At 41.3% G+C, this 288358-nt stretch overlaps 2 protein-coding genes across 3 annotated transcripts; one reads left to right on the top strand and one right to left on the bottom strand.

The window, feature by feature from the left end:
• Positions 1-2173: 2173 nt before the first annotated feature.
• daw1 (dynein assembly factor with WDR repeat domains 1) lies at positions 2174-73371 on the top strand. The gene is made up of 13 exons (XM_063044841.1): positions 2174-2229; positions 6079-6151; positions 11084-11228; positions 14588-14646; positions 17986-18108; positions 25424-25523; positions 34305-34412; positions 40580-40686; positions 42009-42111; positions 44398-44512; positions 57281-57357; positions 70748-70910; positions 72889-73371. Exons 1-13 carry the CDS (start codon positions 2190-2192, stop codon positions 72921-72923), a joined length of 1248 nt encoding a protein of 415 aa, XP_062900911.1. The 5' UTR covers positions 2174-2189; the 3' UTR covers positions 72924-73371.
• Positions 73372-80053: 6682 nt separating this feature from the next.
• On the bottom strand, positions 80054-224167 carry sphkap (SPHK1 interactor, AKAP domain containing). Of its 2 annotated transcripts, XM_063044842.1 has the most exons (12): positions 223957-224167; positions 209016-209130; positions 197804-197914; positions 149366-149425; positions 147424-147561; positions 132932-133253; positions 111575-115334; positions 98534-98689; positions 95842-95928; positions 88277-88329; positions 87998-88182; positions 80054-82035 (listed from the first exon to the last, which is right to left on the bottom strand). In XM_063044842.1, the coding sequence occupies exons 1-12, from the start codon at positions 223986-223988 to the stop codon at positions 81889-81891; spliced, it is 5166 nt and encodes a 1721-aa protein (XP_062900912.1). In that variant the 5' UTR covers positions 223989-224167; the 3' UTR covers positions 80054-81888. The 2 variants fall into 2 exon arrangements, with proteins under 2 accessions (XP_062900912.1, XP_062900913.1); XM_063044843.1 differs by lacking the exon at positions 209016-209130 and having other exon boundaries at positions 80055-82035; positions 223957-224000.
• Positions 224168-288358: the final 64191 nt, after the last annotated feature.

Here is a 288358-nt window from a genome sequence, read left to right on the forward strand (position 1 = left end):
TGGTGAAAATAAAGCGGTGGGTGCCAGGGAACTTAAAATCATCGAAAAGTTTCCGAGCGTGAGAAGTGTCATGAACATAGATAGGAAGGGATTGAACAAGGGGGGATAAAACAGTGTTGAGGTATGCAGAAACGAGTTTGGTGGGGCAGGAGCAATCTGAGACAATAGGTCTACCAGGGCAGGCAGGTTTGTGGATCTTGGGTAGGAGGTAGAAATGGGAAGTGCGAGGTGTGGGAACTATAAGGTTGGTAGCAGTGGATGGGAGATCCCCAGAGCGGATAAAGTCAGTAATGGTGTGGGAGACAATGGCCTGGTGCTCCTTAGTGGGGTCATGATCGAGGGGTAAATAAGAGGAAGTATCCGCGAGTTGTTAAATAAATAAAAGGATGTTCGTAATGGCTTGGGGGGAGGGGCAGGTGCAGACACACCCAGCCTTGAGACACCAGGCGAGGTTATTTCATTTCAAACAATTGGTTTAATGATCATTTTAGAATAAATCTCTGGTGCTTCCCGCTCCTTCCCCTCTCCCTTCTTTTACAACCATGATTCCCCTCTCCCTGACTCCTTCCCATTCTCAGTTCCTAATAGAGACCATATCAGAATCTCAATACTCACATATGTCATGAAATGTGTTTTTTTTGGGCAGTAGTACAATACAATGCCTAAAATTACTATAGTACTGTGCAAACGTCTTAGGCACTCTAGCTACATATATATAAATATGTGCTTAAGACTTTTGCACAGTACTGAATCTACCAAAATAAACCTCAATATTTTGATTTGAAATATCTTCACTTCCACCAGCTTTCCCAAACTCTCCCTTAAGCTGGATTCCTCATTTTGGTCTCTGTGTGTTGAGAAACAAATATTGTGATTATATGATGAATTAGATCTAAATCCAACAAAAAAACTTGTGTGTGAAGTTGACTGAATTGAGTGGAATTCTTCAATAAGGCTAAAACACATCTAATAAAACAGAAATTCTGGGAGACCTTCCTGCTGGCATATCTATTTGGTGTACCAGCTATTGTGTGAGATAATTCTCCCCTTTAAAAAATACCTTTTTGTTAGGGACTCACCAAGAAAATTACTATATTAACAAACTTCCTGTTTTGTCTGAGCCACCAAGCACAAAATCGTTCCTTTTGCTAGTTTCACATTATTCTGAGGTTCTGAAATGGAGGAGATTACTTTAACTACGACTAAAAATTCTTGCATACAGTATTTGGAGATCAGGATCTCAAAAATTCATGATCTTCTTCAAAGAAGTTATCACAACCTTCCTCTAGTTTTTCTGAGACTTAGACAACCAACAGTCATCATCTCAAGGAAGTGAGAAAATGCCACCAATGCTGTTTACTCAAGATCCTCCAAATTCCCTGTAAGGAATCGCCAAAAGTGCCCTCTGAAGCACAATATCTCCAGACCCCTGAAACTGACACTCTGCCCTCTGCACTGCCAGATAACAGGATTATCAGACTGCCAGAAGGTACATGCTCTCCTCAAACAAATACAACATCCCTACAGATTCCCAAGAGTCTCAAAAGTGGAAGTGAAGTACTTGGGGTGACCTGCAAGTAATGTAAGGTTATGCACCACTTCATCTGCCCCATCTGTGGAAGCGCCTCCAAGCGGAGTCCCGATGTAGGGTCTCGGATTCGAAAGATCGATTGTTCATTTCACTCCCACATTTGTCTGGCCTGCTGAGTTTCAAAAGCAGTTCGTGTTCTTTATTTTGTGGAAGAGTCTGCAGTTTTCATTTTCCTAGATGCTGCCCGGCCTACTGAGTTCCTCCAGCACTCTGTGTGTGAGTGTGTGCGTGTGTTACTCGAATTTCCAGCATCTGCAGATGTTGTCCGTTCATTTTAGCCTCGTTAGCCACACAGAAACCATACCACAGGAGAGAAAGTAGCTCCTCCTCAATCCCGATGATCAACTCAGGAATACGATTTTTTTGAACAAGAACTTAGTTTTAATTTGCGTCGATAGAGCCGAGAAGTACTTTCAGCTCGGGAGAATCAGCTCTAAACCTGAGCAAAACGCTTTTCTTTCGCCACGACTCACTCTCTCCGCCGCGGCGTTCAGAAGGAGCGCATGCGCGGTAGGGACCGACTGCCGCCGGACGGGGTGGTGCGCATGCCCGGTAGCCGTTTCGTTGCTGGGCGACGGAAGGACGCACTTCCAGAAAGATGAAACTGAAGAGGTTCCTCCTGCGGTATTATCCGCCAGGTAACGCCGGGGAAAGGGGATGAAGGATGTTAGATAAAGGAGGAGTGCTGCCCTTGCCGGGACCGAATGAGGGGGAACCGTCTAGCTGGCAAGACTGATTGAAGGGGAATTGCCTGCCTGGTGGGACTGAGTGAGGGGAATTGCCTGCCTGGTGGGACTGAGTGAGGACTGACTACCTACCTGATGGGACTGGCTGAGGGGGAGCTGACTATCTGTTGATACCATGCCGAGAGAGCAGTTTGATTAACTACCAGCCAGGTTGTTACAGATTGAGGGTACATTGCATGGAGAGACACTCAAGTTTCAAGGCACTCTCGCAGGTGAGGTTGTGGTGAAATGGAACTTATTTTCAGGAGAGGTCTGCAAGGAGAAATTACTATTTGGTATGAGAGAGGGAATTGCCAGTCAAATGAAGCTGGAGTACAGTGTCACTACCTTCTAAGAAGTTCGCGAAGATTCCCATGTCATCTAAAACTTTGACTAACTTCTGTAGATGTGTGGTGGAGACTATATTAACTGGGTGCATCATGGCCTGGTATGGAAACACCAATGCCCTTGTATGGAAAAGCCTACAAAAAGTAGTGGATATGGCCCAATTGAACATGGATAAAGCCCTCCCCACAATTGAGCACATATACATAGAGTGTTGTTGCAGGAAAGCAGCAGCCATCATCAGTGATCCCACCATCCATGTCATGCTCTCTTCTTGTTGTTGCCACCAAGAAGAACGTACAGAAACCTCAGGACTCACACCACCAGGTTCAGGAACAGTTATTACCCCTCATACATCAGACTCTTGAACCAGAGGAGATAACTTCCAATAACTTATGGACTCACTTTCAAGAACACTTCATCTCATGTTCTCCATATTTATTTATTTATTTATTTATTTCCTTCTCCGTTTTGTATCTGTACAGTTTTTTTACACATTGGTTATTTGTCTATCATGTTAGGTGTGGGCCTTCATTGATTCTATTGCGTTTCTTGTATTTACTTGATTGCCTGCAAGAAAATAAAGCTCAGGGTGGTAAATGGTGACAGATTTACATAACCAATTAACTTAATTTTGAAATTTTAACTAGTAGCCAGATTAAGCTAGGATAAGAAAGTAATCATAAAGTTATAGAGTTATAAAGCATGGTTACAGACCCTTCAGCCTATTTCCAAGATATTCTATCCAAGCTAGTCCCATTTGCGGATGTTTGGCTCAGTATCCTCTAAACTTTTCCAATCAATGTACCATGTCCAAATGTATTTTAAAAATTATTATTTAATCTGCCTCAACCACTGCAGCTGATAACACAAACATACCACCTTTTGTGTAAAAAAATAATTGCCCCTTGTTCTTCTTAAATCTTCTCCTCTCTCTGGTTCTTGATTCCCCAAATCTAGGAAAAAGACTGAGCACAATTCACCCTATCTATGCCTCTTATAATTTTAAACACCTCTATAAGATCACCTTTGATCTCCTTTGCTCTAGGAATGTCCAGCCTCTTCCAAAAGTCCTAAAGTCCTTGCAACATCCTTGTTAATATTTTCTACAAGCATTCTATTTTAATAACATCTTTCCTTTAGCGGAGAGACCGAAACTAACACAATATTCAATTGTGGCCTCACCAACATCTTGTAAGACCACACCATGATCTCTCATCTAAAATACTCATTGTCCTGACTTAGGAAGGCCAGTGTGCCGAAAGCTTTTTTCACCATCCTGTCTACTATCAACAAGCATCTATCATTAAGGACCCTTACCACCCAGGTTATACTCTCTTCTCGCTGCTCCATCAGGAAGAAGGGTTACAGGAGCATCAGGATTCACTGCACAAGGTTCAGGAACAGTTATTGCTCCTCAACCATCAGGTTCTAGAACCAGTGGGAATAACATCAGCTAACTTCACTTGTCCCATCACTGAACTGTCCCACAACCTATGGACTCATTTTCAAGGCTCCTTATCTCACATTCTCCATATTACTTGCTTGCTTGTTTGTTTGTTTGTTTGTTTATTTATTTATTATTTTCCCTCTTTCATATTTGCGTAGTTTGTTGTCCTTTGCACATTGGTTGTTTGTCTCTCCTGTTGTGATCTTTCATCAATTCTATTATGTTTCTTGGATTAACTAAGTAAGAAAACGAATCTCAGGGTTGACATATATGGTGACATATCTGTACTTTGATAATAAATTTACTTTGAACTTTGAAGAACTCCTCTAATTTTTGCTATCGTTCTTCATTGTCTGCTGACCAACTTATTTTAGTGTCATCTGCAGACTTGCATACTAACCATGTCTTGTACAGTTTTATCCAAATCATTGATATGCTGTAGATGATAAACAACATTGTGTCCAGCACTAGCACCTGAAGCACACCAATAATTATGGGCCTCCAGTCTGAAAATCAACCTTTTAGTCTCACCCTTTGCTTTCAACCATCTATTTAGCAAGTTCTCCCTCGATTCCATGTGATTACACCTCCCAGAGCTGTTTACCACTTGGAACCTTATCAAAGGCCTTACTGAACTCCATTGAAAGTACTTATATTGTTCCACCTTCATCAACATTTTTGGTCACCTCATCAGAAAACTCAGATCAAATTTATAAGATGTGATCCCTCATGCTGAAATCCATGTTGGCTACCCCATCACCCCTGTTTTTCCAGTCCAGTAACTTACCTACAACAGATGTTAGACTTACTGGTCTAAAATTCCCAGATTTTATTAAATAAATATTCATTTCATCCAGTCTACTGGTACTTCATCTGTAGCTAACAATTATGCAAAAATCTTAGCCAGGGCTCCCATAATTTCTTCCCTATCTTGCACAGTGGTCTTGGATACACCTGGATCAATCTCTGGAGATATATCTACTTTCATACCTTTTAAGATATCCAACTGCTCCTCTGCTGTAATGTGGACCATTCTGTAGATCTTCCAATTGGTTTTTCCTATTTCCAAAGTTTTCATATCTTTCTTCATGATAAAACAGAGGGGAAATATTCTTTAAGGACCTTGCTCATCTCCTGTAGCACCACACAAAGGTGTTCCCTTTGATCTTCGACAGAACCTATCCTCCCTATAGTTACCCATTTTCCCTTAATATACTTGTAAAACCTCTCTGGGTTTTCCTTGATCTTCTCTGCTCAAGTTATCTCATGCCCTCATGCACATGCTTCTGTATTCCTTATACTCTTTCAGGCAAGTACAACCAGTTAGATTAGACCAGATGAAAGTGAACTACCAATCATGTGATGCTGGGGGAAGTGAGTGCTGCTTATCAGATGAGACTTGGATTAGGAAGTATTGTTTGCTGGATAACATTTATGGGTGAGGTCCAGTACAAGGCAAATGAGCTTGAGGTGAAATAGTAATTTGTCCTGTTATGCTGGATTAACAGCGCTCTAGCTGTTTGAGACTGAGCTGGGATTGCTTTGATATCCAGGAGTGGCTGAGGTAAGGAACATTGCTTGTCAGCTGAGTGGACACTACAATCTAGAATGAGGCTGTGGTGAGAGTGCACTGCCAGTGAGGTGAGACCAAGGTGAAGAGCTGATCAGGTGACGCCTTGATGGTGGTGGGTGGGGATCCCACCTGTGCAGAGAGATTAGGGTAAGGGGAACTACCAACCAAATGGTGGGCTGAGGAACGTACTGAGGCCATTTAGGGTGTCAGATCTGTGGTCACAAACCCATACCACTATTTGATGCAATTCTGTTAGAATCATTGCTTTTCCATTGTATCCTTAGTTCCTGATCTCTCAAAAATCTTGAGACTGTTCAGGATTAGCAGATGTGTTTGGAGGGGAGAATGAACTTTACAATGTCTAACTTCTTTACAATGCTTTTATTTTAAATAGGAATTATTTTGGAATATGAGAAAGGAGGGGAGACAAAGAGCAAATCCATTGATTTACTTGACTTGACACCAGCGTAAGTTTGATTTCCGATGAATAAAAGTTACATATCACTCAAAAGCATCTTGCCACCCTTTCTCAACCAAGTCTATCAACATATCCTAGGTTCATCCTTGTTATAACTACTCTCATAAATACAATTGTCTGACTAATTTCAATAAACTTTACAGTTCTGTATGATTTATGTTGAGTTTATATTATTTATTTTGCAATACAGCGCAGAGTAGACCCTTCTGGCCCTTTGAGCCATACTGCCCCAGCAACCCCCACAGCCTTGATTAACCCCAACCTAATCACAGGACAATTTGCAATGACCGATTAACTACCCAGTACCGTGGGAGGAAACTGGAGCACCCAGGGAAAACTCATGGTCTCACCGCAGACTCATTTGCCTCGTACTGGACCTCACCCCTAATGTTATTCAGCAAGCAATGCTCCCTAATCCAGGTCTTATCTGATAACCTGCACTCCCTTCCCCCAGGATCACATGACTAGCAGTTCACTTTCATCTGGTCTGATCTAGCTGTTGTACTTCACCATACTGATCTCAGATCTCAAGGGTGGTATCCCTTAACCAGTCCACCCTCACTTGACTGCCAGATCCATCTCACCTTGGTCTCATCAGGCAGGCAGAGCCCACCTGAAATACAGTACAGGTCTCCCCTGCCATCCGAAGGTAAGGGCGTTCCTATGAAACAATTCGTAAACCGAAATGTCATAAAGCGAAGAAGCAATTACCATTTATTTATATGGGAAAAATTTGTGAGCGTTCACGTACCCAAAAATAACCTACCAAATCATGCCAAATAACACATAAAACCTAAAATAACAGTAACATATAGTAAAAACAGGAATTATATGATAAATACACACCCTAATAAAGTAGAAATACTTCTCCACAATCATTACTGAACTGTTCTCTGTAGCGAAAATCTCGCGTAAGCGCTCTCGGCAGAAAATCTCACGCAAGCGCTGTTGGCAAAAACACAGCGCAAGCGCTGTCCAGTGACCTTTAAGCTATGAAGCTGCCAAATCATTCCAAATAACACATAAAAATACACAACTGATATAAAGTAGAAATAATTTATGTACAGTGTAGTATCACTTACCGGAATTGGTTCAGTGCCGAGCACGCTGATGATGGTGTGTTAGACTGAGTCGTCGCAGGTTGGGTGGTGCAGTGGCCCCCACCCTCCAGGCTGCCGACAGATACCGAACCGCGAAGCATGCAGGGGTGCAGCGGTAGCCGGGAGGCATCCAGCACATCTTTTAAGAAAAAAGCCGAAATAAACATGCTAATTAATTACGTGTCGGGCGGCGCCTAATTAATTAGCATGTTTATTTCGGCTTTTTTCTTAAAGATGTGCTGTGTGCCTCCCGGCTACTGTTGCATTCTCCGCGAATCGGTACAGTATCTGTCCGCAGCCTGGGTGTTGGGGTGGTGGGACACTGGGGTGTCATCTCGTCGTCTGTTTCCATTAGAGCAGCTCATCTTCTCCTATGACTGCCTGCCTCGATGTCGAAGGTCGAGGTTCGTCGTCTGCTGTGGTTGATGCGGAAGGCTTGCTTGACTGCTGAGCCTCGCGCATTTTTCTATCATAGAGTTCTTTATAAGGACTCAAGCCATCCTGCAAATATCCCCTAAACCTATGTACCCTTTCAAAATTAAAGTCGTGCTTTATCATTGCAGCGAAAATCTCACGCAGTCACCGTCGATCCGTTCGCTACTGCATTCGGTTTCGATTGTTATCCTTTCCTCTTCCAATTGCATCAGCTCTTCATCTATCAGTTCTTGGTCATGGGATGCCAAAACCTCTTCAACATCATCTTCGTCAGCTTCCACAAGCCAAACTCACTTAGTCCTTACTTCGTTCATCAAAACGCTTAATTATGTCCTGTTTTACGCTAAGTGTAACACCCTTAAGAGCTCTTTTAGGCTTTTCCAATACCTTAGAACTCATCTTGCAAACGGCTGCTCACAGGTACGTGTTTAAGCAATGCCGGCGAGAATGCTGTTCCAAATCCAGGGAGAGCCGCTGCTTGGGGTGCGCGGCGCGCTGCCTTTTATCGCGCGCTGATTTTCCCCGTGCGCTGCTTTTTTTTGTAACAGTGAAAACACCTTCTGAAAGTGAAAACGGGGTACTAATGTCGGTCTTTCGTAACAGTGAGGTTTCGTAAAGCGAACGTTCGAAAAGCGGGGGACACCTGGTACCTCATATTTATCTCACGTGCTGACAACTCCCCCTCCTGTGGGTACAGTGACTGCTTAGTCAGTGTCAGAATTGAATTCAGAATGATAGATATACTCTCATATTTAAGGTGCTGTTGCAAAACAAAGCTCCTTTTCATGGCATTTATACCCTTGTTGTCATAGGCATACATAGCCTGTATATTGTATATGCCTACAATCATAAACTTGAACAGGAACACACTTCACAATCCAATTATACCAAAGACAAAGATGTTTCTGTGAATTCACTTTCAGAATCATTAATAATTATCGCTATTTATGGGCTCTGGTTTTGTTCTTTGACCATGGAAACATCTACTATAGTTTTACCCCATTAGACAATTCTAAAGTGTTACCAACCTCTTCAGGTTACTGCTCACTCTTTTTCTTCCCCGAACAGAGTAAATCCAGTCTTTCAGTTTACTTTTACTTGATAGATATTAGATTAGATTATGAGGACACTCAATCCTCAGTCATTGTCATTTAGAAATGCATGCATTAAAAAATGATACAATGTTCCTCCAGAAAGATATCACAGATATACCCTCTTATTTAAGGTATCATCTGTGTACATAATTTTTTCATTATTTGCAATACATCTCTTGTAATATAAAAGTCAGAATTGTTCACAGTACTCTTAGAATGGTCTAGCCACACTTCTATATAATTTACATCATGCCTTTGCCCTTAAATTAAAAATGATACAGATTTATGTATTTGCAGAGATCAGGTATGAAGAATATACTTGTATATATATTGCTTTTGTGTGCTATACTCTGCCAGAGCCTTGGCGACCACTTTTTTCAAGTGGTTGTCTTGGAGGAAAGATTCCGTGAGTGGTCCCCCACGTCCTTCTCACAGCGCAGTTTTTTTTTACAAGGCCGAGTTGTGAGCTCGACACGCAACCCGGCATGGATGGAAAGCATGCCCGGGAGATACCTATATATACAGTGCCTATAAAAAATATTCAACCCCCTTGGAAGTTTTCATGTTTTATTGTTTTACAACATTGAATCACAGTGGATTTAATTTGGCTTTTTTGACACTGATCAACAGAAAAGACTCTTTTATGTCAAAGTGAAAACAAATTTCTACAAATTGGTCTAAATTTATTACAATTATTAAACAGAAGGTAATTGCATAATTATTCACCCCTTCAAGTCAGTATTTAGTAGATGTACCTTTGGCAGCAATTACAGCCTTGAGTCTGTGTGGATAGGTCTCCATCAGCTTTGCACATCTGGACACAGCAATTTTTCCCCATTCTTCTTCACAAAACTGCTCAAGCTCTGTCAGATTGCATGGGGATCATGAGTGAACAGCCCTTTTTCAGTCCAGCCACAAGTTTTCAATTGGATTGAGGTCTAGACTCTGACTTGGCCAGACCTGGACATTAACGTTGTTGTTTTTAAGTCATTCCTATGTAGCTTTGGCCTTATGTTTGGTCATAGTCTTGCTGGAAAACAAATCTCCCAAGTCACAGTTCTCTTGCAGGCTGCAACAGGTTTTCCTCCAGGTTTTCCCTGAATTTTGCTGCATTCATTTTACCCTCTACCTTCACAAGCTTTCCAGGGCCTGCTGCAGTGAAGCATGGTGCAATTATCGCCATGCTTCTCTGTAGGGTTGGTGTGTGCGGTGCTTGGGCTTATGCCAAACAGCATTTAGTCTGATGACCAAAAAGCTCAATTTTGGTTTCATCAGACCATAGAACCTTCTTCCAGCTGACTTCAGAGCCTCCCACATGCTTTCTGGCAAACTAGCCAAGATTTCATATGAGTTTTGTTTCCAACAGTGGCTATCTCTTTGCCACTCTCCCATAAAGCTGCAACTGGTGAAGCACCCGGACAATAGTTGATGTAGACACAGTCACTCCTATCTCGGCCACTGAAGCTTGCAACTCCTCCAGAGTTGTCATAGACCCCTTCTTGCACGGTTGCTCAGATTTTGAGGACGGCCTGCTCTAGGCAGATTTACAGCTGTGTCATATTCTTTTCATTTCTTGATGATTAACTCGAGGGATATTCAGTAACTTGGAAATTTACTTGTATCCATCTCCTTGCTTGTGCTTTTCAATAACCTTTTTGTGGAGTTGTTTGGGGTGTTCTTTTGTCTTTATAGTGTAGTTTTTTCCAGGATACTGACTCACCAGCAGTTAGACCTTCCAGCTACAGGTGCATTTTTACTACAATCAGTTGAAACCCCTTTACTGCACACAGGTGATCTCTATTATGTGACTTCTAAAACCAATGGTATGTCATATTAAAGGGGGTGAATATTTATACAATCAATTATTTTGTGTTTTATATTTCTAAATAATTTATATCACTGTAGAGATCTGTTTTCACTTTGATAGAAACAAGTCTTTTTCTGCTGAGCAGTGTCAAAAGAAGTCAGATTAAATCACTGTGATTCAATGTTATAAAACAATAAAAGATGAAAACTTCCAAGGTGGGTGAAAGCTTTTTATAGGCTCCGTATATATTCTCCAAATTTAAGGTTGCATAGTATGCATGGAATGCATGAGATTTTGCTGGGAAAATAATCCTTTGCTAACATTTCAAGATTTAACTTTGACCTTGTAGATTATTTTACCATTGCAGTTCTTTTTGTTTATAAACCTCATATTTTAATTTGCTCTTTTATTATCTACTCTGCTGTGTCTTCTGACTTGAAAACTCTCGAAATTAACATTTTTCTTTTGTTTCACATTTAAACTAGAGCAAACATAGATGCTGTAGTTGATGAAATCCAGAGGATTGAACCCCTCATAACAGCATCTCGCACAGAGCAGGTGAAGCAGCTGGTACAAAGGCTCCAGGAAAAACTTGGTCAACAGGATGATCACAAATTCTATCTTTTTAAGGTGATAAATTTCCCACATGTCAGTAAGTAAAGTATTCTGTTAGTCACAAATTAAATTAAGCTTTAGAACAAAGTTATTTCTAGGGTTGTTGACACTAATGTAGAGACATCTTGTAATAGCAGCTGATACTTGTTCCCTTAATGTAGAGATATTATTAATGAAAAAGCTAATTGGACGAGTGTATCAAGACAGGTATGCAAGTGAGTAATCTTGTTTGACATCAGAAACTAGTCACTTTTTCTATTCGTATCATGGTTCTGGTCTGGTTCCAAATTGTGGAAGATTTTCTAGCATGGTCTGAGGATCTGGACATTACATGAAATTCAGTAAACTTAACATATATGGTTAAAGTCTGTCAAAGCATTTTAAAATTATGTATCTCATAAAATGCACTACTCTAGAAACTTCCACTCACTTAGCAAAAGTTTCTGTCAGTTAGTCATGAACTAAATAGTCATTAACTATATCATACTCTTGAATATTGAGCACTATTCTGAAACCACACACACACACACACACACACGCACACGTTTCACAACCCCTTCACTTCAACAGCTATTCAACCATGATAGCACATCAAATACATTTATTATTCAACTTTAATGCAGTTCTGCTTTCTTTTTGGAAAAGTGGTTTAATAATCAGAAGCACCAGCAGCAAATCAGTTGGAGGGGAATCAGATGGAGTACTTTGCAAAACTTACTACTGCAATCCCATCCTTCTCACTTCTGTTCCTAAGTAGATAATACTTGCTTTCATTGGTAGCAGTAACAGGATTGAGATTATCCTAGATAATATTATGTAAGCTGCAATACTGATGTTGATATTAAAGGGATTTCTATTTAGGACACCTAATAGAATTTTAGAATAATAGAATATTAGGTGTCTCTAAAATATATATATTTGATGAATTCCAAGATGATTTTTAAAACTGTTTGATAACAAAATAACACAAATATAAGCAGAAAAATCTTGCTTTTTAAAATCTGGAGCAAACATTAACCCTTCTCGTGGCTCAGCATGATGCAAAACGAATAATCCACTCGCTGGTTTACAACTTTGATAGTTCATGGAAGACTGGTCATCAACAGAAAGTTTACTCAGACTTCAGATCAAGGGATTAGTTAAGAGTCAGAAAACAACTCACAATCTCACATTGAGATCAATTAACAGGAACTGAATTGAATTGAATTCACTTTATTACTTACATCCTTCACATACATGAGAAGTAAAAATCTTCACGTTACGTCTCCGTCTAAATGTGCAATGTGCAATTATAGTAATTTGTAATAAATATTATGTACAACAGGATAGTCAATATAGCATAGAAATACAGTTGCATCAGCATGAATTAATCAGTCTGATGGCCTGGTGGAAGAAGCTGTCCCAGAGCTTGTTGATCCTGGCTTTTATGCTGCGATACCGTTTTGCAGATGGTAGCAGCTGGAATAGATTGTGGCTGGGGTGACTTGGGTCCCCAGTGAACCTTCGGGCCCTTTTTACGCACCTGTCTCTGTAATAATAAATAAAGGCATCCGTTAGTCTTGTGAGACCATGGATCTGCGCCTGGAAAGTCTTCACTCTCCAGGGCGCAGGCCTGGTCAAGGTTGTATGGAAGACCGGCAGTTGCCCATGCTGCAAGTCTCCCCTCTCCACGACACTGATGTTGTCCAAGGGAAGGGCATTAGGACCCATTCAGCTTGGCACCAGTGTCGTCGCAGAGCAATGTGTGATTAAGTGCCCTGCTCAAAGACACAGGCTCGAACTCACGGCCTTCAGATCGCTAGTCGAATGCCTTAACCACTTGGCCACGTGCCCTTTTTACGCACCTGTCTCTGTAAATGTCTGGAATAGTGGGAAATTCACATCTACAGATGCACTGGGCTGTCTACACCACTCTCTGTAGAATACTGTGATTGAGGGAGGTACAGTTCCCATACCAAGCAGTGATGCAGCCAGTCAGGATGCTCTCAATTGTGCCCCTAAAGAAAGTTCTTAGAATTTGGGGGCCCATACCAAAAGTCTTCAACTGTCTGAGGTGAAAGAGGTGCTGTTGTGCCTTTTTCACCACACACCCAGTATGCACAGACCGACCCTGTGAGATCCTCGGTGATGTTTATGCCAAGGAACTTAAAGCTGTTCACCCTCTCAACCCCAGATCTATTGATGTCAATAGGGGTTAGCCTGTCTCCTTCCTGTAGTCCACAACAAGCTCCTTTGTTTTTGTGACATTGAGGGAGAGGTTGTTTTCTTGACACCACTGTGACAGGGTGATGACTACTCCTCTGTAGGCTGCCTCATTATTATTTGAGATTAGGCCACCTCATGATTATTTGAGATTAGGCCAGTCAGTGTAGTGTTGTCAGCAAATTTAATTAGCAGGTTGGAGTTGTTGGTGGGTGGATGGTCATGGGTATACAGAGAGTAAAGGAGGGGGCTTACTACACAGTTCTGAGGGGCACCTGTGTTGAGGGTCAGGGGCAGAGGTGAGGGAGCCACTCTTACCACCTTCTGGCGATCCGACAGGAAGGCTGGGATCCAGCTACACAAGGCAGGGTGAAGGCCGAGGTCTCTGAGCTTCTTGTCGAGCCTGGAGAGAATTATGATGTTGAATGCTGAACTGTAGTCCAAGAACAGCATTCTCACATCAGCAGCCCTCTTCTCCAGATGAGTAAGATGGGAGTTTTATTATCCCAGCTTCATGATGGTGGTTAACTAATTTTCAGAGCTTATTTGGTTAAAGAAACTTAATTATTACTGAATGTTGTAACAAATTTTATTTTAATCTTAAATTTTAAGAGCTAATATGCCCCAAAAATTGCTGGCCAACTTCTATTAATGTGCGATAGATTGTATACTAATGTAGGTGTTGACAGTGTGACAGTCTAGCTTCAGCAAGAGAAAGCACTGCAATGGATGTTTGGACAGCTCAGCACATCACTGGGACTTTACTACTGCATCTGGAGACAACCTACAACTCGATGCATTTGGCTGATAACATCATTAAAGATCTATCTCATCCCATCCCAAATGCTCTTTATTCAATCTCTCGTCATCTGGTAGGAGATATGAAACATCTTCACCAAGATAGTAAGACTGAAATACAGCTTCTTCCCGAGCGCTGTTGTGCTGCTGAATAATGCTGCACCCTGGCTTGCCAATGGCCTTTGAGTGTTATGGACTATCAAAATCACTTGTTGCATGTAAATATGGGATTTTCTTTTTAATTAAGCCATACCACATGCATTGTAAATATAAGTTTTGCATGGACTGGAGTACCACTGTAATCTCATTGTCTTGAGTAATAACAGTAAAGTTCTATTCTATTCTAAGTCATATTTCTGATTATGTTATCATAGGTACTTCGGGCACATATACTACCATTGACAAATGTTGCCTTCAACAAGCCTGGCTCCAGGTAACTGTCTCACTTGCTTTCTTTTAATGCTTGTGTTTGACACATTAATAGGATATGGAACATTACAGCATTGGAACAGCTCCTTTGACCCACAATGTCTGCACTGACATAACACTGAATTAAACTAAGCATCTTCTGCCTGTATATGATGCATATCCTTCCATTCCCTGCATATTCATATTTCTATCTATTAGCCTCTTAAACACCACTATTATATCTGCTTCCACCATTAATCCTAGCAGCCTTGCAGATTTGTTTTAAACCTTTCCCCCCTCACCTTAAATGTGCGTCCTCTAGCGCATTACATTTTTATATTGAGAAAAAGATTCTGACTTTCCATCCTATCTTTGCCACTGATAATTTTATAAACTTCTATTAGGTTCTTATACTCCAGAGAAAACAATCCAAGTTTGTCAAAGCTCTTCTTATACCCTCTAATCCAGCAGCATCCTGGTAAACTTCTGCACCATTTCCAAAGCATCCACATTCTTCCTGTAATGTTGGGTCTGGAAATGCACACAATACTCCCAAGTGCAGCCTAACCAAAGGTTGGTATAGATGCAACATGACTTCTTTACTCTTATACTCATGCCCTGCCCACTGAAGGCAAGCATTCCATACAACTTACATTAAGCTATGGACGGACCCCAAGATCCCGCTGTACATTAATGCTGTTCAGGATCCCGCTATTAATAGTATACCTTTGAATATGAAACAATGTGATTTTCTGAGAATGACATCAATTTCTGTATTTGCAGAGAAGGTGCAAAGAAGTGCTTGGCAGGAAAGAAATGTAGATCCTTACTAATTTTAGTGGCAGCTTTTGTTCTTGCACTTTGATCTGGCAGGCAGTTTCTAAATGAAAAGTTCAACAAACAATGGATAACAGTTCAATTACATTGATAATGTAATTTGAACGACAGCTGTTTACATTTCAGAATCAGAATCAGGCATATGTCATGAAATTTTTCGTTATGTGGTAGCAGTACATTATAAAAACTGTAAATATATATATGTTAAATTAAATAAGTCATGCAAAAAGAGAAATAAAATAGTGAGGTAGTGTTCATGGGTTCAATGTCCATTCAGAAACCTGATGACAGAGGGGAAGAATTTGTTCCTGTCAGGCTCCTGTACTTCTTCCCTAATGGTAGAAATGAGAAGAGAGCATGTCCTGGGTGATGGGGGTCCTTTATGATGGTTGCTGCATTTTTGAGGCATCGCTGCTTAATGATTTCCTGGCACTGGGATGTTAGTGCCATGGTAGAGCTGTCAGAGTTTACAACTTTCTGCAGTTTATTTCAGTCCTGTGCAGTAGCCACCCACCCCCCACCCAATACCACCAGACGGTGATGTAGCCAGACGGTAACCAGACGGTGAATGCTCTCCACGGACATCTGTAGAAATTTGTGAGTGTCTTTGGTGACATACCAAATCTCTTCAAACTCCTAATGAAATATGGTTGTCATCATGCCTTCTTTGTAATTGCATTGATATGTTGGGCACAGGATAGATCCTCAGAGATGTTGACAGCCAGGAACTTGAAATTGCTCATCTTTTCCACTTCTGATCCCTCAATGAGGACTGGTGTGTGTTCCCTCATCTTATCCTTTCCAAAGCCCACGATCAAGTTTTTGGTCTTACTAATGTTGAGTGCAAAGTTTGTTGCTGCGATATCACTCAGCTAGCTGATATGTCTCACTCCTGTATGCTTTCTTGTCACCATCTGACATTCTGCCAGCCAGTTGTGTTATCGGCAAATTTATAGATGGCATTTGAGCTGTGCCTAGCCACACAGTCATGGGTGTAGAGAGTGTAGAACAGTGGACTAAGCACACATCCTTGAGGTGCACCAGTGTTGATTGTCAGCGAGCTGAAGATGTTATTTCTGATTTGCACAGCCTGTCGTCTTCTGGTGGGATGTTGAGGATCCAGTTGCAGAGGGAGGTACGCAGACCCGGGTTTTGGAACTGTTCAATTAGAACTGTAGGAATGATTGTGTTAAACACTAAGCTGTAATCAATAAACAGCGGTCTGATATATGTATTAGTATTGTCCAGGTGATCCAAGGCCACATGAAAAGCCAATGAGATCCCATCTTCTGTAGACCTATCGTGGTGATGGGCAAATTGCAGTGGGTCCAGTTCCTTGCTGAGGCAGGAGTTGATTCTAGCCATAACCAACATCTCTAAGCACTTCATAACCACAGATGTGTGTGCTATTGGACGATAGTTGTTAGGGCAGCTCACCCTGTCCTTCTTGGTCACTGGTATAATTTTTGCCCTTTTGAAGAGGGTGGGAACTTCCGATGTAGCAATGAGAGATTGGCTAAGTGTTTGAAGTCCTTTAGAATCCCATGGGATTTTCATTTATCATGTCATCCTGAAAGACATATTGTGAAAGGACACCCAGTATTTAATAACAAGGCATCCGTAATGATATGATCAAGATCTAGAATAGGGGCTAAATGCGCAAAATTCTGACTCCAATGGAGGTTACTGCCATTTTGTAACATTGATTTGATTATAAGTTTATGTTACAAGCAGATAAATAGAAAGAAATGAAAGTTTTCCAAGTTGAAACTCAAGGTCAAGATACAAAACTTAATTTATCAAACTCTCAGTGAACTGACTGACTTTGAACTGAGTAATAATTAATTTAAACAATTTTATATGAGAAGAATACAAACTTGACACAGGACAGTATTGATTTTTTGCTTTATTTTAGAACTTTTCATTTAGAAACTGCCTGCCAAATTTATAAAGGTGCTATATTCACAATAAATAGCTCAACTTCATACTTAGTGTATTTCTTGAAAGTGGAGGACATTAGGAAACCAGAACAAATATTTGAAAGAGATCTGTGAACTATCAGATTGCAGCATGCTGTTATCTGTTAGCTCACATTAAGGTTAAATTGAGACAATAATAGTCTGGACTAATAGACAGCTTTAATGAAAAAACAAGATATTTTGACTTGCACTTAATTACAAATGGAATTGGATTCCTTCATTAACTTAAAAGCTTTATTCAAAAAATCCACAATATGTGCCATCTTGATAGACAATCTTTTTGCGTGTTATTTTTGCTGCAGAAGTTAATGAAAGTTCAATTTCTTGATTAAACTTTTATCTTAATTTAGTTGTGAGTCTGGATTAAATATTAGTGAGTGTGGGTAGAGGGATGCAGAAAAATATCTGGGCCCAGAACTTTACCTTCTTATTAAAACATGTGGTAATATTTCTATATGGGAATAATATATGTGTCCTGACTATTATTTGTCTTGCATTTACTTAAACTACATTTTGATGAAATTAACTTTTTGGTTTGTACTGATTAGATTTATCACAGGAAGCTATGATAGAACCTGTAAAGTATGGGATACCTTATCAGGAGAAGAACTGCACACCCTTGAGGGACATAGGAATGTGGTCTATGCCATTGCATTCAACAATCCTTTTGGGTGAGGTTATTAATTGATGTTGGTTGCTGCTAATTTTACCTAAACTTGTGGCAATGATTTTCTTATATGAGCTTGAAATATAACAATCACTGGTCATTTAACAGTTGAGTGCACGCCAAGTATATAAGATCATAAGATATACACGCAGTTGGGCCACTTGGCCCATCAAGTCATGGCTCATTTATTTTCCCGCCAGCCTCATATTTTTGTCTTCTCTCTGTAAACTTTGATGCCTTTAGTAATCAAAAATCTATCAACCTCTGCTTTAAATATACCCATTGACTTGGCCTCCACAGCCATCTGTGGCAATGCATTTCGCAGATTCACCACCCACTGGCTAAAGAAATTCCTCCTCATCTCTGGTGTAAAGGGATGCCCTTCTATTCCAAGTACTGTACTAGACTCCCCCATTTTTGGAAACAACTTCTTCATGTCCATCCTATCATGCCTTTCAATGTTAGGTAGGCTTCAAGGAGGTTCCCTTTGTTCTTCGAAAGTCCAGCAAAACTACTCACAATACTCTTAATGTAGTTTGACCAATGCGTTATAGGTCTTTGCTTTTATATTCTCGTGCTCTCGAAATGAATGCTAACATATATTGTGCACTATTCAACTAATAATGGATAATATTAGTTGTTTTACTTGCAAAATCTTTTGAGATTTTTGTATGTTTGTTAGCATTTCTTCAAACAATATCTGGTAATAATAGAACATAAAGATTTGTCAATATTTGTAGATAAATAAGTAATGTGTGTTAATACGTCAGAGCGACCAGGAATTGCATTTGAATGCAAATAGGCTTTCAGCTAATTAACGTTACCACAACGTAAGTGAAGAGTTACAGGTATTTTCCTATATAATTTTCACTGTTTAACTGATTGTTATGTTACTATCTCTACTTCCCTTGGAACCCAAGTTGATTTGAGAACATTTTTTTTGTGTGCCACAGTCCTGAGGAGTCATCGAATTGCATAGAGGGAGAGAGTTTAAAAGATGTGAATGTGGCAGTCAGCACATTTTGCATGCCATAGTCCTGAGGAATCATCAGATTGTGTAGAAGGAAAGAGTGTTTAAAAGAAGTGAACGGGGGTAATCGGCACATTTATGTGGGCCACAGTCCTGAGAAGTCATTGTTGCATAGAGAGAGAGAGAGAGAGAGAGAGAGAGAGTTTAAAGGAAGTGAGCAGGGTCAGTCAGCACATTTTGTGTGCCACACTCCTGAAGAATTATCAGATTGTGTCGAGGGAGAGAGAGTTCAAAAGAAGTGAGTGACCATTGTGTGAGTGGGCCAGTGTTAGAGTGGGAAGTTGAGGCTTTAGCTTATCAAGGCTTCAGCGAGAAGAGGCATAGGCCAAGGTAGATTTTTTTTTGTTATTTATTATTTATTTCTTATTTCACATTTAGAGCAGTGGGAATGCCAGACAGATTGGTAGAATACCCCTCTTGTGGGATGTGGGAAGGCAGGGAGACTTCCAGTGTCCTTGACACTGCAAGAACTGCATTAAGCTACAGCTTCTAACAGGCTCTATTAAGGCATTGGAGCTGGAACTGGATGAACGCCAGATAATGTAGGATAGTGAGATGTTGATAGACAGGACATACAAGAAGGTAGTTACACTCAAGGTGCAGGAGGGTGAAAGGGGATAGGCAGCCTGTGAAGAATATCCCTGTGGCTGTTCCTTGCAACTACAATTTAACCACTTTGGATGCAGTTGGGCGGGATGACCTAGCAGACGAAAGCCACAGTGGTCAGTTCTCTGGCACTGAGCCTGGCACAATGGCTTAGAAGGAAGGGGGGGGCGGGGAGGTGGAGAAGAGTCCAGCTGTAGTGATAGGGGATTTGTTGTTTAGGGAAACAGAAAGGAGGTTCTGTGGATGAGAATGTGATTCCCAGAAGGTATGTTGCCTCACGGGTGCCAGCATAAGGGACGCCTTGGATTGAGTACACAGCATTCTTAAGTGGGAGGGTGAGCAGCCAGAGGTCATGGTCCATGTTAGTCCAGGGAATTAGGTGCTAAATTAAAGGTCAGGACCCCCAAGATTGTGATCTCAGGATTGCCAACTATGCCACATGCTAGTGAGGCCAGAGACAGGAGTTGATGCAGGAGGGAGAGCTTCAAATTTTTGGATCATTGGGTACTCTTCCAGGGAAGGATGGACCCATACAGAAGGGAAGGTTTGCACCTGAACTGGAGGGGGACTAATATCCTTGTGGGAAGTTTTGCTAATGCTGAATGGGGGTGGGGGGGGGGTTAAACTAGAGTTGCAGGGACAGGAATTGGAGTGCCAGAACATATGGTAGAGTGGTTGTGGAGAAAGATGTTAAGCCTACATAGAAAGTTATGAATCAAAAGATTGAGCGTGGTGGGACTAATGATCTGAGCTGGGTATATTTCAATGAAAGGAGTATTGTAGGAAAGGTGGATGGGCTTAGGGCATGGATCAGCATGTGGAATTATGACATTATAACCATTAGTGAGACTTGTTTGCAGGACTAGCGGCTTAATGTTCTAGGGTTCTGTTGTTTTGACCATGATAGAGTAGGAGGGATTAAAGGGGGAGGGATGGCATTACTAATCAGGGAAAATGTCACAGCAGTGCTAAGTCAGAACAAACTGGAGCACTTGACTAGTGAGGCTTTATGGCTAGAAATGAGGAATAAAAAAGGTGTGACCACGTGAATGGGATTATATTGTAGGCCACCCAACAGTCTGTGGAATTTAGAGGAGCAAAATAGTAGAGAGATCACAGACTGTTGCAAGAAACATAAGGATATGATAGTAGATGATTTTAACTTACCATATATTGACTGGGACTCCCATACTGTAAAAGGGCTGGATGGGAAAGAGCTTATCAAATGCATTCAGGAATGTTTCCTTAATTAGTTCATATAAGTCCCAACTAGAAAGAGTGTGATACTAAATCTCATATTAGGGAATGATACAAAGCAAGTGACAGAAGTTTGTGTCGGAGAACATTTTGTATCTAGTAATCATAATACCATTAACTTCAAGGTAATTATGGAAAAGGATAGGTATGGTCCTTGAGTTGAGATTCTAAATTGGAAAAGGGCCAATTTTGATAGTATCAGAAAGGATCTGGCAAGTGTGGATTTGGGTAGGTTGTTTTCTGACAAAGGTGTACTTGGTAAGTGGGAGGCCTTCAAAAATGAAATTTTGAGAGTGCAGAGTTGGTATGTTCCTATCAGAATAAAAGGAAAGGATAACAGCTTTATGGGGCATTGATTTTTGAAAGAATTGAGGCCCTGGTTAAGAAAAGAAAAGGAGGTGCATAGCAGGTATAGGCAGGCTGCACCGAATGAGGTACTTGAGGTGAATAAGAAATGCAAGACAACACTTAAGGAAATCAGGAAGGCTAAAAGTAAAGAAGAGGTTTCTGTAGCAGAGAAAGTGAAGAAGAATCCCAAGGACTTCTATAGATATATTAAGAAGAAAAGGATAGTAAGGGACACATTGATCCTCTGGAAATTCAGAGTGGTAATCTATGTGTGGAGTCAATAGAGATGGGGGAGATCTTAAATGGATTTTTTGCATCTGTATTTACTTGGGAGACAGACAGAATCTATAGATGTGAGGCAATGCAGCAGTGAAGCGAGATCATTGACCGTATACAGATAACGGAGGAGGAGGTGTTTGCTGTCATGAGGCAAATCCCCAGGGCCCGACAAGGAATTCCCATGGACCCTGTGGGAGGCTTTTGCAGAAATTGCAGGGGCCCTATCAGAGGTATTTAAAACGTCGTTAGCCACAGGTGAAGTGCTGGAGGATTGGATGATAGCTAATGTTGTTCCTTCTTTAAGAAAGGCTCTAAGAATAGCCCAGGAAATTATAGGCCTGTGAGCCTGACATCAGTTGTGGAAAAGTTATTGGAAGGTATTCTAAGGGACCAGATATATGAGTATTTGGATGGACAAGAACTGATTAGGGATAGTCAACATGGCTTTGTGAGAGGCAGGTCATGTCTAACTAATCTTATAGAGCATTTTGAGGAAGTTACCAGGAAAATTGATGAAGGCAATGCAGTGGATGTTGCCTACATGAACCTTAGCAAGGCTTTTGGCAAGGTCCCATATGGTGAAGAAGGTTCAGTCGCTTGGCATTCAAGATAAGATAGTAAATTGGATTAGACATTGGCTTTACAAGAGATGCCAGAGAGTGCTTGTAGATGGTTGCATCTCTGACTGGAGGCCTGTGAATAGTGGTGTTTAGTCTGTTGTTATTTGTCATCTATGTAAATGATCTGGATGATAATGTGGTTATCTGGATCAGGAATGACACCAAGATTGGGGGTGTAGTGGACAGCAAGGAAGACTATCAAAGCTTGCAGTGGGATCTGGACAAGCTGGAGAAATGGGCTGAAAAATAGCAGATGGAATTTAATGCAGACAAGTGTGATGTGTTGCACTTTGGGAGGACAAACCAGGCTAGGTTTTACAGTGAGAGGTGGGTCACCAAGGAGTGCAGTAGAATGGAAGGATTTGAGAATACAGTCCATAATTTGTTGGAAATGACGTCACAGGTAGATAGGGTCATAAAGAAAGCTTTTGGCATATTGGCCTTCATTGTTGAATTTATTGAGTGCAAGAGTTGGGATGTTATATTATAATTGTATAAGATCTTGGTGAGGCCCAATTTGGAGTATTGTGTACAGTTTTGGTCTGTAATTTTTCCACAAGTTTGTTCTTTTGAATCCTGTGGACTTGTTGGATAGTCTATTCCTTAGATCCACCTATAAAGCCTTACTAGTGGAGCTCTCCAGTCTATCTTGACAGAACACTGTCGTGACTTTTTACCTGACTAGTAATGCCACCCCTCCCACTCTGTCACATCTAAGATATGGCACCCTGGAATATTGAGCTACGAGTTCTGCCCTTCCTGCAACCAAGTCTCACAAATGGCTACAATATTATAATTCCATGTATTGAACCACGGCCTGAGTTTGTCTGCCCTTCTTAAAATACTTGTTGCTTTGAAATATATGCAGGTCAGAACATTAACTGCACCATGCCCAATCTTTTGAATCTTTGTCTGAGATCTTAACAAAATCTGTCTCCACAACCTCTCCACTCTCTGTTCTGGCACTCTTGTTCCCATCCCCCTACATCTCTGGTTTAACCCCCCCCCCCATTCAACACGAATAAAACTTCCTGCAAGGACATTAGTTCCCCTCCAGTCCCCCTCTGCTAGGTCATACCCCCCACCAACAGTATCCAAAGTGTATACGACAGTATACCTGTTGTTGAGGGGTATGACCTCAGGGCACTCTGGTTGTCTAACCCCTTTCCCGTTCCTGACTGTCACCTAGTCTCCTGTGTCCTGCACCTTGAGTGTAACTACTTTTCTATCACCCCTCCCGAATGATCCAGTTCCTGCTCCAACTCCTTAATGCAGAGTGTGTGACAACAGACCAAATTATCAGAAGATTGATGCCGATAAGAGGACAATGGGGGAACATTCAGAAATGTTAATGGGGGACGAGAGAGATTAACGAAAAGGAGACACAGTTCTGAGTATTATCAAGACCGGTTGCTTTGAACCTGAACTGTTTGAAGTTTGATGGATTGGCGATACCCCAGCAGGGGGATAAAAGGGACAGGTTCGCTAAGGCAACAGACACACCACGACACCACGAGGTAACGAGACCCTGGAAGCGGTGTGCCCCCACAATTTGGTGGGAGTTTTGGAGGTTTGGTTGCGGGACCAGCCATAGACGCACAGGGTGGAAAGGTACGGTTGGCGGGAACCCGGTGTGTGTGTCCGCTCTTGCCTGGGTGCCGGGTTCACCGCAGAAGAACGATCGTATCTGGAACGGAGGGGTCACAGTCGGTGACCTCAGAAGACATTACAAAGGGCTCGCCCGAAAGCTAACTGCGAGGAATATCGAAGGTCTGTTTGGAATCCGATTTGCATATTCATTCGCTCTCTCTCCCTCCCCAACGGCACAACAGCGATTACTGCGAACTGAACTAAATTGAACTGAACTTTGCGTCACTTGAGACTGATCATTTTACCCTTAGACTGCGATAGAGCTTGATTGAACCTATTATCCTAGTTCTGTGTACATGTGTGTTTTATCATTGCTAACCTGTTGCATTTATATCCTTATGATTAGAGTACTATGTTGCTTATTTCTTTAATAAAACTTTCTTAGTTCCAGTAATCCAGACTCCAACTAAGTGGGCCATTTCTGCTGGTTTGGCAACCCAGTTACGGGGTACGTAACAAGTGTTAGAAGCCGAAGCCGGATGCAGTTCTTGCAGATGAAGTCGTCAGGAGTACTGGAGGTCTCTCTGCCTTCCCAGATTCCACATGAGGAGCATTTAACTCTCTTGCCTGGCATCCCTACTGTTCTAACTGTACAAATATAAAAAAGGAAACAATAAATAAATTAACCCAAGACTTTAGTGAGGAGAGATTTTAGGAAGGAGAAGGAGAAGGCAAAAAAGCCGTAGGTAGATTTTTTTCTCACAAGTCTCAAATAGTCAAACCCTCAAATAACCACTCTGACAAAGGCTGCTCCGCTTCTTCTGCCTTTAATTTTTTTGTTTTGCCATTCACTTCTGATTGCTGATTGGCCACTGGTCAAAAACGTTTGAGGATGTTTCATGCAAGCTAATTTCCCTGACTTGCTTAACATTGATTGCGAAGAGGCAGTAAGTGAACAACAGTACTTTTCTTCTCCGTCGACTAGCCTGCTATCAAAGCTACTTTAAAGTTTTAACTGCTATCAGTAAATATGGAATAATTTATCCTATGCTATTGTCCATGAGTGAATTTAAATGCTCTCAATCAAAACCTTTTTCTCCCCAAAGACATTTAAAAAAAATAAAGAAACAGTTGAACGTGTGTGGAGAATAATGGAACCTGTATCATAATGACAGCTCTAATTTCATAATTATTTTGGATTTTTTTTCTGGTGTTAATGTGAGGAATGGAAATAACACTTTTTGCTTTGTAGCTCTGATAATTCTTCCAAAAAAGATGATTATTGTCATGGTTTCTGGGTTATTATACAACATTGCAAATGCAAAAGCTGTGATGCTGCTTCATCTAAATGTCCCTGTAAGTGATTACACTTTGCTTTTTATACAAGGATAAGTGCCAAGGGGTTCTCCATATTCTCTGCTGTAACTTTGAACTTTGGAAAGCCCCTGGTAAGCTGTACAGTTTTCCAGTGATACATGGCATCTCCACTTAAATTGCAATGTAGAACTTTTCACAGTAGTTTAACTTGGATGTCTATCAGATGAAAGTGCCTGTGTCATCATTAAAACCTGTGTTTGCTTTTGTTTTAGTGACAAGATAGCAACTGGCTCATTTGATAAAACCTGTAAATTATGGAGCTCTGAAACAGGCAAATGTTATCATACATTTCGTGGACATACTGCAGAGATTGTAAGTTAATAAACTTTGTAGATTTCACGAGAACATTTCTGCAAATAAAACTATTTTCTCAGAATAAGTACATTTGAAATGGTTATATGTAACTCACCCACATGAGCTTATTTATAAGGCCACAAGACATAGGAGCTGAGGCCTAGACCTTCCCATTATTGGAAATAATCCTCTTCCTATCCACTCTATCTCAGCTATTCAATATTTGATAGGTTTCAAGGAGATCCCCCATCATTCTTCTTCTTCTAAACTCCAGCGAGTACAGACCCAGAGCCACCAAGCCCTCCTCATACGTTAACCCCTTCATTCCTGCAATCATTCTCATTGGACTCCTCTCCAATGCCAGTATTATATAAAGCCTCAGCATCATATCTTTACTTTTATTTTGAAAGAAGTAGAAAGTCAATGTTAACATTGCATTTGCCTTCTTACTACTAATTCAAACTGCAAGTTAACTGCAAGGGAATCCCATTTGAGAGCTCCCAGATCTCTTTGCACCTCTGATTTTGTTCCCTGTTTAGAAAATAGTCTATGCCTTTATTCCCTTTTAACAAAGTGTATGACCATACACTGCTCTACACTATATTCCATCTGTCACTTCTTTGCCCATTTTCTGATCTGTCTTAAGTTCTTCTGCTTTCTCAGCGATACCTGTCCCTCCACCAAACTTTGTGTTGTCCAGCTCAAAACCATCAATTCTGTCACCCAAGTCATTGACATGTAACTTGAAAAGATGTGGGCCTAATATTGACCCATGCAGAACACTGCCAGTCACCAGCAGCCAATCAGAAAAAAGCCCCCTTTATTCCCAATCTTTGCTCCTTCCACTCTGCCAATCTTCCATCCATGCTAGTATCCTTCCTATAATATCATTGTCTCTTATCTTGTTTAGCAGTCTCATGTGTGACACTTTGTCAAAGGCCTTCTGAAAATCAAAGTAATCATCATCTACTGACTCTCCTTTGTCTATCCTGCGTGTTATTTCCTCAGAGAACTCTAACTGATTTGTTAGGCAAGATTTCCCCTAAAGGAAACCATGCTGACTTTGGCCCATTTTATCATATGCCTCCAAGTATCCCAAAACCTCATCCTTAATAATGGATTCCAACATCTTCCCAACCACTGAAGTCAGGCTAACTGGCCTATAATTTATTTTCTTCTAACTCCCTCCCATGTTAAAGAGTGAAGTGACATTTGCGATTTTCAAGTCCTCCAGATTCTTTTCAGAATCTAGTGATTCTTGAAAGATCACTACTAATGCCTTCAAGATCTGTCCATCTGCTCTCTCAGAACCCAGGGTCCATCTGGCCCAGGTGACTTATCTACCTTCTGACCTATCAGCTTCTCAGTCACCTTCTCAGTATTAGCAACTACACTCACTTCTATCCCCGGCCCTCTCAAGTTTTAGGCATTCTGCTGGTCTTTTCCACAGTGAAGGCCAAGGCACAATACTTATTTGTGCACTATTTCTTTGTCCCTTAGTGTCATTTTCCAATGGTCTGCTATCCACTAGCCTCTCTTTTTTTCTCTTTTTATACCTGAAAAAACTTTTCGTTTTAAAACTCTTTTATATTATTGGCTACCTCCATATTTCATCTTTTCTCTCCTTCTTCCTCATTTAGTTGCCTTGTGTTAGTATTTAAAAGCTTTTTAATCCTCCAATTTTCTGTGAATTTTTGCTATATTATGTATGCCCCCTTTTTGTTTTTAATCCTGTCTTTGACTTCACTTGTTAGCCATGGTTGCTTCATCCTCCCCTTAGAATTCTCCTTCTTCTTTGGGAAGCATCTATCCTGTACCTTCCGAATTGCCCCCAGAAACTCCAGTCATTGCTGATCTGCTGTCATCCTGCTGATGGCTTTTTCCAACCAAATTTGGCCAAGTCCTCTCTCATACCTCTGTAATTATCTGTAATACTGGTACATCTGATTTAGTTTCTCCCTCTGAAATCTTTATCTGCGATACATTGACAGCCATAAAGTTTAGGTCAATATTACCAGTTCAAATTCCCGTCCTTGAGTTTACTGACACCCACATTCATAGAACATAGGAGAGTACAGCACTTTACAGGCCGTTTGGCCCAAGATGTTGTGCTGTCCCTTTAACCAATTCCAAGATCAATCTAACCCTTCCCTCCTGGATAGACCCCAATTTTTTTTTCTCCTGTGTACCTTTTTAAGAGTTTTTTATATGTCCCAAATATATCTGTCTCTATCACCACCTTTGTCTGGGCATTCCACGCACCTGTCACTCACTGTGTAAAAACTTGACTTCAACACACAAAATGCTGGAGGAACTCAGCAGGCCAGGAATCATCTATGGAAAAGAGTACAGTTGAGGTTTCGGGATGAGACCCTTCATCAGGACTGAAGGGAAGATTTAGACTACTTCAGGGTAGTCATCCCTGGAAGAAACTTTTCAGTGTAATTGTCCATTTACAAACAAGAGAAAATCTGCAGGTGCTGGAAATCCAAGCAACACACACTAAATGCTGGAGGAACAGCAGGCTGGACAGCATCGATAGAAAAGAAAACAGTCGATGTTTCGGGCCGAGACCCTTCATTTGCCATCCTTCCTCTACTGTCCTCACAACATCTTGAAGTTATGCCCTCTTGTATTAGTCATTTACACCTTGAGAAAAAGATCTCTGGCTGTCCACTCAGTCTATGCCTCATCATCTTGTACACCTCTACAAGTTTACCTCTCTTCCTCCTTCACTCCAAAGAGAATAGCCCAAGCTCACTCAACCTAGCCTCATAAGTCCTGCCCTCTAATTCTGGTAAATACTCTCTGCACCCTTTCTAAAGCTTCCAATACTTCTTATAATGAGGTGACCCAAGTATGGTCTAACTAGAGTTTTATAGAGTTGCAAAATTATCTTGTGGCTCTTGAACTCAATCCCCCGATTAATGAAAGCCAAAATAACATAAACCTTCTTAACTACTGTATTAACTTACATTGCAACTTTGACGTAAACCCCAAGATCTTTTGGTTCTTCCACGCTGTTAAGGACCCTTGCCATCAACCCTGTATTCTGCCTTCATGTTTGATTTTCCACAGTGAATCACTTCACATTCTTCGCATTGAACTCCATCTGCAACTTCTCAGCCAAGCTCTGCATCCTATCTATGTCCTGATGTAACTACAAGAACATACTACACTATCCACAATACCATCAACCTTCTTGTCATTGGCAAACTTACTAATCACCCTTCCATCTCGGTCATTTATAAAAATCACAAAGGGTTCCCAGAATAGATTTATGTGGCACACTACTGATCATTGACCTTCAGGCAGAATATATTCCATGCATTAAAATTTGATTTGCTTTACAATTCTAGAATGTCTATAATTGTCACAGATTTGTGATAACTTACCACTATATGTCTACATTTCTGCTTATATCACTAATAATGTATTGTATTTTACTTTTGTTACATATGATTCTTAATAATGAAGTTATTACTTACTGATTAATCCTAAAAGAAAATGATTCTGATGAATCTCAATACAGTTTCCAAAGGAACATTATGTTTTATGTCCTACCAATGAGATAAATTCTCTTATTCCCGTCTGCCTTTTAAGTACCATCATATGTTTGAAGGCTAGATTGAATTGTGCTTTTATTTTGTCAATCACTTCTGTCAAGTAGGTGAACTGGAATACTCTTTCAGTCACAGACCCATAATTGGAATGGTTCTTGGTAGACTGTACTACAATCATTTTATGAACTCATTTGGTACATTTCACAAATCCAATGGAAGATAAATTTCTACACCAATGCCTCTTCCTGATCAACTCATACCTTGTCTTTAATGACTAATTCCAGTAACTTTCCCATTCCAATGTTAAGTTAGTAAACTTACATTTACCTGGTTTCTCCCTCTTTCACTTAAAAAGTGGTTTATGATTTTTTTTTTGTTTTTTTCACCCAAAGAAACTAAGGATTAATGCAGGTATAGTTTATTCACATTTCCTTTAACAGATTCAGATTGAAATCTGGAAATTTTATCTGTCTTACATTCTGTTTAGTTTTCCTTAGAAATATCATCAAATCCATTAAATTCTGGTACTATTTTGAAATTCCTATGTGTTAGTAATGTTTTGATCTCTTCTCTTTTTGTGAAAAGTGATAAAAGGCATCCTGTAAATTCCTTAGTCGTGGTAGTCTCACATATGAGTAATAGCCATTGGTGATGGGCTCCTGGAAACAATATTCCAGCGGACAGTAGTACCATCTTCAGTTGAAACACATCCCTGCAATTTTATTCACATAGTGATGTTTATTTCACTGCTATGTGATTGAACAGGCACTTTTCCTGAAGGGAACCTCCATAATGACTGTTTCTGGGTTATTTTGTGTCATTCTGCAAATTGGGGCAGGTTATAAACATGAGAAATTCTGCAGATGCTGCAAATCCAAACCACCACATACAAAATGCTGGAAGAATTCAGCAGGTCAGGTAACAACTATGGAAATGAATTAACAGTCGATGTTTCGGGCCGAGACCCTTCTTCGGGACTGGAAAGGAAGACAGAAGGCACCAGAATAAAAAGGTAGGAGGAAGGGGAAGGAAGATAGCTAGAAGGTGATAGGTGAAGCCAGGTGGGTAGGAAGCCAAAGGGCTGGTGAGGAAGGGATTTGACAGGAGAGGAGAGTGGACTATAGGAGAAAGCGAAAGAGGAGGAGACCTAGAGATGTGATAGGCAGGTGAAAAGAGGTAAGAGGCCAGAGTGGGGAAAAGAAGAAGAGGGGAGGGGGGAGGAAATTTTTTTTACCGGAAGGTGAAACCGACATTCATGCTATTACACAGGAGGCTACCCAGACAGAATATAAGTTGTTGCTCTTCCACCCTAAGGGTTAGTCTCATTGTAGTACATGAGGTGACCATGGACCGACATGTTGCAATGGGAATAGGAATTAAAATGATTAGCCATCGGCAAGTTTTGCTTTTGGGAGATAGAGCAGAAGTCCCTCAACTTACGACTGGTCTCACCAATATAGAGGGGGCTGCATCAGGAGCACCAGACACAATAGATGACCCCAGCAGATTCGCAGGTGAAGTGTTGCCTCATTTGGAATGACTGTTTGGGGCCCTGAATGGAGGTGAGGGAGGAGGTGAATGGGCAGGTGTAGCATTTTGGCTGCTTGCAGGGATAAGTGCTGGGAGTGAGATTGGTGGGGTGGGATGAACGGAAAGGGAATCATTGAGGGAGCAATCCCTATGGAAAGTGGAGAGAGGGGGAGGTAAAGATATGTTTGGAGGTAGAATCCCTTTGGAGATGGTGGAACTTGCAGAAAATGATGTGATGGATGCGGATACTCATGGGGTGGTAGGTAAGAACAAGAGGAACTCTATCATTGTTAAGCCAGTTGGAAGCTGGTGTGAACATGGGTGTTTGGGAAATGGAGGAGAAACAAGTGAGGGCAGCATCAATGGTGGAGAAAGGGAAACCCTGTTCTATTAAGAAAGATGTTCTGGAAAGGAAAACCTCATCCTGGGAACAGATGAGGTCGAGACAAAGAAATAACATTTTTATAGGAGACAGAGTGGAAACAGGAGAGCATTACTGGGAAATGCTTGGAACATGGATTGTTCTACGTAGCCAGCAAAAAGGCAGGCATAGCTGGGGCCCATCGCTGCCCCTTGAGTCTGGAGAAAGTGGGAGTAGCTGGTGGAAAAATTGTTGCGGGTGAGGGACTATTTCTGCCAGGTGTTGGTGGAGGAGAACTTGTTTATTCTTTTATTGAGTAAGAAGCAGAGAGCTTTAAGGCCTTCCTGATGAGGGATAGAAGTGTAGAGGCACTAGACATCCATGGAGAAAAATTGAACAATTGGAACATTTTGCTATGGGACTGTTCATTGTTAGTCACTCCAAAAATACGTATTCATAGAGCAGCAGTGGACAGGGCATCTCTAATGTCAGTGTCATACTCTTCTTTTAACCTTGCATCCTTCCTCAAGGTACCAAACGACCTACTGTGATCAATGCTGTTTAATTAACCAGCATTCTGAACTCTTGATGATTCTGTTCATTTAACCATCCAGCACAACCAATGGAGATACCAAAGTTTTGAGCCCTGTTCTGATTCATTGCTCCCAGATACCAATCCATTACTTCAGACGTTCACAACCTTTTTTATGCCATGGACCAATACCATTAAGGAAGAGGATCCATGGCCCCCAGGTTGGGAACCCCTGCTTTAATTCATCTCTCCACACTCCAGTCACAGATCTTCCAATGGCTGACTGTGCGCACACATTATTTACCACCCAGGCATCTGGTGTTCAGTGAATCCTTGTTCTTCAGGCTTTCTGGCCTCTTGTTTGGATCTGAATAGAGCATTTTTCTTTAAAGGTTGTTCAGTAGCTAGTGAGATGGGTCCATGAGAAAAATATTAACAAGTATGCCATGTAATTGTCATGTTGTGGGCATGTGGCCAAGTGGTTAAGGCATTGGACTAGTGACCTGAAGGTTGTGAGTTCGAGCCCCAGCCGAGGGAATGTGTTGTGTCCTTGAGCAAGGCACTTAATCACACATTGCTCTGCGACGACACTGGTACCAAGCTGTATGCGTCCTAATGCCCTTCCCTTGGACAACATTGGTGTCGTGGAGAGGGGAGACTTGCAGCATGGGCAACTGCTGCTCTTCCATACAACCTTGCCCAGTGAAGACTTTCCAGGCGCCGATCCATGGTCTCGCAAGACTAACTTGTTATATTGTAACTAACAGAATAGATGGATGGAAAAGGTAGGAACAGTGGAAGGTAGCATATTTGGACTTTAGGAAAGCTTTCCATAATGTCCCACATAAGGTACTTACGTATAAAATAAGAGTACATAGAGTACTTATGTATAAAATAAGAGTAAACAAGACAACTGGTTGGCCAATAGGAAACAAAGAGAAACAAACAGTGGCAGGTAGTGACTATTAATTTCTGATCCTTTAAAATAGTTATTGGATTCTGGAATTCAGGTTTGATAGTTTTCAGATGTGATTCTATATATTCCATATTTTTATAGTGGTATTCTATACAAAACAAAAACAGCTTGTTAATCCAGGATATTTCAGGTTACAAAATTATACCTTAAAAGATACAGATTAATTTATTTATTGCTTGATTATAATCTTGCTTTGTAATGCACAATAGTGGACTTAATTTTTACATGTACTGAAAAAAATAGACTTAATTCAGAATCCCATTTCAATAGCATTTCACTGTGAAGCCAGAATTGAGTGAAGAGTCCTGCTGAGAACTATTACGTCTTAATTTTCCATCCTTCCATGCTTATTTGCAGGTCACTTTATTGTGGCATCAACTTTTTCCTTTGAGTTCTCATTCTGAGTTTTTAGTATTGTGCAACATACTTTTATATATCTTTATTAATAAATAAGGAATGTAAATGTACTTTGTGGGTTTATTCTCCTGCATCTGGATCATGGCTTTCTATTGTAAAACCGACTATATACATAGACTATACAGATACTTAGTGTATGTTCATGATCTTCTGCTGCTATAGCCCATCCACTTCAAGGTTTGATGAGTTGTGCATACAGAGATGCTCTTCTGTACACCACTGGTGTAACACATGTTTATTTGAGTTACCATCATTTTCTTGTCTGCTTCAACCTGTCTGGCCATTCTCCTTCGACCTCTCTCATTAACCAGGCATTCTTGTCCACAGAACTGCCACCCACAGGATGTTATTTTATTTTCTCACTACTTTTTCTGTAAACTCTAGACACTGTTGTCCGTGAAAATCCCAGGAGGTCAGCAGTTTCTGGGATATTCAAACCATCCGTCTGGCACCAACAATCATTCCACAGTCACTGTCACTGAGATCATGATTCTTCCACGTTATGGACAACATTTAAACCTCTTGACCATGTCTGCATGTTTTTATGCATTGAGTTGCTGCCACATGATTGGCTGATTAGATATTTGCATTAACATAGAAACATAGAAACATAGAAAATAGGTGCAGGAGTAGGCCATTCGACCCTTCGAGCCTGCACCGCCATTCAATATGATCATGGCTGATCATCCAACTCAGAACCCTGTACCTGCCTTCCCTCTATACTCTCGATCCCTTTAGCCACAAGGGCCATATCTAACTCCCTCTTAAATATAGCCAATGAACTGGCCTCAACTGTTTCCTGTGGCAGAGAATTCCACAGGTTCACCACTCTCTGTGTGAAGAAGTTTTTCCTCATCTCGGTCCTAAAAGGCTTCCCCTTTATCCTCAAACTGTGACCTCTCGTTCTGGACTTCCCCAACATCGGGAACAATCTTCCTACATCTAGCCTGTGCAATCCCTTTAGAATTTTATACATTTCAATAAGATCCCCCCTCAATCTTCTAAATTCCAGAGAGTATAAGCCTAGTCGATCCAGTCTTTCATCATATGAAAGTCCTGCCATCCCAGGAATCAATCTGGTGAACCTTCTTTGTACTCTCTCTATGGCAAGAATGTCTTTCCTCAGATTAGGGGACCAGAATTGCACACAATACTCCAGGTGTGGTCTCACCAAGGCCTTGTACAACTGCAGTAGTACCTCCCTGCTCCTGTACTCGAAACAGCTGTACGAGCAGGTGTACCTAATAAAGTGGCCACTGAGTGTATTGTGCTACATTGGCTGTCAGCAACCACAAGGACAGATTTGAAAATCTGTTTGAAAAGCATGAATTTTATGGAAAGGAAAATAACTATAAAATGACAAAATGACAAGTTTTTTCTAGTGTTTTACTTTTTGACTTTAATTTTAAACCCAATCTAGGTATGTTTATCATTTAATCCTCAAAGTTCTCTGGTGGCCACTGGCAGTATGGATACTACAGCAAAGCTCTGGGACGTACAGTCTGGAGAAGAATCTGTTACCCTGACAGTATGTACAATTTTTTTTTCCCACAAATGCTTCTTTTCTGCTTAAGTATCTTGAAGTTATCTCATCTGAAAATATTAGATGAGAAGCATGTTTGTACTTTAAGTTTGAAAATGAAATCAGTGACAGATGCTAGAAATCTAAATAAAAACTGAAAATGCAAGAAGTAATCAGTAGGTGAGGCTATTCTGTAGGAAGAGATGCCAATAGATATGTCGTGATCTGCTGAATATTTCCAACATTTTTTGCTTTTATTTTTCATTTTGTTATCATTTTTTGTTCATTTTGACAGCTAGTTTTGTAATCCATGACTTGAATATTAATTGCCAAAATTGTATTGTGCATTTGCGTTGTGGCAGATAGATGTGATGAGATTAGTAATAACTTGTTTTCTAAGAATTTCAACCAATATGTAAATGAATATGAGTTGTTTATTTTCAAAAATGTGAATTTTTTTCAGAAATTCACTAAACCTAAGATTGTTTTATTATATTACCTTTAGTTACAGATAATACATATAATCAGCGGTTCTCTCTGATATACCAACATGAATTTTTATCTCTTTTCTGTTTAACTGATTATCCAGTAGATTCTTCTTAAGAGTGATAATTCAAATTAGACCAAGGTGACATTGCCACTTCTTGTCAACAGGATTCTTGTGAGGTCCTGGTCATGACTATTGATTCTGAGTGGAAAGGTTGTGTTTCAAGTGCACTTTAAAGACTTGAGCGTTTATGTATTTTTCAGTGTTGCATAGAAAATTTTTGGCATTGTTGCTACTATCATTTCAATGAGACTTTCAATAAAGTGGCTTAGATTTAATCAGGCTCCCACTGCACTATTCATAAAAGTATAAGAAATTATATTGTTGTTGAGGTCAATGTGTACCTCTCAACTAGCAGCACTATAAGCTGCTTACGTGCTTGCAGTGCAGTACAGCACAGTACAGGCCCTTCAGCTCACAAAGTTGTGCCAGACTATTAACCTATTCTAAGATCAACTTACTCCTTCCCTCTTACATAGCCCATAACCCTCCATTTTGCTTCATCCACCACCCCCAACACTCTGTGGATCATAACTGTGAAGAGATTAGTTGCCAGGATAATTTCAGTGTTGAAACTAATTTGTTGCCAGTAGTGAAACAGAAAATGCTAGAAGTACTTATCAGGCCAAGCTGCAATTGTGGAGCCTACAAGAGCAGTCTGACCTCCTGAACATCTCCAACATTTTATGTTTTATTTCAGATTTCTGGCATTTTCGGTACTTTGCTTTTCCTTTACATATATTAGTGTTTAATCCATGCTGGACTAGTATCTTATTGAGCCATACTACTAGTGAAGAAGAGTGGACTTTATGCTAAATAATAGAGGTAATGAATCAAGCTTGCAAAGACGTGGTAAATCAAAGTTTCAAAATTAGAGGAAGCAAAGTCAACAAGACTTTACCAATTTGTTGCAATTCTTTGAGGGAGGGAATGTCGACTCAGACCATGAGAGGCCTGCGTCAGGCATTTTCATGCCTTACAAGGCGCAGATTGGAAGTCTGTGTGGGGCGCCACTCCTTGCACAGACTAGAGCAATATGTGATTAAGTGCCTTGCTCAAGGACACAAACACGTTGCCACAGCTGAGGCTCGAACTAGTGACCTTCAAATCACTAGATGAACACCTTAACCACTTGGCCATGTGCCCAACACAAATTCTTTGAAGTAGTAGTATACTATATGCTATGGATTAAGGGGACGCAAGTGATATATTTCTTGAAAACTGGCGGACACACAGGAAACTGTTGGAATAAATGGACTCCTGGAAGAATGTAACTGGTGGGCTAACCCAGAGATCAGTTCCTGGCTCTCTATTGTTTACCATAGGGATTTTTTTTATCTATTAGTCACCATTTACATTAATGACATGGAGGAGGGAATGAAGTGCAAGGTTTCCAAGTTTGCTGCTGATATGAAGTTAAATGGAAGAATATGTTGTGACAGAGCCATTGTGATTTTGCAAAATGTTATAGAAAACTACTAAATGGAATTTAATGTGCGGAGGTATGAGAGCATGTGCTCTGGTAAGAGGAGTAAAAAAGCAGATGCTCATCCAAATGGAGAAAGATGGTAAATGAGTGAAGTTGTGATGATTCCAGGTGTTCCGAAGCATAAATTACAATGTTACTATGCAGGTCCACAAAGAGTTGAGAAGGCATTTTTTATGAAGGATTTAGAGTTGAATATTTGGAGGTTTTGTTGTGGTGTGCAGGATGCTAGTGAGAGCACACCTGGAATACTGTCCAAATCTTTGTCTCCTTACAAAAAACGGATATAGTGGCATTAGAGGCAGTTCAGATAAGAGTGACCAGGTCAGTTCTTGGGATGAAAGAGCTGTTCTATCAAGAGAAGCTAGTCCGTTTCAGTCTGCATTGCTTGGCGTTTAGAAGATTTACTCCTAAAGGAGCTTGATATATAAATCCCATAAGGGATGACAGAGTGAATATTAGGAATTCTCTGATTCACTGGTGGTGAGTTATCAGAATCAGGTTTAATATCTCTGGCACATGTTGTGAAATTTGTTAACTTTGTGGCAGCAGTACAATACAATACAATGCATACAAAAAACTGAATTACACTATGTATGTGTGTGTGTGTGTGTGTGTAAATTAAGTTGTTAAATAAGTAGTGCAAAAACAGAAATAATAAGTAGTGAGGTAGTGTTCATGGGTTCAGTGTCCATTTAGGAATTGGATGGCAGAGGGAAAGAAGCTGTTCCTGAATCGCTGAGTTTGTGCCTTTCCTGGGTGGTGGGTGTCCTGAATGATGGGCGCTGCCTTCCTGAGGCACAGCTCTTTGAGAATGTCTTGTGCAGTTGCTCCCTCATGCCAGATGGTGATGCAATCAGAATGCTCTCCATGGTACATCTGTAGAAGATTTTTAGCGTTTTAGGTGGACAAACCCAATTTCCTCAAACTCCTAATAAAATATAGCTGCTGTCTTGCATTCTTTCTAGTAGCATCAATATGTTTGCAGTGGAGATACATAACATTTACAGTGGAGATATATGAGTAATTGAAAGATTGAGGAATTGAGGGTTGTGGAAAACATGGCATAAGAAGAGGAGCTGAACCTAGCATAGATACCCATGGTCATACTGACTGGCAAGGTAGGCTTGAGGAACTTGGTGGCCTACTTCTGCTCCTATTTTTTTTTTGGTTTTTGTGTTCTTGTATTGTGCTTACCTTCTCAGAATATATGGAAGATAAAAGCACAAGCATAAGAGATAACAAATTGACCCAGATAGAAGACTGGCTGACTAAAAGGAAATAGGAGGCAGGCTTAAATGGATTTTTTTCTGGCAAAGAAGATTTTGAGGGCCATGTGTCACAAGGATTGGAGCTATGGTATTAACTTTTAGCTACTCCTATAACTGGTGGGGAAGGCAGCAGCAGTTTGATTGCTAAATATGCAGAAGAAAACAGTCAGATAGGAAAACGAATTGTGAAGAAGAAATAAGGAGACTGTAAAGGGATATAATCTAAATTAATAGAATGGGAATAAGATCTGGCACATTGAACACAATGTGGGAAATTTTGAAATTGTCCATTTTAGTGTAAAATGAAAAACATAGAATTCTATCCCAATAATGGTGGAGAAACAAGTGGTAGAGAACTAAATCAATATCTTGCATCTGTCTTCACTGTGGAAGACACTAGCTGTATGCTGGAGGGCAAAAGTGAGTGCAATAGGGAGAAGGTGCTTGGGAAGGTGAAAGGTCTGAAGCTGGATAAGTCACCTGGACCAGATGGACTACACCCCAGGATTCTGAAACAGGTGACTGGGAGATTGTGGAGGCATCACTAAATTCTGGCCTGATACCGGAGGGCTGGAAAATTGCAAATGTTTCTCCACTCTTCAAGAAGGGAAGAGACAGAAGAAAAGAAATTATAGAGCAGTTACGCTGACTGCCATGGTTGGGAAGATGTTGGAGTCAATTGTTAAGGATGGGGTATCAGAGTACTTGGAGGCACATGATACAAAAGGCTAAAGTCAGTATGATTTCCTTAAGGGAAAATCTTGCCTGACAAATCTGTTGGAATTATTTGAGGAAATAACAAGTAGAATAGACAAAGGAGAATCGGTGGATGTTGTGTATTTGGATTTTCAGAAGGCCTTTGACAAGGTCCTGCACGTAAGGCTGCTTAACAAGATAAGAGCCCATGATATTACAAGAAAGATACTGGCATGGATAAATGATTGGCTGATTGACAGGAGATACAGAATGGAAATAAAGGATGCCTTTTCCGGTTGGCTGACGGTGACTAGTTGTGTTCTGCAGGGGTCTGTGTTGGGACTACTTTTTTTTTACATTATGTGTCAATTATTTGATGGCTTTGTGGCCAGGTTTGTGGATGATATGAAGATAGGTAGTGGGGCAGGTAGGGTTGAGGAAGTAGGGAGGTTGCAGTAGGACTTGGACTGATTAGGTGAAAGGGCAAAGAAGTGGCAGATGGAATACGATGTTATGAATTGTATGGTCATGCACTTTGGTAGAAGGAACAAAAACGTACACCGTTTTCTAATTGGGCAGAAAATTTAAAAATCTGAGGTGCAAAAGGACTTGGGAGTCCACGTGCAGGGTTCCCTGAAGGTTAACTTGCAGGTGGTGATGAAGGCAAATGCAATGTTAGCATTCATTTCTAGAGTCCAGAATATAAAATCAAGGGTATAATGCTGAGGCTTTATAAGGCATTAATGAGGACTCACTTAGTGTATTGTGAGCAGTTTTGGGACCCTTATCTAAGAAAGGCTGTGCTGATATTGGAGATGGTTCAGAGGATGTTCATGAGAATGATTCTGGGAATGAAAGGGTTAACACATGAAGAGTACTTGATGGCTATGGGATCTCATTGAAACCTGTTGAATATTGAAAAGCATAGATAGTGGATGTGGAGAGGATGTAGGGGAGTCTTCACTCAGAGGGCACAGCCTTAGAATAGAATAGGGGTTCTCACAGTGGTTAATGGTAGGGGTTCATGGCATAAAAAGGTTGGAATCCCCTGGAATAGAGGAACATCCATTAAGAATGGAGATGAGGAGGAATATTTTTAGCTAGAGCATGGTGAATCTGTGGTATTTGTTGCCACATTCAACTGCGGAGGGTGTATTTAAAGTGGAAGTTGATAGGATTAGTCAGGGCATGAAAGGTTATGGGGAGAAGGCAGAAGAATGGGGTTGAGAGGGATCATGGATCAGCCATGATGAAATGGCAGAGCAGACTCGATGGGCCAAATGGCTTGTCTGTTGTATCTCTCATGGTCTTACGGTAATATAATGAGAAATCACACAAGTCTGAGATGCAAAGTTTCGAAGATGTTCTGGAGATTATTTTGCAAAAGCTTGGTCTGTATGTACAACAAGTAATTAGAAAAGCTAAGGGAATGCATTCTGTATTTTAAGGGGGAATTGAATATAGAAAATATGAGGTTATGCTTCAGTGAGATAGAGCATTAGGGGATTAGTGATTTCACATCTGTAGTACTATGTGGAGTACTGGTCTTAAGGAAGGAGATGTGTTGGAAGAAGTTCAGAGAAGATTTATAGACAAATATTTGGAATAAAGGGTTGCATTAGAGGGAATGGTTATAAAGACTATACTTGTACTTGCTAGGGTTTACAAGAACTAGAGGGGACTTTTTCTGAAACATACAATATACTGATGGGTCTCAACAGAGTGGAAATGGATATGATGTTTCCTATGGCCTAATCTAGAACTCACTGTTTAAAAGTAAGGATCACCCATTTAAGATGGAGAGCAAATGCATTTTTTTCTAATGGTTATGGGTACTTGGAATTCACATCCTCAAAGAGTGGTAGAGGTAGAGCTCCGGAATGTTTTTTAAAACAGAGGTAAACAGATTATTGTTGAAAACAAGATAAAATGTTGCCACAGGTGAACAGGGGTTTCAATTTGAAGGTCAATTTAGTTCTTGTTAAGTGGTGGAATAGTCTTGAGGGACAGAATGACCTATTCTTACTCCTAAATCAAATAACTATGTGTATGTTCATATGGCTCTGCTGGTTCTTCCTTCTGTTCTTTAGACTAAAACTTCACTTGTTAAGTGAACAACTAACAACTTAATTTCAGGTTGTCCCTTTCTGATGAGTTTATTTCTTTCTTTCAGGGTCATTCAGCTGAAATCATTTCTTTGTCATTTAATACAACAGGAGATAAGATTATCACAGGCTCCTTTGACCATACAGTTTCTGTGTGGGATGTGGGATCTGGCAGGTGTGTAAGTTACTTTGCTTAATGTTTCAGCCCAATTTTTAATGATGTGATTTTAAATATCCTTTGGAAGATCCATACAAATTTGAGCATTCTCAATTTAGTTTGTACAAAGATGCAAAATGTTATAAAATACAGGGGAAAATGTTGTTCAGCACATACCCAATAACATAATAATGTTCACATTCCATTTATCTCTGCTTTTCTCACTTAATATTTTTTTCTTCTTTTGATCATTTCATTATTTTTGCTATTTTCTTTTTAATAATATGTGGATTGATTGATATTTGAAATCTCATCAAGTAGCTCTGGAAAAATACACTGAGTGCCTATACAGCATTCACAATATTCCAGTTGTGTAAAGAGTAGAATTGATCAAATATACCATGGCTTTACAAATCTATACATCATTTGCTGTCTTTTCTATATTTCAGCAATGATTAAACTTCAATGCTTTCGTAAAAATGTTACGAAGCTATGAAAAACACTTTAGAACTGTATGTTCTTTATTTCTGAACATGAAATGAACTACTGTTCAAATCATAGCCTTGGAGATTTTAAAGCACTCTTAGATATATATTAAAGTGGTTTTGTATGGTAGGTCCCTTGTCAGATGTGTGTGATATTCTGTAAAACCATTGTTCCATGCACACAAGGCCCAAAGTGTTGTATGAATTAGAAGAAGCCTTATATACTAAATCTCACACAAAGACCTCCTTGTGCTTGAATTCCTTCCATTGAGGAGGGGGTAATGTGAAGTAAGTAAATACAGCAGTGGCTTTTTGGTTGAAAGTGCAATATTACGAATGGAAGTTGTTGTATAGAGAGAATGAATCGCAGGTGCTGAGAGATAACCATGTGTGGATATTAGAGAAGAGTCAGGAAAATTGATCAGGGAGAGAATTAGGCTTAAGTGTTGGGATGAGCGTGAATAGAGGGGTTGGTGCTCTAGAACCTAGGCTCTCAGAAGGAAGGATGATGAGCAGAGCCTACCTGGAAAATGTCAAGACAGCTTGGACCGACTGAAAATACCAGATAAGTTCATGCTTCTTCTAAATAATCCCATAGAAGGCATCTGGTTAAAGAGTGGTTAGTATGTGATGCTTGCACCAGTTAGCGGCTGTATAAGTGAGAAATAATTTCTACGCAATATTCTGGATTTTCTTCACCTACCTAGAAATGGAAGAGAATGAACTCTTATTTGTACTTCATTCTCAAGTCCAAATGTAGGAGCAGTTGGAAAATAAACTTTGTTTGCATAATAGTTGGAAATATGAACTTGTTATTTTTGATTTTTAATTATTTTTAATTTTGTTGTCCATTAGGAGAATGCATACCTTGATTGGGCATCGAGGAGAGATCAGCAGTGCACAGTTTAATTGGGACTGTTCACTCATCGCTACTGGATCAATGGACAAAACTTGCACAGTGAGTTTTACACTAAATTATGCCATCATACTGTATAAATTTCTGTAGCCTTTAAATAATTAGAAATGCAGGCTTCAATCAGACTGGAATTTCAGAGTGAAATAGCTCAATATTAACATTATTTGTCACTGCTGTTCTGGAAGATAGCTTTTTATTAAATTGCTTGCTTTTATTTTATATTTCATCTGGCCTCAATTTTAAAATTAAGAAATGAAATTGAAAATGGAAGTCTAGCTATATAACTTCGAGAAATGTGAGCATTGCCAATGTCTTAATTTTTGGCTCCTGTTGTCTAATGGGGTTATAATTTTATTTCTAGCCTGTAAGGGGCAGAAGTTGCAAAGCAAGTCATTTACTAAGACATTGGTAGGAATATTCTTGCTATTGAGATTTTACTATTTTAATATTTAAAATTGTATTTAGACAAGGTAATGAACAGACAATTCCACAATTTAGTTTCAGCATCATTATTTGAAAACACATCTCCAGCTCCACCTCAGTGCTACCTATTAAGGATCCTCCATATGGGCATATTTTTGACACTCTTCTCCCACATTTACGAATGAATAAGCAGATATTATTTCCCAATAATAAATACTTGACTTTGATTCTCAAACCAATTCCATTCTTTTGTTAATGACTCTCCCAAATGACAGAAACATAGAAAACCTACAGCACAATACAGTGCCCACAATGCCGAGCATGTACTTACTTTAGAAATTACCTAAGGGGTTACCCATAGCCCTCTATCTTTCTAAGCTCCATGTACCTATCGAGGAATCTCGTAAAAGACCCTATCGCTTCCACCTCCACCACCACTGCTGGCAGCCCATTCCACGCACTCACCATTCTCTGTGTAAAGAAACTTACCCCTGACATCTCCTTTGTACCTGCTTCCAAGCACCTTAAAACTGTGCCCTCTTGTGCTAGCCATTTCAGTCCTGGGAAAAAGCCTCTGACTATCCACCTAATCAATGCCTCTCATCATCTTATACACCTCTATCAGGTCACCTCTCATCCTCCGCCGCTCCAAGGAGAAAAGGCCGAGTTCACTCAACCTATTCTCATAAGGCATACTCCCCAATCCAGGCAGCATCCTTGTACGATGGGTGATTTGTAAGTTTGTGGCTTAAGGTAGAAGGAGATGAGTTATACAGCTCTCGTTACATGCACATGCAGATCAACTCTTTGAGTGATTATGCAGAAAGTTAGAAGTTAATAACTTATCTCATTCTACCTTAGGTCACGAACTTATCAATTACCCCGATGAGTTATTAACTTCAAACTTTCTGCATAATCACTCAAAGAGTTGATCTGCATGTGCATGTAACAAGAGTTGTATAACTCATCTCCCTCTACCTTAGGCCACAAACTTATCAATCACCTCTGCTGTGAACACTTTCTGGAGGTCCAAGGTCCGTATGCTCCACGATTGCTGGACTAAGTGTGTAAATGTAGGAGGGGACTATGTTGAAAAATAAATGTGCTAGGTTTTCTGAAATTGATTCCTTCTACCTTAGGCCACGAACTTATCAATCACCCCTCGTATATCTCCTCTGTACCCTTTCTATAGTTTCCACATCCTTCCTGTAGTGAGGTGACCAGAACTGTGCACTGTGCTCCCAGGGGTGTTTGACTAGGGTCCTATATAGCTGTAACATTACCTCTTGGCTCTTAAAATCAATCCCACAGTTGATGAAGGCCAATGCACTGTATACTTTCTTAACCACAGAGTCAACCTGTGCAGCAGCTTTGAGTGTCCTATGGACTCAGACCCCAAGATTCCTCTGATCCTCTGCACTGCCAAGTGTCTTACACTTGATGATTGAACTACATATATTCTCTTCATTACCAAGATAGTCTTCATCCATCTCCATAATATTGCCCACCTGCATACCTGTCTCAGCTTATCTTTTACTGCAATCCTCACACATCTACGGACTTGGTTATTTTCCTACCTCTGCAAACTTGAGCTTGTTCACATTTATCTTAACTAGCATAAAAGCTTATGTACCCAATTATCTCTGATAGCTTCCTGTTATTGAGTTTTTTTTAGTGTCATTTTGCCTTTATTTCAATAAAGAACTCTTTAAAAAATGAATTAATTTGACTTGCTTAAATTGATGTGTTTTACTATTTATTGTTATGTTTATTAATTAGTGTTGCGTTTTGTTATGTTATGATTGCACTGCCCCTGAGAAACGCTGTCTCATTCTGCCCTACAGAGCTGATGTATGGTTAGAATGACCATAAAGTTTTTTGAATCTTTGAATCTTTGAATTCCAGATGTGGGATGCAGTTAGTGGGAAGTGTGTAGCAACTTTGTCTGGGCATGAAGATGAAGTACTTGATGTTTGCTTTGATTACACAGGACAGCTTATAGCAACTGCATCGGCTGATGGTAGGTTTACTGGCAGTCCGTAAAAAGGACTATTTGTGTACAGTGCCTTTTCTGTCCCTGCTGCATGTCCCCATGTTTGTAGGACTTTCCCCACTTTTAATAAAAATGCTCTCAAGTATACTCAATTATTATAATAGCAGCTGTTAAAAACATTCTTTTATTACATTTGAATTAATTTCTCCTTTACAAAGATTTTAACATATGCCTCAGGACATTCATTAATCAAATGATCAATATAACTTCAAGTGGTTCTGTTGTACTGAGTTGACACCTTGGTCAATGAGCAGAATCAATGAGTGATGACGCATCCTTTGATTCTTCCAGATATAACATGCAGTCAGTCTACATTAATGGTTTTGCATCATTGGTACTTCAACATAGTAAATTTATGTGGAGTCAGCGAATAAGAGGTTATTTTACTAAAGAAATGTAGAGAAGTATTTTAGAAAGCAAACAGGATAATGCAAAAGGATAGACAAGAAGGTAAGAGAGGTAGGGTAACACTCTTATTTAAGAGGGAGATCAGGGAGATAGTGAGAGGCAATATAAGGTCCAAGAGCAGAACGTTGAATCCATCTTGGTAGCGATTAGGAGTAGTAAAGGGAGAAAAAAGTCTGGTGGGAGCTGTCTGTAGGCCACCAAATAATATTGCAGAGGCACAGGCAATAAATCAAAAAATATCTAATGTATGTAAGAATAATGACTGTTATCATGGGGCTTTAACTTGCATATAGATTGGACAAATCAAGTTGGTTGAGGCAGTCTTGTGGAAGACTTCACAGAATCCATCCAAGAGTTGCCTAGCGTAGACTGGGAGCATAGGCTATATGGTGGGACAATTGAGGAATGTTGGAAGACCTTCAAAGAGATATTTCACAGCATTCAAAAAAAAGTATATTCCATTTAAAATCAAGGACAGTAAGGATGGAGAAAGCCTAGGGAGGATGTATTATGAAAGTAAATTACTCAAAATATAAGAATGGATGGTAAAAGTTTTCATCATTATATAAAGTGGAAAAGGATGGCTAAAGTGAACATAGGTCCTCTGGAAGATGAGAAAGGGGAATTAATATTGGGTAATACAGAAATATCAGAAGTTTTGAGCAACTATTTTTTGTTGGTCTTCCCAATGGAGGATGATAAAGAGAGATGTTATGGATGTAATGGAAGGTGAGGACCTCAGTACAGTTGCTATCAAAAAAGAGTAGTGTTGAATAAATTAGTGGGCCTAAACGTAGGCAAGACCCCTGGTCCTGATGGAATTCAGTACCTGACGGTACTGAAAAAATGGCAGAAGTTATAGCAGGGGCATTAATGATAATTTCAGAAAATTCTCTTGTCTCTTAGGCAGGTCCCAGCAGGTTGGATTACAGCAAATATCATGCCACAGTTTAAAAAAAAGATCTACGCAAAGGGCAGGTAACCATAGGCCAGTTAGCTTACCATCTGCTCTAGGAAACTGCTTGAAATTATTACAAAGGAAGAAATAACGAGATATCTAAATCGAAGTGGTTCCATCAGGCAGACACAGCATGGATTCAGGAAGCAACACACATCAAAGTTGCTGGTGAATGCAGCAGGCCAGGCAGCATCTCTAGGAAGAGGTACAGTCAACGTTTCAGGCCGAGACCCTTCGTCAGGTCTAACTGAAGGAAGAGTTAGTAAGAGATTTGAAAGTGGGAGGGGGAGGGGGAGATCCAAAATGATAGGAGAAGACAGGGGGGGGGAGGGATGGAGCCAAGAGCTGGACAGGTGATTGGCAAAGGGGATATGAGAGGATCATGGGACAGGAGGTCCGGGGAGAAAGACAAGGGGGGGGGAACCCAGAGGATGGGCAAGGGGTATAGTCAGAGGGACAGAGGGAGAAAAAAAACGCAGACTGGGAGACCGTTTTGCTGAACACCTACGCTCTGTCTGCCAGAGAAAGCAGGATCTCCCAGTGGCCACACATTTTAATTCCACATCTCATTCCCATTCTGACATTTCTATCCACGGCCTCCTCTACTGTAAAGTTGAAGCCACACTCAGGTTGGAGGAACAACACCTTATATTCCGTCTGGGTAGCCTCCAACCTGATGGCATGAACATCGACTTCTCTAACTTCCGCTAATGCCCCACCTCCCTCTCATACCCCATCCGTTATTTATTTTTATACACACATTCTTTCTCTCTCTCCTTTTTCTCCCTCTGTCCCTCTAACTATACCCCTTGCCCATCCTCTGGGTTCCCGCCCCCACCCCCCGTCTTTCTCCCCGGACCTCCTGTCCCATGATCCTCTCGTATCCCTTTTGCCTATCACCTGTCCAGCTCTTGGCTCCATCCCTTCCCCTCCTGTCTTTTCCTATCATTTTGGATCTCCCCTCCCCCTCCCACTTTGAAATCTCTTACTAACTCTTCCTTCAGTTAGTCCTGACGAAGGGTCTCGGCCTGAAACGTCGACTGTACCTCTTCCTAGAGATGCTGCCTGGCCTGCTGCATTCACCAGCAACTTTGACATGTGTTGCTTGAATTTCCAGCATCTGCAGAATTCCTGTTGTTTATGGATTCAGGAAGGACAGTTTGTTTGACAAACTTACTGGATTTCTTTGAGGATATAATGAACGCAGTGGACAGAAGGGAACAGGTGGATGCCGTATACTTGGATTTCCAGATGGCTTTTGATGAGGTGCTGCATAAAAGACTTATCCATAAGATAAAGATGCATAGATAAGAGAAAATCTACAGATGCTGGAAATCCAAGCAACACACAAAATGCTGGAGTAAGTCAGCAGGCCAGGCAGCATCTCTTGGAAGAGGTACGGTCGACGCTTCAGGCCGAGACCCTTCGTCAGGACTAACTGAAGGAAGAGTTAGTAAGAGATTTCAAAGTGGGAGGTGGAGGGGGTCTGGTAGAAGGAATACAATGATGGTAAATATGAGGTCATCCACTTTCAAGGAAAATTACAGTATCAGATTATTATTTAAATGGTGAAAGATTGTAGCATGCTGTTGTATAGAGGGACTTAGGAATGCTTGTGCATGAATCACAAAAATGTTGATTTGAAGATATCACGTTACCAAGAAGGCAAATGGTATGTTGGCCTTCATTGTTAGAGAGCTTGAATTTAAGAGCAGGGACATTGTGATGCAACTGTGTAGAGTACTGGTGAGACTGCACCTAGATTACTGTGTGCAGTTCTGGTCTCCTAACTGGAGAAAATATATACTGTACAGTACTAGCTTTGGAGACGTGGCAGAGTAGGTTCACCAGGCTGATTCTGGTGATGAGGAGTTAGCCTATGAGGCTATATTGAATCACTTTCGACTATACTGCCTGGAATTCAGAAGAATGAGAGGAGGTCTTATAAAAACATATTAAATTATGAAAGGGATAGGTAAGATAGAGGCAGGAAAGTTGTTTTCACTGGTAAGAGGACATAGCTTCAAGATTTTGGGGAGTAGATTTAGGATGGAGATGAGGAGGAGCTACTTTCCCCAGAGAGTAGAAAATCCATCGACTCCTCTGCCCAGGAACGCAGCAGAGGCCACCTCATTAAATATATTTAAACCACAGCAGGGGAATTGAAGATTATGGGAAAAAGCAGGTAGGCCGGGCTGAGTCTATGGCTTATTGAATGGCCTACTCCTTGTATTTCTTATATTCTTGTGGACTAAAGAACTTGCTTTTTCTTAGTGTCTGCTCATAAGAACATTTCATTAAGTGGAATCAAATAAATAGTTCACTAATCCCTTTATTGGAGCTGAAGTGATTTTGACCTTGTACACTCTGAAGCATAGTATTTTCACTTATTTCCCATAAAAACTTTTAATGTGATAATATAACAAGCTTTAGTAATGGCAGGAATTAGTGAAGAAAAGGGTTTTTGCATATAAGATGTATAATTCTAGTCCATTAGGCATGATGACTTCAGTTTTGTGCACAATAGAATTTCACAGCTGGTGTACCTAATCCAAAATAAGTACAAACTCTGCATGCCACGTTGTTTTAAAGTTCAAAGTAAATTTATTATCAAGGAAAATATATGTCACCATATACTGTGCAGCCCTGGTGAGTCACTTTCTTGTGGGCATACTCAGTGAATTCAAGAACCATAGTAGAATCAATGAAGGACTGTACCCAAGAAAGTGAACACACAACCAATGTGGAAAAGACAATCAACTGTGCAAATATAAAAGGAAAAAAAGAAGTAATTATAAATAAATAAATAAACAATAAATATCCAGAACATGAGATAAAGGGTTCTTGAAAGTGAGACAATAGATGGTGGGAACAATTCAGTGATGATGCAAGTGAAGTTGAGTGAAGTTATCTCACTGGTTCAAGAACCTGATGGTTGAAGGGTAATAACTGTTCTTGAATCTGGTGGTGTGTGTAATATTGATGTGACTCAGACACCACTGTAGATTGAACAACCACATTTATTCAACAGACTTCCATTTTTTTACTTCTGTACGTCCTGATGTCATACGCATTCTGATGCTACGAATACTTACACAATACATTACATCCCCCTTCTCAAGATCTTTTTTTCTTTTTACAACACTGTGAATTACTAAAGCAATGCCTCTAGCTATGCCCTCCTTACAGTGCAACAACCATGACATAAACTAAAAAAAAACTTAACTTGTACTGTATTCTGCAATGTATCTTATAATACTAACATCAGTGCATTGTCTTTTACTAACATAGACTAATAAACCTTTTATTTCACACCTTGGAACTTATAACATATGTGACTTTGCCTCAAACTGTGTGAGATTGTATGTATGTCTGTCATAGTAGCTCTTTTGCTTTATTTGCTTGTACTTTGCTTGTCATGTACTTGAGCATTACCTTCAGGAGTCAGTAGAGTTGTGGATGTTGGCAGTTTGGACTTCAGATGACGTCCCGTCAACAGGTGCACAGGACAGAACCCCCCACCCTCAATCGGTGTGTTGTGGTATTCAAGCAGAGCAATGCAAGGGTCACCGTTGCTCTATGTGCCTTCTTGAGCATGTTCTTGACAGTTTGTACAGTTCTCTCTGCTTGTCCATTAGACTGAGCGTGCTCTGGACTGGAAGTAACATGTTGAAATTCCCAGCTTTCTGAGAACCCTCTGAACTCGCCACTGGCATATTGTGGACCATTGTCACTCACGACAATATCTGGAACACCATGTCTTGTGAATGTCGATTTCATTGCGGTAATGACACCTCGACTGGACGTGTCACTTAACTTGGTGATCTCCGGATATTTTGAATAGTAGTCCACACAAAGCAGATATTCTGTACCATTGTAGTGAAAGAGATCTGTGCCAATCTTCTCCCATGGTCTTCCTGGTAGTGGGTGGGAAGCAGAGGCTCTCTTGGATTGTTGTTTTTGTTTTCATTACAGACAGCACACTGAGACACAATGTCCTCTATCTGAGTTGACATACCTAGCCAATAGAGAATGTCCCTTGCTCTATCTTTACATTTCACTATCCCCGGGCGTGACTCATGAATTCTGTTGAGCATTTCCTGTCTCATTTGGTTTGGTACGATGAGTTTTGCCGTTTTGAACATTAGTCCTGATGCATAGCTGATTTCCTCTTTAAATGTCCAGTATTTCTGCATTTCCTTTGGAACATCTTTTCTTTCTAAGAGAGTTGTGAAAGCGCACCTGAAGGCTTTGTGTGTCAATGCAAGGAGCATTCGTAACAAGGTGGATGAATTAAAAGTGCAGATTGTTATTAATGAATATGATATAGTTGGGATCACAGAGACACGGCTCCAGGGTGACCAAGGATGGGAGCTCAACATTCAGGGATATTCAATATTCAGGAGGGATAGACATGAAAGAAAAGGAGGTGGGGTGGCGTTGTTGGTTAGAGAGGAGATTAACGCAATAGAAAGGAAGAACATAAGCCGGGAAGATGTGGAATCGATATGGGTAGAGCTGCATAACACTAAAGGGCAGAAAAACGCTGGGGGGAGTTGTGTACAGGCCACCTAACAGTAGTAGTGAGGTTGGGGATGGTATTAAACAGGAAATTAGAAATGTGTGCAATAAAGGAACAGCAGTTATAATGGGTGACTTCAATCTACATGTAGATTGGGTGAACCAAATTGATAAGGGTGCTGAGGAAGCGGATTTCTTGGAATGTATGCGGGATGGTTTTTTGAACCAACATGTCGAGGAACCAACTAGAGAGCAGGCTATTCTGGACTGGGTATTGAGCAATGAGGAAGGGTTAATTAGCAATCTTGTCGTGAGAGGCCCCTTGGGTAAGAGTGACCATAATATGGTGGAAGTCTTCATTAAGATGGAGAGTGACATAGTTAATTCAGAAACAGAGGTTCTGAACTTAAAGAAGGGTAACTTTGAAGGTATGAGACGTGAGTTAGCTAAGATAGACTGGCAAATGACACTTAAAGGGTTGACGGTGGATATGCAATGGCAAGCATTTAAAGATCGCATGGATGAACTACAACAATTGTTCATCACAGTTTGGCAAAAGAATAAATCAAGGAAGGTAGTGCACCCGTGGCTGACAAGGGAAATTAGGGATAGTATCAATTCAAAGATGAAGCATACAAATTAGCCAGAAAAAGTGGCTCACCTGAGGACTGGGAGAAATTCAGAGTTCAGCAGAGGAGGACAAAGGGCTTAATTAGGAAGGGGAAAAAACATTATGAGAGAAAACTGGCAAGGAACATAAAAACTGACTGTAAAAGCTTTTATAGATATGTGAAAAGAACAAGATTGGTTAAGACAAATGTAGGTCCCCTACAGACAGAAACAGGTGAATTGATTATGGGGAGCAAGGACATGGCAGACCAATTGAATAATTAGTTCGGTTCTGTCTTCACTAAGGAGGACATAAATAATCTTCCGGAAATAGTAGGGGACAGAGAGTCCAGTAAGATGGAGGAACTGAGGGAAATACATGTTAGTAGGGAAGTGGTGTTAGGTAAATTGAAGGCCTTAAAGGCAGATAAATCCCCAGGGCCAGATGGTCTGCATCCCAGAGTGCTTAAGGAAGTAGCTCAAGAAATAGTGGATGCATTAGTGATAATTTTTCAAAACTCTTTAGATTCTGGACTAATTCCTGAGGATTGGAGGGTGGCTAATGTAACCCCACTTTTTAAAAAAGGAGGGAGAGAGAAACCAGGGAATTATAGACCGGTTAGCCTAACATCGGTGGTGGGGAAACTGCTAGAGTCAATTATCAAAGATGTGATAACAGCACATTTGGAAAGCGGTGAAATCATCGGACAAAGTCAGCATGGACTTGTGAAAGGAAAATCATGTCTGACGAATCTCATAGAATTTTTTGAGGATGTAACTAGTAGAGTGGATAGGGGAGAACCAGCGGATGTGGTATATTTGGATTTTCAAAAGGCTTTTGACAAGGTCCCACACAGGAGATTAGTGTGCAAACTTAAAGCACACGGTATTGGGGGTAAGGTATTGATGTGGATAGAGAGTTGGTTAGCAGACAGGAAGCAAAGAGTGGGAATAAATGGGACCTTTTCAGAATGGCAGGCAGTGACTAGTGGGGTACCGCAAGGCTCAGTGCTGGGACCCCAGTTGTTTACAATATATATTAATGACTTAGATGAGGGAATTAACTGCAGCATCTCCAAGTTTGTGGATGACACGAAGCTGGGCGGCAGTGTTAGCTGTGAGGAGGATGCTAAGAGGATGCAGGGTGACTTGGATAGGTTAGGTAAGTGGGCAAATTCATGGCAGATGCAATTTAATGTGGATAAATGTGAAGTTATCCACTTTGGTGGCAAAAACAGGAAAACAGATTATTATCTGAATGGTGGCCGATTAGGAAAAGGGGAGGTGCAACGAGACCTGGGTGTCATTATACACCAGTCATTGAAAGTGGGCATGCAGGTACAGCAGGTGGTGAAAAAGGTGAATGGTATGCTGGCATATATAGCAAGAGGATTCGAGTACAGGAGCAGGGAGGTACTACTGCAGTTGTACAAGGCCTTGGTGAGACCACACCTGGAGTATTGTGTGCAGATCTGGTCCCCTAATCTGAGGAAAGACATCCTTGCCATGGAGGGAGTACAAAGAAGGTTCACCAGATTGATTCCTGGGATGGCAGGACTTTCATATGATGAAAGATTGGATGAACTAGGCTTATACTCGTTGGAATTTAGAAGATTGAGGGGGTATCTGATTGAAACGTATAAAATCCTAAAGGGATTGGACAGGCTAGATGTAGGAAGATTGTTCCCAATGTTGGGGAAGTCCAGAACGAGGGATCACAGTTTGAGGATAAAGGGGAAGCCTTTTAGGACCGAGATGAGGAAAAACTTCTTCACACAGAGAGTGGTGAATCTGTGGAATTCTCTGCCACAGGAAACAGTTGAGGCCAGTTCATTGGCTATATTTAAGAGAGAGTTAGATATGGCCCTTGTGGCTAAAGGGATCAGGGGGTATGGAGGGAAGGCTGGTGCAGGGTTCTGAGTTGGATGATCAGCCATGATCATACTGAATGGCGGTGCAGGCTCGAAGGGCCGAATGGCCTACTCCTGCACCTATTTTCTATGTTTCTATGTTTCTGCTGGCCATCCATTCATTGTTATGTCAATTAGCATTTGCATTTCAGGATCATCTGCAGTCGCTTTCCTGAACATGTTCAACTTCTCCTCAGAGATGGGTAGCTGAGGTGTAACCCAGTTGACCTCCAGCTCTCCTCCTAGCAACTCTTCCTTTTGATCATCCTGTGGAGCTGGCATTATCCTACACTTGTCAGTTTTCACAGTTTTTATTTTGTGCACTTCAATCTCTTCACTGAGCACTTTAACCTGACTTGAAGTGATCTCGCTGGCACGGCAAAATTCAATTGCCTTTTCTAATGTAAGATCCACCTCTCTCAATAGCCTGCCTCTCACTTGATTATCTCGTATGCCGCATACAATTCTGTCATGTATTAAAGAATCATGCAGTTGTCCGAACTTAGTCTTTTACCTTGTTCTTCAAATCCGTTACATAGGCATCTATGGTCTCTATTGGTCCTTGAGCTCTCGTGAAAAACATGTGCTGGATATACGGTAGGTTTTTTGTCGGCTCACAGTAATCTTGAAACTTTTTCTTCAACACTTCAATTTTATCTTGCTCATCATCTTGGAAGACAAACGTGTTGCAAACCTTTATTGCCTCTTCTCCCGCTACGTGCAGAAATGTAGCACGCTGCACTTTCTCCGTCTTTTCAGCTAGGCCGCTAGCGGTGCAAAACAGCTCAAACTTCTGGATCCATATTTTCCAGTTCTCAGCAAGATTACCTTGTAGGCTTAAACTTGACAGTGGCTGTAACTGTGACATCTTTTATGTGTCTTCTCTTCCTTTTTTTATGTGATTTCTTCTGACACCATGTAATATTGATGTGACTTGGACACTGCTGTAGATTGAACAACTGTAGTTTATTCAACAGACTTCCATTTATTTACTTCTCTACGTCCTGACGTCATACGCGCTCTGACGCTACGAGTACTCACACAATACATTACAGTGTGAGGCCTGAGGCTCCTGTACCTTCTTCCTGATGGCAGCAGTAAGAGTGCATGACCTGGGCATTGGGTGTCCCTGATGATGGTGCTGCTTCCCTGCAGCAGTGCTCCATGTAGATGTGCTCAATGCTGGGGTTAAAACACCTTTTCAGTTTTGCATACTGAATATGTACTTTTGATACTCTATTCTTTTCTGTGCAACCTGATCCAAACAATGCCAGATTTTAAGCAGGGTCAGGATGAAAGCAATGGTTCTCTAATTCCTGCTGGGATTACACGTCTAGGAAATTAAGGGATGATTTGATTTAAAGGCTTTCGATATAAAGTAAAGATCACCTTGATGTTCATTAATTAGCAGAACTGTTTTCTGGTTATTTAGGACACATGTTATTATTGAAAATTTACAAACTTTTCAAGAGTGAAGTTATAAAAGAATTGCTCAAACAAAAATAATGTCAGAAGATGATAAATTCTTTCTGATAACTGTTGATGCTGGCCACTTGTTTATATTGAAAGCTCAGATTGATCTCTGTTTTCGGGGTACTGAGGAAAATGGGACATGGTCCAATTTGCACATCGGCTGTGATCTTATGTCACAATAGAACAGGTTCATGTTCCTGAAACACATATTTTGAACTAGTGATAAAGATATTGCCAGCCAGCAAATTCAACATGATAAGTTTCAGAATAACTGTATAGGATTTAATTTTTTAACTTTTGTTTAGAGATGCAGCATAGTAACGGGCTCTTCCAGCCCACTGAGCCCGTGCCGTCCAGTTACACCCAGGTAAGCAATTAACCTACTAACCTGTATGGCTTTGGAATATGGGAGGAAACCGGAGCACCCGTAGGAAGTCCACATGGTCATGGGGATAACACATAAACTCCTTACACACGGTATTGGGAATTGAACCCGGGTCACTGGCGCTGTAGTAGTGTTACACTAACTGCTTGGCTACTGTGCTGTCCCAAGTGCCCTTTACCACTTGAGTAGGTAAATGGTAGAATTATGTGATGAATGGAACAATGTATTTATATAAATATCATATTAGTTAACTGAAAATTAATAAAAACAAAATTGTAGCTGCTGGAAATAAGAATAAAGAAACATAAGATGCTGGAAATACTTTACAGAGGCCAGGCCAGCCCAGGCAATGAAAAGAGAAGCATTAATGTTTCTGGTCCAGGGTAGTGAAGATTTTTAAATCTGGTGTTAATTGATTCTCTATCCGTAGATGCAGTCTGTTCTGCTGAGCATTTTCTGCATTTAAAAAAAAGTCTGATCAGCTCCCTAGAATTATGTAAGTCAAATGAAGAATAACCAATATGCAATATAGATGGCCCAAGCAGCATTAACTGTTAATGCATTTTAATTTTCACTTGAATTATATCACTTAATTATTTAAATAGTCTATAAAAAGTGATTTAATTATTCAGAATTTAATAACCCTATTAAAAAAGTAAATCATTATTTAAATATTTTAGTTTACGAGGTGTATGTAGCTTTGTGAATTTAACTATTATGTCACACCAAGTTTCATTGCTTTTGATATTATGAAGTTGTCGCTGAAGATTATTTGAAGAATAATTAAGAGATCTTTGAGAGGATTACAACAAACCTGACTACACTTCAAAAAAGTTCTTCATTGGTTTAAGGGGAATTAATATATCTTCAGATTGTGATACCTCCACATGAACGTATGTCTAACTTTCTTTCATTTAGAAGCTCTTACATCCACAGTGATGAAGTGTTTTAAGAGTTTGGTGATGAACATATCAACTCCTCCCTGAGAAGCGACTTGTATCCGCTCCAATTTGCCTACTGGCGCAACAGGCCTCACTCAACATCTGGACAGGAAGGATGTATACATCAGGATGCTCTTTATCAACTACAGCTTTGCATTCAATACCATCATCCCATCAAAAATAATCAATAAGCTTCAAGATCTTGACCTTAAAACCTCCTGTGCAATTAGATCCTCAATTTCCTCACAGTCAGTTCAGATTGGCAACCACATCTCCACCATCTCCATCAACACAGGTGTATCACAATGCTGTGTGCTTAGGGCCCCCCCCCCCCCCCGCCGTTCTACTCGTTTTGCGGTTATGACTGTGTGGCTAAGCACAGCTCCAAAACATATTCAAGTCTGGTGATGACATCAGTGTCTTAGGCTGAATCAAAGCTGGTGACAAATCAGAATATGAGAGGGAGATTGAAAACCTAGCTGAGTTGTGCCACAACACTAACCACTTAGATTATTGACTTCAGGAGGAGATAACCAGAGGTCGTGAGCCATTCTTTATTGAAGGATCAGAGGTGGAGAGGGTCAGCAACTTTAAATTTCTTAGTGTTAGCATTTTGGAGGACCAGTCTTAGGCCCAACACATAAATTCAGTTATAAGAAAACAAGGCAGCACCTCTACTTCCTTAGCAGTTTGCAAAGATTCAGCATGACATCTAAAAGTTTGACAAACTTCTATAGATGTGGGGTGGCGCATATATTGGCTGGCTGCATCACAGCCTGGTATGGAAACACTCATGACCTTAAATGGAAAATCCTACACACAGTAGTATATGCAGCCAGTCCATCATGGATAAAGCCCTGCCACCATTGAGCACATCTACACAGAGTATTGCTGCAGGAAAGCTTCATCCATCATCAGGGACCCCCACCACCTAGTTCATGCTGTCTTCTCACTGCTGCCATCAGGAAGAAGGTACAGGAGCCTCAGAACTCGCATCACCAGGTTCAGGAACAGTTATTACCCCTCAACCATCAGGCTCTTGGAACAAAGGAGATAACTTTACTTGCTCCATCATTGAAATGTTCCTGCAACCTATGGACTCACTTTCAAGGACTCTTCATCTCATATTCTTGATATTTATTGCTTGTTTATTTATTTATTATTATTTCTTTCTTTTGTATTTGCAGTTTGTTGTCTTTTGAATACCCAAGATGGAGTGGTATTTTATTGATTCTATTATGGATTTATTGGGTATGCCCACAAGAAAATTAATCTCAGGATAGTATATGATGACATATGTACTTTGATAATAAATTTACTTTGAGCTTTGAACATGTTGATAATTGCTTTGTGTCAGTTGCCCATCTGAAACCAGGATCAGGAAGCGTTCGTTCCCTGATAGATTCCAAGTGTTGAGACTTTTTCAAGCCGTTTCTTGCATCCATTTGTGGGAAGGTCTTATGTCTTCACTGAGATTGTTTTCTGTGTTTATGCCAAAAATGGTAATTTTTTTTCATTATTTGCTTGAAGGCACTGCAAGAGTTTATAGTGCAGCCAGCCGCAAGTGTATGCTGAAGTTAAAGGGTCATGAAGGAGAAATATCAAAGGTAAGTGTAGAAAAGTGTTGCAAGTGTTTTAGAAAAGAGAATGACTACACTAAAGGTTACATTTATGTAGGGATTTAGTTGAAGTTGAGTATAATGCAGGAATAAATTTAGCAGATCATTTACTGTGGGCACTGCTTAGTAACCACAGTATGCCTGTCTATTGTGGGATACATAAAATGGTCTTTACTTCATTACTAATCAGTCCTCCTCTTTCAACTCTTCCGTGAATACATTGATAACTGTGTTGATATTATTTCCCGCACTCATACAGAACTTAAAAATATCGTTTTTTTTTTGCCTATTACCTCCCTGCTCTCACATATACCTGATTGATTGTTGACTCTCCACAGCAGTGTCATTAAGTCATAAAGTCAGACAGTACTACAGCACAGGTACTATCCCTTCTAGTCCATGCTTACCTGCTCTTCTGCTTAGTCCCATCTTCCTGTGCCTAGACCATAGCCATCTATACCCCTCCCATCCAAACCAGCATCTACCACGTACATTGGCAGCTAGTTCCATACACACGCCACCCCTGAGTTTCCCCTCAGATTTTTCTTAAATATTTCGCCTTTCACCCTGAACCTATGACCTCTACTGCCAGTCTCACCTGACCTGAGGGGAAAAAAGCCTGCATACATTCACCCTGTATAACCTCCTCATAATCTTGTTTACCTCTGTAAGATCTCCCCTCATTCTCCTGCACTCCGGGGAATAAAGTTCTAACTGGTCAACCTTTCCCTATAACTCAAGTCCCCAAGTCCCAGCAGCATCCTTTTAAAATGTTGGTCCATGGTCTCCTCTTCTGCTATGATGAGCCCACTCTCAGGTTGGAGGAACAATACCTCACTCATATTCCATATACGTAGCCTCCAAACTGATGGCATGGACATTGATTTCTCCTTCAGTTAATTTTTATCTCTTTTTTTTTCTCATCCCCTCTGTCTCCCCTCCATTTCAATCCTGACTCTGGCCTCTTATCTCTTCTCCTCACCTGCCTAGCACCTCCCCCATTTCCCCTCCTTCTTATCTTTCTCCCAATGTCCACTCTTCTGTCCTATCAGATTTCTCTTCCTCCAACCCTTTACCATTCCCATCCACCTGGCTTCACCTATCACCTTCTACTTTGAGTTCCTCCTCTCTCCCCTTTTTTTTTAATGTCAATGTAAACAACATCCGCCACCTTTTCTTCATCAACCCACTTGGTAGCCCTCTAGAAAAGCTCTATAAGATTAGTTAGACATTCTTTGTTCCTGAATCATGCTGACAGGATTCTCAACAGCACCTCCTGTGTATCTGTTCTCACTCCTTCTTCTCCCAGCCAGAACAAGAATGTTTCCCTTTGTCCCCACCTTTTACCCCACCAGCTTCCATATTTGATGGGCAGTCATCCGTAACTTTTGCCACCTTCAGTGGGATTCCAATAGCAGACATGCCTTTATCTCCATTTCACTTTCACACTTTCCTTTGTGATGCCATGGTCCTATGAATATCTTCCAAGTAGTCTCCAGAAATGCAATACCTGCCTGTTTATCTCTTCCCTTCTCAGTATCTAGGGACCCAAACAACCCTTAACACAACAGATTCTGCAGATGCTGCAAATCCAGAAAAGCATATACAAATGCTGGCAGAAATGCACAGGTCTGACAACATCTTTGAAAATGAATAAACTGTTGACATTTCCTGAATTCTGATGCTGTGCTTCTCTTTTTTTATACTTCGTTCAAGTTTATTGTCATCTGATTGTACATATATACAATCAAACGAAACAAAGTTCCGACAGACCATGGTGCTACCCACAAAAGATATATCACATAATGAGGCTCTCCGTTGTTTGGAGACAACCATGGATGTTGCATCCTAGCTGCCTACATGATACATAAGCCAGTATGCAAGCCAAGGCAGTATGATATAGAGAGCAGGATGTTGCCCATGCAGCAGGCTACCCCTCTCTGCGCAGATGATGAATCCTAAGGAATGGCAAAACTGATTCAGTTTTACGCCAGTGGTGTTGCAGAGGTTGACTGTCAGCATTGAACTCAATGTAGAACTGTTTCAGGAACTCCAGCTCTTGATTTTTCCTTGGGGTTTACACTGTAAGCCTTCCCCATGAGTGGGTTTAGCCGCAAGGCAGTGGAGGTTTGAGATCAAAGTTTTCCTTCTCCTAGGTGAGCTGCCAACCATGGCTAATGAGCCCTACCTGCCTGAAGTATACTGCACATAGCACATAAAATAAAATGCTAACACAAATAAGCTTTGACTATCCTCACTAAATGATACAGCCAGACAGGACACACTAAATGGTGCTCCTGTAGAAAATAGTTAGAATGGGGGTGGGGAGCCCTGCACTTCCTCAGAAAGTATAGATGCTGCTGTGCCTTCCTGACTAATGAGGAGGGGTTTTAGGTCCAGGTTAAGTGCACACCAAGGAACTTTGTTCTCTTCATTCTCCCCGTAGCAGAGTTATTAATGTGCAATGGAGAGTGGTCGACCTGCACCCTCCTGAAGTCCACAATCATCTCTCTTGTCTTGTCCAAGTTGAGACTCAGGTTGTGGGGCACCAGTGTAAGTAATTATCATCTTGACAACCTTGATCCAGGCTCTGTCAGAGACATTACGCCTGTTCTTCCATTTCTCCCCATCTTCCAAGTTTTCTCAGTTTTCTAGCTCTGATGAATGACCCTTGATTTGAAACATCAGCATTATTTCATATCTCCCTCTCCCTCAATTGTATTGGTGCTAAATTTTCCATTTTTGTTTTAGATTTATTGCATCTGCAATGCTCTTTGATCCAAGTACATAAAACATAGAATAGTACAGAACAGTACAGGCCCTTTGGCCCACAATGTTGTGCCTACCCTTAAACCCTGCCACCCATATACCCCCCCACCTTAAATTCCTCCACGTACCTGTCTAGTAGTCTCTTAAATTTCACTAGTGTATCTGCCTCCACCACTGACTCAGGCATTGCATTCCACGCACCAACCACTCTCTGAGTGAAAAACATTCCTCTAATATCCCTCTTGAACTTCCCACCCCTTACCTTAAAGCCATGTCCTCTTGTGTTGAGCAGTGGTGCCCTGGGGAAGAGGCGCTGGCTGTCCACTCTATCTATTCCTCTTAATATCTTGAATACCTCTATCATGTCTCCTCTCATCCTCCTCCTCTCCAAAGAGTAAAGCCCTAGCTCCCTTAATCTCTGATCATAATGCATACTCTCTAAACCAGGCAATATCCTGATAAATCTCCTCTAAACCCTTTCCAATGCTTCCACATCCTTCCTATACTGAGGCGACCAGAACAGGACACAGTACACCAAGTGTGGCCTAACCAGAGTTTTATAGAACTGCATCATTACCTCGCAACTCTTAAACTCTATCCCTCAACTTAAGAAAGCTAACACCCCATAAGCCTTCTTAACTAACCTATCTACCAGTGAGACAGCTTTCAGAGATCTATGTACCTGTACCCCCAGATCTCTCTGCTCCTCCACACTACCAAGTATCCTGCCATTTATTTTGTACTCTGCCTTGGAGTTTGTCCTTCCAAATTGTACCACCTCACACTTCTCCGGGTTGAACTCCATCTGCCACTATCAGCCCACTTCTGCATCCTATCAATGTCTCTCTGCAATCTTCGCTATACTATCCTATACTATCCACAACACCACCAACCTTTGTGTCGTCTGCAAACTTGCCAACCCACCCTTCTACCCCCACATCCAGGTCTTCAGTAAAAATCACGAAAGTAGAGGACCCAGAACCAATCCTTGTGGGACACCACTGGTCACAACCCTCCAGTCCGAATGTACTCCCTCCACCATGGCCCTCTGCCTTCTGCAGGCAAGCCAATTCTGAATCCACCTGGCCAAACTTCCCTGGATCCCATGCCTTCTGACTTTCTGAATAAGCCTACCGTGTGGAAACTTGTCAAATGCCTTACTGAAATCCACATAGATCACATCCACTGCATTACCCTTATCTATGTGCCTGGTCACCTCCTCAAAGAACTCCATCAGGCTTGTTAGACACGATCTGCCCTTCACAAAGCCATGCTGACTGTCCCTGATCAGACCATGATTCTCTAAATGCCCAGAGATCCTATCCCTAAGAATCTTTTCCAACTGCTTTCCCACCATAGATGTAAGGCTCACTGGTCTATAATTACCCGGACTATCCCTACTACCTTTTTTGAACAAGGGGACAACATTTGCCTCCCTCCAGTCCTCCGGTACCATTACCATGGACAACGAGGACATAGAGATCCTAGCCAGAGGCTTAGCAATCATTTCCCTAGCCTCATGGAGCAGCCTGGGGAATATTCCGACAGGCCCCGGGGACTTATTCGTCCTAATGTATTTTAACAACTCCAACATCTCCTCTCCCTTAATATCAACATGCTGCAGAACATCAACCTCACTCATATTGTCCTCACCGTCATCATGTTCCCTCTCATTGATGAATACCGAAGAGAAGTATTCACTGAGGATCTCGCTCACTTCCACAGCCTCCAGGCACATTTTCCCACCTTTATCTCAAATCGGTCCTACCTTTACTCCTGTCATCCTTTTGTTCTTCACATAATTGAAGAATGCCTTGAGGTTTTCCTTTACCCTACTTGCCAAGGCCTTTTCCAAGGGGGAAAGCGAAGGTGAGCAGACAGGTAGTGCAGAGCACCCCTGTAGCCGTTCCCCTGAATAATAAGTTTACCGTCCTGGATACTGTTGGCGGGGACGACCGACCAGGTGTGAGCCACGGTGGCAGGGCCTCCGGCACTGAGTCTGACCCTGTGGTGCAGAAGGGTAGGACGGAGAAGAGGAGAGCTGTCATCATTGGAGACTCTATAGTCAAGGGAGCAGACAGGAGATTTTGTGGACGTGAGAAGGACACCCGCATGGTTTGTTGCCTCCTGGGTGCCAGGGTCCAGGATGTCTCTGACAGGGTGCACGACATCCTGGTACGAGAGGGAAAGCAACCAGAAGTCGTGATACATGTTGGGACCAATGACATAGGCAGGAAGAGGGATGAGGTCCTAAAGTGTGAGTTTCGGGAACTAGGCAGAAGGCTAAAGAACAGGACCTCAAGGGTGACGTTCTCAGGATTGCTGCCAGTGCTACGTGACAGTGATGATAAGAATTGGAGGAGATGGCAGTTGAATGCGTGGCTGAGGAGTTGGTGCAGGGAGCAGGGTTTTAGATTTTTAGATCGTTGGGATCTCTTCTGGGGAAGGTGGGATCTGTACAGATTGGATGGGTTGCATCTGAACGCGAGGGGGAGCAATATCCTTGCAGGTAGGTTTGCTAGCATGGTTCGGGAGGGTTTGAACTAATTTGCGAGGGGGATGGGACCCAGAGCGATAGGGCAGTGAAAGAAGTGCATGGAGTAAAGCCAGATCTAACATACAGAGAGGCTTTGAGGAAAGAGAAGCAGAATAAACGGTGTAAAGACAGTAAGGTAGAAGGGCTGAAATGTGTGTACCTCAATGCAAGAAGCATCAGGAATAAAGGTGATGAACTGAGAGCTTGGATACATACATGGAATTATGATGTAGTGGCCATTACAGAGACTTGGCTGGCACCAGGGCAGGAATGGATTCTCAATATTCCTGGATTTCAGTGCTTTAAAAGGGATAGAGAGGGCGGAAAAAGGGGAGGAGGGGTGGTCAGGGATACTATTACAGCTACAGAAAGGGTGGGTAATGTAGCAGGATCCTCTTTTGAGTCAATATGAGTGGAAGTCAGGAACAGGAAGGGAGCAGTTACTCTACTGGGGGTATTCTATAGGCCCCCTGGTAGAGGAGCAGATTGGGAGGCAGATTTTGGAAAGGTGCAAAAATAACAGGGTTGTTATCATGGGTGACTTTAACTTCCCTAATATTGATTGGCACCTGATTAGTTCCAAGGGTTTAGAAGGGGCAGAGTTTGTTAAGTGTGTCCAGGATGGATTCCTGTCGCAGTATGTGGACAGGCCGACCGGGGGAATGCCATACTAGATCTAGTACTAGGTAATGAGCCGGGTCAGGTCACAGATCTCTCAGTGGGTGAGCATCTGGGGGACAGTGACCACCGCTCCCTGGACTTAAGCATTATCATGGAAAAGGATAGAATCAGAGAGGACAGGAAAATTATTAATTGGGGAAAGGCAAATTATGAGGCTATAAGGCTGGAACTTGCGGGTGTGAATTGGGTTGATGTTTTTGCAGGGAAATGTAGTATGGACATGTGGTTGATATTTAGAGATCTCTTGCAGGACGCAAGGGATAAATTTGTCCCGGTGAGGAAGATAAAGAATAGTAGGGTGAAGGAACCATGGGTGACAAGTGAGGTGGAAAATCTAGTCAGGTGGAAGAAGGCAGCATACATGAGGTTTAGGAAGCAAGGATCAGATGGGTCTATTGAGGAATATAGGGAAGCAAGAAAGCTTAAGAAGGGGCTGAGAAGAGCAAGAAGGGGGCATGAGAAGGCCTTGGCGAGTAGGATAAAGGAAAACCCCAAGGCATTCTTCAATTATGTGAAGAAAAAAAGGATGACAGGAGTGAAAGTAGGACCGATTAGAGATAAAGGTGGGAAGATGTGCCTGGAGGCTGTGGAAGTGAGTGAGGTCCTCAATGAATACTTCTCTTCGGTATTCACCGATGAGAGGGAACTTGATGATGGTGAGGACAATATGAGTGAGGTTGATGTTTTGGAGCATGTTGATATTAAGGGAGAGGAGGTGTTGGAGTTGTTAAAATACATTAAGACAGATAAGTCCCCGGGACCTGACGCAATATTCCCCAGGCTGCTCCACGAGGCGAGAAAAGAGATTGCTGAGCCTCTGGCTAGGATCTTTATGTCTTCGTTGTCGACGGGAATGGTAGCGGAGGATTGGAGGGAGGCGAATGTTGTCCCCTTGTTCAAAAAAGGTAGTAAGGATAGTCCGGGTAATTATAGAGCAGTGAGCCTTACGTCTGTGGTGGGAAAGCTGTTGGAAAAGATTCTTAGAGCTAGGATCTATAGACATTTAGAGAATCATGGTCTGATCAGGGACAGTCAGCATGGCTTTGTGAAGGGCAGATCATGTCTAACAAGCCTGATAGAGTTCTTTGAGGAGGTGACCAGGCATATAGATGAGGGTAGTGCAGTGGATGTGATCTATTTGGATTTTAGCAAGGTATTTGACAAGGTTCCACACAGTAGGCTTATTCAGAAAGTCAGAAGGCATGGGACCCAGGGAAGTTTGGCCAGGTGGATTCAGAATTGGCTTGCCTGCAGAAGGCAGAGGGTGGTGGTGGAGGGAGTACATTCAGATTGGAGGATTGTGACTAGTGGTGTCCCACAAGGATCTGTTCTGGGACCTCTACTTTTCGTGATTTTTATTAATGAGCTGGATGTGGGGGTAGAAGGGTGGTTTGGCAAGTTTGCAGACGACACAAAGGTTGGTGGTGTTGTAGATAGTGTAGAGGATTGTCAAAGATTGCAGAGAGACATTGATAGGATGCAGAAGTGGGCTGAGAAGTGGCAGATGGAGTTCAACCCGGAGATGTGTGAGGTGGTACACTTTGGAAGGACAAAATCCAAGGCAGAGTACAAAGTAAATGGCAGGATACTTGGTCGTTTGGAGGAGCAGAGGGATCTGGGGGTACATGTCTACAGATCCCTGAAAGTTGCCTCACAGGTGGATAGGGTAGTTAAGAAAGCTTATGGGGTGTTAGCTTTCATAAGTCGAGGCTCTATAAAACTCTGGTTAGGCCACACTTCGAGTACTATGTCCAGTTCTGGTTACCTCACTATAGGAAGGATGTGGAAGCATTGGAAAGGGTGCAGAGGAGATTTACCAGGATGCTGCCCGGTTTAGAAAGTATGCATTATGATCAGTGATTAAGGGAGCTAGGGCTTTACTCTTTGGAGAGAAGGAGGATGAGAGGAGACATGATAGAGGTGTACAAGATAATAAGAGGAATAGATAGAGTGAATAGCCAGCGCTTCTTCCCCAGGGCACCACTGCTCAATACAAGGGGACATGGCTTTAAGGTAAGGGGTGGGAAGTTCAAGGGGGATATTAGAGGAAGGTTTTTTACTCAGAGAGTGGTTGGTGCATGGAATGCACTGCCTGAGTCAGTGGTGGAGGCAAATACACTAGTGAAGTTTAAAAGACTACTAGACAGGTATATGGAGGAATTTAAGGTGGGGGCTTATATGGGAGGCAGGGTTTGAGGGTCGGCACAACATTGTGGGCCAAAGGGCCTGTACTGTGCTGTACTATTCTATGTTCTATGTCCCCTGCTTGCTCTCCTCAGCCCCTTTTTAAACTCCTTTCTTGCTACCCTATATTCCTCAATAGACCCATCTGATCCTTGCTTCCTAAACCTCATGTATGCTGCCTTCTTCCACCTGATTAGATTTTCCACCTCACTTGTCACCCATGGTTCCTTCACCCTACCATTCCTTATCTTCCTCACTGTGACAAATTTATCCCTAACATCCTGCAAGAGATCCCTAAACATCGACCACATGTCCATAGTACATTTCCCTGCAAAAACGTCATCCAAATTCACACCTGCAAGTTCTAGCCTTATAGCCTCATAATTTGCCCTTCCCGAATTAAAAATTTTCCTGTCCTCTCTGATTCTATCCTTTTCCATGATAATGCTAAAGGCCAGGGAGTGGTGTTCACTGTCCCCCAGATGCTCACTCACTGAGAGATCTGTGACCTGACCCGGTTCGTTACCTAATACTCGATCTAGTATGGCATTCCCCCTAGCCGGCCTGTCAACATACTGTGACAGGAATCCGTACTGGACACACTTAACAAACTGCCCCTTCTAAACCAATGGAAATAATCAGGTGCCAATCAATATTAAGGAAGTTAAAGACACCCATGATAACAACCCTGTTATTTTTGTACCTTTCCAAAATCTGCCTCCCAATCTGCTCCTCGGTATTTCTGCTGCTACCAGGGAGCCTATAGAATACTCCCAATAGAGTAATTGCTCCCTTCCTGTTTCTGACTTCCACGCATACTGACTCAAAAGAGGATCCTGCTACATTACCCACCCTTTCTGCAGCTGTAATAGTATCCCTGACCAGTAATGCCACCCCTCCTCCCCTTTTTCTGCCCTCTCTATCCCCTCTAAAGCACTGAAATCCAGGAATATTGAGAATCCATTCCTGCCCTGGTGCCAGCCAAGTCTCTGTAATGGCCACTACATCATAATTCCATGTATGTATCCAAGCTCTCAGTTCATCACCTTTATTCCTGATGCTTCTTGTATTGAGGTACACACATTTCAGCCCTTCTACCTTACTGTCTTTACACCGTTTATTCTGCTTCTCTTTCCTCAAAGCCTCTCTGTATGTTAGATCTGGCTTTACTCCATGCACTTCTTTCACTGCCCTATCGCTCTGGATCCCATCCCCCTCGCAAATTAGTTTAAACCCTCCCGAACCATGCTAACAAACCGACCTGCAAGGATATTGCTCCCCCTCGAGTTTGGGTGCAACCCATCCAATCTGTACAGGTCCCACCTTCCCCAGAAGAGATCCCAATGATCCAAAACTCTAAGACGCTGCCCCCTGCACCAACTCCTCAGCCACGCATTCAACTGCCATCTCCTCCAATTCTTACCAAGTAAATAAATAATATTGTTGTTTTCTCCAGTGGCATCCTTATTGATGATTTGGCCACTTGATCCGGTACAGTTGGGGATAAATTAACTCATTTAAATCTGAAATTGCATTAATGTCTCAAAATGGCAGGAAATTGACCTTGCACGTGTTACAGCTGTGCACCCTGAATAACTGAAAGTTGCACTTGCCGAGGTGATCTCTCAACACTTTTGGCAATTTGGCAGCTGCAGATTGCACTGCAATTTTTCAAACTCAAGTGATAATATTTGGCAAGATAGACTGTTTATCTATGTTGTCCCATCAGGTTCTGACTGAGAAGCCCAACTGCACTTTCATTATGGCATAAATCAATACTGTGAGCAGTTTCTCCTGGGGAAATAATAACAAAATTATTTACTAACCATGAGAAATGATTTGAATTAATGGCAAGAGAGAAAAACCGTCATAAGATAGGATGGCATAAAACTGTGTTTCAGGAGGGAGCTGCTGTATGATTAACATTTTTATTGCTTTCATATTTGCAGTAATGCAAATGTCTGTGTGATGAATTAATGGTGTGTGAAACAGTTAACATTAAATTTCTTTAGTAATAGGGGATGAAGCACATTTCATTAAACACTTCATTTTCAAAATGACTTTTTTCATACTCTGTTTAACGAACATTTTGTAAAATTGCCTTGAAGCTTTAGAGCTATCTGACCTTGACAGAGTTTCAATTAAATCTTGAAGTCCAAAAACCTTAATTCCTACACGAATGAATTCCATGATTCAAGTCAAGTCAAGTCAAGTCACTTTTTATTGTCATTTCGACCATAACTGCTGGTACAGTACACAGTAAAAACGAGACAATGCTTTTCAGGACCATGGCGCTACATGAAACAATACAAACACTACACTGAACTACGAAAAATAACACAAAAGCTACACTAGACTACAGACCTATCTAAGACTGCATAAAGTGCACAAAACAGTGCAGGCATTACAATAAATAATAAACAAGACAATAGGCACAGTAGAGGGCAGTAGGTTGGTGTCAGTCCAGGCTCTGGGTATTGAGGAGTCTGATGGCTTGGGGGAGGAAACTGTTACATAGTCTGGTTGCGAGAGCCCGAATGCTTCGGTGCCTTTTTCCAGATGGCAGGAGGGAGAAGAGTTTGTATGAGGGGTGCGTGGGGTCCTTCACAGTGCTGTTTGCTTTATGGATGCAGCGTGTGGTGTAAATGTCTGTAATGGTGGGAAGAGAGACCCCGATGATCTTCTCAGTTGACCTCACTATCTGCTGTAGGGTCTTGCGATTTGAGATGGTGCAATTTCCGAACCAGGCAGTGATGCAGCTGCTCAGGATGCTCTCAATACAACCTCTGTAGAATATGGTGAGGATGAGGGGTGGGAGTTGGACTTTTCTCAGCCTTCGCAGAAAGTAGAGACACTGCTGAGCTTTCTTTGCTGTGGAGCTGGTGTTGAGGGACCAGGTGAGATTCTCCACCAGGTGAACACCAAGAAATTTGGTGCTCTTAACGATCTCTATGGAGGAGTCGTCGATGTTCAGCGGAGAGTGGTAGCTCCGTGTCCTCCTGAAGTCAACAACCATCTCTTTTGTTTTGTTCACATTCAGAGACAGGTTGTTGGCTCTGCACCAGTCCCTTAGCCGCTGCACCTCTTCTCTGTATGCTGACTCATCGTTCTTGCTGATGAGACCCACCACGGTCGTGTCATCGGTGAACTTGATGATGTGGTTCGAGCTGTGTGTTGCAGCACAGTCGTGGGTCAGCAAAATGGGTCTTGATGTGCCTCATGACGTGCCTCTCGAAACACTTCGTGATGATGGATGTGAGTGCAATGAGACGGTAGTCGTCGAGGCAGGACACTGAAGACTTCTTCAGCACGGGGACGATGGTGACGGCCTTGAAGCGTGTAGGAACGACAGCGCTGCTCAGGGAGATGTTGAAGATGTCAGTGAGGATCTCTGCTAGCTGGTCTGCACATCCTCTAAGCACTCTGCCAGGAATATTGTCTGGTCCAGCAGCCTTCCGTGGGTTGACCCTGCACAGGGTTCTCCTCACATCGGCCACGGTAAGACATAGCACCTGGTCATTTGGAGGAGGGGTGGTCTTCATCGTCGCCACGTCATTTTCCGCCTCAAAACGAGCGCAGAAGTTGTTCAATGCATCTGGGAGGGAGGCATCCCCAGCACAGGCAGCTGGTGTTGTCTTGTAGTTGGTAATGTCCTGAATGCCCTTTTACATGCGCTGCGTGTCACCGCTGTCCTGGAAGTGGCTGTGGATTCGCTGGGCGTGTGCATGCTTTGCCTCTCTGATGGCCCAGGACAGTTTGGCCCTCGCTGTTGTTAGGGCTGCTTTGTCGCCTGCTCTGAAGACGGAGTCACGGGTCCTCAGCAGCACACGCACCTCCGCGGTCATCCATGGCTCTGGTTAGTGCATGTAGTGATGGTCTGTGTAATTGAGTTCTGTGATATGAAATGTAGCATAGGGGCAAAATAAGTTGGATATTCAATAGGAACTTTAAATCCTCCCTATATAATTTATATGTATCTTAACTAAGTAAAATAAAATGGTCTTTATATTTGTAATGAAACTAATGTTCCATTAGGCTTTAATGTATTCTAGTAAATCAACTTTTCTGTAATCTAAAGGGAATAATGGAAGACAAGGTTAGCTGTTACTTTAAAGAGAGTATGCAGGAGCTTCTGATAAAACTTAATGGTAATTCTGACAAATGATTCATTAAATAAAGAAGGAATAATTTTATGTATAATTTTATTGATAAAACATAGAACATTACAGTACAATGCAGTCCCTTTTAACCACCTCTTGGATCAACCTTACCCTTCCCTCCTATATAGTCCTCCATTTTTCTATAATACATGTGCCTATCGAAGAGTTTCTTAAACACCTCTAATATATCTGTCTCTAACCACCAACCCACTCACCCACCACTCTGTGAAAAGAACTTACCTCAGACATCATACCTATACCTTCCTCCAATTACCTTAAAATTATGCCCCCATGTGCTGGCCATTTCTGCCATGGGAACAAGTCTTTGGCTACCCACTTTATCTATGCTTCTTCTTATCTTGTACACTTTCTATCAAGTCTTTCATCCTCTTTCATTCCAAAGAGCATAGCCCGAGCTTGCTCAACCTACCTTCATAACACATGCCCTCTAATCCAGGCAGCATCTTGGTAAATCTCTTCTGCACTCTCTTTAAAGTTTGCACAAGCTTCCTATAATGAGGAGACAGGAACTGAACCAATATTCCAAGTGTGGTCTAACCAGGGTCGTATGGAGCTGCAATATTACTTTGCGGCTCTTGAATTCAATCCTCTGATTAATGAAGACCAGCACACGTACACCTTCTTAAAATAACTGATCAATTTGCATGGCACCTTTGGGAGAACTAAAGGCCGAGGACCCCAAAATCCCTTTGTTCCTCCACACTGCTGAGAATACTGCCATTAACTCTCTATTCTGCCTCCAAGTTGACCTTCCAAAATGAATCACTTCACACTTTTCCGAGTTGAACTCCATCTGTCACTTCTTAGCCCAGTCAATGTCACACTGCAAGCAACAAAAACGCTTCATACCATCACATCTCCACCAACCTTTGTGTTATGTGCAAACTTACTAACCCACCCTTCCACTTCCTCATCCTTCATGATAATGAAGTCTATATTTTAAGCATTGTTAACCAATAGTCCTATAGACTTTGAGCAATTCTAGTGATGTGAGTGCAGTATTCTAATGATACAATGCTTTTGTCAGATTTGTTTCAATCCACAGGGTAGTCGTATTCTTACAGGCAGTTCTGATAAGACAGCCAGGCTTTGGGATCCTCGCACGGGCCAATGCCTTCAGGTGCTAGAAGGCCATACAGATGAAATTTTCTCATGTGCTTTTAACTATGAGGGAAATACCATCATCACAGGTACTGTAATGAACGATTGTGGATCACGGTAAACCAAGTATTTTTTTCTGACAAGATGATAGAAGCATATTCAACAGTATATTTGAAATGTCTGGTAGGTATATAGATGAGAAAGAAAAATGAGAAGGGTGTGCAGTAAAGTGACAAATGTGTGTAACTAATTTGGAGTATTGTGTGCAGTTTTGATCACCTATCTACAGGAAAGATGCAAAGAACGTTGAAAGAGGACAGAAAAAAAAACACAAAGATGTTGCTGGGTCTGGAGGACCTGAGTTATAAGGAAAGATTGAATAGATTAGGGCTGTATTCTTTAGAATGCAGAAAATTGAGAGGAGATTTGATAGGAAAAGGAAAGATATGTCGCATCTGGAGTTTCTCCTGTTAGCAGACGATTTCCCCCCACGCCGCTCTGACGAGATATACAAAATTATGAAGGGTATACATAGGGTAAATGCAAGCAGGCTTTTTTCACTGAGGTTAAGTGAGACTACAACCAGAGATCATGGGTTAAAGGTGAGAAGTTTAAGGGGAATATGAGGGGAAACTTCTTCTCTCATGTGTCATGAGAGTGTGGAATGAGCTGCCAGCACAAGTGGTGCATGCAAGCTCAATGTCAATGTTTAAGAGAAGTTTGGATAGGTACATGGATAGTAGGGATATGGAGGGCTATGGTCCCAATGCAGATTGATGGGAGTGGGCAGTTTAAATGGTTTTGGCATGGATTAGATGGGCTGAAGGGCCTGTTTCTGTGCTGTATTTTTCTATGACTCTGTGGCTCTTTTAAAGTGCTGACAAAAGCCTTGGAGGCCAAATTACCTCTTTTGATATATGATGCTATAATTAATTGTATTTTTTTTCCTTTCACTCTATCTAATTGGAAAATTCTTTATTAGCTCAGTTTATAAGTCTTTGTCGTACAGCTAGATGCAAAAATGATCAATATTTAAATAGTTGAGGCTGAGGTACATCCAAGGATGTGCAGGGGCACATCATCAGTGATTAAACATGGGATCATTGGGTGATTTGGGTCTTTTGACATCAGACACCCTCACCCAGGTGACCCTGCTGGGGTTCATCAGGCCCTGGCTTGTGTCCCAGCAGCACTGGTCCAAGGTTCACATGCCTTGATCCATAGCCATCTGGAGGCACGCTCAGCAGTCTCTGTGATGGTCTTGATGGCTCTTCTCTTTGCAGCCTTTGTAACGCCACCGAGAGAGTAGGTTCCACAGAGTGAGCAGCCAGTAAAATCCGTACACCCCACCTCGATAGGCTCACAATATGCCCTTCACCCCTGTCTCTGGGACTGCTCTACCAGCTCCTAGTATTTGGCCTTACACTCAAACACCTCCTCAATATGCCCTTCCCAAAGCACTGTCAGTTCTACCATGACCACCTGCTTTGAGGTTTCTGACAGAGTAACCATGGCAGGTGTCATTGATGATGATGTGATGAAGTTAGTGAACTTTAATGGTTTGCCAAGATTGACTTCCAGTTGCTGGTTAGACGCTGTGGCAAGCAAGTCTGATGATGACCTGGGCTGAGCCTGTTGTTGTCTCCCGCTTTGGCAAAGGTTACGGGCTTCCTGGGTTGGTGGAGGTACTTACTGTTGTTAATGGCCGAGGAGGTATTTTCTGCCACTGGTCATGGGCTTTTGATTAGCTGATGAGGATGTGTTTTAGGGTCTCTCTGCCAAGGCAGAGGACACGATGGTGCCTTGCTTAGATTTTAGTTCGGCTATTTGCAACCGTACTTAATTATCCTTCATTGGTGTAACTTTAGCTATTATTATTCCTGATTGAGGTGTTAATTGGTCCAACCCAAGTTTGTGAAGTGAATAGACCAATTGAGACATACATATTCTATCTGTATGTGAAATCAATATAGGAAGCCTAAATTAGATCACTTGGAAAAGTGTATTATGTATGATATTTTTGAACTCTCGTTTTCTCACAGGTAATTTTTTTTTGTCATAAAATAGGAAGCAAGGATAACACTTGTAGGATATGGCGCTAAATGAAGTTGAAATTATTAAAGCTGAGACTGAATTCATACTGAACATCCTTTAGAAGTAAGTGACGTAACATTGTTCTATAAGTGAAAACAGTATTTCAGACATTCATCGGCACATTCAATACACTTTTTATATTATACTAAAGCTCATTGCCAACTGGTGATAATCTGGATAGGTCAACTCGTCAATGAAATCTCTTATAGTATGTGCTGCTCTTTGGACAGCTTCAATGCATGTAAGAATACAACAATACTTGCTCTTTCTAAAAAAACTTTTGTTAAAAGAAAATTAAACATGACTAACAACAAAACCCCGCAATGTTTTAATTCTTCTGAAGTTTTGAAATACTTGAATTTGATTACTGTGAATTGTTGCATTGCAAACTTTTATAAAATAGCACAATTACACTGTTATACCACTTAAACACTTTGTTTGTTAACAAATAAAAATTTGACCGACATACTAAGAATTTCTTGATTTGTTTTTCGCTGTCTTTATTATGCTGTGCATAACAAAAATAATATATAATTAGAAGGTAGATCCCACTAAGACTTATTTTTATGAATATATGTTCTAGAATAAACTTTGCTTGCCAACAATGGAAAATAAGAAGTTGCTGACTTTACCCCATGATTTTCCCTACCTTGAAAATACAGAAAGTCACAAGGATACTATATGTGATTTCTCAAATTGCATAGGATTGTACATTTGTAACACTAATCTTTTGAAATACTTTTAAAGGGAAATTGTTTAATGTGCTGAAGTGGAGGTTAAATTTTATTGATCCCTTTCACATACAGCATGAATCATGCAGAATCACATAGGTCCTTTAGTCTGTCACATCTCCACTTGCCATCAAGCACCCATTTCATGTTAATAACCTATTATGAATGTTCCTAGTCTTACTTCTATTTTAAAAACCAGAAGACATAAACAGTAGGTCTCTTCTCTTATTGGATGCTCTTTATAATGGGTAACTAAGTCAAGTATGTTAATATTTGTCATTACTGAAGAAGTTGTTGCTATACATTAGAAAGAATGAACTAAAATAGCTTACAGCTTTCGTATCCTCAGATTGCAAAGATTTTTTTTTTACAGCTGTTAAAGTATATTTTGTTATTCTGAAGGACACATGGCAGCTCATGTGACTACAGGAGTGTCCTGAAGCTAACACTGTGACCATGGCTAGATAAATTGATTTACTGATTTTGATTGACAATCAATATTTGCCCTAAAACAATAGTGGGCATTTGTGACAAAACAAACATTTTTATTCCCTATCTCCCAATTCTTTTTCAAAGTTAGAGGTAGATCACTTCACCACCTTAGTCACTCCAGTTCATTTTAAGATTAAAGATTAGCTTTTTTTGTCACATGTACATTGAACTATACAGTGAAATGCGCTGTTTGTATCAATGACCAACATAGTCCGAGGATTTGTCTATAAGTGTCCCCATGCTTCCAGTGCCAACATAGCAGGCTTTCTAAACCATATGCCTTTGGAATGTGAGAGGAAATTGGAGCAGATGCAGGAAACCAACATGGTCGCAGGGAGAAAGTACAAACTCTTTCCAGACAATGGCGGAAATCGAACTGTTATCACTGGCATTGTAAAGCGTTACATTAGCCGCTATGCTACCATGCTACCAATGCTACTATGCCGTGAGGGTTGTGTGGGTCAGAGCAATTTGGTATTGCTAGTTCAGGAAAACTTAAGAATCTACTACCTTGTTTGTGTCTGGAGTCATATGTAGGTCAGACTGAATGGCACTTTCCTTGAAACATTTGACATTAAGTGTTATTCCATAAAACAATTTAATAATTTCAGGGTCACCATTAAGGATACTATCTCCCAATTCAAGAATATTGAATAGTTTCTGCAGCTGTCTTGGTGGGTTTTGAACTTGTACTTCCAGATTTTCGGTTTGGATTTGTTAACTATGATGCTTCCATTTCTAGTATCGTTGCATAATGCAGTGAAATGAACAAGTGAAAGCAATAAACGTTTTGGACCAAGACCCTTCATCAGGACTGGAAAACAAGATCAGAAAAAGATGGTGGGGGGAGGGGAGGAAGAAATGTAAGGTAGTAGGTGATAGGTCATAGGTGAAACCAGAGGTCATGGCACATATTAGACATATTGGTACCAATGACATAGGTAGAAAAAGGGAGGAGGTCCTGAAAACAGACTACAGGAAGTTAGGAAAGAAGCTGAGAAGCAGGACCTCAAAGGTAGTAAACTTGGGATTACTGCCTGTGCCATGTGACAGTGAGTACAGGTGTAGAGTGAGGTGGAGGATAAATGCGTGGCTGAGGGATTGGAGCGGAGGCAGGGATTCAGATTTCTGGATCATTGGGACCTCTTTTGGGGCAGGCGTGACTTATATAAAAAGGAGGGGTTGCACTTGAATCCGAAGGGGACCAATATCCTGGCAGGGAGGTTTGCTAAGGCTACCAAGGAGAATTTAAACTAGAATTGCTGGGGGGTGGGAACTGAATTGAAGAGAGGGAAGAAGGGGTAGTTCGCTCACAAATAGAGAAAGCTTGTAGGCAGTGGGAGAGGGAGAATAGGCAGGTATTAGAGAAGGGATGTGCTCAGACTGATGGTTTGAGATGTGTCTTTTTAATGCAAGAAACATCATGAACAAAGTGGATGAGCTTAGAGCATGAATCAGTACTTGGAGCTTTGATGTTCTGGCCATTACAGAGACTTGGATGGGTCAAGGGCAAGAATGGTTGGGCTGAGTGCCAGGCTTTAGATGTTTCAGAAAGGACAGGGAGGGAGGCAAAAGAGGTGGGGGCGTGGCACTGTTGATCAGAGATAGTGTCACTGCTGCAGAAAAGGAGGAAGTCATGGAGGGATTGTCTACTGAGTCTCTGTGGGTGGAAGTTAGGAACAGGAAGGGGGTCAATAACTCTAGTGGGTGTTTTTTATAGACCTCCCAATAGTAACAGGGACATCAAGGAGCAGATAGGGAGACAGATTCTGGAAAAGTATAATAATAACAGGGTCGTGGTGGTGGGAGATTTTAATTTCCCAAATATTGATTGGCATCTTCCTAGAGCAAGGGGTTTAGATGGGGTGGAGTTTGTTAGGTGTGTTCAGGGAGGTTTCCTGACACAATATGTAGATAAGCCTACAAGAGGAGAGGCTGTACTTGATCTGGTATTGGGAAATGAACCTGGTCAGGTGTCAGGTCACTCAGTGGGAGAGTATTTTGGAGATAGAGATCATAATTCTATCTCCTTTACCATAGCATTGGAGAGGGATAGCAACAGACAAGTTAGGAAAGTGCTTAATTGGAGTAAGGGGAAATATGAGGCTATCAGGCAGGGAAATGGTTCTCAGGGAAATGTACGGCAGAAATGTGGCAAATGTTCAGGGGATACTTCTGTGACGTTCTCCATAGGTACGTTCCAATGAGACATAGAAAGGATGGTAGGGTACAGGAACAGTGGTGTACAAAGGCTGTTGAAAATCTAGTCAAGAAGAAAAGAAAAGCTTACGAAAGGTTGAATAAAAACTAGGTAATGATAGAGATCTAGAAAATTATAAGGCTAGCAGGAAGGAACTTAAGAATGAAATTAGGAGAGCCAGAAGGGGCCATGAGAATCCCTTGGTGAGCTGAATTAAGGAAAACCTCAAGGCATTCTACAAGTATTTGAAGAGCAAAAGGATAAGACGTGAGAGAATAGGACCAAACGAGTGTGACAGTGAAAAAGTGTGTATATAACCGGAGAAGATAGCGGAGGTACTTAATGAATGCTTTGCTTCAGTGTTCACTACGGAAAAGGACCTTGGCGATTGTAGCAATGACTTACAGAGGACTGAAAAGCTTGACCATATAGATATTAATAAAGAGGATGTGCTGGAGCTTTTGGAAAGCATCAAGTTGGATAAGTCACCAGGACTGGATGAGAGATACCCCAGGCTACTGTGGGAGGCAAGGGAAGAGATTGCTAATCCTCTGGCAATGATCTTTGCATCATTAATGAGGACAGGAGAGGTTCCAGAGGATTGGAGGGTTGCAGATGTTGTTCCCTTATTCAAGAAAGGGAATAAAGATAGCCTAGGAAATTATAGACCAGTGAATTTTACTTCAGTGGTTGGCAAGTTGATGGCAAGGGTCCTGAGAGGCAGGATTTATGAACATTTGGGGAGGCATAATATGATTAGGAATAGTCAGCATGGCTTTGTAAAAAGCAGGTTGTGCGTTATGAGCCTGACTGAATTCTTTGAGGATGTGACACATTGATGAAGGTAGAACAGTAGATGTAGTGTATATGAATTTCAGCAAGGCATTTGATAAGGTACCCCATGCAAGGCTTACTGAGAAAGTAAGGAGGCATGGGATCCAAGAGGACCTTGTTTTATGGCTCCAGAATTGGCTTGCCCACAGAAGGCAAAGCGTGATTGTAGATGGGTCATATTCTGCATGGAGGTCGGTGACCAGTGGTGTGCCTCAGGGATCTGTTCTTGGACCCTTCTCTTCGTGTTTTTTATAAATGACCTGGATGAGGGAGTGGAGAGATGGGTTAGTAAATTTTTTGATGACACAATGGTTGGGGATATTGTTCCGTGAATGAAATCACCAGAGAGAGAGTTACTAGTAGATACAAAGCAGCTTCTTTATTTGACAAAACCAGGTACAGCAGGCATCATACGGAGATGCTTTTGGTGGAAAGGTCTGCTGGCCCAACATGGGGCTTGATATTTATTTGCTGAACATAAAGGACAATTCCATATTTACAATGTATAGATAATGCTTTCTTTGAAACTACATGCAAACTTCAAACATTCTGGTTCACATTTATCCCACAGACACCAGCCTCGTCTGTGGACTGGGATTCACAGCTTTTAGGAAATGCATTGTTCCAAAATAAATCCACAATATGTTATCAAGGAACAGAAGACTGGTAGCCAAAGCCATTTCCTAAATGTAAATAACCTAAATGCAAAAATTACTCTAACAGGGGGTGTTGTGGATAGTGTAGAGGGCTGTCAGATATTACAGTGGGACATCGATAGGATGCAAAACTAGGCTGAGAAGTGGCAGATAGAGTTCAACCCAGATAAATGTGAGGTGGTTCATTTTGGTAGGTCAAATGTGATCGCAGAATATAGTTTTAATGGTAAGACTCTTGGAAGCGTGGAGGATCAGAGGGATCTTGGGGTCAGAGTCCATAGGACACTCAAAACTGCTGCACAGGTTGACTCTGTGGTTAAGAATGCATATGGTGCATTGGCCTTCATCAACTGTGGGATTGAGTTTAAGAGCCAAGAGGTAATGTTACAGCTTTATAGGATCCTGGTCAGACCCCACTTGGAGTACTGTGCACAGTTCCGGTCATCTCACTACAGGAAGGATGTGGAAACTATAGAAAGTGTGCAGAGGAGATTTACAAAAATGTTGCCTGGATTGGGGAACACGTTCAATGAGAATAGGTTGAGTGAACTTGGCCTTTTCTCCTTGGAGTGATGGAGGATGAGAAGTGACCTGATAGGGATGTATAAGATGATGAGTGGTATTGATTGTGTGGATAGTCAGAGGCTTTTCCCCAGAGCTGAAATGGTTAACATGAGAGGGCACAGTTTTAAGGCGCTTGGAAGTAAGTACAAAAATGCCAGGGGCAAAAGGTCTTTTACTCAGAGGGTGGTGAGTGCATGGAACAGGCTGCTGGCGATGGTGGTGGAGGCGGATACGATAGGGCCTTTTAAGAGACTCCTGGATAGGTACATGGAGCTCAGAAAAATAGAGAGCCATGGGTAACCCTAGGTATTTTCTAAAATAAGTATATGTTCGGCCCAGCATTGTGGGCTGAAGGGCCTGTATTGTGCTGTTGGTTTTCTGTGTTTCTGAGGTGGGGTGGGGCAATACCAGGGATTGAGTTCCTCTTGTCCTCACCTATCACCCCATTAGCCACCATGTCCAGCACATAATTCTCTGTAACTTATGCCATCTCCAACAGGATCCCACCACCACCAAGCACATCTTCCCCCCTCCACTTTCCACAGGGATTGCTTCCTACATGACACCCTTGTTCACTCGTCCCTCCCCACTGATCTCCCTCCTGGTACTTATCCTTGCAGGCAGAACAAGAAGCCACCCCTACCCCTACAGCTCCTCCCTCACTACCATTCAGGGCCCCAAACAATCCTGCAGTTAAAGCGACACTTCACCTCTGAGTCTGTGGGGGTCATCTACTGTATCCAATGCTTCTGGCATGGCCTTCTGTATATCGGTGAGATCTGAAGTAGATTGGAAGACTGCTTTGCCGAACACCAATACTCCGTCAGAAAACGACGGATCTCCCCGTCAGAAAACGACGGATCTCCTTGTACCCTCCTAAATAAATTTTACTTCTCATTCCCATTCCAACATATCAGTCGGTGGCCTTCTCTATTGCTGCGATGCCACACTCAGTTTGGAGGAGCAACACTTTATATTCCATCTGGGTAGCCTCCAATCTGATGGCATGAACATCAATTTCTCGAAAATTTGGTAATTGACCCCTTCACTATTCCCCATTCCTGTTTTCTTCTTTCACCTTTTTCTTACTTGCCATCACCTCCCTCTGGTGCTCTTCCTCCTTCCCTTTCTTCATGGTCTTTTGTCCTACCCTATCAGATTCCACCTCCTTCAGACATTTACCTTTTTCTATCAACTTCTCAGCTCTTTACTTCACCCTCTAACCCCCTTCTCCCGATTTCACCTATCACCTACCACCTTGTACTTCTTCCTCCCCTCCTCCTACATTCTTATCTGACTTCTCATCTTTTTTGCCAGTCCTGATGAAGGGTCTTGGCCCGAAACTTCAACTGTTTATTCCTTTCCATAGATGCTGCCTGGCTTGCTGAGTTCCTCCGGCATTTTTCTGTGTTTTCCAGTATCTGCAGATTTTCTCATGTTTGTGAAGCAGTTATTCCATCTGATTTTTATTTGGAGAAGTGTATATAAGGGTTGGCTGCACCGAAAAAAAATATATTGTACATGTCCGGCGGGTATTGCTGTTAATCAAGTATATAGCAAAATGTTATATTAAAATTTTATCTATTTTTCTTCAGCACAGAAGCTAATTTAGTTTTTCTTCTCTGCATATGCATGTTCCATTCCCTCACACGTTTGAAGGATACAGTATCCAATACTGATCCTAGCTACAGTAAATCATAGGATAGGCAGGTACAAGTTTTCAGTCTCTTGTGTGGTTATTATGGACTAGAACTAGAAACCGCCTGGATTTGGATATTCCCAGCCGCGCCACTGCCATAATTTATGTAGATGCAGATTATCTACCCGATCAAATCAGAACCTGAAAATTTTCAAGACCATCGGGTTGATTGTTATGATGCTTATAATGTTAACATTAAATTCAATTAAATTAAGATGATCACAGTATTCATGTGTGTCAATCTTTGTGACATGATTTCTTAATCGTCTGCCTTCCTTCTAACAAGGCCAGAAAAAGAAAATTGTTTTCAACATTATCATTAGTAGAGGAGAAAATAGGAAGAACTTTAGGGCTCAAAGGGACAAATCCAGTCCTGACACTTTTAATCAATATTTATTGTGAATAAATACAGTATGAGTCAGTTTCACGAAATAACATTAACATAGTTTGGTTTCATACAAAGTTCTAATAGTAATCCAGAAAGTATTACCACATTTAGTTTGTGGTAGAGCACTAAATCCAAACAAGAATTGAGTGGCAATTTTATGTGCATATTTTAAAATCTATTTTACTGTCTTAGCCAGGGCACCATAATAAATTCTCAGAATAAAATATGTGACTATTTCTAGCAAAGTAACTGGAAATAAGTATTACAAATAAACCCATGTATTTTTTTAATACAAAATCCAATTATTTTACCTCAAATATTTGTTTTAATGAAATACAATATTTTAAAAATCTTTAATAGTGATGTATGCTAAGGTTTCCCTCTCAGTTGTGCTTTTTAAAATTTGATATTTCAGAAAAATGACAATATTTTGAAAATAAATAAATAATTGGACCTAAAAGAAACTGCTCACAACAATTCTGCTATCTCTGAAGTATGCCCCTGCAAAAATTACTGTTGTTATTCTCCTTTCATTTATCATACTGGGCTAGTTTCAATAAATTTCGGAATTATTTTATGCAGTGTCCAACTGGAATAATTCTCATTAATTTGTTTGTGCTGCCAAAGAGTGAAACCATTTTAGTACTAGCTAGGTAGCACTAATTTGGCAAAGGTTTTGGTTTGGATATGCAGCATTTCTTTCTATTACATTCTAATGTTTGAACTAATATTGTGTGAGTATTTCAGCAGAGTAAACAGCATCTGTACCTTAAAATAATTTTTAGGCAGCTATCTGAAACTGTTCACTAACTGAAAGGTTGGATGATCAGACAAACAAGCTTGCTGTACATCCAATGTTCAATTTTAATAAGTCTATCCAAATCTGCTCAAATACATGCCACACAAATTTACATATACAGTACAGGCTTGTCTGATGCTATATGGCTTGTGAATGTCAGTGTCTTCATCTTCACATGTACAGTACCGATCAGATAAAAGATAATGTATTCAGCTTTGACTGTAGTTTTGCATTGTGAAAGCTCTCATACACTTAAGTTGAAAAGTACATACACTGTGTCTCCACTGCAATGGTGAGACTGCTTTGGTGATGAAATAACATACTTATCCACATTTAAACATAAATGGTCGCATCAACTCTGCAATTATTACATGGCAGGAACACCATATCTTGGGTAAGTATAACAAATTCTTCTTTGACATAAATCAAACTGCTGGTTTCACATCTCGTATACAGTACTACTTGGTGTTACCCAGCTAATTTTTGATTAGTCACTTCAAAAATCACAACCTGGCTTTAAAATATTCATACAAATTAACTCCAGTGCCAAAGAGTTTCAAACTAAATATTATTTCTTTCTACCTACATGATCAAAAATGTGAGTTAATATTTAGCCAAATTCAAGGAGCCAGTCAAACAGACTGCATGTTGGAAGCCTTCCTCCCTCTTCTTGTAGTTCACAGAACTGTATGATTGCAAGAAACAGATCTTTGAGCTTCCAGGCTTTCTGGTCAACAAAGTGGATAACATCTAAAAACTGAATCCAAACCAAGAAATTGGTTATTGTATTTTTGCCTTCTATATCGAACTGAAAAGAGAAAGTACACTATATAATACTATTTCTACAGAATTTATAATCATGCTGTTAACAATATGTTTAATTTCTGTTTTCTACATTTGCAGTTGCTCTGATTATTTTTCATCTGCATACTTGTTTACCTAACCATCAAGAAAAGAAGGGATTTGCAATTATATATGTCCCTTAACAATTTCAGTATTAAAAATCATATCACAGTCAATTATTTTTGTGTTGTTCTGATGTTTTTTTTGTATTGCTTTTTCATCACACATTGGGAAATTCCATGATGATAAGTGCAGAGAGGTGATTCTTATTTTTATCTTGGAGTGTGTGTGCAGAAGGATGAACAGCATTGAAGAGTAATTTCTACATAAATATAGATTGTGAAAACTTGGTTAGCAGTCAGTTTTGGAGAGCCTGAAGGTAAACAAATCATGTGACAAGTAGAATTAGGGTAGAGGACAGTATAACTTCTTTCCTAGAACATACAGGAAGATTTTAGAGAACGTTCCACACCATGGAATGCAATTAAAACAAGGAGTGTGGTGAAAATTAGTCACATGACAGTGAATAATCAGGGCTGTAATTGTACAGTGTCTACAACACATATAATAGAGAACACTAAGGTCTCTGTGAAAAATCCATAAGTACCTAAAACACGGAGCAGTACAACACAGCAAAGGGCCTTTCAGCCACTGTGATGCCAAGGTAACTAATCCCAGCTGCTGACGTATGGCCCACATCACTCTATTTCCTGCATATTCATGTGTCTGTTTAAACATTGTTCTTGTATTTGCTCCTACCTAACTGCTTTCCTTCACACATTCCAGGCATCTACCATTCTCTCTGTTTAAAACATATCTTGCCTTGCACGTTTTCCCATTTTCTCCTGAAAGCTATGCCCTCTAGTATTTGATATTTCTGCCCTCAGAAAAAGACTCTGACTCCCTACCTTATCTTTCTCTCACTTAAATTTATATAGTTATATCAGGACTCCTCTTCAGAGAAAATAGTCAAAGTTTGTTCTGCTTCTCCTAAATCTTCATCCAAATGACCTAAATCTTCATCCAAGTCATTTATATGGTCCGAGATGGAACACTATTGGCCTCAGACCTCCACAAACACTCCTCTACCACTACCTATCTTCAATGACTAAGTTAATTTTGTATCCAACTTATCCACTCTAAAACGAATGTGACTTGTCTATTTGGTCCATAAGGGACCTTGTCAAATGCTTCAAGTTCAGAAAAGACAACATCCACTTCCCTATCCTTGTCAATCACCTTCTTTACTTCCTCAAAAAACTCAATCAAATGCAGAGACATTAAGTTTGTTCCTGGTACAGCATTCAGTCATGGCATACAACATCTTCAGCCATTCAACATTTTCCTTTCTCACAATGGAGGTAGAGGCTACAAAACATTGTGCAAGTGATATCAATAATATTATATGATCACTTTTCACTGATGGTCTCAGTGCTGATTGAGGTATATCAGTACCATTTCTCTGAATATATATAATGTATCATATTCCGTACAATTGCAGAGAAATGAATCTCAGGTTTGCATATGGTGACATATATGTACATTAATAATAAATTTATTTTGAACTTTGAAGAGTGTTAATCACCTTCTCCCACTTGCATTATTAAGATCAATTGAAATACATGTACTTCTATTTGCCCAAAAGATTGTGTAAGTGAGACAATTGTGATAGTAATAAATAGTGAGGTGGCGGAGTTTCCTTACAAGATTCTCATGCAAGTTTCAAGTAACTCCAAATTTTAATCATAAAATCAGGGGAAGTTTGGTACCCAAACTCTGTCGCTCTTTACTGTATTCTTGAGGGAGGAGTGCATAGAAAGCTGAGACATCTTATTCCATCAGGAAAGGAAATTTTAAGGGTGAGTCTTGGTGTATGATTCTTATGGACAATCTGACCCACATCTTGTGAAGCATGGACAAAACTGTGGAGCTGGAAAGGTGAGTGCATACTAAAATAAGAAATATATTTATTGCTAATCAGAATTTATGGTTTAGATAAAGAACACATCAAAGCAATACCTTATAGACACGAGGTATTGCAGATGCTGGAAATCTAAAGACATACTGTACATGTAATGTCCTGGAGGAGCTCAGCAGATCAGGCAGTATCTATGGATGGGAGTAAACAGTCGACGTTTCAGGCCAAGAGTATCTGGACTCAAAGAAAAAGTTTAGACTTATGATTAAGTTTTGGATTTTTCATTGTTTTTGCATTAAAAATACAAGGGAAAATTCAGAGGAGAATGTAATTTTATTTAGTGATCCAACTGTCTGATTGCATCTGAGCCGAGAGTTCTGGGTTCAATATCTGCTCTTGCTTGATCCTTAAATGTTGTTTTCAGAGGTCTCCTTTTATGATTTATGTGTTTGTAGTTAGAAAAATATATAACGAGAAACCAATAGATGAGCTGTAATTGCATTTCTGCAAGCCCTTTAATGAAAGGCCGCACAAGTGGTTATTAAATAATATTGGAGTCTACGGGGTTAGTGTTAATAGACTTGTATGGTATGACTGTGGTTTAATGGATGGACAAAAATAAATGTATCATTGACTTACGAGTCTGTGATTAGTGTGATTCTGTAAAGATTAATGTTGTTTACATTCTATATAAATGATTTGGGTGAGAAGACTAAGTGTATTCTACTCAAGTTGCTGATATTATAAAGCTGGGTGGCAATGTGGGCTATGAGGAGGTTACAGAGAGGCTTCAGAGAGCTATAGATAGGCCAAGTGAATAGATATGGGTATGACCAGATGGTTTATATTGGTGAAAAATGTACAGTAAAATTATCCGATATATTTGAAGAAGTAGAAAATCAGTGCATTTTTAAATAGTAAGTGATTGAATGGTATTGTCGTGCAGAGGTCCTGATTGTCCATGTATCAGAATCATAGAAAGTTAATGTGTAAACACAGCAAGTGATTGGGAAAAAATGCATGTGTCTTTATTTGAAGAGGCATTAAGTACAGGAGTAACCATATCTCATGCTATTTATTCATACACTGGTATAATGCACCCAGATATACAGGGTGATGATTGACCAAGTGCAATCAAAATTTAACAAGATTTAATGAGGATCTTGAGATGGGAGAGGGTTGTCCTATGAAAAGAGATGAAACAGATTGGAACTACACTCTCTAATCTTTTTAAGGAAAGAGAAGTAATCTCATTGAAACACCCAAATTTCTTAATAGGTCTTGACATGCAAGTTGCAATTATGTTGTCACTGCTGGCTGGGCTTGGAACTGTCAAAATAAGAGACTGAAATGAGAAGAAATTTCTTCAGGCAAATGATCACTACCCAAAAGGACTGCAGAGGTTCAGCTGCAGAGTATATAGGATAAAAATGGAAAATACTTTTGGATATCAAGAGAAACAAAGATATGAGCTTAGTGCAGGGAAGTGGTACTAAGGTAAAAAATCAGCCATGTCTTATGGTATGTGATGGGCTGAATTATCTATTTCTGCTTCAATGTCTTAAATTACCATAATCTATAAATTTAGCTCATGTAGAAGATTCTATATCACTAGTTGAAGAAGAATAGAGTTTGTAAAGGGTCTGGATCTACCTTCCATATCAGATAATTCAATTGACAAATGAATTATCTCTGTTGCTGTTTATGGATGCTTTCTATAATAAAAACTTACTTTTAGAACACATTTCGCACAGACAATGTAGTTCGAAGTGTCTTACAATGGGATAAAGTGCAAACATGAAAATAAAATAAAATATAAAAATAAACATGAAAATAAAATACAAAAAGATTTTAGTTAAAAGCAAGGCTAAATAAATTGGTTTTGAGCTGGTATTAAAAATGTCACCTGAGTCTGCATGCCTTACAGATTTAGGTACTGAATTTAGTGTGGGACAGTGTTACTAAGATAAAAAATCAACCATGTTTTATGGTATGTGATGGGTTAAATTATCTACTTCTGCTTCAGTGTCTTAAATTACTATAATCTATGAATTTGGCTACAGAGTGTAGTTCAAAAAAGCTGACCTGCCAATTATCTTTTGATAGAGATTGTTTAAATTTTAAGCAAATGTAAATCTATGTACAAAGATGTTGCCATATTTTCTGATGCAACAAGAGTAGTTCACCAACCTCCTGAGAAGGTAAAAAAATCTAAACAAATTGGCCATAAGACCATATGAGGTAAGAGCAGAATTAGGGCATTCAGCCCATCGAGTCTGCTCTGCTATTTCATCATGGCTGATCTATTGTCTCTCTCAACCCCATTCTCTTGCTTTTTCCCTGTAATGTTTAACGCACTGGCTAGTCTAGAACCTATCAACCTCTGCCTTAAATATGCCCGATTACTTGGCCTTCACAGCCGTCAATGAGTTCCACAGATTCACTATCTCTGTTAGTTAGCAGCACCCAAACAGTAAAAGCCCCCTTTATTTCCACTCTTTGCCTCCTGCCAGTCAGCCAATCTTTTATCTATTCTGGTATCTCTCCTATAATACCATGGGTTTTAATCTTGTAAACAGCCAAATGTGACGTACCTAGACAAAGGCTTTCTGAAAATCCAAATAAGCAATATCAACTGACCCTCCTTTGTCTAACCTCCTTGTTATTTCTTCAAGGAATTCCAACAAATTTGACAGGCAAGATTCCCCCTAAAGGAGACCTTGCTGACTTTGACCTATTTTATCATATGCCTCCAAGTAACCAAAAACCTCATCCTTAATGATGGACTTTAATTAGCTTTGAAGTTCATCATTCCTGCAGAGCCATACCTCTTGCCCATCCTCTGGGTCACCCCCCCCCCTTGTCTTTCTTCCCGGACCTCCTGTCCCATGATCCTCTTGTATCCCCTTTTGCCTATCACCTGTCCAGCTCTCGGCTCTATCCCTCCCCCTCCTGTCTTCTCCTATCATTTTGCATCTACCCCTCCCCATCCAGCTTTCAAATTCCTTACTCACTCTTCCTTCAGTTAGTCCTGACGAAGGGTCTCGGCCTGAAACGTCGACTGCGCCTCTTCCTATAGATGCTGCTTGGCCTGCTGCGTTCACCAGCAACTTTGATGTATGTTGCTTTAATTAATTGCCTCATATTTTAGCTCTGTGATCAATGCTCTGAAATTCAGTATTAATACTGGAAGGCCAAAGAGTATTATTGGACCTGCTTTGCATTAAGGGAGCTCCTGGTGCGCTGTGTCATTGCAGCACACACAATGGAAAATAGAGAACTTCTGGCCTTGGGGTTCTAAACTTGATGCAGTGGGGAAAATTGCTGAAGGGTTGGAGAAAGTGTCATGAATTGGGGTTGTTTTTTGGACAAGGATTAGTCTTCAATGCTGCTTATAGCCCAGCTGCATAATAGAAAGTGCTATAGTCAGAGTGGTGTGATTGATCAAGAAAACAGTCGTGTTGTTTTCCGCTCTGGGAACCATTTTATTTCTGTATATGTGTAGAGCTGACAAAGACTACTGAACAGTGAAATTTTTAGATAATTGCCTCTTTCTATAAGAGACATATTGGAATTTTCTGACCGAAATTACTTTCAGTACAACTGTAATGAAACTGACACTGTAACAGGAAAATCAAAATAACTGCAGAAGCCGAAAATATCTCACTAAAAAAGCACATGGTTTGACCTGCAGAGTATTTCCAGCATCTTCTCTATTTGACCTCTAACATGTTTTTTACTTGGGGCTGATTTTCTATCCACAAGTAGTTATTATATCATCACTTCACTGGGTGGTTATTTTCTATTCATTTTGGCAAACTCCTTCAAAGTGGAAAAAAGTCTATAGTTCTCTATACCTTATTCTGACCAGCAATTGAAAACTGGTGTGGATCTACTAAGTCACAGGATGTATTATAAGTGACAGAGAATAATAATGAGGTAATGAAAAGGAAATTACCTTTTGATTCCTATTTTCCTGAGATTTTTTGAAGTAAATCACTGGAAAACCAAGTTCTGAAGCTGCTATCCACTGTAAAATTGCTCTCAATTCGGAATCGACACATTCAGGGCTTAGGTCAAAGTTCAGCACAAGAAAATCCATATGGCAGTTGATTGTGTCAAGTGCCATCTGCGATGTATTTTCTTGGGGAAGAAAAATATTCAATATATTTATACGTGATGTGAAATGATTGATAGAATGTATTGTTTTGTCACTGAACAAAAATATAAACCTTACCATCCAAACTTTCTTGGTTCTCTTTCACTGTGTCCTTTTCACTGATGATTTCACTGGTGTAAAAAAAACTAACATGATTATTTGAAATATGTTATGCAAAGTGATGAAGATGAAGCCTCGTTTGATTTGCCTCATCTTCCTGTACAAAATAGTAAGCTTTTGTACAGGAAAAGCTTACTATTCCCTTACAATTTCACAGTTTAGACAGGATAAAATTTTGGGATATTCAATTTTTTATATGAAAAGTAAAAGCAAAAGGTTCATAGGAGAATGTAGTTGTACTTATTATTCCAACTGTCTGATTGCATCTGAGTCAGAGTGATCTGGGTTTAATATCCTCTGCTGATTGACTGTTGCAGTAAAACTTATATTTATTTTTATTTAGAAGACACGGCACTGTAACAAGCCCTTCCAGCCCAACAAGCTTGTTTGCCCAATTACACCCATGTGACCAATAAACCAACTAACTTGTGCCTCTCAAATGTGGAAAGAAACTGGAGAATCCAGAGAAAACCACACAGACATGGGGAGAATATACAAACTCTGTACAGGCAGCGGTGGAACTGAACAGGCATCGGTGCTGGAATAGCATTATGCTACCATGCTGCCCCAGAGGCTGCTGCTTTTCTGAAGTCCTGCTTTTGATTTATGTGTTTGTAGCCAGCAGAGTGAATAAAGAGGAATCAATAGTTGTGTTGTATTTGCACTTTTAGAAGGCCCTCAATGAGGAGTCTAGTGGTTATTAAATAGCATTGTGGGCCAAAGGGCCTGTATTGTACTGTAGGTTTTCTACGTTTAGAGCAAATGGATTTGGGGTAACGTATTTACATGTCATGGAGTAAGTAAATGGATAGAGGAGGATGAATGCATTCTGGCTTGGGAGTCTGCACAAATTAATGCTGTTTAAAATCTATATCACTGATTTGCTTGAAGGATGCCAAGTGTAATATATCCAAGTTTGCTGCATTTGTTGTCAGCCAGATGGAGTCTTGGTGAAGCCTAGATTTAGCCAGGATTAATAGAATCCAAGATTTATCCGCAGTTAGACACGAAAGTGATGAAACTGAAGAATGATGCAAGGTAAACTATTTTGTTGCAGTATTATGCTGCAAAATTCCACTGGGCCCACCATTGAAAATATCTTCAAGAAGCAGTGCCTCAAGAAAGTGCCACCCATCATATAAGACCCTCATCATTTGTGATATACAGTACCATCTCATAGACATGCCCTTTTCTCATTACTGCCATCAGGGAGGAGGTACAGGAGCCTTAAGACTCACATTCATTGTTTTAGTAACAGCTCCTTCCTCTTTGTCATCAGATTTCTGAATGGCCCATGAACATTACCTCACTATTCCTCTTTTTCACTACCCATTTATTTCTGATTTTTATGTCTTGCACTGTACTGCTGCCATAAAACAACAAATTTCATGACATATTTGCACCTGTGGAGCACAAGAGGAAATACAGCGAATTTTGGCCTAGGCCTTGGAGGAGGGAGAGAATGGGCCTATTATTTAAGACTTCATTATGGCCTTGAGTGGCTCAAAGGTGTGAAGGCTAGAAAAGAGACATCTTTGGACTTAGACTCTGAGAGATTCTGACGTGGATTGATGAGGCATGGGACTGTGACTAGATATTAAGCTATGAGAAAGGTGCCTTGGTTGGGAACTAGATATTAGGGCCTTGAATAAAAGGTAGGATGAGAGATCAGGGGCTAAGTGAATTGGGGCATTGGCACAATAGGGACTTTGAAGATGGGGAAAGGGCCAAGAATGTTGGTGTTAGAATAATAAAAATATTTAAAGGGATCTACCTAATCATGGTTTCATGTGCTGTGCTTGTATCTATTCCAGGAGGCTCCCTTTAAATAGTGGGGCAGCACTTATGAGACCATGCAACCAATAATAATGAATGGTGGCTACGCCTTCTAAAAAAAGAGTCCTAATTTCCTGTGTATTGTTTTGGAGAATTGCTGAGGGAACTATACTATTTCAACAAGGTTGATGCTGAAATTGTTTCATTGAAGCAAGGATGATTTGCAACTGGATATGCTGATCTGAATTTGTACTCTTGTTCAGACTTACTGATATTGAATTTTCTATGTCTGAAATGCTTCCCCTTTTTATTATTTCTCCATTATATCTTATCATCTAAATGTTCCTGTGGGGTTGTTCTACCCTCTTTCTCTGTGCAAACATTTTTATCATGGACTAAAGTTTGGCTACCCTTTCAAAGTACAATGGGAAGTCAATGCATAATTATTGAATGTTGACTTGGAGTTAAATAATTTTCTATCCTTGCGGTCAAGTAGAATTGAACATCTATGACACATTTCAAAGTAGTTAAGGAAGTTTTCATGGTTTTTGTTATGTGATGAGGGCCGAATTGATCTGAGGTCATTCACTGGAATGTGGAACTCCTAGACCGCCTCTTACGGAAGTGCCAACTTCCTCCAGTTCCCTAATGGTGTTCCTTTCACATCTGAGACCCAGGTCGGGTTTGGGAACATCAGTTTCTTGTGTTTGTGTTTGTTTCCCATGTATGTGAATGTCAGGGACATAGAACATAGAATTGGGCCATTTAGCCCATCAATCATGCAACATCTTTTTACTGTTCTGACAATTGGCAAGCCTCTGGTCACACATGAACTAGCTGTCACTACCCTTCTGAGAGCGGGACGTGCTGCTTACAGGACATAAAGCTCCCCAAATAAGAGCTAACTGCCGAGATCCAAGTTGCCACTCTTCTTAAGAGCAAAAAATGGATTAGCAAACATGGTTGGCTTACCTCTAATCTCGACAATCTGGATGGCACCATCCTTTAAGATGGATTTGGCTGGAAGATCCAATGTTCTCTAATGTTCAGATCAACTCAAATGAAGGAAAAGGAAATTGCCTAATACTTCCTTCTAACCTGCCAACCTAACGGTACAGGTTCAGTGGGCAGATTTCCCATAATAATGGTCCCTGACATCAGCTGAGAAGGACCAAGGCCAAATATCTACACACACTTACTTATACAGGTTAAATTTTAACTTTTAGCTATTAAATGGAAATTTCAGGCCATTATATTGCTGGTAAAATTTAAATTGGGGCATACAACAGGGTTCAGGACTGTTTTATGGCAATTTGAAGCACAGAGCTTAAATGCTTTAGCTTAACATGTCTGAAAGACTGGCATTCTGTTGCACTCACCTCAATCATAAGCAAATGCTTTGAGAGGCCGGTCAAGGACTACATCTGCACCATGCTACCACCCTCAACGGACCCTCTACAATTTGCCTACTCTAGCACAACCTAACTACAGACAATACCATAGCCACAGCACTACATATGGCCCTCACTCACCTGGAGAAGGTGGATGCTTATGCTGGAGTGCTGTTCCTGGACTACAGTTCAGCATTCAACATCATAATTCCACCCAGGCTTGACGAGAAGCTCAGAGACCCTGGCCTGCACCCTACTTTGTGCAGCTGGATTCTGGACTTCCTGTGGGATTGCCGGCAAGTGGTAAGGTTGGGTTCCCTCACTCCTGCCCCTGTGACCCTCAACACAGGTGGTCTCCAGGGCTACGTCCTGAGTCCCCTCCTCTACTCCCTATACATCCATGACTGAGTTGCCATGTACGGCTCCAATCTGCTGATTAAATTTGCAGATAGCACGACATTGATAGGCCTATTTTCAACAATGATAAGACAGCCTACAGAGGAGGTCAATGCCCTGACAGTGGTGCTAAGAAAACACCCTCTCCTTCAATGTCAAAAAAATGAAGGAGTTGATCGTGGATTACAGAAGGAAAGGAGACAAACTAGGCCCGATTGACATCAATAGGACTGTGGATGAGAGGGTGAGTAGTTTCAAGTTCCTCGGTATACACATCGCTGAAGATCTCACCCAGACTGTGTATACTGGTGAAAAAGTACAACAGCGCCTCTTTCACCTCAGAAGCCTGAAGAAATTCAGCATGAGTCCCCAATTCTTTAGGACTTTCTACAGGGGCACCATTGAGAGCAGCCTGACTAGTTGTATCATCGCCTGGCACGGGAACTATACTACCCTCAACCACGGCACTGCAGAGAGTGGTGCGGACAGGTCAGCACATCTATGGGTGTAAACTTTCTTCTTTTCAGGACATTTACAGCAGCGGGTGCATAAAAAGGGCCCGGCGGATCATCAAGGATTCCAGCCACGTTAACCACAAACTGTTTCAGTTGCTACTGTCTGGAAGTGGTACCGCAGCTTTAAGGCCAGGACCACCAGGCTTTGGGACAGCTTCTTCCACACACACATAACAATATTAGTGTTTAGGCAAGATCCTCCCACGTTTCCCCTCTTTGTTGCTTGTACATTGCAATGGCGATGCAACATAAAGATTTTTACTCCCTTGGATGTAAGAAATAAAATAAATACAATATAATAAATGTATAACTGCAGTATATTCAGGTGTTTCCCATGTCACTCATTTTATAAATAACTAGGTATAACCAAAGTTGTTGCGGACAATAGAGAAAAAAATAACTGTCAGAATAATCCGAAAACTTTTCTCTTCTAAGTGAAACCTGTGCTCCTCTGGAAACTTCTGAATTTACATTTTTTACAGGAAAATGGTTCAAGGTATTTCTCTAAGTTGTTGCCAGGGTTGTTACAAAGGCCACTGCTGTCCTATAGACATATCAATATTGTTAATGAGTTTCTAAACAATGGCAGGCATTGAAGGGCCTTGTTTAACCGGTTTTTTCCTTGACCTGTCCCAACTATTCATGTTCCCTCCTCTCACTTTGTCCTTTCCGATCCCTCACACATATACAATGCATGTGTCTTCTAAACTGCTAGTTTCATTCTTTCTCTATATCTGTCTATGCTATTTATTTTCTAGATACCTAATACAGATGAATCCAACCTGAGCCCAAATGGTTCAAAGGGACCCAAGCACAAAAATCTGCTTCCCATTGGACTCTGGTTGGGTAGGCATGTTTTTGCTCTGGGTAAACATGTTTGCAAAGATTAAGAGGGTGGAATTCCAAGTCATCATTACAGAAACATGACAGTATGGGTCTTATACTTGGACAATAAAATAAAATATAAGTTCTCTATTAAATGCCTGTGAAGCAACTTTGCACCCTGATAATAAAGATACAATATGAGAATCTGGAAAGTGTGAATGCTTCCCATATTTTGAGAGCCACCTCCAAAGAAGGTAGACAATGAAATTCACCATTGCCTTCAGTGCACCAGCATAGACTTTATTCCTTTGGTGAAAGTAGCAATTAAAGATCAAAAGCACAGGGCATTCTCCCATGGAAGAATATTGATCTAGAGGACACGGTTTTAAAATAGGGGATTGATCATCTAAGACAGAAATGAATTTTTGTTTTATAGGTAAGGAACCTTTGAGTCTTTGGAAATCTCTTCCTTAAAAGGCAGTAGGAGCAGAGTCTATGACTATTTAGAAAGCAGAATTAGATTGATTATTGTTAAACAAGGGGGTGGAATGTTACCATGATTAGCTGGGAATATGGAGTAAAAGTTTATGCTTAACTCTTCTCCTAATCAGTATGTTCATATGTTTGTGTGTGACCTGGACCAAGGCCCATGGTCTACTGGGCAGCAATGATCCCTGCACTTTATATACTGGTGAGGCATGCCCTACTGACAGTAGGCACTTAAATGGTACTGGAGAAATATCATCAACTTTGTTTCACAAAACCCTCCCGGTCCACTGACAAGGTAACTAGATAAATGTCAGCATGTTCTTGCAGCCAATTTCGCAGTCATTCAGACTCTAGCTACACTCAATCCTCTTTTTCTCCAGTGGACAGGCCAAGTCTGTGAATAGCCAACACAAGACTTCTGAACTGGACATCTAACTCCAGGCTCAGATATGTCAACAGACAACCAGGTCAGGAGAGGCGCTAACCAATTCAACCAATAGGAATTTCTGGTCTATGATTATTCATAACTGAGAAAGGGCTTTTAGGGTGGAATTGAAAACCTTGAGTCTCTATGTCATGCAAACTAAAACCCAGCTTAAATTCTAGCAGAAGCACACCATCCTCCAAGCTACCATTCCACCCTGATAAGCAAATTCTTTGCCAGAGACCGTGGGTCCCAATTTGGCCCCATCTGCCAATTCAGAACCCACACTATTGCAGTGAAACCAAGTAATCTCAAGAACCAAGAAGCTAGAATGGAAAAGCCCACAAAACACGGGTTATATGGCATAGTCCATCACAATAAAAGTCCCCTCCACCGTTGAGCACTTCTACAAGGAGAGCTGCCACAAGCGAGCGTCATCCATCATCAAGGACATCCGCCATCCAGGCCATACTGCTGCCATTGGGAAGGAGCTACAGGAACCTTAGATCCCACACTACCAAGTTCAGGAACAGTTATTATCCTTCAATCATCAGGATCCTGAACCAGCATGAACAACTTCACCGACCTCAACACTGAACTGATTCCACACCTATAGACTCACTTGCAAGGACTCTTCAACTCATGTTCTAGGTATTATTTATCTATCTATTTATAATGTCTTTTTTTGTATTTGCACAGTTTGTCTTCTTCTGCACATTGGCTGTTTGTCATTTGTGTGTTTTGTTTTAGTTCTTGATTCTATTGTATTTCTTTGTTCTACTGTGAATGCCTGCAACAAAATGATTTGCAGGGTAGCATATGGTGACGTATACATACTTTGATAATAAACTTCTGGTAAGAGGGCAACCTGCTCGGTCAGGGCGGATTCTACGGGGCCAACCCAGGGTGGTATTGTCTATTTTAAATGTATTTTTTTACGATCTCAAGACCCTGCTGGCCATTAAAAATGTAAAGTACTGCAGGTCCACCCCATTAGCAAGTTGTTTCTTGGTGGAGAAACTGAAGGTGTTGGTGCAGACCGTGCTGCTGCCTGTGTCAAAGAGGTGTTGGAGTGGGTGGACAAAGGAGGTGGTGCGGTCTGACAGCAAGTGATTGTCTTAGTTGCTTTTCCTGTGATAGCAAGGCCCTTGTTAATGCTGCAAATACGCTTCACTGGTTTATTGGCGAAGAGTGTGGGAGCTGCATGGCCTTCGTCATAGCAAGGACTAGGCCTCAAGCCATGGTGTTGCTTGTTTGCAGCTGCTGGGGAGAGAGGCATCAGATCTGTGCACTCCACCAAAGTGCCAGAGGCAATGTGGTGCAGTATGCAGGTTGGAGTCAGTGCTTCAACCTCAGAATTCTGCAACGTTCATAGACCCAGGGACTTGTACTATCTTTTTTGTGTGGCTGTATTTTACTGCTGTCTTATATGTGCTATGTGTGCCTTGTGCTGTGTAGGACTGTTGGTACTGTGTTTTGCACCTTGCCCTGCAGTAACATCGTTTTGTTTGGCTGTATTCATGTATGGTTGAATGACAAGTAAACTTGAACTTCAAAATTTACTTTGAACTTTCTTAAGTCCTCAATCCTGAGAAATTGCCTCGTTGAAGAGAACTGTCAGTTTAAGTATTGAGTGCAAACTTCTTAAATGCTAAAGAATATTTTCTTTATCCCAGAATGTTTTAAGAACAACATATGATATCAAACCTGGGTAAAGTACGTATCGAGAGGTTTTCCTGATAGGCATCGAGATCCACTAGACCAAGACTACTTGAAGCACTGCTATTCCCATTGCTAATGATAAAAAAGGGAATTTGAAATTAAATGGGATTCTTCCTCATATTTAAACACATCTTTCAAAAATGCAGATAATAATGCCACCACAACTTTTGAAACTTATGCTCATTCACTCTTTTATGTACAATTAAACCACTTCCTATTCATGCCAAAATATCAAACAACTTGAGATGGTTCAGGCAGAAAAAGCAACAATTTCCAGGAGCTTCATTGACTCTGTAAAAGGACATTAAATAGTTACAGCATAGTGGGACAACATATGTTTTGCTTGATGGCCTACTGCTTGGAAATTCAAGAGTGCAAAGAAAATTGAGTTAGTTCAGGGCATGATACAAGAACCAGGCTGCGTGGTGTAGGCAGGAACTGGGGATGGGATAGGATCTTGAAAGAAGGTCAACTAATTAGCCAGCCTCTCCATCCATAGATAGAATGGATGTAGAGAGGATGTTTGCTATACTGGGAGAGTCCAGAACCAAAGGACACAGCCTCAGAATACAAGGACATCCTTTAGAACAGAGATGAGGAGGAATTTCTTTATCCGAAGAGTGGTGATTCTGTGGAACTCATTGCCACAGATGGCCGTGGAGGCCAAGTCATGGGGTATATTTAAAACAGAAGCTGATAGGTTCTTGATCAGTAAGGGTGTCAAAGGTCATGGGAAGAAGGCAGGAGAATGAGCTAAGAAGGATAACAAATTAGCCATGATGGAATGACAGAGCAGACTCAATGGGCCAAATGGCCTAATTCTGCTCATATGTCCTTTGATGACATGCTGAGGGATTGTACCCTCTTACGTTGGATGCAAATATATCTTTTATATAGTATTGAAGAGCTGGGGTTATCCCTAATATCCTGGCTAATATTTATCCCTATTACTGAAAATGGATTATCTAGTCATCACACCATTATGTGAAGTTGTTTGCAAATGGGCTGCCACATCTCCTAAGCCACTATAGTGACTAAACTTCTAAAGTACTTTCTGGCTGAAGACTATACAAATGCATGATTTTTTTACTTCTACATAACTGATGATGACAGATGTGCCCTCCATATCAGCCGTTGAGCTGAGTGTTGCCTGTCTCATGTAGAGAAACGGAGGCGATGGTCTGAACAACTTAATGGTTTGTTTTTATATTTCAGATTACATTTTTTTGCACTAGAGTCAAAAACCATATTGCCAGCATATAGTGTTCTTCACCCAGTAACTATCCTTCCACTTGTCAAAGTGGTTCAGATGCAAATATCATAGCAGACACCACAGAATGGAGTTATCAACCCGACTACCTGCATGATGCTCACACACTAGTTTCAGGTCAAGGGTGAGAGGACACTACTGCCCACAGATATCTCAGAGCTGACATGCACTGCTTTCAAAGTAATGTGGTGCATTCAGTGTCGCTCTGTACCCATAGGAAGCCTGTGGTCTGAGAGAAGCCATACATTGTTTTCTGGAATCCACAGTCAACACTTGAATGGAGAGTGCCGATGTAGGAAACAGTAAACTGTAAGGCATTGCAAGCTGAGATTCAGAAAGGGGATTTGTTTCCTGAGCACTCTGTGCTCATGGCCTCTTGCTGAAAATCTTCTTCCCATCGTCCTCCTTAAAGCTTGCCTTCCTCTATTAGGGCCCTCCAGTCCAGCAGCCAAAAGCAGAACTTCTGCTGGCCAAATATTTTAATTCTGATTCCAATTCCCATTCCAACATGTCAATCTATGGCCTCCTCTTGTGCTATGTTGAGGCTGCCTCAGGGTGGAGGAGCAACATATTATATTCCTTCTGGGTCACCTCCAACCTGATGGCATGAATATTGATTCCTCCTTCCAGTAAAAAAAATTCCCTCCCCTCCCCTCTTCTTCTATTCCCCACTTGGCCTCTTACCTCTTCTTACCTGCCTATCACCTCTCCTATGGATCCCCTTCCTTTTCTCCTATGGTCCACTCCCCTCCCTTCCTCTCCAGCCCTTACCCATCTGGTTTCACCTATAACCTTCTAGCTATCTTCCTTCCCCTCCCCTACCTTTTTATTTTAACATCTTTTCACTTCCTTTCCAGTCCTGAAGAAGGGTCTCAGCCCAAAACGTTAACTGTTTATTCCTTTCCATAGATGCTGCTGGACCTGCTGTGTTCCTCCAGCGTCTTGTGCATGTTGCTTTGGATTTCCAGCATCTGCACAATCTCCTCTGCTTATATTTTTTTTTCCTCTTTTTGCCCACTGCTTATTATTCCAGTCATACTGCATTCCTAAGGGAGCATCTGCACACACAACCAGCCATTTAACTGATTCAATTATTTACACTCTAGTTGGATGTTACTATATTACTTCTGATGATCACCAATCTTACCATAGCCCTTTATACTTCATTATCATATTACAGTCTGGGATAACAAACTCTGTTTCCCTGACTACTTAACTCTTTGTTACACTGAATCATTTCTTGTAGTTGATGAGTTCAATCTCATGAGTAACGTTCATTTTAATTTGCTTGAAGAATGATTGAATCCTCAACATTTTGTTATGAACCTACTGTCAAGTCTATAAGCTTAAGTAATAATCACCCAACCTCTCATTCTTCAATGAATGTGCGGTAATATTTTTAATGACCTCTCACTGAGATGAAGATAGCTACTGCTGTCTTCTGCGTGGTCCTCTTCATTAATGAGCTGTGACCAGCTTCCCATGCTATCATCACTGGTGCTTAAACTGCAAGGATTCTCTTCTGATGTGGCTTTCTCTGTTGTTATTGGATTCTTCATAAAGCTTATGGGGCAAAACAGAAAGAGGAAATTAATTACTTGAGTGATACAGAACAATTGTAAAGAATAAGTCCTTTCAACCGAATTATTAGCTAGATAAATGATGTTTCAAAGCCATGCAAATGACATTCTATTTACCAGGTGTTTGACACTATTTGGAATAAATTACATTTTGCTTGTCATCAGATTTGTAACTTTTACGTTTACACAGCTAGGCAAAGAACAAAAAAATGATCATTCAAAGAGGTGTGGAAGTATTTTCATTTATTTCATCACAGTTTCTGCAATCTCCCTGCAGGTGCATATCATGCAGTTTTACTACACTACACATTACACTTTCTCTTAGCCAAAAGGCCGAGAAGCAATTTTGCGATCATCTTTGCACATTTCTGAGCAAGTTCCCCCACTTTGCTTAGAGCACAGAGACCACTTACTCAGTTATACAGTAGAAAAGTCAAGAGCCACACCTATTTGCTCTGGCTACTCTCAGTGAACAAGGTTACATAAGAATATAAAAACATAAACAAACGGGAGCAGGACTAGCTGCTTGGTGCTTCAAGCTTGCTCTGCCACTATAACTGATCCAAACCTACCTCAAACTAATTCCTGATCTGTCCCTTCGATTCCTTGCAGCTGAAATTCCCACTTGAATATAATCTGTGACTCTGCCTCCACAGCTCTCTGGGGTGAAGACTTCTAAGGATTCATGAAACTCATTGGGAAGAAATCCCTTTACACTTGAGCAGTTTTCTGAAACAGTGATACCCTCACTCTCCATGTCAATCCTATCAATGCCACTCGGAGATTTTAAGTTGCAATGATCACCTCTCCTTCTAAACTTAAATAAATATAGACCCAACCTGCTCAAGCTTTTTACATATGCAGTCCCTTCATTCAATCTAAGTGTTTTAGTCCTGACATATGGAAATCAAAAGCACCTTGTAAAGTCGCATCAAAGCTTTCAAATAGACTACATACTCAATGCAATACGTCTTAACATTCTTTTAAAATTCATAATCTGTTACTATATCTGCACATTTTGTTGTAGTTTTTCACTTATTATAGCCTTTGGTACTGTAACTTGCATTATCACGCTTTGTTTAAAATATATAAGCATTGGGACCGGATGGTGTGAACCCCAAGGTCCTGAAGGACTGGGCTGAGCTGCTGTGTGGAGTTCTCCAGCACATTCTCGATCTGAGTCTCAGTCTGGAAAGGGTCCTGACCGTGTGGAACACGACATGTGTGGTCCCAGTACCCAAGAAGTGCCTACTGAAATTCCTGAATGACCACCGTCCAGTGGCCCTGACCTCACACATCATGAAGACTCTAGAGAGGCTGGTCCTGGCTCAGTTCCAACCCCTCCGTCCCCTGAAGTTTGCCTACCAGAAGCACATTGGAGTTGATGATGCTGTCATCTACCTGCTGAACAGAGCCTATTCCCATATGGATAACAGGGCAGCACTGCAAGAATGATGTTTGTTGATTCTTCAAGTGCCTTCAATACCATTCAGCCCTTATTGCTGGGGGAAGGCTCTGTTCATTGGACGTTGCTACCTCCATTGTATCCTGGATAATGGACTCCCTGACTAGCAGACCCCAGTTTGTGCAGCTTCTGAGCTGTGTGTCAGACATGGTTATAAGCAGCACTGAGGCCCCACAGGTGACTGTATTGGTTCTCTTCCTTTTCCCTTGTATGCCTCGGACTTTAGCTATAACACTGAGTCATGTCATCTGCAGAAATTCTCTGATGACTCAGCAATAGCTGGGCTTATAAAGGAAGGATGAGTACAGGGCCCTGGTGGAGGACTTTGACAAATGGTGCAAGCTGAATCATCTACAGCTCAACATCAGTAAGACAAAGGAGATGGTGACTTAGGAAGACTAGGTCGACACTGCTCCCTGTTACTATTGATGGTGAGGATGCAGATGTGGTGAGGACCTACAAGTATCTGGGGGTGCACCTGGATGACAGATTTGAGTGGAGCACCAACACAGAGACTGTGTACAAGAAGGACCAGAGTCGCCTCTACTTCCAGAGGAGAATGAGGTCCTTTGGAGTACGTAGGCCTCTCCTTCACATGTTCTACCAATCTGTGGTCGCCAGTACAATCTTCTATGCGGTGGCATGCTGGGGCAATGGCATCAACATGGGTGATGCCAACAGGCTCAATAAACTGATTAGAATGGCTGGCACTGTTGCAGGAGTCAAACTGGACACACAGGAGGCTGGGGTGGAACAAAGGACCCTATGGAAAATCCTGGCATTTCTGAACAATGTTTCTCACCGTCTGCATGCCACCTTGGCTGAACAGAGGAGCACCTTTAGTAATAGACTAAGACAACTGCACTGCTTCAAAAAGCGCTATATGAGGTCATTCATACCCTTGGCTATTAGGTTCCATAATGAGTCAACCTACAGCCATGGAAGTGGTGCCCCTCCTGTTAGACTATTTGAGGTAACTTATTTCTTATTCTTTCTTCTCTTCTAATATTTATATACCTGTGCACTTGTAATGTGACTATGACACTATAATTTCCTTTGGGATGAATAAAGTATCTATCTATCTGTAATTTTTTTTTCATTTTTCCTTGTGAATTAGATAACCTCATATTTACCCATAACAATTTCTTCCAACTTCTTTCCTCTCTCATAACAAATCTATATACCCGTGTGGTTCTTTTACCTAATTTACCTTTTTATCATCAACGAATTTGGCCAAGGTGGACGAAGCCACCTCATCCTCGTCGATTGTTAGTATCTGAGGCACCAGCACTTTGCCGGTTACTGATGACTAATCCAACACTGACATGACTTTCTGCTCATTAGCCTCTCCCCCGCTCATGCCAAGATATTGCCCCTGTGCCATAGCATTCAGGGCGGGATCTTCTGAATGCCTTTTGGAAGTTCGTACACGTTACATCGAGAAAAGGAGATGAAGAACCCCATGAAGATGGATCCCCTGAGCAAGATGTCTAAGGTAAACAAGTACAGTACCAAAGCTTAGTTTCACTGATGGTGGGAACGATCTTTCCTGTGAAAATTTGCACAGTTACAGGCTCAGAACTATCACTAGCTTGTCTGAAAAATGATCATCAGCCAGTTCCATCTGGATTGTACATTTGCCTGGATCTGGAAGTGAATAATTTGTTGACATTCATCCCAAACAGATGTGATGCAGGACAGTGTTCCGTTGGTTACTCACAAGACGCACACTGACAGATGCTCCAGCAGTTTCTGGAAGATTGTCAGCTTGGTATACAATGCATATTAATCTTTCAAAAACTAGCCCATCTTTCTGAAGAAGGAGTCGCTAATGACACAGTGATGCAGCCTGGCACACTTCTAAGGGATGTTTGTACAGCACTTGCAAGCCCTCTAAGGGAAAAGGTCAGAGTTTGTGGTTCCTGCACCTCAGTCTGCTCTGGTCCTAAATGTGTAGTCACACATCAATGGTTGTCTTTTGTTATGTGCTGACTGCTGCAATTATCAGCAATACCAGAGTGTCAAAGAGGTATGATGTCTTCTGTGACAAAAAGATATACTATCCAGGAGTAAGTCAGGGTCAGGTGAGAAGAGACAACTGGTTTCTGTTCAAGTTCTGGGGTTGGCACAGGTCGCAAATTATTCTGGCAATTGGATGAAGTAGTATCAGATTGATAATCAGAATCAGACCCCATGGAAGGTCTTAGTGAACAGATCATGGGCATAAGGTAAGAGGCATTGGGTCTGTACAGGGGTAAGGAGTGTTTGACTGCCTTGAGTCAACAATGGAGCAAGAGGCCTAGATTTGGGTTGGTTAATAATGGGGTAAGGATCTTTGGGTTATTTTGATAATCAGGTAAAGACCTTGAGAACAAAGCAATCATCAGAAAAAGGGCCTGGGACTGTGTTGAGTTGGCATTTTGGTTAAGGGGTTTGGGTTAGGCAAGCGTTGGGGATTAGGTCTGGTGCCTGAGGTAGGTAAATGTCTCTTTTTGGTGCAGTGATCAGTAAAGAGCTCCAGGACCACGTCAGGTATTCCCAGCCTTCAGTGATCAGCTTCAGGACCTGGCATCAGGGTGGAGTGGCAATCATGGTGGGAGGGGACTCAGTAAGGGAATGGCTGGTGACTGGACCTCGACATGGATTCTCAGCAGGTTCCTTAATTAGTGATGCAGGCCTGGGCTGAGTGATCAGGAGCAAAGGGGAAAAGATAGGACCTGGGCTGGTGGGGTGGTCAGCAGGAGATTAGTGGGGGATTGGTTTGTGGGACTGAGGATAGTGGTCAGCACAATGTGGTGATATGGCACCAACCCATCTCTCAGCAGGTAAATATGTTCCTCATACGGTAACCCTTTCATTTCTGGAATCATTCTCGTGAATCTTCTCTGAACCCTCTGCAATGTTAGTGTATCCTTTCTAAAATAAGGAGCCCAAAACTGCACACAATACTCCAAATGTGGTCTCACGAGTGCCTTATAGAGCCTCAACATCACATCCCTGCTCACATATTTTATACCTCTAGAAATGAATGCCAACATTGCATTCGCCTTCTGCACAACCGACTCAACCTGAAGGCTAAACTTTAGGGTATCCTGCACAAGAACTCCCAAGTTCCTTTGCATCTCTACATTTTGAAAATCTCTCCCCATCTAGTTAATAGTCTGCCCATTTATTTCTTCCAAGAAAGTGCATGTCCATACACTTCCCAACATTATATTTCATTTGCCACTTCTTTGCCCATTCTCCTAAACTATCTAAGTCTCTCTGCAGGCTCACTGTCTCCTCAACACTATTCACTCCTCCACCTATTTTTGTATCATTGGCAAATTTAGCCACAAATCTATCAACCCAATAGTCCAAATCATTGACATATATCGTAAAAGGCAGCGGTCCCAACACTGACTCCTGTGGAACTCCACGGGTAACTGGCACCCAGCCAGAATAGGATCCCTTTATTCCCACTCTCTATTTTCTGCTGATTAGCCAGTGCTCCACCCACGCTAGTAACTTCCCTGTAATTCCACGGGCTCTTATCTTGCTAAGCAGCTTCATGCGCGGCACCTTGTCAAAGGCTTTCTGAAAATCCAAGTACACCACCTCTACTGCATCTCCTTTGTCTACCCTGCTTGTAATTTCCTCAAAAAATTTCAATAGGTTGGTCAGGCAGGATTTTCCTTTCAGGAATACATGCTGGTTTTGGCCTATCTTGTCATGTGCCTCCAGGTACTCCGTAATCTCATCCCGAACAATCGATTCCAACAATTTTCCAACCATTGATGTCAGGCTAACAGGTCTATAGTTTCCCTTCTGCTGCTTCCCACCCTTCTTAAATAGCAGAATGACATTTGCAATTTTTCAGTTATCTGGTACAATGCCAGAATCTAGCGATTCTTGAAAGATCATTGTTAATGCCTCTGCAATCTCTCTAGCTACTTCCTTTAGAATCCAAGGGTGCTTTCCATCAGGTCCAGGAGATTTATCCACCCTCAGACCATTGAGCTTCCTGAGCACCTTCTCAGTCATAATTTTCACTGCACATGCTTCACTTCCCTGACACTCTTGAATGTCCGGTGTACTGCAGATGTCTTCCACTGTGAAAACTGATGTAAAATACGCATCCAGTTCCTCTGCCATCTCTGAGTCTCTCATTACAGTATCTCCAGCGTCATCTTCTATTGGTCCTATATCTATCCTCAACTCTCTTTTACCCTTTATATACTTAAGAAAGCTTTTAGTATCTTCTTTGATGTTAGTCACCAGCTTCCTTTCATAATTCATCTTTTCCTTCCTAATGACCTTCTTAGTTTCCTTCTTTAAGTTTTTAAAAGCTTTCCAATCCTCTATCTTCCCACTAACTTTGGCTTCCTTTTTTGCCCTCTCTTTTGCCTTCACTTTGGCTTTGAGTTCACTTGTCAGCCACGGTAGTGTCCTTTTTCCATTCGAAAATTTCTTCTGATTTGGAATATGTCTGTCTTGCACTTCCCTCATATTTTGCAGGAACTCCAGCCATTGCTGCTCTGCTGTCCTTCCTGCTGGTGTCCACTTTCTCAAAGTACTTTTTAACTATTTATTCATATGTACACCAGGTCCCTCATGAGCTGCAGCTGTTGAAATTTGTACCCTTACTCTGTATTACCTCTCCTCATTTATTTTCTCAAACTGTACTAGTCTGGATTAAATATAATTTGCATGTCTGCCTATTTTCACAGCCTTTGCTTTGTTTAAATCTACCACTACTCTCCACTCTACTCACCACACCTCCAAGCTGAATCCTCTGCAAACTTGAAAATGTTATCCTCCATAGTCTTGTCTTCCATGAATATGTATTAAAAAAAGCTCTACTGACCTCTGGGAAACAGTCCACCAGTTTGATAAATAACTGCGTGCCATTTCTCTCCTTTCTGTCCCTAAACCAGTTTATTTTCTATGCTGCCACAAACTCATTTATTCTAGTCAATTAATAACTTGCAACATGTCACTTAGGGTTAGTAATTCAACTGGAACCAGCCTTTACACAAAACAATATTTCCCCAGCACTGAGAGTTTATATTTCTGTTGCACGCCTTAGGCTAATAAGACACCTTTGGGACTTGAACATATCAACAGTAATTATTCAGTTTTCTAATAATTACCTGAAATAGGCTGTTACACAAACATAACCACATTTTGTAATAATGGATACTTTCTTTCTAACAGTGATGAACTCCCTTTGACCTAGAGAAGAATTCTCATTAACTAACTTCTCTGGGTGACAGCAGTGTAACTACAGAATCTTCTGACAGCCAGTCTGAAGTTCAAGGCTAAACTATCATCTTGGGTGAGAGAAAGATCACCCCTGAGGTGCAGCCCAAGAGATGGAAACCAATGAGAATCTGCTCTGAACTGGAATGAAATAATCATTGAGACAAACTAAATGGTTGAATCCTGAAAGATTCTGTTGATTAAATGGTAGCAGATTTTTCAGAGCTTTTGAAACGTATTATCAGTCTCCTAAATGAAGGTAACTAATGGGTCTTTCTTGATTATTATCATTATTATGATATCTGAATGGTTATTTGCAGGACAACACAAAAGCAGCATGTTATGACCGATGACAGTTCTGTCCCCACCTATAGTAGTGAATGGGGCTGAGATACTACTGACATGAACATTGGCATGAACACTGATTTCTCCTTTCGGTAATTTCCCCCTCCCATTTCCCTCTTCTTCTATTTCCCACTCTGACCTCCTACCTCTTCTCCTCACCTGCCTATCACCTCCGCATGGTGCCCCTCCTTCTTCCCTTTCTCCCATGGTTCTCTCTCCTCTCCTATCAGATTCCTTCTTCTCTAGCCCTCTACTTTTCCCATCCACCAATCACCTTCCTCCTTCCCCTCCCCACCATATTTTATTCCAGTGTCTTCCCCTTTCTCTTGCAGTCCTGAAAAAGTGTCTTGGCCTGAAGCGTTGACAATTTATTAATTTCCATAGATGCTGCCTGATCTGCTGAGTTCCTCCGGCGTTTTGTGTGTGTTTCCTGAAGAATTCAAATGCCAGTCCTTATCCTACCATCACATTGTATAACATCCCCAGATATCAACCTTACACTCTCAATCATGAGCACTGAGTCAGACCATTCCTTCACTTGAGATGAGTACGTACATAATCTAGGTTCACAAGTGAGTTATTCTGTGGCAAGATGTTAGATGTGGGCCCTGCACAGAAACAATACTATTGCAATATTTCAAAATGGAAAGGAGAATCCCAGAGCCCTGCCCAGCAGATGTCCTTCAGCTTACAGAAAGTTAGTTTCCCAGGCATTTCATTGCTCCTGTGGTACCAAGTAGTCTGTTGTGTTCTCCTGCAAGTCACCAGCAGCAAATTGGCTGCATTGTACTTGAGTGTCTTCAGTTTGTGACAGAAGTACTTTATTGAAACCCAAACCCTCTTTTCTCTAAGAGTCACACAGTATGCTGGAATTCTGTACTTACAGAAAAGTATTTCTCTATCACTGCCATTAAAACCCAGGTTGTTAAGTGACAAGTAACATTCACACCACACAAATGCCAGGCAATAACCATATCTAACCGCAGCATAAGAACCTGACTAGTGATACGATTACTTCCAACTATCACTACTTCAGTGGCAATACTTCAATATCAATAACCTGTGGGTTATAACTGACAGAAACTGAACTGGACCAGCCACACACATAATGTGACTATGAGAACAGGTTATAGAGGTTAAGAATCAGCAACTAACTCAGTTCCAATTCCCCAGAGTCACTCTGCTGGTCCACAAGACTCAACACCGGCGTGAGATGGAATAATCTTCACTTGCTGAATGAGTGCAGCTTCAACAACACTCAAGAAGTTTGACAGCATACAGAACACTACAGCGCATTTGACAGGCACCCCATCTCCAACTGTTCACTCACTCCCATGACCTGTCGCCCGGTTCGGATACAGCCCTAGTGCGGAGTGAGAGACACTGAAGTGGGTCGATATTTCACAGACTTTAATGTGAGCAGTGTTAAAAGGGAAAAGAAAACAATAAACACCAGGCCAAACAGGGCCGCTAACTAAAACTCTCAAATGGAAAACGAAGCCGACACTGCAGCTGAAAAGAACAACTAAATATTAAATGCTTGCCGCTAGTCTTCAGAGTTAGTTGACTCAATTGTCCAATTTCTCAGGCAAGGCGGAATGCAAGCAGGCAGCGAAGCGTTGTTGTGTCCAAGTCTTGACAAATACTACAATAGAATGAATGGAGTTAAATGTCATCACAATGAAATAATAATTAGCTGACACGTGCATATTCACGAGCGCTGTTGCCTTATCTACTGCGCTGCTGAATCCGTGGTTGTGACAGGGGCCCCCCTCTCTAGGCGCAGTCCCTGAGGCACCACAGACCAGTGTCCGCTGGAAGTTTCAAATGAGGGACTTGTCCAAGATGTCCTTCAGTGATGCTGGTAGATAGGTGCCATGGTGTGTACTGCCAATATCGGAGCCAAAGATTTCCATGTAGAGACAGAAACAAGAGTTTTTACAGAGGTAGCTCGACCAAGTGACACCGTGAGACTGATCATTCTCAAAATGAGGACCCTCCGATTGGAGCTAATCAGGCATCTGCTTCAAGAATAAAGCTAACAATCTCTGAGCCAATCAAAAATAAACTTAACAGACTTAAACAAAAAGTACCAGGAAACCATATTACAAAGAGCGAGTCACTTGAGAAAAACACAAGGAACTCTTTAAACCATTAATAGCTGTTGTTAAGCAACAATTAACCAATTCACATGCTCTAAAAACGTCAGAGCCCAATGCTGTCTGATGCCCTGCACAGGGCTGAAGAAGTCACTACAGGATCCCCCTCCCTATAGCTGGCACTTGGTGGCCCAGGAAGACCTGAAAACTCGAGAACCAGGGATGACTTGAGAGACCTGGGGAACTAGAGAGGGAGGCATGGGGAACTCAAGAGGCTGGGAGACTCAGAGATCCAGATAGACTCTCAGGATTCTCCAGTCTCTCAGTCTGTTGGAAGTCTCTCAGAATCCTGAGAGACTTTGGAACCCCAAAAAAACCTCAGGTGGGGCCAAGAGGGAGGTTTGGGAGTCCTCGAGATGGGGAAGACATTGAGAAACCCTAAACACATTGAATAAGCCTTGAAAACAATCAGAAAAATAAAATCTTTGGGAAGATAGAGAAAAGTCCTTGGGACCTTGAAAACATGAAAGTTGAAACCTAGAGAAGGAACCTTTTCAGATCTTGCTCACTGTTTTTTATCTTTCACAAGTTTTTTCAGAGGCAATTAGGATAGACGGTCAATTTTACAGATCAAGACAGCGTAGACAGGTTTATTTCATCGCTAAGCTAGTTGGTTCTCTGTAGATCTGTTTAAATTTGCTACATGAAAGTTTGATTTTCCCAGTCTGTACCATGACTTTCATCAAGAGGTTAAAAGTTGCCGTATCTACGGTTGTGACATGACCGATGCACAATTTCAGCAACTTGAACTATCCACAGGATGTACTCACTAAGGCTCCTCAATGTCCACCTTCCAAGGCCACAATATGCACCAACTAGGAGGATGAGCAGCAAAAGCAAGTGCATACCATGAGCTGGAAGCCACACACTATCTGACTTGGATGCATTTTGCATTCCTTCAGCATTGCAAGGTCTAAATCCTGCAACTCCCTTCCTCATTTCCTTGAGCATAATCCCACACCTCAGTATCTACAATGGTTCAAGAACACAGCATCACCTTCCCAAAGGCAACCATAGAAGGCAAATTAAATGCTGACTCAGCCAGCGAACCATATCCTTGAATTAATAATGAAAAGTTTCTTTTGGGTGATATGTCTTGCCAGTGGTAACTATTCCAGGATTGTTGCTAACAACAGAGCAAAATACAGTGGATGCTGGAAGTCTGATGTAAGAAAGCAGAAAATGCCGGAAATGTTCAGAGGGTGAGGCTGTACCTGAGGAGCATCGGACTGCTGATGACCTTATCTCTAACTCTATATGGAATGCCTGATGAATGATCAGTGATCTGAAATATGATCTGTTCCTTTTGATTCTTAAGTTGTCTTACATGCTATAAATTTCCAGTATTTTCTATTATTATTGCTGGTAACATATCATTCACTGAGGTGACAGAAGTTAAGCTTCACAACATCTTTTAAAAAAAGGGGTATTTTTATATTGTATATATTTGGAGTAATTTTAGATAGAATCAGATGGTTTAAAATTGTCCACAGTAGTTAAGACCTTTGATGTCTGATCATGTTTTTCTGTCTTGTCATTGATGGAGTGAAGCAGCATAAGAACCAGACTAGTGTTGTGATTATTTTCAAGGAGAAAGTTGAACTGCTGTTTTGTGTTACAGTATTATTAAAGATAGGCTTCATTTGAAGCTCAGTTCAATTCAGCTCTGAACTCAGAACCCTTATTTGTCTGAAAAATGGTCAATCAATGTTACAGAATCCCCAAGGAAACATTGAAAGCAAATTTGATTCATTCATTCAAACTAATTAGATCTCTTTTGGAAAGTATAATGGGATGTGATTCAAAGCCTGACATGTGGTAAATGTCACATTTTGGAAGAGCCAATATTTTGGTGATAACTTCGAAAGGTGTGGGGTCTTAACTGCATCCAGTAATGGGACTGTCTTGCATTGTTCATCACCCTGACATTGAAGTTGTTGAAGGTAAATGAGGGGAAGTGAATAAAACAGCTGATCAATATTTTTGAAAATCTGCAGATGCTGGAAAACCAAGCAACACGCACAAAATGCTGGAGGAATTCCAGGCAGCATCTATGGAAAAGTGTACAGTCGATGTTTCAGGCTGAAACCCTTTGGCAGGACTGGAGAAAAAAGCTGAGGAGTAGATTTAAAAGGTGGGAGAAGGAGAGAGAGAAATACAAGGTGATAGGTGAAACCTGGAGGGAAAGACATGAAGTAAAGAGCAGGGAAGTTGATTAGTGAAAGGGAGAGAAGGCCATGGAAAAAACAAAAAGGAGGAGGAGCATCAGAGAGAGGTGATGGGCGGGCAAGGAGATAAGGTGAGAGAGGGAAAAGGGGATGGGGAATAGAAAAAGGGGATCAGGCATTACCAGAAGTTTGAGAAAGCAATGTTCATGCCATCAGGTTGGAGGCTACCCAGACAGGTATTGTTCCTCCAGGTATGGCCTCATCACAACAGTGGAGGAGGCCATGGATAGACATATCTGAATAGGAATGAGAAGTGGAATTAAAATTGGTGGCAACTGAGAGATCCCACTTTTGCTGGTGGATGGAGCGTAGGTGGTCAACAAAGCGGTCTCCCAATCTATGTCAGGTCTCACCAATATACAAGAGGCCACACTGGGCACGAGGTACAGTATATGACCCCAACAGACCCACAGGTGAAGTGTCACCTCTCCAGGAAGGTCTGTTTGGGGTCCTGAATGGGAGTGAGGGAGGAAGTATTGGGCCAGGTGTAGCACTTGTTTCGCTTGCAAGGATAAGTGCAGGAGGGAGATGAGTGGGGAGGGACGAATGGACAAGGGAGATCCCTGTGGAAAGCAGAAAGTGGGGGTGGAAGATTTTTGGCTGTGTTTAGTTCAGGTAACTAATGGAAAAACTGAGGGATGCACCACAAGGGGTCAGTGGGCAGGGACCACAGTGTAGGGTTCTTCTGTTGCTGGAGAGCGAGAGGCCTAGTTAGGTGAGAAAGCCCCTTGATTATTGTCGTGGTATACCACCCCAGAGTGCCACATGAGTATCAGGAATGTTATTGACGAACAGTAGTAAGGACATTGATGATGAATGTAAAGAATGAAAAGGCATTGCACAGTTTATTCTTGTAAATAATTTTGCTTATTATGAATAAATTTTATTTTATTGAAAGAAAATTGAGGGACCCTGAAACCCTGTGCAGCCTGAGCCAAGGCTCTGTGGGGAAGGACCACGGTACAGGCTCCTTATTGGCAGGGGTAGAGTTGGGTGAGCGAGTCTCTCTAACAATGAAAAGGGTGTAACCTCAGAGAACCATAGGAGGGGCAATGGTGTTACGTGTGTGTTTGGACTGCTGAATGTATTATCCACAATTGGAAAGGGTGTTTTGTTCTCTTTCTTCATTTGTATTATTTTTAACAAGAATAAAATCTACTTTTTGAAAAAAAATTTTCCCTGTGGCTCCAAGAGCATTCTACTGCTGGAGATTTTCCTTGCCTCTTTCCGTTTACTAAATAATAATGTTAGTCATGATTAATCATTTTTTTTGCATTATGTGACTCACAATGCATGCAAGGTGATGTACAAGTATAATTTAGGGTCACATTGCATTTTTAATGTAATGTCGCAAAAATTTCAATATTTAAAAAATGTTACAGGTCAAATTTTAAAAGATAAACAATTGCTGACTTTAGTTTGTCAGTTACCTGTACACCAGAGAACCAGATTCAGTTTGTCCTTCCGAATCAGCTTCTAGAAGTTTCCTTTCCGCTTGTCTTTTAGTACTGCTGACAGCCTTCCCATGAGAAGACTGGTTTCTCTCTTCCTTTTGATCATTCTCTATATGAATTAAAGGAACTTCCCTTGGGCAGTGAGACGATTTCTTTTTCTTCACGGCTGCCCACTCGTGTGAAGTGAAGGATTTCTTGTCAGTCACCGATTTTGCTTCCTCCACTCTGTGAGCGAGGTCTGAATCACATATTTTGCTTTCAGTGCCACAGTCATGGGTTAAAGTTGCTAAGGAACCCTGCTGGCTGCTGCTGATTGATTTCCCACTTTTAATGGTGTCTGTAACTATATTGGTGGGATTCTCTTTATCAAATTGCTGTGCACCACCTGACAACTGTTCAGCACTCTGAATGTCAGCGTCATCGCAGATAATTTTATTTTTCCTCATTAGTGCCTCAATGGAATTGGACCAAGTTTCACTTATCAGCATGTCAGTAATGTGGTCAGTTTTGTTCTTCCGGTATAAACAAGAGTCTGTTAAGGATTTGTACAGGTTAGCAGACAATGGCACATTACCTAGATTTACCTGCAAGGTGTTTCTGCGATCATTCTGGGCAAAGCCGTCAAAGGAGTTTGCTTTCACAGGTGGAGTCACTGTTAACCTTCCCTCTGATGCTTGTCTGTCAGGCATTGAGGACTGCCTGAAACATGAAGTCCCTCGCCCAGCAGGGGGAACCAACATATTGTGGAACTCTTTGTTGGCTTTTGTCTCTTTGCTTTCTTTCTCCAGTTCATGGAGCATGTACCTGTAAAACTCTTCTGTTATACTCTCTGTACTAGATTGCTTTGACAGACACGTTGTACTTACACCAAGGTGCCCATTCTTTCTGCACACCTGCTGCAGGGCTGCATTTAAAATATTGCTGGCATGCTTGCTGGCATAGTAATCCAACAATAGGTCAAATCCCCAGCCTTCGCTTTCCATCTGATTCATCATGAAGTTGGAAAACTCGTCGGTGATACTCTCACAGCTTGACTGCTTTGAGACTGAACTGGCCCGGCTGTTGGGCTGACCAAATTTAGTCAAGGCACCAAGGGCAGCCCACGAACTGTTAGAATCTGTGTCCTCTTCTGGGATGCTTTCATAACTGGACCCTTTTCCTCTGCTCCACCTGTCCGTCAGTAGCCTGTTTCTCATTAGCCCTTGTCCTTGCCTCACAGAGTCAATCACTGTTAGTTCAGCTGAATTCACTATTTTAGCCGTCACCTCCTGGGCAAAGTTGTTGATTTGGTCTAAGACATCATCAGAGTTCAATGATTCATCAACCACTCTGTTCATTAGTTTTTCCTTTAGCTCAGGTTGCTCTTGTGTTTTTCTTTTGATTTCACTAAGTCTGGGAGGCTTAAGTCTCTTGACAGTTGTAGTCTGAGATTCTTTACCCCTACCGAGAGCTTTTGATGAGGAGGCCTGTGGGACGATAAATCTCTTGTGGTCACAGAGCCTTGTTTTCCACGGACAAAACCATGGCTGCTTGGCATTTGTGTTTTCAAGACAAATAGCTGCCATTTCCGTTGCCATGGAAACAACTGTCTTTGATATCTGGTCAGCAAACCCATTTACTGTTAGGCTTGTATCTGTTGACTTTTCAACATGGAACGGAGATTTAGATGGGCTTAATGTACTTTGTGGATTCATCATAAGGTTGTTCTGATTTTTACCTGGGTGAGGTTGGGCTCTCGTGTCTGTAAGTGTACTGATGTAGTCAGACGTACGGGGCTGAACTCCACTACCACATCGGCTCTCCATGTCAAAAGCATCAGTGGAGAAAGATGAAGTTGTATCTTTGTCACATATATTCTGCTGTTGTTGTGGGACAGCAGTACTGGTGACCGCAGCTCCAGTATTCCCCGATGTCAGCTGGTTGGTCAAATTGTGTGCAATATTTGCACAGTCACTACCTCGTCTGCTGAGAGACTGCATTGCGTTCAGATTAATTTGCTGTGACAGATCAGGTCCTACGCATCTTTTCTCATAGGAGGTTATGGAGTCTGTCAGGTTCCCTCGACCAGAGGGTACATGATTTAAGTTTTCATCTCTGTCATTGGGGTTATGGTTAACAGATATTCCTTCTTGTATGTTGGTTATTTCTGAATCCTTACTGTTTTTTATTCTATCATCCTGAAAAAGCATGGTAACATCACTGTGCCTGACAATATCTTTGATCTTCCTGCAAGTGAAATATAATATACTGAAGAGAGACTTATTAGCACTTTCAATAAATATGTTGGTTGGATTTACACCCAAATTATTTTCCTTTTCTTGATATATCATTCCCACTTTGCTATTTGCTTCTTCAAAAGAATGTTTTAGAATTAAATTTGACATATTCAAGGCAAAATCATCCTTTGGCAATTCCTCCCAATGGGAGACGTTTGGTCGTGTCACTGTTTCTGTTATTTTTTGGTCTACAGATTCCATTAATTCACCGACGCTTCTGTAATTGTCTGTCTTTGTAAGAACAGTAGCTGCTTCTTTGAATAGTACCTCTGCAATGTTATGGGCAAATGTGTCTATGCGGCTTCCAACACTCACACTGCACTGGAGGGCCACTGCACCGGAGGTTTCAGCTGCGGACAGGAGGCCACTTGAAGCTACAGAAAAGCTCACATCTGGCTCATCACTTAGCCCTGCTACACCTATGGCGCTGGCCACCTGGGTCACACCGTAGAGAGCCGATGAGAAGGAGAAGTTCATGTTATCACATTCAGAATCACTTGGTAAGGCTCCATCTCCATTTTCTCTATTGCAAGGCAAATTCTCTCTTCCATCATATAAGGCTTGGTCCAGCTGTAGACTCTCAGTAATATACGGACTTGAAATAGTCCCTACAACATTTGCTGCATAGACCAGAGCTACTTCTACAGAATTAGGAGGCAATCCAGTTGACTCAGAATTGTTCTGGTCAATGTTGTGTTCCTGTGCATAACCTAGAGTTTCACTTAATGGATCAGAGTCCAAGCAAGAAGCTGTTATAGGTCTGCAAGGTTCTTGCCATTCTGAAGCATTGTCACTATTGTCTGGACTTTGTACAATAACAATTTTAGGAAGTACATTCCACGGACAAGAAGGATTTGCAGCACTTCCCTTTGGATCGCTGGGTGAAAGGCCATCAACACTTTCTGCGGAGATGCTGACCGCAGCCTCTGTTGTAAAAGTGGGCTCTGACTGAGACAGTCTAATAAAGGCATCCTGTAAGACAGATTCTGCTAAATTTGAAGCGTAAGCACCTTCCATGCAATGATTCTCCTCAGGAGAGGGAGAGGAACTATGTTTATCTATTGTATTCCATGTATCTACTAGTGCTGCTGCAGAGTTGGTCTGAAGACATGCACCAGCACACTCAATTGTGTAAGAGTTGTGTTCATCCACATTTGAATTTGCAAAGTGGTTGCCATGAGGAGTCTTTAAGGCAAGTGCTTCTTCTCGGACATTTCTTTCTGACTTAAGCCTTTCTCCATCCCTTTCTGCAGGAACGTAGTTGTCCTCACAGCAAAGTAATGGGACATTTCCAGCGATCTCTTCATCTGCACACTTGTATGCTGAAGTATCTTGGAGACTGCATGCCTTTTGACGAAATAAATTGTCTGTTTTTTGTCGCATTTGCAGGAGAACCCGAGATTTTGCTTTTGTATTTTTAATGCCTCGTGCTGTATCAAACCCATTGATCTTCAGAGGATCTAGGAAAAAAACAAATGAAACAGTCAAGTGCACTTTATTTACCAAATTCACATATTCTTTGCATCCTGAAAAGTACATTAATATAGATATGTGGATGGGAATATTTAAAAATGTTGACTTTAATCCAGTGTACTAATTATTATTTGTATTTATAAAATTTGATCTCTCTATGTTGCAGTGTGTACTGGCAATGACTGAACCCAGGTGCAGAGAAATAACAGACTCCTGTGTAGAGGTAGAAACAAGAGATTATAGATGAGAATCCAATAAAATATTGGCAGCTTGACCAAGTAACACTGTGAGACAAATCATTCTCAGAACAAGGACCCCACGATAAGTGCTAATCTGGAGTCCACTTTGAATAATCACAGTACTTGGAAAACCCACGCCAGTTATAATAGACTTGAGAGGATTAAGCAGAAAGTACAAGGGCTTAACGACTCTAGTTAAGACAACAATTAACAAATACAGGTGCTTTAGAAACCTTGGAGCCCAATGCTCTACAGTGTGCCACACAGGACCGCAGGGCTCATGACAATATTTCTTCATCATCCTACCTCAAAAAAGTCAATGATCATTTATCATTTTTATAGTGGCCTTTAGGGTTGCAATTTAAACCATATTCCATTATAATCCATGGATAATGCTATCTGTTTAATCAAGCTATCAAATTCTTCAAGAATGGTACATGTCCTGACATTGATATCAATGATTGGAATGAAAGGACCACAGATCCAGTTTTGCCGATGATACAAAGCTAGGTTGTGGTAATGGGGGATTTGGTCTCTGAGCTGAGATGAAGCAGCCTGTGCCTGTACTCACTTGAAAGTAAAAGAATGTGAGGTGCGCTGATTGAAACATATAAATTCCAGATGGGATTTGATAGGGTAGATGCCGTGGTGATAATTCCCCTGGTCAGAGTATTTGGAACCAAGCACAGAGTGTCAAAATAATTCAGAACCAAGATTAGAAGAAATATCTTCACTTATTTCTCTACTCAGGAGATCTATGAAGGCTCTGTTATTGATAAAGGTCCAGGTGGAGACTGATTGATTTTTGGATGTTAAGGGAATCAAATGTGAAGCTAATGAAGGAAAATGGCACTGAAGTAAAAGACCATAAGACCAGAAGACTTAGGAGCAGAATTAGGCAATCTGGCCCATCGAGTCTGCTCTGCTATTCAATCATGGCTAAGCCTTTCTTTTTCCTCCTCAACCCCAGTTCCCGGCCTTCTCCCAGTAACCTTTGATGCCATGTCCAATCAAAAACCTATCAATCTTTGCCTTAAATACACCCAACGACCTGGCTTGTACAGCTGCATGTGGCAACAAATTCCATAAATTCACCACCCTTTGGCGAAAGAAATTTCTCTGTATCTCTGTTTTGAAAGTGCACTCCTCTATCCTGAGGCTGTGCCCTCTTGTCCTAGACTCTCCCACCATAGGAAACATACTTCCAACATCTACTCTGTCTGGGCCTTTCAACATTTGAAAGGTTTCAATGAGATACCCTGCCGCCAACCCCATCCTTCTGAATTCCAGCGAGTACAAAGCCAGAACCATCAAATGTTCCTCGTATGATAACCCTTTCATTCCTGGAATCATCCTTGTGAACCTCCTCTGGACCCTCTCCAATGCCAGCACATTTTTTCTAAAATGAGGGGACCAAAACTGTTCACAATACTCAAGGTGAGGCCTCACTAATGCCTTATAAAGCCTCAGCATCACATCCTTCTTCTTGTATTCTAGACCTTTTAAAATGAATGATAACATGGCATTTACATGGTGTCAGTACCAGGGTGCTCAAAGCCGGTGCCCCTCAGCTATGTAGAGTACTTCGCCATGTCTTCAACCTGAGCCTGAGGCTCCGGAGGGTTCCTGCCTCGTCCCTGTGCCGAAGATGCCGCGCCCCAGCGGCCTCAATGACTACAGAATGGTGGCACTGACCTCCCACATCATGAAGGCCCTGGAGAGACTTGTTCTGGAGCTGCTCCGGCCTATGGTCAGGCCACACTTAGATCCCCTCCAGTACGCTTACCAGCTCCAACTAGGAGTTGAGGATGCCATCATATACCTGCTGAACCGTGTCTACGCCCACCTGGACAAGTCAGCGAGCACTGTGAGGGTCATGTTTTTTGACTTCTCCAGTGTGTTCAACACCATCCGCCCTGCTCTGCTGGGGGAGAAGCTGACAGCGATGCAGGTGAATGCTTTCCTGGTGTCATGGATTCTTGATTACCTGACTGGCAGACCACAGTACGTGTGCTTGCAACACTGTGTGTCCTACAGAGTGATCAGCAGCACTGGGGCTCCACAGGGGACTGTCTTGTCTCCCTTTCTCGTCACCATTTACACCTCGGACTTCAACTACTGCACAGAGTCTTGTCATCTTCAGAAGTTTCCTGATGACTCTGCCATAGTTGGATGCATCAGCAAGGGAGATGAGGCTGAGTACAGGGCTACGGTAGGAAACTTTGTCACATGGTGTGAGCAGAATTATCTGCAGCTTAATGTGAAAAAGACTAAGGAGCTGGTGGTAGACCTGAGGAGAGCTAAGGCATCGGTGAGCCCTGTTTCCATCCGGGGGTCAGTGTGGACATGGTGGAGGATTACAAATACCTGAGGATACGAGTTGACAATAAACTGAACTGGTCAAAGAACACTGAGGCTGTCTACAAGAAGGGTCAGAGCCCTCTCTATTTCCTGAGGAGACTGAGGTCCTTTAACATCTGTCAGACAATGCTGAGGATGTTCTACAAGTCTGTGGGGGCCAGTGCGATCATGTTTGCTGTTGTGTGCTGGGGTAGCAGGCTGAAGGTAGCAGACACCAACAGAATCAACAAGCTCATTCGTAAGGCCAGTGATGTTGTGGGGATGGAACTGGACTCTCTGACGGTGGTGTCTGAAAAGCGGATGCTGTCCAACTTGCATGCCATCTTGGTCAATGTCTCCCATCCACTACATAATGTACTGGCTGGGCACAGGAGTACATTCAGCCAGAGACTCATTCCACCGAGATACAACACAGAGCGTCATAGGAAGTCATTCCTGCCTGTGGCCATCAAACTTTACAACTCCTCCCTTGGAGGGTCAGGCACCCTGAGCCAATAGGCTGATCCTGGACTTATTTCCTGGCATAATTTACGTATTACTATTTAATTATTTATGGTTTTATTACTATTTAATTATTTATGGTGCAACTGTAACGAAAACCAATTTCCCCCAGGATCAATAAAGTATGACTATGACTATTTGCCATCCTCACCACTGACTCGAACAGCAAGTTAACCTTTAGAGTGTTCTGCACAAGGACTTCCAAGTCCCGTTGCATCTCAGACTTCTGGAATTTCTCCCTGTTTAGGAAATAGCCTGCATATTTATTTCTACTACCAAAGTGCATGACTATCCATTTTCCAACACTGTATTTTATTTGCCACTTCCTTGCCCATTCTCCGAATCTGTCTAAATCCTTCTGCATCCTACCTGTTTCCTCAACACTATCTGCCCCTCCACCAATCTTCATATCATCTGCAAACTTGGCAACAAAGCTATCTTTTCCATCGTCTATATCATTTATATACTGTCAGTACCTCCAGTTGAACTTTGTCTTTTTGTGTGTTTTCCTCCAAGTCGTCAGTCTGTGGTTTTGTATTGCTATGGTCTCTTATTTGTTTTCATGCCCCATGTGCTCCTGTCCCTGCGCCTGCTCTACTCCGGCCCCTGTATTACTGAATACTCCATCTCTATCTCTTTCTCATTATTACCTGTGTCTCGTTGTGCTCCACCTATCATCTGCCTCTCTGTTTATTGCTCAGTGTATTTCAGTCCTGTGCTTGAACCAGTTTGTTGCCAGATTGTGCCAGTGAATTTTCCTGAGTCTTTCCAGCATTTGTATCTGTACTCTGTCCATCTGAATATTGACTCTGCCTGTTTCCTGTTTCTGGTTTTTTGGATTTCTCTGAATGTTTTGATCTCCGCTTGAACTTTGACGCTGATTTTGTTTGCTCCTTGGGATTTGTTACTCAATTAGTATCACTGTGTGCACAGTACTGGGTCTGCAATTGGGTCCCCGCTCCAGTGTCCTGACAGTACAATCTGGCCAGAATGGATCCAGTAGACCCTGGTCATCTGTGAGCTACCCTGGATCAACAGGGAGTGATGCTGGGGAGACACCAGAACCAGCTGGACTCCGTGTTCAGGGCAGTGGAGTCGCTTTCTGCCAATGTAGCCGATCTTGTGACCCAGACTCGGTCACTCCAGCTGCCCCAGAGTGCCCATCAACATTCTGCAACTGCATCTTCTGCCCCGCCCTTGGCATTCTCACGTGCTCCTCCTAGCCAAGAGCCCCATCTGCCTCCTCCAGGAAAGTACTCAGGTGAGCCCGGTACCTGCCACTCTTTTCTTTCCCAGTGTACACTCATTTTTGAATTCCAACCAACAGGAACAACACTTTGTATTCCGTCTGGATAGCCTCCAACCTGATGGCATGAACACTGACTTCTCTAACTTTTGCTAATGCCCCACCTCCCCCTCATACCCCATCAATTATTTACTTTTATACACACATTCTTTCTCTCACTCTCCTTTTTCTCCCTCTGTCCCTCTGACTATACCCCTTGCCCATCCTCTGGGTTCCCCCCCCCTTCCTTCTCCCTGGGCCTCCTGTCCCATGATCCTCTCATATCCCTTTTGCCAATCACCTTTCCAGCTCTTGGCTCCATCCCTCCCCCTCCTGTCTTCTCCTATCATTTTGGATCTCCCCCTCCCCCTCCCACTTTCAAATCTCTTACTAACTTTTCCTTCAGTTAGTCCTGACGAAGGGTCTCGGCCTGAAACGTTGACTGTACTTCTTCCTAGGGATGCTGCCTGGCCTGCTGTGTTCACCAGCAACTTTGATGTGTGTTGCAACAGCATTTCCAACTGATCGAGCCAAGGTAGCCTATGTCATCACCCGACTGTTCGGTCGGGCAAGAGAATGGGGAACAGCTGTCTGGGAGGCAGGCTCACCTTTCTGCATCAGTTTTCAGTTATTTTCTGAGGAGCTGAGAGAAGTGTTTGATCACTCCAAACATGGGAGAGAGGCTGCCTGTGAAATGCTGCGCGTGCACTGGGGCACAGACCTGTGTCAGATTACGCCATACAGTTCCAGACCCTAGCCACCTCCAGCGGCTGGAACTCGGAGGCACAGTACAACACCTTCCTGAATGGCTTCTCCGAAGACATCACAGATGAGCTGATCACCCAGGACCTTCCTGCCACCTTTGAAGCCCTGGTGGATTTGGTCATCCGTATTGATGTTCGCCTTCAGCAGTGCCGCAGAGGGAGGGGTTCCAGAGGGTCCCTGGGGGCATTGAGTGAGTTCCAAGCTCCTCGTCAGTCTACATTGCCCTGCCACTTGCCCCCATCTACAACTCCCGTTCCAGAGCCCGAGGCTATGCAAGTTGACCGTACCTGCCTGACGCCGACTGAAAGACAAAGGAAAATCAGCACTTGCTCTTGTCTGTACTGTGGCCAATCAGGCCACTTCATCTCCACCTGCCCAGTAAAAGCCAGTGCTCACCAGTAGGACGAGGAGTACTGGTGAGCATGATCCCTGTCCGGCCCTCAACGCCACTCTCATACCTGCTTCTCTGGAGTGGGGTGTCCAACAGCGAGCAGTCTCCGTCTTGGTCAATTCTGCTGCAGAGGGCTGTTTTATCAATTCCGGCTTGGCTGACCAGTGGGGGTTACCCACGTCTCCTCTCCAGTGTGGTGACCGACTCCTTGAACGGTCAGACTGGCTAACTTCACTGATGTCACAGCCCCGGTGAGTCTCAGTTTATCCAGCAACCATCATGAACAGTTAACCCTTTATGTTATTGACTCTCCTCAAGCTCCCATTGTCCTGGGCCATCCCTGGTTAGCTAAACACAACCCCCACATTGACTGGCTCAGTCGCAAGATTGCAGGCTGGAGCCCACTCTGTCACTCTCACTGCCTCCGTCATGCTCAGATCCCCTTGTCTCCAAGCCCAGATCCCCCTGAGGAATTTCTGGATCTTTGTGCCAACCCTCCTTGAATACATGGCTGAGTTCAGCAAGTCCCGGGCCACTTCCCTACTGCCTCATTGTCCATATGATTGTGCCATTGACCTCTTGCCTGGCACATTTCCCCCAAGGGGCTGCCTATATCCCCTGTCCGTACCTGAAACAGAAGCCATGAATAGTTACATTCAAGAGCCTCTGGCTGCAGACATTATCCGGCTGTCTTCCTCCCCTGCTGATGCTGGTGTTTTCTTTGTTGAAAAGAAGGACGACTCCTTGCATCCATGTATTGATTACCGGGGACTGAATGAAGTCACTGTTAAGAACCGTTACCCTCTCCCGCTCATGACCTTGGCATTTGAACTACTGCAAGGAGCATCAGTTTTCACCAAACTTGATCTCCGTAACGCCTACCATCTTGTTCGCATCCGCAAAGGGGACAAATGGAAGATGGCCTTCAAAACCGTGTCAGGCCATTACGAGTATTTGGTCATGCCATTTGGACTCACCAATGCCCCCGCCATCTTCCAAGCCCTGGTAAATGACATTCTCAGGGACGTGCTGAACCAATTTGTTCTTATGTATCTCGATGACATTTTGATTTTTTTCTAAGTCCCTTGTTGAACACACAGGTCACGTCCGCAGAGTCTCCAGTGCCTTTTGGAGAACCAGCTCTTTGTAAAGGCTGAGAAATGTGAGTTTCATTGCAATACCATCTCCTTCCTGGGGGATGTAATTTCAGGCTGTTCCATTCAGATGGACCAACAGAAGGTCAAGGCGGTGGTCGAATGGCTCCAACCTTTGACTCGTTGGAAGTTGCAACACTTTTTGGGAACATCAACACTTGGAGTATTGTGTCCAGTTCTGGTCACCTCACTATAGGAAGGATGTGGAAACATTAGAAAGGGTACAGAGGAGATTTACCAGGATGCTGCCTGGTTTAGAGAGTATGCATTATGATCAGAGATTAAGGGAGCTAGGGCTTTACTCTTTGGAGAGAAGGAGGATGAGAGGAGACATGATAGAGGTGTACAAGATAATAAGAGGAATAGATAGAGTGGATAGCCAGCACCTCTTCCCCAGGGCACCACTGCTCAATACAAGAGGACATGGCTTTAAGGTAATGGGTGGGAAGTTCAAGGGGGATATTAGAGGAAGGTTTTTTACTCAGAGAGTGGTTGGTGCGTGGAATGCACAGCCTGAGTCAGTGGTGGAGGCAGATCCACTCGTGAAGTTTAAGAGACTACTAGACAGGTATATGGAGGAATCTAAGGTGGCGGGGTTATATGGGAGGCAGGGTTTGAGGGTTGGCACAACATTGTGGGCCGAAGGGCCTGTACTGTGGTGTACTATTCTATGCTCTATGTTTTTCTAACTTCTATCACCGCTTCATCAGAAATCACAGTACACTGTCTGCACCACTCACTGCTCTTACCTCATCGGCTGTCAGATTCTCCTGGTCCCCTGCTGCTGAAAAAGCATTCTCTGACCTGAGGGAACGTTTCACCTCTGCCCCCATCCTGATTCACCCCGACACCGACTGGCTGTTCATTGTGCAGGTGGATGCGTCTGACGCTGGCATAGGAGCTGTTCTCTGTCAGCACTCGGCCAAGTATGAGAAAGTACACCCCTGCGCCTTCTCTCACCACCTCACTCCCACGGAGCGGAATTACGATGTCAGAAACCGGGAGCTGCTGGCTCTGGAGGAGTGAAGACATTGGCTGGAGGGAGTCAAGGTGCCATTCTTAGTCTGGACTGATCACAGGAATCTGGAACATACCCGTACTGCCGAGCGTCTCAACTCCTATGAAGCTCGTTGGTCCCTGTTTTTCTCAAGATTCAATTTTACTCTGTCCTTCCGCCCCGGTTCTGAGAATGGAAAACCTGATGCCCTCTCCTGAAGATTTCCCTCCTCTGAGACCCTTGAGTACCCTGATGTCAAGCTCACTGTCTCATGGGTGCAGTGCAATGGGACATTGAATCCATTGTGCAAGCTGCTCGACAGAGAGGCAGCCCCTACTCAACGCCCCACTAACCATGCTTATCTTCCCAGCTCTGTCCGCTCACAGGTATTGGGGTCATTTTCCCCAGTTATCCTGTCACTCTGGAACCAAGCGTACTCAGGCCTTCATCATTTGGTGGTTGTGGTGACCCTCCATGGGAGATGACATCTGCAACTTCATCTCACCCTGCTCTGTCTGTGCTCAAGGCCAGAATTCTAGCCAGTCACCCGCTGGTTTGTTACAACCCCTGTCTATCCCCGAGAGACCCTGGTCCCACATTGCCCTGGATTTTGTCACTGGTCTTCCCCCATCAGATGGTAACACCACCATTCTCATAGTAGTTGATCGTTTCTCCAAGTCTATACACTTTATTCCTTTACCTAAACTTCCCTCTGCCAAAGAAACAGCCAAATTACTAGTACTGCATAGTTTTAAATTACATAGTTTACCTGTAAACATTGTGTCAGACAGGGGCTCTCAATTCACATCCAACTTTTGGAGTGCATGCTGTAATCTTCTGGGTGCCTCTGTGAGTCTGTCTTCAGGATTCCACCCACAGACCAATGGCCAGACTGAGCAGGCCAACCAACAGCTGGAGACTGTATTGTGGTGTCAGGTCTCCCAGAACTCCTCTGTGTGGAGTCAGCAGCTACACTGGGCCAAGTATGCCATAAACTCTCATCCGTCCTCATCAAACTGTCTGTCCCCCTTCAAGTACTGCCTTGGCTACCAGCCTCCACGGTTTCCTGCCCAGGAGGAGGAGGTTGGCATTCCACCTGCTGAGGCGTTCATCTGCCGTTGTCAGTGGATGTGGAGGCACACTTGTTCTGCCCTTCTCCGTGCCTCCGCTAGGATCAAACGTCAAGCTGACCGCCGTCGCTCTGAGGCCTCACGTTACCGCCAGGGACAGTGTGTGTGGCTTTCAACTTGAGACCTGCCCCTCAAGGTGGATTCCCGCAAGCTCACCCCCCACCCCCCGCTTCATCGGCCCCTTTCTCATTGCTAAAGTCATCAGCCCTGCTGCCGTCCATCTCAAGCTACCCTCCACTCTCCACTGCATTCATCCTACCTTCCATGTGTCCCACATCAAGCTTTTCATGAGCCATCCCCTGTGTCCTGTCCCCAAACCCCCCTCTCCCCCACAGCTCATCGATGGGTCAGAGGCCTTCATGGTGCATTGACTGCTGGATGTTCATCACCGGGGCCATGGCCTCCAGTACCTTGTGGACTGGGAAGGTTACGGTCCTGAGGAGAGGTGTTGGATCCCCGTCTGTAATATCCTGGACCCCTCTCTCATCAGAGACTTTCATTGCCAGTTCCCAGCTCTACCTGCCGTGATGCCAGGAGGCATCTGTGGTGGGTGGGGGTGGAGTACTGTCAGTACCTCCAGCTGAACTCTGTCTCTTTGTGTGCTTTTCCCCCTAGCTGTCAGTCTGTGGTTTTGTATTGCTATGTGCTCTTGTTTGTTTTCATGCCCCATGTGCTCCTGTCCCTGCTCCTGCTCTACTCCGGCCCCTGTATTACTGAGTATTCCACCTCTCACCTGTTTCTCATTATTGCCTGATTTGTTGCCACTTCTGTCTCATTGTGCTCCACCTATCAACTACCTCTCTGTTTATTGCTCAGTGTATTTCAGTTCTGTGTTTTCATCTATTGTTGCCAGATTGTGCCAATGGATTTTCCTGAGCCTTTCCAGCATTTGTATCTTTACTCTGTCTGTCTAAATATTGACTCTGCCTGTTCCCCAATTCTGGTTTTTGGATTTCTCTGAATGTTTTGATCTCTGCCTGAACTTTGCCTACTTTGTTTGCACCTCAGGATTTGTTACTCAATTATTGTCACTGTGTGCACAGTTCTGGGTCTGTGATTGGATCCCTGTTTCAATGTCCTGACATATACAGCATAAAAAGAAGTGGTCCCAACAGCAACCCCTGTGGAACACCACTAGTCATTGGCAGCCAACCAGAAAAGGATCCTGTTACCTCACTCGCTGCCTCCTACCAATCAGACAATGCTCTAACCATGCTAGTAACTTTCCTGTAATAACATGGGCTCCTAACTTGGTCAGCAGCCTCATGTGTGGCTCCTTGTCAAAGGCCTTCTGAAAGTCCAAATGTACAACATCCACTGAATCTTCTTCAGTTATCCTACTTGTAATCTCCTCAAAGAATTCCAACAGGTTCATCAGGCAGGATTTTCCCTGAAGGAAACTATGCTACTTTGTCCTATCTTGTCCTGTGTCACCAAGTACTCCATCACCTCACCCTTAACAATTAATTCTAACATCTTTCCAATCACTGAGGTCAGGCTACCTGGTCTACCATTTCCTTTCTGCTGCCTTCCTCCTTTCTTAAAGAGTGGAATGACGCTTGCAATTTTCCAGTCCTCTGGTACAATGCCAAAGTCCAATGGTTTTTAAAAGATCATTTCTAATGTTACTGCAGAAGGTAGCGGTAATGCACCATTAAGCTGGGTGCCAACCGCCATAAAACAAAAAGAAGAAGAATGTCACCACAATCTCTAATGCTACCTCTTTCAGAATCCTCGGGTGCAGTTCGTCTGGTCCAGGTGACTTATGTACCTTTAGGTCTTTTAGCTTTTTGAGCACCTTCTCTTCTGTAACTGGACCCACTTCTCTTCCTTCACACACAACATCAGGCATACTGCTCGTGCCTTCCACAGTGAATACTCATTCAGTTCATCAGCCATCTCCTTGTCCCCTGTTATTGTTTCTCTTGTCTTATTTTCTAGTGGTCCTATCTCCACTCACATTTCTCTTTTATTTTAACATAATTGAAAAACTTTTACTGTCCACTTTGATATTATTTGCTAGCTTGCTTTCATATTTCATCTTTTCCCTTCTAATAATTTTCTTTAGTTGCTCTCTGTAAGTTTTTAAAAACTTCTCAATCCTATATCTTCCCAGTAATTTTTGCTTTGTTGTATGCTCTTTCTTTTGCTTTTGCAATAGCTTTGACTTCCCTTGTCAGCCATGGTTGTCCTATTTTACCATTTGAGTATTTCTTCATTTTTGAAATACAAATGTCCTGCACCTTCCTCATTTTTCCCAGTAACACATCCCATTGCTGCTCTGCTGACATCCCTGCCAACAGGTCCTTCCAATTTACTTTGGCCAACTCCTCTCTCAAACCACTGTAATTTCCCTTACTCCACTGAAATACTGCTACATCAGACTTTACTTCCTCCCTATCAAATTTCAAGTTGAACTCAACCATATTATGATCACTGTTTCCTCAGGTTTCTTTTACCTTGAGCTCCGCAATTGCCTCCGTTTCATTACATAACGCCCAATCCAGAATAGCTGATCCCCTAGTGGGCTCAATGACAAACTGCTCTAAAAAGCCATTTTTTAGGCATTCAATGAACCCTCTCTTGAGATCCATTACCAACCTGATTTTCCCAATCAATCTGCATGTTAAAATCTCCCATGACTACCATACATTGCCCTTTTGACTTGCCTTCTCTATTTGCTGTTATAATCCATGGTCCACCTCCCAGCCACTATCGGGAGGCCTGTATATAACTGCCATCAATGTCCTTTTACCCTTGCAATTTCTTAACTCAATCCACAAGGATTCAACATCTTCCGATCCTATGTCAAATCTTTCTACTGATTTGATGCCATTTGATACCAGTAGAGCCACGCCTCCCTCTCTGCCTACCTTCCTATCCCTCTGATATAATGTGTAACCTTAGACATTCAGCTCCCAACTACACCCATCCTTCAGCCATGACTCAGTGACGGCCATAACATCGCACCTGGCAAAAGATCTCATTGAATGTATGAAGCAGCTTGAGGGCCTTGATACTGTTTCTTCTTGCAGTCTAAGTGACAACTGGAATGTGGAATTAGTTGAGGTAAATGCTGATTCAATAGCATCTAGGTTAAAAACAGTATGCTGCCATAAATCAGCAGGTCAAGCAGCATCTGTGGAGGCTAATGGTGTAAGTCAATGTTTTGGGTTGAGAACAGGAGATCCAGTCCTTATGCAGATATGAGTCTGAGAATGAGGAGTATGACATTTGAGATGAGGTTAGAAAAGATTCCTCTATACAGCAAGCAGTGAATCTTTGGAATCCTCTATTCCTATGGACTGTGGATGCTTATTCACTGTTTATTCAAAATATAGCTTTCAGGATATTAAAGGAATCAAGGGATATTGGGATAGAGCAGGAAATCATACAGAGGTGGAAGATAACCCGTGATAATGACCTACCCTGCTTTTCTTAACACATACTTGACACCACATGCAAGACACAGAAAGCAGACAATACATTTAGTGAGAAAATCAGTGTGAAAACTAATTGCAGTAAAACATGTATCATACCCTTTAAAATTGCCTCACCATCACCAGGATTGCATTCTCACTAACAGAAAAATTCTTGTAATTGGGCAGCACATTTGTCAGGATGGTTAAAAATGTCATGACATTTGGAATAGAAGCAAATAAGATGAGGATTGGAGAGGTACTAAAATATATCAGAGCTGTGTACTTTCATAGAACATAGAATAGTACAGCACAGTACAGGCCCTTCAGCCCACAATGTTGTGCCGACCCTCAAACCCTGCCTCCCATATAAGCCCCCACCTTAAATTCCTCCATATACCTGTCTAGTAGTCTCTTAAACTTCACTTAAACTGCCTCCACCACTGACTCAGGCAGTGCATTCCACGCACCAACCACTCTCTGAGTAAAAAAAACCTTCCTCTAATATCCCCCTTGAACTTCCCACCCCTTACCTTAAAGCCATGTCCTCTTGTATTGAGCAGTGGTGCCCTGGGGAAGAGGCACTGGCTATCCACTCTATCTATTCCTCTTATTATCTTGTACACCTCTATCATGTCTCCTCTCAACCTCCTTCTCTCCAAAGAGTAAAGCCCTAGCTCCCTTAATCTCTGATCATAATGCATGCTTTCTAAACCAGGCAGCATCCTGGTAAATCTCCTCTGTACCCTTTCCAATGCTTCCACATCCTTCCTATAGTCCTGAAGGGTCTCGGCCCGGAACATAGACTGTACCTCTTCCTAGAGATGCTGCCTGGCCTGCTGCGTTCACCAGCAACTTTGATGCGTGTTGGTTGAAGTAACAGAATAGTTCCATTTTTCTGATGAAACAGAAGGAGTTTATTCAGTCCACTGAGTGCATACCGAGTCTTAGACCACTGCCAATTACTCATTAATTCTCCCTGTAACCTATTCTCCACACTTACCTATCAACTCTAAGCCTTTAGAGTCTACCGCACACCTACACACCAGGGATAATTTACAGTGGTCAGGTAACCTACCAACCTGTACACATTTGGGATGTGGGAGTACACATAGATTATGCTGTCACAAGGAGAATAGACCAATTTCACACCAACAGAAACAAATATTAGGGCTGAACCCTAGTCTCTGGTGCTAAGTGCCCATCCATTATGTCATCTCCAGACTGTCTTCATTTCGTGCAAACTTCATACTTTATTTTTGGCTCAAAATTTCTTAAACCCATAGCAGCCAACACATTACTGCCAAGATCACATATGCAATATCAATAACAAGGTGTACTAGAGGTGGATTAGCCACATACTTTCAACAGAAGCTAATGCCAACACTGGAATAGTGATAAGATGGAAACCTGCAGCCAAATGAAAATTAGACCTCTTGAGAACTGTAGTTAAGCGCTGTGAAAGTTGAGCTTAAAGAAACCTGGGGCACAACTGAGACAGCATTGAAAACACAAAATACTCTACAGACGCTGGGGTCAAAGTAACACGCGCAACATGCTGGAGGAACTCAGCAGGTCGAACAGCATCCGTGGAAACGAAAATGGACGTGAGGCAACATTGAAGGACTTGCCATAAACAGTGGTGAATGCAAGAGCTACAGTATAATATATAATAATGAAGTAGGTTTTCATCTGCTGAATCATTGTGAATAGAGCTAAGGAATTGCAAGGGTAAAAACATCCTGATGGGAGTTATATACAGACCACCTAACAGTAGAAAGGATGTGGCCTACAAATTAAAGTGGGAGATATAATGCATGACAAAATGGCAATGTTACAATAGTCATGGGGTCTTAAATATGCAGGTAGATTTGGAAAATCAGATTGGTGCTGCATTCCAGGGGGGGAAATTTTTAGAATGGCTATGAGATAGCTTTTTAGAGCAGCTCATGTTCGAGCCCACTAGGGGACCAGCTATTCTGGATTGGATGTTGTGCAATGAACCAGAATTGATTAGAGAGCTTAAGGAAAAACAGCACTCATGGGCAAATGATCATAATATAATCAAATTCACCCTGAAATTTGAGAAGGAGTAGCTAAAGTCAGATGTAAAAATATTTTAGTGGAGTAAAGAGAATCACATAGGCATGAGAGAGCAGTTAGTCAGAATTAATTGGAAAAGAACACTGGCAGGGATGATGGCAGAGCAGCAATGGCTGGAATTTCTGGAAGCAATTTAGAAGGCATGGGATATGTACATCCCAAAGAGAAACAAGTATTCCAAAGGAAAGATGACACAACCATGGCTAACAAGAGAAGTCAAAGCCAACATTAAAGTGAAAGAGAGGGCATATAATAAAGCAAAAATTAGTGGGAAGCTTTTAAAAATCAATAGAAGGTAACTAAAAAAGTTTTTAAGAAAGTAAACATGAAAACAAATGTAAGGTAACTAATAATATTAAGAGGATACTGAAAGTTTCTTCAGAAACGTAAATGTAAAAGGCAAGAATGGATACTGGACCACAGAAAAACAGGAGAGGTAGTAATGGAGACAAGGAAATAGCGGTTAAACTGAATAAGTATTTTGCATCAGTCTTCACTGTGGAGGACGCTAACAGTATTGTTCCAGGTGTCAGGGGTCATGAAGTGTGTGAAGTTACTATAATTAGAGAGAAGCTTCTTGGGAAAGTGAAAGGTCTGAAGGTTGATAAGCCACCTGAACCAGATGGTGTGCACCCCAGAGTTCTGAAAGGGATGGCTGATGAGATTGTGGAGGCATTAGTAATGATCTTTCACGAATCACTAGATTCTGGAACGGTTCCAGAAGACTGGAAAATTGCAAATGTCATTCCACTCTTCAAAAAGGGAGAGAGGCAGAAGGAAGGAAACAATTGGCTAGTTGGTCTGACCTCAGTTGTTGGAAAGATGTTGGACTATTAAGGATGAGGTTTCAGAATATTTGGAGGCACATGATAAAATAGGATGTAGTCAGCATAGTTTCCTCAAGGGGAATACTTGCCTGACAAATCTGTTGGAATTCTTTGAAGAAATAAAAAGCAGGATAGACAAAGCAGAATTGGTTGATGTGTGTACTTGGATTTTTGGAAGGCCTTTGACAAGGTACCACACATGAGACTGCTTAACAAGTTCCAAGCCCATGGTATTACAGGAAAGACTCTAGCATAGGTAAGGCAGTGGATAATTGGTAGGTGGGAAAGAGTGGGAATAAAGGGAGCCTTTTCTGGTCAGCTGCCAAAGACTAGTTGTTTTCCACAAGGGTCTGTGCTGGAACTAATTCTTTTTGCATTGTATGTCAATGATCTGGACGAAGGAATTGATGGCTTTGTTGCAAAGTTTTCAGACGATATGAAGAGAGGTGGAGGGGCACATACTTTTGAGGAAGTAGAGAGGCTACAGAAGGACTTAGATTGATTAGGAGAATGCACAGATAAGTGACAGATGGAATATGGTGTCAGGATGTGTACAGTCATGCACTGTGGTAGAAGAAATGAAAGGGTTAACTATTTTCTAAATGGAGAGAGAAAATACAAAAAAAAGAGGTGCAAGGGGACTTGGGGGTCCTTGTGCATGATTCCCTAAAACCTAATTTGCAGGTTGAAGCTGTGGTGAGGAAGGGAAATTTCAAGAGGATTAGAACATAAAAGCAAGGCTGGAATGTTGAGATTTATAAAGCACTGAGTGAGGCTTCACCTGGAGTATTGTAATCAGGTTTGAGCCCCTTCTCTTAGAAAGGACGTGTTGAAAGGAAGTTCATGAAATGATTCCAGGATTGAAAAGCTTGTCACATGAAGAGCGTTTGATGGCTCTAGGCCTTGCATTCACTAGAATTTAGAAGTATGAGGGGAGACCTCGTTGAAACCTATTGAATGGTGAAAGGCCTTGATAGAGTGGATGTGGAGAGGGTGTTTCCTATGATGAAAGATTCTAAGAGCATCGGGCACAGCCTCAGAATAGAGGGGCATCCTTTTAGAATGAAGGTTAGGAAGAATTTCATTAGCCAGAGAGTGGTGAATCCGTGGAATTCTTTGCCGCAGGCAGCTGTGGAGGCCCATTCTTTAAGTATGTTTAAGGCATAGGTTGATAGATTCTTGATCAGTCGGGGCATGAAGGGATGCGGGAAGAAGGCAAGAGATTGGGACTGAAAGGAAAATTGGATCAGCCTTGATGAAATGGTGGAGCAGACTCGATGGTTTAAATGGCCTTATTCTGGTCCTACATCTTATAGTCTTATGATCTATGACATTTGAATTGCACCATTCAGATTCCTTACTAACTATAAATCCAACTAATAATTAAGCTCCCTGAAATCTTGTTAGATTTCAAGGATCTCAGCCTATCATTATTCAATAGTGTTATAAGAAATGGTGTGTTGGCGTGTGGCCAAGTGGTTAAGGTGTCGGTCTAGTGATCTGAAACTGAGCCTCAGCTGAGGCAGCGTGTTGTGTCCTTGAGCAAGGCACTTAACCACACATTGCTCTGTGATGACAACGGTGCCAAGCTGTATTGGCCCTAGTGCCCTTCCCTTGGACAACATTGGTGGTGTGGAGAGGAGAGACTTACAGTATGGGCAACTGCTGGTCTTCTGTACAACCTTGCCCAGGCCTGCACCCTGGAAGCCTTCCAAGGCGCAAATCCGTGGTCTCACGAGACTAACAGATGCTTAATTATGTAAGAAATGGAGAACTCGGCTTGCCTGACCATCAGTCAGAGTGTTAGACTTGAGAAACAAGCTTTACAGTTGTGTACAGGAATTCTTTTTTGTAACACAATGTTTATGGAAAGAATGCACAGTAACATTGTTAGGTACATGGCAACGCACACAGAATGCTGGTGGAACTCAGCAGGCCAGGGAACATCACGGTAAAACAGTACCGGCGGCATTTCGGCCTGAAACGTCGACTGTACTGTTTTTCATAGATGCTGCCTGGCCTGTTGAGTCCCTCCAGCATTTTGCGTGTGTTGCTCAGATTTCCAGCATCTGCAGATTTTCTTTTGTTTGTTAGGTATACAAGCCATTTTGATTTTGCCCACTGTTGATTTTATTCTCCGAAGAAAGTTCAATGTGTTGTAAACATTATTAATGTATTTTTCTGACAAACAATTAACAGAAATAAGGACATAGAACATAACAGCACAGTATAAGCCCTTCACACAACAATGTTGTGCCAAGTACTTAAACGATCTGAGATCAAATAACATTTCCTTCTACATAACTCTCCTCTTTTCTGTCAACCATTAAATCGCCAACCCTGGCAGCAGTTTCCATGCACCCCTCACTCTCTGTGTAAAAAAAAACTTACCTCTGTCATCCATAAACCTACCTTTTAGATCATTGTTGGCTTCATCTTGCTCATCATTGAATTGTTCAGAGGCAGTGAGGAAGTCCTCCTCGATGGATGAACCTGAATAATTAGTCTCCTCCTCTGATTTCCAATTGGCAGTGCTGACAGGATGTTTTTTCCTTCCTTTGAAATAATTCAGGCCAATCATGCATTTGTTGATTTCGTATATAATACAGGCCACGTCATTCTTTCGGCACCTCCTGGCTGATTGAACCAAACAGACATCTGGGGGTCGCGTGCACTGTGCAGGAGGCGGGACGGACTCCTCTTCCAAATATTTGGTGGATTCATCTTTTTGAACCTTAAAATAAATTAGCAATTTTAAAGGATCTTTGAAGAAATGTCTATGTCAAATACATATGGCAATTTCAAGAGCAAAGTTGACACGAGCTGTATAGTAGAGTTACCTAACACGGTGTGACAGTGATGCAGGTTTATTTTGAATTTTATCTTTGTGTTTTAGGGCACCTGTTATCCTTCTGTGGGATTGAAATATGCAGCTTTAACATTTCAAGGGGTTAGTCATGTGGCCATTGTGCAAGTCAGTTAGAATCAGAACAGCAGACCAGGGTAACTGACCATGTATCAGAAAGGCGCAGTCCCTCTGAGGTGGAAAAATCTGCCTGTAGGGGTGTTGCAGGCAGGAGGAAATTCTAACATGAAAAGTTTTGCTCTATCTATTCTCAGTGTTCTAGATGCTCAGGTGGCTGTGCCAGATAGGCACACAGGATTCACTTGGGTTCTAGGGCAAGATCTCAGGAAAATCTGCTCTTCAGTGAGGAGGCTGATTGGAAGGAGTAATTGTGACATTCTCCTTTCTACCTTGTGTGTAAACAAACCTGGATAATTCAGGCAAACAACAGGAATTCTGCAGATGCTAGAAATTCAAGCAACACACATCAAAGTTGCTGGTGAACGCAGCAGGCCAGGCAGCATCTGTAGGAAGAGGTGCAGTCGACGTTTCAGGCCGAGACCCTTCGTCAGGACTAACTGAAGGAAGAGTGAGTAAGGGATTTGAAAGTTGCAGGGGGAGGGGGAGATCCAAAATAATAGGAGAAGACAGGAGAGGGAGGGATAGAGCCAAGAGCTGGACAGGTGATAGGCAAAAGGGGATACGAGAGGATCATGGGACAGGAGGTCTGGGAAGAAAGACAAGGGGGGGGGGACCCAGAGGATGGGCAAGAGGTATATTCAGAGGGACAGAGGGAGAAAAAGGAGAGTGAGAGAAAGAATGTGTGCATAAAAATAAGTAACAGATGGGGTACGAGGGGGAGGTGGGGCCTTAGCGGAAGTTAGAGAAGTCGATGTTCATGCCATCAGGTTGGAGGCTACTCAGACGGAATATAAGGTGTTGTTCCTCCAACCTGAATGTGGCTTCATCTTTACAGTAGAGGAGGCCGTGGATAGACATGTCAGAATGGGAATGGGATGTGGAATTAAAATGTGTGGCCACTGGGAGATCCTGCTTTCTCTGGCGGACAGAGCATAGATGTTCAGCAAAGCGGTCTCCCAGTCTGCGTCGGGTCTCGCCAATATATAAAAGGCCACATCAGGAGCACCGGACGCAGTATATCACCCCAGTCGACTCACAGGTGAAGTGTTGCCTCACCTGGAAGGACTGTTTGGGGCCCTGAATGGTGGTAAGGGAGGAAGTGTAAGGGCATGTGTAGCACTTGTTCCGCTTACACGGATAAGTGCCAGGAGGGAGATCAGTGGGGAGGGATGGGGGGACGAATGGACAAGGGAGTTGCGTAGGGAGCGATCCCTGCGGAATGCAGGGGGGGGGGAGGGAAAGAAGTGCTTAGTGGTGGGATCCCGTTGGAGGTGGCGGAAGTTACGGAGAATAATATGTTGGACCCAGAGGCTGGTGGGGTGGTAGGTGAGGACCAGGGGAACCCTATCCCTAGTGGGGTGGTGGGAGGATGGAGTGAGAGCAGATGTACGTGAAATGGGGGAGAAGCGTATAAGAGCAGAGCTGATAGTGGAGGAAGGGAAGCCCCTTTCTTTAAAAAAGGAAGACATCTCCCTCGTCCTAGAGAGAAAAGCCTCATCCTGAGAGCAGATGCGGCAGAGACGGAGGAATTGCGAGAAGGGGATGGCATTTTTGCAAGAGACAGGGTGAGAAGAGGAATAGTTCAGATAGCTGTGAGAGTCAGTAGGCTTATAGTAGACATCAGTGGATAAGCTGTCTCCAGAGACAGAGACAAAAAGATCTAGAAAGGGGAGGGAGGTGTCGGAAATGGCTCAGGTAAACTTGAGGGCAGGGTGAAAGTTGGAGGCAAAGTTAATAAAGTCAACGAGTTCTGCATGCGTGCAGGAAGCAGCGCCAATACAGTCGTCGATGTAGCGAAGGAAAAGTGGGGGACAGATACCAGAATAGGCACGGAACATAGATTGTTCCACAAAGCCAACAAAAAGGCAGGCATAGCTAGGACCCATACGGGTGCCCATAGCTACACCTTTAGTTTGGAGGAAGTGGGAGGAGCCAAAGGAGAAATTATTAAGAGTAAGGACTAATTCCGCTAGACGGAGCAGAGTGGTGGTAGAGGGGAACTGATTAGGTCTGGAATCCAAAAAGAAGCATAGAGCTTTGAGACCTTCCTGATGGGGGATGGAAGTATATAGGGAGTGGACATCCATGGTGAAAATAAAGCGGTGGGGGCCAGGGAACTTAAAATCATCGAAAAGTTTAAGAGCGTGAGAAGTGTCACGAACATCGGTAGGAAGGGATTCAGGCAATATGTTGGCGATAGAGCAGATTGGTAAGAATAGTCTGTCCTAATTTGAGATACTCTGGAGAAAAGGTCACTATCACACTTGTTAACGTTGATGAATTTTAGTCTCATTTGGAGCTCATTTTCCGAACACAGTTCTGTTTGATATTTATAGTGTCTCAGCTTTTATTGAAGATGCTAAACTCATTTCAGGCTACTTTTTCAAATTGAAATGCTATAAACCAGATAGCTGGCTGTGTAGTGAAATATATTTTGTATATTTTTATAATATTATAGTTATATCATTCTTTGATTCCCCTTCAGCTCCATTGACCATAATTTTACAACACCTATCATGTTATTGATTGGAGTTAGTATTAATGTAGCAGAAAAAAAACTATGTCACATCTTCCTATTTTAAAACTTCATTTCATTAGTTTGACCAATAAATAGCTCACAACTACTGTAATAAAGGACATTTACTTCCAGTCCCAGTGATTCAGAATCTCAAAAAAAAACAATGTAGCCTAACTAATTAAAAATATAATGAACTATGAGGAATAGTAATGGAATTTATATATTTTTAGTTAATTAAAGCCTGAAACTCTCAGGACACTAATTAAAATGGAAAGAAGATTTAAAAAGGTATTGGATAGCCTGTAATAGGCACAACACACAGCTAGCTGTTTGGTGTACTCAGCAAAGTGAGCCGTCTTATGTGAATACAGTTGTTTTGGAAAGGAAGTTAATAAAAAATATCACACATGAGCACTGAGTGAGCATTCATGACTTGGTCCGAGCAGAACTAAGAGTTTAATTTATATTAAAGTAAATTTAATGTTTAGGACTAACTTAAGGTCAACACTTGTTTCAGTGATTTTATTTCTCCTGTGGTCACCACTTTTTCTAACACCTCTTCACAAACATTTACTTCAAAAAGTACTTCCAGGTAGTTTGTTCTCCTTCAGCGAAGTTTACTTGTGGGAAGCTTGGGCAATTGCCATTGATGTGATGATTATTTATTTGTCACAGGCCATTGGAATAAATCATCAAAATATTCCAACAAATTAGTTATAAAATGGCAGCTTAATGAATGTAGTCATGTGGTAAATCTTCTCGAAACAGTGGATTAGGTTGATTTTGACATTGTACTTCGCCAATTTGCTTCTGACCTTATAGATCGTTCAATGCATATATAGTAAGTTTGTTAATCTATCACAAATGTAATAAATGCACTCCTTTTTACTCTGTGTCCTATTCAGCTACCCTCGTGTTTTCCTGATACAAGTGCATTTAGTTCTTTAACTAATGCCATTGTATTTGTTATGACAAATTACTTTATTCCACACTTACAAAAATGGTGAAGGCACAGATGTGTACCTGCAGATTGGATTGGCCATTTTCAGTGACTTTGCAAGTACTAGTTAAGTTCCTGAAAGCATGCAGATCAGGATTAATTTCTGGTACTGGGTTTCTTGATAAGGGGCTCTTTGGTTTTTCGAATTTAATACAATAACAATTGATTTTTTGAATGAACGAGTGAAAGAGAGGCATCATTGCAGTGCAGGAGCCATTTCAAAAGAACAAGTCTTGTGAGCAATGTGATTTATTTAAGCCAATAAAAAGAAATGAGGTACAAGTGGAGTGGAAATTGTTGGAATGGGCTGTTGTTAGAGTGGTCAGGCATTGACTCAATACACTTCAATGAGAATAGATAGAGGCTAAGGGTGTTGAGTTGTTTGTTATCATTTGTTTTGATTGTGGAACTTGAGTTTGAGAATTTGGAGTCAAATATATAACAGGCTCATTGAGAGGAGATTGATTAAGTGATCTAGGTGAGTGCAAAACTCAAAGGTTTCAGAGACGCACAAGTAAGAACAGATAAGGTCCCTAATGAGTACTTTACATCAGTATTTTCCCAGAAGGACGTGGAGGATAGGGAGATCAGTATTAACATGCTACGGCATTTTGAAGTGAAGGAGGAGGTAATGCTGTGTCTCTTAAGACTATGAGATATAGGGGCAGAATTAGACCATTTGGATCATTAAGTCTGCTCCACAATTTCATCATGGCTGAACCAATTTTCCTCTCAGCCGCAGTCTCCTGTCTTCTCTCTGTATCCTTTCATGCCCTGACCAATTAAGAATCTATTAATCTCTGCCTTAAATATATATAAAGACTTGGCATTCACAGCTGCCTGCAGCAAAGAATTTCACGGATTCTCCCCTCTCTGGGTAAAGAAATTCCTCTTCATCTCTGTTCTAAAAGGACGTCCCTCTATTCTGAGGCTATGTCCTCTGGTCTTAGACTCTCCCACCATAGAAAACATCCTCTCTAAATCTACTCTATCAAGGCCTTTCACTATTTGATAGGTTTCAATGAGGTCTCCCATCATTCTTCTGAATTCTTGTGAATACAGGCCCAAAGCCATCAAACTCTCTTCATATGACAAGCCATTCAATCCTGGGATTATTTTCATGAACCTCTTTTGAACCCTTGCCAGTTTCAACACATCCTTTCTAAGATGAGGGGACCAAACCTGCTTACAATACTCCAGGTGAGGCCTCACCAGTGCTTTATAAAGTCTCAACATTCCATCCTTGATTTTATATTCTAGTCCTCTTGAAATGAATACTAACATTGCATTTTCCTTCCTCACCACAGACTCAACCTACAAATTAACCTTTAGGGAATCCTGCATAAGGATTCCCAAGTTCCTTTGGACCTCAGTTTTTTGTACTTTCTCTTCATTTAGAAAATAGTCAACCCTTTCATTTCTTCTACCAAAGTGCATGACCATGCACTTCCCAACACTACACGCTGTCTGCCATTTCTTTGTGTATTTTGCTAATCTGTCTAAGTCCTTCGGTAGCTTCTCTGCTTTCTACACCCCCAACCAGCTTTCTATTGTCTCAACAAAGCCATTAATTCCATCATCTAAATCATTGTCAAATAATGTAAAAAGAATTGTTTCCAACACAGTCTCCTGTGGAAAACTACTAGTCACTGGCAGCCAGTCAGAAAAGGCTCCCTTTATTCCCAGTCTTTGTCTCCTGCCAATCAGCCACTGCTTTATCCATGCTAGAGTCTTTCCTGTAATACCCTAGGCATGTAAATTGTTAAGCAGTCCCATGTGTGGCATCTTGACAAAGGCCTTCTGAAATTCCAGGTACACAGCATCAACTGATTCTCCTTTGTCTATCTTGCTTGTTATTTCTTCAAAGAATTGTAATAGATTTGTCAGGCAAGATGTTTCCTTGAGGAAACTCTAATGACTATGGCCTATTTTATCATAGCTGAGACCTCATCATTAATAATCGACTTCAACATCTTCCCAACTACTGACTTCAGACTAATTAGTTTATTGTTCCCTTTCTTCTGCCTCCCTCTCTTCTTGAAGAGTGGAGTGACGTTTGAAATTTTCCAGTCTTCCAGAACCATTCCAAATCTAGATCTCTTCAGCCACCTCTTTCAAAACTCTGGGGTGGACACTATCTGGTCCAAGTGACTCATCTACCTTCAGATCTTTCAGTTTCCCATGAACCTTCTCTCTAGTTATGGTAACTTCACACATTTGATGGCCCCGACACTTGGAACTTCCACCATACTGTTAGTGTCTTCCACAGTGAAGACTGATGCAAAATACTTATTCAGTTTGTCTGCCATTTCATTGTCATCCATCACCATCTCTCCAGGATTGTTTTCTAGTGGCCTGATATCCACTCTCGCTTCTCTTTCGCACCTTATGTATCTGAAGAAAGTTAATATCTTCTTTAATATTATCGGCTAGCTTACTTTCATATTCCATTTTTACCTTCTTAAATATATTTTATTTGTCTTCTGTTGATATTTGAAAGCTTCCCAATCCTCCAACTTCCCACTAATTTTTGCCCTCTCTTTGGCTTTTATGCTGGCTTTGAATTCTCTTGTTAGCCATGGTTGTGCCATCTTTTCTTTAGAATACCTTTGGGATGTGTTTCCTGAAATTCCAGCCATTGCTGCGTTGCTATCATCCCTGGCACTATTCTTTTCTGATCAATTCTGACCAACTCCTCTCATATGTCTCTGTAATTCCCTTTACTCCACTGTAATACTTATATATCTGACTTAAGCTTCTCCTCAAATTTCAGGGTGAATTTGATCATATGATCACTTCCTCCAAAGGGTTATTTTACCTTAAGGTCTCCAATCAATTCTGGTTCATTGTAAAACACCCAAACCTGAATAGTTGATCTTCTGGTGGGCTGAACCATGAACTGCTCTACAAAGCCATCTTGGAGGCACTCATGAAATTCCCCTTCCTGGAATCCAGCACCAACCTGATTTTCCCAATCTACCTGCATATTAAAGTCCCTCATGACTATTGTACCATTGTCCTTGGGGCATGCATTTTCCATCTCCCATTGTAATTTGTAGACCACATCCTTAATACTGTTTAGAGGTCTGTATACAACTCCTACCAGTGTCTTAACTCTATCCACAATGATTCAACACCTTCCAGCCCTATGTCACTTCTTTCTAATGATCTGATGTAATTTTTTATCGACAGAGCAACACCACCACCTCTGCCGTCCTGCCCATTCTTCGATACAATGTATATCCTTGGACTTAGGCTCCCAGCTATAATCTTTCAGCCATGATTCAGTGATGCCCACAACATCATATCTGCCAATCTGCAACTGTGCTGCAAGTTCATCTACATTCCGTATACAGCGTGCATTCCGATATAACACCTTCAGTCCTGTATTCACTCTTTTCGATTTTGTCGCACCATGTTCAATGTTTTGATTCCTAACTTTCTGTAACGTCTTACCAACATCTGCCTCCCCAACTCTTCACTAACTCTTCTGGCACTCTAGCTCCCATCCCCCTGTAACTCTAATTTAACTCCCACTGTGCTGCATTAACAAACCTTCCCGCTAGGATATTAGATCTCTCTCCAGTTCAAGTGCAAACCATTCCTTCTGTACAGGTCCCACATTCCCTGGAAGAGAAACCAATGATCCAAAAATCTTATGCTCTCTCTCCTACACCAACTACGTAGCCACATATTAAACTGTATAATCTTCCCAGTTCAGACCTTGATAGCACGTGGCATGGGTAGCAATCCTGAGATCACAACCCTTAGCACCTCATTCCCTGAACTTCTTATGCAGAACCTTGTCACTCGTCCTACCCATGTCATTGGTACCCACGTGGACCATGACCTCTGGCTGTTTCACCCTCCCTCTTAAGACCCGATCCGAGACATCCCAGACCCTGGCACCCATGTGGCAACGTACCATCCGAGAATCTCATTCTCACCCACAGACCTTCTGTTTGTTCCCCTAACAGATCCCCTATCACAGTAGCGTGCCTCTTCTCCCCTCTTCCTTTCTGAGTCTCAGAGGCAGACTCGGTGCCAGAGGCTCCTCCACTGTGACTCTCCTCTATTAGTTCATTCTCCCTGATAGTATCCAAAGTGATATACCTGTTCATGTGGGAGACAGCCGCAGGAGTACTCTGCACTGCCTCCTTAACCCCATTCCCAATTTCCTTTGTCTTGCACCATGGGTGTAACTACCTCTCTATATGTCCTATCAGTTTCAGCTTTTTGAATGATCTAAAGTTCATTCATTTCCATCTCCAGCTCCTTAACGCGGTTTGTTAGAAGCTGCAGCTGGATGTACTTCTCACAGTTGCAAGAGACAGGGTGGGAAGAGGAATAGTCCAAGTAGCTGTGAGAGTCCATAGGCCTCTTTATGGTCAAGATGAAGCCACACTCAGGTTTGAGGAACAACACCTTATATTCCGTCTGGGTAGCCTCCAACCTGATGGCATGAACATTGGTTTCTCTAACTTCTGTTAATACCCCTCCTCCCCTTCTTACCCTATCCCTTATTTATTTTTATTCCCTCCCCCTTTTTTTCTTCTTCTCTCTCTGTCTCTCTCACAATCACTCCTTGCCTGCTCTCCATCTTCATCTGGGCTCCCCTCCCCCTTTCTTTCTCCCTAGGTCTCCGGTCCCATGATCCTCCCCCTCTCCAACTCTCTATCCCCTTTGCCAATCGACTTTCCAGCTCTTAGCTCCATCCCCCCACCTCCTGTCTTCTCCTATCATTACAGATCTCTCCCTCCCCCTCTCAAATCTCTTACTATCTCTTCTTTCAGTTAGTCCTGACAAAGGATCTCGGCCTGAAACATCGACTGTGCTTCTTCCTATAGATGCTGCCCGGCCTACTGCATTCCACCAGCATTTTGTGTGTGTTGCTTAGGTAAGCGGACTTGCATTTTCTCCTTGCATTTTTTTTTTGGAGGAATAGAGAGCACATCTGTAGCGTTAGTACTTTGCCCTGATGTGGGAATCCTGGGAATCTTCCTGTCTCCCGGATGGCCACATCCGCTCCAGGTGCTCCTGAGAGACTGTGTTAGGGATCTGGAGCTGCGGCTTGATGACCTACAGCTTATTAGGGAAAGTGAGCAGGAGATAGATAGGAGCTACAAGGAGTTAGTCACCCCGAGACTGCAGGAGTTAAGTAAGTGGGTGACTGTCAGGGAAGGGATGGGAAGAGCTCAGATAGTAGAGAGCATCCCTGTGGCCATCTCCCTCAGTAATCGTTATCTCGTTCTGGATACTGTTGAGGGGGGTGACCTGACAGAGGATGACCACGGCAATCCGGTCTCTGGCACTGAGCCAGGTTCTGTGGTGCAGAAGGGAGAGAAGAAGATGAGGAATGCCTCAGTCATAGCGGATTCCATAGTAAGAGGAACAGAGAGGAGGTTCTGTCAGCCTGACAGAGATACCCGCATGGTGTGCTGCCTCCCAGGTGCCAGGGTACAGGATGTCTCAGATCAGGTGCAGAGTATTCTGAAGGGAAAGGGTGAACAGCCAGAAGTCTTGGTACACATTAGTACCAATGACATAGGTAGAAAAAAGGAGGAGGTCCTGAAGAGAGAATTCAGGGAGTTGGGTAGGAAGCTGAAAAGCAGAATCTCCAGGGTAGTAATCCCAGGATTGCTGCCTGTGCCACATGCTAACGAGCGCAAGAATAGCACGATCAGGCATATTAATGCATGGCTGAGAGACTGGTGTATTGGGCAGGGCTTCAGATTCCTGGATCATTGGGGCCTCTTCTGCGGGAGGTACAACCTGTACAAAAAGGACGGGTTACACCTGAACCCAAAGGGGTCCAATATCCTAGCAGGCAGGTTTAATAGAGCTGTTAGGGAGGGTTTTAACTAATTTGGCAGGGGGATGGGAACCGGAGTGATAGAGCTAATGAAGGGGAAAACAGAAATAAATCAAAGATAGTGTGCAACAGAGATGATAGAGTGGACAGGCAGGAGATGAGGCATAATCACAGCCAGTAGGTTGAGTTACAGGGCAATAGAGGTGTGGTGCAGTTAAAACAGAAAGCAACAAATACTGGACTGAGAGTGTTGTATTTGAATGCGCGCATCATAAGAAGTAAAATGGACGAACTTGAAATTCAGCTACAGATTGGCAAGTATGACGTGGCCATCTCTGAAACTTGGCTAAAGGATGGCTGCCATTAAGAGCTGAACGTCCAAGGATATACAGTGTATTGGAAAGATAGATTAGTAGGCTGAAGGGGTGGTGTGGCCCTGTGTATAAGAAATAATATTAAATCATTAGAAAGGGATAACATAGGATCGGAGCGTGTAGAGTCTCTATGGGTTGAGTTAAGAAATGGCAAGGGTAAAAGGATCCTAATGGCAGTTGTATACAGGCCTCCAAACAGCAGCCGGGATGTGGATTAGAAATTACAGCAGGAGATAGAAAAGATGTGTCAGAAGGGCAATGTCATGATAATCGTTGGGGATTTTAACATGAAAATGGATTGGGAAAACTAAGCAAGTACTGGACCTCAAGAGATAGAATTTGTGGAATGTCTAAGGGATGGTTTTTCAGAACAGCTTGTTGTTGAGCCCACTAGGGGATCGGCTGTGCTAGATTGGGTGTTGTGCAAAGATCTTGAGATGATAAGAGAGCTTAAGGTTAAGGAACCCTTGAGGAACAGTGATCACAATATGATCGAGTTCACTTTGAGATTTGAGAAGGAGAAAGTAAATTACAATGTGTCGGTATTTCAGTGGAACAAAAGAATTTACAATGGCATGAGAGGGGAACTGGCCAAAGTTGATTGGAAAGCGACACTGGCAAGAAGGACAGCAGAGCAGCAATGGCTGGAGTTTCTGCGAAAAATGAGGGAAGTGCAAGACAGATACATTCCAAATAAGAAGAAATTTTCGAATGGAAGAAGGACAAGTGAAGTCTGAGCCAAAGTAAAAGCAAAAGAGAGGGCAAGCAAGGAATCCAAAGTTAGTGGGAAGATAGAGGATTGGGAAGCTTTTAAAAACTTGCAGAAGGAAACTAAGAAGGTCATTAGGAAAGAAAAGATGGATTATGAAAGGAAGCTGGTGACTAATATCAAGGAAGATACTATAAGTTTTTTTAAGTATATAAAAGGAAAAGAGAGTTGAGGGCAGATATAGGGCCCTTAGAAAATGATGCTGGAGATACTGTAATGGGAGACGCAGAGATGGCAGAGGAACTGAATGCGTATTTTGCATCAGTCTTCACAGTGGAAGACATCTGCTGTATACCAGACATTCAAGAGTGTCTGGGAAGTGAAGTATGTGCAGTGAAAATTACAACTGAGAAGGTGCTCAGGAAGCTTAATGGCCTGAGGGTGGATAAATCTCCTGGACCTGATGGAATACACTCTTAGGTTCTGAAGGAAGTAGCTGGAGAGATTGCAGAGGCATTAACAATGATCTTTCAAGAATTGAAAGATTCTGGCATTGTACCAGATGCATGGAAAATTGCAAGTGTTACTCCACTATTTAAGAAGGTTGGGAGACAGTAGAAAGGAAACAATAGACCTGTTAGCCTGCCATCAGTGGTTGGGAAGTTGTTAGAATTGATTGTTAGGGATGAGTTGACAGAGTACCTGGAGGCACATGACAAGATAGGCCAAAACCAGCATGCATTCCTGAAAGGAAAATCCTGCCTGACTAACCTACTGCAATCTTTTGAGGAAATTACAAGCAAGGTAGACAAAGGAGATGCAGTAGCTGTGGTGTACTGGATTTTCAGAAAGCCTTTGACAGGGTCCCTCACATGAAGCTGCTTGGCAAGATAAGAGCCCATGGAATTACAGGGGAGTTTCTAGCATGGGCGGTGCACTTGCTGATCGGCAGAAAACAGAGAGTGGGAATAAAAGGATCCTCTTCTCCTGACTGCTGGTTACCAGTGGAGTTCCACTGGGGTCGGTGTTGGGACAACTGCTTTTTACAATGTATGTCAATAATTCGGACTATGGTATTAATGGATTTGTGGCTAAATTTGCCAATGATACAAAGATAAGTGGAGGAGCAGGTAGTGTTGAGGAAACAGAGAGCCTGCAGAGAGACATAGACAGTTCAGTGGAATAGGCAAAGAAGTGACAAATGAAGTATAATGTGAGAAAGTGTATGGTCATGCACTTTGGTGGAAGAAATAAATGGGCAGACTATTACTTAGATGGGAAGAGAATTCAAAACGCAGAGATGCAAAGAGATTTGGGAGTCCGTGTGCAGGGTACCCTAAAGGTTAAACTTCAGGAAGAGTCGGTATTGAAGAAGGCGAATGCAATGATGACATTCATTTCTAGAGGTATAGAATATAAGAGCCGGGATGTGATGTTGAGGCTCTATAAGGCACTTGTGAGACCACACTTGGAGTACTGTGTGCAGTTTTGGGCTCCTTATTTTAGAAAGAATATACTGACATTGGAGAGGGTTCAGAGAAGGTTCACGAGAATGATTCCAGAAATGAAAGGGTTACCGTATGAGGAACGTCTGGCAGCTCTTGGGCTGTATTCCCTGGTGTTCAGGAGACTGAGCGGGGATCTCATAGAAACATTCTGAATGTTAAAAGGCCTGAACAGATTAGATATGGCAAAGTTATTTTCCATGGTAGTGGAGTCTAGGACAAGAGGGCACGACTTCAGGATTAAAGGATGTCCATTTAGAACAGAGATGCAGAGAAATTACTTTAGTCAGAGGGTGATAAATCTGTGGAATTTGTTGCTCGAGTGGCTGTGGAGGCCAAGTCATTGGGTGCATTTAAGGCAGCTATAGGTAGGTTCTGTAAAGGAGATGTTGGAGACAGGCTTTTTAAACAGAGAGAGGTGGGTGCCTGGGGTGGTGGTAGAGGGAGATACGATAGAGGCACTTAAGACACGCTTATGTAGGCATATAAATGTGAGGAAAATGAAGGGACCTGGGCATTGTGTAGGCATAATAGATTAGTTTAGTTGACCAGTTGATTCCTAATTTATTTGGCTCAGCACAACATTGTGGGCTGGAGGGTCTGCTCCTGTGTTATACTGTTAGATGTTGCTCAAAATATTCTTGTGTTGACTGATCAGGTGAGTCATTTTTATTGCTCCGTGAAAACCTAATTCCTTTTAGACCACTAAAAAGACAAATACATGCTGAGGACAACTACACAGCTGTAACTTTCATACCTATTATTCCATTTATTAAAGAGAAAAACTGATTATTGCATTTATTTACATAGAAAATGTCATTGGTGAAGCTCAATTAACAATGGCTGATTAATTAAGGATGTGTTCAGTTGCAGCCTTACACAATTTAGTTTCCTGCACCCGGGAGGCATTGCAGATCTATAACTAATTACTCACAGAAGAAGTAAACTGCCAAATGTAGATTATTGTTTTCCAATATTGTGCTTTAACCGGCACCTCAAGAGATCACTTCCTATTAAGCTATTGTTAATTTCCCTTGTCTAACACCAGATGTCCTTAACCCTTTCAAAGAAGTACAATGTTATGGACTGAGCAACCACATTAGCATCGCTCAAACAATGAACCGTGATGCTATTTACATCATGGAGTGACATTTTCAATCAAGGGTGTGATGAAGATCACTAATTTATGTCTTAATGATGTCATTAAAATAGACACATTTCTCTCAAGTATTATTTGCCAATATGGTTTGGATATAATACAAAGAAGAGACTTGTACATTATCAGTTAGTGTTGGCCTCAAATATCAATGGGAACAACATTAAATTTTAACCCAATGTCTTCTCAGTGACTTTTCTTTGCATGGTTGCTTGTTCTGTTAGGACCAGAGGGCACGACTTCAGAATAGAAGTACAGTATATCCCTTTAAAACAGAGATGAGGAGGAATTTCTTCTGGCAGATGGTGGTGAATCTGTGGAATTCATTGCCACAGATGGTGTTGGAGGCCAAGTCATTGGGTATCTTTAAAGTGGAAGTTGATAGATTCTTGATTAGTAAAAATGTCAAGGGTTATGGGGAGAAGGCAGGAGAATGACGTTGAGGGGAGAAATAAATCAGTCATGATTGAATGGCAGAGCAGACCCGTTGGGTCAAAAGGCCTAATTAGAGCATTATTAGAATGTTTTTGACAAGATCAGGCTGCTTGGCCCAACAAAGCTTGCTAAGTTCCTATTCGCATAGTGTGTTGAGAATCTGCTCCTGTGTTTTATGGTCTTCTGGTTACGGCGTCAACCCTTGGGTTCTGGCTGACTATTCATTTTGTCCATGCTTCTTGCATTTTTTTTTCAGAATGCCTAATCAGATTTTATCATTTTTTTCCAAGTGGTTTTATATTTATGAATTTGAGTGTCAATTCAATTTTGTGATCATCATTGATTAAATCATTAATTGAATTAGTTAAGATCTTGCGATCAAAATCTGACAGAGTTACAAGCTCCATACCTGGGAATGATTTGCATTATCCAAACAGCTTCCTGGAGCAATTAAACCACGCACAAGGATAAGTTCATTGTCTTTCATCTGGCAAACGTTCAACGAATTGATGAGGTGTGGGAGGTCAGGTGATACAGTATCTAATTTCTAGAAAAACAGAATTGCAAACAAAAGCACTTGGATTATATATGAACTCAATGCCTATCTTTCAAACAGACATCTGGCTTCTACCTCAGCAGGGCAAGGACACCGAACACTTTGGTATGGTAATAACAATACACAATTGCAAGTGAGTGTCAAAAGCCAGAATGAGAATAATTCAATGGAGTGGGACACTCCCTTTCCTAAATAATATTGTTTTATTATGATTCAGTGCTTTTGTGGACCAAGTCAGCAATATTAGTATTTAATCTGAGAATAATCATATTTAAATTTCAGAGGCATCCCTCAGAGTATTTAAGCATATATCTCTGGATTATTATTCTATAGCTTGTCTTACTGATTGTTTGAGAAGTAATGTTCAAGGAGTGAAAGCTAGACATTTTTCCTGACACAAAATACTTTTGATGCTAGAGAACTAAAATTAAAACAGAAAATACTAAAGATACTTAAGTCAGGCAGCACCTGTGAAGAAAGAAATGTTACAGGTCAATTACATCAACAGAACTCGACAGATGAAAGGCCATCACTGATATCAAGTGTATCAAGTCAGAGTGCAATATCAGTGTAAGAGCTTTCATTATGCACACAGCTATCTCCAAATTCATCTCAAGTGGCCTCAGGTGCTGAGCTCAGAATTGATCGGTATGTAATGCATCTGTGATGCTGTTTTCTAGGTTAAGTAATCAATAGGTTAGTGAGATAATGCAATTATGTGTAAAATGTTGGATAAACGATGACACTGTTTGAAGATTCCCTGTAATCTCTTGTTACATGTTATCTGAACTGGCAGAAAAGAGACCTTCTTTTCCAGATTTATCATCCAGTATTCTGAGACTTTAGCATCTCTCATCCAGGGTAAAATTTAACACTGAACCACATCCACATTCTGAATGGCATGCTGCAGGAACATACGTTCACTGCAATTTTAAAAATAATTTTCAAAGTTACTTGTGAATGAAGTTGATTTGATTCATGAATAACTTTAACAACATAATAATCTATTTACCGATAAATTGATAGGGAAAATAGATCAAATAATCATGTGTGAATTGACAAGAATATGTGAATGTGAGAATGTGAGTGAATGACAACAATGTGTGGAAAGTATAGGCAGGACAGTGGATGTGGTTTAGGATCAATCATGTTCTGATTAAGTTGCAGAGCTGTAAAGTCTATTTCTTATGTTGTTAGAATGATTTCTTCCTTACACCCTGAAACATTCAATTAAGCCAATAGTTAAAGTGACTGTTCTTAGAATTGTTCCTTACAATTTTATCTGAAAACCAAACTCGTTGCTTAAGTAGCTGACGGTAAATTCAGACAAAAATGTCGTACAGGGAGAGTGCAGAGGAGATTTACAGGGATGTTGCCTGATGAGGGGCATTAATCGTGTGGATAGTCAGAGGCATTTTCCCGGGGCTGAAATGGCTAACATGGGAGGGCATAGCTTTAAGGTGCTTGGAAGTAGGTACCAAGGGGATGTCAGGGGCAAGTTTTTCACACACAGAGTGGTGGGTGCGTGGAATGCACTGCTGGCAGCGGTGGTGGAAGCGGATACAATAGGGTCTTTTAAGAGCCTCTTAGGAGCTTAGAAAAATAGAGGGCTTGCGCTAGAGAAATTCTAGGCAGTCTCTAGAGTAGGTTGCATGGTCGGCACAACTTTGTGGGCTGAAGGGCCTTTAATGTGCTGTAAATTTCTATGTTTTATATTCTATTTAATTGCCGATATCTCAGACTGTAACTCCTGTGTTTCGGGCTTTGTGGAATAATTTTATCCTTGTTCTCTTACCTGCTGCAGTTCTTTACTTTTGATATTTGTATCCACTCCATCAAGGTTTACAAAGCAGATCTAGAGAGATTACAAATAACATCTGAATTCAGCTCATAAACACACATGTAATTGCGTCTATACAAGGCTAAAAGGTCATCTATTTATAGTAAGATGCTTGTAGTCCAGATAGATTATAGCAAGATGAATTTAAGTGGTAGCATGATAAAATTCAAACTCTGAGGTGTGGTGGGTTGTGACCAAAAGGAGGTCAGTGAGTCACCCAAAACACAGAAGCAAAACACTGTGTATTAACTCTCTGATAAGACATCTGCCTGAAATATGAATTCTGTTTCTCTTTTCACAGATAAAAGAAAAGAATCATTTCATGGACTGAAACTCAAAGAAAATTGTCAGACCAAGCAAAATCTATCTGTATCTATCTGCATGGAGTATGAACCTATGAGTAATTTCACAGAATTGGTATTGTCGGAGCCATGCGTCTGTTGTCTGTCTGCTTTGTATACTGTGTTGCATGTTTATTATGTCTATTATGGTAACTAGTCACATGACTGGGGGATACATACAACATGGATTAAAACAGGAAATCATAAAACAGTGATCAAGATTTACCATGGGAGAGAGTTTGAGAATCAGGGAGGGGCTTTCACTTGCCTACCTTCTGTCAGGAAAAGGATGGGGGCATTAGTTTGGCTGGGCAAGGGAACAAAAGGATCTTCAACCCTCAGAGGGAGTCAAGAGCTGCCTGACTGCAAGCTTTGGGAGTGTCAACATGAAGGTTTAAGGACCTGAGGACAGAGACAGATGCTCATCGTGGAGGTCTTTCATTCCAAAACAGCCTTCTCCTGCTGCTCTAAAGTCTGTTGCCATCTGTCTCTAGGAAGACTCTGGGATCAGCATTGGTAGCGTTGAAAACCATGAAAATAAGATTTCCCCAGTTGGCAATTTTATGTAACGCTGTTGTCAAAGAGTGGCTAACCATCTGTCCTGTGGATGGGGAAGAAAATTAATCCACGGAGGAATTACCCAGCTGAGTGGCACTGATAAGCTTCTCCAACTGGTTTCCCTGTTTTGTTTTGTATTTGCTGATTTCAGGCAGAATAGCTGTGAAAATTATGCCTAATAATATGCGTTTAAATTTCTTGTCAATCAATATTGGTAAATGAGGAACAACTGACACAATTCCTCTTAATTTTAATAAGGAAGAGTGTAGGATCACATTAAATTATGAGGAAATTAATGATAAAGTATTGATTTATAGACAAATAGGTGAAATACAGAGCCAGCAGGCCCTTTACATATATCTGGGTTATGAAGTGGACAAAGAAACAACAAGAAAGTGAGATAAGAATGAACATAACATCATGTGATAGATTTAGTATATATATATATAAAAAAACTAGAAAAATAAAAATCAGGAGCATAGAGAATAAATGGGTAGAGATTAGTCCTCGTATACATACAAAAGAACGATGTATTGACATTGAACTTTCCCTCCAAAATTAAGTCCCTCAAACCCCCTAGCAACAAAAATACCTTTTAGCCTTCATGTTGAAATTTTTAATTAGTCCAACAGGCCTTTCAGAGGGAGCAATCCATTCTTTTTTCAAACATTGAAAGAATTTCAAGCTTTAAGCTGTCCCATAATTCTGGTTAACTTGCTCTGAATCCATTCTAATCTTTATATTTTTTCTTATCTGTTCTTCAGGGGTCAATCTCTCAGGACTGAGGGTGACTTGCATCCACTCAGTTCTGTGGGCTATGAGGTGGCTCTTGGGGGCAATGTGGGATCCGCAATCTTTACCACAGGAAAGAGGGAGCTGCTCGATGGAGTGGGTGGTAAATAGATGAGAGGTGGTGCATTCCCTCCATTGTCTTTACTGGGCCTCCGTTTGCTGCTGACGGATACAGTCAGAATCAGATTCAGAAGTAGATTCAGACTTATTATCTCTGACAATGCAGCAAAATTTGTTGTTTTGCACTAGCCGTGTAGTGTAATGCAAAAAAAAATCACTATAAGAAATAAGACAATAAGGAATATAACAAAATAAGTAAGTGCAAAAAGTAAGCAAAAGCAGTGTTCATGGGATCGTAGACCATTCAGAAATCTGATGGTGGAGGGGAAGAAGCTTTTGTTAAAACTTTGAGTGCTCATCTTCCGGCTCCTGAATCTCCTCCGGTTTGAGATATTGAATACCATCCCGAATGCTTCTTCTCAATTTTAAACAACCACAGCCCAGGAGTCAGTGGAAATGTTCCACTTTAATTGAGGATTCTTTAACAACATCACTGATTCATTCACCCGCCAATCCTTGATGTGACAGAGCTCAGAGTTGAGTCGACTGCCTGTTTTGTGATTCTGGTGTTGTAAGCTCTCGGCCTTCCCAACAAAGTTACTTCAGTGTAATTAGTTTTCATGGTTCAGCATCAGAGGCTGAAGGGAAACTGCAGATGCTGGAAATCTGGATCAACACACACAAAATGCTGGGGAAGTGCAAGTGGGTCAGGCAGAAAGCAATATATAGACAGGCTCCATTGATGCTGCCTGATCAGCTGAGTTCCTCCAGCATTCTGAGCACCATCTTCCTTAAAGGGTGGTCAAAGATGTAGCTATGGGAATTTGCTTGGTTTCAAGCTCTTTGTGGGATATGTGGAATGGACCTAGTTCCTGTCCTACTCAGGTCCCCTCCCTGAACATTTTCACCAGTCTTCAAACCTGCATTGATGTTTCTTCCTCCGCGGAATTTTTGTTTCTATTACACTTAATTTCCACCAGCTCGCACATCCATGAGGCTCATCTCTGCAGAATGTATCATGGACCAGAGGTACAGATAACAGTACAGAAACTGCAGTCTCAATCCTCTTTGTAAACCCATGTCCTTATCCACACAATTTGTTGAACTCTAAAAATACAGACTTCTGAATAATTGGAGAAGCTACCCTTTATTCCTTCATCCCTTCCCTTCCCTTTCGGGATTTGTCTGTCTTTATCTCAGGTCAGCAGCTAACATCCATTTCAAGCTCATAGATTCCAATAGTTAACAAAACTTGCTCAAGCCCAAGACTCGATTCATTCTCCTACTTCCCCCATTTCTGCTAGACATGCCCAGATTTTTCACACAGGTACTGAGATATTTTCCTTTTTCTTAATCACATCTTCCCCTCTACTGCAGTGGAAGTAACCTTCAATCGTTTCTCATCTATCACCCACGCCTTCCTCTCATTCCATCTTTGCCTGGCTTATATCTCCTCCTGCTTTTGTTGGGGTGACTGGGCCATTGTGTCGGACAATGTGCGCAGCTTGAAGCATATACATGTAATCATAACATGTTCAGTCTAGATAAAACAAATAGCTTGCTGGAGCAAATTGATCCTGCAGGGTTTCAACACAAAGTCAACAGTTCCTTTCTTCCCTGCTGCTCCACCCGCAGAGTTGCTCCTGCAAATTGTTCCTCCAAATTCTAGATTCTGTGGACTCCTGTGTCTTCAGCCAAGAATTGCTAGGATATTATGAAAGGAAACTTGGGAAATTATGGCTTTCTTTGCCTCAGAGATTAATGAATCAATCAATTAATGAATTAATTGAGAGATAGCGCTGAATAGGCCTTCCGGCCCTTCGAGCTGCCTGCCCAGCAACTCCCTGATCTAATCCTAGGCTAATGACAGGACAATTTTCAATGCCCAAGTCACCTATCAACCGGTAGGTCTTTGGACTTATGGGAGGAAACCAAGGCACCCTGAGGTAACCAACGTGGTCACGGGGAGAACATACATAATCCTTACAAGGCTGTGACGGGAATTGAATCCAGGTCACTGGAACAGTAAAGCGTTGTGCTAATCGCCATGCACCCCCACCCCACCCAACCATTTAAGAAGTGAAGTGAGAAATGTTTTGAAGATTGTGAAGGGCTGTGATATATGGTGGAAAATTGTGAGCTTTTTATGATCTCTCTGAGTAATGGAAATAAGCAATCTACTTGCTGCCATATCTTCACCTCCTGCCTTATGGCTATGCTGCTGACGGTGATGGATTTCCTGTGGTTGGACTGATTTATGTAATGTCATGGGTTCTCTCGGGAGTCCCTACTTGATTTGAAGAAGCTGCCCTGGGGTTCGTGGGGAAATGCTGTGCTTTTTAGGTGCTTGTTCCAGCTAAGCATGACTTGCTGTCTGAGTCCTCAAAGGAACATGTCTGTGTTTTATTTTATTTTAGAAATTCTTATGGAAGGAGTGCAATCAATCACACTATAACTGCCTGAACATAAATATTTGGATGCTCACCAGAAGTGAAAACAAGTTGCTACATTCCAATATGGTAAACTGGTAAGAAAGTTGTCCGTTCTTGGTACAATACATTAAATTAGCAAAGTTAGCAATATGAGCATACAGGTAAGAAATTTAAGTTACTTTTGTCCTGCATGCCTTTATTAAAATATTGCCAAAAGTTAACGACAGGAAAAAATACCATTCTCTCATTACTGAAATATGAGATTTCCCAACCGCCTGGTGAAGTGTCTTTGGCCTGAAAAATTATTGCTTGTTTCTCTCTCCACAGCTATAGTCTGCTTTTCTGAGTTCTGGTACTTTTACTTTAGAGTTCCAACATACATGGTATTTTCCTTTTGTATTTCCCGCTATTGACATATTCTGGAATAAATGTATCTGCACAATAGTATTAAGATGTTCACTGTCAGTAAAGTTGTTGGAGTCAATCTGGGAAAACCTTCAAATGTCAGGAAATTAGTTACTGAGCCCTGTGGAGGGAGAGCTAACATTCTGGAAGGATGGATGTAGATGGTCTAAATGATGAACAATACTACTGTCTTTGCACTCCAGTTTCACCATATAATGCATAGTATAACAACGCAAACTATTGCTATTGTAGAAATGTATTAAACCCAATCAAAGCTCACTAAAAGAGCTGAAAATATTATGCTTAAATGAATATTCATGCAGTCGCGTGTGATAAATTTAACTCTCCTTGATTTTGGCTATTTGTAATCTAGGAGGTAATGATGCATGAAATCGTATTTGATTATTTTTAGTTCAACCATTTACTGCACTGATGGGTTCAATGAGTTTATTCAGTACATGCCCTCTGATTTAATCTCTTGAACCCCTGCTGATTATTTTACATTCATCTACATTGAATTGCACTTGCCATAAACCAGAAAGGGCTGAAATAATTTTGAATTAACTTTGTCTCATATTATTTGGTTTGTATTAATTATCATATTTATTATTTACAAACTACTTTTTATAAAATAAAATACATATTTGGTAATTCAAATACATCATATGTTTCATAACTATTAAAATCTGGGTGTTAAGAAAACAGAAAACAACTCAGCAGACCCGAATGTTATATTTTGCAATGAAATTCTGCTCTGTATTTTCTGTAGGCAATGCATGACACATGAGAAAGTGTGTAATTAATCAGCTCATTTTGACATCTTTTGTATTTTTAAATGTAGAATGAAAGCAATCTACAGTAGATCAATCTTTTGAAAAGCCTTTTCAATCTTCAGTATTGTATAAAAATACATGATTTACAGAGGAATAAGACCCATTAGAAAAAGATGCCAATAACACAAGACATCAACTTGCATGTTGAATGACATGAATAAAAGGGCTAATAAATAGAAAGATACCTTATTGATCCTAAAGGAAATTAGTTTCAAAAGTAGCATTACAAGTGCACAGATATACAAATATTAGAAGAGAAGTAAGAAAGAATAAAAAGTAAGTTACCTCAATCAGTCTAACAAGAGGGGTACATCACTTCCTCGGCTATAGAGCCTAATGGCCAAGGGTAAGAGCGACCTCATATAGAGCCCTTTGGAGCAGTACAGTTGTCTTAGTCTATGACTAAAAGTGCTCCTCTGTTCAGCCAAGGTGGCATGCAGAGGGTGAGAAACGTTGTCCAGAAGTGCCAGGATTTTCTGTAGGGTCCTTTGTTCTACCACAGCCTCCAGTTTGATTCCTATAACAGTGGCCCTTTTTGTACACAGCCTCTTTGTTGGTGCTCCACTCAAGTCTGCCACCAGGTCCACCTCTAGGTACTTATAAGTGCTCACTACAACCACATCCACATCCACATCCTCACCATCAATACTGACAGGGACCAGTGCAGGCTTAGCCTTCCTAAAGTCCATCACCAACTCATTTGTCTGTCTGATGTTGAGCTGCAGATGATTCAGCTTGCACCATTTGACAAATGGATTTGTTGTTCTGGATATCTCATTAGATGAAGGATGTGAGAACAATAGAGAGGGTTCAGAGGAGATCTACCAGGATTCTGTCTGGATGAGAAGACATGTCTTATGAGGAAAGGTTGAGCAAGCTTTGGAGAGGTAGGGGAAGAGGGGTGACTTGATAGAAGTGTACAGGATTATGAGAGGCATAGATAGAGTGTACAGCCAGCACCTCGCAGAGTGGTGTCATAGAAGTAACCTCTTATTCAATGTCAGCAAGACCAAGGAGCTGATTATTGACTTCAGGAGAAGGGAACCAGAGGTCCATGAGCCAGTCCACACCGGAGGATCAGAGGTGGAGAGAGTCAGTAACTTTAAATTCATCCGTGTTATTATTTATTATTTCAGAGGACCTGTCCTGCGTTCAGCATGTAAGTACAACTACTTAGGAATTTGTGGAGATTCGGCATGACATCTTAAACTTTGACAAGCTTCTGTAGATGTGTTGTGGAGAGTATATTGACCGGCTGCATCACAGCCTGGTGTGGAAACACCAATGCCCTTGAATGGAAAATTCTACCAAAAATACTGGCTACAGCCCAAGCCATCACTGGTAAAGCCTTCACCACCACTGAGCACTTCCACAGGAAAGCAGCATCCATTGTCAGGAACCCCTACCACCCAGGACATGCTCTCTTCTCACTGCTGCCATCAGGGAGAAGGTACAGGAGCCTCAGGGCTCACACCACCAGGTTCAGCAACAGTTATTACTTCATCAGGTTCTTGAACTAAATAGGATAGCTTAATTTAACTTCACTTGCCCTGTCGTTAAAATGTTGCCACAGACAATGAACTCACTTTCAAGGACTCTTCATCCAATGATCTTGATATTTATTGTTTAATTTATTTAATATTTTTATTTACTTCTTTATGTATTTGCACAGTTCGTTGTCTTCTGCACATTGGTTGAACGCCCAAGTTTGAGATCTTTCATTGATTCTGTTATGGTTATTATTCTATAGATTTATTATGTCAGCAAGAAATGGAATCTTAGGGTTGTACATGGTGATATATAGTTACTTTAATAAAAAAAATTACTTTGACCTTTGAACATTTTTCCCAAGAAAGCAATGGCTAATACCAGAGGAAATCCATTTAAGGTGAGTGGAGGAAAGGTAAGAGGAGCTAATGTTTAAAGAATGTATAGCATATGATGGCTGTTTCTTCACTTGTGAAGATCAGGAGGGATGAAGAGTCCTCAGGAGTGATGCTACGGTCGTTAGTGACTGTAGAGGTCAATTCTGGATCTGCAGACTCTGGAGCAGTAGGGACGCGGGAACAGCTGGGATGTGTGTGCTTGGGTGGTAGGACCCTCCCTGTGTCTCCTCTTCTCTTCAGCAGTCACTCTTCTGGATTCCTCAAGATTCTTGGCTGCTCCAAGTATCAATGTTCTCCAGCGGTCTCTGTCACAAGCCAGCTGCTGACATTTGTTGACCTTGATATTTGCCTGAGAGAGCTGCTGCTTAAGTTGGTCTTTGTACCTCTTGCGCATGACACCATGATCTCTCTGGCTCTGAGAGAGTTCTCCGAAGAGTACTGCTTTCGGTAACCTGGAGTTGACCATGCGAAATATATGGCCTGGTCAGTGGAGCTGCCTGAGCAGCAAAGTGGCTTCGATGCTTGGAAGCTGAGCCTTCTTTAGGACATCGTTGTTGGAGACACGATCCTGCCAGCTGATACCCATGATGGAGCAAAGGCAGCACTGATGGAAGCACTTGAGCAACTGGATTTGCTTGCGGTACAAGACCCAGGTTTCGGAGCCGTAGAGCAGTGTTGTGACGACGACAACCCTGTACACCTGGATTTTTGTGGTAGTTCTTCCACACGTTTTTGGAGGTGCTTAAAGGCACTGCTGGCTCTGGCGACTCGATTGTCAACGTCCCCTACTACCATAGAGTTGTTGGAGGTGGGTGAACTATTCAACCGTGGTGAGAGGGTGGTTGTCAATCATGATCCATCGTGGGTGGTAAACACCATGAGGGACTTCTAATGGAGGATCATTGCAGCCAAGGCTGCAAGGGCTGTCGGGTTAATGGTCAGTCCAAAGAAAACAATGTACTGTATACCATATAAAACCTTGAGATTCATCAGGGAAGTGATATAGGAGACTGAAGACACATACTCAACATTTACTGAACAGCTTCTTCTCCTCGACTATCAGATGGACTATAAACTCATAAATACTACCTCATCTTTGTTCTCTTTCAGTACTTCTTTATAGAGTTATAGAGTCATGGAGAAATACGGCTCAGAAACAGGCCCTTTGGCCCATCTGGTCCGTGCTGAATCATTTAAACTGCCTACTCCTATTGACCTGCACTGTGTCCATAGCCCTCCATACCCCTAATATCCACGTACCCATCCAATCTTCTCTTGGACCTTGAAATCGAGTTCGCATGCACCACTTGTGCTGGCAGCTCATTCCACACTCTCACCACTCTTTGAGTGAAGAAGTTTCCTCTCATGTTTCCCCTTAAACTTTTCGCCTTTCATCATTAACCCATGATCTCTGGTTGGAGTCCCATCCAATCTCAGTGGGAAAAACCTGCTTGCATTTACCCTATCTATACCCCTCATAATTTTGTATTCCTCGATCAAATCACTCAGTGTTAGTAAGATGAAAGAGCTGACTGTGGACTTCAGAAAGGGTGAGACGAAGGAACACATACCAATAGAGGGAGCAGAAGTGGAGAAAATGAGCAGTTCCAAGTTCCTGGGTGTCAAGATCTCTGAGGACCTAATCTGGTCCCAACATATCAATGCAGCTATAAAGAAAACAAGACAGGGCGGCTATATTTCATTAGGAGTTTGAAGAGATTTGGATTGTCACCTAAAACACTCGAAAACTTCTATAAATGTATCGTGGAGAGCATTCTGACAGGCTGTATCACTGTCTGGTATGGGTGGGGGAGGGTTGCTACTGCACAAGACCAAAAGAATGTACAGACAGTTGTAAAATTAGTCAGCTCCATCTTGGGTACAAGCCTTCGTGGTATCCAAGACAACTTCAAGGAACGATGCCTCAGAAAGGTGACGACTTTTATTAAGGAACCCTATCACCCAAGATGTGCCCACTTCTCATTGTTACCATCACAAAGGCACACACTCAGCGATTCAGGAACAGCTCCTTCCTCTCTGCCATACGATTCCTAAATGGACATTGAACCCATGAACACTACCTCACTTTTATTATTTCTATTTTGCACTATTTTTAATCTATTTAATATTCATATATATACTTACTGTAATTGATTAACTTATTTATTTTATTGTTGTCTTTCTCTATTATTATGTATTGCATTGAACTGCTGCTGCTAAGATAATAAATTTCACTTCACATGCCGGTGATAAACCTGATTCTGATCGCTTCTCAATTTTCTATATTCCAAGGACTAAAGTCCTAACCTATTTAATCTCCAGACCCAGCAAGTTCCTCATAAATTTTACAAGGGGTTATTTCTTCAGCAGTTTGAATGGGGCACGACTGCGTAAGCGCGTGGAGGTTGGCTAGTGAGAACAGCAGGAAGAGTTTAAAAGTGAACAGATTTGAAAAGGTAGATACGAGGAAACCTGCAGATGCTGGAAATTCAAGCAACACTCCCTACGCGACTCCCTTGTCCATTTGTCCCCCCCATCCCTTCCCACTGATCTCCCTCCCGGCACATATCCTTGTCAGCAGAACAAGTGCTACACATGCCCTTACACTTCCTCCCTCACTACCGTTCAGGGCCTCAGACAGTCCTTCCAGGTGAGGCGACACTTCACCTGTGAGTCTGCTGGGGTGATATACTGCGTCCGGTGCTCCCAGTGCAGCCTTCTATATATTAGCGATACCCGACGCAGACTGGGAGACGGTTTCGCTGAACACCTACGCTCTGTCCGCCAGAGAAAGCAGGATCTCCCAGTGGCCACACATTTTAATTCCACATCACATTCCCATTCAGACATGTCTATCCACGGCCTTCTCTACTGTAAGGATGAAGCCACACTCAGGTTGGAGGAACAACACCTTATATTCCGTCTGGGTAGCCTCTAACCTGATGGCATGAACATTGACTTCTCTAACTCCCGTTAATGCCCCTCATCCCCTTCACACCCCATCCTTATTTTTTTATTTAATATATTTTTTATATTTTTTGTTTTTTTTCCCCCTTTTTTCTCTCTCTTTTTTTCTCCCTCTGTCCCTCTCACTATAACTCCTTGCCTGTTCTCCACCCTCCGGGCTCCCCTCCCCCCTTCTCTTTCTTCCCAGGCTTCCCGTCCTATGATCCTTTCCCTTCTCCAGCTCATTCCTCTCATATCCCTTTTGCCAATCACCTGTCCAGCTCTTGGCTCCATCCCTCCCCCTCCTGTCTTCTCCTATCATTTTGGATCTCCCCCTCCCCCTCCCACTTTCAAATCTCTTACTATCTCTTCTTTCAGTTAGTCCTGACGAAGGGCCTCGACCCGAAACGTCGACTGTACCTCTTCCTATAGATGCTGCCAGGTCTGCTGCGTTCACCATCACTATTTGTTTGAGTTGAAAAGGTGATAGTTATTTCTTCAGCAGTTTGAGCGGGGCACAACTGCGCAAGCACGTGGGTGTCGGCCAGTGAGAACAGCGGGAAGAGTTTAAAAGGAAGACAGATTTACAGAGTGGGTGTCGGAATAGTGGGAGACAGAGTAGGAAGGCTTTGGCTCAATGGGGCTTTGGTGATGAAGGTTCGAGGCCAGGTAGGTTATCTGTTTAAAATAAAGACAGAAAGTATGCGTGTGAGGCCAGCTTTCTGTGCTCCTTGTCAGATATGGGAGGTCCTGGACAGTTGCGGCCTCTCGGACGACCACATCTGCACCAGGTGCATCGAGCTGCAGTTCCTTGGGGACCGCACCAGGGAGCTGGAGATGCAGCTTGATGACATTTGTCTGGTCAGGGAGAATGAGGATGTGATAGAGAGGAGCTATGGGCAAGTAGTCACCCCGGGACCACAGGAGACAGAGAAGTGGGTAACAGTCAGGAGGGGGAAGGGCAAGAAGCAGGGCAAGAGCACCCCAGTGACTGTCCCCCTTAACAACAAGTACTCCTGTTTGAGTACTGTTGGGGGGGGACAACCTACCTGGGGGAGCAACAGTGGCCACACTTGTGGCACAGAGTCTGGCCCTGTGGCTCAGATGGGTAGGGAAAGGAAGAGGACGGCAGCAGTGACAGGGGACTCTGTAGTTAGGGGGTCAGATGTGGACGCAGGAAAGAAACACAGATGGTAGTTTGTCTCCCAGGTGCCAGGGTCCAGGATATTTCTGATCGCGTCCACGATATCTTGAAATAGGAAGGAAAGCAGCCAGAGGTTGTGGTACATATTGGTACCAATGACATAGGTAGGAAAAGGGAGGAGGTCCTGAAAACAGACTACAGGGAGTTAGGAAAGAAGTTGAGAAGCAGGACCTCAAAGGTAGTAATCTTGGGATTACTGCCTATGCCACGTGACAGTGAGAATAGGAATAGAATGAGGTGGAAGATAAATGCATAGCTGAGGGATTGGAGCAGGGGGCAGGGATTCAGATTTCTAGATCACTAGGACCTTTTCTGGGGCAGGTGTGACCTGTACAAAAAGGACAGTTGCACTTGAATCCCAGTGGGATCAATATCCTGGTGGGAATGTTTGCTAAGGCTGTTGGGAAGAGTTTAAACTAGAATAGCTGGGAGGTGGGAACCGAACTGAAGTGATGGATTTAAGGGAGGTTGGCTCACAAATAGAGAAAGCTTGGAGACAGTGAGAAAGGGAGGATAGGCAGGTGATAGAGAAGGGATGCGCTCAGACTGATGGTTTGAGATGTGTCTATTTTAGTGCAAGGAGTATCATGAATAAAGCCGATGAGCTTAGAGTGTGGATCAACACTTGGAGCTATGATGTTGTGGCCATTACAGAGACTTGGATGGTGCAGGGGCAGGAATGACTACTTCAAGTGCCAGGCTTTAGATGTTTTAGAAAGGATAGGGAGGGAGGCAAAAGAGGTGGGAGCATGACACTGTTGATCAGAGATAGTGTCATGGCTGCAGAAAAGCAGGAAGTCATGGAGGAATTGTCTATGGAGTCTCTGTGGGTGGAAGTTAGGAATAGGAAGGGGTCAATAACTCTACTGGGTGTTTTTTATAGACCACCCAATAGTTACAGGGACATCGAGGAGCTGACAGGGAGACAGATTCTGGAAAGGAGTAATAATAACAGGGTTGTTGTGGTGGGAGATTTTAATTTCCCAAATATTGATTGGCATCTCCCTAGAGTGAGGGGTTTAGATGGGGTAGAGTTTGTTAGGTGTGTTCAGGAAGGTTTCTTGACACAATATGTAGATAAGCCAACAAGAGGAGAGGCTGTACTTGATCTGGAATTGGGAAATGAACCTGGTCAGATGTCAGGTCTCTCAGTGGGAGAGCATTTTGGAGATAGTGATCACAATTCTATCTCCTTTACCATGGCATTGGAGAGGGATAGGAACAGACAAGTTAGGGAAACGTTTAATTGGAGTAAGGGGAAATATGAGGCTATCAGGCGGGAACTTGGAAGAATACATTGGAAACAAATGTTCTCAGGGAAACGTACAGAAGAAATGTGGCAAACGTTCAGGGGATATTTGTGTGGGGGTCTGAGTAGGTACGTTCCAATGAGACATGGAAAGGATGGTAGGGTACAAGTTCAGTGGTGTACAAAGGCTGGTGTAAATCTAGTCAAGAAGAAAAGAAGAGTTTACGAAATGTTCAAAGAACTAGGTAATGATAGGAATCTAGAAGATTATAAGGCTAGCAGGAAGGAACTTAAGAATGAAATTAGGAGATCCAGAAGTGGCCATGAGAATGCCTTGGCGGACAGGATTAAGGAAAACCCCAAGGCATTCTACAAGTCTGTGAAGTGCAAGAGGATAAGATGTGAAAGAACAGGACCAATCAAGTGTGACAGTGGAAAAGTGTGTATGGAACCGGAGAAAATAGCGGAGGTAGTTAGTGAATACTTTGCTTCAGTATTTACTATGGAAAAGGATCTTGGAGATTGTAAGGATGACTTGCAGTGGACTGAAAAGCTTGAGAATGTAGATATTAAGGAGAAGGATGTACTGGAGCTTTTAGAAAGCATTGAGTTGGATAAATCACCAGGACCAGACGAAATGTACCTCAGGCTACTGTGGGAAGTGAGGGAGGAAATTGCTGAGCCTCTGGCAATGATCTTTGCATCATCAATGAGGATGGGAGAGGTTCCGAAGGATTAGAGGGTTGCAGATGTTGTTCCCTTATTCAAGAAAGGGAGTAGGGATAGCCCAGGAAATTATAGGCCAGTGAGTCTTACTTCAGTGGTTGGTAAGTTGATGGAGAAGATCCTGAGAGGCATGATATGATTAGGAATAGTCAGCATGGCTTTGTCAAAGTCAGGTCGTGCCTTATGAGCCTGATTGAATTTTTTGAGGATGTGACTAAACACATTGATGAAGGTAGAGTTGTAGATGTAGTGTATGTGGATTTTAGCAAGGCATTTGATAAGGTACCCCATGCCAGGCTTATTGAGAAAGTAAGGAAGTTTGAGATTGAAGGGGACATTGCTTTGTGGATCCAGAACTGGCTTGCTCACTGAAGGCAAAGAGTGGTTGTAGATGGGTCATATTCTGCATGGAGGCCGGTGACCAGTGGTGTGCCTCAGGGATCTGTTCTGACACCCCTACTCTTTGTGGTTTTTATAAATGACCGGCATGAGGAAGTGGAGGGATGGGTTAGTAAATTTGCTGATGACACAAAGGTTGGGGGTGTTGTGGACAGTGTGGAGGGCTGTCAGAGGTTACAATGGGACATTGATAGGATGCAAAACTTGGCTGAGAAGTGGCAGATGGAGTTCAACCCAGATAAGTGTGAGGTTGTTCATTTTGGTAGGTCAAATATGATGGCAGAATATGGCATTAATAGCTAGACTCTTGGTAGTGTGGAGGATCAGAGGGATCATGGGGTCCGAGTCCATATGACACTCAAAGCAGCTGTGCAGGTTGACTCTGTGGTTATGAAGGCATACGGTGCATTGACTTTCATCAATTGTGGGATTGAGTTTAAGAGCTGAGAGGTAATGTTGTAGATATATAGGACCCTGGTCAGACCCCACTTGGAGTACTGTACTCAATTCTGTTCGCTTCACTACAGGAAGAACATGGAGAGCATAGAAGGGGTGCAGAGGAGATTTACAAGGATGTTGCCTGGATTGGGGAGCATGCCTTATGAGAATAGGTTGAGTGACCTTGGCTTTTTCTCCTTGGAGCGACAGAGGATAAGAGGTGACCTGATAGAGATGATGAGAGGCATTGATCGTGTGGATAGTCAGAGGCTTTTTCCCAGGGCTGAAAAGGCTAGCACGAGAGAGCATAGTTTTAAGGTGCTGGGGAGTAGGTACAGAGGAGATGTCAGGGGTAAGTTTTTTACGCAGAGAGTGGTGAGTGTGTGGAATGGGCTGCCGGTGACGGTGGTGGAAGCGGAAACGGTAGAGTCTTTTAAGAAACTCCTGGATGGCTACGTGGAGCTAAGAAAAATAGAGGGATACGTGTCAAGCCTCAGTAGTTCTAAGGTAGGACATGTTTGGCACACCTTTATGGGCCGAAGGGCCTGTATTGTGCTGTATGTTTTTCTATGTTCCTAAATTTTCTCTGTACTCATTCAGCCTTCTGGTAAGATGGTGGTGTGCACACATGCAGCACCCTCTGGGAGGCCAGTCAGAGGAGTTTTTTTCCTTGTTAACTGTGCTTTTATACTATTCTTGTTTCCAATAACTACATGTACAGCAGGTCCACCACGTCAGTGAGTTGCTCGTTGTTTTCGTCAGGCTATCGGGCGTGGGGATTCGAGCCCGGCTGTGGAGCAGGGAGATTTGTGTCGGGCTGTGGGGCCACATTGAGAATCCTGATTGGGTTTGGAAGAGCTGACCTGGGTGGAGATTGTGCTGCTGCGTGCTACCTGGAAGCATCAGAGATCAAGCTGGCGCGAAGGTGTTGTGCAGTGAAACCATGAGTGACTGTCATAGACATTACTTTTGCAATTGCAGAAACCTGTTGCACATTGACTTGTTGCACGCCTGCCTCCCTTGTTTGGTAAAGAGACAGGCTGCAAGGCAGCAGTGTCACCTTGGATGCAGCTAGGATTAGGCCTCAGTGCTCGGGCTTGCGTTGTAGCATGGAGTTTGGGCTCGGTTGGGAGTGGCCTCTCCTGTCGGTTCTGCCCTCCAGTGTTGGACTGGTGGTATTACAGGCTGGACTGCTGGGAACCATCAATTGCTGGACTTGTCACTCAGGGACTTGGACTAATAATTTGCTTCTTTACATGACTTTTTTAAATTTCACATTATTTTGAATGTGCGTATATGTTTTAGGACCATGGCCCCAGAGGAATGCTGTCTCATTTGGCTGCATCCATGTATGGTTTGAATGACAATTAAACTTGATTTGATTTGATTTTGATTTGATCTCTCCTGTAAGCACGTGACCAAAACTGTACACAATATTCCTAATTAGGGCTCACCAATGTGTTAAACAACTTCTTATTTTTTTAATATTGTATTTCTTATGGTAATTTATAGTAATATTTATGTATAGCACTATACTGCTGTTGTAAAACAACAAATTTTATGATGTATGTCAGGATGATAAACCTGACTTTGTAGTGACAGAATCAGATTGGTCCGAGAGCTGGCTGAATGTCCTTCTTCAAAGCTGTAGGGAAATTTAAAGTAAAAATATCAGCATGCCCCAGGAACCAGGCTATAATTAATTCTGATCAATAATCTCCATTAGTCTTAACTTTCAATCTACCTTCTCAAAAGCCTGATAATCCTGAATCATCATCCTCCAACTTACTCAATTCGAAACAATCTAAATTATTAACCACCAGGCAGCTTTGTATTGTATGACTCATCCTCCTGCTAATAACATTAGAATCTTCTGGGCTTAGCAAAACATTCAGTCACTTCCAACAATGAATATATTCTGTTTTTATTTCACATTTTTGCTTTTTTTAAATTTCCAATTACCAAAGGATTGTCAAGCAGCTTTCAAAAAGCTACATTACTCTCCTTTGGTAATTCCAATAATGATACCGCTTCTCATACTTATTCTAATTTTTTGGCCAATCTTTTATTTCTGTACTCTTTTTCATACCTCCCCTGTTGCACTCTCCTTTTTTTTAATATGGCTTAATCTCTCCTGCTTTCCATCTTGCTTTAAAATTTACCTTTTGTTCTCTGCTCTTGTTATTGCTTTTCTGTCTTTTAAAACCTATTTATGTCAGACTTGTTGCTCTTATTAAAGGCTATTGAGGTGCAGTGTTAATTCTGTTTTTCTTTCTCTATATTTGCTAGCTGACTTGTTGAATATTTCCACCTATTTCTGTTATAATTCAGACCCTTAACATCCACGGTAATTTGCTTTTGTGTTGTTAAAAGAATAAACGATTAACTCTATTTGTCACATGTAGATTGAAACATTAAACCATACAGTGAAGTGCATTGTCTGAGTCAAGGATATACTGGGGATGGCCCACAAAGGTTGCCATTCTTTCAGCAGCAACATAGCACGCCCACAACTTACTAACTCTAATTCATACATCTCTTGAATGTGGAAAGAAACTGGAGAGCCTGGAAGAAACCCCAGTGGTTATGGGGGGAACATACAAACTCCTTGCAGAGAGCAGCAAAAATTGAACTCCCAGTCTTACAGCTGGCAATGTAAAGCATTACACCTGCCACTACACTGCTGCGGTGCTACGTGTTTTCATGACTCCATCGGTCAAATAAATAACAATCCAATTTAGATACTTTCTTCAGAAGAATGAGAGGAATCCTCATCCTCAAAATTGTTCTCATTTTTTATGTATCTCCAGAATACTGAGGAACCCCAAAGTCCGAATGAATAATATTTATTAAGCTCTAAATTTGGTTATCTGACTACTCAGCAAAGTACCATTTTAGCCTCTTTTCTTCTGTTAGTTAAATGAAAGTGTTGCACTTGGCTGCTACATCTATGATTTCCTTTGCTCTCTCCATTCCTTGTTTCTCATTTTCCTCCCATATGGATGAATGAATGTTATATCTACGACATTACAGGGTCTTTACAAACGGTAATCTTTGACTCTTTTTTTTCTTCATTTCACAATATAAGCTCACCTGGAACAAGGTTTTACGCTTGCTGAGCTCTGATTTAGAGTACTGATTATTGGGGTGGGAGGGAGGATCAGGGCTTGTTTTGCTGTTGTTGCTTTGTTGCTTGGCATGTTCAATCTTGCGCCAAGCATGATAGGCATGCTATGTTGGCGATTGAATGTGTGGTGACACTAGTGGACTGCTTCCAGCACATCCCTAGATTGTGTTGTTTGCTAATGCAAATTGTGCATTTCACTGTACATTTCAAAATACATGTGAAAAATAACTGAATCTGAAGAACTTTCAATTAAGGCCAAATGATTATCCATTTCTCTGAAGGCAAGTATTTTTATGACCGCAATCTGTGAAATACAGGGGTTATTTTCGGCCTTTAGACTTGGTCCTTTATGAGTATGTTTTCAGAGAGAACGAATGTTGTTATTCAGTATCAATCAAACCTAAATGTTCGGAGAGATCTGTCAGCAGTTCTTCAACCTCTCACCATCTGCCCGAGCTTCCATATGAGGATAACATTTGTTGTACTAGATGCTGATGTCGAGAGTGGCTTAATTAAGTTTTAAAAATAAAAAAAAAACCTGCACACTTATTTTGTGTCAATCCTGAGCTGATGCAATTGTGACTGAAGTACAAGCACCTTGGGCTAGGAATGTGATAAATCTTTCAAAAAAAATTAGTGATGAAACGTTTGATGCTAAGATAATGCCAATGTGTAATATAACTTATGTAGGTAAGGAGACTCTGCTATTATAATCATGTATTATTGCTCACAAAATGCATAACTGATTGGTTTACTAAATGTGAAATTTCGTCACATCCACTATCTTCATTCCACCTCTGTGCACTGGCTGATATCAAATTTCTTAATGCTGTTTGATTCTTGAAATATGGTGACTTTGGATAAACTGTAGATAAAACATTCAAATGAGCATGAAGATTTTTAGATTTATGAGTGTTGTCTGAACCTGCATATTGAATTACGTTTTTTTATTTGTGCTGGTAGATGTGGCCTTCCTAATAACATACATTGATTTCAATAACAAAAAAATCTTCAAACAGTTTAACGTGTCAAAACAGCATTGATTGAAGAGAGCAAAAAGCTAATGGGATAATAGCGAACAAAAGAAGATTGTAACTCTGTCACATAAAGCAGAAAAATGACATCAATGTAGCACTAAAGTAAAATAGTCTGATTTTTTAAAGAAAGTTAATCATGTGAACTGGTTGGAATAGTTTCTCATACTCATGGCTGTTTACTATGAAATCATTAAATATTACATTTTTTACTTCTCTTATTATACACAATTCTGCTACTGCCTCCATTCCCATAATACTCCATTCAGGATTGAAAAGCTGGGTTATTTTGTGAGACTATAGAGACATGGAGGGCACGTGGCCAAGTGGTTGAGGCATTGGACTAGCTACCTGAAGGTCGTGAGTTCGAGCCCCAGCTGAGGCAACGTGTTGTGTCCTTGAGCAAGGCACGTAATCACACATTGCTCTGCGACGACACTGGTGCCAAGCTGTATGGGTCCTAATGCCCTTCCCTTGGACAACATTTGTGTCGTGGAGAGGGGAGACTTGCAGCATGGGCAACTGCTGGTCTTCCATACAACCTTGCCTTGGAGAGTGAAGACTTTCCAGGTGCAGATCCATGGTTTCGCAAGACTAACGGATGCCTTAAAGAGACATGGAGATATATGGCATGAAACAGGCCCGTTGGCCAACTAGTCCATGCTGACCAAAATGCCCCATCCAAACTGATCCTATTTGCCAGACACCCTATAAAACCTTTCCTGTCCAATAGTCCTTTGAAGGTTGTTATTCCATCTGCCTCTACCATTTCCTGTGACACATGAAATTTATACACTTGTGTAAAAATGTTTCCCCTCTAAATCTTTCCCTTCTGACCTTAAGCCTGTCCCTCTAGTTCTTGATTCCCCAACTGTAGGAAAGAAATTAGGTGTCTTATCTATGCCCCTCATGATTTTAAACACTTTTATAAGATCACTTCTCAGTCTCATACACTCTGAGGAATAAAGTCTTAGGTTATCCAGAAACTCCTTATAACTCAGTCTCTCAAATCCTGACAACATCCTTGTAAATATTTTCTGAGCTCTTTCAGTAAGTAAAGTATTTTTATTGTTACCGTATACTACCGTGAAATTCATTTTCTTAAAGGCATTTATAGGAAAAAAGAAATACAATAGAAATTTACTAAAAACTGTACCTAAGCAAAGACTGAGAAACAAAGTGTAGAAGAAGAGAAACTACAAAAAAAGTAATTCATTTGTAAGTTGTACAGTTGTAAATTTGCATACATTTGTAATTCAGATTTACATCAGTTGTAAAGAGTCCCTCAAAGAGGGTCTGGGATTCTAGGTCATTGAATCAGTTCAGAGTAGTTGTGGTCAATTAACTTACCTTGCTGGTTCAGGAGCCTGATGGTTGTAGGATAATAACTGGTCCTGATCCTGGTGTTTAATAGCATCTTTCCAAAGCAAGGAGACTAAAATTGAACACAATACTCTTAGTTTGACCTCACTGGCATCTTATAAAATTGCATTGTGATTTCCCACCTTTTATGCTCAATGCCCTGAGTCATCTTCATCTCTCTGTCTACCTGTGACTCCACTGTTAGTGCTCCTCAGAGCCCTACCATACACTGTGCAAGTCCTAGCTGGATTTGGCTTTCCAAAATGTAGTACCTCGCATTTATCCGAATTAAACTCCATTTGTCATTCCTTGGCTCACTTGCTCAGCTCAACAAGAGCTAATGAAGGTAATTTATTTTAGGGTCACCTTCAGACTTACTAACCATGCCTTGTACATTACTTTGTAGGAGATGATAGCATTCAAGACCTGCTATAGCTGTCAAACATCCTTCTGTGGTTTCGGCTTGGTCCGAGATTGCTGCTTCATATGTGAGATAGCATCCCAGAGGTTTTACCTAGACCTCTTGTATTCTTACTTGGTTGCTGGACCTAAATGCCACTGATCTGGGCTTCAAAAGATTGCAGATCTCTTGGTTCATCCAGGGCTTCTGGTTACGGAGGACTTTAAATGATTTTGTGGGACACACTCATGCACAATTGACTTTATAAAGTCCATGACAGCTGTAGCATATTTGTTGAGATTCTCTGATGATCCCTTGAATGCTGCCCAGTCTGTTACCTTGAAGCAGTCCAGTAGGTGCTCCTCTTCATGGTCCTTCATTGTCTTCATTGTCAAGGGTACTTAACAGGGCTTGAATGCTGTCAGCTCCTACAAAGTAAAGCCAAGCGACATATTGACAAAAAGGCTTTGCTCCCAGATGAACTCTATGCCTTTAATGCTCAGTTTGACCATCAAAACATGGAGGCGCCTTCATGAACTTCCACAGTCCCTGACAACTCTGTGATTTCCAGTCTCTAAGGCTGATATTGAGAGCATCCTTCATGATAGTGAACTCACGGAAAGCATCCAGCCCAGGTGCGGCATCTGACCGAGTACTGATGACCTGTGCTGATCAACAGGTTGCAGTGTTCACTGATATATTAATCTTCTTCTGCAGTCTGAGGTATCCATCTGCTTCAAGCAGGTTTCAATTATGCTGGTTCCCAGGAAGAATATGGTAACCTACCTTAATGACTATCATCCAGCAGCAATTACATCCATTGTGATGAAGTTCTTTTTCAGAGGTTATTGACGAAACTTATCATTTCCTGCCTGAGGAGAGGCTTGAATTCACTTCAGTTTGTTTACCTTCACAACAGTTCAACAGCAAATGCCATTTCATTTGCTCTTCACTCAATCCTGGAGCATTTGGACAGGATGCTCTTTATTGACTACAGCTTGGTATTTAAAGCCACCATCCCCTCAAAACTGATCAATAAGCACCAAGACCTCAGCCTCAGTGTCCCTTTGTGTAACTGGATCCTCAATTTCTCACTTGCTGACTCCAGTCAGTGCGGATTGCCAACAACATCTTTTGTACAATCACCATCAGCGCAGGTGTATGGCAAAGCTGTGTGCTTAGCTCCCTGCTCTCCTCACTTTACACTTATAACTAAGCTAAACGCAACTCTAATGCCATATTTGTTTGCTGACGACACCACTGTCATTGGTCAAATCAAAGGTGGTGACAAATCAGCATATGAGATTGAAAATTGGGCTGAGTGATGTCACAACAACAACCTTTCCCTGAATGTCAGAAAAACCAAAGAGCCAATTATTGACTTCAGCAGGAGGAAACCAGAGGTCCATGAGCCAGTCCTCATCAGGGGATCAGAGGTGGAGAGGGTCAGCAACTTCAAATTCCTCGGTGTTATCATTTCAGAAGATATGTCCTGGCTCCAGCATCTAAGTGCACACATTGATTGTTTGTCTGTCTTTGTTGTGTCCAGTTTTTCATTGACTCTATTGTGTTTCTTTGTATTTACTGTGAATGCATGCAAGAAAATGAATCTTGGGATAGTACATGGTGATGTATATATACTTCGATAATACACTTACTTTGAACTTTTGACTGTGAAAATAAAAATAAAAATCACAATCATTAATTTTAAATGTAAGTTATTGTTATTTTCAATATTGCTGTAGAATAGGTACTGAACCCTAAATCTAAATTTGGGAAAAAACATTGCCATCTATAAAATATGATCATCTTTATTCTCATGGCAAAACCATCTTTACAACAGCACGGTGAAATGATTGAAATCATTTTGAAAGCACGTTATCACATCTCTTGAGCATAATTATTGTAAAAAATAAATCAAGGCCCTTTAGCGTATCACACTAATATTATGCACCAATGAAGAAAAAAGAATTTTCTCAATAAACTGTAACAAGGATAATACCTCATGAACTGCTCGTGCAATGTTTGCAATGTTGCTGAGAATTTGCTGCCCATTAAGAGCAAAAACATTGTTAAACATTGATGTTCATCTTTTCAATCTCCTTTTTATTCTTTATTTTATATCACTTTATTAGCTTTGAATTTGTATTCCATGAAAAATAAATTAACATAATATATATTTATAAATTCACACAGGAAATTTTTTCAGAGTTTCTGCTGAGCTGTAATCTCGGCTGTGCAGAAAAGCTATCCAGTGTTTCTAACAGGTTTCTGTTCAATTTTGAGGAAATGCCTACTTTCCATCTCAATCTGCTGATATATTTAGCCATAGGTTCTAGACTGCACTCCATAGCTCATCGTGTTCAGAAATGTTGCAGATTCTGTACTTTCCCAGCTAATCGCCTGGTAATCGGTTGCCAATTTCTTTTTGCTTGGTATTATTTTTAGTAATCATTGTGACTTTCCCTCTTACTTAAAGATCTATAATCAGCTCATACATTCTCTCCACACACTCCCGTCTTTCTGTTCCTGAATCATTATCCTACATCCTCTCAAACACAGGCCAGTTATTCTGTGTGGACAGCAACTCATTGGGACTTCTAAGGTTAATTCCCGGTTGCATTCCGTGTTATAAACAATGTACCGATCAACAGGTTACATTTTTTACATCTATGGGATGGCAATTAGGGCCTCACAGTTCCAGACACCAAGGTTCAATCCTGACCTCGGGTGCTGTCGGGTAAAGTTTACACATTTCCTAGTGGCTGCAAGAGATTCCCCTGTGTGCTTGGTTCCTCCCACATCCCAAGGCGAGCTAATAGGTAAGATAATTGGCTGGCTAGGGGAATGAGAGGGAAGTTGATGGGCATGTGATAATAAAGGGGGAAATAAAGTGAAGAAATTGGATTCTCAATGACTTCCTTCTATACTGCAAATAAATAAAAGAAGATGCATATTGGTTCCACATGGGCTAAACTTTTTGACTTCATGCTCTTCCTTCCCAGAAGTTTATACACCTTTTCTCCTAAAGCCCTTCACAAAAAAAAGAAACACGCTTGTTAGTTTCTCCTCTGTGTGTCTCTATCCTTGCGTCTCCTTTCCCTTTTCAGTTGTACTTCTCATTGAATCTGGAACTCATTAGAAGGCTAGAATTTTGAAGAGGCCTGAAAAATGAGTTACGACAAGAGCACTGTCAAGTGCCAATTAATAACAAATGCTTACATAAGATCTGTATTATCAAAGATTAATGAAGGTTTCAAGGATCCATTACAATTCTATAAGAATAAGTGAACCAAACACGACTGCAGGCTTCTAATTCAATCTTTTTCAGTTTTGTGTTGCTGTTGACATTTATCAGACATTTTGCTGTTAAAAACATGTTTACTTGCTGTTTTGAGTTAGCACTAATGATGAAGTTTGAAATTGAGTTTGACTCATCAATGACTTGGACACTTTTTAATATTAGCTTTTCCTGGCAACACACAGGAAATTGAGACTAGGGATGATTTTTGCATTGGTAGGGCGTGGCTGGTAAGGTTTTATGCAACAGTACCAAAACCCCTTTTACCTCTTTGAACATACAGCACAGCAATATGCAATTTGATTATTTTTGTCCTTAAGTAGTTTAGACACTTCATCTTGTTCCATCTACGGGTAAATCACCTCTGCAATTCAGCATTTTCCCTTTTCTCCCTATGCACTTCTCAATTGCTTTTGAGAGCTTCAGAGCTTTTGGTCTGCTTCAACAGAAAACTTCGTGCTAAATCTCACTCCAAACAAATGCACTTTGAATTTTTTTCTCGCTGTTGCATTACCGTACGCGCACAAATGGTCTATTTTTTGTTTATTTATTTGTTGGTAGGATGTGGGAGCCACTGGACAGGCCAGTTCTATTTAACCCTTGAACAGAATAGCTTTCTGGGCCATCTTGCAGATTAGGTGGGATAAGGATGCTGGAGTTCCATTCCTTAAAGGCATTGAGTGAACCAGCTGTTTTTGTTTATAACTATGTACTAGCTTCATGGGCATCATTACTAACATTGGTTTTTATATTCACTCATGGAAGGCAAGGGTATATGCGTTGCGTAATTTGAGATGTAAAACAGATTATGCAATTTAGCTGGAACTCTCAATATGTAGGTCCTACAATTTGGATGTGAATTGTGCGCTTCTGTGCCAAAGATGTGCCTTTGCGTGGATTATGCACAGCACACAGCAGCTGTGTCATTCAGTGTGCAATGCATGCTTGATATCACTACCGCAGTGAGTGTGGTGTGAGCGTGTTACTCACTCCCATGTCCATCCTGGCATTCTTTGTGTCAGATCATCCTCGGTCAGTATCTGTCACTCCAAACTATGGTGTGTTTGAATTTGGAAAAAATTAGAAGTGCGGTTTATGATCCTTCCATTAAATTTGAAAACACTTGGAGGTCATTCATTCAGCATTTTCATTTGATGTAATTTGACCATTTCCAAACTTGTTTTATTTCTCTGTACTGTTGGTTGAGAGGAATGGAGTCATCGACACGAAGGTTTTCTTCTTTCCCATTTTTAAGTTGTTAGTATTGCCCAAGTCTTTTAGTTTAGTTGACTAATTCTGTTTAGTTTAGTTTTTTGGGGGATGGGGTTTGTTTTTTTTCTATTTTTTTTTCTTTTTCATGATTTTTCTTCAGTTTTTTTTTGCTTTGTATTATTCATTGTTATTCTACACGATTGGGAGCTTTGTCAATTTATACTATTTGGTCTTACAATTACTCATTTTAAGTGTAACAATGTATCCCCTACTATTTGTATTATTGCTATGTTATGCTTTCATTTTATGAAATTAATAAAAAGATTGAAAAAGAAAGTATCTGTCCCTCCACTGAAGAACAACTCTCGCCATGATAGGAAATTCTGCAGCAAGGTCATTGAAATTCCAAAACCTACATGTGATCGTTATGTATATTCTCTTAAATGCCTGGGCAACACATTGCTTATATCTTACCATAAACCACACTTGTAAAAAACATTCTCAGTTGAACAAGCTTGGGCCCGGGCAGTGATGTTTTGGTGTACTCACATATTCACACGCCTGCTACATTTCTAGTCCATTCTCTTCACTCATTCATTCTATCAGGATACAAGTCTTTTTCCTAAAGAAATGATGTCTCAACTGACAAAAAAAATCTCTTAGATCTAGTACCATCCCTGTAAATTAATTTGTAAATTTAACAGTGCAGGCCGAGTGGTTAAGGCGTTCGTTTAGTGATTTGAAGGTTGCTAGTTCGATCTTTGGCTGAGGCAGCGTGTTGTGTCATTGAGCGAGGCACTTAACCACACATTGCTCTGCGACGACACTGGTGCCAAGCTGTATGGGTCCTAATGCCCTTCCCTTGGACAACACTGGTGGCGTGGAGAGGGGAGACTTGCGGCATGGGCAACTGCTGGTCTTCCATACAACTCTGCCCAGGCCTGCGCCCTGGAAACCTTCCAAGGCGCAAATCCATGGTCTCATGAGACTAACGGATGCCTATATAGGCTATGCAGGTGCTACACCTTGCCCAAGGATCACCTGTAGGTGGTGGAGGGAAGGAGCATCTTGCACCACCTTTGGTAGGGAGGGAGCTCCACCCTGCCACCCAATACAGCCTATAACCTTTCACTTTCCTTACACCCTTATGCCTATCTAAGAGCCCTTTAAATAGCCTTATTGCATCACAGTCTACCACCACCACAAGATGTGTTTTTCAGACATCAACCACTCTTTGTGCTAAATGCCTACCTCCGATGCCTCCCGTAAACTTTTATCCACTCACCTTGAATGGATGTCCTCTGGTATTGACCATTGCTGTCCTGAAAAATGATGCTGGCGGTCAATGTATCTATGCCTCTTATCATTTTATACACCTCTATCAAGTCATCTTTCATCCTCCTTCACTCCCAAGAGAAAAACCTTACCTTTCCTCACAAGACACACTCTCTACTGCAGGCAACATCTTTGTAAATCTCTTCTGGTTCCTCTTTAAAGTTTTCAAATCCTCCCTATAACAGGGTGACCACAACTGATCATGGTACTCTAAATGTGCTTTAATCAGAGTTTTGTGGAGCGCAGCATTACCTTGTAGCCCTTGAAATCAGTCTCCTGACTACTGAAGGCCAGCGCACCATATGACTTTTTAACCACCCCAACAACGTGCATGGCAGCATAGAGGGATCAATGGACTTAAACCCTCTGTTCCTCCATACTACTAAGAATCATTCCATTAACCTTATACTGTGCCTATAAATTCAATCTTTCAAATTGCATTGCTTCACAGATTTCCAGATCGAACTCTATCTGCTATTCCTCTACCCAATTCTGTATCCTGTCTATATCCTCTTTTAACCTATGACAACTTTCTGCACTATCCACAAGTCCTCAAACCTTTGTGTCATCTGCAAACTTACATATTCACCCTTTAACTTTCCCATCCAAGACAATTATAAAGATCACAAAGAGTATGGATCCCAGAATACCATTGGTCACCGACCTCCAGGCAGAATAAGTTTGATCTTCTACCACCCTCTGTCTTCTGTGGGGAAGCCAGTTCCAAATCCACACAATCAATCTTCCATGGAACCCATGTCTCATAATTTTCTCAATGAATCTACCACAAGAACCTTGCCAAGTGACTTACTAAAATCTATATACATCACATCCACTGTCTGTCTCCAGCAATTTGTTTCATCAACTCCTCAAAAAATTCAGTCCCATGAGGCACGACTTGCTCCTCACAGAACCATGCTGACTATCCCTAATAAGACTATGGTTCTTAATTACTGTCCCTAAGAATACTGTCCAACGTAATCCCATCACTGATATATGACTCATTGGTCCATAATTCCCAAGAGTAACTCTATAACTTTTCTTGAAGATTTGCTGCCCTCCAGTCCTCTGATAACATTCCTGTGGCTAGGGAGAATGCAAAGATCATTGGTCACATCCCAGCAATCTCTTCCCTCACTTCCCATAACAACCTGGGGTATACCCTGTCCGGTTTTGGAGATTGATCCAGCCTAACATTTTTCAAGAGATCCAAGAATGGGTCTTCATCTTTCTTCAACTTGACATGTTCCCACAAGTGAACCTGTTCTACGCTGACCTTACATTCACCAAGTTCCTCTCCCTGCTGAATTCAGAAGCAAAATACTTATGAAGGTCCTCTCCTACCCCTAAGATGGTACATGTGCCTGCTGGAAGGAGCTGAAGGTAGGAGGTGATGGCCTAAGTATCTGTACTGCTTCAGAGGGCTCAGATGAGGACAGTAGTTTAATAACAAGGTTGATGTAAATTCAATAGAGTTTCAAGGCAATGTGGTCTGTTTGTCATCAGACCTGACTGACAGAATGCGGGAAACCATATGGGTCCATCAGCACATTCTTGCAGAAAGCTATGCAGAACCAGGGTATCATGAAAGTGGTGCACGTCTGTGGAAGTGATGCACAGTTCTTTGCAAGGGCTTAGTGGCACTTCCCTTACACAGTGCCCACTGGGTCCCATAACGGTTGACAGAGGCATGGTCATTGGCCACCAGGCTGCCCCATTCCAAGTAGAGGAACATTTGCTTTATTTGTCATGTGTACATCAAAATATACAGTGAAATGCATCATTTACATCAAATCAAGTCAGCAAGGATTGTGCTGGAACAGCTCGTAAATGCTGCGTATCAGGCACCAATATAACCCAAACCCATGCATCTCTGGAATGTGGGGGTGGGGTGGGGGAACACGTAATCATGGGGAGAACATACAAACCCCTTGCAGATGGCAGCAGGAATTGAACCCCACTCTTACAGCTGCTGCTACACTACCACGGTCTGAATCCAGCACGTGGGGCAGCTTGGCATTCCTCCAGAAAAATGATATCATCACTAGGGGCAGCTTGCAATCCTCCCTAAGGAGACAGATGCAGCTTGTGAGCAGATTCTGTTCTCATTTAGCAGTGAGATGCCATTTCCACACAGATTGCATCTTTCTTTGGACCCGAGGTACAAACTGTGCTGAACTCACAGTACATCAGGCGCAAGGGTACCATGGATTCTCCTCGGATGAAGGGGGGATACATGTGAGCAGATTACTACGGAACATAAGCAGAATCATGGCAAATGAATTTACCTTCCTTCAGCAGCAGAGGCTAGCCACCTCCCTCAGCGGTGAATGGTGGCCTAATGCTAACATAGGCTGAGTGGCAAGCAGATTGATGCCCCAGAGTCTTGAGAGAGGGTGGTGTGCAGTTCCCCACTAGGGTATCAAGTAGCCTCCCACCTCCCCGCACGCAGCATATTTCCATGTTTCACACATCCAGCCCCTTGACTCGGCCATGGCAGGGGTGGCTGAAGCCAGTCAATCTAGGAGAGCTTTGCACGGGTCATTGAAAATCTGGAACAAGTGTACTGCAAGAGAGTTAGCAGCTTTCCAACAGCCACAGTGCAAGCCGATGGTTTCTTGGCACTCTCTGTCACCATCCTAGTCAAGTTATGATTGTCATTATATCGATGCTCAGCTAGAGTGGTGGGAGTTTGCATCAGAGTTAATATTATTGAAAGCAGCACTGTCTTCTAAGATTCGGTCTTGGGACAGAGCTGGCCATTAACTGCAATACAGCAAATCACAAGGGATTCTGTAGATGCTGGAAATCTTGAGGAACACACACAAAGTACTGGAGGAATTCAGCAGGTCAGGCAACATCTATGAGGGGAGGAATGAACAGCTGACATTCTGGACTGAGTCTTGGCCTGAAGCATTGACTGTTTACTCCTCTCCACAAAAACTGTGCAGACTTCTTTAAAATGAATAAGCTACATAAACTACCAATTAACATGGAATTCCTCAGGATCAATAAGGATCTGCATATTGAGGTACTGTTCTGTTGATGAAGAGCTCCAGGCTTTTATAGATCCATGAGTGTAGCCAGTGACACCCTGGGGCTTGAGGAAGCTGAAAAATTCCAGTGCATGAACTGGCATCTGTTTCTCACTGATACCAACTTATACAATGTTGTTCCTGGCTGTGTAAGGTGCCTGGGTGACCTCACCATTTCCGGGCGAGCAGCAAGCTGAGATATACTGTGGGATCTGTCTGAATGATCCCGGGGCCAGGCAGCTAGGTGTGCCTTCCATAGTGAGAGTAGTCCTGGGCCTAGAGCATGGATGATGACTGACCTGCAGCAAGTCACAGATCTCAATGGAAATAAGACTTGAAAACTTGAGCCTAAATAAGTTTTTCTCCCTGGAGAGGCAGGAACTTATGTTTGTGAAAACTCTGCGTGGGACTACTAGGCTGTTTTGCATGTGCTCTCTTCTTTGGTTTTTGACTCAAAGTCCCTGACCCTCCCTGTGTCACCGACACAGCTTCGCCTGAAGCTACCATTTAAATGAGTGCTGCTGGCATATAACACTGAGGTGGCTACTAAATGATTTATTCAGTAGTTAAGTGCTTCAGCAAACACATTCTGCTGGTAAATCACCCCTTTTTCAAAGGCCAAAATGCTGAACTCATACTGAAATCCTGGCACTGCCTCATTTGTTGTCAATCGGTTATTCATAGTTAATGAATCAAGTTCAATCTACCAGAGATCAGTGTGGTTTGTAGATGAGAAGAAGCAGGCATAGTAATGACAGAGAGCTTATTGACCTTTGTTCTTCTCCGAGGATCGTCACCTTGTTCTGGTGAGAAGCTTTTGAGTTCCTGGGATCCCGAGAACGGTGGTGCATCACTCCTGGTAGGGTCACCAATGGCGGTAAGGTCAAGGGCAAAGTTCCAGACAAATAACGATCCAACCAAGAGCTCTAGAGTGGAACCGGTGGAAGATGATGGCACTTCACAATGACAGAGAAGATGGAAGAAGGCTACAACAGTGAAGGATCCGCAGCCATCTTGTATTCTCTGCTGCTGGACCCTGACCCTGGTCTGTCAAGGAACTTGCGGGGGCTGCCTGTGCTTCAGCCTCCCCATGTTAAACAAAATAACGCACAATCATTCTGCATAAAGGGAATCCACCCTAATTTATTGGTTATGTGGACCCAAATCATCCTCTACAGCCTCCTGAGGACCCAGCAATAGACAATCTCTTTGGAGAACATCATACCCGACTCGTGTGCTTGCACTCCTTTTGATCCTGATGCAACATTAATAATTAATATTTCACTTCCATTACTGATCATGTGCTACTTCAACATTTCAATTTAAGACCTCTATTTTGTTGCTTTTGAAGAAATCACCCACAGCCATCCCACAATGTCTTCAACACAATAAACAATCTAGACACTGAAAGGGACTGGTTGCCATTTCATTAACAAGAGGATAAAGAATCAGATATATCAAGAAGTTTTCTTCCTCAAATGTTGAACCATTTATTGTTCTGCCATTAGAAAAAGTTCGAATAAAGGTGTCGTCACATCCAAACATGGTGGTGAAGAATGTTTTTAGCACATTAGCTTTCATCATTCAGAACACTGAGTACAGTGGGAGGAACATTATGTTGCAGTTTGTGCAAGACGTTGGTAAGGATATACCAGTAATACTGTGTCCAATTTTGATTAACCTGTTAAAAGAATGAGTGCAAAGGACATTTTAGAGAATATTACCTTGACTTGAGGGCCTGAGTTAAAGGGAGAGTTTGGGCAGGCTAGGACCTTATTCTTTGGAGCATAGGAGACCGATGGGTGACTTTTAGAGGCATATGAGAGGCTTAGAAAGAGTGAAAGTGCACAGTCTCCCATCTCCAACCCTCCTCCTCTTCTTGGACACTCCACTCTGGTTCTGTGTCTGCTGTTGATCCTTTCATCTTGAATTGCCGATGATACATCAACTGGCTCAACTTCAACACTTCTCTCACATCCTCAAAACTTACCCCTTCTGAACACACTGTCCTCCACTCCCTCCACACCAATCCCTACCCTGCCATCAAGCCTGCAGACAGAAGAGGTGCTGTTGTAGTGTGGTAGACTGAACTCTACCTTGCTGAGACCAGGTGGCAACTCTCAGACACCTCTTCTTACCCCTTGAGAAGGAACCTATTCCAGACCATCAGGCCACTGTCTCCCACACTATCATTAACCTCATCACATCGGGAGATCTCCCATCCACTGCTACCAAACTCATAGTTGCCATACCCCACACTGCTTGTTTCTACCTCCTACTCAAGGTCCAGAAACCTGACTATCCAGGTAGACCCATCGTCTCTGCCTGCTCCTGTGCCACTGAACTCGTGTCCACATAACTTGACTCCATTCTTGCCCCTTGGTTCAGTCGCTTCTCACCTACACAGACGACACTTCACATGTTCTTGATCTCCTTAACAATTTTCAATTCTCTGGTCCTGACCACCTAATTTTCACCATGTCCAGTCCCTATGCATTTATATCCCTCATTAAGAAGGCCTTAACGTTCTCGGCTTCTTTATTGTCAAAAGACTCAATCAGATCCCCTACAGCACCATCATCTTCCATCTGTCAGAACTGATCCTCAACCTCACCAATTTCTCCTTGGCTCCTTCCACTTTCTCCAAACTCAAGGGGTAGACATGGACACCCACATGGGCCCCAGCCATACCTGCCTTTTTGTTGGCTATGCAGAATAGTCCACGATTCAAGCCTTCCCTGGTAATGTTCCCAAACTTTTTCTGTGCTACATTGATGACTGCATTGGTGCTGCTTATGAACCCATGCTGAGCTCATCAATTTCTTCAACTTTGTCTCCAACTTCCACCCTGCCCTTAAAATTGCTTGGTCAATTTCTGATACCTTTCTCCACTTTCTCAATCTCTCTGCCTCTTTCTCTGGAGACAAAATGTCTACTGACATCTTTTATAAACCTATCAGTTCCCGTGGCTATTTTAATTATACCTCTTCCCACCCATGTCTCCAGTAAAAATGCTATTCGCTGTCCTCTGTTCCTTCATCTCTGCCGCATTTGTTCCCAGGATGAGGCTCTTCTTTCCAGGGGATCTGAGATATCCTCCTTCTTCAAAGGATGTGGATTCCCTTCCTCTAGTATTGATGCTCCTCTCACCTGCATCTCCTTCATTTCCTGGACTTCTACACTCACCTCATCCTCCCACCTCCTCAACAGAGATAGAGTTCCTCTTGTCCTCACCTACTACCACATTAGCCTCTGCATCCAACTCACCATTCTCTGCAGCTTCCACCTTCTTCAATGGGATCCTACAACCACCCACATCTTTACTTCCCCTCAACTCTCCGCTTTCCATAGCGATCGCTTCCTCTGTGCTTCACTTGTCCATTTATCCCTCCTCACTTATCTCCCTCCTGGCACGTATCCCTGCAAGCAAGAGAAACGCTACACCTGTCCATTCACCTCTTTGCTCAGCTCCATTCAGGACCCCAAACAGTCCTTCCAGCTGAGGCAACACTTCACCCGGAAATCTGCTGGGGACGTCTATTGTATCTGGTACACCCGATGCAGCCTCCTCTACATTGGTGAGACCCAACATAAATTGGGGGACCCTTTTGTCGAGTACCTCTGTTCCATCCGCAAAAAACAGGATTCCTGGGGGCCAACTATTTTAATTCCTATCCCCGTTCCCATTCCAATGTGTTGGTCCAGGGACTCCTCTTTTGCCACAATGAGCCATTCTCTAGGTGGAGGATCAACACCATATATTCCATCTACATAGCCTCCAACCTGATGGCATGAACATCGATTTCTCCTTCCTGTAACTTTTCCTCTTTTTTTCTTTTCTCCTCCCCCTTCCATCCTCTTCTATTCCCCACTCTGGCCTCTTACTTCTTCTCCTCACTTGCCTATCACCTCCCCCTGGTGCTTCTCCTTCCCCTCTTTCTCCCATGGTATACTCTCCTCTCCTATCAGATTTCCTCTTCTCCATCCCTTCACCTTTCCCACCCACCTGGTTTCACCTGTCATCTTCTATCTTGTCCTCCTTCCCCTCCCCCCCACCATTTTATTCTGGTGTCCACCCCCCCCCCACACCTTCTTTTCCGGTCCTGATGAAGGGTCTCGGCCTGAAATAGTGATGGTAGATTAATTTTCATAGATGCTGCCTGACCTGCTGAGTTCCTCAAGTATTTTGTGTGTGTATTGCTCTGGATTTCCAGCATCTGCAGGATTCCTTGTGTGTATAATGTGCAGTCATTTCTTCCAGGGATAGGAATGCATCAGTTTAAGGTGAGAGGAGAGATATATATAAGGGAACTGAGAAGTAACTTCTTCATACAGAAGGTGCTCGTTTATGGAATGAGCTGCCGGAGGAAGTGGTTGAGACAGATACAATAACAGCATTGAAAGATAGTTGGACAGGTACATGGAGAGGAAAGATTTCATAAGATATGAGCCAAATTAGGGCAACTGGGACTAGCTTAGATGACATCTTGGTTGCTATGGTTGAGTTGTGCTAGAGGACCCGTTTCCATATTGTTTTACTCAATGACTCTAACTGAGGGGAATAAAAAGGCAAATGGTTTTTGAGCCAGCAGGTTTGTTTGAGATTGCACTGAAATGATGGTATTCTCCTGTGCCGTAAATGCAATTATTTCACGTTCTTTGAGAATGAGTGTCTTGAAAGTGTTCTTTCTCCTTTAATCTGTGAAGGAAGCAAAATGTGCTGAAAACACACAGTAGGTCCGTTGGCATCTGTGCAGTAAACTAGGCGCTAAAGAGCAGAATAAACACCTTTTCTGATCTGATGAACTGCTCAAAGTGCTTTTTAGAAAAGAGTGCCAATATAGTTCTAGGCAACACACACTAAATGCTGGAGGAACTCAGAAGGCCAGGCAGCATCTATGGAAAAGAATACTGTTGACATCTTGGGCAGAGATCCTTCAGCAGGACTGGTCTAGTTAGTAGATAGCTCTAGATTTAAGTAGGTTATCTGTTCAGCAGCACCAGGACTTTACTTTATTTGGGTCTCTGAATAAAAACTAGAACTGGCTCATTTATAAAGGAAACGCATAATACATCGAGACTGGTAGAGTTCCTCACTTGAGTTTGGTTATTGTATTCATATAGAAAGTGAATATAAACCTAGAGATGAACATTTTGGATATTAAGATTTGAATGTTTAATGTATGCATGTGATATCCTTTTGTCTACATATTCTTGTCAGCAACATCTTCCACAAGTTTACTGTTAATTGAAAATGGGTCAGTTGGAAACTAATTAGCTAATTTGTACTTGTCCAGCTTTTTTTTTTAAAGCAGGCCATACCCAGGGAACCTCTCATGATGCTGGACAGATGTTTTTGCTTTAGCTATACAGGGAGTGGCCAAAGAAATTATCAGTTTGAGGATCATGGGTCTTCAGTTCAATAACAAAGTGATCATCAAATTTAAATACATTTAGACAGGTACATAGATAGGAAAGGTTTAGTGGGATATGGGCTAAATGCAGGCAAATGGAACTAGCTGAGGTGGATAACTTGGGTGAGCTTGGCCGAAGGCCCTTATTCCATGCTGAATAACGCTATGACTCACTGAACTGTATCTTCTGCTCTTAGTCGTTCTGCTGGAGTTGGGTGAAGTAAATTGAATTCTAGGAGGATGAAAGATCTCAGGAGAAAGTTGTGATAGATTATTCACTCATCAGTTCTTGTTAGACATGGCTTTGGAGAAAAAATCCCTAGAAACTCCACAGTTTGTCTTTTAAGTGGGGACTATGATATCTATGGATGGACTCCCACTTGAGACAATGTTGTGGAAACAGGTGCCTGCAAACTGGTTGTTAGTAATTTCCAAAATTACAGATGCATAGAATAGCTTTGTTGTACTGCAGATTTGCATATATTGGTAATATTACAGCATTTTAATTACCTTCAGTAAAACTAAATATACCACTGCTAACAGTGAGCTCTCAGTGTCTCTGCATGCATACTGAATGCTTGCAATCACGCAGTTATGTGCGAAGATTTACAATTCTCCAAGGAGGCCTGTGTATGGTTCCTAATGACTTGAAGTCAGATTCCGACATATTCAAGCTGCAATGATATGCATCAGAGAAGATCTACTCCTGGTTAAAATTCGATTGAGCTATTTAAAACAGAGGACTATAGTTTGCAGTAGCAGGGCATCTACAATTTGATCTGCTCTTGGCCCTTACAGCTAAAACAAATTCTCCCAGTCCGTTGCTGAGTGTGCAAGCTAGTCATGGTGCAGAGAGAAAAAATCTGACCTGAGTGAGCAGAAAAAAAAACACTTAACCCATAAAAAATTAAGCATTAGAGGAGGTATAACTTAAAGGTCTTTGGAGGAAATCATGCGGGGGGGTGTGTGGGTGGTGTCAGAGTTAGGTTTTTTACACAGACAATGTGTGAAACACGGTGCCGGGGTGGTGTTAGAGCCAGATACATTAGGGACGTTTAAGAGGCTTTGAGGCTGGCATGTCGATGTGAGGAGGAGGAGTTATGTTGATCTTAGATTAGGTTAAAGGTTTGGCACAACATCATGGGCCAGAGGGCCTGTACTGTGCTGTACCATTCTATGTTCCTTGTCTACTATGGTAAAGAACCAAATTCAGTACTATCTGGATACAGAGAGGGTAGTAAATGGGGGCAAATAAACGATTGGATTGAAAAAGCACTGTTAAGTTTTGAAATTAATGCTTTCAAAGCCTTTTAGAACCAGTTGAAACATGAAGGAGTTTCCAGTTTCAGTGCAAAAAAGCCAGCTGACTTTCATTAGAAATAAGCACTGCATTAAAATGCCATGCCTAAACATCGAAGTTGGATTTTATATTCAGCATAGCAACTTAAAAAACTGAGTGCATGTCATTGGGTGAGTCAGTCAGTAAAATGCTGTTTTCACAAATTTAATAATAGAATGGCAAAACTCAGACATCAACATTTCATGTTGGCTCCTCACCATGTTCCCACACCTCCCATGATGCAGAAATATTCAGAGCGCATTATTTTAAGTCAGGTTTGATATCAAATTTCAATGCTATTCCAGTAATTATTGGGGTAAAAGTTTGTTATTCCAGTCTAATTCACACATATGTTTCAAATAAAAATTTTACTACTACCAAAACAATACTGAGTTCTTCAAAAATCATTTCAGCTCCTGGCGTCCTCAATCTTCTCTTTGTAAATTTGAAACACCTCTGGGCTTTTTGACTTGCATCACCTAGTCACATCCTTTTTTGCAAACCTTCCCATGGGTTCACTGTCTCTATAACCTCATCTAAACCTGTAATCTTTAGTAATATTTTAGCTTCTTGATTATTCTGAACTCATTTCTTCCACATTTGTCAGTAAAGTCTTCTTAAAACATTATTCAATAAATCTTTAGTCATCTCCCATTAATCACCTAATGTTAAGTGGTACCAGTTTTTATTTGATAATGCTCTTATTAAATGCCTCAAATGTTTTTTTAATTGAAGACATTATATCAGTAGAAATTGTTTTAGTGTCATTATTAACTTATATTCTGACTCATTAAAATGCCCAAGTACTTTCAGTAAATTATTGCTTAAGAATAACTAGAAAATAATATCTCAGAGATAGAGGTAACGTCAAAATACATTTTGACTTTACTGGGTTGATATTTTTTCACACCATGAAAACCATAATCTTGATTTCAAGGCTGCAAGACAGTCATATTGTTCCATAGGTCTCAAGTAGCCCATGCAGCGGTGAAAATGATTTTGAAGAAATCACCTGCCGTAATCTGTAAACACATTTTCAAGTTTTAAGTACTCTAATTTCCAGTAACTTCCCTCTTCCTTCCCAATACTGAAATAGGGTCTCGTCCTGAAACATCAACTACTTATTCATTATTGGCAGAAGTGGTGAAGGTTGTTGGCCAGAACTGAGTCTTTCACCTCTGCTCCACCACTTTACATGTCAACAGTGGAAGAAAGGATGGGACCTGGGAGATGATGTCACCAGCCCAGATATCTCTCTTATAAGTACTGTATGTCTACTTTTACTTTCTTCTTCTTCCTCTCACTTCTCTTCTTCACCATCAGCATCTTCCCTCAGTAATCCCCCCCCCCCCACCAAGCCATGATGAATCTGGATAGGATGTCTACTTCATTGGTCTGGTATCAAGAGTGTGAATGATGTAGCCTGCCCAGCGTAGCTGAGTGTGTTTAACTAGAGTCTAATTATCAGTGAGGTTGACATTTTCTGGTATGAGTAATGTTCAATCGATATAATTAGTTTGCTTAACTATTCCAGTGGATTTTGAGAATTTTGTAGCCAGAACATGGCTGCTTAAAGATATTAAAGGTGGTTAAATAATGGCTCATGTACTCTGAAGGTGAGGGAATTATTTATGTTGAAATATAACAGACTTACTAATAACAGTGAAATTGTTTCATCATACTTTGCCAGAGTATGTTAATAATGGTATTGAAATGTTCAATGATCATCTTAATATATACTCTCATTAAATCCCGACCTTCCACATTTTTACAAGATCAAATGAGACAGTCTTTGTAATTTAGTTACTTTGAGGTTGAAGAAAGATGATATTAATTTAAGCGTTATGTTCTGGACTCTTTGATCTTGCAATGCATGGGTAATAGATGGTTCAGTAATTTTAAGAGAAATGTTAGCTTACTGAAAGTAAGTGTGAAAGGGTCTGTGTTAAAATAATGAACTTAGGAAAATCCTTCAAATGTGAAGAAGGTTATATACTATTAAATCATATTGACGAGAAAATGATTCCATGGAAGATAAGATTATTTTTAAAAATTGATGCCTCAAAACACATTGCAATCAATTAGTTTTGAAGTGCAATCACATTTATCATTTTAATGATTATGACAATCAAATTGCACACCACAGTTCCATAAATCTTAACAAAATTAGTAACCAGATATAATCTATTTGAGATGTCTATTTAGGGATAAAAATTGAGCAGGTTATCTTTACATGGATAAGTATCTTGCAATCTCTAACATTTACCTAAGCTGGTAGACAATCTATTGTATTGAAACAGCTGCCTCAGTGTTCTTGTGAGGTCTCTGGGGTGACAGGTAAATCTGCAAGTCCATGAATCAAAGGCACGCATCTGCTCTGAGCCACAACCAACATGCCTCATCACCTCATTACATGTTCTCTACTAGTGCCTTGATTACCTTGACATGGGTTCTTTCAGATAAGGATACTGAAAGCATGGTAGATTGCATTGTAATATGTTCAGTATTCTGCACATCAACTGCCTGGGCTTCCTTTAACAGACATCAGGGTTCTCATTTTGAAAGCTTGTCTGAAGTTCAATGAATTAATGGATTAGGCCCACTGACTCAATGTCATCTTATCCCCAAGACACTCCCTGCTTCACCACACCACACCTTTGTGCTATCCTTCCCTGCTATTTAAAACTAATTGTTGTTTTCCTCTTTCATAGTTCTAATTGAGAACCATCAACCTGAAACTCTAGCCTTGCTTTTCAGATGCTAACTGGCCTGCTGAATGTTTTGAGCATTCCTTGTTTTTGTCCTAAATAAGTGACTTAATGATAACTGGCAGTGCAAATTGTGTATTTTCCCAAGTTCTTTCATGACTGGCTGTGAAGTTGATTTAAAGCATGGGCATTCTCAACTAAGCAAGTAAAGCAATGATTGAAGTGAGAAACCATAGAGTTCTGAAAAACCTAATTATATTTTCCGGAAAGTTATACTTGTTAGAGTGTTTTTTAGGTCTAGTACATGTAGCAATTAACATGACTGACTTTGGCCACTAGCTTTCAGATTCGAATATGTATTATAGACTTAATTTAAAATGCAGCTCTGATCAATAGGATCCTAAAAGCCTTGAGTTTTCGACCAGAAAATGCTGATTAAAATTCATTTAGATGTTTGTGGTGTGGGGTGTGAATTGGAAGTTGTGAATGTTGTGTGTAGTTTCAAAGAAAGCATTGTGAATGCATTGTAAATATCGATTTGTCCTTTAATGTCTGTCACATAAAATATCAGGTAGCGTTGGGCCAGACAGACCTTTCCACCAAAAGGGCCTCAATATGATGCCACTGCATCCTGTTTTGTTGAATAAAGAGACATGTACCAGAACTTTTCTCTGGTAACGTAATTCACGCAACAACATTTGTTGCTAGGAGAGGGATACTTTCCTGCCACACATTATGTTGTCTACAATCTTAGCAATCTAAGTGGGTGAGTATTTTTTTTAAATTAGCACTCACGCTTGGATCTGTTTGGGTCTGTGGTACACAGGAACATGAGTTATCATGAACATGGAGAGCTGAACTGGTAGATATAAAAGTAGTGTGTGCGCATGCATGTGCATTAATGTAAGAGAAGAATCTTTGTGTGTTAATTTGGTGAATTGGAGTCACCAGTTATAAAGGGTAGTTATTGAAAGTTCGAGACGTCAGTGGTGATATGTATACTCATTCCGGGGGCTGTATATTTTAGCATATGCATTTTGTGAGTATAATGCAAAGGAATACACCAGGCATCATGAGTTTAGACACACATAAATGATCAATTTATGTTCTGCAGTTTTAAATATGTACTGTTTAACTTGTATCCATCATTTATGTTTTGTGTTGTGTGGGAATTGGTGTGGAGATATTTCAGGGAAAGGTTTTTCCCAGCTGTATCTGTAAGGATGGTACCTATTGAAATTAGGCAATGTCAGGTCAAGAACCCTGATGATCCGAACCAGTCCTTGACCATGATAATGACCACTCATAAGCCTTTCGTCCTTGGGGAGAAACAGATAATTTTGTCAGAGTTGTTCTGACTTAAAGTTGCATGTGGGAATTCAGAATTCTGGTGTAAGCTCAAGGAAATGTTTGAAATTCACCAGATGCACCCTAATGATGTACACGTGTTGATAAAATTGAAGTGTGGGACAGTATAGTCCAGGAGGTGTGGGATGGTACATAGGCAACTACCAGAAATGCCAGCAATGAAGAAAGATATCACTCATTCAAAGGGGAAATGAGGCAGTAACTGGGGGGAAGTGAGAGTAACTGGGGAATGATAATGGCAGTGATTCAAAGAGCTGATGAGACAGTTATGGATTATGCAAAACATAAATATCAAGCATATGAGCTGTATTCTAGGGAGGGACGACTCAGTCTTCTTGAAAATGATGAAGGAATGCCTGAGCTCAGTCCACCAGGAAGCTTTAGATTTAGACTTAGCAGTGGGGTCGACCTAACGTGTGATAGTTTTGTAGACCAGTGAGATAGACCCAAGGAAGTGCAAAAGATATTGTGAAGTGGCTATAGTGGATGCAGCTGCTGTGATGTCACAGAGGGTTTGCTTTGTGTGCTGGCAGCCAGTGCACGTAGCAAGGAACTGCTGGAATAGATGTGGGAGGGTAAAGGATTTGATATGCTACAGCTGTGGCCTATCAGGACATGGTTGGAGGCAGTGTCCAAAAAGATGAAAGGAAAACAGATGAAAGTTACAACAGACATGCAATCTCTCATCCCATCAGTGCCCAGTCTGACCAATCTGACTGTTGAGCAGAACATAGAGCTGGTGAAGGCAGCTTCTAGTTCAGATAAAGAGGAGGCGGCTGCCCTCCCTGTCTGTGCTGGTGACCTGCGGATGTACACAACAGCATTGTTAGGGGGCCGACAATGTGATATGTTAGTTGACACAGGGGCATTGGAATTGATAACTGATCTACACTTGCAATCAACTGGAAAGGCTATTTATGTTACAGGTGTAGGAAGAAAAAAGGTGAAAGCAGAAAGAGCTGAGTCTTAGATACTCGAAAAAAGCAGAGTGCAGCCTCCAGTCTGAGTCTGTCCAAATAATAAGGGTACTATCCTTGGATTAGACATCCTAAGGGAAGTAGGGGCTGTTATAGATTCAGAAAAGGGAGAAATAATATGGACAAGCCAGGAGCAGTGAACACCTTCAACCAACAGAGAACAGAACATAGCCACACTGACAGCTGTTCACAAATCAGTAATGATAGTTAAAAGACAGTGCGATGAATCCCAAGAGCACTATTTTAACAGAGGGGGAGGCACACGACAGTAACGGCCAACGAGCAAATATATATATATATATATACACACACAGACAATTGGTATGCCTTCGGGTTGGAACGTGGTTATCTGATGGCATGGGAGCGACGAGGGACAGGAATTCAACACAGACATCTAATACAAGAATTGTTGGAAGCAGTGAGTTTGCCAGCAGAGGCGACAATGATTAAAGTACAAGCTCACCAGAAAGGGGAGAGTACGGAGCAGCAAGGAAATGAGCGGGCAGGCATCAGTGATAAGAAGGCAGCAGAGGTACAGGAAGCAATTGAAACAAGTGTGCAGGAAGAAATGACTGAAGCCAGTTTAGTAAAATTATATGAAGAGGTGGATGCAGAAGAGAAGGAGGAATGGAGGAGAAAGAGAGCAAAGGAGGTACCAGATGGGAGATGGACACACAGGGAGGAAGGAGTTGCGGAGGTCCCACCATGTATTGGGCAGATATGACTGAAGTGATATCATGGGGTGATGCATCAGGGAAGGCAGAGCATGATCACATTCCTCTGGCAGGTCTGGTGGTGGCCAGGGATGGGTGGGGATATTGAGAAATTCTAAAGCTACAACTGGCAAATCAGTCACTACCGAGGGAACCCTGGGAAAACATCTAGATGGACTTCATGGGGTCCCTGCCAAAAAGCAGGGGAAAAGCTACTGTCTAGTAATTATGGATCACTTCACCTGGTGGGTAGAGGTTTTCCCAACAAGGGACTTCACTGCCAGCACCACTGCATGGATTCTAGTTCAAGAAATCTTCCCGAGGTGCGGAACCGCAGTTTTGGTGGACTCGGATCAGGGAGCATATTTCACAGGGAAAGCGGTGAAGAGAATATGCCAACTGTTAGGGATTTGACAACAGTTCCACATACCCTACCACCCTGAGAGTTTAAGAGTGCTAGAAAGGATGAACTAAACAATCAGAAATGCCTTAGGCTAGCTATAACTGAAGTGGGAAAGACATGGGTTGACGTATCATCAGGAATTCTGATGGGATTGTGAACAACCCCAAACAGCACACTGGGTTTCAGCCCTTATGAATTACTGATAGGGTGAGCAATGTGACTGCTTTATGGGGTAATTACAGGTTGCAGTGAGCCTGGGGCTTACATGGATAGAATGACACAGTACGTGAAAGGCCTTTGTAATTAACTTAAGGCATTGAAGGACTGAGCAAAACAACAGCAGCACGTTGCTGATCAGAGAGAGCTGGGGGAAAGGAGATGTTTCTCCCACAGCCAGATGACCATGGTGAGGGTGTTGCCTGAAAAGGCAGGGTTTGCTCCCCGAGGGACAGGACCACAGATGGCACTTTTAACAAGTGACACTTGTGTCTGTGTGCACACTTGGTGAAGCAGCCAGTGGAAACACTGGTCTCAGGTTAAACCATGACTCACCTTCTTGTTGCTCCCACAGGCAGGGCGGGAGATCAAGTGTACCCAGTAACCGTGTAAGTATAGAGAACCTAAGAGATGAACAACAGCTGTTCTGATATAAAAGCTTATTGCTATCGAATTTGTGGAACCTGCTGTCTCTGCTTTAACTGAAATTTCACCCAAACAAGAGAAAATCTGCAGATACTGGAAATCCGAGCAACACACAAAATGAGTGTGTTGCTTAAATTTCTCCCCATCTATCTTCCCCAACATTTTTTCTATTCTATCCTATTCAACTAATCATCTACATTCAGTAACCAGCCTTCAATATACGTAGTGTACCATTACCCTCATCCACTTTGGCATGTTATTCACAGGCCTTTGTCACACTCTCAGTGTTTACTGCCTTTGCGTTTGCTACTTGTAAGAACGCCATCTCCCTTTCTCAATTCCTCCATCTCCACCACATCTGTTCTCAGGATGAGGCTTTTCATTTTACAATGAAGGAGATGTCCTCCTTTTTCAAAGAAAGGGGCTTCTCTTCCTCTACCATCAACACTGCCCTCAACCACATCTCTTCCATTTCACACTCATCTGCTCTTACCCCATCCTCTTGCCACCCTACCAGGGATAGGGTTCCTCTTGTCCTCACCTAACATTGTACCAGCATCCAAGTCCAGCACATAATTCTCTGAAACTTCCACCACCTTCAACGGGATCCCACCACCAAGCCAATCTTTCCCTCACTCCCCAAGTTCTGCTTTTTGCAGTTTTCCTCCTTACACAACTCCATTTGTCCCTCCCCACTGACCTCCCTTCTGGCACTTATCCTTGCAAGCAGAACAAGTGCTATACCTTTCCCTACATGTCCTCCCTCGCTATGACTCAGGGCCCCAAACAGTTCTTCCAGGTGAGGCGACACTTCACCTGTGAGTCTATTGGGGTCATTTACTCTTTTCAGTGCTCCCCGTGTGGCCTCCTCTAAAGCAGCGAGACAGGACATAGATTGGGAGAACACTTCATCGAGCATTTACGTTCTGTCCGCCAGAACAAGAGGGATCTCCCAGTGGCCACCCATTTAAATTCCACTTTCCATTCCCATTCCGATATGTCTATCCACTGTCGTGACGAGGCCACACTTAAGTTGGAGAAACAACACCTTATATTCTATTTGGGTAGCCTCCAATCTGATGGCATGAACGTTGATTTCTCAAACTTCTGGTAATGCCCTCCAAACCACCCCCCCCTTTACCATTTCCCATCCCCCTTTCCACCTTTCACCTTATCACCTTGCCCATCCATTGCCTCCCTCTGGTGTTCCTCCCCCATTTTTCTTTCTTCCATGGCCTTCTGTCTCTTTCACTAATCAACTTCCCAGCTCTTTACTTCATCCCTCCCCCTCCAGGTTTCATTTATCACCTGAAGTTTCTCTCCCCCCCCCCCACCTTTTAAATCTACTGTTCAGCTTTTTTTCCTCTAGTCCTGCTGAAGGGTTCGGCTCAAAACATCAACTGTATTTATTTCCACAGACACTGCCTGGCCTGCAGAGTTCCTCCAGCATTTTGTGTGTGTTGCTAGCAATTAACTTATGTGACTTTAGCTGCAAACCTTCAGATTTGAGTATGCATTGTAGATTTAATTTAAAATGCGGCTGTGAACAATAAGTTCCTAAAAGCCTTGAATCACGGACCAGACAATGCTGATTAAAATTCATGTAGATGTCTGTGGTGTGGGTGCGAATCGGGAGGTGTGAAATTTCTGTGTAGTTTCAAAGAAAGCATCGTGGATACGTTGCAAATATGGAATTGCCCTTTGACATTTAGCACAAAAAATATCATGTAGTGTTGGGCAGCCAAATCTTTTCACCAAAAGGGCTTCAATATGATGCCTGCTGAATCTTGTTGAATAAGAGGCTGCTTCATAACTACCAGTCGCAGTCACAGAATCACAGTCAGGCAAATGAGCCTCATGTGATTGGTAGATAGCGGCATTCCAACCCTGATCCTACTGATATCTCTGGAAACATTGCATTATGTTATATCGCATCAGCCTTGAAACACACAGACAAATTTTGAACTTTTCAACAAGAGCTACTCATCTGGATTGAAATGTCCATTGTGGGAAGATTTGCCTCTTCATCAGTGTACCAAGCATGCGGCTACAATGATTGAAACATATAAAATTCTAAAGGGATTGGACAGGCTAGATGCAGGAAGATTATTCCCAATGTTTGGGAAGTCCAGAACGAGGGGTCACTGTTTGAGGATAAAGGGGAAGCCTTTTAGGACCGAGATGAGAAAAAACTTCTTCACACAGAGAGTGGTGAATCGGTGGAATTCTCTGCCACAGGAAACAGTTGAGGCCAGTTCATTGGCTATATTTAAGAGGGAGTTAGATATGGCCCTTGTGGCTAAAGGGATTAGGGGGTATGGAGAGAAGGCAGGTACAGGGTTCTGAGTTGGATGATCAGCCATGATCGTACTGAATGGCGGTGCAGGCTCGAAAGGCTGAATGGCCTACTCCTGCACCTAGTTTCTATGTTTCTAAACAAAAATAAACCCTTTTCCCCAAAGCACAATTTCAAAAGATCACCAAAAGATGAAAAGTAAGTAAAATATCTTACAATGCAGCCATTTTCCTTTTCACTGTGTATGGAGATGATGTATATTTAAGAACAAACAGATAAATAAGCACAGAGAAGATAATGATCTTGCTATAAAACGACAGGGAATCTCACAGAGTGAAAATCAATGCATTTAAATTAAGCATTCAAAGATTTTGTCAGTGTCACATTAATAAGTGAGATTGCAACAAATGAGACAAACCATCCAATTCGTCTCCACTCAATAAGTTGAACCATTTAACCACCTTCATTATGATCTTGTTCTGATATAAAAGCTTAGTGCTAGTACTTTAGTGATTATTTTTCTTTGTCAGGTGTAAATTGATCAGTTTGCTTAATCCTTCTGGAGATTTAATTAGTTTTAACTAGGATTTACATTTATTGTCTTTAGCTGAATATTTTCCACTACTTTTCATATTATGGTTGTCATTATTGGAGAGGATATTATGTGAGTATTCACTCTAGTGTGAGTAAATTGTTGTGGGCTGGGCATATTCCCATTAATAGTCTTCTGAATATCCTGACATTTATTTGAACTTCATTTTTGTAGGGATTTTATGCACCCTTTTATTTGTCCTTTAGGCTGTATGGAAACTTTCAATTAAACTGTAATAAAAACTGTAATAACTGTAATAACACTTTCATAGCTAATCAATTATTCCTGAGTTTCTTTCACATGAATTAAGCATTCATGTCTAGAGATTGGACTGCTTTTGCTGTGATATGACTATGCTGCAATAGTACCAAACTGGCTCCCCATGCGAACTGGTCAAACCATTAACACTCAGAAGAACGCACCAAGGTGGGACCTTTGTACTTCCAAAGGACTTGGGTCAATTTGATGCAGGTATTGAGACTTGGCTGTGCACAAACTCAGAAGGGCATCAACTTTTAAAAGCGCTTTCATTGTGACTGTCAGATAATGGTCCCCGTGGATAATCAGAAGGGGAGAACTTCCAATCTCGTTCAAAGGGACATGGACGTGAATATCTGACACAAGGAAAATGTCAGACATGTTCATGAGGATCATGACTGGAGGTTACAGAAAAGGTGAGGAAGTAGAAGTGGGAAATGGGAAAAGATTTGGCAGATGGAATATGATGTAAGGTCATCTACTTCAGTGTGAAAAAAGTTCTTTTTAAATGATGGAGGACTGAATGATGTTGATGTTCAGAGAGACTTGAATGTCCCTGGTCATGAATCACTGAGAGTTACCAGGCAGGGAAGGCTAATGGTATGAGAAACTGAGTATGAGTATTCCTCCGAAATGGTGCCAGAAAATAGCAACTCTTTATGTGCAACTCCAAAGGGAATTGTCAGATATAACCATTTAGGACGACTACGGCTGGAATCCACAGTCACAGCCATGAGTACTTCAGTTAACAGCTTCTTCCTCTCTTTCATTAGATTTCTGAAAGGATAATGAACCCATGTACAATACTTCACTATTTTCTCTCTTTCTTTTTCCATTACTTACATAGTTTACTTTTTATATATATTTCTTAAATAGTTTATAGTTTTTTAAACTATGATTTGCAATGAATGTACTGCTGCCACAAAACAACATATTTCATGACATATGCCAGTGATATTAAACCTGATTCCGAATCTGATTCTGAGAAAATGTTTCTTACTGGTATACACTAGCCTAGCGCACATATGAGACTGCAGCTTGAATATTTTGAACTGATGTAGTCTCCCTGACTAAGTAATTCCCTGAGTGATGTGTTGTGGTATGAAGACATATGAAGCATAATAGCTGATATTTATAACTTCAGAACAATGAGATACCTCATTGAAACCTACAATGAATGCAGGGAGGAAGTTGTAAAAGATGTTGGTGAGGCCTGATTTGTTGTACTGTTTGTTGTTCTGTTCACCTACCTACAGGAACGATATCAATAAGATTGAAAGATCACAGAGAAAATTTACAAGGATGTTGTCAGGACTTGAAGACCTGACTTATAGGGAAAGTTTCCCTGGACCAGAGTTGAATGGGGGTAGATTTAATAGAGGGATACAAAATTGAAAGAGATATTGATAGGGTAAATACAAGCAGGCTTTTTCCCCTGAGGTTGGGTGAGACTAGAACTGGAAGACATAGGTTGAGGATGAAAGGTGAAATATTTAAGGGGAACTTGAGGAGGACACAAGAGGGGAATGAGCTGACAGCAGAAGTGGTGGGTGCGGGTTTTATTGCAACATTTAAGAGATGTTTGGATATGTACATATCCATGAATGGGAGGGGTATGGAAGGCGTGGTTGATGGGACGTGGCAGAGTTACAGTTTGGCATGGACTAGATGGGCTAAAGGACCATCTGTGCTGTGGTGCTCTCTAAATTTATGTCTTTATGATGCACTAATGATGTTTTCCTAGATGGGATGTCCAGAACCAAGGGGTTCATTCTTAAAGTGAGGGATCAGTTAGTGAAAACAGAGTTGAGAAAAATATTCTTCACCCATAGGGTAGTGAATCTTTGGAATGCTCTATCCAAGAGGGCTGTGGAGACTATAACTGAGTATATTCAAGATAGGTGTTGATGGATTTTTAGATATCAGAGGAATCGTGGTAGGAAAACAAGGCTGAAAATGAGGCTAAGGTAAGCAATCACCTTACTGAATGATGAAGCTGGCGCAAGGGGCTTCTTTTCCCCATTTTTTCTAATATTTGTTTTAATCTGCAAGTACCTTTCACTTTCTTTTATTTTGCATGGAGATTATCTCACAGCATATCTTTATGATGCCTTCCATAAGTTTGTCCTGAAATTCTGTGCAACCAACAAAGTACTTCTGAAGTGAATTCATCACCATAACATTTAAAACACAGCAGCCAATTTCTGTCGATCATGCTCCTAAGTAAAGTTCAGATGAAATTTCATGATGTGGGTTGGCCAGGATTCCAAAGGATTTTGTCATTGTTTGTTGTAACTTTGAAAGAAGATTTTTGAAAACCCCAGAAAAAAGACAAATTGCAATATTGTCAGAAACAGGCATGCAAACATCAACTTGCTTTGAAATCCTCTCTTTTTCATAGCTAATGAAATGCAATTCAGTGACAACATTGCAAAAGAGGCAGTGAAAAACTTTCGGGAAACAAATTTAAATATATGACTGTACATGAAGTTTCCTATGGAAATTATTGACACACATTCTCTTTCTCCACCTCAGTGAATAACTTAAAACACTCAAATTTCCTTTGGTTGCTTGGTCTAAACATTGTTTTAATTTTTACTAGACATACCGTGGGGCAATTGCTTCTTCCCTTATCCTCCAGGAATCCAACCTGGCAGAGTTCCTTCTCATTGTGCAGCCAATATTCTGCAGAGTCTAATAGACTATTACTGCACAGGACCTAGTGAAAGAGAAAAACAGTTTAGCTCCTTAATTCAAGCAGAAGATTTGTTTCATCATCAGCAAGAATGTTTCGTGCTCCCCAATGTGATCTATTTTTTACTTCAATCACAGTAAGGAGAGGGACACAGGTACATGTTGCTACTTCGGAACTATTATGTACAGTAAAAATAATATCAGGTGTGGTTCAGAAAAGGGCAGCGCTGGGAACTTAATATTCTTGCTACAAGGGAAAAAGGATAATGGTAAAGGATTAAAGAGGAATTATCAATACTAATCTAGTCTGATATAGTTGATCTTTATAAACATACAAAATCACTTGGGTCATTTTTGTGCAGGAATTTGCATTCAGTTACCACAATGCTGTTATGGATAAACTCTTTTCAGGCTACCAGCTGGATACAGGTATCAATTTTAAGTGACGTTTTGATGACAAACTCTGCCATCTTCATCAGGGATGATGCCTGGGCATGTCTTTTCCAGTGCTAGATATACCCCGTCATCTGTCCCTCCAGAATGGTTAGTCCTCATCCAAGTAGGTTTCCGCTGTCCCGCCTTGTTTACAATCAAATTCCAGTTCTTACATCGAGCAAGATCTTCATTTTTATTAAAATACTTTTTCTCTAGTTTTATTTCAATGACTTCCTTTACCAGGTGATCCCAAAAGCCATTGGCACAGCACAGTAGTTTTGTCTCATCAAGGTCAATTCTATAGCCATTGTGAATGCAATGTTCTGCTACCCCCGATTTCTCCAGGTAACCCAAGCGTATATACCTCTTGAGCTCCTTGATGCGGGTTTCCACCGTGAGTCCTGTCTGACTGATATACGTAGCATACATTCACAGGGAATCCTGTAAGTGCCAGCCGTCCTGAGTCCCAGGTCATCTTTGGCCCGCATAAGCTGTGATTTGAGCTTGAGAATGGTATTAACTTGGTCCTCCTGCGGTCAAGGCTCAACAGAGCACCACTGATCTTTTAAACGCACCTTTACATCAACATACTTCCTCTATAAGGGAAACTACTATGAACAAACAGATGGAGTGTCCATGGGATTGCCCTTGTCGCCAGCTATTGCTAATTTCTACATGAAAGTCTTTGAGGAGAGGGCTCTGAGTTCATCGCCCTTATGCCCAAATACTGCTTTTGTACTCCAGGCACTCCAAAAATTCAACAACCATCTGAACAGCATACATCCAAACACTTAATTTATGATGGAGATGGAGAAGAATTGTTGCCTCCCATTCCTGGACATTCTAATTTGATGGATACCGGGACAGTAGCCTTGAACATGGTGTCTATTGGAAACCCTCTCACATGGACTTAGACCTCAACAATAACAGCCACCATTATGCCAACATAGAGCTGGGTTTTCTTAATTTGATTAACCGTGCGAAAACTATTTTGGACAAGGAGACTTTCCATGAGGAAATAAGACAATTATGCATGATTTTCCTACAAAGCAAAGGAAATCAGTTGGGCCTTTAAAAGGGCTGACAGAAAAACCAGGAAACCTAACAACGAGGAGGAACTCGTCACTACCGCCTGTCTTCCCTATATTTCCATGGCTCTGGAAGGATTGCCAGAATCCTGAAGAAATACCAGATTAATACCAGCCACAAACCTTTAAGGAAGATCAAATCACAGCTTATGCTGGACAAGGATGACCTGGGATTCAGGTTGGCTGGTGTTTACAGGATTTCTTGTGAAAGTAGAGCAGCATATATCGACCAGATGGGACGCACGGTTACAACCCGCATCAAGGAGTACAGGTGTGTATCCATTTGGGTTACCTGGAGAAATCAGTGGTAGCAGAACACTGCATTCACAATGGCTATAGGATTGATTTCAATGGCATAAAACTACTGTGCCATGCCAATGGCTTTTTGGACCACCTGGTAAAGGAAGAAGAAGAAGAAGCAAGCCCTTAACTCCGAGTGGGGTCATCGGGATGCCGTCATGCTGGCTTTCTTATTTTTATGAGGCCGAATTGCTAGCTCGACGCTCAACCCAGCACGGATGGAAAACGTACAAGGGAGCCAGCTGGATTTGAACTCGGGAGCCTTCGCTCTGAAGTCCGGCGCTGATGCCACTACGTCACCAGCCGGCTACCTGGTAAAGGAAGCCATTGAAATAAAACTAGAGAAAAACACAAAAGCGAGGTTTTACACTTCAGAAGGACCAACCAGGGCAGGTCTTACGCAATGATCAGTACTGCACCGAGGACTGTGGAAGTACAAAGAGATCTGGTAATACAGGTACATAATTCATTGAAAGCTTTTGGCATGTTGGTCTTCATAAATCAATGTATTGAGTGCAGGAGATGGGATGTTATGGTGAAGTTGTACAAGGCGTTGGTGAGGGCTAATTTGGAGGATTGTGTACAGTTTTGGTCACCTACCTACAGACAAGATGTAAACAAGGTTGAAGGAGTACAGAGAAAATTTACAAAGATCTTGCTGGGTCTAGAGGACCTGAGTTATAAGGAAAGATTGAATAATTGAGGACTGTATTCCTTAGGAAGTAGAGGAGATTTGATAGAGGTATATAAAATTATGATGGGTATAGATAGTGTAAATGAAAGCAGGTTTTTTCCACTGGGGTAGAGCGGGATGACAACCAGAGGTCATAGCTGGGGTTTTTATGGGAAGATGAGAGGAAATTCTTCACTCAGAGGGTCATGAGAGTGTGGAATAAGCTGCCAGCATAAGTTGTGTATTTGAGCTCAATGTCACCATTTAAGAGAAGTTTGGATGGGTGCATGAATGGTAGGGACATGGAGAGCTGTGGTCCCAGTACAGATCGATGGGAGTAAACATGGTTTTGGCATGGACTAGATGGGCCAAAGGGCCTGTTTCTGTGCTGCACATTTTTATGTCTCCATGACTGTATGTTAATATACAAAAGCAATGTTAAGAAAATACATAAAATTAAATGCAATTTTAAAGGTTAATGTTTAATTAACATACACAGCCGCTGAGAAAAACATTTAAATTAATTTAATCAAATTAAAAGAGCCACTTCTGTGCCTGCAGCCTCTTTCTCCTATTAAATTAGTGGATGGCAGATTTAATCTGGTGCAGGATCAACATGCAGATTTCCAAGTTTAAAATCTCGGAAATTTGCCTCTTCGACTCCATGATGAGCCCAGTGTTGTAGCACAGCTGAGCCATGGCAGGTGCTGTTTTTGGGAACAGTTCGGTCAAAGATTTGAAGAGGGTTATCTGCTATCTTACTACAGGAAAAGTTTTAATTGGACACAGTGATGGTGGTTCCGATAATTGAAGACCATGTGGCAGTTTATGGTTGGTAAAGAAGGGATGAGATGATAAAAGCAGAGATTTGGGAAGTTTGGGGGTGGAAGTTGAGAATGATGAAGCCATTGATGAATTAAGAGGTGAGGTGTACTTTAAATTTGTGGCTCTGAGCAGGAGGTTGTTGGGAAATGAAATGACAAGGGTCTAGGATCAGCTGAACTATAGGGATATTGTATTAGATTTCTGGAGGAGTTGAGGTTTCACTGAGTTTGGATGTGAAGAAATCAAGGAGATAGGTGAGATGAAGCAACAGGTAGTCTGCAAGATGAATTATCAGTGCCTCTGTCAAAGCACTGCATCAAGATTCTTACAAGTTTTTGATCTAAAATGCTGACGATATTCCTCCCCTCCCCTAGGGAAGCTGCTCAATCCGCTGAGCAGACTGTTTGTTGCTCCAGATTCCAGCACCTGCCTTCCCTTATGTCTTCATTCTCCGTAATGGGAAAAAATATAGGGTCAAAAGGAAGACTTGGAGTAGAATCAAGCTGTTAGATTATGACTAGTTTGCATAATAAGGTTTGTCCATTCTGATTGTGGAGTTGTGCTTTCTATATTCAAAGTTATAGAACATAACTAAGTCTCATTTGACAAAACTGAACATTTTCTAGCATTTTGTAAATTATTCTATTGTTCAACCCATTGTAGGATCTTTTTTGGAGGGATTATAAGAGCTTTATACAAGCAAACAAAAATTGCTGGGAGATTTTAGTGCAAAACAGTGAAGTCGAGATGGATTTCATGGAGCCGTATATCATAAAAATAACTTGTGCAGTTATTGACAGCTCTTTATTAATGTCCATAATGCATTTCTCTGTAAGCTCAGTGCACTTCTCCCATGCTAAATACATGCAATTTATCTTTTGTAGCCAGCTTAAATAATGTGTAATCTTGTCGCATTCATAAATATGATAAAGCCTGATGATTAGTTTTGTTTAAGACACAACAAAGTAACACAAATACACAATATTCAGGAACAAGCAGAGACAACAAAACAACTTTCTCAGATGTGTTTGAATATTTTCAGTTTGGGGTTTGCAATCTATGATGCACCTATAAATCAGAAGACCCCTTTTTGTGTTTCCTCATGTCAGAGACAATTCTACCACTAGAAGTCGATATCCACAAGAAACTGATATTAATTATTAAGTTATATGGTGTTAACTTCCTCTCCACATTTAGTGCTGTTACAAATATAAATAAAATTGGAATAGATTTTAATCTCCACTAATGTAGCCAGGCATTGAACTTACTCAGAACCATGTCAAATAAAATTGTTGTGCCTTGTAGTAAAATCTTCAATAGAAAAGTGCAGTGTCATTAATTTTACATTAGAGAATGCCAATTGTCAAGCTGAATATGATCTTTATTTTACTTTTAAACTCTGATAATTCTGCAATTACAGTAATTAAAAACCCAAACTGATAACACAGTATATTTAAACCAGAAAAAATATTCTCTTCACTTACAAAATAATCCAAAGTACCAAACCGAACATTACACAAATATAAAACATTAGTTCAATTCCATTGCCATTTTCTTATTTTCCATTAACAGTCTCCTGCCTCTGTCTGTATGGGACCCATATTCACACCGAAGAGGACAGCAGTTGAATATGACCCAGAAATATTTAATGAAACGATTCAAAAACAGCAGATACATCTGCTCTGAAATACTGTAAATTGTGCACGTTTGACAACAAAGCTGCTAAAGACCTTGATGTGCAACGCTCTTGTATTGGCATTTAGAATCCAAACTCCCCTATTTAAGTACAACAGTGTCAAGAGGGAATGATTTGTTCACCATAAAAACAGAATGCTGGTCAGGCAGCATCTGCAAAGGCAAAAAGCTGTAAGTCAATGTTTCAGGTCAAGACAATGGCAATGGAATTGAACTAACGTTTTGTACTTTGTAGATAAAGAGAATATTTTCTTGGTTTAACTATATTAGTTGTTATCAAGTTGGGTTTTCAACTGCAGAATTATCAGAGTTTAAAAGTGAAATAAAGCTCACGTTCAGCTTGACAATTGGCATTCTCTAATGTAAAATTAGTGACACCATGCTTCTTTTATTGAAGATTTTACTGCAAGGCACAATAATTGTATTTGACATATTTCTGGTTAAGTTCAATGGGTAAGCCACATTGTGGGATATTAACATCCATTCCAATATTATTTATATTTATTACAGCAGTAATATGTGGAGGGGAAGTTAACACCGTACAACTCATGAATGTTTTCTGATTTATTGAGTTGCTGTAATCATACTGGGAAGAGTATGAGTAACTTTACAAAAATTGTATTTTAATATCTTTCTTTAATTATTATTTTTACTTTTTAATGAGGGCATTAACCAACGAGTTTGGCATTTGAAACCAGATACTTATCAAATCAACTTAGGAATCTCATCATCAATTTCCCTTTTATTGAGGTCTATTTAATATGCTTTAACATTCAATCAAGGTTTTTTATTGCCAGGTTTGTGAAGTGATCAAAAAGATTTTGAAGAAATCCTGTAGTTTGATCTGCCGGATGTAATTACTGCTTTTCCTATCAGCACCAGGCTCTGCATAAACTAATATCAATGGCACCACTTTTCAAGTCACATATCTCTGCTTAATTGACTGATCCAGTTTATTCCAGTTAAAACGAATATTGAATGCACTGAAATAATGCATCAAGCAATCTGATCATGCACTGGAAACGGACTGTTTTGGTATCAAGTTGGGCCACAATTTTATGTGATCATTGGATTAAATTATGTTTTAAGGATGGTCTTTCTCTCAACTTCCATAAGAACATAAACACACAGTGACTGCAGTAGGAGTTAGGCCAGTTGGTCCCTCATCTTTGATAGTTTAGTCAGAGAAGGGAAGGGTTGCTCAACAACAGGATTATGGTGTAGTCACATTTTTTGATTATCTTCAGAGTGAAGATTGGCAGAAGTGTGAATGACAAGAAAGCTAAAGGGCGTGATGAGAGAGGGGGAAAGTGATGTTGAGGCCAAGATTGGATCCATCATTATCATATTGAATAGTGGAGCAATAGTATGTTTTTTTAATGTTCTTGAGAAAGTTGAGGGAAACACCAGCTTAAAACATAACCTCATCAAATAAAACAGTATTAAAAAACAGAAAAGAAACATAGTCATTTTAAGAGGCATTTGAGCTAAACTTGAGCAGATTTAGAATAATGAGCATAGAGACTTTGGCCTGTTACCCTAAATTTAAATACCACTCAACTGATTAATCTACAGAAGCAGAATACCTGCGGGAATCCGAGCTACACTACTTCAGACACCTTTCATTATGAGGTCAACAGTATGTTAAATTTGCACTTCCAACAAATTGTATGTTAAATTTGTTTCTAATTATAGCTGCAGAAAATGAATCATTATATGCGATTATAGACAAATATACCAAAGAAATATCTTTAGGTCAATTCTGGTCCTGGTTAGCAGTAGCTATGAATATAGTAAGCAGAACTCAGCATAAATAGAGCTGAAGCTCATACACCAAGACGCACTGTTGTTGCTAGAAATTTCAAGGATGTGGGGAAAGCATGCAGATCTTGGTTTGCTTGTGACACAAAAAGTCAAAGTTCAAAGTAGATTTAATATCAGAGTGCGTACTGTATGTATGTCACCATATACTATCTCGAGATTCATTTTTTTTTGCAGGCACTCACAGTACAACAGAGAAATACAACAGAATCGATGAAAAATTACACGCAAAAAAAAGAATGACAACCAACCAAAGTGCAAATAATAAATAAATAAATAGATAGATAGATACAGTAGATAGATAGATAGATAAAATGGTGAACATGAGTTGTGTTGTAGACTCATTGAAAATGAGTCTGTGGCTTGTGGAATCAGTTCAAAGCTATCTCATGTTCCTATTATTATTGGGAAAATGGAGATTGCATTGGTTGTGGGAAGGGGTTTAACCTTGTTGATATTTCTAGGGAAGCAGTTTATTAAGCATTACTTGCCAGAAGAACTGTATTGATATTTGCTTTCCTTTTGCCATTTCAGGGTGGTATACATTTTCTATTTTCCTAACTAAAACTCACAAATCCATATTGACAGTAACAGCTCATGGGTTTCAGCATGTGCTGATAATGTCTAATGTTCCAGTGGAAGATCAAGAAGGCAAAGGAAAAGGCAATCACTAAGTAGGTAGAAAAGAACAGCAATCAGCAATCTGTGAAATCAAGCCCATTGTTTCTGAAGATGGTTTCTTAGAGGAAGATTGAATTTATTGAAAGAAACATGGAAGTTAAATAAGTAGCCATGGAATCAGCAGGTCTGAACTCGAAGGTAACATTTGATTTCATCCACTGAGTTTCTGACATTAGATGATGCGAACGCTGGGATATGCCAAGGTGCCATCTTGTGTGTACTTAAAGGAGCAATCAACAAATGGGAATTGAACGGTTTAGTACAGAAGACATTAATGGTTCATTTACTGGTTCCTCACTGGAGATACTTCAGGTGCACTGCAAAGTAAAAAGATGAGGAGAAGGAGGAGAAAATGCGGGAAGAAGTTTTTCCATCCAGTAACAAGGGAAGTAAGATGGGACTGGGGGAGAAACAGGGAACACCTAGAGGAAACCCATGCGATGACAGTGAGAAAGTACAACCCCTTATGGGCATCAGTGGGCACCGAATCTGGGTCACCTGAAATGAAAAGCATCGTGCTAACCACTACATTACTGTGCAAACCGAGTATAAGAGTTGGGATGTTATGTTGAAAGTATATGAGAACCCTGTTGAGGCCTAAGTTTTGGTGAACTACATATAGGACTAATATAAATGAGATTGAAGAGTGCAGAGAAAATTTACAAGGATGTTGCTGAGATTTGAGGACCTGAGTTATAGGGAAAGGTTGAGTAGCTTAGGACCTTATTCCCTAGAAGATTTTAGTAAGGCGTCTGATAGAATCCCTCAACTTTAGTAAGGCATTTGTCAAAGTCCCTTATGGGAGGCTAATCCAGAAGATTAAGATACATGGGGCCTGCAGTGAATTGGCTGTTTGGATTCAGAGCTGGCCTGCACATGGAAGGCAGAGGGAAGTGGTTGAAGGGGCTTATTTGAGCAGGAGGCCTGTAAATAGTGGAGTTCTGCAGAGATCTGTGCTGGGACCTCTGCTGTTTGTGATGTATATAAATGACCTGGATGAAAATATACATGTTAGTATGTTTGCAGATGAAACCAAGATTGGTGGAGTCGTGGATGCTGTGGAAGACTGGCAAAGTATACAACGTGACATAGTTCAGTTGGAGGAAGAACATACAAACTTTTCACAAACGGCAGCGGGAAGTGACCCGGGGTTGCTGATATTATAAGCGGTCTGATAACCACCACGTTACTGTGTGGCCACTGGGTATATGTATCTGCATACAAAGTGGATGTAATGTAATTTCTTGTGAGGCAATGGCCATCTAAAATTTAGTTTCGTTAGCTTGGAAGTGTGTGAAGGTAGCTTTCACTCTCCTCTGAGGTGGAAAGACCATGTGAGCATTAGACATAAGAGCAGAGTTAGGCCATTTGGCCCATCAGTCTGTTCTGCCATTCAATCATGAGTTCTGGAAAGATGTTGCTGGTGACCAATGCTGACATCTTGCAGATAGCTTAAAAATCTGCTGGAGCAACACACACAATCTGCTGTATACTCTACTTCTGAATTGCCACCTTTAACTTCACTTTCATTAACGTATTTTTGGGCCGACTGAATGACCTGGCACTTCTGCGAACTCCTGGAGGATTAGGTGCGGAGCACAGCTACAACCATCACTGGGGGTGTATGCTGCGTCGGTTCCTAATGGCGGAACAGGAATGCATGGTTGGCTTCATTATTCTGTGCAGATTAAAGAGTGCATATGCATCAACCTTGTTCTTTCGGCTGCCCCATCGAACTGTTCACCTGTGCACCCTGCACCAAAGTCCGTGTGAAATTTAGTGCGCTTAAAGCATTGATTTTGGAATCCACTGAGGAACTAAGCAATTTCACAAAGCAAGTTTTACCTCATTAATTCCAATCACATCAAACCTACATCAAAGTTATCAATATGATTAGATTTCATTCGGTCATCTTATCTCGTCTCCTGGCCTTATTTTGATTTGATGCCGGCAGGGATGCAAGAGTTGAATATCAGGGAGTCACTTAATGTAGCTGTATCATACAATAGATGGCCTCAACTAGAATTCAGTTTCTTTTTAATAAAAGCACTTTGATTCCTTTTTGCTATCTCAAATCCTGTGTTTATTTTTTTCATTACAACTGATTTAAAACATTGTATCAGTATTTTCACTGAAATATGCTTTTATATTACTTCAAATTACAGTCTTATTGCTACATCTGCATTGGAACCGTTCAATTTTTTAATACACGGCAAATAATGAATACCTTGGAGAAAGTAATTGGCTGGAGCTTCTCCGAAGGGATTAGTAGAATGATAAGTAGAATGTTAAAGGATACCTTGGAATAAGTTAAAGACTGAATTCTAATGGAAGAGATCATGTGTAGCTGATAGGGAGTTACATTCCAAAATTTAATTGAAGATGCTGGATGACATGAAACATAAAAAAAGATTTTATTATATTCTAATCAAATTTTCCCACTGTGCTTTTAATGTTGTTTTCTTCCATTTAAAGAGTGGTTCTCTGCTTGGATGCTGATTACGGTTATATCTTTTGGCAATGATACTGTATACGAGGGGTGATTGATAAATTTGTGGCCCAAGGTAGAAGGAGTCAATTTTAGAAAACTTAGCACATTTATTTTTCATCATTGTCCTCTCCTACATTTACACACTTAGTCCAGCGGTCGTGGAGCATACAGATCCCTTCTTTGTAGAAGTGGTCCACAGCAGCGGTGATTGATAAATTTGTGGCCTAAGGTAGACGGTGATGAGTTATTAACTTCAAACTTTCTGCATTATCACTCAAAGAGTTGAACTGCACGTGCATGTAACGAGAGCGTCTTGGACCTCCAGGTGGTCCACAGCAGGGGCAATTGATAAGTTCGTGGCCTAGGGTAGAAGGAAATGAGTTATACAGCTCTCATTACATGCACGTGCAGTTCAACTCTTTGAGTGAAAATGCAGAAAGTTTGAAGTTAATAACATCTCCTTCTACCTTAGGCTACAAACTTATCAATCACCCCTGCCGTGGACCACTTCTGGAGGTCCAAGACGCCGACCTCTACAAAGAAGGGATCCGTAAGCTCCATGACCGCTGGACTAAGTGTGTAAATGTAGGAAAAATAAATGTGCTATATTTTCTAAAATTGACTCCTTCTACCTTAGGCCATGAATTTATTAATCACCCCTCGCATGGCGATATATACTATGTGAGCAACTAATACATTATTATCTGGAAATGATTTTTAGACATTAGCAATAAGTTATTTGGCCAGTTATTTCCTGTGATCCAGCCGGTGGTGTAGTGGCATCAGTGCTGGACTGCGGGGCCGGAGGTCCTGAGTTCGAATCCAGCCGGCTCCCCTGCACGCTTTTCATCCGTGCTGGGTTACGAGCTGGTGATCTCTTTGAAAAACTCACCCAGCAGAAGGCAATGGCAAACTACTGCTGTAACATGCCTCGTACGTGCTACGTCAAGATCGGCGTGGGAGGTCCGCTAACTGGAGAAATTCCGGTTGCGACGTACCTTTCCTATTTCCTGTTAGCTGCCAAATTTCAACGCTTTTTTACCTTTGGAGTTGGGCAATTGCCAATTACAAATCTCACGTGGAGTGCATTTGGCATGAAGGTGGGAAGATTACTTACCTTCTTGCATGCTGTGATGGAGGTCTCTGCAGTGACCATGGACCTTGCTGCTTCACAGCTGGGGATTGTCTCTAATTGCTCTGACAGCTGATGCATCTGTGGCGATTCAAAGTTACTGGAGAAGAAAACAGAAAAATGACATAGAATCTCACACACACACACACACACACACACACACACACACACACACACACACGTACATGCACACGCACACGCATACGCACACGCATACGCATACGCACACGCACGCACACGCACCCACCCACTCACCCCAGAGTAGTGCTTGCTTATTGAAAGTTTGGTAGGAAGTAATGGTCTTTCTTTTAACCTTATCTGTAATTTCAAACCATTCATGGTTCCAATGTAAGCGAGAGCTTGGCATTGCTCATAGCATTCTAGTCTAAGCTGTAATCAAAGCCCACAGCAATCCTTCGGTTGGGTTGGTTATTAACGTAAATCATACATCTCACTGGATGCTTCGATGTACATGAAATAAATAAATGAATCAGGGCACCAAGGAAAACCCACACAGTTCAAAGATTCATTTATTATATACAGCATACAACCTGAAATTTGTGTTTTTCACAGACATCCACAAAACAAGAAACCCCACAGCATGAATGATAGAAACATTGAATCCCCAGAGAGTATGTGCGAACACCAAACACACAGCACTGGTGGTCAGGATTGAGCCTCGGTTAATGGAGCTGAGAGGCAGCACTCTACTATTTGAGCTTAGAAACATAGAAAGTAGGTGCAGGAGTAGGCCATTCGTCCCTTCGAGCCTGCACCGCCACTCAGTTTGATCATGGCTGATCATCCAAATGTTTCTGTATCTTCTGTATCACCCGCCTCCAATATTACTTCTCCGTTCATCCAGGATTACTATCGATATCCATTGCCTATGTTTAGTTACACTCTTTCATTGCCTTTGCATTCTTTCTTCACACTCTGCTGTCCTCTCTTTCAGTAGGCTACTTCCCTCTTTAATTGTTGTGTTTATGGAAAAAACGCTCTATGTGCTTTTTTTTGCCCAGTTGTTTTTCTTGGATGTTTTCAATAACTGCACAGGTCATCTGTAGAGATACAACTATTAAAAATCTATTCATCTTGGAAAAACACATGTCTGAACCACAAATCCAACAACTATGTGAAACATCCTGGTTTCCTTGGCTGCGTAAGTCTAGGGAAGACACACTCAAGTCCCGCAAAACTCATGAAATTGAGATGGCTCGTTCCACCCCAAACCCTGGTTTGTGTGGATGCTGTGTAATTCGCTAACCTGTTAGAAATTAGTGCCACAAAATGACAGACAGTACACTGCATATGATTAAAGGAATTATACTTATGAATATCAACTTAACTAAAGGGTTAGTAAAAAAATAACAAAAAGAAAAGGCCCCATTCTAATTAAACAGTCAAATGTGCACATGTTGGAGCTCATCTTGAACTTCTTTGTCACTCACGTGCTGGGCCCTTGGTCAGCGTGTGGGAAAGCCCACACCACCTTCCGAACATCGATCGCTATCCATCTCGAACAAACGGGTCTCCCACCAGATCATATGTTATGACATCTGCATCTTCTCACTTCAGCACCCGCCGAACCAAAACCCAAGACCAACCTTATTGTCACTCACCAAGAACCCCTCCCGCTAATTGGATGGCACACTTCCAACATCATCCCTTTATCTTCAACAATAACCCAAACATTCTGAAAGCCGAACAGACTGCTCATAACAGTACAGATGTGAACCAGGGTGTTACATATGCAATAAATGTGTTAAAGTATATTCCAAACTAAATGGAATAAACTATTTGTTATCACTCTTATCTGGCCATTCATTTCTCATTCAGTTTGTAACACTTCAGAGAAATCTCCTCTTCTTATCCATTCTATTCTGTACTGGTTGAATGAATAGATCCTGTTAGCATTTGCAACAGGGGCAGCGAATTCTAATTGACTATCCACATTCTATTCCCTCTGATATATTTTACCTTCAATGTAGATTTATTCCATCTTTGCAGAGTTGCAATAGAACAGAGCAGCGATCCTTATTATCTGCTGTTGTGAAGGATTCTATCTCTTCTGAGAGCACTGGCTCTCAGCTTCTGATCTGAAGTGTTGTCTGCCCTGAATTTGTCTGCCCTCTCCATGAAACAGGTGTGCCAATTTCTTCCCATTTCCTGAAGATATGCTGACAGGTGCAAATTATCTCTTAGTGCAGGGTAACAGCGACGAGAATCAAAGGAGAGTGGCGAGGGATAATGGGTTCAGGATACGGGGAAATAAAGGGGAATGGGACTAAAGGAATTTCTACTTTGGGATCCGCATGAACACGATGAGCAATATAGTTCCTACTACATCGGTATAACTATATACAAGAACACGAGCATGTCATAAAACAGAAGCAGGGATAAGACACTGAATCCATCAAACAATGCTCTGCCATGCAGTGGCTGATCTGACCCTGGTCTCAATTGCTGTCCGGTACCAGATCCCCACACAGGCCTCAATTCAAAAATCTCCAAAAATTTGTCTACATCTATTTTAAAAAGAACAGACATTAAGCCTCCACAACCTTATTGGGTAGAGAATTCCCAAGATTCATCACAATCTGAATGAAGATATCCTACCATACCTCAGTTTTAAATCATTACCCCTCCCCCCCCTTATCTGGCCATTATGTCCATTTTTTGAGACTGCTGGTTGAGGAAACTTCTTAACATTTTGGATCTTGTATGTTTATATAAGATCATCCCACATTCTACTAAACTCCAAAAATGACATACCTATCATTTCTAAATTCAAAGTAAAGTTATTATCAAAGTACATATATGTCATTTTCAGCCATTCATGAAAAACAAATCGACTCATCCCAGGATCGAACCTAACAAATCTCATCTGTTTTTGATGCCAATATATCCCTTCTTAAATAAGAGAAAGAAACTGTATATTACTCAGCTATGGCCTTAACAGCATAATTGTAACAATTCTTCCCTGCTTCTAAATTCTAACCTCCCAGGAATAAATGCCATTTGTCATTTACCTTCTCAATTACTGCCTGGTAACGTTGTGTTTCATGCATAGGAACATCTAAATCCATTCCTCCGTATTCTACTCATTTGCAGTTCCTTTCTGTTTAGATATTTGTCTGCCTTTTGATTTCTCCTTCCAAAATGCTCGATATCACACTTTTCTGCACTATATTTGCCAAGTTTTTGCCCACTCAATAAATCTGTCTCTATTTTATCATTGCAGCATGCCCTCTCAGATATTGTCATGGCATTTGTAAATTGGATAACTTACGTTCGATGCCCTTCCACAAGTCATTCAAGTAGATGGTACATAATTGAGGTTCAAAAACTGATCCTCCAGCATTCTACGTTTCCAGTCTAAAACACACCCATATAGCCTGGCTCTGTTTTGTTCATGAGAAACAGTCTTCAACCCAGTTAGCACAACACCTCAATACTGTGAGGACTCATCCTGTGCATTACACTTTATGTGAGATGTTATCAAAAGCTCTGGATATCAATATTTATTGCTTATTTATTAATTATTATTATTATTTCTTTTTGTATTTGCACAGCTTGTTGTCTTTTGAACACTGGCTGAATGCCCAAGCTGGTGTGGTTTTTCATTGATTCTGTTATGGTTATTATTCTATTATGGATTTATTGAGTGTGCTCTCAAGAAAATAAATCTCAGGGTCGCATATGGTGACATATATGTACTTTGATAATAAATTCACTTTGAACTTTGATATCCAAATGCACTATGTGTATAAGTTCCTCATAATCAATTGTCTAGAATTGTCTTTCTAGAATTAAAATTAATCGTACCACATTAATATTTTATATTATTTAAATATGCAAGACTAGTTCCCTCTCATTTTAAGAACATTGCTAAGAATTATTATATACAGTAATTGATAGCTTGTGAACAGACCACAAATGAAGCTCATGCAATTTAGTTTCCAGTCATCAATGAAATAGTTTCTGGGATGCCAAATGGTGCTTTAATATTGTCAATGATCTACTTCTCAGTTTCGTACATAGCAATTTCTGTGAGACAATTGCTGTGATTTGCAGGGCTCAAACAGAACTTGATGTAAAGACTTTTTGACACAAGAAACCATTGCGGCAGCATTGGTTCATTGATGCATGCCAAAGCGAGCACAGTGTTTGCAATTTTTGCACAATTAAACAGACCTTATCTGATGGTCGCTGATCTAGAAAGTAAATGAAATCACTGCAAATCACCTAATTCAAGGCTGAAATGGGACATTGCTGTATCTGAATGACTATTTGTCTTCGCTGTCTGCATTGTCTAATCCCTGATCTTTGGTTATCCTGATCTTAATTGTTGGTGCATAACGTTCCATTAAATCATTGCCAAATGTCACTTGGAGACAGCAGCAGATTTTTGAAGTGTAATCACATCTGTGTGAAATTGCAGATTTTTCATAAATTCTCTGATTTTGTTTAGTTTGACTCATTGAACAAGTGATTAATGAGGTTTGATCACTGATATGTAAATTTGCAGTATGTTATTTATGGAAGTCTTTACCAAAGAATAAGTCCTGAAGCAAGCATTTCTTGCTTTAATGCATTTGTTAAAAAGAAATTTTGCTGAAAACGCCAGAGTTTTTATCTAGTCCTTTCTTTGCTGCTTACTCTTTCACTTTTACTTACTCTTGCCAATTTCTATTGCTATAGGGTGGACAACATTCTGCCTAGTTAAGAGGCTCCAATGCATAGGGTCACAAGAGGTTGTACATGCTCAGACAGCTTCATCATGGATACAAACCACCCCACCACCAAGGACATCTTCAGGAAGTTGTGCCTCAAGAAGGTGGCATCCATCATGAAGGACCCTCACTATCCAGAACAAGCCCTCTTCTCATTACCATCATCGGGGAGGAAGTACAGGAGCCCGGAGACCCACACTCAACATTTTCGGAACAGTTTCTTCCCTTCCACCAAAATATTTCTGAATTGTCCATGAACCCGTGATCATTAATTACCTCATTATTCCTCTTTTATGCCATTTCTTTATTTTGTTGACTTATAGTAAGTTTTACATCTTACACTCTACTGCTACTGCAAAATAATTTCACTACGTACCTGTATGTTGGTGATGATAAACCTGATTCTGATACTGACTCAAGCAACACACACAAAATGCTGGAGGAACTCAGCAGGCCAGGCGGCATCTGTGGGAAAGAGTACAGTTGACGTTTTGGGCTGAGACCCTTCTTCAGGACTCAACTGGCTCAACTGTCCATCTTCTATCACCTATTGCATCACGCCCCATACCCTCATCATTTCTCTGCTTCTTGCTCCATAAAGGGTTTTGTTAAGGATGATTGAAAAATTGATACCTTTTCAAATCCATGTGTTCATTTGCTTGTTATTTGCTGTGTTGTATGACATGGTCTTTCCATGATCATGATTGTTCTTGGTAATCTTTTCTGCAGAAGTGGCTTGCCATTGCCTTCTTCTGGGCAGCATCTTTACAAGACAGGTGACCTCAGCCACTTCACTACTCTTCACAGCTTATCTGCCTGGCAATCCTTGTGTAGACCCTCATAATCCTGCCCCTGCTCTGCTTTGTAGTATCATCCAGCACTATAACTATACAAGATCTCTTTCATTTCTAGCTTCTCAATCTCCCTTGGATTCATTTGCTCTGCCGATAATAATTTCTCCGGCATTCCGTTTCTCAGCACCTTTTCCTTTCTTCTTTAAACCTACCTCTTCGGCCAAGTTTTGATTATCTGCATCGGGAGTTTTTTCAAAATAGGGATTTGGTCCTTCACCATATGTTAGAAACAATAGGAACCCAAACTGGATTGGCAGTATTAGGCTGAAGTAATGTAGATAACAAGTTAGGGAGTTTGAAGAGAGGGTGTTCAGGAGAGAGAAGCTCAGGAAGGTAGAAGAGAGAGGACCATGGAACGCTGAGTTAGCTTGGCATTCTTTGATGGAAGTGTGGTGGGGGGGGGGTTAGTAGTGTCCTACGGAGTTTGCGGGACGAGTGTGGGAGATGGTACTATCGTGGCAAGTATGGGGTTGTGGTGTCCTGAGAGACTGAGGGAGTGTTGAGGTGTAATATTCTGGCAGGTTGCCAGGAGAATGTATGTGGCAGGGAATATTGGGTAAATGTAGAGGCGTGGTGTGCTGCGGAGGATGTGGGGAGTGGGGGGTCTGGAGGCATAGTGTCCAGGGAAGACTGGGGGAGGGAGGGGACACTGGGTGCTGGGGAGGTTACAGGGACTGAGGGGAGTGTTCAGGGAAGATTGGGGGAGGGAGGTACATGGGGTGCTGGGCAGCTTTCAGGGAGTGAGGGGAATGTGGGGACACAGTTGCTGGGGAGATTTTAGGGAGTGGGAGAAGTATCATAGGAAGGTTGGTAGAAGTGCAGGGGTAATTGCCCAGGGAGGTTTTTGGGAGTCTGGGGGTGGAAGTATCCTGAGGAGATACTGCACACAGAGGTAGTCTCCTGCGGAGGTTTGGGAATGCGCCTCCACCTTGGTTCCTCTAAACTTGCCAACCATAGCAGCATGTAACAATGAAATATACTGTACATGATACAACATTATCTTAGGGGAGTGCCATTTTAGAGTTGAAGGACATATTAATAAAATTATAGTTAGAGTGTTATCTTTGTTGGGCTAACATGTGTGAAAGATGTGCTGAAAGTGGATTACCATGAAAATGTTTGAAGACCATTGGTCTATACTAAGGCCTAATCTTATTGGAGCAAGGGGTGTCTTCTCTTGAACTCAAATCTTCCTGCAATAGAGGCCAACAAACAGTCTGCCTTCCTAGTATATCAGTTTGGTGACAGAGTACTAAGAACAATTGAATTACTAGTGAAATATCCAGGAAAATAATCTCGAAATAGTAAAATTTAAATGAAACGATTCTGAACTGTGATCATACAGTTGTCATTAGAAATAATAATCCCCCTCCTCACTTAGGGCAATTTTGACATGTCCTTTTATTGGTTGTTGGTCCAAATGATTTGGGGATGACATTGCTGAATATTAGCTTTAATTTGGCAGGGTTCACCAGTTAATGTCAGATTCAATAAGGGTTGTGTAATTGTGCTTGCAAATGTGTTGAGAATTTCTACTTCTTTGTGCTTATGCTATTTCAATTTCAATTCCATGGACTGCACCCATCATTCAGGATGACAAGGCTAAATCTGAAAGAAGGAGGTTAATTTATAAAGTTGGGTGAAGTTCAATAATCAATACAACTTGATGAGTGATCTGACAGAACTATAGAACGCAGACACAATGTGAAAGCTCTTAGATGTGTACCAAGACCGTATACCCTCAGTGGCCACTTTATTAGGTGCACCTATATACCTGCTCGTTAATGCAAATATCAAATCAGCCAATCATGTGGCAGCAATTCAATGCATAAAAGCGTGCAGACATGGTCAAGAGGTTCACTTGTTGTTCAGACCAAACATCAGAATGGGGAAGAAATGTGATCTCAGTGACTTTGACTGTGGATTGATTGTTGGTCCCTGATGGGGTGGTTTAAATGTCTCAGGAACTGCTGATCTCCTGTTTTGTTTTCCACACACAACAGACTTTAGTGTTTACAGAGAATGGTGCAAAAAACAAACAAAAAAATCGAATGAGTGGGAGCCCTGTGGGTGAAAATGCCTTGTTAATGAGAGGGGTCAGAGAAATTGCCACACTGTTCAAACTGGCAGGAAGGTGACTAACTCAAGTAACCAGTAATATACGGCTCCATGAGTTAGATATGGCCCTTGTGGCTAAAGGGATCAGGGGGTATGGAGGGAAGGCTGGTACAGGGTTCTGAGTTGGATGATCAGCCATGATCATACTGAATGGTGGTGCAGGCTCAAAGGGCCGAATGGCCTACTCCTGCACCTATTTTCTATGTTTCTATGTATACATAAAGCATTTACTGGCATTTAAAATAATTAATTTGGTATAATGGCGTTTAAAAAGAAAACAATCATGATATAAATGATATTGTACTCACTGAGGAGTACAATGGAAATTATTATTGTTCCCAGTAGTTCATGGGACATGAAGAATACTTCCTCCCGCCAGATTAGGTCACTCTTTCCAACATTTTTCCAATCCGCTGAAAATTACACTTGTGCCATTTTCTATTTTGTCATGTCCTGAAACAGTTAATCACTTCTAATATCTGTTCTTCTCCCACTTTCTAGTTGCTCATCTCTATCCTTCCTCCACCTCTCTGCTTTCACTCCTGGGGGAAGGCCATCGACAGTATCCAGCAGAGCCCATGTTTGCCTGGGCTGTACTTCCTCCCGTTCAATCCCACGCTGTGCTCGCTATCATTCACTTACCTGTTGTAAGCTTGAGGCTGAACGCTCCTGCTTTCAGTGATGCACGTTATATTTCAGGCTCAATATGTAGTTCACCAAATTACTGTGAACGGCACCTGTTGGTATTGATTCTGATCTTCTCACTTACACCTCCACTTGTTTACTTGCTGCTCTCCAATCTCCATCTTTTCTTCACTTTTACTAATACATTGACAGGATATGCAACTCCAGTTAAGGCCAGCATCTATTGCCCATCCAGTATTCTGTGTCTATATCCTATTGGTTAATAAAACTGCTTGGAATGTAGAGGTATTAGAAATATTCGCGCTCTTTAATTCAACAAATCATGCTAACACTTGAATATTACAGCTTTCTCTCAATACCAGACTCTAGTGATGTGTAATGGGAAACAAAATGACCAGAGGATCAGCTACGCTAATGCTTCAACATGTGTTATATTTCACCATTGCTGGAAGTACAGAATTGGTGTCCGTAATCTTTATCTACAGGCTTAGAGTCAGAGTCGTGTAGTTGTACAGCGTAGAATCGGGCTTTTCAGCCCACTGTATTTATTTTGGAACTGTGAAAGCAAAGACAATAATCAAGAAATGATGGAGTTCAAATACTAGTGGACATGGACTTAAGGTGCGAGGGGGTGTGTGGAGGATCCTCACACCTGCCTTCACTGTTGGGTTTGGTGCAGCTTGCTCTCTCAGTATATGAAGACCACAGCGAACAGTCAGGTCAATAGAAAAGGTCATTGGCTGCAGTCTACCGTCACTGCAGGATTTGTACTATACGAGTCCAAGGCAAAGAAGCGGCAGTTACAATCATTGCAGTCACTACCTACCCTGGAAACAGCCTTTTCCACATGCTTCCTTCCGGAAAGTGTTATAGGACTATTAAAGCAAAAACTTCACACTGCCTTAACAATTTCTTCCTTCAGGTAGTTAATCTGATGAACTATTCCCATTAGCGCCCCCTCTCACAACCACCGCACCTTTATATATTCCCCTCACTGCTGCATTGCAATGTAAGCAATGAAACCACTTTTATAATGCTGTTTACACTTTATATATATGTATCTATGCACATTTTATTCTATGAGACATAGAAGCAGAATTAGGCCATTCAACCCATTGACTCTGCTCTGCCATTTATTATCCCTCTGCACCTCATTCTCCTGCCTCCTCCCCATAACTTTTGATGCCCATACACTGAAAACTATATCGGTACTCGAACCTCCAGCTTTATGTTTTAAATAATTCTTCATTCTTTATAATTGTTGAATGCTGTTGTTTTTTGTTGCATGTCAAGCCAATATATCACAGCAAATTCCTAATACATGTAAAAGTACCTAGTGAATAAAGTTGATCCTTGGTCCTTGATGTTACATTTTTTGACACAGTAGGTGCCTGGAATAGTCGACCAGGGGTAGTGATGAAAGCAGGTATGATAATGGTGTTTCAGAGGCTTTTAGAAAGCCACATAGATATGCAGAGATTGGAGGAAAATGGATCATGTGCAGGCAGAAGAGATTGAGTTTAATTTTCTATTATGTTCGGCACTGGCATTGTGAGCCAAGGGGCCTGTTCTTTTGCTGGACTGTGCCATGTCCTATGTTCGACAAGCAACTGAATCTTCCATTCGCTGCTACATTTGACATTTTCAAGTGGAATGCTTAAAAAATATAGCACTGTGTAAACGTCTTAGACACACATATACAGCTAGGATGCCTGAGACTTTTGCACAGTTCTGTATTTGACAACGTGGAGCAGAGAGCGAGTTTGTAAATCTGGTGGGAGTAAAGGATGTTGTGAACAGTGAGGGTGGAGTGCCACGGGAGGGGTTGGGACAGGAGTGCCGGGGTAGGGCGTGGTGCAGATGTAGACACACCCAGCCCTGAGCCACCAGGCAAGGTCATTCGATTTCAAACAGTTGGTTTATTGATCATTGCAGGATGTCTCTCTGGTGCTTCCTCCTCCCTCCCCCTTCCTTCCCCTTTTCCGAACCATGATTCCCTTATCTCTGCTTCCTTCCCATTCTCAGTCCACAATAGAGACCCATATCAGAATCAGGTTTATCATCACCCACATATGTCATTATTATTTTTTTTGCAGCAGCTGTACAGTGCAATACATAAAATTTCTACAGTACTGTGCAAAAGTATCAGGCACCCTAGCTATATATATGTACCTAAGACAGTATTGTGCGAATAATCTTAAAGAGTGAGGAGAGGTCTCATTAAGCTCTTGGCATAGACTGAAAAAATGTGCCGTTGAATTCTTGAATGAATAGAATACTTCAGTTTATTCTCTGATGCTTTCTTATACTTAAAAGAAGAGCGGAATCTTCTCAGTTGCCATTTCAGTGGATATTTATTACTTTAAATGAAGGGGCTTCAGCTCTGCAGAAGCATAGATGTAAATGTCAAGGCACTGCTGACTTACTTGTGCCAACATAGCATGCAATATAAAAGCAGCTTTTATATACTTCACATCTAAGACAATCTGGCCCTTAACACCCAGAAGGCCAAGGAGATCATTGTGGACTTCAGGCATGCCAGGAGTCACACTCACGTCCCCAACTACATCAACAGATCTGTAGTGGAGCGTGTATCAAGCTTCAAGTTCCTTGGTGTCCACATTTCCGAGGATCTCACCTGGTCCATGAACTCCTCCATCCTGATCAAAAAGGCGCAACAGTGCCTTTATTTCCTGCGGAGCATCAAGAAAGTTCACCTCTGTCCCAGGATACTGACGGACTTTTACCGCTGTGTCATTGAGAGCATACTCACCAACTGCATCTCAGTGTGGTCTGGCAATTGTCCGCAAAGCACTCCAGCCTGTGGTGAAAACTGCCAGTGGATTATCAGCACCCAATTGTCCACCACTGAGAACATCTACCATAAACGCTGCCTGGGCAGGGCGAAAAGCATTATCAGGGATTCATCTCACCCTAACCATGGACTTTTTACTCTCCTCCCATCCGGTAGGTGGTACAGGAGCCTTTGCTCCCACACCAGCAGGCACAGGAAGAGCTTCTTCCCTGAGGCTGTGACCCTGCTGAATCTCACATCACAGCGCTAAGCAGTATTGCACCCATATTGTACTGTCTCAGTACTTTTATATTTGTGTGCTGTAGCACTTCTTTTATTTGCAGTTACTTTGAAAATAACACTATTCTTTGCATTTCTGGTCAGATGCTAAATGCATTTCATTGGCTTTTTATCTGTACTCGGCACAATGACAATAAAGTTGAATCTAATCTAATCTAATCTAGTCTAAAATCCAGGCTCACTGAAGACAGGAATGTAGTCATAGCAGATTGCGCACAACTGGAAAGTCTACCAGCAAAAGTTTATCAAATCACCACTGCATGGGGTGGGTGACGACTAAAATGCCTACACAAGAACAATCTAGCTCTCTCCCAGACTCCTGCATTTTTTTCTCATGGGGGAGATCTGTCCAACTCTGGCTTGGGCACCACAGTGGTGTAGCTGTTAGCGCTCGGTGCGTTTCAGAGTTTGGAGTTCAGAGCCGGCGCTGTCTGTACATTCTCCACGTGGAACGTGTGAGTTTTTCCCTGGGTGCTCCGCTTTCCTTCCACCACCCAAAGACGTTCTGGGTAGGGTAATGGGTTATTGTAAAGTGTCCCGACATTAGATTAGAGTTAATTAGGTTTGTTGGGGGTTGCTATGGTGGTGCGGCTCGAAGGGTTGGGGGGTCTACTCTATGCTGAGTCGCTGAATTGTAAACAACAATTGAAACTGCTTACATCATTCTTTCAGGGAGCGAACTGCGGATGAGAACTACTGTTGAATGTTCTCACTGTTCTGTTATGATCAAATTTACCTATGGCCCCATAAAGCAAGAGCTTCACAAAAAATGCTTCATAATACACTCTAGTTAGAAGTGCGCACAGCTTGTGAACCTACAGATGTATTTCTTTGTTGAACTCATGCTGTGATTATACAAACCTTCCTGAGTCTGTCATTTGACAGAAATGGACCTATTTAGCTGCATCCAACCTAATGAACTGAGGAAACTCAGAAGGTTCATCTACACCATATATTATACCCAGTTGCCTCCAACACAGTCAGAGGATTGCAAAAGCTTTGTAGCAAATTTGCCAGCCTAGAGTTTGCGAGAGGAAACTAATGGAAATGGTTTCTGCTACTTGTTTGGGCTGATTTTCTACATTTTGGAGGGGGTCACAGCTCATGAATATATTAGCAAGAACTAGACACTGTACTTAATCACTTGCAATAATAATAGCTACTCCCTTCAGGAATTCCCATTGGATCAACTACATAAATTGTGGTACACTGGAGGTTTAAAAATCATTCTTTTATATTTAGAGGACATCCATAAAGATGGAGCAGATTTGTCACAGATTTCTTACAATACCTTTTTAATATCTGTAATGTCATTTTTCCTTAATATGAACACATCGCAGGAACTGAATATCATTTGAATAATGCTCATTAAAGAGTCTATCACAGCTGCTAATGCCAATTGTGCAGAATAACATCACATGATTCACGGGATAGTATTTTAAGCAAGCCTGTTGAGTTCTGCCATATTATACAATAGTCTATTGCTTTTTACTCTTTATGCTCCCAATGCAGCATTCTATGTTTTATTAATGAGTGTTACTTTTATTGTATTAATTGTATGGAAGACCTTTAACAAATTGTGAGTATGTTGTTCTGGATGTAATATAAAAAAGTTTCGCTTTGCATATAATTTCCTCACTCTCAGTTAAGGTGGTTGTTCTTGGCCAGAGATAGGCATGGAATGTAAAATGCCAATTTAATTTTTCAAATCTGCTCTTTCCGAGAGACCAGGTGGATAGTGCTCTGGATTCTCTCCAACCTATCCTATCTGATGACTGAGGTAAACAATTACAAGATTGTTTTCTTTTCTAAAATTTGTCCTAGTATAAACCAACACAGGGAACCAAGTTATAGTTACTTATCAAGTTACATTATAACAGGGATGCTTCCTCATGTTCATGATTTTTAAATTTATAAAATGATCTGCTTAAAGCTAGTAGAGGAAATCTGGAGTTCTCTCTACTTCTACGAAGAGTTACAAAGTCAGAGGAAATTCTAACCAGCCTGCAGGCACACCGAAGAGAGCCAAGGCACCAAAGGAAAATAAAGTTTCTGCCAATACTCTTATCTTTTATTTTATCATTAAAACAGCACCATACAAAGAAATATCTTCCCATTGAATCACTGTTGTGAAAGGCACCTGGGCGTGAGTTGGTGTCTGCATTTCCGAACTCTGACTACATTCCAGAACAACAACATTGGTTGTGGAATAAGCTGAGGACTTTAGATGCAACTTGCATCTTGTATCGATGCAAGAGTTCCTTTACTCTGACATAATCAATCCCATTTTGCCCTTGAGTTCTAAAATCTAATTGTACCCCTTAATCCTGTTAGTTCCACAAAACCTCCCTCCTCCTACCATGGAGTCATAGAGTTATAGTGTTGTATGGCACAGAAACAGACACTTCAGCACACTATGGCCACGGAGCCTGCTGTACCCTCTACACTAATCCCATTTACCCATGCTAGAACCATATTCTTCTATGCTTCAGCAACTTAAGTACTTACATAGATGCTCCTTAATTTTCATGACAATATCCGTCTCTTAAGGCAACAAATTCCAGATTCCACCACTCTCTCTGTGACAAATTTCTCCCTCAGATCTTCCCTAACCCTCCTGCCTCTCACTGTAAACCTATGGGCTTTTGCTTTTTAACACACCCACCATGGGAAAAAGATTCTTGATTTCTACCTTGTATATCCCCCTCACACACTCCCCCAGCCTCCTCGAATTCCGAGAACACAAACCCAGCCTCTCTCTATAAACATAATGCTCTATTCTTCTCTATAAAGTCTACCAGAGAAAAATTATGAACCCTAAGCAGGAAACCACTGTGAATTTCAGAAACACCAGGGGTTCTCACTCATGTACAACAAATGCAACTTCTTTTACAAAACAAAATTTATCCATTTTCAGTCAGTAGAAGTCACAGAGATATCAGACTTCCATATTACTCTCAATTGGGTATGGGAAAAACAGGGTACTTTCAGAAAACTCATCTACTTGGTTAAAAGAAAGTAACTTTGGTTAACATCTCGGTGACCGCACATACAAATTACACCAGTCTATTAAGCTTTAAATTCATTTTGGGGTCTAGGTCACAGTTATAAATTGTACACCCTCTGCTCTTACTGACTAAAGTAGCATGTGAATTCACACTGAAATTACAGTTACTGTCTGATGACTCACATTGTGCGCAAGAGCTCGATATTTTACATAGCTTGCAAAGACAAAAGAATCTGTTTAATTGTGTGGTTTGATTGATGGCAGTAAGGTAGATGTGTGAACATCTGGCATTCTTATGAAGAAAGATTCTGGATCTAGTCCAACATTAGTTAGTTAATGTGATTTTGGTTTACTTAACATAATTTTGATATGGTTCAGAATAAAGAGAGACAAAATTATGCCCAGCAGCTGAATACTAATTTAAAAACAAGAATGTAAAGGCAAAGCTCAACAAGAAGAAACAGCTACATACCCTGGTACAGAGAGCAGGCTACTGCGATCCATCACTCGTAGTATTATTGAAAATGCACCAAGTCCAGCTGTGGTCTCTCACCAGATAAAGAGGCAAGGTAAAATATTTAAAGTCCTTAATAATGGTTACGCTTTCCACCTCAATTGATTTCACAGTCACGTTGGCAATGGAAACATTTCCGATTCAAAGCTCCAAACAACACTAGTTTATACTTAGCTCTGCATAGCCAGCAGCAGTGACACCCTCTTTAAGCAACGGCAAGGAAAATGATTGCATGTGACAGTGCCTGAGCATCCCACACAGAGAACACACTGCACCCAGGCATGGTACTAAAACCCCCATAACCTTCTACAGCAGACTGCAGGGGCACTGGTGTTCAGCTGACGTATGTCTCATGCCCTTGCAATTGTTAAATAGGGCATCATATCCCTTTTGATTATCCCCTCTGCTGTGAAATGGATTTTACAACTAAATGAGGTAAAACACCAGCGAGTAAATTTGAAACCAAAAAATAGACACTTAAAAGGCAGTCTCACCATTACAACCTTCCAAATGGTGCCTGAATTTACAGCAGTTCTTTTAAAGAGACAGTAGCATCCTCAAAGCTCCTAATGTGGGAAACATCCACGAAGCTGCTGTCAGCAAGTCAGTCATACAAACAGGATTTTTGTGGTACATCTCATTGTCATTCTGTGACCAGACTCCCTATTTTTATGTTACTTACTGCACAGTGTATCCTAGAATAAGGCACTTGATGAACCTCTTTCTTACCCATACCATTGGCTCTTAAAATTAGGTTCTGAGTGTGGCTGCATCCCACTTTCTTCCTCCTTTACAGTGCCAACAATGATAGCATTTGTACGTAATTGAATGTACTTCATAATTTGCAAAGTACCCATAAAATCTGACCACTATTGTGCTGTAGGGAATATATCAGCCTAACTGTGCACAGTGAGAGTAATATAATAATCTGATTTTAGGAGAGCATTGTGGGAATACTGGCCAGTTTATTTGTTCGTTATGTGTCATGTTGTTGGTGTAGGCGATGATGGTCTTTCAATGGCCATGATTGTTCTTGGCAATCATCTTGGCTTGTTCTTGGCTCTTTCTTCAGTTAGTCCTGACGAAGGGTCTCGGCCTGAAACGTCGACTGTATCTTTTCCTAGAGATGCTGCCTGGCCTGCTGCGTTCACCAGCAACTTTGATGTGTGTTGATTGTTCTTGGCAAATTGTTTTGCCATCACCTTCTTGTGGGCAGTGTCTTTACAAGACCAGTGACTTCAAGCGTTATCAATACTCTTCAGAGATTGTCTGCCTGATGTCAGTTGTTGCCTAACCAAGACTTGTGATATGCACCAACTGTCCATACGACATCTGCCACCTGCTCCCATGGTTTCACATGACCCTGGTCGGGGGTGGGGGACATGCTAAGCAGGTGCTGCACCTTGCTCAAAGGTGACCTGAAAGCTAGCGGAGGGAAGGAACGGCTTACACCTCCTTTGGTAGAGACATATCTCCACCGCACCACCAAAAATTGGCCAGAATGATATGAAAAGTACATCAACCTTTCTTTGAAGTAGTACCATGGGAACTTCTACTTAGGCCTAAATGGACGGATGAAAATTTTACTCTATGTATCATAAGGAGGACAACACATCAGTGTCCTCTCACTACTTCTCCAAAGCGTCAACTAATGTTTTGTACTGGAGACTTTGGAGTGGAAATTAAACCTATAACCTCTGATTCATCACTAAGTATGCTACTGCCATGAGTGGAAGTAACTGAGAGAGCCTTCCAGTACTGATATTTGTACTGATCTTGTTGGACGCTCCCTGACTAGTACAATGTACTGGCCCTTACTAGAATGCTTGCACTCCTCACTACCATTAAGCATCTTTGTGGCTATGGAATAAATCACTTTATATCCCACTATTGATATTTGGATTTATTATTTTCAATAATCACTTATCTAACTTCTCCCTCAAACACTGTTTAAAGCAGATTGCCTGATCGTTATCACACTCCAGCCGTTGGAACTCATTCTGCACAATTTGGCTGTGTAGAGTGGCTATATTTCAAAAGGATTTCATTGGCTGAAGACCACTTTGAAACATCCTGAGAAGTCAGACAGAATGGGAAGATTTGCAAAGATAGTCTGACACATGCTTTGCACGTAGATTGGGGTTGCCAAGTGTCTATGAAACAGTTTATTATACATCTTAATTCAAGATATCCCGCAGAATTTATAATCTTACCCTTAGAGGTTTTTTTAAAAGTTGTAGTTTAAAGAGAGCACAATGAAGGATATAGATGAAAAAAGTCTACAGTGACTTGTTGTTCATATATCTTTGGTAGGAAAGCTATATCATTTTTGGAATAACAACTTAAATGCTGCTTTTGTCACTTTTTCCAGGGTTTTATTTTAAATGCTTCACGAAAATTACATCAGTCAAATCAGAAATCCTTCCAAAGAATTAAAAATAGGCAAGTTGAAATTTTTATTCCCCAAAGTGTTCATGATTATTAATAACAGTGATTAAGGAGACACAGAATCATACGGTACAGAAACCAATCCCTTAGGCCACCATTTCCATACTGTCCATCGAGTGCTCACCTCATTTACAATTACTTCATCTATAGATCCTTGTGCCTTGACAATTTCAGTGCTCACTTCGACAATTAAATATTGCGAGGCTATCTGTCTCAACTACCTTTTCAGACATTGTGGTCCAGATTGCAAAAAGTCACCAGATGACAAAACATTTCCTTAGATGGGTGGATACTATACAGAGAATGCAGAGAAGATTTACAAGGCTGTTGCCTGGATAGGAGAGCATGCCTTATGATAATAGGTTGAGTGAACTTGGCCTTTTCTCCTTGAAGTGACAGAGGATGAGAGGTGACCTGATAGAGGTGTATAAGATAATGGGGGGCATTGTTCGTGTGGATAGCCAGAGGCCTTCTCCCAGGGCTGAAGTGGATAACATGAGGGGGCATAGTTTTAAGGTGCTTGGAAGCAGATACAAGGGGATGTCAGAGGTAAGTTTTTCACACAGAGAGTGGTGGGTGTGTGGAAAACACTGCCAGCGAAGGTGGAAGAGGTGGATACAATAGCGTCTTTTAATAGACTTTTAGATAGGTACATGGAGCTTTGAAAAATAGAGGGCTATGCAGTAGGGAAATTCTAGGCAGTGTCTAGTGAAGATTACATGGTCAGCACAACATTGTGGGCCAAAGGGCCTGTAATATGTTGTAGATTTTCTATGTTTCTATGTCCTGTCCCCTTTCTCCTCACATCATATTTATGCGCTCTGAATTTCGATGTCTTATATAATGTGAAAAGTTTCCTAAGAGCCACAGCTTCTATTCCCTTCGTACTTTTGTGTGCTCTGACTGGTCCCCCTTTGGTCTTTTCCACTCCAGGGAAATCACATCTTCCTTCATTATTGGAAAAACATCCGTCCCCAGCAACAGCTTGGTGAATCTCCTTTTCACCCTTACTGATGCAATCATGTCCTTCTTAAAGTGTGGAGACCAAGACAGTGCACAGTACTCTGGCTATAACATGTTAGATTTGGATCTGACAATGTCAGAAAAAGAAATTGTAGCGGATTATCGAATGCATCATGGTGACAGTAAGAGCTCGGCAAATCCATATTTCAGAATCACTATCACTGACATACGTCTTGAAATTTGTTGGTGTGTGGCAGCAGTGTAAGACATAAAAATGACTATAAGTCACAAAATAAATAATTAGTGCAAAAAAAAACAGAACAAGGAAGTAGTGTTCATGGACCATTCAGAAATCTGGAGGCAATTGGGAGGAAGTTGTTCCTATGTCGTTGAGTATAGATCTTCCAGTTCCTGTACCTCCTCCCTGATGGTAGTAATGAGAAGAGGGCATGTCCCAGATGGTGAAGAGCCTTAATGATGGATGCCACCTTCTTGAGGTGCCACCTCTTGAAGATATTCCAGGTGGTGGGGAGAGTCTTGCCCATGATGGAACTGACTGCGTCAACAACCCTTTGATGTGCCTTGTGACCCTGTGCATTGGGTCTTCCACACCAGGGTGTGATGCACACCCTATATACTCAGTGTACCGTATGTCTAAAGAAATTTGGAACAGTCTTTGGTGACATACCAAATCTCCTCAAAATCCTAATGAAGTAGAACATAAGACATAGGAGCAGAATTAGGCCACTTGGCCCATCGGGCCTGCTCCACAATTCAGTTATGGCTGATCCTTTTCATTCCCCTCTCAGCCCCACCCCCCTCTCCTCCTGGCCTTCTCCCTATAACCTTTGATGCTGTGTCCAATCAAGAACCTGTCAAGCTCTGCCTTAAATACACCCAATGACCTGGCCTCCACAGCTGCCTGTGGTAATAAATTCCACAAATTCACCACCCTCTGTTTTAAATGGATGCCCCTCTATCCTGAGGCTGTGCCCTCTTGTTCTATACTCCCCCACCACGGGAAGCATTCTTTCCACATCTACTTTGTCTAGGTCTTTTAACATTTGAAAGGTTTCAATGAGATCTTCCCTCTTCCTTTTAAATTCCGGTGAGTGCAGACCAAAAGCAATCAAATGTTTCTTGTATGATAACCCTTTCATTCCCTGAATCATCCTTGTGAACCTCCTCTGAACCTTCTCCAATGCCAGCACATCTTTTCTTAGATGAGGAGCCCAAAACACTTCACAATACTCAAGGTGAGGCCTCACCAGTGCCTTATAAAGTCTCAGCATCACATCATTGCTCTTGTATTCTAGGCCTCTTGAAATGAATGTTAACATGGTATTTGCCTTTCTCACCACTGACTCAACCTGCAAGTTAACCTTGGGGGTGTTCTGCACAATGATTCCCAAGTCCCTTTGCATCTCAGATTTTTGGATTTTCTCTCTGTTTAGAAAAATAGTCTGCACATTTATTTCTGCTACCAAAGTGCATGACCATGCATTTTCTAACACTATATTTCATTTGCCAGTCTCTTGCCTACTCTCCCAATTTGTCTAAGTCCTTCTGCACCCTACCTATTTCCTCAACACTACCTTCTCCTCCACCAATCTCCGTATCATCTGCATACTTGGCAACAAAGCCATCTGTTCCATATCTAAGTCATTGATATACAACATAAAAATAAATGGTCCCAACACCAACCCCTGCAGAACACCACTAGTCACTGGTAGCCAACCAGAAAAGGATCATTTTATTCCCAATCGCTGCCTCCTACCAATCAGCCAATGCTCTAACCACACCAGTAACTTTCCTGTAATACCATGGGGTCTATAACTTGGTAAGCAGCCTCATGTGTGGCACCTTGCCAAAGGCCTTCTGAAAGTCCAAATATGCAACATCCACTGCATTCCCAAGTACAGTGGTTTGTGTCCCTTCTTCACGATTGCATCAATGTTTTGGGCCCAGGATAAAGCCTTTGTGTTGTTGACACCCTGAAATTTGAAACTGCTTTCCTTTCCCACCGCCGAGCTTCACTGAGGACTTGACTTGACCCTTTCTGAAGTCCACAACCAATTCCTTTGTCTTGAACCTGAGTGAGAGGTTGTTTTAGTGACAGCACTTAACCTACTGAACTATCTCACTCCTGTACACCTTCTCAACACCATTTGAAATTTTACCAACAACTGTGATGTCCTCGGTGAATTTGTAGATGTCATTTGATTGTGCCTAGCTACGTAGTCATGAGTATCGAGAGAGCAGAGCAGTGGGCTAAACTTGCATCCTTGAAGTGCCTAGTTAGCTCACTGCTCCATTAACTGAAGCAAATAGAAACAAAGTCACTTCAGAAATATTGCAATATACAAATTAAGACAAGATAATTACAAAGTGATGACTGATAAATGGATTATGCTGGCTGGTTCAGTGGGTAATGCTCTTGCCTCTTAGTCAGAAGTGTCTGGGTTATTCTCAACTAGAGCACAATAAATTTGGGTTGACACTTCAGCAGAGCACTAAGGAAATGGAACCCCATTTGAGGTGCTATTTTGTGGTGAAAATATGAAATCAAGGGGCTAACTCCTCTCTCTGTTGAAAGGCCCCATTTAGAAGAAGGTCAGGCAGTTAACTTAGTCCTTGAAAATGTTTATGCATGAAAAACTTCAATAAATTATATTACCTACTTAGTTTCACAACGCTGTCTGTAAAAACTTGCTGTGTGGGAATTGGTTGCTGTATTGTAAAGGGCTGTGGAATGTTTTGAAATCGATGTTGAAAGTGCATATCTTTATTTCTGACTGCAATTATCTATGATTGGGTTTTCTGAAAAAAACATTAGACAATTTTGATGGGTGTGGTGATAATTTCATTGCATTTATTTATTAATATATTTGTATTTTTTACATGTTGCTTCATGAGGCTTTTTCTTGCATTACTTTTTTATTTTTTTTAACTTAAATGTACCAGATCATCATATTATAATAATCCTTAAAATGGCTGTTTCACTCATGAACTGTTTCATTTCTCCCCTTGTTCAGAAGGAGCAGATTTGAAATTTGCATTTCACATTTAAGACTCGTTGCTCTGAATGTTCCTGCATTTCTATGAGATGCATGGCCTGCAGCCATGGTGAAGTAATCCATAATCAGTTTAAGTGACCCAACTTGCTGTGCCAGGCCGAACACTTTTCGCCTGTCCCTCAAGGGATTGCGGCTCCTTCTGTCAGTTTTTGCAAGGTCTTTTGTGTGTAAGCTGTCTGTTATTATCAGCCCATATTCCCCATCATATTGTTCGTGTTCCCCTAGGTCAGGCATTTCAAGCTGTTTCGCAATGCATTGGAAATTGTTATATTCGTGCTTTGTCTTTGAGATGTGACCCCTTTCTTAAATCGACATATACTGGCAACTCATCCATTTGCTTTGACCCATTATGAAAAATCTGCAGTATTCAATCACATCACAGATAATGTCAAAAATCTTTAAGTAACCTGTATGCTGGTCTGATATTGGTAAATGGGCAAACCTCCTAGGCATTTCTTCGATTCGCGCAGGAAAAGAAAGTCTGGCTAGCTGTTTCTATTATATCAGTCATTGTGGTGCCACAAAAAATTTCATCAGTAGGGTAGAGAATTAAATCAGGCAGTAGTCTGCCTGATATCTTCCAATTTGCCTTTCTAACTGCAGGCATAAATGAGTTGACATGTGCAAACTGTGAGGTAGAATGCGGGAGAAACTTGGAGGTTGTTGGTAGGCTAGGAGAGTAGAGTGATGCATTATAGCAAATATGATTCAATGTGGATTAAAATGAAATTATATTTGAGAATATGAGTAAGGAATGGAAATAAAAGGAAATTTTTTTCACATAGTATTGAGAAAAGAGACTGGAGATCACAGGAACAAACAGACAAATCTTGAAAATGAGGTAACTCCAGATAAGAGATGTAAAAATGGATGGCACTGAACAGTTGAAATTTCCCAAAATGCATTTGCTGCAGGTGCTACTCTCATATTTCTTTTGGACAGTTCCTGAAGTTGAATCAAATTCCTCCCAATACGGCTGACAATAAAACAAACCCACGAATGGTTTCCAAAGTAACATAAAGTTCAGGACTGCCATCAATCTTCTTCTCATGACAAAAACACTTTCCAAAAAAGGAGAAGAACAAATTCAAGTATTGAAAAATGAATGTTGGGGAAAATTAATATTAGGGATGTGGTGAGATAACTTCAGTATCCCTTTCTTCCACTTCAGGTCAGTGTTACTTTACCAATTATTTTTACTAGGATTAGTCCATCTAGTCTGCATTGGTACTTTACTTGAAGTTTAAATCCTTCTCAGTGCTAATCATTAATTGTGGAGATACAAGAGACTGCAGATGCTGAAGTCTGGAGCAATAAACAATTTGCTGGAGGTTGAGTCAAAATGTGAGCAATTCCTTTTCTTCCAGGCTCACCCCACTGGGGAAGAAAGGTATTATAGAGTCATAGAACAATACAGAATAGAAACAGGACCTTTGGCCCACCCAATCTATGCCAAACTATTATTCTGCCTAGTCTTATAACCCATAGTACCCAGACCATAGCCGTCCATACCCCTTCCATCCATGTACCTATCCATATTTCTATGAAAAATTGAAATTGAACTGGTATCTTCCACTTCCACAATCTCACCACCCTCTGAGTGTTCCCCTTAAATTTTTACCTTTTATACTTAACCCATGATCCCTAGTTCTAATTTCACCCAACCTCAGTGGAAAAAGCTTGCTTATATTTACCCTAGCTATACCCCTCAGAATTTTGTATAACATTATCAAATCTCCCCTTATTCTCCTATGCACTAGGGAATAAAATCCTAACCTATTCAACCTTTCCCTATAACTCAGGTCCTCAAGTCCTGACAACGTTGTTGATGCCTTATGTCAAGACCCTGCATCAGGAACACTTATTTCCCTTTTCACTGATAGCTACAGTGCCTTGAAAAAGTATTCAGCTCCCAAACTTTTGTTCACATAATTGAGTATTACAACAAGGGATTTTGATCAATTTAACTGAGATTTTTTATTTGTGAATCACATCCTCATTTTTCCACAGTAGAGCCTCAAAAAACAGGAAGATTTGTAAAATGTGAAAAATTAAAAATTCAAAAACTGAAATGTCAGCAGTTCAAATATATTTAACCCCCTTAATTGAACCACCTCTTGCAACTATTACAGTCAGTAGCTTTTTTTTGATAAGTCTCTATTAGCTTTACACAAGGTGTTGGGGCAAGATTTACCCATCCCTCCTTGCAAAATTGCTCAAGCTGTGCCTGGTTAGTTGGGGAGCGATGGTGGACAGCAATTTTGAGGTCTTGCCAGAGATGTTTGCTTGGGTTAAGGTAAGGACTCTGACTGGGCCTCTCAAGGGCATCAATTTTCTTCATTTGAAGCCACTCCATGACTATGGCAGAGTGCTTTGGGTCATTGTCCTGCTGAAACATGAACTTCCTCCCCAGTTTAAGCTTTCTGGCAGAGCCGAGCAGGTTTTTAATCCAGGATCTCTCTGTATTTAGCAGCATTCATCTTCCCATCAATCCCAGCCAGATTTCCAGTCGCTGCTGCTGAAAAGCATTCCCATAGCGTGATGCTACCTCCACCACACTTTACAGTAGGGATGGTGTTGCCTGGCTGATGCACAGTATTAGACTGATGCCACACATACTACTTAAAAAAATGTCCTTGCCCATTAAAACTTTGCGAAGCGTCACTTAGAAGGTACTGTAAATATGTGGACGAAGGTCTTGTGGTTGGGTAAGATTAAAGTGGGACTTCTTGGCCTCAACACTAAATGGTAGTATGCATATGACTTACACGCAAAAATTCTCAGTTAAATTGATCAAAATGCCTGATTTATATGAACAAAGGATTGGGGACTGAATGCTTTTTCACAGCACTGCAAACATTTCCCAGCATTTATTTATTTTTGATATTTGTTTACTTCCATTCACTTGCTCCTCCACATGTATCATCAGTATACCTTTTCAAGCAATGATTTAATTCAGTCATAAAACTTGTTTTACCAAAACACTTGATGAGAAATGTTCTTTAATAAAAAATTCAATTTCCTTAATGTCAACTAAGTATTTTTCTACTCAGTTCATTAATTTATTTCTGTAATTTTTTGCCTCGTTGTTTTGACTTGCTGACAAGTGGTAGAATTTTGAAATACTGTAGTACTTGTAATTACCTTCATAAACTTGACCACAGTTGCTAAATTATCTATAAAATCTCTTGTAGACCTGCAAGCAATGCTATTATTTCTGAAATCCCTCTTTGTATCTGTACACATTCATTTCTGATAATGGTGCAATGAAACTGGGTTGCATCTGTTCAATTGACTTTATATCATTTTACATTTGCAAACAATTTTGACCCCTTATCATTTGCTATTGCATATTATGCACTGTATGAAATTACACAAATAAAAGCAGAATGAATATGTAATCAGCCAAAAAAAAAGGAAATGTTGGAAAAACTCAGCAAGTCAAGTATCTACTGAGGACAGAGAAACAGCAATGATTTGAGAGTGTGACCTACGATCAGAATTATGACAAAAGGTCACAGACCCAAAAACATCGACTGTTTCTCTTTCTATCCTGCCCAATACGCTAAATTTTCTCCCCTCTGCATTTTGTACTTTTGTTTCACATGTCCATCACCTGCTGATATATGTTTTATTTTCAGGTAAATAGCAAATGAGCTTTAACATATGAAAATGAGAAGAACAATGGGCTCCACTTAATTGGGCCATCAGTTAATTGGGGCAGCTGCTTATTTGGGACAACTCTAAAAGAACAAAAACTAAATCAAGAAAATAGCCAAGATTTTCTTTGTTTATCTGGGCTAAATTGGGGCAGGAGACTGTTGCTGAACAATTTCTAACTAGCATTAGTTGTGCGCACTTGCGTGGCCTTTAGACACTACACTGTGCATGGTGCAATCAGTTTTTAAACAGCGTCAGTTGCGAGTGTTTGTGCTTAAAAAAACAGTGACTTTTGTTACTGATAGTTGTGAAAAATGAAAAGTAAGACAAATTGTAACTGTTTTGCTTATGACAGTTTCAAACATTCACACTTGGGGATGCCAGAAATGGTTGGGAGTGAAAATGAAATGCTTTTACTCGTTCAATAAATTAGGAATCATGAAGATATTGACAATCATCATGAATTTTACAATGAAAATGAAAATTTGGAGGATGTATTTATCTAAAGGATTGTATGAAGACAGTCCATTATCTGCACTAGCCATCCGTGCTGATATTGTTCTTTTACAGTCGATCAATAACTATAACAAATGAATACACAGTTTTATAGTACTGTAGAGGTATTGGCTCTAATATAGACTGTAATATATTATAGACTGTAATAGTGACCATAACCCAGCAGTATGTCATGTAAAAGTAAAACTTAAAAAACTAAGGAAGCAAAAACCTGAACAATCCCTTGACTACTTGCAATTAATTAAATAAGAAAACTGAAGACAAAAATTTACAGTTGAAGTAAGGAATAGATTTCAAAGTCTAGAAATAGAATCTGTTGAAGATGATAGCAATCATGTAGAAATGAAGTTTAACTCTCTGAAGGATGCCTTGGTAGAATCAACAAAGTCAGTGATTTCAAAAAAAGAAAAAAGCACAAAGAATAAATGGATGACAGATGAAATCTAAAATCTAATGGAAGAAAGGAGACTGAAGAAAGCAAATCCTATGGAATATAAGTCCTTAGATAAAAAAGATAAAAGTTTATGTCAAAAAACCAAAGAAGAATGGTTAAACCAGGAATGTGAGCAACTAGAGAGAATCCCTATTACTGATCCAAAAAGGGTACATCAACAAATCAAGAATATCACTGGTAAAAAGCTCCTCTGTTCTTCAGGTGGATGTTTGAAAGCAAAGGACAGGATCATGGAAAAAGATGAGATTATGAACAGATGGACTGAGTATATTCAGGAATTGTTTGAAGACGACTGAGGTGAAAAACCAGAAATTAAGAAGAACATTGAAGGTCCAAGTATTTTAAAATTTGAAGTTCGTAATGCAATAAATAAGATGAAGAAAGAAAAGGCAGCACGTCCTGATGAATTAGTAATAGAACAAATTATTGTCTTTGAAGATTATGGAATTGAAAAACTTACTGATTTAATCAATGACATTTATGAGACTGGAATAATACCAGAAGAGATGAAAGAATCAGTATTTATCACTCTTCCTAAGAAACCTGGAGCAATAGAATGTGAATTACATAGGACCATAAGTTTAATGAATCATATCACTAAGATACTTCTAAGAGTTTTGATGACTAGAGCTAAAAGTAAGATACAAGTTGAAATAGGTAAAGAACAATGTAGTTTTGTGAAAGACAAAAGTACAAGAAACGCAATATTGATGTTAAGGATACTATCAGAACAAGCTATTCAAGTGCAAAAAGATTTGTTTGTTTGTTTTATTGACTACACAAAAGCATTTGATAATGTGAAGCACAATAAGTTATTTGAAATATTACAGGAAACTCTAGATCTAGATTCGAAAGACCTCCACCTAATCAGAAATCTGTACTGGGAACAAACTGCCGCTGTAAGAATAGATGGAGAAATGATTCAGTTTACGAAAATCAAGAGAGGCATTAGACAAGAGTGTGTTTTCTTCCCTGATTTGTTTAATGTGTACAGTGAAATAAATCTGCAAAAAATAAGAGACATCTTGTGAATCAAAGTTGGCAGTGAAAACATCAATAATTTCAGATATGCGGATGACACTGAGTTAATTGCAAATATGGAGGAAGAACTACAAAACTTAATTGATATAGTTGTTGAAGAAAGTGCAAAAATGGGTTGATCTATCAATCGCAAAAAGACAGAATGTATGGTGATATCCAAAAAGAAGGAAAATCCTATCTGCAGGCTGAATATAAATGGGAAAGGCATAAAACAAGTACAGAGCTTTTGCTACTTAGGAAGCTGGGTGACATCAGATGGGAGGTGCGACATGGACATCAAAAGAAGAATAGGGATAGTCAAAGACACTTTTACGAGAATGAAGAGTATACTGACCAACACTAAACTAGGCAATGACAACCCACCTCAGAATACTGAAATGTTACATTTATCCAGTTATGTTATATGGATCAGGATGTTGGACAATATCTAGTAACATGAGGAAACGAATTGAAGCAGCAGAGATTTGGTTTTTGAGGAGAATGCAACAAATATCATGGATTAAAAAATATCTAATGAGGATGTCGTGAACAGAGCAAGCACAAAAAGAGAAATAATGTATGAGATCATGAAAAGGCAACGTAACTTCATTGGACATGTGATTAGGAAAGAGGAGTTAGAATGCACGGTAATTATGGGAAAGATTGAAGGGAAGAAAGCAAAAAGAAGGCAAAGACAAATGATGATGGAGACAGCAGCCAGAGAACTGGAAATAAATACCAATGAATTGATCCACTTGACCTGAAACGGGAGTGTGTGGGCCATGCATCAAAGCTCAAACTGGGCATGGCACATGATGATGATGAGAGATTTTGGCAGTGTTCTAATTTGTCCTGTATTCCATTCAAATACATAAATTGCTCCTCAGTTAAACAATTGTTTGTCTTTGTCTTTTTTATACCTTTTAATTAATTCCATGGAAGTTTGGCTAATTGGGCCAAAATATACTGGTCCAGATGTATTCCAGATATCCAGCATCCACTGCATTACATGTTGGTAAGTTAAAAACAGTCACATATAACTTTAAAAATAGAATGTCAATGTTCATTAATATTACTAGTTAATTAATACAAATTATCTAAGAATGTGAATGTTCTTCTTGTGTAAGTTGGATGGTTTATGAATTTTGGAATACAAATGCATAAATCGTTAGAAGCAGCAATACAAGTTCATGACCTGGACAGAAAAAGGAAACAGACGCTAAGTTTGGATTGGTGAAATGCAATCCAGAGCTATGAAGTTATGTTAAAATTTCAAGGAATCCTGATCTGACCAGACTATGTACAGTTTTAGGCACTATGATGGGAAGACAGGAAGTAAAAAGGCAGCTAGCCATTACATTAGAAGTTTCCATGTGCTGAGTGTATTATGTGGGTGAGGATAGGCTTCCTATTGTAAGGGTCCTTACATCTATTGTGTCCTTGGTTGTTTCTTCCATTGAAAGAACATCATACAAAGTTGTAAGGATGGGAATTTTTTTTCTGGAGTTCCGTTAGCATTGCATAAGATGTCAATGTTATTGAATGTCAATACACTGGCAATTGAGTTGCTTTCTCAATGAACTTCTATCAAAGACCTCATATATACTGAACCTTTTTGTAGAAATCTCTTAGGTATGGTCAAAAATTCCTTTAGGGGCTTATAATTGTTAAATGTAGTCCTAATGAGTCCAAACTATGTCATGATGTAATGGGAAATGCCGATTAAAAGACCTACAACCCTAAAAGAAGCATTTACACTGTAAATTCAGCTTTCATTTGGTATAACATTAGACAGAAATTTTTCCCATTTTCACACTACTGACTTTTATCTACCTACCTACACTGTCAAAACAAGTTCTGAAATGAATGTATTCCACCTACTGAACCCTGCCATTAATTTCCATGAAAAGAGTGTTAGCTGTCGCCTGTCACCAGAGGATGACACAATGCCTTCTACCAGCTGCAATTATGTGGAAAATTGTGGGAACTAAGATTATCTTCATTTTATTTCAAAGAATAGTTGCAAGTACTCAAGAAATCAGTTTGGTCCATAACATATGTGCTCCTAGTTTGCAATGAAGCATTATGCAGACAGTGCAAAGTAATATGTGGTAAATATTGACCAGAAAGAGATGTGACTGGTTTATTCAAATTTCTTCTCAGAGAGTGCATGTTTAACTTTTTAAAAATGCTTCATAACACTTTAAATTGTTGCTTTCTAAATTATTTTTAATTGTTTATTTAGAAACATAGAAAACCTACAGCACAATACAGGCCCTTCGGCCCACAAAGCTGTGCCGAATGTATCCCGACTTTAGAACTGCCTAGGCTTTATTCATAACCCTCTATTTTTCTAAGCTCCATGTAGCCATCCGGGAGTCTCTTAAAAGACGCTATTGTTTCCGCCTCCACCACCATTGCCGGCAGCCCATTCCAGCAACTCACCACTCTCTGCGTAAAAAACTTACCCCTGACATCTCCTCTGTACCTTCTTCCAAGCACCTTAAAACTATGCCCTCTCATGCTAGTCATTTCATCCCTGGAGAAAAGTCTCTGACTATCCACATGATCAGTGTCTCTCATTATCTTGTACAACTCTATCAGGTCACCTCTCATCCTCCAACGCTCCAAAGAGAAAAGGCCGAGTTCACTCAACCTGTTCTCAGAAGGCATGCTCCCCAATCCAGACAACATCCTTGTAAATCTCCTCTGCACCCTTTCTATGGTTTCCACATCCTTCCTGTAGTGAGGTGACCAGAATTGAGCACAGTACTCCAAGTTGGATCTGACCATGGTCCTAGTAAGCTGCAACATTACCTCTCGGCTCTTAAAATCAATCCCACGATTAATGAAGGTCAATGCATCAAATGCCTTCTTAACCACAGAGTCAACCTTTGTAGCAGCTATGAGTGTCCTATGGACTTGGACCCCAAGATCCCTCTGATCTTCCACACTGCCAAGAGTCTTACCATTAATGCTATATTCTGCCATCATATTCGACCTACCAAAATGAACCACCTCACACTTACCTGGGTTGAACTCCATCTGCCACTTCTCAGCCCAGTTTTGTATCCTATCAATGTCCTGTTTTAACCTCTGACAGCCCTCCACACTATCCACAACACCCCCCAACCTTTGTGTCATCAGCAAATTTACTAACCCATCCCTCCACTTCCTCATGCCGGTCATTTATAAACATCACGAAGAGTAGGGGTCCCAGAACAGATCCCTGAGGCATACCACTGGTCACTGGCCTCCATGCAGGATATGACCCATCTATAACCACTCTTTGCCTTCTGTGGGCAAGCCGGTTCTGGATCCACAAAGCAATATCCCCTTGGATCCCATGCCTCCTTACTTTCTCAGTAAGCCTTGCATGGGGTACCTTATCAAATGCCTTGCTAAAATCCATATACACTACATCTACGACTCTACCTTCATCAATGTGTTTAGTCACATCCTCAAAAAATTCAATCAGGCTTGTAAGGCACGACCTGACTATTCCTAATCATATTATGCCTCTCCAAATGTTCATAAATCTTGCCCCTCAGGATCTTCTCCATCAACTTACCAACCACTGAAGTAAGACTCACTGGTTTATAATTTCCTGGGCTATCCCTACTCTCTTTCTTGAATAAGAGAACAACATCTGCAACCCTCCAATCCTCTGTAACCTCTCCTGTCTGCACTGATATGCAAAGATCATTGCCAGAGGCTCAGCAATCTCCTCCCTCGCTTCCCACAGTAGCCTGAGGTACATCCCATCCGGTCCCGGTGACTTATCCGACTTGATGTTTTCCAAAAGCTCCAGCACATCCTCTTCATTAATATCTACATTCTCAAGCTTTTCAGTCCACTACAGGTCATTCTTACAACCGCCAAGATCCTTTTCCGTAGTGAATACTGAGGCAAAGTATTCAATAAGTACCTCCGCTATTTCTTCCATTTCCATTCACACTTTTCCACTGTCACACTTGATTGGACCTATTCTCTCACGTCTTATCCTCCTGCTCTTCACATACTTGTAGAATGCCTTGGGGTTTTCCTTAATCCTGTCCACCAAGACCTTCTGGCTTTCCTAATTTCATTCTTAAGCTCCTTCCTGCTAGTCTTATAATCTTCTAGATTCCTATCATTACCTAGTTTTTTGAACCTTTTGTAAGCTCTTCTTTTCTTCTTGACTAGATTTACAGCAGCCTTTGTACACCACGGATCTTGCAACGTACCATCCTTTCCATGTCTCATTGGAACGTACCATCTCAGAACCCCACGCAGATATCCCCTGAACATTTGCCTCATTTCTTCCGTACGTTTCCCTGAGAACATATGTTTTCAGTTTATTCTTCCAAGTTCCTGCCTGATAGCCTTATATTTCCCCTTACTTCAATTAACCGTTTCCATAACTTGTCTATTCCTATCCCTCTCCAATACTATGGTAAAGGAGATAGAATTGTGATCACTATCTCCAAAATGCTCTCCCACTGAGAGACCTGGAATATTTATTTCAAACGTTCCAGAATTTCCATGCATTTTAATAATTTTTAAAATCACTTAATAACAAGATTTCTTTACTCTAGAAATTGGTTATAGTACACAGTTTAATTCAGTGAGCAGCTCTGACGTCAACAAACAAAGACGATGCCAATTTAGTGAGATTTTGGTTAAACTGGTTTTTGCCCTATTTTTTCCACCAAATTATATCAGTTTTAGCAACACTCACAACACACTGGAGGAACTCAGCAGGTCGGGCAGCATCCGTGGAAAAGTTCGGTCGACATTTCGGGCCGGAACCCTTCGTGATCTTTTCCACGGATGCTGCCCGACCTGCTGAGTTCCTCCAGCGTGTTGTGAGTGTTGCTTTGACCCCAGCATCTGCAGGTTATTTTGTGCCTATATCAGTTTTACTCTCATGAGTGTACACTGCTTAACAGATCACAAGCCTTGTTTGTGCGTAGATTACTGATGTTTTTTTATGGAAATATTCAGCAATCCTCTCTAAGTATGCTTGTAAGGCAAGTGAAATGATACAAAAAATATGAATCTGGTAAAAACAAATACTATGTTTTTCTGCAAAATGGTGTTCCATTTCACTACTGTCGTACAATACTTGGCAAAGATTCTCTCTATGTAGACCACAAGAACAACTGCAGAATGTTTTCCACAGGATAGATGAAATAGTTATGCATTGTTTTCTCTGGACACAATGTTACCTCTAAAGGTTGTCTGTTCCCATTCTTTGGAGTGTTGCAAAGGTAACTGTGTTCAATCAAATGGAACATAGTGAAGGATATGTAATTTAACATTTGAAACGCATGAATGCTTGCATAAAACCATCTTGTGAAATGATTGAATGATGATTTATTTTACTGTATGGAGGATATTGTTAGATATAAAAAACAGTATTATTGGACAAGCACAATGATTACAGACTCACTCTTCGTGAAGAGTTATAACTATGGCATGGTGTTTCACCTTGGAAAAGCTGAACAATTGTGTGGTGAAATAGAGCTATTTGAGAAGGTGATTCCATTTAGGGAAGCACGCACTTCCCAGGAGACTTATTGTGTCCCTCTTACAAAACCCTTCAGGTTAGTAGCCTGTTGAAAGGAATCAGTTGAGTATAATGCACTCACTACTCAAATTCAGGTGATTATTTCTCAGAATCTTTGTCAAATGAAATGAAATTCAGCAAAATTCTTCTCTTTAAATTAAAGTTTGGAACTGCCTTATAATTTTTTAGATTATGAAGACACGCAGTCCTCTTTTATTGTCATTTAGTAATGCATGCATTAAGAAATGATACAATATTTCCTCCGGTGTGATATCACAAATCACAGGATAGACCAAGACTGAAAAAAACTAACAAAACCACATAATTATAACATATAGTTACAACAGTGCAACAATACCATAACTTGACGAAGAAGTCCATGAGCACAGTAAAGTTCAAAGTCTCTCAATGGCCCACATCTCACGCAGACGGAGAGAAGGAAGAGAAAAACTCTCCCTGCCATACCCGACCATGGTCCGACTCTGAGTCATCCGAAAACTTTGAGCTCTTATCAGCTCTCCGACACCGAGTACTGAGCGCCATCACTATCCAAACGATTCGACCTCCTTTTCGGTCATCAACAGCAGGCAAAGCCGGGAATTTTGAGGCCTACCCTCCAAAAGATTCCCTACCGCGCAGTAACGACAGCAGCGAACGAGCGTTTCAGAAATTTTTCCAGATGTTCCTCTGTGCTTTCACATCCATCTTCATCAAATCAGAATTGTCCATGGCCCCTATTTAACAGATACAATATGTTTCATCGGAGGGCTGCGCACGCACAGCGCACTGCTTCTCTTTTCCTCCCGCCTGATGATTTGCTAATTCTTATTCACCCCAACAAAACTTTGCATTAATACTGTGCCTCAAATTTTGTACAATGGCTCAAGGAAACAGTGTAATCAGAAAAAAGTTGACATAAAAGGAAATAGGAGGAAACTTGGAGAAACATTTGTAAGCTTGGTCAGAGGTAACTGAAAGGGGGAGATTCTAGTTTCAGACCTTGGCAACTGGAAGCATAACTACAAAAATTCAGATGAAGCAAGAAGTCAGAATTGGGGATTCCTTGATGGGGTGTAAGATTCGAAGAAGTAACATATTCAGGATTGAACAAAGTCCTCATGGGATTTATACACAAGGATAAAAATTCCAAATTTGTGGGAATGTTTAATCTGGGACCAATATATGTAGATCAGCAGTACAAAGAGAATAGGATTTGGTTCAAGTTAGGAACAGAGGAAGACTCTGTTGAAAGGAAATAGAAAGAGGGGAAAAAGGGAAGAAGACGGCGGTACGACGGCAGTGCGCGGGGCCACTTCAGTGGGGTGATGTCTGTTATCTGTTAAGTAGGGGACCGTGCACAAATCTGATTTGATAGAGACAGACGTGCGAGCATGGAGGAACATCTGGAAAACTTCTGAAATGCCCGCTTCGCTGCTGCTGCTACAGGTAACCGGAATCTCCGGAGCAGAAGGTCCCAAAATCCTCGGTTTTGTATGTTTCAGCGGCTGGGGCGAGGTCGAAGGCGCTCGGCAGAGGATGGCGCTTGGGAGGCTGTTTCGGAGAGGCTGGTCGGAAGCTCAAAGTTTTCGGACGGATGGACTCAGTGTTGGCTGTGGTCGGCTGCTTCCAAGGCATCAGCAAGTTGACAGTGCCTGGAGGTTTATGGCAGGGAGTTTCTCCCTTTTGCCGACTGCTATTGGGGACTTGGGAGTCGATCGACTCAGGGACTTTTGAGACTTTATTTACCGTGCCCATGGTTTGTTCTTCATCAAATTATGGTACTGCTTTGCACTGCTGTAACTATATGTTATAATTATGTGGTTCTGTCAGTGTTAGTCTTTGGTTTGTCCTGTTTTCTGTGATATCACTCCGGAGAAACATTGTATCATTTCTTAATGCATGTATGCATTTCTAAATGACAGTAAAAGAGGACTGAGTGTTCTCATAATCTAATCTAATCTAAAAGTAGGTGGACTAGAGTGTGATGCATTAATAACAGGACAACAATCACAAGATCAAATATCACAAGATAATTAAAGATAAAGAGAGAAGCAGCAAGATAAAAGGAATCAATTGTGAGTCTGGGAGGAAGCACCCTTCCCAGGCTTCTGTCACAGCTCAATTTCTGCTCCTCAAATGCTGCATTTACATAAAATGTTACAGTAAAACAAAATCATCAAGTGACACTTTGTTTCTCATGAACCAATTTCCCTGCTTAATCTGCATATCCTGTGATGTTTCTCTTTTCCAGAAATCTGTGCAATTATCTTTAAAAACATAGAGAATTTGCTTTAACTGTGTTCGTAAAAGAAAATTTCATTTGTGAATTTAGCTCTAAGACTTTTCCCCCCTCTTAGCCTACTCTTCACTTTCATTTATTTTATTTTATCTAGAGGCACAGCATGGTAACAGGACCTCCTGGCCCAGTGAGCTCATGTGGTCCAATTACATCCACGTGACCAATTAAACCACCAAATGATTTGTCTTTGGAATATGGGAGGAAACTGGAGTAGCTGGGGGGAAACCCATGCGGTCATGGACAGAACGTAGAAACTCCTCACAAACAGTGGCAGGATTGAACCTGGGCTGCTGGCACTAATAGTGTTATACAAATTTAGTGGCACTGGCTAATTTTTGATAGTGTGTTTTCTCTAATTAACATTAATCTCCTTTAATAACTTAAGCAAAGCCCAGTAAGTTCAAGGGAAATTCACATATGCAATAACAACAGCATGTTGTTCAATAAGTAAAATTTGTTATTATAATTGTTCAGTCTGTCGAGCCAAATTAGTGTAGTATTTCATCAGTGATTACACTTCATACAGTATATACTTGAGACTCAGTAAAGTATTTAGGGTATGCACTATAAAAGTTCAAAACAATTATTCAGTCTTTATAAATAACGGTTTGCATATTAAAAATTAACGTTCACTTTATTTGTAATTGACCAGAGTGAATAGTTCCGAAGATTTTTACTCTGTGAATTATATTGTAACGGCCTTTCAGTCACATGAAGGAGGCTATATATTAAAAGCACCTAAAGGATGTGACAGCTGGAAGCCAGATGTTTCCCAACAAGAAAGGTAAGAAAATTAGGAAGTGACTTAGTGTCTGCCTAAGGATCCATCATTGTTGGATAACAATAAGCAGGTTATGCATTGGCTTAATATCAGAGGAAGAAAACACTGTGCTACTGTTACTATGCAGTGCATTATGTGTAGATCTTTCTGTCTCTGTCTCTGGAGACAGCTTATCTACTGATGTCTACTATAAGCCTACTGACTCTCACAGCTATCTGGACTATTCCTCTTCTCACCCTGTCTCTTGAAAAAATGCCATCCCCTTCTCGCAATTCCTCCATCTCTGCCGCATCTGCTCTCAGGATGAGGCTTTTCATTCCAGGACGAAGGAGATGTCCTCCTTTTTATAAAGAAAGGGGCTTCCCTTCCTCCACCATCAACTCTGCTCTCAAACACATCTGCCCCATTTCACGCACATCTGCTCTCACTCCATCCTCCACCACCCCACTAGGAATAGGGTTCCCCTGGTCCTCACCTACCACCCCACCACTCTCCGGGTTCAACATAACTTCCGTAACTTCTGCCACCTCCAACAGGATCCCACCAATAAGCACATCTTTCCCTCCCCCCCTGCTTTCCACAGGGATTGCTTCCTATACGACTCCCTTGTCCATTCGTTCCCCCCCATCCCTCCCCACCGATCTCCCTCCTGACACTTATCCTTGTAAGCGGAACAAATGCTACACATGCCCTTACACTTCCTCCCTCACTACCATTCAGGGCCCCAGACAGTCCTTCCAGGTGAGGCAACACTTCACCTGTGAGTCGGCTGGGGTGATATACTGCGTCTGGTGCTCCCGATGTGGCCTTCTATATATTGGCGAGACCCGACGCAGACTGGGAGATCATTTTGCTTAACACCTTCGCTCTGTCTGCCAGAGAAAGCAGGATCTTCCAGTGGCCACACATTTTAATTCCACGTCCCATTCCTATTCTGACATGTCCATCCACGGCCTCCTCTACTGTAAAGATGAAGCCACACTCAGGTTGGAGGAACAATACCTTATATTCCGTCTGGGTAGCCTCCAACCTGATGGCATGAACACTGACTTCTCAAACGTCCGCTAATGCCCCACCTCCCCCTCGTACCCCATCCATTATTTATTTATATACACACATTCTTTTTCTCTCTTCCCTTTTTCTTCCTCTGTCCCTCTGACTATACCCCTTGCCCATCCTCTGGGTTCCCCCCGCCCTTGTCTTTCTCCCTGGGCCTCCTGTCCCATGATCCTCTCATATCGCCTTTGCCAATCACCTGTCCAGCTCTTGACTCCATCCCTCCCCCTCCTGTCTTCTCCTGTCATTTTGGATCTCCCCTTCCCCCTCCCACTTTCAAATCTCTTACTAACTCTTCCTTCAGTTAGTCCTGACGAAAGGTCTCGGCCCGAAACTTTGACTGTACCTCTTCCTAGAGATGCTGCCTGGTCTGCTGCGTTCACCAGCAACTTTGATGTATGTAACTTTTATGTGTGTTGCTTCAAATTCCAGCATCTGCAGATTTCCTTGTGTTTGGGAATTAATTTCTACAGTTTTCTTTCAACCTTTTCTATTACTAGTGTGAAAATAAGGCAGATCAATCATATATTTGTCCTATTTTCAAATGGCTTTTTGTGTGGGGCAACTGAAATAAAATAATTATTGCAACAAATAATTCACCTCCAAACACCACAATGCCTTTCCACCATCCATATGGCATATTAGAAGCATGATGGTGCATCTCTACTTGCCTGAATGTGTGGAGCAGTAATAATTATTAAGAAGCTTGGTTTTTGGATGTGGACTTGGACTATAAGATCCTTTTCCAGTCTTATAGTTTTTATATTCTGTGTTTTGTCGCCCGATCTCCTCAACTAGGAGTTGAGGATGCCATCGTCTTCCTGCTGAACCGTGTCTACACCCACCTGGACAAGCCAGCGAGCACTGTGAGGGTCATGTTTTTTGACTTCTCCAGTGCGTTCAACACCATCCACCCTGCTCTGCTGGGGGAGAAGCTGACAGCGATGCAGGTGGATGCTTCCCTGGTGTCATGGATTCTTGATTACCTGACTGGCAGACCATAGTACATGTGCTCACAACACTGTGTGTCCGACAGAGTGATCAGCAGCACTGGGACTCCACAGGGGACTGTCCCCTTCTCTTCACCATTTACACCTCGGACTTCAACTACTGCACAGAGTCTTGTCATCTTCAGAAGTTTTCGGATGACTCTGCCATAGTTGAATGCATCAGCAAGGGAGATGAGGCTGAGTACAGGGCTACAGTAGGAAACTTTGTCACATGGTGTGAGCAGAATTATCTGCAGCTTCATGTGAAAAAGACTAAGGAGTTGGTGGTAGACCTGAGGAGAGCTAAGGTACCGGTGATCCCTGTTTCCATCCAGGGGGTCAGTGTGGACATGGTGGAGGATTACAAATACCTGGGGATATGAATTGACAATAAACTGGACTGGTCAAAGAACACTGAGGCTGTCTACAAGAAGGGTCAGAGCTGACTCTATTTCCTGAGGAGACTGAGATCCTTTAACATCTGCCGGACGATGCTGAGGATGTTCTACGAGTCTGTGGTGGCCAGTGCTATCATGTTTTCTGTTGTGTGCTGGGGCAGCAGGCTGAGGGTAGCAGACACCAACAGAATCAACAAACTCATTTGTAAAGCCAGTGATGTTGTGGGGATGGAACTGGACTCTCTCACGGTGGTGTCTGAAAAGAGGATGCTGTCCAAGTTGCATGCCATCTTGGACAATGTCTCCCATCCACTACATAATGTACTGGTTGGGCACAGGAGTACATTCAGCTAGAGACTCATTCCACTGAGATGCAGCACAGAGCGTCATAGGAAGTCATTCCTGCCTGTGGCCATCAAACTTTACAACTCCTCCCTTGGAGGGACAGACACCCTGAGCCAATAGGCTGGTCCTGGACTTATTTCATAATTTACTGACATAATTTGCATATTACTATTTAACTATTTATGGTTCTATTACTATATTATTTATGGTGCAACTGTAATGAAAACCAATTTCCTCCGGGATCAATAAAGTATGACTATGACTATGATTATTTATTTTTGTCTGGGGGTGAAGGATTTAGGGGTCAATGGGCCTGATCTCATTTTGTTCAGTTTTTTTTGTGTAGGATGAGGGATTGGGGGGTTGATGTGCCTGATCTGTTTTTGTTCGGTATTTTTTGTGTGGGGGGTAGGATTTGGGGTTCGATGTGCCTGATCCATATTGCTGCTCGCTTTTTGTGCGGGAGGAGGGATTTAGGGGTTGATGTGCCTGTTTTGGTTTTGTTTGTTGCCTTTCTTTCTTGGTTTCATGGCTGCCCGGAGAGTTGAAGAATTTCAGAGTTGTACGTTTTGATAATAAAGTGAACCTGTGAACCATTTTTTCACCCAGCACAAACAGCCTGCTTGAGTGGCATCCCATCTTCCTCCCTAAGCATGCTTTTGTGGCACCACCCAAGTACAGTGGCTGCAGTGTGTAGCTTCCACAAAATGCACTGCAGTTACTTACCTCAGATCCCGTCAACCCCACGACCTCCATCACCAAATCAGACAAGGACAGCAAGCTCCATCACCAGCAGACTCTTCCCCCCCAATTAAGACAGCCTCCTCATTTCCTGATGCAGAGTCTCAACTTTAAACACTGACAATACTTTGCGCCTCTCAAATGCTGCCTGACCAGTTGAGTTTATCCAGCAGTTTGTTTTTTCAGCTCCAGATTTCAGTAGTCCCTTGTGTCTTCATACTCCTTCCTGATTTGGAACTGTGTTGTGAGCTCTTCATCATCCAGCTCAATAGCACAGTTATACATCTTCACCAAAAGGACTGCAGTGATGCACAAAGGGAGATCTTCACAAGGGTATTTAGGGATGGGCTAAAAATACTGATCTTGCACCAAAGCCCAAAGTACATAAAGAAAATAAATCAACATGTACAGTATATTGTAAATGAGACATTGTAATTTATACCCTTAGATATAAAAGTCTCTATGTTCAAATAAAAATGCCAATTGTCCCCTTTTGTAACTCCAACAGCATATGAATCCTTGATGAATCTTTTATCCGGTATAAAGGTCACAATATTGTCAATGAGCTGTTCAGTGTGATTGTTCGGAATCACTGCGGCTCGAAAAAATAAAGAAGGTCTCAGTTTACCCAGTGGGTCTGTATACTGCAAATTTTATTTGAAGTAAATGTCCTTTGTTAATTTTAAGGCAACCGTTAGTCTTGCGAGACCATGGATCTGTGCCCGGAAAGTCTTCACTCTAAAGGGCGTAGGCCTGGGAAAGGTTGTATGGAAGACCAGCAGTTGCCCATGCTGCAAGTCTCCCCTCTCCACGACACCAATGTTGTCTAAGGGAAGGGCATTAGGACCCATACAGCTTGGCACCAGTGTCGTCGCAGAGCAACGTGTGATTAAGTGCCTTGCTCAAGGACACAATACGTTGCCTCGGCTGGGGCTCAAGCTCATGACCTTCAGGTTGCTAGTCCAATGCCTTAACCGCTTGGCCACGTGCCCACACTACTTGTTAATTTATAGTTATGGAATATGATGCAATACCTACTTTAATAGAAGTAGGACATTTATGGTAAATGGTAGGGACTTCTCTGTGTGTATGTGTCATTCTTCAGCTCGAGTACAGCTGGTATTCTTGTCTGCATTTGCACCTATGAGGTCCTGTACTTTTGTATTGCTAATCTCGTCATATTAACATTACAGAGAATGGACCTTGACACTTATGTGATAGAGTTAATCGCCAATTTCCAGTCAAACCCTTCCGCCTCCCAGAACAAAGCTTTAGGTAATCTTTAATCTGAGCAGAGAATATGGTGGAGTCAACAGAACCAATTAGCAAGTTTTAGTTTGTGCGGTGTGAGTAAACTCATTGTATTGTAATACTAAAATTAATTTGACTTGTGATTATTTTACTATTTTGCTAAGTATGCTTAAAATGACAAACAATCACTTTCAGTTCCAGTTTACTGAAGCACATTTTAAGTAAAATGGAACTACTATGCAGTATTAATTAAAACATGCATAAATTCAAATAATAAGTTATTGAACTTTTAAAAATTTCTTTATAAAATATACATTTTCACAAAGAATATTTGTTATGAGGGTGTAACCCAGGTTAATTAAACCCAAACTTGTAATGTTAGAAAGTTCTACCTGTGGAGGGATAAAACTCAAGGTTTACCAATTTTAAAAAAGAGAGAATTTGAAAAAAAAACACTATGTGGGGGAGGGGGTGTGGCTGACACAGGACAGAGAAGGAGAGAAACGCAGCAAACCAGTAGAAACTAAAGATATAAACCATTCGAAGTGGAATTAGTAGTGGATATCTCTACCCTACTTACTTGAAATCTTCAAGGTGAAACCCCTGAAGGAGAGATGATAATGATAAAAGATTTATTGAAGCTATAGCTATAACAAGCAGCAGCTTTAACGACACAATATCGGCAGAGAATTTGAAGAACCCAAATTTGATTTCCTGCAAAACTGATTATTTTTGCAAAGCCTTTGATAAGTTACTGAATGTGATTTACTTTGTTTAACAGTTGTGATGTTGGAGAATTGTCATAAAAAGTGTTAAACTGTGCATATATAAATTTTGAATTTTAATTTAAACTTGTAGATATACTGCCTGGAACTGAAATTGATGTTAACCATAATACTTGAGAATAAGAATTATATTTGGTTTTCTAATTAACTAAGGATAAGAAAAAAGGAACGTTTTGCTTGTGAACTTTTAAATAACACCACTAGATCTAATTAGTTAGAGAAACTGGAGTTAGAAAGATTGCTCTAATGAACATCACTGATGCTAATTATAAAGGAATTTGTTGTGGTTTGATATCTAAGATTTGGGACCTAAACAGAATTTCTGAATTTTGAATTGTTCTTGCTCATGTAAATATTTTGTACATCTTGTTTTTATTTCTTATAAACAAAACTTATTTCCAGAAGTGTCTCATTTCTATTCACTGCCTTCTTCCGATACCTGGTCTCTTCTGATGGCCAACTGGCACCTAGTGTAATTTGATTTTCTCAGAGTGCGGTGACATGATAAGACCAGTGCTACACAGGTGTTACACGAGTATGACTGAGATAAAATTCATCTTCATTTTTATTTTAGAAACCATGAAGTCAGTTTCTCAACAGCATTAGTTTACTTATGAAATGTGAAATATCTTTATATTTCATAAATGCTGTTCTCACAGCAATTTTAAATCATTTTGTAATTAAAACTCTCTTTCCATTGCGTTGAGACTCTGGGTTGTTACTCAATGGTTATTCACCTGCTGCGCATCATGAGTTGTAAGTTGGTTGGTGCTGACACGACTGCTGTCCATAATATATACTTATCATGGTGTGACACAGTAACATAGCGGTTAGTACGACACTATTATAGCTCAAAGTGTCGGAGTTCAATTCCAATATCATCTGTAACGAGTCTGTACGTCCTCCCCATGGAATGCATGCATTTCCTCCAGATGCTCTGGTTTCCCCCCACAGTCCAAAGATATACTGGCTAGTAGGTTAATTGGTCATTGTAAATTATCCTACGATCAGGCTAGGGTTAAATCAGGAGTTGCTGGGTGGCTCGGCTTGAAGGGCCTATTCCACACTGTACCTCAATAAATAAATATTAATGACTTAGATTGCATTGAATGTAGAAGATATGATTAGTAACTTTGAAGATGATATGAAAATTGGTGGTATGGGATAGATGGAAACTCTACAATAGTATATAGATCAGGTAAGTTGGGTTGGGCAGTGACCCAATGGAATTTAACCCTAGCAATTGTGAGGTGATACACGTACAGTAAATGGTAAGGTACTAAGAATGCTGATGAACAGAGAGACTGAGGGGACAAGTCCTTAAGTAACAACACACAGCACTAGAGTAGTGAAGATATCTTATGGCCTGCTTTAGCAAATAAGTGTTGGAATGTTACATCATAGCTCTGGTTAGCCACTCTTAGTAAACTGTGGGCAATTTGGGCCATCTGGAAGAATGTGGTTGTTCTGCAGAAAGGACTAAAGAGGATCTGGAGGATAAGTTCTTTACAGAGAGCGGTTGATGTCTGGAACACATAATATAAATCAGAACCAAGTAGTATATTGGAGAAGATTTTGAGGAACAGGATTCATGTTTACTTGGAAATGCAGGGGCAGAATAAGAAGAGTCAACAAAGTCTTGTGCTAGAGAGATCACGGCTCACAAGTCTGACTGGGTATTTTGAGGAGGTTCCTGTGTAGATCAGGAGAGAAGAAAGGAGAGAGGGGGAGCAGGTTACCTGAAATTGAAGGATTCAATGTTCATGCCACCAGGTTGTAGACTCCTCAGGCAGAATATAAATGGCTCTTATAGTTTGCATTTGGCCTCATCCTGGCAGTGGAGGAAAACAAAGATACATAGTAAGTGTGGGAATGGGAAAGGGAATTAAAATGTGTTGCATCTGGGAGCTCCTGGTGGCCGCTGAGAACAGAGCACAGGTGCTTGGACAAAAGGCCTCCTAGTCTGATATAGGTTACTCAGTAGAGCATGAAATGTAGTAGATGAAGGTGGAAGAGGTGCATGTCAATCATGCTCTCATCTGGACGGAGGTAAGGAAGGAGGTGGAGGGCAGGTGTGACACCTCCTACAAATACAGAGGAAGGTGGCAGGGGAGGGGACGAATGGATGGGTAGAGATAACAGGGACGTCGCGGAGGGAGTATGGCCCGTGAGAAAGGCGGTGAAGGATTCGGAGGGTCTGATGAAGGGTCTTGGCCCGAAACATCAACGGTTTATTTCTTTCCATAGATACTGTCTGATCTGTTGAGTTCCTCCAGCATTTTGTATGTTTTACTCTGGGGAGGGGAAGATGTGTCTGGTGATGGGATCATGTTGTGGGTGGTAGAAATAACAAAGAGTGGCAAGCTGGATGTGGAGGTTGGTGGGGTAAATGATAAGGACCCAAGGGAATTCTATTTTTGTTCTGTTAGAGCAGAGGCAGGGTGAGAGCAGAAGTGTGGGAAGTGGAGAAGGTGTAGTTGAAGGCTCCATGAACCATGGTGGGGAGGACATGTTTCTTGAGAAAGGAGAACCAGAGCAAAAGCCCTCATTTGCAGAGACAAAGAGGAAATGTGACAAAGGGATTGTATCCTTACAAGGGGAAGAGTGGGAGGAGGTATAGTTTAGGTAGCTGTGGGAGTCAGTGGGTTTGCAGTAAATGTCAAGGGGTAGTGTAATTGTTTGTTGCCAGGTGAAATCTGAAATAAAATCAGCAAATGGTCAGAAGTCAGGCCATATCTGATGATAAAGAGACAGCATTAATTTGTCCACCCGATCACTTTAATTAGGATAGTACATCAAAGATATGTTCAAACTCTCTCTGCTGGGAACTGAGGTTCACACCTGCTTTAAAGAGCAGCAAGCACTCTGGTGCTCAAGAAGAGTGCGGTGAGCTGCTTCAATGACCATCAGAATTAACAAATCTCATGGCATACTTCAGTGATAATAGAGCTGATCCTGAATCTGTCACATGCACTGAGATACACTGAAATGCTTTATTTTCATCTGTAACTGGACAGATCTTTCCAAATACAAGTACATTGAGGTAATACAAAAGGAAAAGCAGTAACAGAATGCAGCATGTAGTGTTATTGTTACAGAGAAAGTGCAGTGCAGGCAGACAAATAAGGAGGTAAGTTGAGAGTTCATGAATTCCTCATTATTGTACCAGAGGCCTTTTCAAGAGAGTGAAGAAACGTAAAAAGAAAATTTAATCTTAAAAAAACTGCAGAGCAACATAAGTTAGGATGAGAAGAGAGGAAAGACTGATATGACCAACTTCCACCTGGCAATTTGCAGCAACGAAATGTCTGGAGAGTGAGAGGCCGTAGTGAATGGTACAAATACAAAGAGACCAATCTGTAGACCAGGGATGGTGGGGGGGGGCGTGGGGCACGGGAAGTTTGAAACTTGCAACTGTCCTGTGACCTAGAAAAGCTTGTTATAACTGTTCATTGCGACATTCACAGTTCTGATGAAAGGTCTTGACCTCAAAAGTTAACTCTGTTTCTTTTCCCACGGATGTGGCCTGCTTGATGAGTATTTTCAGCACTTTCCGTTTTTATTTTAGATTTCTAGCATCTGCACCATTTTATTTTCCATGTCCATTTGATTAAATATTTGTCTTTGACAATCAGACACATTCAGAAACTCAGTAAAAGATCATGTTTGAAACATATTTAAAAAATTGAAACATAGGAAAAACACACATCCACTTAGAATATGATTAAGTTGAAAAGTAAGGTCCATTTACCTTTCCTGATGGATGAATGCTGTCATTCATTGAAGGTACTTGTACAAGGTTTAACCAAGTAGACAGGCGTACAATGGGCAGGTCTCATTCGCTTTCACTTCATTTTTGCTTGAAGCACTCAATTATATAATATATGATGTTCAAAGTTCAAGGTAAATTTATTATCAAAGTACATATTGTATATGTAACCATGAAGAAGCCTGAGATGCATTTTCTTTTAGGCACACTCAATAAATCTGTAATAGAATAATAACCATAATAGAATCAATGGAAGATTGCACCAAATTAGGGGTTCAACCAGTCTGTAAAAGCTAGCAAACTGCGCAAATACAAAGAGAAAGAAATAATAAGAATAAATAAATAAGCAATAACGATCAAGAACATGAGATGAAGAGTCCCTGGAAGTGAGTCCATAAGTTGTGGGAACATTTCAAAGATGGGCAAATGTAGTTGAGTGAAGTTATCACCTTTGGATCACAAACCTGATGGTTGCAGGGTAGTAATTGTTCCTGAACCCGGTGGAATGAATCCTGAGGCCCTTGTACTTTTTCCTGATGGCAGTGGTGAGAAGAGAGCGTGTCCTCAGTGGAGGGGGATTCCTGGATGGATGGATGCTGCTTTCCTGTGATAACGTTTCATATAGATGTGCTCAAAGGTGGGAAGGGCTTTGCCCGTGATGTGCCTGGGGGAGAACTTCAGACAATCTGCGAGTCAAAGAAAGAGTCTTCTCCTGTACGTCACAAGGTCTGCATGGTCCCTAAAACTTCTCAATACCAACACCTTCCTTCAGCTGAGTTATGTGTCACCAATGTTTCTCTCCACCCTCTTACTTGCAAATGTGGCCTTTCCATTATACAATAATGTGAATGAGTAAGAAAGGCTAATGCATTGACTGACATTACATTTCTAACTGTGATTGCTAATATTTCTTTGATATCATGTATATTTGAACAAATTGGAATGAATACCATCATTTATATATGCTCTTTCTAGCCACTTTATGAATCAACCTGGTTTAATTTAAAACAGGTCTGGGGGAGGTGGGCGGGGGTCTAGTGACTGAGTAAACTCAGCACTGGAAGTCGCAGGTCTGAGTCAGAAGTCGATGTATTTAGTTTTGTGAACTCAAGTTTATATCCCACTCACAGCAGTAGTACGTTATCAGAGTTGCAGGGGTAGAATTGTAGTTTGGCTTCCAGCTATGCAACATCTGTTCAGACCTGTTCCCCAGAAACTTCACATGAAACTGAAATAAAAAGGAAAGGAAATTTCAGTGAGAGATGGTTAGTCTGTAATTCTAGTTTTACGCGTGCAACAAGGTGATAATCTGTCACTGTGTTGTACTGATTCCCATTTTCTCCTGCAGCACAGAAAAAACTGCATTCAGCCCATCGAGTCTGTGTTGATTCTTAAACTTACATCAAAGAAAACTATTCTCATTCACACGCACATTTAAATACTGTATTTCTGTATTTTCAATGCATTCTTTATGCCTTGGATCCAGATCGACAACAAACAATTCTTGAATGTTGAACAATGCCATCATGGCATCCTCACCTCCAGTTCTCCTGCCATTAACCACCCCGTGGGGAAGTTTGCAGCTGAAAATTCAGCTAACAGCCTGTAGATCCTTGGGTTGTGGGAAAAGACTGGAACAACTGGGGAAAAGCCGTGCATTCACAGGGAGAATTGTCGGCTCCATTCAGAATGGAATTGAGATGCCAGAGTATCTGCAGCTCCCCTAATGTTGTTTCCATGCTTTATAGTTTTGAAGATATTTGACTACTTGGATGTTTTCCTAGATTAACTTTGTCATCTAATTACAAATACTAGTGATGTTGAATATAAGGATTTCAATGTCACGCTAATGTTTATTCCTTAACCAATACATATCTGCTGGTCATTCAATCTTTTTGTATTTGTGAGACTTTGCATCATGTAAACTGAAGACTACATCATAAAGAATTCTGCACTTTATTGAAGGACCATGAATTAGATTCAAAGGCATTTGAAACATCTCAAGGACATGGAAGTTGAAATATTAAATGAACATTTTCCTTCCCTTTAATTTACTTCATCGATACAGTATTACTAACAAATTGGAATCAAAAGCCGCCACTCTGCGCTATTCAGTATAAGATTTTGTTTTTCCAACACAGTTGGTTTAGCCTGGTGAAGTGTGAGAGATAATGACTAGAATGTGCTTCATGTCAACTATCTATAAGCACCAGAGATTTGCAATCATAGTTTAACCTCTTTTTAAAAGTTTACGCATGCTCCTGTGAACAGATTAAACATTCTCCATTTCAAAGCTAACTGGTATTGTACCTGCCTGTGAAGTGTAAAAGTCACATAACAACTTCATTAAAGTCCTGTTGATTAATGTAGCTCTCCCACTGAATGATTTTCATCTGTAATAGGTTTTCTTCTTCACAGCAGAAAGGAACTGATTCATGATCGCGGTTATAAAAACACTGAAGCTCTAGTCTTAGACTGGTTAGAGTGGGACAGCAGCTCACCTGAAGGTATTGGCCCTGAATATACTTAGCCAAATTTGCTGCATGTAGTTGCCTCATCCCTTACATCCCTCTAACCCTATGGTTATGTTTGCCTCCTGCAACACCTGTGCTGGAGTTCTCCACTCAGTGACCCTACCACAAGGAGCAGTAGGCCACAGTATGGCAACCAAGACTTAGCAATTCCCTGATGACTTTTGACAACTCACTCTCCCAATGGTAGCTTCAATAATTCTAAAAATCTCTGCTAATCAAGCACATACAAGCGCGGCCTTTTTCCCCTTGGAGCGACGGAGGATGAGAGGTGTACAAAATGATGAGAGGCATTGATCATGTGGATAGTCAGAGGCTTTTTCCCAGCACAGTTTTAAGGTGCTTGGAAGTAGGTACAGAGGAGATGTCAGGGGTAAGTTTTTTTACACAGAGAGTGGTGAGTGCGTGGAATGGACTGCTGGCAACAGTGGTGGAGGCGGATATGATAGGGTCTTTTAAGAGACTCCTGGACAGGTACATAGAGCTCAGAAAAATTGAGGGCTATGGGTACCCCTAGGTAATTTCTAAGGTAAGGACATGTTCGGCACAGCTTTGTGGGCCGAAAGGCCTGTATTGTGCTGTAGGTTTTCTATGTTTCTGTACTGTATAAATCATTTGGTACTGGCCCAATGTCGACTGTTTACTCTTTTCCATGGATGCTGTCTGGCCTGCTGAGCTGCCCCAGCATTTTGTGTGTTTATATAAGTTATAAATCAATTAAAATGTTATCCTTAGTTAAAATACCTTAAGCTATGATAAAGTAATTTGGATTATATATATGGTTTTGTGAAGAAATGGAAGCAGAAAACTTCAATAAAACATAAGTTTTAAACAAAGGTCGTTGCCATGTGTACTCCCCACATATTTTGCAATTGCTGATGGACTCCATGAATAGGTATGGAAATGGATGATGGGCTGAACACCAGAAGACAGCTGAGCTGCTGTCCCACTCTAACCAGTCCAAGGCTAGAGCTTCAGTGTTTTTATAACCAATGTTCATGGCCGGCTGGTGGCGCAGCTGCGTTAGCGCCAGACTTCGGAGTGAAGGTTCCCGAATTCAAACCCAGCCGGCTCCCCAGGCACGCTTTCCATCCGTGCTGGGTTGAGGGTTGAGCGTCGAGCTAGCATCTCGACCTCGTAAAAAAGAAACTGCCTGCTACAGAAGCATCAACAGCAAAAAGTTGATGGCCTATGCTCGCTCGTGAATTTAACAGGTAATTTCCTTTTTTTCCTGTTTCATGGATATAAGATTCATTTCTTTTTGTGCTGTAGGGGGAAAATGATGATGAAGGAAGATCAAGCCGATTTTGGAAGATGTAGGGAGATGGCTCTGATGGACCTCTGACCATTATTATCTAAGGTTGTAGTTCAAATGGAGAAGTTCAAGGGTCAAATTTGTTATTATTACTTCTTCCTTTTTATACTTGCACAGTTTGTTATCTTTTGCACAGTGGTTGAACACCCAGATTGGTGTGGTCTTTCATTGATTCTTGTTATGGTTATTATTCTATGGATTTATTCAGTATGCCTGCAAGAAAATGAATTTCAGGGTTGTATTTGGTGACATATATGTACTTTGATAATAAACTTACTTTGAACTTCGAAACACAGAGGCAAAGCTAGCTACTTCTGAGTAATCCATGGCAAAAATTAAATCTGATAATTTTGAATTTGCTATTGAACAGATCGCTAGGTGTTGAAGACCTAAAGATCATGAAGAAACTTTGTGTTGTGCTTGATAAGTAACCCAAAGTGTTAGCATTTATGGAATGAAAGCTAAGGAGGAGAATGTTACACCCCAGTAATTGAAAGTTTAACCTACACCTTGCAGTATGAAAAAAACTGGCTGGTGAAGAGAGACTATCAAAGGTGCTCTCTGCTTTCTTTAAGCAAAGTGTTAGGATCCGAGACAATTTTCTGAATCACAGAACAGAGAAAATGAGATGTTGAGCAGTTGCTGCTGAATACAAGATTCAAGATTCAAGATTACTTAATGTTGTTTCCAATACACCTAAGTAAAAGAGAACAAAATAATTGTTACTTCGGATCCGATGCAGCACAAACAAAAAAAAGATACGATAAAGAACACAATAATAAATAATATGCAATAAATGTAAATAGATAAGATAGCTTATATACATAGATTGATTGTATGTACATAAATAAAGTGATGTTAGGTACAGGAGTGTCAGTACATAAAATGATTCTGACAGCGAATGATAAAGCAAAGTTGGAGAGAGTACTTTTGACATGAATTTGGGAAAGTCCCCTGCTCAGTTTAAACTTCACCTACAGTATTTGTTTTAGGCTGAGGAGTCAAAATTAAATGTAGTTAAATTATTTAAAATGAAGTCTACACTATCAAATACTTTACTTCAGAAATTATATCTTTGTAAAACCCATATACTAAATCATAAAATTATAACTAATAAAGTAATAAAGTACAATTTTGTTTCTATTATCTAATGACAAATTTTCTTTTCCATGTAATTTAGAAAAAGCATGAAATGACAAATGCAGCAACATATAATGAGACAGAAAATTAGAAAAAAACTAGCATTAGTTATTAAAAGATGCTTGCACTTTTATATGATATTACAGAAATAATAATACAATTGCCTTTGAAGTTATATGGCTGAATGCTGGTTTTATTTTGTCAAACAATGCCAAGGAGTGTTTTACATCACTGTGGTGTGCTAGATTGTGTCATAAACTGCAAGGAGACAAATGTTTTACATGAGTGCTTTTAAATCCCAAGGGGAGTTCTGAAGTCTTTGAAATGTCCCTGATATGTAATTTTACAGAGAAAAAAATGCTTTCTATCAGTTTGGTTTAATTGGTAACAACTTGATTCAGGTATTTATGGACTCGAGACCACATAATGAGTGTTTCATCTGTGTTGATGTGTTAATGCAGTACTGAGGATTTATCAAAATTGTGGTCTTAGCTGAGAACTAAACCAAACAGATACACTTCCTCCCTCCCTACTGTACCGTCTGTCAGATAATCATAAAGGATCCTGTTGTGCATTTAATGTTTCAATAATATTTGAATAATCCTGTAGAGATAATGGTTGATTAAGCATTTTTGCTTGTTTGAATAATTAATTAGAGGTTGTCATAGTCATAGTCATACTTTATTGATCCCGGGGGAAATTGGTTTTCATTACAGTTGCACCATAAATAATAAATAGTAATAAAATCATAAATAGTTAAATAGTAATATGTAAATTATGCCAGGAAGTAAGTCCAGGACCAGCCTATCGGCTCAGGGTGTCTGACCCTCCAAGGGAGGAGTTGTAAAGTTTGATGGCCACAGGCAGGAATGACTTCCTATGACGCTCTGTGTTGCATCTCGGTGGAATGAGTCTCTGGCTGAATGTACTCCTGTGCCCACCCAGTACATTATGTCGTGGATGGGAGACATTGTCCAAGATGGCATGCAACTTGGACAGCATCCTCTTTTCAGACACCACCATCAGAGAGTCCAATTCCATCCCCACAACATCACTGGCCTTACGAATAAGTTTGTTGATTCTGTTGGTGTCTGCTACCCTCAGCCTGCTGCCCCAGCACACAACAGCAAACATGATAGCACTGGCCCCCACAGACTCATAGAACATCCTCAGCATCGTCCAGCAGATGTTAAAGGACGCAAACAACAGGAATTCTGCAGAGGCTGGAAATTCAAGCAACACACATCAAAGTTGCTGGTGAACGCAGCAGGCCAGGCAGCATCTCTAGGAAGAGGTACAGTCGACGTTTCAGGCCGAGACCCTTCATCAGGACCTCAGGTGTTAGATGTTAAAGGACCTCAGTCTCCTCAGGAAATAGAGACGGCTCTGACCCTTCTTGTAGACGGCCTCAGTGTTCTTTGACCAGTCCAGTTTATTGTCAATTCGTATCCCCAGGTATTTGTCATCCTCCACCATGTCCACCCTGACCCCCTGGATGGAAACAGGGGTCACCGGTGCCTTAGCTCTCCTCAGGTCTACCACCAACTCCTTAGTCTTTTTCACATTAAGCTGCAGATGATTCTGCTCACACCATATGACAAAGTTTCCTACCGTAGCCCTGTACTCAGCCTCATCTCCCTTGCTGATGCATCCAACTATGGCAGAGTCATCAGAAAACTTCTGAAGATGACAAGACTCTGTGCAGTAGTTGAAGTCCGAGGTGTAAATGGTGAAGAGATAGGGAGACAAGACAGACCCCTGTGGAGCCCCAGTGCTGCTGATCATTCTGTCGGACACACAGTGTTGAAGGAACACGTACCGTGGTCTGCCAGTCAAGTAATCAAGAATCCATGACACCAGGGAAGCATCCACCTGCATCGCTGTCAGCTTCTCCCCAGCAGAGCAGGGCGGATGGTGTTGAACGCACTGGATGTAAAATGCATTAATTGCAGATGGCATCACACTACCATGTGATATGTGTGCACCTTGCTCAAAGTAAGGGCGAAGCCAGACCTGCACTTTGGACTCCTATGTTTACCCTTGAATTAATTTAGTGTTTTGAAGTTACAAAAAATAACATTGGCAACAAAGTCTTTTTAGAACCGAACATGACATGGCTGCAGCCATGTTAAAATGCACCGAGACGTTTGAAATATAATAAAACGCAGCGAGGAATGGTTAAATTACAGCACGTGTTCTTCAGAAGGGAAGACATGATTCAGTTTAAAAAGGAGGCAGCAAGCAAAAGGATTCATGCGTTCATAAAGAGCAAATATCGGGTGATAATAATCATTTTAATAAATCAGAAATAGCTGGCTACATCAGAAAGATTGATGAGTTTGATTACACAACGGGTAATTGGCTCAAGTATACTGATATATTGGAATATCATTGAATGTTATTTTGAAGCAAATGAAATAGCCAAACGGAAGTAAATGCCATTCTTGCTGAGTTCATTGGGTTTAAAGACATAAAGTTTGCTTTGAAGTTTGACTGCTTCAACCAAACCATCAGAAATGAGCTTGCTGCTATTGTAAAAGTGATACAGGAACACTTCAAACTGAAGCTATTGTTGATTGCAGAAACCTTTAGGTGTCATAAGAGAAATCAAAAGAACAGGAGTCCATTTCAGCGTACACGGCTGAATTGAAGAGAATTTCTGAGCATTGTCAGCTCGGTAATGGCCTTAATGATACACTGAGAGATCATTTAGTTTGTGGAATCTTAAAAGAAAGCATTCAAAAATGGCTCCTTACCGAAGCACAGCTTACATTTGTTACGTGTCCATAGTTTCGTTCTCCTGGGAGTCCATAGTTTCATTTCCTGTGGGCGTCACTTGTCCCCAGTTTCGATTTACTTTGAGTCTACAGTTTTGTTTCTGTGAGCGTTACCTTATGACGTATGCCGACAGTATAAAAGAAATGTGAAGATTATGTTTAGAAGGGGGTTGAAGGAAAGAGAGAGAGAGAGAGAGAGAGAGAGAGAGAGAGAGAGAGAGAGTGAAGATCGCAGGCTTCAAGCTATCCGGGAACAGTTCACGATCGAGAAGGGTTAAGTCTAATGCTTACCCAAACCCAAAGGATTGGGTTAATCAGTGGCACACTGTGCATTGTGGAGACATGTCTGTCCTTCGTGTGATCCATAGGTGTGGATTTCATGACAGTCACCTTGTGAAATTGCTCTTCATGGACTTCGGAACAGTATTCGTCAGCTGGAATCTTTGCTAACCGTTTCTTCGTTTGCTAGCCGTGGAACCTTTGGAATTTGTCATGATCGCCTCATCGCTGCATTGTGAATCCGCAAGTCTCTCCTCTCACCTACTTTGTAAATTACTGGGACTCTCCGAACTGTCACTTTAAGACTGTGCCTGAGTAAGGTTTGTTAAGAATGGGTTCTAAGTTTGACTGTTTGGGAGCTGTAGACGCATAACACTGTAACTGCTGTTTAAGAAAGAAGTTTGTTGAATTTTCTACATTTTTGAGTAGATGCAAATAAATATAGCGGTTTTAATATTAAAACCCGACTCAATTTGTCATCTCTTGCTGCTGGTATGTTATGAAATCGTGACAAAGTTGGGGGCTTGTCCACAAAATGAGCAAAATTGGAGCTTATTCATTGATTGATTATTGATCTCATTGGCTACTATGCTTTTGATTGACTTGTGTGGGGAAACCAGCAGCAATAGATATTGGGGCATTTCTGGCATCGCCAGACCCTAAAGCATTGGGGGAGGCCAGATAGGACAACTTGTTGGCCATTGCTAAGTAGCTGTGACTTACTGCGGTAAAATGGGATATGAAAAAGATACAGTTTCAGAGGAGAATAGCTGAGCACTATATTTCTTTGAGGAAGTTTGAAGAGGTGGTGTTAGGAAGGTTTCCCGAAAGTAAACCGAGTGATCTTGATCTCCAGTTCAAGTTGGAAAAACTAAAGTTTGAGGCTGAGTTAAAACAAAAACAGCTCGAGGCTGAGTTAAGAGGAAAACAGCTCGAGATTGAGTTACGACAAAAACAGCTTGAAGCTGAAGAAGCAGAAAAACAGAGGGAAGCAGCAGAAAAACAGAGGTGGTTTGCAGCTGAAAAAGCAGAGGAAAAAAGGAGGTTTGATCTAGAGAGGATAGAAAAGTTACAGCAAGGGGATCCAATATTTGACTCTGGTGATGAGTTTGTTGCCAGTCGGGAAGTTAAATTGGTCCCTCCATTTGATGAAACTGAGGTTGATAAATAACCATATAACCATATTAACAATTACAGCACAGAAGCAGGCCATCTTGGCCCTTCTAGTCCATGCCGAACTCTTACTCTTACCTAGTCCCACCGACCTGCATTCAGCGCATAACCCTCCATTCCTTTCCTGTCCATACAGCTGTCCAGTTTAACTTTAAACAACAACATCGAACCTGCCTCAACCACTTCTGCTGGAAGCTCGTTCCACACAGCCACCACTCTCTGAGTAAAGAAGTCCCCCCTCATGTTACCCCTAAATTTTGCCCTTTAACTCTCAACTCATGTCCTCTTGTTTGAATCTCCCCCACTCTCAATGGAAAAAGCCTATCCACGTCAACTCTATCTATCCCTCTCAAAATACTTCCAGCATTTTGAGAAAGTGGCTCAGACCCTAAAGTGACCGAAAAGAAGTTGGCCTCTCTTGTTATTTAGGGGTAAGGCTCAGCAGGCTTATTCTGCCCTATCAATTAGAGATGCAGCTAATTATGAGATTGTGAAACGGGCTGTTCTTAAAGCCTATGAATTGGTTCCAGAAGCCTATAGGCAAAGGTTTAGAAATTTGAGGAAATCTGTGAACCAGACTTATGTGGAATTTGCTTATGAGAAGTTTCTGTGTTTTGACCACTGGTGCACATCTAAAAATGTGGATGGTGATTTTGACAACTTGAAAGAGTTGGTTTTAATTGAAGAATTTAAGAGGTGCATCCCTAATGACATAAAGGCAAATTTAGATGAAAAGGATGCTACCACTTTGCAAGAGTCTGCTAAATTAGCAGGTGAGTTTGCCTTAAACCACAAGTTTAAGTTTACCTCCAGTAAGACCTTCCAAAAGAGTAGCATGGATAGTCAGGGTAAACCAGAAATCAAATCTGGGTCTAGTGACAAAGGTAAGGGTGAAGGGAAACAATTAAGGAGAAGCCCTCTGGTCCTACTTGTCACTATTGTAGGAATCCTGGTCATGTTATGGCTAACTGTTTCCTTCTGAAGAAGAAGAAGGAAAAGGAGGCAGTTCCAGATACCCGTGTTCAAAATGTTGAAACACCTGTGAACCCACGGGGTTCTGAACATTCTGATTAAGCTCTGTCAAAGGCTAAAACGTCCGGTCAGGTTAGGAAAGAATTCCTTCATTTTACGTCAGATGGGTTTGTTTCAAGAAAGGAAGGGTCAACCCTGGTACTGGTGAAAATTCTTCAAGATACTGTGGCTTCTCAGTCACTTATGTTAGACAGTGTTCTAAAGTTTGGTGATGAGACTGCCATTGGTGAGGTAAATCTTATTTGAGGTATTGGGTGCGACGTTGTTCCTGTACCTCTGCACAAGGTAATTTTGAAGTCAGAGTTAGTTTCAGGACTTGTTAAAACAGGACTACGACCCAGTTTACCAGTGGAAGGTACTCCTTTGTTGTTAGGGAATGATCTAGCGGGTGGTAAAGTTGTTCCTGCAGGGCAGCTGACAACTAAGACAATCAATGATGATTCAAAGATAGACCCTAACACTTATCCCTTGTGTGCAGTAACTCGAGCTAGGGCCAAGAAACTTGCCAGTGCAGATGGTCCTGTGCAGCATGATTCAGCTACTCATGATAGCCCAAATAGGGAATCAGATTTTGATGACTTGTCAGGGACTTTTCTGCCTTCATTGTTTCACCAGGATCCAGGTATTAAATCTGATAATAAAGATTTATCCCTGTCTAGGAAGGAGATTATAGCAGAACAGATCACAGGCCCTAAGATTGAAGCTTTAAGAGAGAAAGGTCTCTCAGGTGAGGAGATTGATAAAGTGCCAGTAGGGTGTTATTTCAAAGATGGTGTGTTACTGAGGAAGTGGAGACCACCTGATGTTTCTGTAAGTGAGGAATGGGCAATTGTTTACCAGGTTGTAGTTCCTAAAGCCTATAGGAATGATATTTTAACTATGGCCCATAGTAAACCCTTGGGTGGCTATCTAGGTGTGATGAAAACTGTGAACAAAGTTTTAAAACAATTCTTCTGGCCTAGTTTGAGGAAAGATGCTACAACATTTTGCAGGACTTGTCACACTTGTCAGGTTGTGGGTAAACCTAATCAGGTCACCCCAGCGGCCCCACTGCAGCCTATTCCTGCATTTTGAATTCGTCATGATCGCCTTGTCGCTGCATTGTGAATCCACAAGTCTCTCCTCTCACCTATTTCGTGAATTACTGGGACTCTCTGAACTGCCACTTTAAGACTGTGCTTGAGTAAGATTTGTTAAGAACGGATTCTAAGTTTGACTGGGAGCTATAGACGCATAACACTGTTAACTTCTGTTTAAGAAAGTAGTTTATTTAATTTTCTATATTTTTGAGTAGATGTAAATAAATATAGTGGTTTTAATATTAAAACTCAACTCAATTTGTCATTTCTTACTGCTGGTATGTTACGAAACCGTGACACATTCAAAAGAGCAATTGAAATTGCTGGTTCAATGGAAACCGCAATAGACACTCAAATGAGTTGCCATCAGAAATGAAAGTGAGCATAAACAAAATTTCACCATTTTAACAGAAACCAGCCTGGCTGAACAAACATATTTATTGTTGTGGCAGGGGTTCACGTACACCAAACAAATGCAGATTTAGAGGTGAAACTTGCAGAAAATGCAACAAAGTAGGACAAATACAAAGAGCGTGTTGGGCAGACAAAAATAAATCATCTGCGCAGAGACAAGAAAGTGCTAAAAAGTCAAGTTGCCGTTTGTAAAGAACATTAATGTGCATGCTGTTGATGAAAAATCTGACAATGATGAGAGTGACACTGGACCAGCTAGCCTGAGAGTTACAGTTTGAAAATTAATAATAGACAACAATATGGCTTATGCCAGAAGTGAACAGTAAAGTAATTAAAATGCAATTGGACACAGGTTCAGCTGTTTCAGTCATTCCACAAAATGAGTTTGAACAGCATTTCAAAGATACTAAACTGAAGCCTGCTGATATCAAACTAAGAACTCAAACTGGAGAAAAGATAAATCCAGTGGGAATGACATTTGTAACTGTGAAATACAACAACCAACAAGCAACATTGAGCTTATTTGTGGTAAAAACAGGAGGTGTAGCATTGTGGGGGTGTGATTGGTTGAGACAACTATAATCTGATTGGAGATCTATCCACCATTTGCATGCCACATCCCTGCAATGAAGCTACCTGAAAGTGAATTAAGAAAGGTACTGGATGATGCCACAAATGTCTCCATGTCGAACACCATGAACCATTGCTAAATAGAGGACAAACAGGCAGTGATGACAACCTTTGTGCCTCTGGTCAAAAAGCATGTTGGACCAAAGAAGGACCATGCTGCTCAGAGGAATCATGGAAGTGACCAAAGCAGTGGTTTGTTTACAGAAGTTTTTGTAGGCAACATTTCTGAAAAAGTTTCTGATATGTTAATCAGGCAGTTATTTGCAAAATACAGCTGAGTTTTAAGCTGGAAGAGAGTTCAAAGTACTTCAGGAAAGTTGTAAGCATTCAGCTTTTGTGAGCATAAAGAACCAGCATCTAATCTGAGCGCATTAAAGTTATTGCATGAACTTCAAGTGGGAGACAAAAAGTTGCTGGATGAATGGAAGGCCAAAAACATAGGAATCAATGGAAATACGAAAACAGAGAATTTGACAGATAATGTTGTGGATGAGGAAACCTAGATAAAAGATCAGAATGTAAAGGGAGCAACAGAAGGAATAATAAGAGAATACTCTAGTGAGCTAAATGGACCTTCCCATGATCAAGATGTACAAACCAGAAGAAGAAAAGTGAAGAAGAAGAAAGGTGGTTACCATTGTCAGAATCAATTCCTGCAGTCTCAGAGTCAAATCCTACAACCACCACGGAAGAACCCCAAGAACTGGAGATTGTTTTCACAGCCTCAAGTCTCACCTGCCAAGCAGAGTGACTCTCCCTTGTCAGGAAAGAAGTCATCCCATAAGAGTAAGGATGCCTCCACAGCAATTAAATTTTTAGGCCTGAATGGAACAATTTAAACTTTACTATGCTGTGGATGTCTGCATATAGTAGTTGCATTATATAACATACTGAGTATATACTTGAGATGCATTCGACTGAGTTGATAGCTAAGTAGGGAGGAGTGTTGTATATTTAATATTTCAATAATATTTCAATATATATTGGTTGATTAAGCATTCTAGTTCATTTAAATAATTAATTACGGGTTATATGTTAAAATACGTTAATTACATATATCATTACGCTACCATATGATATGTGCACAGCTCGCTTAAAGAAAAGACAAAACCAGACTCACATTTCAGTCTCCCATGTTTCCTTCGAATTAATTTAATGTTTTGAAGTTACAAAGCATTACAGATCTCCTACATTATTTATAAAGTAAGAGCAAGCTGTGTAATTAAGCATTGAACATTTATTGAGTATTCATGGAGTTAAGTGATAAAATATTTCCATCTGTAAAACTATAGTGGCTGGAGTTTGGATCAATTTCTGTGCACTTGATAACAAATCACTCCTAGATTGAGTTAACCAGGAGCAGTATCAGCCCAGTGGTCACTTTTGAGTGAAGAAGTGTCTTTTGGGAAATTGGACCACGATCTTCTGGATTGATCCATGTTGGTGTGTTTAGCATTTTCTAACGTGAGATCTTCACCTAATTGTATCCCCATCCACATAACACCCATTTTGATAATTACTCACCTGAGAATGCTAAAATAAGTGACATGACTTTCGTGTAACAGTTCCAAAAAATCCATCAAACCCAATAATGTCAAAAAAGTGCAGCAGACGAAGAGTCACTATTCTGACATCAATGTCTTATAAATTTCATCAGTCTGCCTCATCTTGCAATGTTCAAGATATTTGAAACCTCAGCCCTGATTGCCAACTTTTTTGTACTAGACACATCAGCACTACATGTTGTGATCTCTGTCTCACCTCCCACACCTCATGATTACATATGGCTTCAATAACTGCAGATAATTACATCGGCAGTCCCCACAAATACAAAACCTAGAGTGGCAGTAGTCTGAAGACTCTGCTAAAGAACCAATATCCTTTATCAAAGTAAGTATTTCAATGTTACATTGTTTGTTGCAGAAGAACTTCAGTAACTTTGTTGATTTTTCATAGAGGATTTCAGAGGCCAATCTATCCACTCAGTTTGAGAACGCTCAACATGAGAAAAAGTACTGGGTTCGTCACTGACATCAAAATTGAGCAAAAGATTCATCAATAGAGTGCAACTATGAAATCAATTTCATTGAAATAAAAATGCATGAACTGCTTCTTTGAAAGGAATACAGAAGAAAATTGAATGATGATATCCCGATAAATGACAAAAGTGAGATGACATGAAGGTGGCACAAACACTTTGAAGGACTATAAATCAGGTCATCCTTTATAGATAATGCATTCAATTGAGTCAGGTCATGGTTGTATGATCCCTGGATTTGCTTCTGTTAGCACAGATATCAAGGCAAACATCAATAAAGCCCAAGGATTACAGAAAATTCCTATAGAGATACGTGCGCGCTGCAGAACTCTCATTGATCAGCTATGAATATTCTCCAATCTCATCTGGAGACTTGGCAATATTCCAAAAAATAAATCTTAACTGTACGTGTGTAACTGCAAGCCCTCCTTCAACAGCTCACAGAAGTGTCTGGCTGTCATTTTGATCAAATATTTGTATACTATGGAGGGTTCTTCAGTGACTTGTCAAAGGAAACTTAGGAAGCATTTCAAAATCAGCTTGAATCACCATCATCTGTGTTTTTCCTCAATCAGTTTTCATCCATCATATTTCATGGCTTATAAGTTTTAAAAGAAAACAGTAAATGAATCACACATAAAATGCTGGAGGAACTCAGAAGGTCAGGCAGTACCTATGGGTCTTCAGGTCCTGAAGAAGGGTCTCAGCCCAAAACGTCTGCTGTTTATTCATTTCCATAGATGCTGCCTGAGCTGCTGAGTTCCTCCAGCATTTTCTGTGTTGCTTTGGATTTCCAGCATCTGCAGAATTTCTCATGTTCAGTAAGTGAATCATATCATAATATTAAACCAGACTGGTGCTCCAGCTTCTTTGGCGTTTGGAGTAGACAGTGGAATGTTACTTTTCACTGCAGCATCACTGAATCATGGCTGAAAGATTATATCTGGGAGCTTAATGTCCAAGAATACACATTGTATCAAAAGGATAGGCAGGAAGGCAGAGGGGGTGGAGTGGCTCTGTTGGTAAAAAATGAAATCAAATCATTAGAAAGAGGTGACATGGGGACGGACAATGTTGAATCATTGTGGATAGAGCTAAGGAACTGCAAGGATAAAGAGACCCTGATGGGAGTTGTATACAGGTCCCCTGACAGTAGAAAGGATGTGGCCTACAAATTACAGCAGGAGATATAATGCATGTCAAAATGGCAATGTTACAATTGTCATGGGAGACTTCAATATGCAGGTAGATTAGGAAAATCAGGATGGTGCTGGATTCCGGGTGAGGGAATTTCTAGAGTGCCTACAAGATGGATTTTTAGAGCAGCTCATGGTTGAGCCCACTAGGGGATCAGCTATTCTGGATTGGGTATTGTGCAATTAACCAGAACTGATTAGAGAGTTTAAGATTTTAAAAAATCCCTTAGGGGCAGGTGATCATAATATGATTGAATTCATCCCAAAATTTGAGAAGGAATATTACAGTGGCATAAATGGAATTACAGAAGCGTGAGAGAGGAGTTGGCCAGAATTGATTGGAAAAGAGCACTGCCAGGGATTATGGCAGAGCAGCAATGGCTGGAATTTCTGGAAGCAATTTGGAAGGCACAGGATATATACATCCCAAAGAGGAAGAAGAATTCTAAAGGAATGGTGACATAAATGTGGCTAACAAGAGAAGTCAAAGCCAACATAAAAGCCAAAGAGATTGAATATAATAGATCAGAATGTACTGGGAAGTTAGAGGCCTGGGAAGCTTTAAAATACCAACAGAAGGCAATGAAAAAAATCATTAAGAAGGTCAAGATGGAATACAAAAGTAAGTTAACCAATAATATTAAAGAGGATACTAAAAGTTTCTTCAAATATATAAAATGTAAAAGAGAAGTGAGAGTGGATACCGCTGGAAAACAATGCTGAAGATGTGGTAATGGGGGACAACGAAATAACAGACGAATTGAACAAATATTTTGGATCGGTCTTCACAGTGGAAGACACTAGCAGTATGGTGGAAATTCCTGGTGTCAGGGGTCATGAACTGTGTGAAGTTAAAATAACTAGGTTCTTGGGAAACTGAAAGGTCTGAAGGCAGATAGGTCACCTGGACCAGATAGTGTACACCCCAGAGTTCTGAAAGAGGTGGCTGAAGAGATCGTGGAGGTATTAGTAATGATCTTTCAAGAATCACTGGATTCCGGAATGGATCCGGATGACTGGAACTTTTCAAGAAGTGAATGAAGCAGAAGAAAGGAGATGATAGGCCAATTAGTCTGATCCCAGTGGTTAGGAAGGTGTTGGGTCGATTATTAAAGATGAGGTTCTCAAGGTACTTGGAGGCACATGTTAAAATAGGCCGTAGTCAGCATGGTTTCCTCAAGTGAAAATCTTGCCTGACTAAACTGTTGGATTTCTCTGAAGAAATAACAAGCAGGATAGACAAGGGAGAATCGGTGGATGCTATGTACTTGGACTTTCAGAAGGCCTTTGACAAGGTGCCAAACAAGCTACGAGCCTCTGATATTACAGGAAAGATTCTAGCATCTAACAGTGGCTGATTGGCAGGAGGAAAAGAGTGGGAATAAAAATGCTTTTTCTGCTTGGCTGACGGTGACTAGTGGTGTTCCACAGGGGTCTGTGTTGGGACCAATTCTTTTTACATGATATCAATGATTTGGATGATGGAATGGATAGCTTTGTTGCAAAATTTGCAGATGATATGAAGATAGGTGGATGAGCAGTTAGTTTAAAGGAAGTAGAGAGGCTACAGGAAGACTTAGACATATTAGGAAAATGGGCAAAAAATGGAAACTGAGTCATGCACTTTGGCAGGAGAAATGAAAAAATTGATTATTTTCTAAATGGAGGAAAAGTTAAAAAAAAAGAGATGCAAAGGGACTTGTGAGTCCTTGTGCAAGATTCCCTAAAGGTTAATTTACAGGCTGAGTCTGTGGCATTCATTTCAAGAGGAATAGGATATGAAAGCAAGGATATAATGCTGAAGCTTTATAAAGCACTGGTGAAGCCTCACTTGGAGTATTGTGAGCAGGTTTGGACCTCTTGCCTTAGAAAGGACGTGCTGGAACTGGAGAGGGTTCAAATGAGGTTCACCAAAATGATGCCAGGATTGAATCACTTTTCACATGAAGAGCTTCTGATGGCTCTGAGCTTGTATTCACTAGTATTCAGAAGAATGAAGGGGGACCTTATTGAAACCTATCGGATGGTGAAAGCCTTGACGGAGTGAATGTGAAGAGGATGCTTCCTATGGTGGGAGAGTCTAAGACCAGAGGACACAGCCTTAGAATAGAGGGGTGTCCTTTGAGAACAGAGATGAGGAGGAATTTCTTTCACTAGAGGATAGTGAATCTGTGGGATTCTTTGTCATGAGCAGCTGTGGAAGCCAAGTTTTTATGTATATTTAAGGCAAAGGTTGATAGATTCTTGATTGATCAAGGCATGAAGGAATACAAGGGAGAAGGCTAGGAAATTGGGGCTGAGAGGAAAATTGGATTAGAGGAAAATGGCAGAGAAAACTCGAAGGGTGTAATGATCTATTTCTGCTCCTATACCTTATGATCTCATGGTCTTGTAAGGGACCCAATACTGCTCACAATACTACAAGCAGGGCCTTACTCGTGCTTTGTAGAGCCTCAACATTACATCCTTGCTTTCATATTCTCGTCCTCTTGAAATGAATGCTAACATTGCATTTGCCTTCCTCACCACAAACTCAACCTGCAAATTAATCTTTAGGGAATCTACACAAGGACTTGCAAGTCCTCTTGCACCTCAGATTTTTGAATTTTCTCTCCATTTAGAAAATAGGCTGTCCTTTTATTTCTTCTTCCAAAGTGCATGACCATACACTTTCAGACACTATATTTGTCCATTCTCCTAATCTGTCTAAGTCATTTTGCAGCCTCTCTACTTCATCAAAACTACTTGCCCCTCCACCTATCTTTGTATCATATGCAAACTTTGCCACAAAGCCATTGAAGGCATTGACAAAGCATGTAAAAACGATTTCATCATTAATGCTCTATTCCCTGAAAGCAAGTCCGAATCCTATTAAAAAGATCCGAAAAACACTTCAAGAAATATTTTTTTTTGGCTTTCTGGATTGAGATGTTGTCTCCAAACTTCAAAGTTCTGAACATTGATGGTTATTAAATATAAGTTATGAGCATCTGCTTTTTACTTGCCTATGATGGGAGCAGTGGATATCCTGCTCCTTGAAAATGGTTATTCCTTTTTTTTGCAACATGCAGAAAATGCTGGAAGAACTCAGCAGGTCAGGCAACATATATAGAAATGAATGAACAGCCAATATTTCAGGCCGAGATCTTTCTTTAGGACTTGGCCTGAAATTTTGACTGTTCATTCATTTCCATGGATGCTGCCTGACCTGCTGAGTTCCTCCAGCAGTTGGGTGTGTTGCGTTGGATTTCCATAATCAGCAGAATTTCTTATGTTTGTTATTTTTTTCTTTCTTCTAAAGATATTTTGACTCTAGCCAATGTTTTGTCTTCGAAAATTTTCAGCTAGGTATTTATTATAGGCATCCGTTAGCCTTGTGAGACCATGGATTTGCGCTTTGTAAGGTTTCCAGGATGCAGGCCTGGGCAAGGTTATATGGAAGACCGGCAGTTGCCCTTGCTGCAAGCCTTCCCTCTCCACACCATTGATGTTGTCCAAGGGAAGGGCACTAGGGCCAATACAGCTTGGCACCGGTGTCATCGCAGAGCAATGTGTGGTTAAGTGCCTTGCTCAAGGACACAACACGTTGCCTCAGCTGAGGCTCAAACTAGCGACCTTGAGATCACTAGACCGACGCCTTAACCACTTGGCCATGCGCCAACACTAGGTATTAGGATCAGCTGAATTGATTTGAGCATCGTTATAGCACAAATATACATTTGATGTGTAAAGATTGATTCAGCCACCAATATACACCTGACCTAATTTTCCTTTCCAATGCATTTAGTGATGATCGAATCAATATTGCATGTTTTACTCAATGAAAATTCTCTAATATAATGAATGCAAGATTTCATTATTTATGTAAATGAACCTCTTGGAAATTTCCATTACCCACCAAAATCATCCATCTGTTTCTGATAAACTTGATTTTTCTTTATAGGACATGACAATAACAGATTATCAGGAGCTGATTAAAATCAAAAATACAGTAAACAATTAGCATTTAATTGAATTAAATCCAGACCAGCAATTTCTATATTTCTGTGAGTATTAAACATGTTTGCTAGGAGTCTGATTACAAGTGGCTTTTAACACTTATCAGGGTGTTACTCTTTTATTTTGATACATACATCCCATATTTGTTGTCTCAGTTCTGTTAAGAGTAGGCTGCACTATCAACAACTTTTGCTTGTAGTGAATTAACAACATCTCAGAGTTTCAAACTTTATTTTTCAGGCCAGTTTCAATTGAAAACTTACTATTAAATTCTACAATTTTCTTAGTTAAAAACTACAATGAGTTTAACTGAGGAAGCTGACCAGATAAGTAGCTGTATTTCCTATAAGCCAAATGCCAGGGTTTCATGGACTCGACATCTCATGTTCTTGATATTTATTGGTTTTTTATTGATTGCTTGTTTGTATTTGCTGTGAAAGTCTGCAAGAAAATGAATCTCAAGGCTGTTTATGGTTTCATATATGTGATTTGATAATAAATATACTTTTGAACTTTATAGAGAAACAGTGAAGAGATAGGGCTGGACTTCTGTAACATTGGCTCTCTGTTTGTAGTCACCTTAGGATTTTCTGGACCTTTTCTATGCTGGAAGACAGAAGGTTCAGAACATGAGAGAGGAGTAGTCACAGTTGTCCACTTCAGAATCACTGCATTAGGAACATCTGAGCCCACAAAAGGACCTGGCTTTTGAACTTATGCCGAGCTCTCCTGCAACCGGGAGCAGTTAGATTGTGCACTTGTTATTCAGAATCTGGTTTCATATTACTGGCATATGTTATGAAATTTGTTAGCTTTGCAGCAGCAGTACAATGCAATACATAATAACAGAGAAAAATACTGAATTACAGGTAAGTATATGTGTGTGTGTGTGTATATACACACACACACACACACACACACACACACACACACACACATATATATATATATATATATAGTAGTGCAAAATATAGAAATAAAACCGGTGAGGTAGTGTTGATAGGCTCAATGTCCATTCAGAAATCGGATGGCAGAGGGGAAGAACCTGTTCCTGAATCACTGAGTGTGTGCCTTCAGACACATGTACCTCTTTCCTGCTGGTAAAAATGAGAAGAGGGCATGTCCTGGGTGATGGGGGTCCTTAATGATGGACACCACCTTTTAGAGGCACTGCTTCTTGAAGATGTCCTGGATATACTGTACATAGAACTTTACAGTTCAAGGCTGGTGCCCATGATAGAGTTGACTAAGTTTACAACTCTCTGGAGCTTACTTTGATCCTGTACAGTCATAACCCCCCTCCCGCCCTCACCACATACCAGATAGTGATCAGACAGTGATGTAGCTAGTTAGAATGGCCTCCACGGTACATCTGTAAAAAATTACATGTATTTTTGGTGAAATACCAAATCTCCTCAAACTCCTAATGAAATATAGCCACTGTTGTAGCTTTTTTAGAGCTGCTTCAATATGTTAGATCCAAGTTAGGGATTCAGAGATATTGGCACTTAGGAACTAGAAATTGCCCACTCTTTCCACTTCTGATCCCTCTACGAACACTGGTGTGCTTCCCTCATCTTAGCTTTCCTGAAGTTCACAATCAGTTCTTTCGTCTTACTGATGTTGAGTTCCAGGTTGTTGCTGCGACTCCATTCAACAAGCCGGTATACCTCAACGTTGTACACCCTCTTGCTGCCATCTGAGATTCTGCCAACAATGGTTGAATCTTTAGCAAATTAATAGATGGCATTTGAGCTGTGCCTAGCTACACAGTCATGGTTGTGGAGACAGGAGAGCAGTCAATTAAGCACCCATCCCTGATTGTCAGCAGGATAGAGATGTTATTTCCAATCTGCACAGATTGTGGTCTTCTGCTTAGGAAGCTGAGGATCCAGTTGCAAAGGGAGGTAGAAAGGCCCAAGTTTGTGGAGCTTTTCGATCTGAACTGTAGGAATGATGGTGCTAAATACTGAGCTGTAGTCAATAAACAGCATCTTTACATAGGTATTTGTATTGTCCAGGTGATCCAAGGCAACATGGAGAGCCAATGAGATCACATCCACTGTGACCTATTGTGGTGATAGGCAAATTGCAGTGGGCCAAAGTCCTTGCTGAAGTAGAAATTGATTCGAGCCATCCCAAGCTCTCAAAGTGCTCCATCACCATAGATGCGAGTCTTACTGGAAGATAGACATTCAGGCAGTTCACCCTGTTCTTCTTCGGCACTGGTATAATTGTTGCCTTTTTGAAGCAGATGGGAACTTCTGGCTGTACCAATGAGAGACTGAAAATGTCTTTGACACCCCGCCCCCCCCGGCCCCCGGTTGGTTGGTACAGGTTTTCAGAGTCTCCACTGGGGTCTGTTGCCTTGCAAGGGTTCATCCTCCTGAAAGACAGCATGACATCTGCCTCAGAAACAGAGATCACAGGGTCACCGTGTTCTGCAGGGATCATCATAGCTGTAGTTTTATTTTTCCTTTTAAAGCGAGCATAAAAGGTGTTGAGCTTGTCTGGGTGTGAAGCATCACCACAATTCATGATGGGTTGCGTTTTGGAGGAAATAACGGCCTGCAAGCCCTGCCAAATTTGACGTGCATCCACTGGCGCCTCCAGCCCTGCTTGGATTTGTTCCTTAGCTCTTGAAGTAGCCCTCCACAAGTTGCACTTAGCTTTCTTGTAGAGACCAGGGTTGCCAGACTTGAATGTCACAGATCCAGCTCTCAGCAGACTATAAACCTGCTGGTTCATCCCTGGCTTTTGATTTGAGTGTGCACAGTAAATGCTTGCGGCATTCACTCATCCACACAGGTTTTATGAGGTCAATGACAGCTGTGGCCTATTTATTCAGACTTGAAGACGAATCCCTGAATCCAGTCCAGTCCACTGATTCAAAGCAGTCCTGTAAGTGCTCCTGTGCCTCCCTTGTCCATATGTTCTTGGTCCTCACTACTAGTGCTGCTGTCTTCAGTCTCAGCCTATACTCAGGGAGTAGAAGTACTGCCAGACTTCAGACTTCCTGAAGTGAGGGTGTGGAAGAACACTTGATGGTGGTGTAACTGTGGTCCAGTGTGTTGTTTCCTCTGGTACTACAAGTGATTTGTTGGTAATTATTATTTGAAGACTTTTTCCAGCTGGCCTTCTTAAAATCCTCCAAAATGAGGGAAAAGGCATCAGTTAGTTGTTAATTGTGGTTTAGAGATCTCCATTAAAATGCTGAACATCCCAAATAAAACACAAAACTAAGGCAAAACTAAGGAGATCAGGCAACATCAAGAGTCAGAATTTGCTTTTTTAGTTGTTGGCTCCTCATCAGAACTGGAAACAGTAAGGGATAAATAAAAAGATACAGAGAAAGAGGGAGGGGAGGAGAAGCAGGAGAAAGTAAATGGCAGTGGAGCTCGGAGATGGATTATGGCAAGTGACTGAGAATAACAAAGCTTTGCTCTGGATGATGAGTAAACACAAGAATAGGACAAAATGGTGCACTTATCAGAGGGACAAAATTGTGGAAATAAGAATGCAAAATCTGGAATTACAAATTACCTTAAATAATTGAATTCAATTTTGGGCTCGGAAAGTCATTTGGTTCTGAAGTGTGATGTTAGACCTTGAACTAGAACTGAGGTTCAATCAAACTGTGGGAGGTTGTACAATGCCCAAGAATTGGCATTTTAGAGCAACTTGTGATTGAGTCCACTAAGGAAAAGTCAGTTCTGGATTCGATGTTATGTTACGAACCAGATTTGATTTGGGAGCTTAAGGAGACAATGATCATGATATCAGTTTGAGAGGGAGAAGTATCAGTATTATAGTAAAGTAAAAGGAATTGCAGGTGCATGAGAGAGGAGCTGGCCAAAGTTGTTTGGAATGGGTTACTAGCAGGGATGATGGCAAAATAGTAATGGCTGGAGATTCTGGAAGCAATTTGGAAGGAACAGGATAGATACATCAAAAAGAAGAAGTATTCTAAAGGTAGGGTGAGGCAACTGTGGATGACATGTGAAGTCAAAGACAGCATAAATGTAAAAGAGAGTGCATAAAACATAATAAATATTAGTGGATTGGACAGAGCCCTCAGAACATTGGGCATTGCAGATACAAGAAATCAGAGAGCCATTGGCAACATTACCAAGACAGCAAAGAGGGCTTCAAGATAGCTCTGGATGAAGAGAGTAAGTCCATGCAGATCTGCAGCACATGGTTCCTGAACACAGATCGTGGCTTGATGAAACACAGCTGCGTCACCTGGATGAAGGTGTTGAAAGACCTGAAACACCCAATGACCTCAGGTTACCTCAGTGAAAATGTGTTCAGAATAGTGAGAGATGTATTCTTCGAAAAGGGAAGCTTTAAAAACAGAGGCAACTTAAAAATAATGAGAGAAAAGATGAATTATGATGGTAAGCCTGCCAGTAATACGAAAGAGAATATCAACTGTTTTTTCAGGTATATCAGGAGTAAAAGAAAGGGGAGAGTAGATATCAGACTGCTGGAAAATGACTCCAGAGATTGAAGAAGAATTATTATTGATCTTTCAAGAATCACTAGATTCTAGAATGATTCTGGAGGATTGTAAACTTGCAAATGTCACTCCACTCCTTAAGAAGGGAGGGAGGTAAACAAAAGGATATCATAGGTCAGTTATTCTGATTTCAGTGGCTGGGAAGATGTTGGTACCCATTATTAAGAATGAGGTTTCAGGGTACTTGGAGGCATGTGATAAAGATAGAGCAGAGTTACCATGGTTTCCTTAAGGAAAAATCTTGCCTGAGATATAACCATATCACCATATAACAATTACAACGCGGAAACAGGCCATCTCGGCCCTTCTAGACCGTGCCGAACTCTACTCTCACCTAGTCCCACTGACCTGCACTCAGCCCATAATGCTCCATTCCTTTCCTGTCCATATATCTATCCAGTTTAACTTCAAATGACAACATCGAACCTGCCTCAACCACTTCTGCTGGAAGCTCGTTCCACACAGCTACCACTCTCTGAGTAAAGAAGTTCCCCCTCATGTTACCCTAAACTTTTGCCCTTTAACTCTCAACTCATATCCTCTTGTTTGAATCTCCCCCACTCTCAATGGAAAAAGCCTATCCATGTTAACTCTATCTATCCCCCTCATAATTTTAAATACCTCTATCAAGCCCCCCTCAACCTTCTATGCTCCAAAGAATAAAGACCTAACTTGTTCAACCTTTCTCTGTAACTTAGGAGATGAAACCCAGGCAACATTTTGGTAAATCTCCTCTGTACTCTCTCAATTTTATTGACATCTTTCCTATAATTCGGTGACCAGAACTGTACACAATACTCCAAATTTGGCCTCACCAATGCCTTGTACAATTTCAACATTACATCCCAACTCCGATACTCAATGCTCTCATTTATAAAGAACAGCGTCCCAAAAGCTTTCTTCACCATCCTACCCACATGAGATTCCACCTTCAGGGAACTATGCGCCATTATTCCTAGATCCTTCTGTTCTATTCCATTCTTCGATGTCCTACCATTTACCATGTATGTCCTATTTTGATTAGTCCTACCAAAGTGTAGCATCTCACACTTATCAGCATTAAACTCCATCTGCCATCTTTCAGCCCACTCTTCCAACTGGCCTAAATCTCTCTGCAAACTTTGAAAACCTACTTCATTATCCACAACGCCACCTATCTTAGTACCATCTGCATACTTACTAATCCAGTTTACCACCCCATCATCCAGATCATTAATATATATGACAAACAACATTGGACCCAGTACAGATCCCTGAGGCACACCGCTAGACACTGTCCTCCAATCTGACACACAATTATCCACCACTACTCTCTGGCATCTCCCATCCAGCCACTGCTGAATCCATTTTACTACTTTGATATTAATGCCTAACGATTGAACCTTCCTAACTAACCTTCCGTGTGGAACCTTGTCAAAGGCCTTACTGAAGTTCATATAGACAACATCCAGCACTTTACCCTCGTGAACTTTCCTAGTAACCTCATCAAAAAATTCAATAAGATTTGTCAAACATGACCTTCCATGCACAAATCCATGTTGACTGTTCCTAATTAGACCCTGTCTATCCATCTCTAAGAATACTCTCCATCAATTTACCCAGCGCTGACGTCAAACTCACAGGCTGATAATTGCTAGGTTTACTCTTAGAACCCTTTTTAAACAATGGAACGACATGAGCAATACACCAATCCTCCGGCACCATCCCCGTTTCTAATGACATTTGAAATATTTCTGTCAGAGCCCTTGCTATTTCCACACTAACTTCCCTCAAGGTCCTAGAGAATATCTTGTCCAGATCTGGAGACTTATCCACTTTTATATTCCTTATAGCGCCAGTACTTCCTCTTCTTTAATCATCATACTTTCCCTAACTACCATTCTTGTTTCCTTTACCTTACACAATTCAATATCCTTCTCCTTAGTGAATACCAAAGAAAAGAAGTTGTTCAAAATCTCCCCCATCTCTTTTGGCTCCGCAGATAGCCGTCCACACTGATTCTCTAAGGGACCAATTTTATCCCTTACTATCCTTTTGCTATTAATATAACTGTAGAAACCCTTTGGATTTATTTTCACTTTACTTGCCAAAGCAGCCTCGTATCTTCTTTTAGCTTTTCTAATTTCTTTCTTAAGATTCTTTTTACATTCTTTATATTCCTCAAGCACCTCATTAACTCCAAGCTGCCTATATTTATTGTAGCCCCTTGTCCTTTTCCGAACCAAGTTTCCTATATCCCTTGAAAACCATGGTTCTCTCAAACTTTTAACCTTTCCTTTCAACCAAACAGGAACATAAAGATCCTGTACCCTCAAAATTTCACCTTTAAATGACCTCCATTTCTCTATTACATCCTTCCTATAGAACAAATTGTCCCAATCCACTCCTTCTAAATCCTTTCGCATCTCCTCAAAGTTAGCCTTTCTCCAATCAAAAATCTCAACCCTGGGTCCAGTCCTATTCTTCTCCATAATTATATTGAACTAATGGTATTGTGATCACTGGACCCGAAGTGCTCCCCAACACATACCTCCATCACCTATCTCATTCCCTAACAGGAGATCCAACACTGCCCCTTCTCTAGTTGGTACCTCTATGTATTGCTGCAAAAAACTATCTTGCACACATTTTACAAACTCCAAACCATCCAGCCCTTTTACAGAATGGGCTTCCCAGTCTCTGTGTGGAAAATTAAAATTTCAACACAATCATAACCTTGTGCTTACTACAAATATCTGCTATCTCCTTACAAATTTGCTCCTCCAGATCCTGGTCCCCAATAGGTGATCTATAATACACCCCTGTAAGTGTTACTACACCTTTCCCATTCCTCAATTCCACCCACATAGCCTCCCTAGACCTGTCCACTAATCTATCCTGCCAGAGCACCGCTGTTATATTTTCTCTGACAAGCAATGCAACACCTCCCCCTCTTGTCCCTCCTATTCTATCACACCCGAAGCAAGGAAATTCTGGAATATTTATTTGCCAATCACACCCCTCCTGCAACCATGTTTCACTAATAGCTACAACATCATATTTCCAGGTATCAATCCATGCTCTAAGCTCATCCACCTTTCTTACAATGCTCCTAGCATTAAAATAGATGCACTTAAGAAACTCTCCACCTCTTACTCTCTGTTTATCCTTAATGGAGCAAACAACTTTGTTACCTTTTTCTTCCTTCCCCTCGTCATCTTCGGTCTGATTTCTCCCAATCTCTGTCCCCTGCCTATCCTTCCTCACACACTGTCTACTAGCTTTCTCGATTTGTGAACTAACCTCCTCTCTCCTAGTTTCTTCAATTTGATTCCCACCCCCCAACCATTCTAGCTTAAAGTCACCTCAGTAGACTTCGCAAATCTCCCCGCCAGGATATTGGTCCCCCTAGGATTCAAGTGCAACCCATCCTTTTTGTACAGGTTACACCTGCGCCAAAAGAGGTCCCAATGATCCAAAAACTTGAATCCCTGCCCCCTGCTCCAATCCCTCAGCCACGCATTTATCCTCCACCCCATTGCTTTCCTACTCTCACTGTCGTGTGGCACAGGCAGTAATCCCGAGATTACTACCTTTGCGGTCCTTTTTCTCAACTCCCTTCCTAACTCCCTATATTCTCCTTTCAGGACCTCTCCCCTTTTCCTACCTATGTTATTGGTACCTATATGTACCACAACTTCTTGGCTCCTCTCCCTCCCACCTCAGGATATCTTGGACGCAATCAGAAACATCCTGGACCCTGGCAGCAGGGAGGCAAACTACCATCCGGGTCTCCGGACTGTGTCCACAGAATTACCTATCTGACCCCCTTACTATCGAGTCCCCTATTACAACTGCCCTCCTCTTCCTTTCCCTACCTTTCCGAGCTGCAGGGCCTGACTCAGTGCCAGAGGCACGGCCACTGTTGCTTTCCCCAGGTAAGCTGTCCCTCCCCAGCAGTACTCACACAGGAGTACTTATTGCCAAGGCGCACAGCCACTGGGGTACTCTCTATTACCTGACTTTTCCCCTTCCCCCTCCTAACCGTGACCCACTTGTCTGCCTCCTATGGCCCTGGTGTGACCACCTGCCTGCAATTCCTCTCTATCAACTCCTCACTCTCCCTGACCAGACAAAGGTCATCGAGCTGCAGCTCCAGTTCCCTAACGCGGTCCCTTAGGAGCTGCATCTCAGCGCACCTGGCACAGATGTGGACGTCTGGGAGGCTGGGAATTCTTTGAGGAATAGACAAAGGAGAGCCAATGGATGTTGCTTACTTGGATTTTCAGAAGTCCTTTGACAAGATGCTCACATGAGGCTGCTAAGCAAGATAAGAGCCCATTGTATAACAGAAAAGATACTAGCATGGATAAAAGATTGGCGGCCTGGCAGGAGGTAACGAGTGGGAATAAAGGGGGCCTACTCTGGTTGGCTGCTGATGACTAAAAGTGTTCTGTAAATATTGGTACTGGGACCACTTCTTTTCATGTTAAGTGTCAATGATTTGGATAATGGAATTGATAACTTTTTGCCCAAGTTTACAGATGATGCAAGGATAGGTAGAGGAGCGGACAGATTAGGAGAAAGGGTAAAGAAGTGACAAAGGGAATATAGTGCATGGAAGTTTATGGTCATGTAGCAGGAATAAAGGTGTAGAAAATTTTCTAAATGGGGAAAAATTCAAAAGTTTGAGGTGTGAAAGGATTTAGGAATCCTTGTGCAGGATACCTTGCAGGTTGAGTTGGTGGTAAAAAAGACAAATGCAATATTAACATTTATTTTGAGAGGACTAGAATATAAAAACAAAGTTTTAATGCTGAGGCTTTGTAAATAATCAGTCAGACTACGATGGGATTATTGTGAGCTGCTTTGAGTCCACTTTCTAAGAAAAGCTGTGCTGGCATTTGAGAGGGTCAGAAGAGGTTCACGAGCATGATACTGGGAATGAAAAGGTTAAAATATGAAGAATATTTGATGGCTTTGGGCCTGTACTCATCGTTTAGAAGAATGAAGGAGGATCTCATGGAAACCTAAAGGATATTGAATAGATGTGGAGAGGATGTTTCCTATAGGTAGGGGAGTCTAAGACCAGAGTGCACAACAGGGAACAGAGGAACATCTCTTTAGAACAGAGATGAGGAGGAATTTCTTTAGCCAGAGGGTAGTATTTCTGTAGAATTCACTGCCACAGATGGCTGTGGAGACTATGCCATTGGGTATATTTGAAGTGGAGTTTTATAGGTTCTTGATTAATAAGGGTGTCAAAGATTATGGGGAAAAGGAAGAAGAATGGGGTTGAGAAGGATAAGAAATCATCCATGATGGAATGATGGGGCAGACTCAACAGGTGAATTGGCCAAATTCTGCTCCTATGTCTTACAGTCTTATGGAACCGCACAGCAGGCTGATAATGGAAAGGTTGCAATGAGAGTACTTGGAGGATTAAAGTGGATGCCCAAAGTTATAGCCACTTACGGACTTAACAGATATTTTCAACCACACAGTTGAGCAAACAGGATTTGGTTTCCATATGCAGAGGTGATCACGTGGTGAGAAATGGATGCAGTGCACCAAATTGTTTCATCCAGAAAGAGTGCTTATAATCTTGGTCATTGAGAATGAGATGGAGGAGAAAGAACACTTTTGGGAACTACTATGTGGGAAGTTGCTGAGAGAATGAAAATGGATTTTGGTAGCAGTGAACTAAAATATTTCAAGGAAATGCATCATTTCAATGAGGAAGTGCTGAGGAAGACTTATCTGGTAATGGCTTCGTGTTAGAAGTCAAAGCTTGTGGGATGGAAGGCAAGGTCAAGAAAGACCCTGTCTTTCCCCTCTGCAACCTATTCCGTCTGCCTATCACTCATACACTGCTCTCACTGGTTCTCCCCTGTCCACCATACTTCCTTTATTTGGCTCCTCCATACCTTTGTTCCTAATGAGACTCGATAGCCTCAGCCCATTGTTGCCACCACTGATCACATCCCAACCTTTGTTGCTATACCACTCTTCCCTTCCCCACCTTGACTTCATCTACTGTTAGTCTGGATCCACTGATTGCTTCCCTGCCCATCGCTCACCTCTTTATATAGGCTTCCTCTCCTCTCTACTCTTTCAGTCTAGATGAAGGATCTTGAGCAGAAACGTAGCTTCTTCATTTCCCTCCACAAATGCTGCATGAGCCACTGGTTTCCTCCAGCAGCTTTCTTTTTGCTCCAGATTCCAGCATCTGCCGTCTTTTGTGTCTCCAATAACTCTATCATCTTTGGGTAGAAGGAGGGAGCTTGTGTGCAGAAATGCAGAAACTACAGCACAGCTAATATGGAAGGAGAAACTGCAGCTGAATAAAATACAGAGGATATACTGGTGTGTCAGGGCAGACATGATAGAGATAGACAAAGAAGGAAGATGCAGTGAAATCCCAACAGGAAGCAGGGTGGAAGAAAATGTAGGCAAGGCAGCTGTCTTGAGGTTGATGCCTTTCACTAACCTACCTTTTGCTATAGAGACAGGCAAGCTGAAAATGTGGGGGGGGATGGGCACAAGATATACAGTGAAGCAAACATGGTAAAAAATCAGTACCATAGATGGCCAGACTTTCTAGAAAAAAATAAGGTAGTACCAACATGTTTGTCAATATTTGATAAAAAGGTGAGGCAGTAGCCAGAGTAGAAGGGAAGGAGAATGTTGCATACACTGTATTCCATGAAGGAGACTGACTTGGCTTGGAATCACAGGAGTTCATGTGGAGGAAGTTGTCAAAGTGAAAACATTCAGATAGGTTCTTGTAACAGCTTGAAAATCCCTAAGACTACCTTACAACATATTTCTTTTTTCTCTGAACTTGCACTAATGTAATTATGTACATTTTACTTTGTTTTATCATGTATAATTTATGTTAATTTAAGCCTATGCTGACCTTTGTTTATTGTGTACAGTGCTGCTGCTACAAAAAGCTAACTTTCATGACATTTACAAGCTGGGTATATACACCTACGGCATTAAATTTGAAATGGGACTTGGGAAAGGCACATCACTTCCCTCAAGGGAGCAACGAGGCATCTTCAAGCTCTCCCAGTGGAGGAAGGAGGCAATGAGGACAGTGCAAGGGATGAGGTAAAAGGCAGCTGTGGCATTTCTGTTACACAAGAGTTTCTGCAGATACTAGAAATCCTGAGTAACACACACAAAATCCTGGAGGAACTCCTCAGGTCTGGCAGCATCTGCAGAAAGCAAAAAAGAGTCAATATTTTGAGTCCTGATGAAGGGTCTCAGCCCAAAACATTCCTCTTCATAGATGCTGCCTTACCTGATGAGCTCCCTCAAGATTTTGTATAGATTCAATTATCTCTCAATGTTCCCAATTACTGCAAGAAAGAAGCAGCTGTTGAATATATTGGAAACTGAAGGACATGATGTACATAGTTGTTTATGAACAAGAAATAATAGTGTTTGTATTATTTTGTTATGAAATAATCAATATACTTTTGAACTGTTTTCTGTGTCATATAAACAAATGCATGCATTTAAAATATTAAACTAGTTGCTTTTAGCAATATTATTTACTGATTAAAGAGCTTAATAATGAATCTAATGTTGCTGATGATATCTAAATTAAGTTTAATTAGTGATTCACTGGCAGCTGGAAGTGATTTGCAGGATTCAATTACTCTTCTCAATGAGAGCTTGTTAATACAGTTTTACCAATATAAAACTTAGCTTGGTTAAAAGGGTCATTTTTTTGAAAAGGTTTGTCAATTTTAATGGTCTTTAAAAATTCTTGCCAGGTGGATCGTCAGAGAAGTTTCCTCCTGTACAGCAACTTTTAATTTAGCAAATATTATAGATTGGTTATTCTTGGGGTTCTTACATACTTGGCAATATTAAGCTAGTATGACAGTCTCCCACTAGAGTTGCGAGGTAGGGTTAATTTAAAAATCTTTTAGGATTTGCTCAAACTAATAGCTCAATCTGATCACCAATTCTGAGAAGCATTTCCCAAATATGGGATTGAGTGAGTCTGGCTGTGATCCATGATTCTGGAGGGAATCACTGCCATTTAGTCACTCCCACACGAGCAAGTCTGGGACATACTGAGTGACAGATGTTGTCTCATCTGTCGCTCCATTCAACATTATGCTGAGGAATCTGCCTCTTCATCCTTTACCAGTTAAAATTAGCATGGGACTATAGACCCATCCATTTTCAGCCTGGAGGAAGGGAAATAATTTGTTTTAAATTATTCTTTGTTAACAGTTTTATGGGTTGATATATTAGTTATTTTAAGAATGTTCTGTTAAATTGCATCACATATTATATCATAACAGTTTGAGCTTTACTACTGAGGTTTAGTGTTTGGTTTAGAGGGCCATATTCTAAATGTTAAATAACAAGGCTACAGAGGAGACAGCACCCCCGTTGAAACTAGAGAACATGGTGAAGAGCTTCAGTCACAAATTTACAATCTCATTATCCACATCTTGAAATAGGAGATCTACCAGGGAAAATTGGAAGTGCTGCAATTAAGTCTGCCTTCAAGAAAGGAGACCAGCCTGACTGTCTCTCTTACTGTCCACCACAGGCAAAGCCATTGCCAAGGTCCATTGCACCTACTCCTGGTGGCCGAAGTGCTGCTTCTGAATCACAGCAAGGTTAGAAGCTTAGAAAAATAGAGGGCTATGGATAACCCTAGGTAATTTCTAAAGTAAGTACATATTTGGCACAGCTTTGCGGGCTGAAGGGTCTGTATTATGCTGTAGGTTTTCTATGTTTCCACGTTTTGTCCAGATAAGGGTACATTAGATGTGATCTTCACCAGTGGACAGCTCGAAGAAACAAAACCAACCATGATACATGGCCTTCCTTTACTAAAGCTATTGATTGCAATGATCAGGAGACATTGTGGAGGATGCTCCTCAGATCTAGTTTTTCACAGAAAGCTGTGTCCTGTTTACACAAAAGCACATGATACTGTAAAGAAACATTCTACACAGAACCGCCTCAGTGAAGACTAATGTCAATCCTGGCTGAGTCCCTGCCAAACCTGTTCCTCAGTCTTTCTAACTGCAATTTTACACCTGACCTCAAAAAACAATCGGCGAGAGTCTAACTAATCTTCAGAACTAATGCAAGAATATCAAATCTGTTTAACAATCAGGTTATTTATAATGTTCTTACACAGCACACAAAACTACTGTGAATTGTGTTAATATTTCAAGGCTTGTTGATTGAAGTTTAATAAATCCCAGGCCTTTGAAGAAGAGCAGAGATGATATCACTGGTATTCTAGCCAGTATTTATTCTTTTATAAGCATTTTGAGAACAGATTAGGTGGACATTAACACACGGCCTGTGACAGCAAAGTCGCTATTGCTTTCTTTCCTGCACATTGGTGACTACATTTTATAAAGGATTTCAGTAGCCATCAACCTCATTAGGATGTTTTGAAAAGCATGAGGTAGGAACTATATGCAACTCTACTTTGTATACTACATTAAGATTTATTTGTAGTGCTCAATTACACAGCTCTGTAATTTTCACCCAATGGCTCACTTCATCCGCATTTGGGAGAAAAAATTGAATCAGCAGTCAGTTTAACATTCCCCTCTGATTTAACTTTCTACTAGCTTCAAAAGGAATCTAAAATTAACTCAGGCAGAAAGTTTCGGCAGATCCAATCCAGTCTGAATGCGCTGATGCTACTGTAATGGCCTGGTTAAGATCTCTACTGCCATGCTGTGAGGTAGCTTCTGTAAAAGCAGTGTGCCACGCTAGGAAGTGTGTTCTTGCTTCAGCTAAGACAGGGACCCATGTTGTTTAATTTAGGAATGTGAGTCAGCCAATCAGGATTGTGGGAGGCGAAAGATGGTTCTAGAGAGCTGTGCAGAAGAGTTTTATGAAGGATAGCAGTCTGGTTACTGGTCTTTTGGAGGGAAATGCAGTAAAGTGAAGATTGGGAGAGATGCCCATAGGATTCAATCTGATGGGAAGGCACAATTGCAAGGAGTGCTTCGCGAGACAAAGGAGTCCAAGATTGGAAGCTCTACTGGTGACTGGTGATGACAATTCAGCGCTGTAATGGTTATACCCAGCTTTTGGAAGAGACGAGCTCCAACAGTCACGTGCACATTTAGATTGGTTTAACTGCAATGGA

This window comes from Mobula hypostoma, chromosome 4 (genome assembly GCF_963921235.1).
Source record: "Mobula hypostoma chromosome 4, sMobHyp1.1, whole genome shotgun sequence".
NCBI classification, from domain to species: domain Eukaryota; kingdom Metazoa; phylum Chordata; class Chondrichthyes; order Myliobatiformes; family Myliobatidae; genus Mobula; species Mobula hypostoma.

Coding starts and splice junctions, on each gene's coding strand:
- daw1 (XM_063044841.1), top strand. CDS start 2,190: ATGAAACTGAAGAGGTTCCTCCTGCGGTATTATCCGCCAG. Junction 34,413..40,579: donor AAGAATCTGTTACCCTGACA/GTATGTACAATT, acceptor TCTTTCTTTCAG/GGTCATTCAGCTGAAATCAT. Junction 57,358..70,747: donor ATGAAGGAGAAATATCAAAG/GTAAGTGTAGAA, acceptor TGCTTTTGTCAG/ATTTGTTTCAATCCACAGGG.
- sphkap (XM_063044842.1), bottom strand. CDS start 223,988: ATGGATCGCAGTAGCCTGCTCTCTGTACCAGG. Junction 149,426..197,803: donor GAAGAAGCAATTGCCCCACG/GTATGTCTAGTA, acceptor TAATCTCTCTAG/ATCTGCTTTGTAAACCTTGA. Junction 95,929..98,533: donor TATCTTCATCTCAGTGAGAG/GTCATTAAAAAT, acceptor TTTTATCATTAG/CAATGGGAATAGCAGTGCTT.